General features: G+C 44.5%; 2 protein-coding genes across 12 annotated transcripts in view; one reads left to right on the top strand and one right to left on the bottom strand.

The window, feature by feature from the left end:
- Positions 1 to 52,659: 52,659 nt before the first annotated feature.
- LOC115150308 (neurofascin) lies at positions 52,660 to 223,781 on the bottom strand. 9 transcript variants are annotated; one of them, XM_029693459.1, is made up of 22 exons: positions 223,546 to 223,781; positions 217,958 to 218,129; positions 118,833 to 118,992; positions 115,387 to 115,404; positions 106,022 to 106,127; positions 101,508 to 101,704; positions 100,807 to 100,929; positions 99,205 to 99,375; positions 84,930 to 85,044; positions 84,543 to 84,724; positions 84,299 to 84,436; positions 83,947 to 84,090; positions 83,619 to 83,730; positions 74,932 to 75,098; positions 74,348 to 74,495; positions 73,964 to 74,088; positions 72,523 to 72,738; positions 71,670 to 71,795; positions 68,536 to 68,682; positions 67,229 to 67,360; positions 65,407 to 65,476; positions 52,660 to 56,946 (listed from the first exon to the last, which is right to left on the bottom strand). In XM_029693459.1, the coding sequence occupies exons 3-22, from the start codon at positions 118,924 to 118,926 to the stop codon at positions 56,718 to 56,720; spliced, it is 2,760 nt and encodes a 919-aa protein (XP_029549319.1). In that variant the 5' UTR covers positions 118,927 to 118,992; positions 217,958 to 218,129; positions 223,546 to 223,781; the 3' UTR covers positions 52,660 to 56,717. The 9 variants fall into 9 exon arrangements, with proteins under 9 accessions (XP_029549319.1, XP_029549320.1, XP_029549318.1 ...); XM_029693460.1 differs by lacking the exon at positions 223,546 to 223,781 and adding an exon at positions 219,683 to 219,753; XM_029693458.1 differs by lacking the exon at positions 217,958 to 218,129.
- Positions 223,782 to 258,181: 34,400 nt separating this feature from the next.
- Positions 258,182 to 270,652, top strand: part of LOC115150304 (phosphatidylinositol 4-phosphate 3-kinase C2 domain-containing subunit beta-like) — a 122,157-nt gene continuing 109,686 nt past the window's right edge. For 2 of the 3 annotated variants that reach the window (XM_029693444.1, XM_029693443.1), the window contains exon 1: positions 258,183 to 258,471. The gene's annotated coding sequence lies outside the window, so the exon portion shown is untranslated. Of the gene's footprint in view, positions 258,472 to 270,652 lie in introns of all 3 variants that reach the window. The other variant, XM_029693445.1, reaches the window with a different exon arrangement.

Genomic DNA, 270,652 nt, shown 5'->3' with positions numbered 1-270,652 from the left:
GTTTAATCAGCTTCTTGATATGCCACACCTGTCAGGTGGATGGATTATCTTGGGAAAGGAGAAATGCTTATTACTAACAGGGATGTAAACAATTTTGTGCAAAAAAAGGTTGCTAAATATTATTTTAGTGCATTTGGACATTTTCTGGGATCTTTTATTTCAGCCCATGAAACATGTGACCAACACTTTAGATGTTGCGTTTATATTTTTGTTCAATGTATTTGACTAGAAAAATATTGATTCATAATTTGACCAGAAAAATACATGTTTGATTGTCAATGGTTGAATAATTGTCCACATGGTGTGCCCATGCATGTTGTCCTTGTTGTAGAGTGGGTCAACCCAATATAACTGCATATAGAATCACTCATTTATTGGATCACTATGGCCTTTACTTTGTCTATAGATGGCCTTTTAGTTGCTTTTTCTGAACATAGATTATTATTCATTTGGAGCTCTCCTGAATCCTCATATCTCCTAATACGGTAGGGCCTGATTTGAGTGTGCTGTGTCCCTCTTCAGAATCCCTCTCCCCCTCCTCGGAGTATTGATCCTCTCAGTGAGTGTCATCATCATTCATGGCCTCCAGTATAGAAAGTCTATGAGTCAGCCTGTTGATAGACAGACAGACACACCCTCACTCTGGGCCCCAGTCACTCAGCTCTCCCCCAGGGCTGCTTGGGGCTATCTGTTGCTGTAGGGGATCAATAGTTGTGATTTCTAATGATGTCTAAAAGCCCAGCAGAAACCTGAGAGGTCTCTGATCCCAGGGCCCAGGGCTACACTGTCCTGTCATACACAAGGCTATCATTCAGTTTGATGACCACTGAGCTGACCACTACTGAGAGGGTCAGGCCCAGCCGGGTCAACCTTCAAACTGCTGTGGACCTTCTGGATCAACCTATGGCCCAACATGAATGTTTGCAGTGCGCAGAAGATCACCTACTGGTGATGCAACATGTAGAATTGTCTGGAAATCACAGCCAATGTTCTGTGGTCAGAGGCAGTAGGAGTGTCACCCAATGTGCATGGATGACGTTGGAGTTGGTCCGACTTACCCTTTAGGCTTTATTTGATCTGCTCCTCTGAGCTGATCACTGTCCTCACTCAAGCCTGTCAATGTCCCAACCTGCCCTAAACTCCCCCAAACCAAACTTTGCTCTGCTCTGTTCATTACACTCATACCATTTATCACACACTATTGTACAGTACAAGTGAACATGTTTTCTTGCTGTTGTAGACCAGTGGTGGAAAAAGTACTCAATCATCATACTTGAGTAAAAGTAAAGATACTGACGTGAAAGTATCCCAGTAAAAATGTACTTGAGTATAAGTCTTAATGTCACATGGGTCGTCGAAAGGGGACCAAGGCGCAGTGTGTAAAGTGCTCATATTTCCTTTATTTATGATGACACTTAAACAAAATAACAAACACGACAGCCAACAGTTCCGTCAGGTACATCGACAAAACGGAAAACAACTACCCACAAAACCCAAAGGAAAAACAGGCTGCTTAAGTATGGCTTCCAATCAGAGACAACGAAAGACACCTGCCTCTGATTGGAAACCATACCCGGCCAAAACATAGAAAACAAAACAGAAATAGAAATCTAGAAAAACCCCACATATAAACAGAAAACCCAAAACTACCACCTGTCACGCCCTGACCACTCTACTATGGCAAATGACCTCTTACAAGGGTCAGGACGTGACAGTAACCCCCCCCCCCCCAAAGGTGCAGACCCCGACTGCACCTAAATAAAAAACAACAAAACCCTGGCCTGTGGATCATTATCGGAGGAATCGGACTGTAGATCCTTACCGGAAGCTCTGTGCTGCCGACCACGGCTGGAGGATCTGGGCTGCAGGCCGCCGCTGGAGGATCTGGGCTGCAGGCCGCCGCTAGAGGATCTGGGCTGCAGGCCGCCACTGGAGGATCTGGGCTGCAGGCCGCCGTTGGAGGATCTGGGCTGCAGGCCGCCGTTGGAGGATCTGGGCTGCAGGCCTCCGCTGGAGGATCTGGGCTGCAAGCTGCCGCTGGGGGATCTGGGATGCAGGCCACCGCTGAAGGCTCCGGGCTGCAGGCTGCTGCTGAAGGCTCCGGGCTGCAGGCTGCTGCTGAAGGCTCCAGGCTGCAAGCCGCCGCTGAAGGCTCCGGGCTGCGGAGCGTCGCTGGAGGCTCCGGGCTAAGGAGCGTCGCTGGAGGCTCCGGGCTGAGGAGCGTCGCTGGAGGCTACGGGCTGAGGAGCGTCGCTGGAGGCTCCGGGCTGAGGAGTTTTGCTGGAGGCTCCGGGCTGAGGAGCGTCGCTGGAGGCTCCGGGCTGAGGAGCGTCGCTGGAGGCTCCGGGCTGAGGAGCATCGCTGGAGGCTCCGGGCTGAGGAGCATCGCTGGAGGCTCCGGGCTGAGGAGCATCGCTGGAGGCTCTGGACTGGAGAGCGTCTCTTTAGGTTCCGGACTGGGGACCTTCGCTACAGGCTCCATGCCATGGATCATCACTACTGGTTCCACGCCATGGATTATCACTGGAGGCTTCGTGCCATGGATCATCCCTACAAGCTCCGGGCCATGGATCATCACTGGAGGCTTCGTGCCATGGATCATCCCTACAGGCTCCGGGCCATGGATCATCACTGGATGCTTCGTGCCATGGATTAACACTACAGGCTCCGGGCCATGGATCATCACTGGAGGCTTCGTGCCATGGATTATCGCTGGAGGCTTCGGACCATTGATCATCACTGGAGGCTTCCTACGGGGAGCTGGAACCGGTCTCACCAGACTGGGGAGACGCACTGAGGACCACGTGCTCAAAGCAGGCACCGGCCGTACTGGGCTATGGAGGCGCACTGGAGGGAGAGTGCGCGGAGCAGGCACAGGGTACACTGGGCCTTGGAGGTGCACTGGAGGTCTGGCGCTTAGGGCTTGCACAACCCGTCCTGGCTCGATGTTGATTATAGCCCGGCAAGGGCGGACCGCTGGTACAGGACGAACTGGGCCGTGCTGGTGAATGAGGGGTACCGTGCGTAGAGCAGGTGCAGGATAACCTGGGCCGAAGAGACGCACTGGAGACCAGATACGTTTAACCGGTGCACTTCTGCCTGGCTGCCAGCCAACTCTAGCACGGCAACAGTGAGGAGCTTGCACCGAGCGCACCGGGCTGTGAGTGCGCATGGGCGACACCGTGCGCACCACCGTATAACACGGTGCTTCTAGAGTCACTCGCTCCCCATGGTAAGCACGGGGAGTTGGCTCAGGTCTTAACCTCGCCTTCGCCAATCTACCCGTGTGCTCCCCCCAAAAAATATTTTGCCGCTGCCTCTCAGCCTCCTGTTGCTTGCCTAGCCGTTGATCTCGACGCTGTACCTCCCTCGCTGCTTCCACCTGTTCCCATGGGAGGCGATCCCTTCCGGCCTGGATCTCCTCCCACGTCCAGGATCCTTTGCCATCCAGGATCTCCTCCCAGGTCTACTCCTCTGAACCATACTGCTTGGTCCTGCTCTTCCACCTGGAGAATGGGCGTTGCGTGGTCCGTTGGTGGTGCGTAGTTCTGTCACATGGGTCGTCTTAAAGGGACCAAGGCGCAGCGTGTAAAGTGCTCATATTTCCTTTATTTATGATGACACTTAAACAAAATAACAAACACGACAGCCAACAGTTCCGTCAGGTACATCAACAAAACGGAAAACAACTACCCACTAAATCCAAAGGAAAAACAGGCTGCCTAAGTATGGCTTCCAATCAGAGACAACGAAAGACACCTGCCTCTGATTGGAAACCATACCCGGCCAAAACATAGAAAACAAAACATATAAATAGAACAACCACCTGTCACGCCCTGACCACTCTACTATGGCAAATGACCTCTTACAAGGGTCAGGACGTGACACTTAAAGTATCTGGTTTTAAATGTGCTTAAAGGAAAATTCCAACCAAAAACTATCCTTTGGAATTTATTTCATTAGTCCATTGTTGATATAGTCCCAAAATGTTTTGCATGTCAGCAATCAAGTTTAAGATATATAACTTTCAAAATACAGAAATACAGCCGGTATGATGCATTTTGCGTCATGTTGCAATACGCAGAATCATATGATGCTAAGTGCATCATACTGGATGTATTTCTGGATTTTGAAATGAAAGTAAAGTAAAAAGTACATGCTATCCATTATTATTACATTTTTAATTACAGACAGTCAAGGGCACACTCCATCACTCAGACAATTTACAAACACAGTATTTGTGTTTAGTGAGTCCGCCAGATCTGAGGCAGTAGGAATTACAACGTGTTATATTGATAGGTGTGTGAATTGGATCATATTTCTGTCCTGCTATACATTTTCCCTGACACCCAAAAGTACTCGTTACATTTTGAATGCTCAATATTATTTTCATTAGGCATGTAGTGGAGTAAAAGTCAAATTTGTCTAAAACATAAATAATAAAGTACAGATAACCCCAAAAACGACTTAAGTAGTACTTCCAAGTATTTTACTTAATTACTTTACACCACTGGGTAGACCTACCTTGCTTTGACCTGGCTTCTCTTCTGATGATATCATATATGTACTACCTGGGAGTCCATACCATGCTGATGTTATCATACATGTACTGCCTGGGAGTCCATACCATGCTGATGTTATCATACATGTACTACCTGGGAGTCCATACCATGCTGATGTTATCATACATGTACTACCTGGGAGTCCATACCATGCTGATGTTATCATACATGTATTACCTGGGAGTCCATACCATGCTGCTCACAGCAGCACTCAGAATTCTAATCCAACCGCTGGTACAAACCTCTGGTCTATCAAGGCACAAGGCGAGACCCAGATGCAGACACAGGAGGCAGATGGTTTTAGTCTAACAATGTTTATTCATCCAAAGGAAGAGGCAAGAGAATAGTCGTGGACAAGGTCAAAACCAGATCAGAGTCCAATAGGTACCGAAGGGCATGCAGAATCAAAGTCAGGGCAGGCAGGATGATCAGGCAGGCAGGAAAGTAGTCCAAAGTCAGGCAGGCGTCAGAACCGGGAGGACTAGAAAAAGACAATAGAAAAGGAGTACGGGAAAAACACGCTGGTTGACTTAACTAAACATACAAGACGAACTGGCACAGAGAGACAGGAAACACAGGGATAAATACACTGGGGAAAACAAGCGACACCTGGAGGGGCTGGAGACAATCACAAGGACAGGTGAAACAGATCAGGGCGTGACACTAGTCTACAGCACTAGCATTGATCCAGTCTAGGCTACACTCTTAGATAAAGGGTTACAAAAGGGTTCTTGGCTGTCCTCATAGGAGAAACCTTTTTGGTTCCAGGTAGAACCATTTTGTATTCCATGCAGAACCCTTTCAACAGAGGGTTCTATATGGAACCCAAAACAATTCTACTTGGAACCAAAAGGGTTCAACCTGGAGCCAATAATGGTTCTTCAAAGGGTTCTCCTATTAGGTTCTAGATAGTACCTTTTTTTCTAAGCGTGTACCCATCCCTCTGAACTAACCATCTCATTACTGAACTGATGAACACACAAACACACTCAGACAGACTGGCACCAGACTCATCAGAGACCCACTCACACATTCACAATACTCATCTGTTTTTACATGACTTAAAACTGCTTGTTATTTTCAAAGTCTTCCAATTCATGGACTGAATTACCACTCACTTCCCCGCCCATGTGAAGATTGAATTGACCCAAACCTCTGTCTCTCTACTCGCCTCCCTACTCCACAACAACAACAACCTAATCCCCCAAAAAAGCCTATTCGACCCTCCAATCTCCACCCTCACTCCACCACCACTACAGACTGACCAGCCCACCCAGGCCTTTCCAGGCCAGGAGATATGGACTCCCTCTGGGCTTAGAGAGAGACCAATCTGGCCCGGTTTGTTCTACAAACTGTTGTTGTAGCGCTACAGTAGATTGCTCCTACGGCCTCCACCTGAGAGAGAGAGCAGTTATTCCATCACTGAGCCCCAGTAAAGCTGCTTCGCCTGGCTTCCAGATTGGAAAAAGAAAACATGTCATCTTCGCTGCAGGACAAAGACAGAGGCTGGGGGATTTTGTTGAGACTCAGAAAAGAGAGTAAGATCTGCGGGAAATTACCATAGTGTCGAGTAAAAATGTAATATGATTGTGGTGGAGGTGTGGGAGAAATATATTTTGTTTCGTCACTTTCAAAGGATGTAATACTTGTAGCCAGCACATGCTCACATGCACACAGGCACGCACACACACGAACATGATAGAAAATGCCTGAGGAAGAGAGTGCTGCTGGTCACTGAAACTTGAGCCATCCCTGGCCCTGCTACCCGGGGTGGTGTATGTGTGTGTGTGTGTGTGTGTGTGTGTGTGTGTGTGTGTGTGTGTGTGTGTGTGTGTGTGTGTGTGGTTTAGAGGTCTCCAGAGCTCCAGATGTTACCTCTCTAGTGAGGTCTCATCATCTCTCTCCTCCCCTCAGGGTTCTGTCTGAAACTGGAAATGAGACACAACACTGATTATAACCTGCTTGCCAGCGTCTGTTACATTCGTCGGAAGGATGAGACCAAGGTGCAGCGTGGTAGGTGAACAGTTTTCCTTTATTAAAAATGAACAACATCAAAACAACAAAATACAAAAAAAAACGAACGTAAAGTTCTGCAGGCTACACAGATACCTAACAAAAACAAGATCCCACAAAAACCCAGTGGGAAAAGGCTGCCTAAATATGATCCCCAATCAGAGACAACGAAAGACAGCTGCCTCTGATTGGGATCCATATCAGGCCAACATAGAAATACAACAATCTAGAATGCCCACCCAAATCACACCCTGACCTAACCAAATAGAGAAATAAAAAGGCTCTCTACGGTCAGGGCGTGACAGCGTCTCAAGTCTCACACCCGTTCCCCGGGCGTCACACCCTCATACCGTTTCGCTGAGTAACTACTCTTTGTTTTCTCCTCTCAAAAGGAAAGCACTGTTCTTCATTTAACAATGGTGATAAAGTTTCACAACTAGTGAAAGCACACTGGGGTGTTTAAGAACGGCTCAGCATAGGTGTCAGAAACAGCACATGATATATGTCATAATAACACTTAAAGCAGTCTTCGTAACAAGGCCTATGGCAGAGAATCTTTTTCATTGTGTGTTCAGTTGAAACCTTCCTTTACCTCTTGTTAACCAGACAGGAGGACCAGTGGGGGTGGAACCACAGTCCCAGTCCCATTCTCAGCATCCTTACCTTTACAAACTGTCCAAGCAGTCAATCTGATAATAGAATCCCCCACAGTGGGATTCATCAACAGCCACGTTGGTACTGCGTGCCATCTGCCTATAAGGCATATGGTGGCCGCGCACCTGGGAGTGTGTGTGTGTGTGTGTGTGTGTGTGTGTGTGTGAGAGAGAGAGAGAGAGAGTGTGCGCGTGTGTGTCTGAGCGCATCAGGGGCGCATGATTGGTGTTATCGAGTCAGCACACACCTGTGCCAAGCCAGGCAGAACAACAACAATACCAACACCTCAGCTTCCCACTGCGAGGACTGTCTAACTCACTTACAGATTCACATGCACCTCACCCCCACCCACACGTGGAGGCACACACACACACACACACGTAAAGGACGTCACTCTGCATGCGTAGCGAATACCACTTCCTCCTGATTCGACACACTGAAGCTCAAACCCAGGACCTCTGCCTTGCTAGCACACGTGACCGCTCTCCCGAAGTGTCTTACCAGTCGGCGCCATGTGAAAAGCTAGCAATTCGGTGGTGCAAGTGGCGACACTTCAGACTGAGGAGAAAGTTTCACACATGCCCATGTGCTACATTCACCCCTCAAATGGATTTTTTCTAAACTTTTATTTCGACAGGGAGTCATGCTGAGACCAAAGTCTCTTTCACAGATGAGCCATGGATACACAACAATACACATCAATATACACTACACACATCCCAATACACACCAATATGCACATCAATATTCACATCAATACATGAAAAGCTAAACACAATCATAGAAAACAAACACATTCTTTATTAAAAAGGTCCTCAATCAGCCTGTTGAATTCCCCTAGAGGCACCAATTCATCCAGCTTTAGAGAGCCTTGGAGACCATTCATCAAGGAAGGTGCAAAAAATCTACAGGCAGATGTCCAGAGTTAGCCATCCCTGAGACCGTGTTTTGTACGTCTGTAACTTAACAATAAGGAAGTTTATGCAGGAGGGCTTTATAAACAAAAAGGGTATAAACTTATAAAGGCTTTATATAGCATACATCAAGGCTTCATAAGCCCTAAATAAATGCTTCAGAAATCATCTTTCAGGATATGTCATACTTGATAAATGCTGTGTGAAGGGTAAGATAACAATTCCAACTGTAGGGTGAATTGCCAAATGTGACATAACACACTGTGTATGTTTATACACCATTTATAGAGTATAACATACGCTTATGGATGATTTGTGAAGCATTCATGTAGTGTGTATGAAGCCTTTATGTATACTATATAAAGCCGCTATAAGTTGTACTCTGTTTGGGACTACAAAAAGAGTACAATGCATCAATCTAAAGAGAAGGCCAGCCTACTTTCTGATACAGAATGCAGTGATCTTGGTTAGGGTTGAATACTTTCCCGGTATTTTACAAATGTTCCATCCCAAGAATGAATCACTTTTCTCCTTGGTAACCCAGGATTTTTGCGCCAAAACCGGAAGTGTCATTCAAAAGCATTATTAACCATATACATAGGCCTATGTCTGGATTTGATGGAAAATTCAAGCATGATGCTACCTGAGCCTGATTTATATTTATATATATATTTCTATTAACCTTTATTTAACTAGGCAAGTCAGTTAAGAACAAATTCGTATTTACAATGACAGCCTACCAAAAGGCAAACGGCCTCCTGCGGGAACGGAGGCTGGGATCAAAAATAAACATTTATTAAATAAAAATATAGGACAAAACACACATCACAACAGGAGAGACAACACAACACTAGATAAAGAGAGACCGAAGACAACAACATAGCATGGCAGCAACACAGCATGATAGCAACACAACATGGCAGCAGCACAACATGGTAGCAGCACAAAACAGGTCACAAACATTATTGGCCAAAGACAACAACACAAAGGGCAAGAAGGTGGAAACAGCAATACATCACACAAAGCAGCCACAACTGTCAGTAAGAGTGTCTATGAATGATAAGCCATACATTAAATACATTTTATGAGCCCTACATTAAAGACATTTAATGAGCCCAAGCCCAAAAAAGCCCAAATGATTGTGTCATTATCCAATATACATATGATATAGACTACTGCACATTACACATGACAGAAAAACATAAAAGCCTGTAGATGTAGCTAGCTACAGTATATGCTCTGTTGGGTAAATAAATGAAGCTAGCTCTGGTAGTCTAATCTTTTTGAGTGTGGACTGCATTATTGCACTGTTTTGTATTATACTGTATTATATGGACTGGAATTATGCACCTCATTCAAACCATGATAAAGCAGGGAGAGAACATACGATTCTGGTGCATCACTTGCGGCCTCCAAAGTTGCAAATATAGGCTGGCGAATTTGATATCAATTTTCATTTGGAAATATAATAGGGCCTATTTGTATAATTAGTAGGCTGACACATTTATACCTTTCATAATATTTCCTCTAATGGTATTAGCCTACCTCCTCTTTCGCTCTCTATTGTTGCTTCATTCCTTCCACGCTTTCAACAGTTACATGATATACATTTTCTTGTCCTTATCTTCATCATTCTAATGACACTGCTATAGCCTACCGGCTTTGCACGTTCAATTATTTCAAACTACCCGTGAGTTCTATTGGATGCTGTATTTAACATTCAGCAAACAAGAGCCGGTGTCCCTCTTCGATTAGTCTATTGGTATAAGCAATGGTAAAAAAAAATAATGTCCAGCAAGCTATTCAAAGACGGAGAAGACGGCTGACGTTTTACGTGCTCCTAACCGATTGTGTTTTTACGTCAGTTTTTTTTGCATTGTTTGTAACTCATTTTTTTACTTATTTTGTACATAATGTTGCTGCTACCATCTCTTATGACCAAAAACAACTTCTGGACATCAGAACAGCGATTACTCACCACTAACTGGCAGAAGTTTTTTTTTCCTTTAACGAGTCTGACGAGCTCGACATGAACGACATACTGCTTTCCCTGGAACAGGCCCAAATCCCTGTCATTTGAGTGAAGAGAAGACGGAGAAAAAGAGGACGGAGGTTGGGCTGCCTTCTGAGAATTCGTAGGCATCGAATAAACCCCCCCTGCCTTCCATTCTTCTAGCTAACGTGCAATCATTGGAAAATAAAATCGACGACCTACAAGGAAGATTAAACTACCAACGGGACATTAAAAACTGTCATATCTTATGCTTCACAGAGTCGTGGCTGAACGACGACATTATCAATATACAGCTGGCCTGTTATACGCTGTATCGGCAGGATAGAACAGTGGTGTCTGGTAAGACAAGGGGGGGCAGACTATGCATATATGTAAACAACAGCTGGTGCACATTATCTAAGGAAGTCTCTAGGATTTGCTCGCCTGAGGTAGACTATTTCATGATAAACTGTCGACCACACTATCTACCTGGAGAGTTTTCATCTGTATTTTTTCGTAGCTGTCTACATACCACCACAGACCGATGCTGGCACAAAGACAGTACTCAATTAGCTGTATTCCGCAATAAGCAAACAGGAAAACGTTTATCCAGAGGCGGCGCTCCTAGTGGCCGTGGACTTTAATGCAGGGAAACTTAAATCTGTTTTACCAAATTTCTATCAGCATGTTAATTAGGGCTAGGCCCCTTTTTTCTCCATTTCCACCTGAATGACGTGTGTGCCCAAAGTAAACTGCCTGTTGCTCAGGCCCTGAAGCCAGGATATGCATATAATTGGTACCATTGGAAATGAAACACTTTGAAGTTTGTAGAAATGTTAAAATAATGTAGGAGAATATAACACAATAGATATGGTAGGAGAAAATCCAAAGAAAAATCAACCAAATTTTTTTTGGAGAGAGACCATCCTCTTAGAAAAGCAAGTAAAAGGTCATATTGAAAATTAGCAGGGGCGGAGCTAGCATGTTGGCGTGAACGGCTGTATATGAGAGAGGCTCCTGGAACTTTTTTTGCAAAACAATCTAACTTAACCTACTTTATGGCACTTTTTACAACAAACGTCTCTTTCTAATACAATATTGTAACTTTCTATGTGAAAATGGCGAGTAATAAGTGACCAAAGGACAATAAATCCACATCGGAGGCCTACTCCCCACCAAACAACGAGACAGACATGGCGGAAGGCACAGATAACAACCTGACAATTACAGAACTTACCCGGGCTCTGGGAGAACTACGTGTTGCTATAGCTGAGGATTTTAAGGCTACTATTGCTGAACTGGACACCAAAATTGAGAGCACCGTTCGAACGGTTGCTTCGCAGGGCCAGAGTATTGTGGAACTTGAGAAAGCTTCTGAATTCAACACTGGTAGGATCGACGAGTTAGAGAAGCTATGCACGTCCTTGCAGGATAGTGTGCAGGGGCTTTCTGTGAAAGTGGTCGACCTAGACGGCCTATCCAGACGTCATAACCTTCGTATTGTTGGTCTGGCAGAGGGGGTGGAGGCTGGCACTCGCCCCACCGACTTCTTCGCCAAGCTATTGAAGGATGCAATGGGATCGGACGTCTTGGCTTCGGATCCCCAGCTGGACCGTGCACATCGCGCTCTTGTCCCAGTGCCTGGTCCGGGCCAACGTCCTCGCCCAGTAATCATCTGTTGTCACAGTTTCAAGACCAAGGATCTTATCCTGAGCGAGGCTCGAATGAGGGGTAACCTGTTACATAAAGGACACCCCTTCCGTGTCTATGAGGATTATGCATCCGATGTGGCAAAGCATCGCGCCGGCTACAGAGATGTCATGCCCAAACTCTACAAACTCCATCTTCGCCCAGCCTTGCTCTTCCCTGCAAGACTCAGAATTACCCCTCCTTCCGGTGAGAAGATTTGTCTCTCCTCGGTTTTGGATGCAGAGAAGTTTATCCGGGAATATACACCAATCCCCCGTATGGGTTAGAGCGCCTTGTCATTGTGTGTTAGGGTCTGCTCATGGACTGCTCATGAAACCTTATTAAACTCTCTCAGCAAGGGCTACCGAACATGTAAGACGCTGAGCCGACCAATGGAGGGCGATCAGAGCTCTCATTTAACGTTAATTTTACTTTAATTCCGGCTGGACGACTGACCTGTCATTGGAGTTCAGAGCGATGCCTGTTTGGGTGGCCTTCCAGGTTTGATCATTGACACTTTCGGATGGATATACTTATATTCCCCCATTTTTGTTTTGTTTTGTTATTTATTTTTAAATTCATACATTATTATTATTACCATACCATTTATTTATTGCTTCCAGGGGACTGGGGGTGATGGTTGGGGCAGGACAGACGCAGACACCTAGATAGCAAGTTGGTGTTTTGTGCCATTCTGATTTTGTCATAGCCGTGGGCCGCTCTCCCAGTTAGATTCCCACCAGCCTTCTGTGGTGCTTGTGTCTATGTACTTTATTATTATTATTTCTTTTTTCTCTTAGCATTTTATTATTAATATGTATGTGCATATTTTAAATGAGTGTAGATTATTATTTTGGGGTATGAATGTTTGTGTATGTATGTGTATGTAGATATGTGTGTATGTGTGTATGTATGTATGTATATATATATATGTGTGTGTGTGTATATGCATATATATGTGTATATATATATGTGTGTGTGTGTGTATATATATGTATATATATATACAGTGAGGGAAAAAGTATTTGATCCCCTGCTGATTTTGTACGTTTGCCCACTGACAAAGAAATTATCAGTCTATCATTTTAATGGTAGGTTTATTTGAACAGTGAGAGACAGAATAACAACAAAAAATCTAGAAAAACGCATGTCAAAAATGTTATAAAATGATTTGCATTTTAATGAGGGAAATAAGTATTTGTTGGGGAAAGTAGGGGGACAGGGTGGAGAGTAAAGGTGCTTGCCGGGGGGAGGGGTCGGTTGGATACTGCTCGGGTGTAGGTGCTACATATGCTGATTGTAATGGTTTGGTGCGCTTTCTTACCTTTTTATTGAGTTACATGTTATGCAGGCCACCATAGGAACTACAAACGAGGAGGGCATGGCTTACATTCATTTCCTGGAATGTCAAGGGTTTAAACGAACCAAGTAAGAGAGGCAAGGTCCTAACCCACTTGAAAGCACTCTCGTCTGATATTATATTTTTGCAAGAAATCCATCTGAAAAACAATTCTCATAGCAGACTTAAATGTAGGTGGGTGGGGCAAGTGTATCACTCTAACTTCTCTGCCCAAACGAGAGGCACAGCGATTTTGGTATGGAAAGGTGTTCCCTTTCTACATAAAACCAATATTGCGGATAAAGAGGGTCGTTATGTGATCGTAATAGGAGAGATCCACCCTACTTCTGTAACTTTACTAAATATCAATGGGCCAAACATTGATAACCCCTCTTTTTTCAAAAGAGTCCTTGCCCTGATTCCAGATATCTCCCATACTAATTTGGTCATTGGAGGGGACCTTAACTGTGTACTAGACCAATATTTGGATAGATCCTCTACCCGGTGAACCCCTACCTCCTATTCAAGAGAATTCTTGAATACCTACATAAAAAATTCTAACTTATTTGATATATGGAGGATCTCTAACCCTACGGGTAGGGAATACTCCTTTTACTCTCATGTTCACAATGTTTATACTCGAATTGACGACTTTTTGGTTGATGCGAAATTACCTCCCTATACCTGTAATGTGAGGTATCATGATATTATAATCTCTGACCACAGTCAACTCACCTTCTCCCTGAGATTGGGTGACATCGTACCAAACGAGAGGGTCTGGAGGTTGAATCCTCAGCTCCTCACAGAACCAACATTCTGTGAACATCTTAAAGACCAAATTACATTTTTATTTTATACCAACGACAACACAGAGACTTCCCCAGCATTATTGTGGGAAACACTGAAGGCTTATTTGAGAGGCTGTATCATCTCCCTTTCAGGCTGCCAGGAGTAGGTAAAACAGAGGAAAATTGGTAGAATTGGAGGGACAAATTCACTTACTGGATAGGGAGAATGCTAGCCATCCATCTATCGAGAAACATAAAAAATGACCTCTTTAAAATTTGAATATAATCAGATTCTCTCAGCTAAAATTGCTAAATCTTTTCTCTATGCCAAGCAAAAATATTTTGAGTTTGGTGACAAACCGCACAAATTACTCGCCAGACAACTTCGAAAAAATGTGAGTGACCGAATGATTCACGTAGTTAAATCTGCATCTGGGGAATTACTCTCTTCCCCCAAAGACATCCATGACAGATTCCATCAGTTTTATGAGACTCTATATACATCTAAAGTGTCACATCCTGACCAGTATAAGGGTTATTTGTTATTGTAGTTTGGTCAGGACGTGGCAGAGGGTATTTGTTTTATGTGGTTCGGGGTGGTGTTTTTGTAGAAGGGTATTTGATTTATGTATTCCGGGGTTTTTGGGCACTGTTCATTGTTAACGTATTTCTGTGTTTAGTCTAGTTAGTTGTAGTTCTATGTTTAGGTTAATGGGGGGTTGGACTCTCAATTGGAGGCAGGTGCTTTCTCGTTGCCTCTGATTGAGAGTCCTATATATGGGTATGTGTTTGGTTTAGTGTTTGTGGGAGATTGTCTCTTGTTTTGCGTGTGTGAGCCTTACAAGACTGTTTGGTTGTTCGTGAGTTCTTCGTCGTTTGTTATTTTGGTGTTTTCTTGGTTTCAATAAATATCAAGGTGAGCATCCACATTCCTGCTGCGTTTTGGTCCTCCTTTCCCGACGACAACTGTGACACAATCTCCCACCACAAACGGACCAAGCAGCGGAGGAAGGAGCAACAGGTGGACTTTGAGGAGCAAGGGGAATTTAAGTTGGACCAACGGGAGAAATGGACATGGGAACAGATTATGGCCGGGGAGGGCCCATGGAGAAAATGGAGCGAAGACCGGGAACACTACCGAAGAACACGACTGGCGTTGAAGCACGAGAGGCACCCCCAATGATTTTTTTTTTGGGGGGGGGGGCACACGGGTAGTTTGGCTGGGCCAAGGTTGAGCCTTAAGCAAGCTCCCCGTGTTTATATGGAGGACCGTATGGAGTGGAGGGCGCCGTGTTTTGCTGAAGTGCGCACAATCTCGCCCATACGCATGCACAGTCCAGTGCGAGTTATTCTAGCCCCTCGCAGATGCCATGCTAGAGTGGGCATCCAGCCTGGTAGGAGGATGCCTGCGCAGCGCGTCTGGTCACTGGTGCGCCTCCTAGGACCAGGCTACCCTACGCCCGCTCTACGAACGGCAACCATCAGGCCCCTGCACAGCCCAGTTCGCCCTGTACTAGCACCCTGCTCGTACAGGGCTACTAGTTCCATCCAGCCAGGACGGGTTGTGCAGGAGGTGAGATCAAGACCGCCTGTGCGCCTCCATGGCCCGGTGTTTCCAATTCCTGTCTCTTGTCCGGACCCGGAAGTGCGAAACCCCAGTCTGGCACGTCCAGTACCAGCACCACGCACCAGGCTTCCAGTGCATCAGCCCAGTCCGACTCGTCCTGTTCCCGCTCCCCGCACTAGCCCTGAGGTGCGGGATCCCAGGCTGATACCTCCAGTACCAGCACCACGCATCAGGCTTCCAGTGCGTCAGCCCAGTCCGACTCGTCCTGTTCTCGCTCCCCGCACTAGCCCTGAGGTGCGTGTTCCCAGGCTGATACCTACAGTACCAGCACCACGCATTAGGCATCTAGTGCGTCAGCCACTCGCCAGTCAGGAGTCGCCAGAGCTGCCCGCCAGTCAGGAGTCGCCAGAGCTGCCCGCCAGTCAGGAGTCGCCAGAGCTGCCCGCCAGTCAGGAGTCGCCAGAGCTGCCCGCCAGTCAGGAGTCGCCAGAGCTGCCCGCCAGTCAGGAGTCGCCAGAGCTGCCCGCCAGTCAGGGGTCGCCAGAGCTGCCCGCCAGTCAATAGTCGCCAGAGCTGCCCGCCAGTCAGGAGTCGCCAGAGCTGCCCGCCAGTCAGGAGTCGCCAGAGCTGCCCGCCAGTCAGGAGTCGCCAGAGCAGCCCGCCAGTCAGGAGTCGCCAGAGCAGCCCGCCAGTCAGGAGTCGCCAGAGCCGCCCGCCAGTCAGGAGTCGCCAGAGCCGCCCGCCAGTCAGGAGTCGCCAGAGCCGCCCGCCAGTCAGGAGCCGCCAGAGAGGCCCGTCTGCCCGGATCAGCCAGAGTGGCTCGTCTGCCCGGATCAGCCAGAGTGGCCCGTCTGCCCGGATCAGCCAGAGTGGCCCGTCTGCCCGGATCAGCCAGAGTGGCCCGTCTGCCCGGATCAGCCAGAGTGGCCCGTCTGCCCGGATGAGCCAGAGTGGCCCGTCTGCCCGGATCAGCCAGAGTGGCCCGTCTGCCCGGATCTGCCACAGTGGCCCGTCTGCCCGGAGCTGCCAGAGTGGCCCGTCTGCCCGGAGCTGCCAGAGTGGCCCGTCTGCCCGGAGCTGCCAGAGTGGCCCGTCTGCCCGGAGCTGCCAGAGTGGCCCGTCTGCCCGGAGCTGCCAGAGTGGCCCGTCTGCCCGGAGCTGCCAGAGTGGCCCGTCGCGCCGGATCTGCCAGAGTGGCCCGTCTGCCCGGATCTGCCACAGTGGCCCGTCTGCCCGGATCTGCCACAGTGGCCCGTCTGCCCGGAGCTGCCAGAGTGGCCCGTCTGCCCGGAGCTGCCAGAGTGGCCCGTCTGCCCGGAGCTGCCAGAGTGGCCCGTCTGCCCGGAGCTGCCAGAGTGGCCCGTCTGCCCGGAGCTGCCAGAGTGGCCCGTCTGCCCGGAGCTGCCAGAGTGGCCCGTCTGCCCGGAGCTGCCAGAGTGGCCCGTCTGCCCGGAGCTGCCAGAGTGGCCCGTCTGCCCGGAGCTGCCAGAGTGGCCCGTCTGCCCGGAGCTGCCAGAGTGGCCCGTCGCGCCGGATCTGCCAGAGTGGCCCGCCGGCCCGGAACCGAGGGGGTCTGCCTGTGACCCGGAACCGAGGGGGTCTGCCTGTGACCCGGAACCGAGGGGGTCTGCCTGTGACCCGGAACCGAGGGGGTCTGCCTGTGACCCGGAACCGAGGGGGTCTGCCTGTGACCCGGAACCGAAGGGGTCTGCCTGTGACCCAGAACCGGGTGAGTCTGCCTATGACCCGGAACCAAAGGAGTCTAGCAGCAACCCGGAACTGAGTAAGTCTATTAATGATCCAGAACTAAATATAAGTAACTGTGTTTCAAATGAGTCTGCCGACAGTGTGGAATGGAAGAGGTCTGCCTACGATCCGGAATGAGGGGAGTCTGCCTACGGCCCGAAACGGATTAAGTCTGTCTGCATTCTGGAGGACAGTAGGCCGGAGCCTGAACCACCACCTGTATAGGTGGGTTGGTGAGGGGGGGTGTAGCACAAGTGCCGTCGGTGACGGCAGCCACTCTCCCTTCCCTCCCTTTAGTTTAGGGGGATTTTTTGTTGTTGTTGTTTTGGGTTTTGTTTATTTATGAGGTACATCCGGGGTCTGCACCTTTAGGGGGGGGTACTGTCACGTCCTGACCAGTATAAGGGTTATTTGTTATTGTAGTTTGGTCAGGACGTGGCAGAGGGTATTTGTTTTATGTGGTTCGGGGTGGTGTTTTTGTAGAAGGGTATTTGATTTATGTATTCCGGGGTTTTTGGGCACTGTTCATTGTTAACGTATTTCTGTGTTTAGTCTAGTTAGTTGTAGTTCTATGTTTAGGTTAATGGGGGGTTGGACTCTCAATTGGAGGCAGGTGCTTTCTCGTTGCCTCTGATTGAGAGTCCTATATATGGGTATGTGTTTGGTTTAGTGTTTGTGGGAGATTGTCTCTTGTTTTGCGTGTGTGAGCCTTACAAGACTGTTTGGTTGTTCGTGAGTTCTTCGTCGTTTGTTATTTTGGTGTTTTCTTGGTTTCAATAAATATCAAGATGAGCATCCACATTCCTGCTTCGTTTTGGTCCTCCTTTCCCGACAACAACCGTGACATAAAGTGGATCCAACCCCTTAATTATGCAAAACGTTTTGGAGGACTGCCCTGAACCAGGAAGATTCTATTTTCCTGAATAAGGAAATATGTCTTGGAGAACTTCGAGAAACAATTAAATCTCTAAAGAGTGGCAAGACCCCAGGCCCAGATGGATACCCTGGTGAATTCTATAAAACATTCAGCAACATGCTCTCTCCCTACCTGCACAAAATGTTGGTTCAGGCCATTGAGGATGGAGCTCTCCCACCTACTTTGGATGAGGCGTTCATTACAGTTATACATAAGAAGGGTAAAGATCCGGAAGAGGTAGGGTCATATAGACCAATATCTCTCTTTAATACAGACCAAAAGATTTAGCAAATACTCTGGCTAACAGGCTTAGCACTTTAATTGGCAAATTGGTCCATTCGGACCAGACGTGCTTTATCCCTAACAGAAATTCATTCTTCAATCTCAGGCGCCTCTTCAACATTATGTATTCTCAGAGGTTACCTAATGTGGACCTTGCCGTTATATCTCTTGACGCCGAAAAGGCCTTTGACCAAGTTGAGTGGTCCTATCTATTCAAGGTCCTACAGAAATGTAATATTGGAGATGGGTTCATAAATTGGATCCAGCTTTTATATAGGAACCCCTGTGCGAGAATATTCACTAACCAATCATTGTCGCCCCAATTGAACCTTTATAGAGAGACAAGGCAGGGTTGTGCGCTGTTGCCTATGCTCTTCGCTCTAATTATTGAACCTCTCACTCAGGCGATCAGATCTCATGCAGCAATACACGGCTATAATACTAAAGATACTCTAAATAAGATTTCCCTATTCGTAGATGACATTTGTCTCTATATAACAGAACCCCAAGCTAGTATGCCAGCTATTCTTGATGTGATTAATTTGTTTGGTACCTTCTTGGGATACAGAATAAATTGGAACAAGAGTGAATTAATGCCCATACGGTTGCAAAACACCTCCTGGCTAGAACATCTTCGAGTTAAGTTATCTTCAGAAAAATTTACCTACCTAGGAATTGTAGTTACCAAACAATACTCCTCACTATTTAAAGAGAATTTCCCCTCTCTGATGCAAAAACATACAATTTTGGAGAACTCTCCCAATTTCTCTGCTCGGAAGAATTAATGCCATTAAAATGGTCTTCCTCCCACAACTGCTCTACCTATACCAGAACATCCCAGTATTCATACCTAAGTCCTTTCATAAACAACTGGACTCAATTATCAATCCTTTCATCTGGGATAATAAAACACACAGGATAGGTAAAAACACCTCTGTAAATCCAAGATGGAAGGAGGATTGTCTCTCCCAAATTTAATATTTTACTATTGGGCCGCTAATATCCGCGCTGTTACGTTTTTGCTGGATGTCGCACTTCCGTCAACCAGCTGGCTTAGTATGGAGCATGAGGAGTGTCACCCCTTCTCTATTGGCGCTGTGATTTTGTCGCCTGTCAATCTGGAGATGTCACTTTATCGTAACAGTCCTATTATACATAGCACAGTCCGAATCTGGAAGCAAATCAAAGTCCACTTTGATCTTAGACCAATATCATTCATGCTCCCTGTTGCCAGGAATCCCTACTTTGCCCCCTCTAACCTTGATAACACCTTTGAGCGATGGGGAGAGCTAGGGATAAATACCATAGGGGATCTATGTATAGAAGGGACCTTTGCCTCCTTTGAGTTGCTGAGGGAAACTTAGAATCTTCCCAGAAGTAACTTTTCGGATACCTACAAATTAGAGACTATGTTAGAAAACACCTCCCAACATTTGGGAATGCTTCCATGTTTGATATCTCGTATATATGACGCTTTTCAATCTGCTAGCATACCTTCTACAGTTGCCATTAAGGCAAAATGGGAGGAAGACCTAGGGACTGACATTTCTGTGGCAGACTGGGAAGATAGCTTGGAGTGTATCCACACCTTCTCCATTAACTCCAGACATCGTCTCATACAATTCAGGTATTACACAGATTACACTATTCCAAAACTAAACTGCATAGGATATGTCCTGGTACATCCCCTATGTGTGATAAATGTCAGGCTGAGCAGGGTACACTACTCCACTGCTTTGCCCTATGCTTTAACTTGTATGGTTATTGGTGTGGAATTTTTAGCATCCACTCTGAAGTTCTGGAGACTTCAATAGACCCAGACCCGCTTCTGATAATCATGGGAGTGTCTGATTCCCTAAACAGATTAACCAACCCCCAAAAACAACTCATCTCTTACAGTCTCATTTTGGCAAAAAAATGTAGCTTGTTATTTTGGAAAAGGAGGGAAGCGCCCTCTACCAAATTATGGCTCAGCGATTTGGCAAACACTGTACACTTAGAAAGAATTAGATATATTCTGAACAATAAATTATCAACATTTCATCAAATCTGACAGCCTTTCCTATCTTACTTGGACCAGTCGGCGCTGTGAATTTGTACATTTTAACGCACTCTCAATTGTAATGTTTTAATCTACCTTTGGGCCACCTGAGCAGTTGGGAAGGGAATAGGGGGGAGGGGAATAAGGGGGGGTGACATCTACCCTCTTTCTTTCTACCTGTCCTTGTTCTGTATGTCTTGTTTTGTAATATTTGTTTTATACCTAGAACTCTGGGTCTTGTTGTTTCTGTCTGCTCTTTTATGTTTAGATAAGAATTGCATACTTGTCTTTTATACCTATACACCATTCTTGTGTGTGTTCAATAAAAAATATTTGAATGAATATTAGCTCCCTGGATGCAATTCCTATGGCTTCCACAGGGTGTCAGGAGTCTATGTTCAAGGTTTAAGGCGTGTAACTTCAAAGATTAATAATAAATATCAGTTTTAGTACAGGGACACAGTCTTGGAAATGTGTGTTTGTGTGCGCTATGAAGACAGGACGCACCTGCTAAAATTGGTTTCCTATTGAACATGCTTCTTTCCGTAAGAAATATTATAGTTTGATTACATTTTAAGGTATCTGAGGAGGAAATAGAAATGTATTTTGACTTGTTGAAACAAAGTTTAGGGGTAGATTTTCAGATTCCTTTCTCTGCATGTTGAACGAATGGATTACTCAAATCGATGGCGCCAACTAAACTGACTTTTTCGGATATAAAGAAGGGTTTTATCTAACAAAACGACACTACATGTTATAGCTGGTACCGTTGGGGTGACAAATCAGAGGAAGATTTTCAAAAAGTAAATGAATATTTAATCGTTATTTGTGAATGTATGAAACCTGTGTCGGTGGAAAAATGTTTTGATGTGGGGCGCCGTCCTCAAACAATCACATGGCATGTTATCACCGTAATAGCAACTGTAAATTGGACAGTGCTGTTAGATTAACAAGAATTTAAGCTTTCAGCCGATATAAGATACTTATATGTACCTAAATGTTTAATATCCATCATTTTGATGATTATTTATTTGATTTGTGCGCCCTCCAGTTTCACCGGAAGTTGTCCCACTAGCGGGACACCTAGCCCTAATTAAATGTGCAACCAGAGGGAAAAAACTCTAGACCACCTTTACTCCACACACAGAGATGTGTACAAAGCTCTCCCTCGCCCTCCATTTGGCAAATCTGACAATAATTCTATCCTCCTGATTCCTGCTTAAAAAGCAAAAATTAAACCAGGATGCACCAGTGACTCGGTCAATAAAAAAGTGGTCAGATGAAGCAGATGCTAAACTACAGGACTATTTTGCTAGCACAGATTGGAATATGTTTCAGGATTTTTCCTATGGCATTGAGGAGTACTCCACATCAATCATGGGCTTCATCAATATGTGCATTGATGACGTCGTCCCCACAGTGACTGTACATACATACCCCAACCAGAAGCCATGGATTACAGGCAACATCCGCACTGCCGCTTTCAAAGAACGGGACTCTAATCCCGCTATGCCCTCCGACGAACCATCAAACAGGCATTGTGTCAATACAGGACTATGATCGAATCGTACTACACCGGCTCCGATGCTTGTCGGATGAGGCAGGGCTTGCAAACCATTACAGACTACAAAGGGAAGCACAGCCGAGAGCTGCCCAGTGACATGAGCCTACCAGACGAGCTAAACTACTTCTATGCTCGCTTTGAGGCAAATAACGCGGAAACATGCATGAGAGCACCAGCTGTTCCGGACCATTGTGTGATCACGTTCTCCGCAGCCGATGTGAGTAAGACCTTTAAACAGGTCAAAATTCAAAAGGCTGCAGGGACAGACGGATTACCAGGATGTGCACTGCGAGCATGCGCTGACCAACTGGCAAGTGTCTTCACTGACATTTTCAACCTCTCGCTGTCACTGGTCAGATCTCTGCTGTGCTTCCCTTTGTAGTCTGTAATAGTTTGCAAGTCCCATTTGACGAGGATCGGCGCCGGGGTAGTACGATTCGATCTTAGTCCTGTATTGACGCATTGCCTGTTTGATGGTTTGAGGGCATAGCGGGATTTCTTATAAGCTTCAGAGTTAGAGTCCTCTGTGGAGATGGGAGAACCTTCCTGAAGGACTCCACCAATCAGGCCTTTATGGTAAAGTGGCAAGAAGGATGCCACTCCTCAGTAAAAGGCACATGACAACCCGCTTGGAGTTTGCAAAAAGGCACCTAAAAGACTCTCAGAACATGAGAAACAAGATTCTCTGGTCTGATGAAACCAAGATTGAACTATTTGGCCTGAATGCCAAGCGTCACATCTAGAGGAAAACTGGCACCATCACTACGGTGAAGCATGGTGGTGGCAGCATCATGCTGTGGGGATGCTTTTCAGAGGCAGGGACTGAGATTCTAGTCAGGATCGAGGGAAAGATGAACAGAGCAAAGTACAGAGAGACCCTTAATGAAAATCTGTTCCAGGGGGCTCAGGACCTCAGACTGGGACGAAGGTTCACTTTCCAACTGGACAACGACCCTAAGCACACAGCCAAGACAATGCAGGAGTGGCTGCAGAACAAGTCTCTGGATATCCTTGTGTGGCCCAGCCAGAGCCCGGACTTGAACCCAATCAAAAATCTCTGGAGAGACCTGAAAATAGCTGTGCAGGGACACTCCCCATCTAATCTGAGAGAGCTTGAGAGGATCTTCAGAGAAGAATGGGAGAAACTCCCCAAATACAGGTGTGCCAAGCTTGTAGCATCATACCCAAGAAGACTCAAGGCTGTAATCACTGTTCAATGTGCTTCAACAAAGTACTGAGTAAAAGGTCTGAATACTTATATAAATGTATTTATTTTTATACATTTGCAAAAAATTCTAAAACCCTTTTTTTCTTTGTCATTATGGGGTATTGTGTGTAGATTGATGAGGGGAAAAAACTATTTTGTACATTTTATTCAGGGGTCTGAATACTTTCCGAATGCACTGTATATAGGGCTATATATTAATCTAGAATAGGATTATCTATTTTGGATGCAATTTGAATGTAGTTGATGGGGAGAGAGAAAGACTGCGAGAGAGTGCTCACGCGTGCACTGATTACTTAAAAAAAAAAAATTATTTAGCAAGGCAAATTTAAAGCGACAGTATTGCAGCTGCAATTTCACAAAAAAGTATCTTTACAAAAAAAAAATGAAGTGTCCCCCAAAAGCCAGATGGAGATGTGTAAATTAAATGCGCATTCAGTCTTTATATTACTGGATCATAGGCTATGCTGCATCAAATGTAGGCCTACCTGTCAAAAGAACAAAAGTAACCATGATCAGATAATAGGTCTACATGCATTGTGAACTGCGCTCCATACTGAGATGGGCTGTCTGTCCCCATCCTGAGCGCTGATTCATCATGCAGAGGCCGTAGAGAAGCCAGATTTAGAGATCGCATATCATTTAACAGTTCCATTTCACGCCATGCTGTTCATTTAAATAATTTATTATCATTTACCGTTTTCTCGCAGTTATTTTTCCAGGGGTAAGGGAGTGGTTTTGGACGGTAAATCCCAGTAAATCTTGGTAACCGGGTTCCCGCCATTCAATCCTATTACTGAACCTATCGCCCGTAATAAAGCATAGTGCGCTATGATAAACTGCGTCCAACGGCTTCAATACAGTGGCAGCTGCGTTCATTTAGACAATATTTTCACAGTCTATAACCTGTATGAATGCCGACTGAATGATTTGTTTTGTGCTGTTTAATGAAAGGCGTGACCTATTCCTATAAAATAAGCAAATTTTTATTGCTAATTTCTTAAATCATCAATCCAGACACCCAGAATCAGCTGCACCCAGCTGTAGATCCAGGTCACAGCACCATTGTAAAGAACGTCACGCTGCTTGCTTAGCGAGTACCACTTCCTCATGAGGCTCGAACCCAGGACCTCTGCCTTGCTAGCACATATCACCGACCTCCCGTCTTATCAGTCGGCACCACGCGAAAAGCTAGCAATTCAGCTGCGCAAGTGGCGACACTTCAGGCTGAGGAGTAAGTTTCACACATCCCAATGCGCTATACACACACACACCCACACACACACCCACGAGCACTTAAGATAAACAGATATTTCACAAAACATAGGAAAGGATACAGTTATTTGATTAGCAACTCAGAAAACCCACTCTACTCTCCATCAACCACTCAACTCTTCAGGAATTGCCTTACAATAGAGTTATTAATAAGGCCCTGCATTTCCCAAGTGCTTCAATTTTAGAAGTGAACTCTTATAACGAGTGTTTTTCAGACATCTCATTGTTAGTCGATGTAAAGATGTGGTGAGTGAAGTCTTTTGAGACAGAGAGGAAAGGCAGACAGAAGTGTTACATCGAGTCAGACAGATCCCAATGGGCACACACACTGGTTGAATCAACATTGTTTCCACGTCATTTCAATGTGGAATAGACATTGAATTGACATCTGTGCCAAGTGTGAAACCTTAAGCGTGTGTCTGCATCCTTATTGCTTCTGTTCTTACCCTGGAACACCTTTGTTACGATATCAAACTATTATACATTCTTAAAGTACTTTTATATCCTTCTCAAAAGCAACTCTTAGATCCAGCAGTGAGATTATTGGAAGTGTTCATATAACATTGTCCTTATAGAATAGATGATCTTATAGAAGAGATGGTCTTATAGAAGAGAATGTCTTATAGAAGAGAAGGTCTTATAGAAGAGAAGGTCTTATAGAAGAGAAGGTCTTATAGAAGAGAATGTCTTATAGAAGAGAAGGTCTTATAGAAGAGAAGGTCTTATAGAAGAGAAGGTATTATAGAAGAGAAGGTCTTATAGAAGAGAAGGTCTTATAGAGGACATGGTCTTTCTCTTTCCATTGATCATGATTCATGACTATTGATCCACTGCACAGAGCGACTGAGAACTGGGTTGTTTTCTGTGATGTGCAGATGGTCACATCCGTAACCCTACACTGATTAATACTTCAATACGGCCATGTCAATCAAACATGGTGATTCAATTATGATAGAGGAACAGGGGAGAGCTGTCTTAAGGAACCCACAACAGATGAGGCCCCCTACAGTACCTCTCCATCTCAACTCCCCAAATCCCCCCAGTCTTATCTCCGAGTGGATGTGTCCCATGGGACTGGACCCATTAAACTCCATTATCTGGACAGAGAGAATATGAGGGAACAGTACCATTGATCCAGTAATGTCGTTCTGCCCCTGAACAAGGCAGTTAACCCACTGTTCCTCGGCCGTTATTGAAAATAAGAATTTGTTCTTAACTGACTTGTCTAGTTAAATTAAGGTAAAAAAAGGTAAAAAATAAAGTAGGGGGGTGTGGAGGGCAGCTAGGCATCCTCTTTTGTCAGATAAATACAATGCTCTCTGAAGGTCGGTCTAAGGGGTGGAGCGATTGAGGGAGTGAGTTGGTGAGAGGATGCTTTTGAGGATGCCATTGCTTTGTGTTCAGTTAGTTCAAGCCAACGGCTGTACAGTATATTGACTTCCAGTATGAAATAACCAACAAGTAAACAAGCAAATAAGTGCTTGTTTGTACTGCACACACCCACAGCTCAGAAGGTGCCCCTTCCTTCATCTCAATAGACTGTGAGCCACGTCTTGCTTCTGGAAATTAATAAACATCCCATTCTTTCCATGTGGTTCGACTCGAATGAGCTCTGAGGGATGAAAGAGACGTGCCGACGAGGCAGGCCCGGCTCCTATGAGAAGGGAGGAGGAAAGGAGGAGAGAAAAGAAGAAAAGGAGCCGGTGTCTCTGAAGTCCAGCGCGATGGGAGGTCTGATACGGAGTTGATGGGGCGAGCTGTAGGCTGATCGGTCTCTCTTTAAAGAGAAGGTTCCTCTTCATTTGACAGACTGGCATAACACTGTAGATCAGTGGTTCAAAACTGTGGAGAACAGTTTGGGAACCATTGGAACTCAGTCCGGCTTTCAACTTACTCTTGAAAGTTGTAATAGTAGAATGCACAAGGTGCAATTTCGAAATTGTGTAGTGAATTATCAGTTTTCCTCTTGTCATGTCAGTCATTGCATAACTTAGAGAGCTATTTATAACTTGTCAGAAATATGCAGATAAACTAACCCATGTTAGCTAACATTTTTTAGCTAGGTTTTTTACCCCATAGATTTTGTAAAAACATTCAAATCACTCAAATATTACACAAATACACATTAGACATGGCAAAATGTATAGAATTGCAAGAAATTTAGCTTCAAAACGGCAAATTTGTCTCTGCACCCCATGACAAAATGTATTGAATTGCAGGATTTACAGTACGCTTTAAAACTGGAGGGGGGTTCAGTCTATCTGCTGAGAGAGAGAGAGAGAGAGAGAGAGAGAGAGAGAGAGAGATTTTTGATTCTCATTTTTATTTATTTTTTATATTGTAAATATCCAAAGTAAGCTTTGGCAATATGTACATTGTTACGTCATGCCAATAAAGCGAATTGAAATTGAGAGAGAGAGAGAGAGAGAGAGAGAGAGAGAGAGAGAGAGAGAGAGAGAGAGAGAGAGAGAGAGAGAATTTACAGCTGTGTGATCTGACCATCACAACATTTAGCTTCAAGTAAATCAACATTCCATTGCTCTAAGAACAGAAACAATGACTCAGAGAGTAGTAGAAGAGTGATTGACATCTTACCAGTACAGAATTACCCCTTTCAAACCAGACAGGCCAGTCAATGAAGAGCTCCCTATTGGAATTAAAGAGGGGAACCAATACCAACCGCCACGATCAATCACCTGTTTAGCTTCCAATACGCCCAACATGTCAGAGTCCATCCACTTATTACCAGACTGACTGACCCTAACAACATGATAATCCTGTTAGTGTTTTGACCTTCCCTGGTCTGAGAAGCATGGCCTGCGCCTAGTGAGTCTAGCATCTCACAGCTCTCATGGTCCTCAATAACTAGACTCATAACTCAACAAGAGGGGGGATTATAGGTTTCATTTTTTAATTCTTTACTCTTGCTGTATTATTCTATCTATTCTATTATATTATATTCTATACTCCTCAAAACTATTTATATTCTAGCACTGGGTTATGATTGAAGAATGTTTTATTTGTGAGGCTCATATTATCTGTCTCAGCGGTTATTCTAAGTTGCTCTAAGTAAAAGATATCTCTCCCGCCACGTGCCAAACTTTACTTTGGAAGTGTTGAGTCTTAACTTCTGTTAAACAATGACCTTGCAGATCCAGCAGCCATACACATCCTTTTGTTGATTCAGTTTAATCAGTCTAAGTGAAGCTGGCATTTGTCTGAACTCCATTCTGCAACCACTGTGGTATGATACAGCCTGGTACGGCAACTGCACTGTCTGCAACCGCAGGGCTCTTCAGAGGGTGGGGGCACACTGCCTGCCCTCCAGAACATCTACAGCACCCGATGTCATATGAAGGCCAAGAAAATTATCAAGGACTTCAGCCACCTGAGCCACTGCTTGTTCACCCACTATGATTTCGACAAGGTTATCCTATATAACTAACTGTACAAACCTTTTCTATTCATATACTGTCCATACTGTCTGTACAGACCATTCACATACATACATACAGTACCAGTCAAAAGTTTGGAAACACCTACTCATTCAAGGGTTTTTCTTTACGTTTACTATTTTCTACATTGTAGAATAATCGCAAAGATATCATAACTATGAAATAACAAATATGGAATCATGTAGTAACCAAAAAAGTGTGAAACAAATCAAAATATATTTCATATTTGAGATTCTTCAAAGTAGCCATCCTTTGCCTTGATGACAGCTTTGCACACTCTTGGCATTATCTCAACCAGCTTAATGAGGTAGTCACCTGGAATGCATTTCAATTAACAGGTGTGCCTTGTTAAAAGTTAATTTCTGGAATTTCTCTCCGTAATGAGTTTGTGACAAGCTACTGGTGGTATAGAGAGGAGAGCTCTATTTGGTAAAAGACCTAGTCCAAATTATTGCAAGAACAGCTCAAATAAGCAAAGAGAAACAACAGTCTATCATTACTTTAAGACATGACGGTCAGTCAATCCGGAACATTTCAAGAACTTTGAAAGTGTCTTCAAGTGCAGTCGCAAAATCCATCAATTGCTATGATAAAACTTGCTCTCATGAGGACCGCCACAGGAATGGACTACCCAGAGTTACCTCTGCTGCAGAGGATAAGTTCATTACAGTTAACTGCACCTCAGATTGCAACCCAAATAAACACTTCACAGAGTTCAAGTAACAGAGAGTGCTTGAATCAGGACTTCATGGTCGAAATGCTGCAAAGAAACCACTACTAAAGGACACCTATAAGATGAAGAGACTTGCTTGTGCAAAGAAACAGGAGCAATGGACATAAGACCAGTGGAAATCTGTCCTTTGGTCTGATGAGTCCAAATTTTAGATTTTTGGTTCCAACTGCTATGTCTTTGTGAAACGCAGAGTAGGTGAATTGATGATCGCCGCATGTGTGGTTCCCACCATGAAGCATGGAGGAGGAGGTATGATGGTGTGGGGGTGCTTTGCTGGTGACACTGTCTGTGATTTATTTATCTTTTGTTTTTCAACAGGACAATGACCCAAAACAACTCCAGGCTGTGTAAGGGCTATTTGACCAAGAAGGAGAGTGATGGAGTGCTGCATCAGATGACCTGGCCTCCACAATCACCTGACCTCAACCCAATTGTATAATTTTTCAGGTAAGACCCAGATACAGACAACGTCGAAGTAACAACAGTTTATTAATCGAACAGGGGCAGGCAAAAAGCAGGTCCAGGGCAGGCAGAGGTCAGTAATCCAGATAGGTAGGGCAAAAGTACAGGACGGCAGGCAGGCTCAGGTCAGGGCAGGCAAAGGTCAGTAATCCAGAAAGGTGGTGCAAAGGTACAGGACAGCAGGCAGGCTCAGGGTCAGGGCAGGCAGAATGGTCAACACCGGGAAAACTAGGAAACAGGAACAATTGAGAGAGGGGAGCAGAGGGGAAAACGCTGGTAGTCTTGACGAAACAAAACGAACTGGCAACAGACCAACAGAGAACACAGGTATAAATACACAGGGATAATGGGGCAGATGGGCGACACTGGGAGGGGGGTGGAGACAATCACAAAGACAGGTGAAACAGATCAGGCTGTGACAAATTGAGATGTTTTGGGATGAGTTGGATCGCAGAGTGAAGGAAAAGCAGCCAACAGTGCTCAGCATATGTGGGAACTCCTTCAAGACTGTTGGAAAAGCATTCTTCGTGAAGCTGGTTGAGAGAATGCCAAGAGTGTGCAAAGCTGTCATCAAGGCTCAGCATATGTGGGAACATATGGTGGCTACTTTGAAGAATCTAAAATCTATTTTGATGTGTTTGACATGTTTTTGGTTACTAGATGTGCTATTTCATAGTTTTGATGCCTTCACAACTATCCTACAATGTAGAAAATAGTAAAAAAAAAAATATATATATATATACAGGCGTGGCCAAAAGTTTTGAGAATGACACAAATATTCATTTTCACAAAGTTTACTGCTTCAGTGTCTTTAGATATTTTTGTCAGATGTTACTATGGAATATTGAAGTATAATTACAAGCATTTCGTAAGTGTCAAAGGCTTTTATTGACTATTACATTAAGTTGATGCAAAGAGTCAATATTTGCAGTGTTGACCCTTCTTTTTCAAGACCTCTGCAATCCGCCCTGGCATGCTGTCAATTAACTTCTGGGCCACACCCTGAGTGATGGCAGCCCATTCTTGCATAATCAATGATGCTTGAAGTTTGTCAGAATTTGTGGGGTTTTGTTTGTCCACCCGCCTCTTGAGGATTGACCACAAGTTCTCAATGGGATTAAGGTCTGGGGAGTTTCCTGGCCATGGACCCAAAATATCGTTGTTTTGTTCCCCGAGCCACTTAGTTATCACCTTTGCCTTATGGCAAAGTCCTCCATCATGCTGGAAAAGGCATTGTTCGTCACCAAACTGTTCCTGGATGGTTGGTAGAAGTTGCTCTCTGAGAATGTGTTGGTACCATTCTTTATTCATGGCTGTGTTCTTAGGAAAAATTGTGAGTGAGCCCACTCCCTTGGCTGAGAAGCAACCCCACACATGAATGGTCTCAGGATGCTTTACTGTTGGCATGACACAGGACTGATGGGAGCGCTCACCTTGTCTTCTCCGGACAAGCTTTTTTCCGGATGCCCCAAACAATCGGAAAGGGTATTCATCAGAGAAAATGACTTTACCCCAGTCCTCAGCAGTCCAATCCCTGTACCCTTTGCAGAATATCAGTCTGTCCCTGATGTTTTTCCTGGAGAGAAGTGGCTTCTTTGCTGCCCTTCTTGACACCAGGCCATCCTCCAAAAGTCTTTGCCTCACTGTGCGTGCACTCACACCTGCCTGCTGCCATTCCTGAGCAAGCTCTGTACTGGTGGTGCCTCGATCCCGCAGCTGAATCAACTTTAGGTTCTGGTGCTTGCTGGACTTTCTTGGGCGCCCTGAAGCCTTCTTCACAACAATTGAACCGCTCTCCTTGAAGTTCTTGATGATCCGATAAATGGTTGATTTAGGTGCAATCTTACTGGCAGCAATATCCTTACCCGTGAAGCCCTTTTTGCACAAAGTAATGATGACGGCACGTGTTTCCAAGCAGGTAAGCATGATTGACAGAAGAAGAACAATGATTCCAAGCACCACCCTCCTTTTGAAGCTTCCAGTCTGTTATTTGAACTCAATCAGCATGACAGAGTGATCTCCAGCCTTGTCCTTCTCAACACTCACACCTGTGTTAACGGGAGAATCACTGACATGATGTCAGCTGGTCCTTTTGTGGCAGGGCTGAAATGCAGTGGAAATGTTTTTGGGGGATTCAGTTCATTTGCATGGCAAAGACGGACAGACGTTCCGCTAGCGGAACGCCTCACCAATATCCAATAGTATAGCGTGGCGCGAAATACAAACACCTAAAAAATGCTATAACTTCAATTTCTCAAACATATGACTATTTTACACCATTTTAAAGATAAGACTCTCGTTAATCTAACCACACTGTCCGATTTCAAAAAGGCTTCACAGCGAAAGCAAAACATTAGATTATGTCAGGAGAGTACCCTCTCAAAAATAATCACACAGCCATTTTCAAAGCAAGCATATATGTCACAAAAACTAAAACCACAGCTAAATGCAGCACTAACCTTTGATGATCTTCATCAGATGACACTCCTAGGACATTATGTTATACAATACATGCATGTTTTGTTCAATCAAGTTCATATTTGTATCAAAAAACAGCTTTTTACATTAGCATGTGATGCTCAGAACTAGCATACCCACCGCAAACTTCCGGTGAATTTACTAAATTACTCACGATAAACGTTGACAAAAAACATAACAGTTATTTTAAGAATTATAGATACAGAACACCTTTATGCAATCGCGGTGTCCAATTTTAAAATAGCTTTTCGGTGAAAGCACATTTTGCAATATTCTGAGTACATAGCCCGGCCATCACGGCTAGCTATTTTGACACTCACCAAGTTTGGCACTCACCAAACTCAGATTTGCTATGAGAAAAATTGGATTACCTTTGCTGTTCTTCGTCAGAATGCACTCCTAGGACTTCTACTTCAACAACAAATGTTGTTTTGGTTTGAAATAATCCATAGTTATATTGAAATAGCTCCGTTTTTTTCGTGCATTCAGGTAACTATCCGAAGAGTGACGCGAAGCGCGTTTCGTGACAAAAAAAATTCAAAATATTCCATTACCGTACTTCGAAGCATGTCAAAAGCTGTTTAACATACATTTTTATGCGATTTTTCTCGTAAAATAGCGCTAATATTCCAACTGGGAGACGTTGTATTCGTTCAAACAGTGAAAGAAAAAAATGGAGTTGTCTCGTGCACGCGCGCACCAGTGTCATTGTCCTCAGAAGGACCACTCACAAAAACCCCTTCTGTTTTTCGCCCAGAGACTGCAGAGCTATCATTCCACTTTCTGGCGCCTTCCTAGAGCCAATGGAAGCCTTAGAAAATGTCACGTTACAGCAGAGATGCTGTATTTTTGATAGAGAGGCTACAGAAGGACAAGAAATGGTCAGACAGGGCACTTCCTGTATGGAATCTTCTCAGGTTTTGGCCTGCCATATGAGTTCTGTTATACTCACAGACACCATTCAAACAGTTTTAGAAACTTTAGAGTGTTTTCTATCCAAATCTACTAATTATATGCATATTCTAGTTTCTGGGCAGGAGTAGTAACCAGATTAAATCAGGTACGTTTTTTATCTGGCCGTGAAAATACTGCCCCCTATCCCTAACAGGTTAATTGCAATTCATCTGATCACTCTTCACAACATTCTGGAGCATATGCAATTTGGCCGCATATAAACTGAGGCAGCAGACTTTGTGAAAATTAATATTTGTGTCATTCTCAAAACTTTTGGCCACGACTGTATATTTTTATTTATATTCCAGACTCTGACATTGCTCTTTCTAATATTTCTATATTTCTTAATTCCTTTCATACATTTTTGGGGATTTGCGTGTATTGTTTTGCTATGTCAGGTATCACTGGACTGTTGGAGCTGGGAACATAAGCATTTCACTACTCCTGCGATAACATCTGCTAAATATGTGTTGTGATCAATAAAATTGTATTTTATTTGGCATGCAGACACTGGCAGATTGACAGTCAAGATAAATATTTATTCAGCTGTGAATGAAATATAAAGGCTCTTCATATCTAAAAAAACACTCACAATGTTGTCATTGAGATTACATTTTTTTTGCTCAAAGTGCTAACATGTGTCAACAGTACTTGCAACAGTCAGATATTAATCAAATGCATCTATATTGAAAGATTCAAGATGTTAGAGCTAACTGTCATGTTTTCAGCAGCATTTGACTCTAGAGTTAACTACAGTATATAAGCAGACATGAACATGATATAAACCAAGGTAAACTGTTAACAGTCTGACTGCATTTAATCCACTGGTTCAGATGAAACAGAGTGACAGTACATGTAATGAAATTAATATTTGAATAATTAATAAAGATCACATTAAGGGTTCACCTAATTAATAAAATATGTGCTTTTTTTACCCCCCCCCCCACCCTCCACCTTCCACCTCACCCCTTCTCACCCGTCTCTTCCCATCCCATCAGGCTGACAGAGAGGGTCTGGTATTCCCAGTGGGAATGCTGTCTGCTGGCTATAGTGTCTGTCTCGGGCTAGCAACGCTAACCATGCGGCACCGTGTTGGGGCTGGGGGAAGGAGAGAGGGGAGAGAGGGAAAAGAGGAGGGGGTGTGGGCAGGATGGGGGGAAGACAGAGGCAAGGAAGGAGGGGGGTCCCAGTCTGTCAAGTGATCTAATGACTATCCACTGGCATCTGCCCAGTGGGTTCACAAGCAGCTCATTACAAAGCAACTCTGCTGTGACCCACAGGACCTGGAGAGTGAGGGAGGGATGGAGGGAGGCAAAAAGGGAAAGGTGGAGGGAAGAAAAGACAGACGTGAAAAAATTGAGATAAAAGAGGAGAGATGGATGATGTTAATATAATTTTTTCATTATATTTTTCTTGTTTTGCTTAATAATTCTTCATCTAATTATTTTTGCTATCATTGATAATGATGTTGTTATTGTTGTGATCATTTGCGCTTGCAATGTAAGTTCATTCACTTTTCAACCTAAAATGGAGAATATAGGATAATATATTTCCTGAAAAGCATGAAAATATGGAGGAAGGGAGAAAGTAGATAGAGAGAAGGGATGAGAGAAGAGAGTCATAAAAAGGCAGGTGTGGAGAGAGATGTATTGGAATTAAACAGTGAGGAAGAGGTGATGTAAGGACTGATGATGGATGGAGGAACAAAGCGTTCTCAAACGGCTGAAAATGACCCATTGTTTTTCATTGAGAGCCTTTCTCCACATGCGTTGCTGGAACGCATATGTCAACACAAGTGGTTACACTTGTGTAACCTCTACTGGTTACACAAGCTTCAAACTGTGTTGTCCATCACAAACGTTTGAGAAAATGTTACTTTTGACGCAATCAATCTCTTTCTCTGGTCCAGTCTCCACCTCTCTGTCTATCTCCCTCTGCTCCCTGTGTCCCCTCTCCTCTCTCTGGTCCTGTCTCCACACTCTCTGTCTCCCTCCCTTTGTTCACTGTCTCTCCTCCTCTCTCTGGTCGTGTCTCCACACTCTCTGTCTCCCTCCCTTTGTTCACTGTCTCTCCTCCTCTCTCTGGTCGTGTCTCCCCACTCTCTGTCGCCCTCCCTCTGCTCCCTGTCTCCTCTCTTCTCTCTGGTCCTGTCTCCCCCTTTCTGTCTCCCTCCCTCTGCTCCCTGTCTTCCCTCTTCTCTTTCTGGTCCTGTCTCCCCTCTCTCCCCTCCCCTCTCTCTCCGATCCCTTCTCTCTGATCCTGTCTCCCTCTCCTCTCTAGTCACATCTCTCTCCCTCTCTCTAAGATCCTGTATTTCTCCTCTCTGATCCTGTCTCCCCTCTCCTCTATAAGGCCCTGTATTTCTCCTCTCTGATCCTGTCTCCCCTCTCCTCTATAAGGCCCTGTATTTCTCCCTCTCTGGATCTTTCCCCACTCTAAGATCTTGTCTCTCTCACTCTATAAGATCTTGTCTTTCTCTAGTGGCTAATCATTTCTCTTTCCCTCTCTCTGGTCCTGTCTTTCTCCCTCTCTAAGGCCCTGTGTTTCTCCCTCTCTGGTCCTGTCTCTGATCCCCTCTTTAATATCCTCTCGCTCTCCCTCTCTAAGATCCTGTCTTTCTCCCTCTAGTCCTTTCTTACTCTGTCTCTAAGATCCTGTCTTTCTCACTCGCGAAGGTCCTGTCTTTCTCTCTGGCCCTGTTTCGACTATCTCCTATACCTTCTCCTTGGTCCTGTCTAGCTCTCCTAACCCTTCGTTCTGATCCTGTGTCCCCTCTCCTCTCTAAGATCCTGTGTTTCTCCTTCTCTAACAATCTGTTTCCTTCTCTGGTCAGATGCTTTAAGTGACATGAATTATTCAGGACCGACTGATAGAGGCTGTGGCTCAGTGGCTTTTAAGCTCTTGGAGGGAGTGGTGCAACGCTAAAACAGCTCCCCATGACAAATGAACAATAATGGCATTACACACCATATTGCACCCAGTCCGACGCTTTATTATTCCCCCTCCTCTCAGACTAATGAACAACGGCCAACAAATAACCCAGATTAATTGGTAAAAGGTGGAAGGATGCATTTATAACAATGAGGGATGTGTACAATGTTCGGGCCTGGATAATCCTATTTTAAAACACAGGATGGAGTGTCCTAATGAGAAGGTTCATTAGGGTGGACAGAGATGAACTAGGGGGAACTATGAGGGAGATTCAACTGTCTACTAACTGACAGGAAGAGAGATAGGGGACTTAGGCTGAGCTGGACTAGCCTGGTTACACATCCTCTTAAAGTACATGTCTCCTTAATTTGTTTGTACAGTGCTGATGAAGGCATGAGCCTGAAACGTATGCTCTTTCTTTTGTTTTATTTTTATAGCACCTTGCACTTTCACCATTTGTATTCTTTCGAGCTTGGATTAAATTAAGTATATTATTTTTGCATCTCGGCCTCCTTGAGTTATTCCATTTCATGGTTGTGAGTGTGAGTACCTTTTGACCTCTACTGGTTACACATCCACCATAGTTGAACATTGCCGGAAAGCATTATGTGGAAAGATAATATCAGAGGCAGCCCAGCACGGTTCAAGTTAGAACAATAATGTGAAATAGGTAATACAGACAAACGACAGAGAGATGAACAAGGCTCTGGTTCAGGGGAAGGGCCGAAATGTTTGAAGATTAAGGACATCTGCAGCTCTGGCAAGCTCCCGTTATATATTCCACTCCAGCTAGTACCACGAGCTCGTACTCTTCAATTATGGTGCCACCAACCTCCTGTGCAAAGCACGTTATTCCTGCCCATGATGCAGGCATGATGGATATACAGTACTAGTCAATGGAATCATGTAGTAACCAAAAAGGTGTTAAACAAATCAAAATATATTTAATATTTGAGATTCTTTAAAGTAGCCACCTTTAGCACACACTTGGCATTTTGTCAACCAGCTTCATTAGGTAGTCACCTGGAATGCATTTCAATTGACAGGTGTGCCTATTTAAAAGTTCATTTGTGGAATTTATTTCCTTCTTAATGCGTTTGAGCCAATCAGTTGTGTTGTGAGAAGGTAGGGGTGGTATACAGAATATAGCCCTATTTGGTAAAAGACCAAGTCCATACTATGGCAAGAACAGCACAAATGAGCAAAGAGAAATGACAGTCCATCATTACTCTAAGACATGGAAGTCAGTCAATTCGGAACATTTCAAGAACTATGAAAGTTTCTTCAAGTGCTGTCGCAAAAAAACATCAAGTGCTATGATGAAGCTGGCTCTCATGAGGACCGCCACAGGAAAGAAAGACCCAGAGTTACCTCTGCTGCAGAGGATAAGTTCATTAGCGTTAACTGCACCTCAGATTGCAGCCCAAATAAATGCTTCACAGAGTTCAAGTAACAGACACATCTCAACATCAACTATTCAGAGGAGACTGAGTGAATCAGGCCTTCATGGTTGAATTGCTGCAAGGAAACCACTACTAAAGGACACCAATAAGAAGAAGAGGCTTGCTTGGGCCAAGAAACATGAGCAATAGACATTACACCGGTGGAAATATGCCCTTTGGTCGGATGAGTCCACATTTGAGATTTTTGGTCCAATCGCCGTGTCCTTTAGTAGTGGCCGAGTAGATGAACGGATGATCTCCTCATGTGTGGTTCCCACCGTGAAGCATGGAGGTGTGATGGTGTGAGGGTGCTTTGCTGGTGACACTGTAAGTGATTTATTTAGAATTCATGGCACACTTAACCAGCATGGCTACTACAGCATTCTGCAGCGATACACCATCCCATCTGGTTTGGGCTTAGTGGGACTATCATTTGTTTTTCAACAGGACAATGACCCAACACACCTCCAGGCTGTATAAGGGTTATTTGACCAAGAAGGAGAGTGATGGAGTGCTGCATCAGATGACCTGACCTCCATAATCACCCGACCTCAACCTAATTGAGATGGTTTGGGATGAGTTGGACCGCAGAGTGAAGGAAAAGCAGCCAACAAGTGCTCAGCATATGTGGGAACTCCTTCAAGACTGTTGGAAAAGCATTCCTCATGAAGCTGGTTGAGAGAATGCCAAGAGTGTGCAAAGCTGTTATCAAGGCAAAGGGTGGCTACTTTGAAGAATATAAAATATAAAATATATTTTGATTTGAATGAACCCTTTTTTGGTTACTGCATGATTCCATATGTGCTATTTCATAGTTTTCATGTCTTCACTATTATTCTACAATGTAGAAAATAGTAAAAACAAAAAAAAACGCTTGAATGAGTAGGTGTGTCAAAACTTTTGACTGGTACTGTATCTCAAGGTCGTATTCGGCCCATAATCTTGAGAGTATACTCTTCTCTATATAATCTCCAATACAGCTCCTCATAAAAATCCATAGTGTATACTAGCCTACCAGTTTAGGAGGCTCTGCTATGTGAGAAGGACTGTGCCTGACTAAGACAGATCCTCACCTGGATCAGCTGGCCGCTAAAGCTCTGAAGCTAGAGAGAATTAGTGAGTCATAGTGGCCTGCTGTTCTGTTACCCATCACAGAGAAGAGTGAGCGAGAGCGTGAGAGAGAGCGAGAGCGTGAGAGAGAGCGAGAGCGTGAGAGAGAGCGAGAGAGAGAGAGAGAGAGAGAGAGCGAGAGAGAGAGAGAGAGAGAGAGAGAGAGAGAGAGAGAGAGAGAGAGAGAGAGAGAGAGAGAGAGAGATAACATATTATTAGTGTAACTCAACAGAACCCCAGAAACAGCCTGGGCTCTGACAAACTTCAATCACACTGCTAAAATAAGCTGGGTGCTAGATTGACTTATACTGCATGGTGCTTTTTTTCTAGGTCTCAAAGAGGTTTACATTGTCAGCAGGGCAACTCATTATTATGGCCTGCCTCCCCTCACCACACTCCTCTGAACTCAGCATGTACCGTATGCACTGAAGAGAGAGAGAGAGAGAGAGAGAGAGAGGAGCAGCCCCTTAGCTACACCATCACCAGCCCAGACACATAGCTTCTACAAGACCAGATCAACCAGTGCAGGACCCAGCTGGAGAACTCTGTCCAGGAGCTGCGAGAGAGCCTTACCACAGCGCTTGAGGAGGTAAAGGCCACCATGAGGAGAGAGCTGGTGCAGGTAAAGGAGATGGCAAAGGAGTTGTCTGTCATCAAGAGGGTGCTGCAGCACAGAGAACAGAATGTAGAGACTCCTGGAAAAGCTGCAGCCCCTCACCACCCTTAACAACCCCACTGACTCACCTTTACCCACAACCCCCTCATACCGACAACCCTTTACCCACACCCCCAGTCAACAAGGAGGCTCACATGGGGACACCTACAACAGAGAGAAGCTCTCTGGCCCCCCCTAATACACCCCCACATACCTCTCCTTGTACACAGGCCCTGTGTACCCCAGCCCCAGACCATAAACCCACTACTCTGGTAAAACCCACTGAGGTGGCCATCCTCATTGACTCAAATGGGAAATTTATCCAAGAGGATAAACTCTTCCCCCACCATAAGGTATCCAAAATATGGTGCCCAAAAATGCCGAATGCACTCCACATCCTGTCCCAGCCTGACTTTGGCACACCAGGCCACATCATTATTCACACCGGCACCAACAACCTGCAAGAGGATCAGGAGAGAGTAGGCAGCCTGGTCAACAGAGTAGCAGAGAGGGCCTCTGAGTGGTTCCCCAACTCCCACATCACCATCTCCACTCTGCTGCCCCGCAAAGACTTTCATCCCTGTACCATTCAGAAAGTCAACGCTGACATCACCAGAGGGTGTGGTCTACTCCCAAATGTGCACGTTGCTCACCACCCAACAATCACCCCTAAGCACCTGCACGACCACTCCCACCTGAGGAAGCAGACAGTAGGGATGTTTGACAAGTCTCTAAAGGACGTGGCACTTGGTAGACAAACACCCCATGCCGCACTGGACAGAGGACCACCCAGAGACCCCTACACCACCAAGGAGCCCCAGGTCCCTCAACGCCCCACCAGACCCAGCGCACCCCACAGGCCCCACCCACCACCAGAGCATCACCACCTCCATCAGCGCAGCCAGACTGGACCGGGCCCAGCCTACTACCCCGCACCAGACCTCCACCTCTACCAGACCAGAGAGGGAGCCCCCCGGCCCAGACCTGGCCCCCCTCCCCTCCACAGGGCCCAACAGCAGGACCAGCGCAGCTACACGGAGGCCCTCAGAGGACAGCAGAACCCTGTAGGCTTGAGTGAGATTAAACAGCTCCTCCAATACATCTGCACTAAACTGCACTAAATACGCACACACACACACACACACACACACACACACACACACACACACACACACACACACACACACACACACACACACACACACACACACACACGCACACACACAAACACACAAACACACACACACCTATTGTACTAAAGGTTTACTTGTTCATTGAATATGAATATATATATATATAACATAAAAATGTTTGCTGCTATCCTGTTTATTTCACTCTTAACTTAACAGTTAGTTGTTACTGTATTTCTAACTGTGCTATTCTTTCTTTTTGAAACATGAAATCAGTTAGCATGTGGAACATTCAGGGCCTAAACTCATCAACCTTTGGACTGAAGACTTTAGCACTGGAGTTAAATCTTAATGATGTTGACGTCATCATTCTGCAGGAGACATGGTGTACGGCAGACATTGTCACTCACTGTCCCACAGACTACAGAGAGGTAATTGTGCTATCACAGAAACACAGCTCTGTCAATAGAGGCAGAGACTCTGGAGGATTGATCATTTGGTACAAATCCGAACTACAAAATCTAATTGATCCCCTCAAAATTGGTAAATATCACATTTGGTTAAAACTGAAAAAATAACTTATACTGACAGAAAAATATGTGTTCCTTTGCGCAATATATATCCCCCCCTCAGAATCCCCATATTACTCAGAGGAGATCTTCCCCACCCTTGAGGAAGAGATGTGCCATTTCCAGGCCCAGGGAAATGTGCTCATCCGTGGTGACAGAAATGCGCGCACAGGAACACTACAGTACCAGATCTAACGACCACAAGAGGGGACAGCTTTATTACAGGCCATACTGTTTCTAACTGTCTTAATCTCCCCCATAGAAACAAGTGACAGCACCATCAACAAAAACGGAAGGGATCTGTTGCAGCTCTGTCGAAGCCTGGGTCTGTACTTTGTCAATGGTAGGTTACGGGGGGACTCTTTGGGGAGATTCACCTATTGCTCACCTCTTGGCCACAGCACAGTAGACTATATGATTACAGACATTGACCCTTTGTCTCTCAGCTCATTCACCGTCAAGCCACTACCACCTCTGTCTGATCACAGCCAAATTACGATGTTCCTCAAAAGAACATACAACATCAGAAATTCATACAGACGGGCCCAAAACAGCACAGAAGAATACCAGAAAGCAACCGCTAACCAAAATATCCAAACACTCTTAGACTTTCTGGATATCACATTCACTCACAGTAAAGAAGGCATCAATCTAGCAGTACAAAACATCAAATATATATTCAGGCAAACGGCAAAAGAAGCATAACTGAAATTGCTAAAAAACAAAACAAAAATGACCACAGATGACAACTGGTTTGATGCAGATTGTAAAATTGTAAGGAAAAAAACTTAGAACACTATCCAACCAAAAGCACAGAGACCCAGATAATTGTGAATTACGCCTTCATTACTGTGAGACTTTAAAACTCTGTAAACGTACACTCAGAACCAAAAAAGCACAGTACAACAGCAAGCAGCTGACACTAATTGAGGAATCCATAAACACAAACAACTTATGGAAAAATTGGAGAAAGATTTAAAAAATAAAAACAAGAGGAATTATCAATACAAAATGGTGACATATGGACAACCCATTTCAAAACCCTCTACAACACCGTTCAAACTGACACAAACGCAGAACAACGCCAAATTCATGAGAAGTTGAATGGATTAGAAAAAGCTATAAAGGACAATCAAAATCCATTGGACTCCCCAATTACTGACCAGGAGCTCTATAAGAAACTTCAGACCCTCACATTTAAAAAGCATGCAGACCTGATGGCATCCTAAATGAGATGCTAAAAATCACCAGTGCAAACTTTCAATTGGCTGTTTAATTTAATGCTGAGTGAGGCTATTTCCCTGACATCTGGAATCAAGGACTCATAACCCCAATCTTTAAGAACGGAGACAAATTTGACCCTAACAATTACAGAGGCATTTGTGTGAACAGTAACCTGGGGAAGGTTTTCTGTAGTATTATAAGAGTTCTAAACTTCCTTAATAAGCACAATGTCTTGAGTAAAAGCCAAATTGAATTCATACCAAAACATCGTACAACCGATCAAAATGTACATTTGCTTTATCAACTTCCGAAAAATATTTGATTCTATTTGGCATACAGGACTGTTCTACAAAGTTATTGAGTGGTGTAGGGGGTAAAACATATGACATAATTAAATCAATGTACAGTGAGGGAAAAAAAGTATTTGATCCCCTGCTGATTTTGTACGTTTGCCCACTGACAAAGAAATGATCAGTCTATCATTTTAATGGTAGGTTTATTTGAACAGTGAGAGACAGAATAACAACAAAATAATCCAGAAAAACGCATGTCAAAAATGTTATAAAATGATTTGCATTTTAATGAGGGAAATAAGTATTTGACCCCCTCTCAATCAGAAAGATTTCTGGCTCCCAGGTATCTTTTATACAGGTAACGAGCTGAGATTAGGAGCACACTCTTAAAGGGAGTGCTCCTAATCTCAGCTTGTTACCTGTATAAAAGACACCTATCCACAGAAGCAATCAATCAATCAGATTCCAAACTCTCCACCATGGCCAAGACCAAAGAGCTCTCCAAGGATATCAGGGACAAGATTGTAGACCTACACAAGGCTGGAATGGGCTACAAGACCATCGCCAAGTTGCTTGGTGAGAAGGTGACAACAGTTGGTGCGATTATTCGCAAATGGAAGAAACACAAAAGAACTGTCAATCTCCCTTAGCCTGGGGCTCCATGCAAGATCTCACCTCGTGGAGTTGCAATGATCATGAGAACGGTGAGGAGTCAGCCCAGAACTACACGGGAGGATCTTGTCAATGATCTCAAGGCAGCTGGGAACATAGTCACTAAGAAAACGATTGGTAACACTACGCTGTGAAGGACTGAAATCCTGCAGCGTCCGCAAGGTCCCCCTGCTCAAGAAAGCACATATACATGCCCGTCTGAAGTTTGCCAATGAACATCTGAATGATTCAGAGGACAACTGGGTGAAAGTGTTGTGGTCAGATGAGACCAAAATGGAGCTCTTTGGCATCAACTCAACTCGCCGTGTTTGGAGGAGGAAGAATGCTGCCTATGACCCCAAGGACACCATCCCCACCGTCAAACATGGAGGTGTAAACATTATGCTTTGGGGGTGTTTTTCTGCTAAGGGGACAGGACAACTTCACCGCATCAAAGGGACGATGGACGGGGCCATGTACCGTCAAATCTTGGGTGAGAACCTCCTTCCCTCAGCCAGAGCATTGAAAATGGGTGGTGAATGGTTATTCCAGCATGACAATGACCCCAAACACACGGCCAAGGCAACAAAGGAGTGGCTCAAGAAGAAGCACATTAAGGTCCTGGAGTGGCCCAGCCAGTCTCCAGACCTTAATCCCATAGAAAATCTGTGGAGGGAGCTGAAGGTTCGAGTTGCCAAACGTCAGCCTCGAAACCTTAATGACTTGGAGAAGATCTGCAAAGAGGAGTGGGTCAAAATCCCTCCTGAGATGTGTGCAAACCTGGTGGCCAACTACAAGAAACGTCTGACCTCTGTGATTGCCAACAAGGGTTTTGCCACTAAGTACTAAATCATGTTTTGCAGAGGGGTCAAATACTTATTTCCCTCATTAAAATGTAAATCATTTTATAACATTTGTGACATGCGTTTTTCTGGATTTTTTTGTTGTTATTCTTTCTCTCACTGTTCAAATAAACCTACCATTAAAATTATAGACTGATCATTTCTTTGTCAGTGGGCAAACATACAAAATCAGCAGGGGATCAAATACTTTTTTTCCCCTCACTGTATGCTGGCAATACGTGCAGCATCAAAATTGGCAAGAAAATAACCAAATTCTTTAACCAGGGTCGGGGCCTTCGCCAGGTTTGCAATCTAAGCCCTGCACTCTTCAATATTTACATCAATGAATTGGCCACAATTCTAGAAAAATCCTCAGCCCCTGGTGTTAGTCTCCACAATTCAAAGGTTAAATGCCTAGTCTTTCGCAGATGACCTATGCCTGCTCTCACCCACAGCACATGGCCTACAGCAGAGCCTGGAGCTGCTAGAGCAGTACTGCCAGACCTGGGCCATGGCAGTAATCCCCAGAAAGACTAAAATAACGAATTTCGAGAGAAGATCCAGATCTCAGGAAATTAGACAAAAGTTCTCAATTGGTACAATATATATAGAGTACTGCACACACAACAATTACTTAGGTTTAAAAATAAGCTCAACTGGACACCTTAATGATGCAGTGAATGAACTGAGAAAGCAAGCAAGGCATTCTACGCCATAAAAAAAAATCTAATTCAAATACTTATAATTTGGCTAAAACTAATTGAATGTGTCATTGAACCAATTGCACTTTATGGCAGCGATGTGTGGGGTCCACTTGCAAAACAAGATTTCACCAAATGGGACGAACACCCCATTGAACCCTGCATGCAGAGTTCTATAAGACTCTCACTCATGTCCAGAGGAAAACTACAAACAATGCATGCAGGGCAGAATTAGGCCAATATCCACTAATAATAAAAACTCAAAAAGAGTAATTAAGTTTTGGAAACATCTAAAATACAGTGACCCCCTCTCATATCATTACCAAGCCCTGCAATGCCAAGAGCTGAGCAAAGAAAAGAGTCCCCTCATCCAGCTGGTCCTGGGGCTGAGTTCACAAACCTGTTCTACCAACACACTGAAGCCTCAGGACCAGAACATCCAATCAATCAGAATAAAACAAATTACATCACAGTCAAAACAAAACGTCATTGCTTATTGGGAAACACAAGCATAAGCACAAAGCAAAATGCTGTGCTATCTGGCCCCAAATCGACAGTACACCATGGCTAACTATTTGACCATGGTTACTGATCAAAACCTTAGAAAAACCTTGACAAAGTACAGACTCAGTGAGCACAGCCTTGCCATTGAGAAGGGTAGACACAGGAAAACCTGGCTCCCTGTACAGGAAAGGCTGTGCAACCACTGCACAACAGCAGAACCTGAGACAGAGCTGCATTTCCTGACAAAATGTAAAAAAATATAAAACAATCAGAGAGTGTCATTTCCCCAAATTTGAAACCTTTATTCAAGGTTTCAAAGACCTCTCTGATGAGAATAGGCTACCCGTCCTGTTGGGGGAGGACGCAGAGAGGACGGTGTGGGTTGGCAGCGAACTACATTGCTGCCTGCCATAAGATGAGGGACGGTGTCTGACAGACCAACCAACCTGCACATCAATCAATCGAATGTATTTTTTAAAGCCCTTCTTACATCAGCTGATGTCACAAAGTGCTGTACAGAAACCCAGCCTAAAACCCCAAAAAGCAAGCAATGCAGGTGTAGAAGCACAGTGGCTAGGAGAAACTCCCTAGAAAGGACAGAACCTAGGAAGAAACCTAGAGAGGAACCAGGCTATGAGGGGTGGCCAGTCCTCTTCTGGCTGTGCCAGGTTGAGATTATAACATAACATGGCCAAGATGTTAAAATGTTCATAGATGACCAGCAGGGTCAAATAATGATAATCACAGTGGTTGTAGAGTGTGCAACAGTTCAGCACCTCAGGAGTAAATGTCAGTTGGCTTTTCATAGCCGATCATTCAGAGTATCTCTACTGCTCCTGCTGTCCCTAGAGAGTTGAAAACAGCAGGTCTGGGACAGGTAGTACGTCCGGTGAACAGGTCAGGGTTCCATAGCCGCAGGCAAAACAGTTGAAACTGGAGCAGCAGCACGGCCAGGTGGACTGGGGACAGCAAGGAGCCATGAGGCCAGGTAGTCCTGAGGCATGGTCCTAGGGCTCAGGTCCTCCGAGAGAGAGAGAGAGAAGAAGAAAGAAATAAAGAGAGAAAGAAAGAGAGAAAAAGAGAGAAAGAGAGAATTAGAGAGAGCATACTTAAATTCACACAGGACATCGAATAAGACAGCAGAAATACTCCAGATATATAGACTGACCCTAGCCCCCCGACACATAAACTACTGCAGCATAAATACTGGAGGCTGAGACAGGAGGGGTCTGGTGACACTGTGGCCCCATCCGACATGTCCTCTATGCTTATTGTTATTGTTCAATGTATGGCTATTTTGACCTTTGGTTATTGTTGTTACTGTTGTCCCGTTGACAATTTTGATTCTTATTATTTTTATATTGTAAATATCCATTGTAAGCTTTGGCAATATGTACATTGTTACGTCATGCCAATAAAGCAAATTGAATTTAATTGAATTGAGCAAGAGAAGGATAGAGAGAGAGAGAGAGAAATGAGAGAGAGAAAGAGAGAGAGAGAGAGAGAGAGAGAGAAGGAGAGAGAGAGAGAGAGAGAGAGAGAGACCACAATATGTATATTGTTACGTCATGCCAATAAAGCAAATTGAATTGAATTGAGAGAGAGAGAAAGAGATAGAGAGAGCAAGATATAGATAGAGAGATGGAGATAGAGATACCACAAAAGCATTCAACTCTTAACCTGTCTGGGCTAGGGGGCAGTATTTTCACAGCCGGATGAAAAACGTACCCAATTTAAACAGGTTACTACTCTGGCCCAGAAACTAGAATATGCATATTATTAGTAGATTTGGATAGAACCACTCTGAAGTTTCTAAAACTGTTTGAATGGTGTCTGTGAGTATAACAGAACTCATATGGCAGGCAAAAACCTGAGAAACATCCAAGCAGGAAGTTGAAAGTTTGAGAATTGTAGTTCTTCTTTTGATTCTCTATCGAAGCTACAGTGTCTGTGGGGTGACGTTGCACTTCCTAAGGCTTCCATTGGCTGTCTAAAGCCTTCAGAAAGTGGTTTGAGCATTTTCCTGTCACTGGGCAGATAATAGGAGCTCAGTTACCGAGTGGTCTGCCTGGCAACAAAGGGATTGGATATGCGCGGTCACGCGAGCACGCCGTTCCTTCTTTTTCTTCTTGAATGAATATGCTATTGTCCGGTTGGAATATTATCGCAATTTTACATTAAAAATACCATAAAGATTGATTTAAAATCAAAATCAAATCAAATCAAATTTATTTATATAGCCCTTCGTACATCAGCTGAAATCTCAAAGTGCTGTACAGAAACCCAGCCTAAAACCCCAAACAGCAAGCAATGCATGTGAAAGAAGCACGGTGGCTGGGAAAAACTCCCTAGGAAAAACTCCTGAGAAAGGCCAAAAACCTAGGAAGAAACCTAGAGAGGAACCAGGCTATGAGGGGTGGCCAGTCCTCTTCTGGCTGTGCCGGGTGGATATTATAACAGAACATGGTCAAGATGTTAAAATGTTCGTAAATGACCAGCATGGTCAAATAATAATAATCATAGTAATTGTCGAGGGTGCAACAAGCACGTCCGGTGAACAGGTCAGGGTTCCGTAGCCGCAGGCAGAACAGTTGAAACTGGAGCAGCAGCATGGCCAGGTGGACTGGGGACAGCAAGGAGTCATCATGCCAGGTAGTCCTGAGGCATGGTCCTAGGGCTCAGGTCCTCCGAGAGAAAGAAAGAAAGAGAGAAAGAGAGAATTAGAGAGAGCATATTTACATTCACACAGGACACCGGATAAGACAAGAGAATACTCCAGATGTAACAGACTGACCCTAGCCCCCCGACACATAAACTACTGCAGCATAAATACTGGAGGCTGAGACAGGAGGGATCAGAAGACACTGTGGCCCCATCTGATGATACCCCCGGACAGGGCCAAACAGGCAGGATATAACCCCACCCACTTTGCCAAAACAGCGTTAAAACAGCGTTTGACATGCTTCTAAGTACGGTAATGTAACATTTTGACTTTTCGTCTCTCGTTCTGCACTCGTGCGTTATGCCTTTGGATAAGTGATCTGTACGCACAAACAAAACAGAGGTATTTGTACATAAATATGGATTATTTCGAACAAAATCAACATTTCTTGTGGAAGTAGCAGTCCTGGGAGTGCATTCTGAGGAAGATCAGCAAAGGTAATAGAATATTTCTAATACTAATTCTGAGTTGAGGTTGCCTCGAACTTGGCGGGTGTCTGAATAGCTCACTGTGATGGCTGAGCTATGTACTCAGAATATTGAAAAATGTGCTTTCTCCGTAAAGCTATTTTAAAATCTGACACAGCGGTTGCATCCAGGGGTAGTCTGTCTATAATTCTAGCGTCCTACCTAGCCCATAGAAGTTAACTGATATAATATGTTGTTCTCAAGGCTATGCAATACCTGCATCTAGCATGCGCAATAGTTGATACACTGTTTCAAGGTTATTCCAACCACGCTACCACTCCTGACCTCCAGCCTATCATACAGTAGATTACACATAATGATCTACATGCACATCTAGCCGTTGTTCTATCCAGTATCCTTTGTCTACTATGTCTGTCTACAGCTCAGCTTCTAACCCCCACCAGGACCTACTGTTGTCTACTCTTCATCTACACAGCTCCACATCTTTAACACCGCAGTTTTCTTTTCTCTAAGCTCCTCTGCTTCTTTATGTATTCATGTTATGGCCCACATGAACCAGGGAACCTTGCTTGGCTGTTTGGGGTTGCTGAGTATGTACGATGCACCAGATGTGTGTTTTGATAAGTGTTGTGATAATCAATGGAATCGACCACGTACTCTAACCTCCTCCTGCCATTCAATCAACTCCAGAATGCACTAAAGAAGAGGATGTATGCATCCCAAATGGAACTCTATTCGTTATATAGCGCACTAACTTTGTGTGCAAAAGTAGTACATTATAAAGGGAATGGGGTACCATTTGGACGCTGAAGATGAATTCACTGCAGACGGTGGACTTTGACTGCAGTCAAAGTCCACTTTGTATGGACAGCCCCTGGGTAGATGCATCATACAAGCCTTGCGTAAGGAGCACAGATAAATCAGGTTGTCAAAAATGCTTTGTGTTTTCTTCATATCATCTATCTTTTAATGGACTACTTGTCTGGCTCCAGTACAATGGCTGCAGGAAAGAAACACTGTGATTTTAACCCCCTTGGAAATGAATTCATTCAACGCAACAGCAGCCATGTGTTCCAATTTACTCCTTGGTGTGTGTGATACAAATGCCTGCCAGTGGAGAAGAGTGCATTTGCAAAATGAACAGGTCAAGCTGATTTAACATAAGTAATAATTCCAGTGGAGCAGTGGGTGGGGGGTTTTGGCAGTAATCTCATACCCTATTGTCAGGGCTCTCATTATTGATTGCTAAAGAATAATTTGGATTTGTGCCAACCAAAACCTAAGACACAGCATAGTAGTCTACATGATGACAATATCAATCAATGAAAATCTGTCACAACATGACCATAATAAATACTCTGCCTAAATAACTTAATTTAGTTTAAAGGAGATTCATGTCTCTATAGCTCGATCCACAGAGAGGGGCAAAACATTAGCACTATAGCATTTCATCCTGGTCTCATAGACTAGCCGTAACATAGTAAGTGTAAATCTGGGACACTCAAATTAATATGATAGGTTACGTTTGGTATGGTTACATAAGACAGATGGTTACTTAAGGCAAAAATGAAAGTATGGTGGTTGGTCGGGCTGGTTGGTTGGATGGATGGGTGGGCATATAACACAAACATCTAGCAACCAAAAGGAAGTCTCATCAAGGACAATTTTAACATTTTAGCTAATTAGTACCTTTTCAACGACTTACTACTTTTTAGCTACTTTGCAACCACTTAGCTTGTTAGCTAACCCTTCCCCTAACCCTAACCCTTTCCCTAACCCTTTTAGCTAACCTTTTGTCACGACTTCCGCCGAAGTCGGTTCCTCTCCTTGTTCGGGCGGCGCTCCACTTTTCATTTTCCATTGATTTTGTCTATGTTTCCCACACACCTGGTTTTCATTTCCCAATTACTGGTCATGTATTTAACCCTCTGTTTCCCCCATGTCTTTGTGTGTGATTGTTTATTGTTAGGGTCGGTACGTTTCCGGCTGGTTTGTTCCGGGCGCTGTGTTCACCCGGGTTGGATGGCAACCATTATTGTTCGCACATTGGTTTGTTATTTTGTGCTATTTTCTCAAGTAAAGTGCGTTGTTCACTCATCTCTGCTCTCCTGCGCCTGACTTCATGCACCAGCTACACCCACCGCCTGACACCCTTCCTCTAACCCTAACCCTTTAATCTAACTCCTAAACTTAACCTTAACTCCATAACCCTAACCCCCTAGCCTAGCTAACATTAGCCAGCTAGGTAGAATTCGTAACACATCATACATTTAGCAAATTCGTATCATATTGTACATTTTGCTAAATCGTAACATATTGTACATTTAACAAATGTGTAACATATAATAGGAATTGTAATTCGTAAAACATATCATATTAAATTGAATGTCCGGGATTTACCTACAGAATAAGAAAACGAAAATGCTCTGAGCCCAGGTTGAGCACTCTGGTAGATGAAATCAGACATGGTGTGTGTTGAGTTGTCCCTAGACAGGTACAGTAGTAACGTGATATGCTACCTGGTGTTGTGAACATCTGCCTCTGTTTTCCCCTGTGGAGCTCACAGAGCATCTCACAGAGCATCTGTTCTGAGGTGGTGGGAAATGTTGGCTGCTTAGGGTTGTCTTTCGGGTTGTCACATTGTGTAATTACTTCTATGTTAGACCGTATCCTTGTGTGGAGACTTCTATGTTAGACTGTGTCCCTGTGTGGAGACTTCTATGTTAGACTGTGTCCCTGTGTGGAGACTTCTGTGTTAGACTGTGTCCCTGTGTGGAGACTTCTATGTTAGACTGTGTCCCTGTGTGGAGACTTCTATGTTAGACTGTGTCCCTTTGTGGAGACTTCTGTGTTAGACTGTGTCCCTGTGTGGGGATTTCTATGTTAGACTGTTTCCCTTTGTGGAGACTTTAATGTTAGACTGTGTCCCTGTGTGGGGATTTCTATGTCAGACTGTGTCCCTGTGTGGAAACGTACGTATGTTAGACTGTGTGGATGTATAGAGATTTCTATGTTAGACTGTGGGAATTTGATTTGATTTAGTGTTGGTTCTGTCAGCACCAGCCATGGATACGTTCACTAATGGCTTTTATGGGTGACGTTTATGTGACAGTCGGGGATGGAGAGAGGAAGAGGTATGTCGCTCTCTTTAGAAAGCCAGCATGGCGGCGTGGTTAGGACATTAATATTTAGTAGCCTTGCGGGGGTCAAGGCAGGCAGAATGTATTCAGCCCTATTTAATAACGTATGCCATCGGCCGGCTCCAGCTCTCCCTCTCGCTTTCAGCCTGCCAGCTGATTTATTGTAGTGCTGCTTGTATTAATCTCGCCAGTGTTTTGTGTTTGTCGTCGGTGTGGAGGGATAACAGTAGCCTTGCTAGTTTAATAGGAATGGTGAATAAAAGGGTGAACTCTATGAATGACGAGGCACCCAAGAAGTGATATAATGCAGGGACCTTTCTACAAATGGTGTAATCCACTGTAGGCCTACGTACCTCAAAAGATAAATCAGTAAATTAGATTTATGGTAGGGCTGTTGGGTGGGCTAAAACTAAACTGGGCCAGGGTCCAATAGTGGTAAACCTTTGATCCTAAACCTGGACTGATCCTAAAAATATACCAAGCTTCAAGTATTTACACATACCTGTATAGTATTAAAAACAATTTATACTGAACAAAAAATATAAACGCAACATGCAACAATTTCAATGATTGTACTGAGTTACAGTTCATATAAGGAAATCAGTCAATTTAAATAAATAAATTAGGCCCGTATCTATGGATTCCACATGACTGGGCAGAGGAGCAGCCAAGGGTGGGCCTAGGAGGGCATAGGCCCACCCATTTGGGAGCCAGGCCCAGCCAATCAGAATTCGTTTTTAACAACAAAGGGGGTTTATTACAGACAGAAATACTCCTCAGTTTCACCAGCTGTCTGGGTGGCTGGTCTCAGATGATCACGCAGGTGAAGAAGCCGAATGTGGAGGTCCTTGGCTAGCGTGGTTATACATGGTCTGCGGTTGTGAGATCGGTGCCAAATTCTCTAAAACAATGTTGGAGGCAGTTTATGGTAGAGAAATTAACATTAAATTCTCTGGCAACAGTTCTGGTGGACATTCCTGCAGTCAGCATGCCAATTGCATGCTCCCTAAAAACTTGAGACATTGTGTTGTGTGACAAAACTGCACATTTTAGAGTGGCCTTTTATTGTCCCCAGCACAAGGTGCACCTGTGTAATGATCATGCTGTTTAATCAGCTTCTTGATATGCCACACCTGTTAGGTGGATGGATTATTTTAGCAAAGGAGAAATGCTCACTAACAGAGATGTAAACAAATGTGAGCCCAAAATTGGAGAGAAAAGCTTTTTGTGAATATGGAAAATTCCTGGGATTTCTGAGCTTTTATTTGAGCTCATGAAACGTGGGACCAACACTTTACATGTTGCGTTTATATTTTTGTTCAGTATACAGTATTTTCACTTATTCCTTTTGGAGGTTGCATTGAGTATTTGTAATAAAACGTAGGCTATTGACCGAAGCACACATATAGTCAGTAAACATTGAGTGAATTTCAGTCAATACGTTTTATTACAAACACTCAATGCAACCTCCAAAAAGGAATTTGTACAAAAATATTATTTTTTATATGTTTAAAATGTATACTCAGGAAATATATTGCTATTCGTTTTCTGGATTTCTAAGTGTTCCATACACTGGGAAGTGACTTAATAGTACCAGTAGTAGTATTGACACAGACAGAACAGTAGCCTAATATAATAAAAACAATAGAAAGAGAGAAGTCAGGAGTTAGTGAAAAAGAGATAGCTTTACTATAAAGAAGGCGTCTCTAGCAGAAGTTGCAACATCTCATCATACACGCATACATGGTGAATATATTAAAATGCCATTTTACTGTTGATTAGATGTACCTTACAAAATATGTTATTTCGCGAGTAGAAGCAAGACTGGGAAGCTGCTTTGATACACTTGTAAAAGTAAACAGAGAAATACACATTTACTAAAATAATTCCACATAACAAAAATATGAACAATTATAATAATCCAAGCTCCAATTTTATAATTGTTATGTGCGTCTCATTGTATGGATAAAATCCCAGTTTTGCAGAATCACAAATAAACTGAACTCAAAGCTGTGAAAATACACAGATACTCTTACATTTCTGTAACCCCTTGTTAGTTGATTTGCTATTGTAGGGGAGGAGCGGTGTCTAGACGATGCAAACATTACAAACGGAATGAGAAGACACACTACTCCATACAGATGTAGGAACTTAATTTGAGCCAGATTGCTATAACAGAAAAATAATCCTGCAGCAACAGGAAATGTGAATTATTATGTGGATTATAATTAATGGACATTTTTGTAGGGGTTGACACATTTTTCATAATGGGACAATCAAGTCTGAAATGTCTACATTTCTTCAGAAGCCTTTTTAAACCTCAAATACACTCCAAGTTTAAAACATCCTGCATTGCAGTAAAGTTCTCCTGCAGCAGGGTGATCAAATGAAGACCCTACATCTGTATGCACCTCCAATCATCATGCACAAACAAACAATACGACATAAGAAAGCACTGTGTATCAGCAAATATGCATAATTCTCTTTTTATTGTTTTCTAGCCAGTTCACTAATTCCCCCTTTAGGATCCACACAGGGAAAGGACAAATGCTGTCTAGGGAAAGAGCTTGTACAGTATCCTGACCCGAACACAAACAACGGTGAGATCAAGGCTAAAGTTCTGAACCAGAAGTTCTAAATCCGTCATCGAACATTCCGTGATTCAGCAGTCTTTAAGATTTGTTGAAGGTTTGAGAGTGGACTGTCTCTCTGTGCGCTTAGTCTTGCTTTGTTTAGAAGAGCATTTAGCAACAGGAAGGGCACTGTATTGTGTCTGTGTTCAGGTGTCTGTAGATGGTAGGCAACTGTACCCAGAGGTCATGGTGAACTTTATCACAAAGCAACAACATAAAAAACAAATGGGTCAAAATTCTATGTGGATATTGCTTTGAGAAACTGGAGAAAGGAGGAGGTTTAAAGAGGACCAGTTCACAGAGGCGGTTGGTGGACATACAGTATATTCTTTTTTTTAAGACTTAGGTGAGGATGAAGGCAGGACAAAAGACATCTCTTTGAAGGAGTGAAGCACAGGACCAAATGTATCCCTTTCAAAATGGCCACCAGTTACTGGGCTGTCACCAGGAGGGGTGGAGCAGCAGGCATGTTAGGTGAAAGGCATGATGAGTCTGTGCAGCCTTGAGAAAGTTGCCTTAATACAAAAACAAACAAAATAGGGGGAAATTGGCTATTCGGTAACTCAGCAAATGCCTTTTTTTTTATATGCGTTGAACATGTGTGCAGAGAATGCTACAATGATACATTTCATGAGCACTTTAATTTACACCATAAAGGGGCTGACTAGGCCTACTGTATACCTCTTCCACAATATACTGTTCATTCTCAACTGTTTCCTTTGAATTAGTGATGATCAGAAAAGTTACCGACAGAGAGACACAAGCCATCTATTAACATTTCAAAGCAAGTTCTTCGGGACAACATTGATGAAGTCATTTTGAGTCCCTATCATGAGATGCACCAGGTACATTTGCTTGGTGGATACAGATGTGTGATTCTTTCTTTTACTCATCAAGCTGTTTTTCTCATGGATATTTACAGACATATTTTTTTCAGGACCTACAGTACATGTACCTACAGCTACAGTATGACAAATGCAATGTTACATTCCTGTATTATGTGAAATGTATATTAAATAAATGATAATACCAACATGGAGTACTAACAGTAATATAACATGAATACTCAACATGAAGAGCAGCACAATAAATAGATCAACACAACCTCTTTAATGGTGACATACAGTGAATGTTGCGAGTTTACAGCAGAAACACCCTTCGCCACAAAAGATGTCATACGGCAATTTTTTTACAATATCAAATTCAGTAAAGTTCTTTATCGTGGGTTCTGAGTTGGTTCTGATGTGAGACCATCAAGTCAGTTGGTCAACAATTAATAAGTGAATTACTAATATATTAATGAATACTATAAACATAATGTAATCAATTAAAACATGAAATACACACCTGAAATACAATGTGACGTCCGTTAGCTAATTGCCATTGATTAGCTAAGATCTATTTGATTTAACATGAAAGACTTTAGTAGTGCCGTTGTAATAAGTTGTAAATATGGGTGCTGAGCTTTCTGCCACTTTAAGAGGTGAAACATCAAGGAAGACTCATTAGTGAGTTCTACTATTGAAAAGATCAAATGGTAAAATGGCGGTTCACCACTGTATCAGTATCTTTGGTAAAATGATGGTCCACTACTGTATTGGTGCACCCCAACTTCTTCACACTTCCTTGACATAATGGCTGCATGTCAATGATGACTAGGGCCAGGCAGAATCTGCAGGGACGTTCAATGTTCAATACCTTCACAGAGTTGTCTGTAACCTATATTCAAAGACAAAATATGTTTTAGTTTTATTTTGAGTTGTTCAACAGTCAATTAGGATGCTAAATAAGTTCTGAAGGGTTGAGAAGTCCTGCCTTTGCAGATTCAGCCTGCCTCTAACAATTGTTATAAAAGAAGCATACAAAAGGGGTGCCGATCAGCCACGCTAACCATGAAGTAAACAGGAAGTGAGTCACATCCTCGGAGTGCCAGTCGCCATAGAGATGTAAAAACAGCAAAGCAGGTAAAACCTCCTCTCCAAGCTATTTGTCCTAGGTCTCTTGCACTAAAGTACTACCATGCTTGAAAATAAAATATATTTTTTAATGTCATTTATAACTGATATATTAGTAGTGGCTTGTACTATAAAAAAAGCTTGAGGCAGGAATAGCATTGCTATTGCTATGGCCGTTTTTAATATCTCCACGCGACTTGAGTTTGTAGGTAAATCATAGGTTAATTTACCACAGCGGGATGGCAAGGGAATGATAGAATTTCATTAAGCAGGTTATTCTTCTTTAAACCTGTGAGTCAACACTGAAAAATAAACAATTGAATTAATAACCAGACTTTACCCAAAAACATGAGGTGGTGGTAATGCATAGTTTTGCAGCGAACTAGGTGAGCTAGCACTGTTTACAGCATTCATATATTCAAATGACTCATCTCCTGTATCAACTGAGAACAAAAAAAACATCTTTCTCTGTGGAAATATCAATGTGATAAACATATCTGCCAACATCCTGCTATGTTGGTGGTCCGTAGCTGATATGCTCACAGGACGAGTGTCTGTGTCTCCTTCCCTAGGGACGCTCGGTAAAGACACAGGGGGGCGTGAGGATGTGTGTGGGGAGAAAGAGAGGGGTTTGGAGGGAAAGCTGAGTACGTTGAAAACAAGAAAGCTCTAGAGCCACACAAAATGGTTGAAAACCTCGGCGTTTCCTCCTAGTCCTCTACAACTGAGGCTTGCCCGCTAGGCACACTCAGTCTGTGTGAGGGGCAGAACGAAGAGCATAGAGAGACTGGTACTGTTGAAGATTCCCAAACTTCACCTTGGCAAGCCATTTCTATAGAACGTCAAGGCCGAACGTCAAGGCTTGGCTCACAGTAATTTCAACTCCATTCCATTCACACCCCCTTAATTCTTAGTGGAATGGTTTCTCCCTCCGCTTTAAGAGGTCAAACAGTCTCCAGGCAGGTGCTGCGTGTGTTTACATGTGTATATGTGTTTTATATATTAATACACTTATATTCATATGTGTGTGTTTGCGTATGTGTCTGTGTGTGTGGTAGTAGTAGTAGTGGTAGTAATATCACCCTCCGACCGCCAGGGGGAGTTCCTCAGATCCCCAGGCCAGGCCGGGCAGGGGGACTATGCCAGCGAGTAGATGGCGTTGACGGGTGAGGTGGCCTCGGAACTCTCGTTGCCTTCCGTCTCGTCCTTGTCCTTTTTGACGGTGTACTGGCCGATGAAGGAGCCGTCCTCATTGAACTGGCCATCCCCTCCCTCGCCGTAGTCCACCAGGCTGTCGTCACTTTCCTTCACACCGCCATCCAGAGAGTTCTGGCTGCCCTGCAGAGGCTTGTTGTCCTCGTCGCTGCTGCAAAGGGTCAAGAGGTCAAAGGTTAGATTCCGCCTGTGATGTCATCGACACGGTCATCAACGCAGACGAATCCTTACCATCCCAAAGGTTAGGGGAGAGAGAGAAGAGGGGTAAGAAGAAAACTGGGGAAGGGAACAACTGTAAACATGAGAAGTGTTGATTCTGTAGTTTTCCACTGTCGTCTCTCTTACAGTACAGACTGGAACACAAGCACTTTCACAAACTCATTTTGGAACAACATCGATACTTGCCTTTAGCTATGATATAAAAACACTGGCAATGGTCAACCTGAGTGCAATAATATAAGCTTGCTAAAATATAAAAAGCCCTGCAGTAAATATTGTAGTCTAGAAGAACTGCTACAGAGCCCCTTTGTCTTTGGGGAAGCTGTATGCTGGCCTTAAATGCTCAAACCAATGCATTACCATACACATGCTGCTCAGTCCGGGCTATGTTCTGATCTGAGATCTGTGCATAAAGCTCAAACTCACACAAAAGTCAGAGCGTTGCAGGTGTTAGTGTATTTGTGTGAAAGCCCAAGTTATAGTCGGTGTGCGTATCTCAGTTCAGAACATGTCCCTATGTCTTCTACCTCTGCAGTAGGAAGAATTGTCATGCAGAAGGGATCAGGGGCTATCAACCAGCATTAGCTCTCTAGACTCTTACAACAGCCAGATAACAAACAGCAGAAAGGCATTACCAGAGCAGAGGGAACAGAAAATAATGAAGTTTAGCTCTTCAACAGTTTTTCCATTGTATTTGGAGGTGTTGTCTATTTCTCTTCATTGTAGAGAGGATGCATCTACAAACCAGACCGTGTTGACATATTTTCTTCGGTGAAGTACTGGTGTGGTACTGTATGGCTGGCCAGTTAGTAGACAAACTACATGGCAATATAATCTGACAGAGATTACCTGAAAGCATGGCTCACCAAGCCAACGGGGCACACAAGGTCATCAACCGAGAATTACCAAGGCAACCATAACAAAGTATCAACAAGTCAACCCACAATCAAACCTCTGAACTCAAACAGACCGAGAGAGAGAGAGAGAGAGAGAGGCCGAGAGGATGAGGAGAGACCGGAGCGAGGAGAGGTGAGAGAGAGAGAGTGCAGAGTGAGGCACGCGAGGGCCAGGACGTAGAGAGGGCGGAGAGAGACGAGAGAGATTGGAGAGAGAGCTGAGAGAGAGCTAAGAGAGAGAGAGAGAGAGAGAGAGCGAGACAGAGAGAGAGAGAGAGAAGAGAGAGAGAGAGAGAGAGAGAGAGAGAGAGACAGAGACACAGAGAGAGAGAGAGAGAGAGAGAGAGAGAGAGAGAGAGAGACTAAAATCAAGAAAGGAATAGAGGAATCAGGTGCCTGACAAAAGTATGAGAGAGAGAGAGAGACTCTAGAGAAGATAAGTAGACCAAAGAAAAGAGAGTGAAATACATGAGAAGAAACTGGATAACTGCGCAGGAGATGTTTTTTTAATGTTTTAATCGATTAATATACTGAGAGAAGGATTGATCAGGAGTGTGAGAACATTGAGTTCACTGTCATACAATACCGTATGTTGACTTTGGCCTTATACAGGCATGGAAAATGACAACCTTGATTTTTAGCACAGTAGACGTGAGCGTAATGTAGAAATGGCCTTATTAGATAGCCCTCAAATTCACTAAAATGTATCCAATTATAAGGAGATTAGCATAGCAGCTGGTAAATACGTAACTAATGTTCAAGGCTCTAAATCCACTCAGGAGGAAAGTATTACATCTTAATTATGAGCCTATTATTTCTCTATGTGTAATTGAATAAATCTACCAGTGGCAAAGTTTGTGGCGGGTTTGCCAGCTTTTGTTTGTTGACCTTATCGCTCGAGAAATGTTAGTGAGCAGAGGGTTTAGAAAGAGTATAAAAGTTCAAGCATTCTTCGACTTTAAAATGTCTTTAGAATGAGAGTGTAGAATGATTCAATTATCTGATTAGATTAACTTTTGAGAGAGGAGCAAAGGTGGAAAAAGTAACTGGGAAGACTTTATTCTCCTAAAATAAGCTGCAGTGTCTGAAATGACTTTCAAAACAAACTGCACTTGATCTTTGATATTTGAGCATTGTTCTATAAAGACAAATCTTATGCAGCCCAATTAACATAACAATTGGACTAGATAAATCAACTGCGTAAATGTCAAAATCAGTTGTTTGTTACTTTCCACCTCTGCATCAATATCATGGAAATGAAAGGAGGATTTTAGTTGGTTAAGCCTTAGTGAGCATATGTTGGAGGAAAGATGTTGATTCAATTGAAAACAGTATGGTCAATGTTTAGCCACTTCAGCAGGTTGACAAAGGTGATTATGTGTGTTATTAGATATTAACCGATTAAAACCCAATGCAAGAATTCTGAGCGGTCTTAAAAAGTAAATAATGCATATTATTTCAAGGTTATTCTGGTTGTGGTATGCAGTCTGCGGGATAGACTCCTGTCATACCTTTTGAGGGAACAACTTGATTTGGACCAATGGGAACAGAAACCAGAACAGAAAGACAAAGGAAAAAGACATAAGGTGAGGAAGAACAAAAAACAGAGATGGCTAAAAACACACTGAACAGACACATACTTTTTAAACACAGACTGAACATTTGATATAGAATATGTGTGCACATGTGTGGGGACTGCTAATATACCTGAGTGACATCGGCCTAAAATTATATTTACTAGTGGGTCAAAAACAGTTGGGTTCCCACACGTAGTTGCACCATACTACTACTGTGATATCAAACAAACAAAACCCCATAAAAAACAACAATAATCATAGGGCACCAATAGGCCCTAGAATCAGGCTTTACGTGAAAGTTGCCTTGCACGAGCCTTGGCGCATGCGACCCAGAACAGCTCATAGGAGCAAGAGCATATCTCCTGTTTCTGTAGCGTGAGGCAGTTTGATGTACAAGTACACCCGCTGGACAGGACAATAGTCTATCTCCTGTTTCTGTAGCGTGAGGCAGCTTGATGTGCAAGTACACCCCCTGGACAGGACACTAGTCTATCTCCTGTTTCTGTAGCGTGAGGCAGCTTGATGTGCAAGTACACCCCCTGGACAGGACACTAGTCTATCTCCTGTTTCTGTAGCGTGAGGCAGCTTGATGTACCAGTAAACCCCCTGGACAGGACACTAGTCTATTGCAGGGATAGGTCTGGTCCATGGTATTACGTGCAGCTTGAACCTTCTTCAACTGAAAACAAAATCATCTTTGGAGGGATAAATGAAAAGATGCAGGGCGCTGAAGGAGGCTCAAGCCACATGTAACGGCCGAGACCAGAGCTAAATCAAGGCATCTGTGGGTTTGGCAATTGGCATAGAAAGGACCTCTAACAGGTGAGTTTATAGCACCACAGAGAGTCAAACTGGAATAGACCAGGGTGGCCATATCTAGTCCTGAAAAGCTGCAGTATGTGCAGGCTTTTGTTCCAGGCCAGCTTGAAACAATCAACTAATCATGGTCTTTAACCTAGAACCATAGAATGTCAAATCAATTGTGTTACAGCTGGGCTGAAACAAAATCTTGCGCTTACTGCAGTGTTCCTGGATCAGGGTTGGCCACCCCTGTCATAGAGTCCCATACATGCAGAGACAGAACTGCCAAATCATTCAGCTTATGCTATACACAGGGACCAGACATCATCAATGATGAAAATTACTCCAGCACATACGTTTACCCCTGCATGTTTATTTTATCAATATCTTTTGAAAGCTGGGGTCTACTTGACCGAAACATGGACAGAAAAAACATGCAGAGATGGATGTGAGCAGCAGTGATTATCATCATTGATGACTAAGTCATGTAGGAAGGTACAAGGAAAGGACATAGTGGTGTTGATATTTCATCTCCATACAAAAGGCTCGCTGTTGCTTATTCCCCAAATCGGTTCCTCAAGGGCGTCAAACTCGAACGGAAGACTTTACAACCTTCCTCCCTAAACCCTCACTACATCTACTCTACACCCTCTCTCAAACCTCCCTACCTCCCTCATTTCAGCCAAATTGATTTCCGTCCTCAGCCTTCACCTCTGCACCTGGTGGTTGCTGCCTGTTAAATGTCAGCTGTCGGAAGAAAAACAAAGCAATTAACCTTAAGGGGGGAAAAACACGATCAAGCCCTCGACAGAGACAAACGGGTTCAGGACTTCTCAGAGTGTTCACGATCAGTTTCACGATCATTACATCACCTACCTGATCCATGAAACACTTGACGTCTCTCTGGGGAGAGATAAGACCTTCCTGCCTCCTCACTCTCTCTCTCTCCATCTCTCTCCCCTAATCTGCAAATCACCTTGATTTATTTACCTGACAGTTTATTACCTGATTAAATTGACACTTTCAGAAAAGCTGCTTTTCTAACTCTGTGATATCCTGCAGACTGGTAATGAGAAGAGGATTTCACAGTGTGGAGCCTTGGCTCACTGTCTGAACACCAGCTGAGCCTTGAACACTAATACACTTTTCTCACTTGAATATCATGAGCCTGAGGCGGTGCTTAAACCACAGCTGTGATTAGCGTCTCTTTCCCCACATTGAACACCCGCTGCTCTTAACCCTGAACCACCCATGGATAGGAAAGGTCCCTGCCAAGACAACTCTCCACCAGAGGCCTGTATTGAACAGGTCCAGAACAGCCCTGGGCTTATGATATTCTGCCTATTGAAATGGCTGTTGTTCTGCTTGTGAGGGAGCAGGTGTGGAACACAGGTAGCAGGTGTGGAACACAGGTAGCAGGTGTGGAACACAGGTAGCAGGTGTAGAACACGGCCATGGCCAGGCCAAAGATAGCCAGGTCAATTGATGACCTTAGCCTCAAGGCTAAACCAAGGTTAATGCATAGCTTTGGGCTAGGTTTAGCTCTAGTGTTTATGATTGTAGCCTGGTGAAGCATACTGATGTTGGATCTCAATTTGAGCCAGTTTGCTACAGCAGGAAAATAATCCTGCAGCAACAGTAATGTGAATTGTTATGTTGATTATAGTTAATGAACATTTTTGTAGGGGTTGATACATTTTTCGTAAGGGAAAATCAAGTTTGACATTTCAAAGTGGAAATTAACTTTAAAAGCATTTTTAAACTTCAAATACACTACAAGTTTAAAATGTCCTGCATTGCAACAGGGTGATCAAATAAATATCCTACATCTGTAACATGGCTTAGTCCTAAAGTAGGATTGTCCTATTTACTAATCTGCATTGAAGGGATAGTTGACCCAGATGTACTACATTTCATGGAAGTAGACTATAGACCAAAAGAGTAAGCAACATATGATATACGTTTTTGCGATTAGCTACAGATTGGTGAAGTGCCTTGACGGGAGTTCTAGCTGTGTGTAGAAACAACACTCTTCTCACTTCTCTCTGTGGGTTCACACTATCCAGAGAGTCTCAGCTGTGCCCTGATCACATGTTTGACACCCCCGGGAACCGATATCTCTGATTGGCTGGTGTACCATGCCCACCTTGACCCTCCCCACCCCCCATCTTCCACTTCTACCCCAGAAACAGTAGTGCAAAGGGAGGGAGAAGTAGATCATAGACCATCCCCCCTATCTCACCCCCAAGCCCTCGTTTCCTCATCCCCCCTATCTCACCCCATGCCCTCGCTTCCTCATCCCCCCTATCTCACCCCATGCCCTCGCTTCCTCATCCCCCCTATCTCCCCCAAGCCCTCGCTTCCTCATCCCCCAATCTCCCCCCAAACCCTCGCTTCTTCATCCCCCTCTCACCCCAAGCCCTCGCTTCCTCATCCCCCAATCTCACCCCCAAGCCCTTGCTTCCTCATCCCCCAATCTCCCCCCAAACCCTCGCTTCTTCATCCCCCTATCTCACCCCAAGCCCTCGCTTCCTCATCCCCCCTATCTCACCCCCAAACCCTCGCTTCCTAATCCCCCAATCTCACCCCCAAGCCCTCGCTTACTCATCCCCCCTATCTCACCCCCAAGCCCTCGCTTCTTCATCCCCCCATCTCACCCTCAAGCCCTTGCTTCCTCATCACCCAATCTCACCCCATGCCCTCGCTTCCTCATCCCCCAATCTCACCCCCAAGCCCTCGCTTCCTCATCCCCCCATCTCACCCCCAAGCCCTCGCTTCCTCATCCCCCAATCTCACCCCCAAGCCCTCGCTTCCTCATCCCCCAATCTCACACCCAAGCCCTCGCTTCCTCATCACCCAATCTCACCCCATGCCCTCGCTTCCTCATCCCCCAATCTCACCCCATGCCATCGCTTCCTCATCCCCCAATCTCACCCCATGTCCTCGCTTCCTCATCACCCAATCTCACCCCATGCCCTCGCTTCCTCATCCCCCAATCTCACCCCCATGCCCTCGCTTCCTCATCCCCCAATCTCACCCCCAAGCCCTCAGTCTGAAGGGGAGTTCAGTATCTGTCTCTGACATGCGCAGGCCGGGAGGTGAATGCCGTGCCGAAACCAAAGTACCTGTTCTCCTGTTCGTTCTCATTTTCATTCCTGTCAGGGACAGACGACCATTTCAGCATGGAGAAGAGAGGGAGGAGATAGGATAGGAGAGAGGGTAAAGAGAGAGAGGGAAGGAAGGAGATACATCCTCCAGGTGACACACAAGCGTATGAGAGCCAGAGACTACACACACACACATGCACGGACGCACAAACTCACACACACTCACACACACTCACACACTCACGCACACAGTTACACTTACACAAAAACACATACACACAGAAACACACACACAAAGAAATGCCCAGACACACACGCACATACACAACGTGTGAGTTGGGTAGAGAGAGTGATTAGTCCCAGTGCTATTGAGTGTGTCAGTTTGTGAGTTTAGCAATGACCTTCACTGTAGGAAAGAGGGTAATATTAATAAACATTGATTAAGAAAGAGAGCAGGGTTGCTTAGCTTTTCCATTGTGGACATGCCTCACACATATGTGATAATTGTTGATAACACTGCACGCAAGTGTTTAAAATCACTTAACACTTTAAAACCACAGCACTGTGCAGTCAAGCAGAATAAACACCTAAACATCACTGTTCAAATTATTTCCTTCATGGTCAGAATGCTTTTGACAGCCAAACGCAAAATGAATAAAATCTCTTCAAATTACTCGAAATATACATTCCTAATCCCATAGGGCGGCGCACAATTGGCCCAGCGTCGTCCGGGTTAGGGTTTGGCCGGGGTAGGCCGTCATTGTAAATAATAATTTGTTCTTAACTGACTTGCCTAGTTAAATAAAGGTTAAATATTTGTATTTATTTTTTTAAATCCATTGTAACTGGTCTGGGTAAATTAAGGTACCATGTTTCATTTGTGGCTTATAAGAACAATTAGGGGTTTGGGTTACTGGTTGTGTGGGGTTATAGGGGGCAGAGTACAGGGGCACTTCATCTTGCTGTATCGCATTAGTGGAAACCAAGACTATTCTCATGGCAAGTCTGCCAGTTTTAACTAGCATTACTGACTTTTTGTAGCAGGTTAGGAGAACTTGCCCAGCAGGTTAGGAGAATTAACGTGTCAGGTTAGGAGAATTGACGTGGCAGATTAGGAGAATTAGGTTAAGGTTAGGAAAAGGGTTAGGATTAGGGTTAGGGCATCCCCGACGTGACTCGAACATATCTAGCTACACCAGGTTTGCCCTGAGAACAGTCTTGGTTTCCACTAATGTGATGCTGCCTTCCTCTTCTGAAGTTCTAAAGACTCCCTGCTGAGGCTAGTATGATAATCATCATGGAAACAGTTGCTAAACTTTTAAGCGTGTACATAAAGTACAATGTGTCTACCTATGTAACTACTGTACCATGCAAGGACACTGGTTTTTAGCACCATTTCAATATAAAGTAGGACCACGATGATTAGAGTGAGTAATCGTTTGGAGTGTGTTAGAGCTGATTTGATAGTTAAGTTAGAAGGTTAATTAAACAGTAAAGGTGGCCAGATGGAAAGATTCTCATTCCCCACATAGAAGAATGACTGGAGATCAGTGAGACCTGGAATGAACAAAAGACAATCACTAACTAACAAATACATACTGAAAACATGCATAACCAGACCTAAGACATAATAACTCCTGTTTACTGTAGCTCCTGTCTCGATCGTCTTAATAGCATTCCCAAATATTACAAGGCCAAAGTAATAGTCCCTGTCCCTCATTCCTGATGCCTAAATAGTTGCAGATAAACACTACTAAACATGATCCAAAGCCTGAATACCATACATGATAATCACAATGACACTTCCATAAGAAAGCAAACAAGACATAGGCCTACTACATCCTCCTCTGTATAATCCTGGATGATACACAGTCATATCTAGCCATGATTACTAATGTTTTGCAATAGAAACTCTGCATATAGATCATTCACTGACTGGCAATGGCGACACACAAAATTGTTCCAGAGATGTGTAGGCCAGAGATATGTAATATTGAAGAGAAATACTTACTGGTAGTCAAATGATCCATCCTCTCCCTTCTGATCCACTCCCTCCAGAGGGAGATCTTTTTTATCTCGTACTGAAGAGTGATAAAACAAATAGAGGTGCATGATTATACTGAACATGCCACCGTCTTGTGACTTAACTGGACACTTGCCCTCGTTCTAACCCCTACCTGTAAACACATTTGAGCACCAAATTTGAGAGAAATAAGCTTTTTGTGCATATGGAAAATTTCTGGTATCTTTTAAACTCAGCAAAAAAATAAATGTCCTCTCACTGTCAACTGCGTTTATTTTCAGCAAACTTAACATGTGTAAATATTTGTAAGAAGATAACAAGATTCAACAACTGAGACAAACTGAACAAGTTCCACAGACATGTGACTAACAGAAATTGAATAATGTGTCTCTGAACAAAGGGGGGGGGTCAAAATTAAAAGTAACAGTCAGTATCTGGTGTGGCCACCAGCTGCATTAGGTACTGCAGTGCATCTCCTCCTCATGGACTGCACCAGATTTGCCAGTTCTTGCTGTGAGATGTTACCCCACTCTTCCACCAAGGCACCTGCAAGTTCCCGAACATTTCTGGGGGGAATGGCCCTAGCCATCACCCTCCGATCCATCAGGTCCCAGACGGGCTCAATGGGATTGAGATCCGGGCTCTTCGCTGGCCATGGCAGAACACTGACATTCCTGTCTTGCAGGAAATCACGCACAGAACGAACAGTATGGCTGGTGGCATTGTCATGCTGGAGGGTCATGTCAGGATGAGCCTGCAGGAAGGGTACCACATGAGGGAAGAGGTCTTCCTTGTAACGCACAGTGTTGAGATTGCCTGCAATGACAACAAGCTCAGTCCGATGATGATGTGACACACCGCCCCAGACCATGACGGACCCTCCACCTCCAAATCGATCCCGTTCCAGAGTACAGGCCTCGGTGTTACGCTCATTCCTTCGACGATAAACGCGAATCCGACCATCACCCCTAGTGAGACAAAACCGCAACTCGACAGGGAAGAGCACTTTTTGCCAATCCTGTCTGGTCCAGCGACGGTAGGTTTGTGCCCATAGGCGACGTTGTTACTGGTGATGTCTGATGAGGACCTGCCTTACAACAGGCCTACAAGCCCTCAGTCCAGCCTCTCTCAGCCAACTGTGGACAGTCTGAACACTGATGGAGGGATTGTGCGTTCCTGGTTTAACTCAGGCAGTTGTTGTTGCCATCCTGTACCTGTCCCGCAGCTGTGATGTTCGCATGTACCGATCCTGTGCAGGTGTTGTTACATGTGGTCTGCCACTGCGAGGACAATCAGCTGTCCGTCCTGTCTCCCTGTAGCGCTGTCTAAGGCGTCTCACAATACAGGCATTGCAATTTATCTGCAGTCCTCATGCCTCCTTGCAGCGTGCCTAAGGCATGTTCACGAAGATCAGCAGGGACCCTGGGCATCTTTCTTTTGGTGTTTTTCAGAGTCAGTAGAAAGGCATCTTTAGTGTCCTAAGTTTTCATAACTGTGACCTTAATTGCCTACCGTCTGTAAGCTGTTAGAGTCTTAACGACCGTTCCACAGGTGCATGTTCATTAATTGTTTATGGTTCATTGAACAAGCATGGGAAACAGTGTTTAAACCCTTTACAATGATTATTTGGATTTGTACGAATTATCTTTGAAAGACAGGGTCCTAAAAAAGGGACATTTCTTTTTTTGCTGAGTTTATTTCAGCTCATTAAACATGGTACCAACACTTTACATGTTGAATTTATATTTTTGTTCAGTGTATAAAACACAGGAAATCCCATTTTTGACTGCACCGGGCCTTTAACCCTTACCTGGATATTTGCCTCCGCGACTCCTCTTGATGAAGCAGACGATGAGGAGGATGAGGATGATGAGAGCGATGGCACACATCAGCCCGATAAACCAGCCCTGGGTAGCAATGTCCACCTGGTCTTTAATGTAGGCTGTCAGCAGGCAAAACCATTGACACACACACACACACACACACACACACACAGATGGGAGAGATGAGACACACAGAGAGAGGGAGAAAAATAATAAGAGTCTGTTTTGCCCCAAATGAGTCACTGGAAATACATCCGACAATCTGTCCTCATCCAAGGATGTTCAAATCAAGATACACCAAGTACACAATGTATGACAACCCAAACCATCATCATAGCATTCTAGTATTCCCTCAACATAGAGCTAGAACTCCAGATGGTATCCCAGTAAATCTATCCGTATAACAAATTATTAATCTTCATTTCTCCACACCTTCACAATCAAATTAGAAGAGAAAAAGTGTATTTTGCATTACAAACCAAAGCAGAATATGCAGCTCTACCATATGCGTTGGGTCAATTTGAACACAAAACCTAGGTACTTTAGCAGAAGGAACAAAATATCATGCACAACAAATTGTCAAAGCAACCAACCACAAAAAAAGTATTGTTATTTGACACAAGTCTTCTAACTGTAAAATAAGCCAACCAAATGAAGCTACTTTATTACAGGTTGGGAAACACTTCTGTAACACAATGCAGGCATAAATAGGGAAAAGAATGGCATTAATAGCTTATAATTACTAACCAAGTAACAGCTCTGCCAGTGCCAGAGAAGTGTGACATTGGCAAAGTGAATTTGCTCAGAACAAAGCAAAGATAGAAAAGTAAAGTATAGATCAAAGTATCAGATCCATTGTATATGACTTGTTTACTCATGAGCCTATCACACATTACATTTCATTGGATTATTCTTACCACATGGAATACACTATGGAAAATCAAGACATCACAAACAGCTAAATCGATATTCCACGAAGTTCAGAACTACCCATTCTAAAGAACAGAAACAAAACAGTCCCTCTACACTACAGTTGAATAACTTCACTTCAATACCAACTCCATGGAGCTATATCAACTCCTAGCCTTGTGATCTGATCTGACCCAACAGACCTCATTGTTAGGGAACTGGGGTATCCATGGGGTCTCTGTAGCCTGGGTGCTGTCATGTCTCTGCATTAGCCTGCTATAGTCTCCTAGACTGGGCTGATGCAGACAGACTGGCCCCCAGGCTATCTGACATGACCTGATCTGGCCATGAACCATCCCTCCTCACCTGGCAGGTGGAGTCTCACCTGCGCTGGTCTCAAAGGTGACAACATTGCTGGAGATGCTGTGGTATTCGTTGGAGTACACCCTCAGGCGGTACTTGGCCCCTTCGATCAGCCCCGCCAGCTTAATGGGCGGCTGGTTCACTGGTACGCTTGACACACTGCCATTGCCTTGGAACACAAGAGAGGCGCCAATCATACTACGTCGTTGGGCGTGGCCAGGCTACCATGGTAACAAAGTAAATAGGAAGGGTACCACGTAGTGATGCGACATGGGTGGGACTGTTTCTCCCCCTATGAGATGGTGGGCCACTGGAGTAAATTGAGACTGACCCAGTGCAGCACACACACACCCTCCCTCCAACATCCACCACTCATTAACAACCTCAATGAAATGAATAGCTACATCTGTAAACCAATGTCACGTATACGGCTATGTTAATAGAATTACTAGAGAGTGAAAGTGAATAGAAGAGCTGCAGCTCTTTAAGAAAGCTTTTAAAATATGGCTTTTAGAGGATTCTTTTTGGTTCATTTTCTTCTCAGTGGAAGTGAAACCACATTTTTCTCCTGGGGATAATTCTCCTGAGAAATCTAATCTAAAAAGGGGACTTTTTGTGGAGCGGGAGAAAAGAGGTAGAGCTAGAGAGCAGGTGTTCCTTCAGGCTACTATAATACAGCGGACATCAAAGTTTTACGAAACTAAACTCCCGCTGAATTGGCAGCAGTAAGTTGGTTGTATTACCCTGACTGGTGGAATTTAAATTGACCATTATGGAACACTCTGTATTCTGGAATAGCAAAGGGCGGGAGGGTAGAAAAGCACTGTGTCTCAATTACCCATAGTCCTCCACTCATCTCAATAAAAAAAACACACCAATATTGAAAACGAAACGCGGCATCTTTCCAATGGAAAGACGTGCCCCTTATCACATCACCAAGCTATGGGCATGGGCTGGTGATGACTGGTGGAGCACGCAAACTGGTGACATCGTGCACCATGCTATGACATGACCTTTGACCCCCTGAAAGGGTGACATCATCATATAGCAATCATCATACAGCAATCGACCAAAATCATTCCAAAGCTTAGTACATCCACTGCAGCCTCTGAAGCAACTAAACCAAATCATATGAAACAAAATGCAATCTTGACTAGGCAACAAACAGACCTGAAGCACTGCGAAAATCAATCAGTGGGAAGAATGCCTGACTAATATAAAAACACATTCCTTACAACCATTAAAACATGAAGCTGAAGCGGAATGTCTAAATAATATCTATGCTATTTGACTCAGTGTACAGCCTTGAATCCAAAACATGTGAGTGTGTGTGTGTGTGTGTGTGTGTGTGCGTGTGTGTGAAAAGTATGAACATTTATGCACTAACTACTGTAAGTCGCTCTGGATAAGAGCGTCTACTAAATTACTAAAATATCCATGTAAAATGTGTGTGTGAATAAAGACAACATCCTCCCTCTTACTCTAAACAGTCAATACAAAAACAAGTCGCACAACCAATCATACAGCCAGACAGACAGACAGACAGACACACAGCCAGCCAGACACACAGCCAGACAGACAGACAGCCAGACAGGCACCCAGCCAGCCAGACAGCCAGCCAGACAGCCAGACAGACAGCCAGACAGCCAGACAGACAGCCAGCCAGACAGGTGAAGCAGCATCATACTGGGTAGTAGCCATGAGGTATGCACACTGCACAGTATGGGGAGTTAGGACATCATAATACACTTTGCATATGAACAATACAAAGACACATTTCCAAAGAGAGATATGGACAAAGAGCAGGAGAGTGGGAGAGAGTTAGGTATCTTGTGTGTTAGAACTGTCATTGATACAGTGGAAAACAGATCAATGTGTGCACATGCTCAGCTCCTGTGAACATCATCCTAACATCTTCTCTTTTCACTCAGGATGATTGAACACACACATATACTGACATCACTGTACCATCAGTATACTGTAGTACGTAGCATATCTTTAAGGAATGTTTTTCATTAAACAGTGTATTTCCCCCTAGTAAAATAAAACATCATTCTAGATGGGTTTCTCTCTCTCTCCGCCCCTCTCTTTATCTCACCTCTCCTAAAAGTTGAGATAGGGAGAGAGTTTGGTATTTTGTGCATTATAGCTATGTCATTTATATAATTTGAAAATGCTGATAAATAATATACAGTTATAAGAACTTATAAATAATGTACAGTTATAAGGACAAGTTCTTCATAGTTGTGTGAGAACATCACCCCATCCATGGGTTTCTCTCTCTCTAGCTCTCTCCTTTCACTATTTCCTCTTTCAAAGTACTGAATAAAATCTCTATTAATTTCTCCCTCAGCCTCACAAAATACTTTCTGAAAGGAACTTCTGTTTGAACCGGAGAAAGAAAATGAACACGGGCACAATGAAAGGCAAATTCAACAAAGGGATTTTTTAAGAAAACAAAAACTCAAAACCTCAAATCAAAGTACAATAAAAACTGGGGGTGCTATAAAATAACACAGTCATTATTTAAATGGTAATGCCACAGAATATATTATATATTTCACTTTATCTACAGCTATACAGATCATAATCTGACTTATATAGGCAATTGAACCCAGCTCTGCTGAAGCAAAATGAAATGAGAGTTGAGTTTCCCCTCAGAAATTCCCTGGGAGTTTTATGAATAGAAATGAGAATGTTGCATGACTCACCTCCAAATAAAAGCCTAATTTCTCTACTAGAGCGAAGGGCTGTCATGAATTGGACTGGATTTCTTTAATAAAGTCAGTTTGGTGTATGTCTCTGCCTCAGGAATGCCTCACAGTTCCTTTCAGAAAGCCCAGTATCTCTGCAGAGATAGACTGTCTGAAAACTGACTTCACTATTGACATTTCTGCCTAGGATGGGTTTTGAACTGTAGTTTTGATATGATTGACTTGGGTTAAATACATATGTAAAATCCTTTCAAGTACTTGAGCTGGGCTTGATTTAGTTTGACTGTTGCAATGGCACAAACTCTGGTTATTTTCTTACCATCCAGAAGCTCTGACACAAACTCTGGGTCTTTTCTTATTGTCCAGTCTAAGAGTTGACAAACTCTGGGTCTTTTCTTATTGTCCAGCCTAAGCTCTGACACAAACTGGGTGTGGATCTTACTGTCCAGTGTGAACTCTAGCTGGAACTCGCTGCTGCCGGCCGGGAAGTTGTGGTTCCAGCTGACGTTAGCGTAGTTACTGTTAGGCTTCACCGTCAGGTTCCTGATCACCCTCCCAGGAGCCATGCCTACCAGAGGGCAGGGCGGGGTCAGGGCGGGGTCAAGGGCAAGGTGGAGCAGAGAAGAGCGTGTTACAACAGCCACACACGCAGGGTTGCAATCACACAATGGTTCTAGGGTTAGGGTTAGATTTCGGGTTGCCCTATAAACAGTAGATTGGACCAGTGTTATATTTGAACACGTTTAAGGAGTGTCAATGTTGATGTCTTAACACTTCTGGTGGTATCCACTCCACAGTTAATGCCTTAACACTTCTAGGGGTGTCCTGATTTGTAATGGAGGTGCCCAGTAGTCCAGGTATCCCCTTAATAGGATCACAGCATTGAACAGAGTTAACGGCCCACAAACACCCTCTAACTGTTCATATTTATACGTTGGATTCTCACAGCCTGACCGAACAGCGTTGAGTTAATGGTTACTTTCCAATACTTTAAAGTGACTTAATTTCCTGTAACCTATCTCCAAGGAGATATGACAAGGTAATGAAGTGGTATTGGAATGCAGCCAGTTCCTCCAAATGCTTCCTTCCTGGTCAGGAGAGAGTATCCAATCAAAATGCTTCAAATTAAAGCATATTAATTTATTACTTGAATCTTGGGGAAGATATACAAATAACACAACACACCTTTAAAATGTATCTTTAAAGGTGGCATCCATTGTAAATCTATTTTATCTATACTGCCATGGAAAATGACTGAACTAAAAGTAAACAACAGGTAAGCCTACTGTATGTACCCAACACATTTGTATCTGCTTGCTTGGTGCTGGTGACCAACACAGGAGTGGTAGCAGTAGTAGAAGTAGTTGTGGTAGCAGGTGGAGTAGTAGTAGTAGTAGTAGTAGTAGTAGTAGTAGTAGTAGTAGTAGTACTAATGGTTGTAGTAGCAGCGGTAGTAGTGGGAGGAGGAGGAGGAGGGACAGTTGTAGACACGAAGACGTCTGTAAGCTCGACTACAGGGCAGGGGGAAGAGAGCACAGGGTTAAAGACAAAAGCAGGAAATCACAGGTAATCACACACACCAATAGAGACACAGAGAGAAAGTCAATGAAACAATGAGCAGAAAGGTGATTTGGAATTCCCCAAAACCAGCACTGTTGACTGGTGCAGAAATAAGGAAAAGGCAACAGTCCAATTAACCAATAGGTCAACAGAAATATACCTTTTTATAGATAATTGTCCTTTTTGGCATTAGAAGTTAATAATAAAATACATGTTTTATTATGTGAGTAAATACAACAGTAAGGATTTATCTGGGACTAGGTATTCATAAATAATTTACTCATCACACAACCCATGATGAGGGTCTTAAAGTGGAATATCAGTGCCCCCAAGTGGCCAACTGATGCTATGACACTCCTCACCTCCATCCTGGCCCATACCAACAAACAGAGCAGCTCTATGGTGTGTGGATTTTCTTCTAGAATTAACAGGAAGTTATGGGAAATCCATATTTAGATACCCTACTGTTATTACAAAGGAGCCTTGTTTTCTTTGGAAGCCATTTTGAACATCATCATCACCACAGTATCTACAGTGAACATAGAGGGGGGACCTATGTAGGACCTTTTTGTTACTCTTCTTTTTACCTTGTAGTGGATGAACATCTCCATTTGGAGGATCCCACTAGAGAGCAGATGAACTCATATGCTTGTTGAACTGCATCCCTCCCTCTTCCCTCCCCCATGCATAGTTCCAAACTCCCCCAGGTCAGCCATGACAAGCAGCATGCTAGAGAGAGCCAGCCATGAGAGAAGAAGAGGAAGAAGAGTAAAATAAGGCATCAGTACAGGCAGGTGCTCAAGAACCCTTGTTGCCCAGGTAACACTCAACAGCCAGCCAGAGATCACATTGGCCGCAAGCCATGTCAAATCTAAAATCTGTGCCAATCCCAGGCTGTGTCAGTCAAAAGGCAGACCAGAGACATTGCCTTTCAGAGGTGTTGAACCCTAATATCTTACCTGTGACCCCCCCGTCACAGAGACCAGGAAGAGTAGGGGCTGGCAACGCTCACCAGCACAGAAATAAATACACACGGATAAGATGGAAGCATGACACTTTGGAAACTGAAGCGTTGTGTGTGTGTGTGTGTGTGTGTGTGTGTGTGTGTGTGTGTGTGTGTGTGTGTGTGTGTGTGCGTGCGCGTGTGTGTGTGCGTGTGTGTGTGCGTGTGTATACCTAACACAGTAAGGCGTGCTGAGGCAGTGTCTTGGTCGATCTCTGATTTAACAGTACAAGTGTATGTTCCCTCATCCTGCTCGTGGACATCAGGGATGGACAGGGAATCCTCGTCCTTCTTCAACCTACAGACCAGTCATGGGAGGAAATATGTTATTACATCACTAAATCATGACATTACAGAACATCATTATTACATGTTATTACACGTCAACTATAGCTATGCTCTTTCAACACCACTGTTTTTGTGTGTTTTTGTACATGCATTGTTTGTGCATTTCATCCCATGGACACAGGACTCAATCAAGTTACAGTTTGAGCCTTTAAAGGCTGATGGAAGAGAAAACTGTTGTTGAGTTGTTTGTGTTTTGGGGAGTCTTTCACCTCCATCCCAGAGAGAGGGGCTTGTCATCCTTCAGCCAGGTAACAGTGATGGGCAGGGTGAGGTCTGATTTGACCCGGCAGTCAAAACGAGCCATGGTGCCTCTAATTGCTGACTGGTGCTCTGGAGCCCTGACGATACGGGTCGGTTCTGAAACGAACCGTGAACACCACACACACAGGATACAACAGGACACATACACACACAGGACAGGCACGTAGGACAGACACGCAGGACAGACATGAGGGGGATAGATAGGGAAGCCAAATGCCTTATATGGAATTCCTGAACAGCTGGAGCTCAACCAATTAGATTAAGAGTGGTTTTTCTCATGATATGAGATGACATTAAGGCCACATGGGATGAATGAGTATAATAAACAGACTACAGAATATGATTGTCTAATATGAATCTCTAAGTAACGTCATCTGCTCTGAGAAAGGAGAGGTGGTCCAATCCAAAACAACATAAGTTGATAATCCACGAGGAAATGTTTGGCAACAACACAGGGGCTATTTGGTCTGAGAAGGAAACAGAAAAACAGAAGCATGAAGTCGTGCTGTGATGAGATTGGTTGCCCTCTAACCTTTGACCTCCAGTCGGACCTGGTTCTCCTCCTTGCCCAGGATGTTTCTGGCCACACAGGTGTATGTCCCCTGGTCCTCAACCCGCGCACGCTTGATCTCTAGGCTCCCGTTGATGTAGACTCGGTATTGGCCACCGTCCAGACCACTGCCCTGACCATTCTTAAACCTACACACACACACACACACACACACACACACACACACACACACACACACACACACACACACACACACACACACACACACACACACACACACACACACACACACACACACACACACACACACACAGAGGCTCAGTGTAAGACACACACACTCACACACACACACGCACATCCACAAATTTTACATTCTATCATTTCAATTCAATTTCAATTCAAGGGACTTTATTGGCATGGGAAACATACAGTATGTTAACATTGCCAAAGCAAGTGAAATAGATAATAAACAAAAGTGAAATAAACACTAAAAATTAACAATAACCATTACACTTACAGAAGTTCCAAAAGAATAAAGACATTTCAAATGTCATAATTTGTCTATATACAGTCGTGGCCAAAAGTTTTGAGAATGACACAAATATTAATTTTCACAAAGTCTGCTGCTTCAGTGTCTTTAGATATCTTTGTCAGATGTTAATATGGAATACTGAAGTATAATTACAAGCATTTCATAAGTGTCAAATTACATGAATTACATGAAGTTGATGCAGAGTCAATTGTCACGACTTCCACCGAAGGTGGCTCCTCTCCCTGTTCGGGCGGTGCTCGGCAGTCGTCGTCGCCGGCCTACTAGCTGCCACCGATCAATTTTTCCTTTTAATTTGTGTCTGTCTCTTTTATCACACCTGTGTTCATTTAGTTAATTTCTGTGGGTTTATTTACACCCCGCTGCCTGCTAGTCTTTGTGCGGGATTGTTTGTATCTGTACTACGTTAGGGGTGTGTGTCTGCACCACAGGGTTTTCATTTCATTCGGTAGTGTTACCGTTTCGAGATTTTGTTTAGGAGTCGAGGTTTGTCCTCCGTGTGTGTAATGAGTTTCCCTGTATGTGGCGACTTTGTTTTGTGCATGTTTTCCCCTATGTTGTTGTTGAGTCGGGATTACATTAATAAACGTTTGTGCCACTGGAACTTCCTTGCTCCCCTGCTCCTGATTCCTGCACCTCTCTCCTACTAGGAGGCATCGTAACAGAATCCCACACCACAACTATGGAGTCAGCAGGAGCTGACGCGCTCTCCACTTCCATGGAGGAGCGCGTGCAACACCACACCAGCGTTCTCCACCGTCTCGGGACCGCCATGGATCAAGTGATGGCGACGATGGAGAGATGGGAGAGGGGTGGCCTGCCTACCCCTGCACTAGCCACACTCCAACCGGCACCACCACCTTCTCGTGCACCATCCGGCCCCAGCGGTATTCGGCTCGCGCTCCCGAGGGAATACGATGGGACGGCTGCCGGGTGCAAGGGTTTCCTGCTCCAGCTGGAGCTTTACCTGGCAACCGTTCACCTGGCTCCTTCGGGAGGTGAGAGCGTGAACGCCCTCGTCTCCTGTCTGTCAGGCAAAGCTCTGGAGTGGGCCAACGCGGTCTGGGATGGACCAGACTCGGCGAGGGACCACTACCCAGAGTTCACCCGCCACTTCCGGGCCGTGTTCGACCATCCCCCTGAGGGGCGAGCGGCGGGTGAGCGTCTGTTCCATCTACAGCAGGAGAGGAGGAGCGCCCAAGACTTCGCTCTGGAGTTCAGGACCTGGAACGACAGGGCCCTGATTGACCACTATAGGTGCAGCTTACGTGAGGACGTCCGCAGGGAGCTGGCATTCAGAGACGCTACCCTCACCCTGGACCAGCTAGTGGACATGTCCATAAGGTTGGATAACTTGCTGGCTACGCGCGGGCGTCCGGATCGGGTCCTGTTGGTTCCACCCCCCAGAGCTTCTGCTCCAACCCCCATGGAGTTAGGAGGTGCTGCAGCGAGGGCGATCGGAGGAGGAGTCTCCTCCTGCACTGGATGTGGTCGGAGAGGGCACACTGCCGACCGGTGCTGGAGGAGCTCGTCTGGGAGTTGAGACGGCAGGCCGAGCACTGTTTGGACACCCCAGGTGAGTCAGCACCAGGCTCACCCAGAGTCCCCTGTTGGTCACATGAATGTGTTCATTTCTTTCCCTGAGTTTTTCCCCCATTCCCAGCATAAGGCGCTAGTAGATTCAGGCGCAGCAGGGAATTTCATGGACCGAGGTTTCTCGCATAGGTTAGGGATTCCCCAGGTTCAGATGGACAAACCCTTTCAGGTGCACTCCCTAGATAGTCAACCATTAGGGTCAGGGGTGGTCAGGGAGTCCACGGCTCCACTGGACATGGTTACGCAGGGGGGTCATGAGGAGAGAATTCGTTTCTTCCTCATTGATTCTCCTGCGTTTCCGGTGGTGCTGGGGATTCCCTGGTTGGCCTTTCACAACCCCACTATTTCGTGGCAACAGAGGGCTCTAAAGGGGTGGTCAGAGGAGTGCTCAGGTAGGTGTGTGGGAGTTTCCATCGGTGCAACGACGGTGGAGAATCCAGACCAAATCTGCACCGTGCGCATTCCCCCCGAATATGCCGATTTGGCTATCGCGACCCAATTACCACCTCTAGGGCAACCCAATTACCACCTCATCGACGAGGGGATTGTGCGATAAAACCTCCAGGTAAACGCCGCACTTCCCAGGAGTCACGTGTATCCCCTGTCACAGGAAGAGTCGTTGGCTATGGAAACATATGTCTCTGAATTTCTGAGGCAGGGGTACATTCGGCCCTCCACGTCACCCGCATCCTCGAGTTTCTTTTTTGTGCAGAAGAAGGAGGGAGGTCTGCGTCCGTGCATTGACTATAGAGGTCTAAATTAGATTATGGTGGGGTACAGTTACCCGCTACCTATCATCGCTACGGCGACTGAGTCACTTCACGGAGCACGCTTCTTCACAAAACTAGATCTCAGGAGCGCGTATAACTTGGTGCGTATCCGGGAGGGAGATGAATGGAAGACAGCATTTAGTACCATGTCCGGCCATTATGAGTACCTCATCATGCCGTATGGGTCGAAGAATGCTCCAGCCGTCTTCCAATCCTTTGTAGGCGAGATTCTCAGGGACCTGCACGGGCAGGGTGTGGTGGCTAATATCGATGACATTCTGATATATTCCGCTACACGCGCCACGCATGTGTCCCTGGTGCGCAGAGTACTTGGGCGACTGTTGGAGCATGACTTATATGTAAAGGCTGAGAAATGCGTGTTCTCAAACAGTCTCCTTCCTGGGGTATCGCATTTCCACATCAGGGGTGGTAATAGAGTGTGACCGCATTGCAGCTGTGCGTAATTGGCCGACTCCCACCACGGTAAAGGAGGTGCAGCGGTTTTAAGGGTTTTCCAATTACTATCGGAGGTTTATCCAGGGTTTTGGGCAGGTGGCTGCTCCCATTACCTCACTGCTGAAGAGGGGGGCCGGTGCGTCTGCGGGGGTCGGCCGAGGCGGACAGAGCCGTGCTCTCACAGCGCTCGGGCACACCACTGAAGCTCCGCCCCTGCGCTTTCTTTTCGAGGAAGCTCAGCCCGGTGGAGCAAAACTATGACGTGGGGGACCGGGAGTTGCTGGCTGTCGTAAAGGCTCTGAAAGTATGGAGACATTAGCTTGAGGGGGCTCAACACCCTTTCCTCATCTGGAATGACCACCGTAATCTGGAGTACATCCGGGGGGCGAGGAAACTGAACTCTCGCCAGGCAAGGTGGGCCATGTTTTTCACCAGATTCAGATTTACGATATCGTATAGACCAGGATCCCAGAATGCTAAGGCAGACGCACTGTCCCGTCTGTATGATACAGAGGAGCGGACCATCGATCCCACCCCCATACTTCCGGCCTCTTGTCTGGTGGCGCCAGTGGTGTGGGAGGTGGACGCGGACATCGAGCGGGCATCTCGATCGGAGCCTACTCTGCCTCAGTGTCCTGCTGGACGGAAGTACGTCCCGCTTGGTGTCCGCGATAAATTGATTCGGTGGGCGCACATGTTACCCTCCTCTGGTCATCCGGGTATCGATAGGACGGTGCGAAGCCTTAGGGGGAAGTACTGGTGGCCCACTTTAGCCAAGGACGTGAGGGAGTGGGTGAGGTACGTTCCATGGGCAGAGATGGCCCAGAACTCGCTCCGCCACTCCTCAACAAACATTTCGCCCTTTCAGTGCATGTTGGGGTATCAGCCGGTCCTGGTACCATGGCATCCGGGCCAGAACGAGGCTCATGTGGTGGAGGATTGGGTGAAGCACTCGAGGGAGACCTGGGAGGCCGTCCAGGGGCACCTAAAACGGACCGAAGGCCGGCAGAAAACGAGCGCTGACCGCCACCGCAGTGAGGCCCCAGTGTTCGCGCCAGGGGATCGGGTCTGGCTCTCGACCCGAAACCTGCCCTTCCACCTGCCCTGCCGGAAGCTGAGTCCGCGGTTTGTGGGGCCATTTAAAGTCCTGAGGAGAATAAACGAGGTGTGTTATAGGTTACAGTTCCCCCTTTATTACCGTATTAACCCCTCGTTTCATGTGTCTCTCCTCAGGCCGGTGGAAGCTGGTCCGCTTCAAGAAGCTGAGGTGCAGGAGTTCCCTCCGCCCCCCCTGACATCGAGGGGGCCCCGGCGTAGACAGTGCGATCCATACTGCATTCCAGGCGTCGGGTGAGGGGCCTGCAGTACCTTGTGGATTGGGAGGGGTACGGTCCGGAGGAGAGATGCTGGGTGCCGGACGTCTTGGACCCATCTCTGCTGAGTGAGTTTCACCGCCTCCATCCGGATCGCCCTGCGCCTCGTCCGCCGGGTCGTCCACGAGGCCGGTGTCGGCCTCAGGGGGGGTACTGTCACAACTTTCACTGAAGGTGGCATCTCTCCCTGTTCTGGCGATGCTTGGCGGTCGTCGTCGCCGGCCTACTAGCTGCCACCGATCCATTTTTCCTTTTCATTTGTGTCTGTCTGTTTTATCACACCTGTGTTCATTTAGTTGATTTCGGTGGGTTTATTTACACCCTGCTGCCTGCTAGCCTTTGTGCGGGATTGTTTGTATGTGTACTACGTTAGGGGTGCGTGTCTGTTACCGTTTCGAGATTTTGTTTAGGAGTCGAGGTTTGTCCTCCTATTGTGTACTGAGTTTCCCTGTGTGTGGCGACTTCGTTTTGTGCGCGTTTTCCCCCATGTTGTTGTTGAGTCGGGACTACATTAATAAACGTTTGTGCCACTGGAACTTCCTTGCTCTCCTGCTCCTGATTCCTGCACCTCCCTCCTACTAGGAGGCATCGTAACATCAATATTTGCATTGTTGACCCTTCTTTTTCAAGACCTCTGCAATCCGCCCTGGCATGCTGTCAATTAACTTCTGGGCCACATCCTGACTAATAGCAGCCCATTCTTGCATAATCGTCACTTGGAGTTTGCCAGAAATTTGGGGGTTTTGTTTGTCCACCCGCCTCTTGAGGATTGACCACAAGTTCTCAATGGGATTAAGGTCTGGGGAGTTTCCTGGCCATGGACCCAAAATATCGATGTTTTGTTCCCCGAGCCACTTAGTTATCACTTTTGCCTTATGGCAAGGTGCTCCATCATGCTGGAAAAGGCATTGTTCATCACCAAACTGTTCCTAGATTGTTGGGAGAAGTTGCTCTCGGAGGATGTGTTGGTACCATTCTTTATTCATGGCAGTGTTCTTAGGCAAAATTGTGAGTGAGCCCAATCCCTTGGCTGAGAAGCAACCACACACATGAATGGTCTCAGGATGCTTTACTGTTGGCATGACACAGGACTGATGGTAACGCTCACCTTGTCTTCTCCAGACAAGCTTTTTTCCAGATGCCCCAAACAATCGGAAAGGGGATTCATCAGAGAAAATTACTACCCCAGTCCTCAGCAGTCCAATCCCTGTACCTTTTGCAGAACATCAGTCTGTCTCTGATGTTTTTCCTGGAGAGAAGTGGCTTCTTTGCTGCCCTTCTTGACAGGTGTGAGTGCAGATGCACTCACACCTGCCTGCTGCCATTCCTGAGCAAGCTCTGTACTGGTGGTGCCCCGATCCCGCAGCTGAATCAACTTTAGGAGACAGTCCTGGCGCTTGCTAGACTTTCTTGGGCGCCCTGAAGCCTTCTTCACAACAATTGAACCGCTCTCCTTGAAGTTCTTGATGATCCGATAAATGGTTGATTTAGGTGCAATCTTACTGGCAGCAATATCCTTGCCTGTGAAGCCCTTTTTGTGCAAAGCAATGATGATGGCACGTGTTTCCTTGCAGGTAACCATTGTTGACAGAGGAAGAACAATGATTCCAAGCACCACCCTCCGTTTGAAGCTTCCAGTCTGTTATTCGAACTCAATCAGCATGACAGAGTGATCTCCAGCCTTGTCCTCGTCAACACTCACACCTGTGTTAACGAGAGAATCACTGACATGATGTCAGCTGGTCCTTTTGTGGCAGGGCTGAAATGCATGGACTTTGCAATTAATTACAATTCATCTGATCACTCTTCATAACATTCTGGAGTATATGCAAATTGTCATCATACAAACTGAGGCAGCAGACTTTGTTAAAATGAATATCTGTGTCATTCTCAAAACTTTTGGCAACGACTGTACAGTGCTGTAACGATGTGCAAATAGTTAAAGTACAAATGGGAAAATAAATAAACATAAATATGGGTTGAATTTACAATGGTGTTTGTTTTTCACTGGTCACAAATATTTCTGCTGTGATTGCACACTGTGGTATTTCACCCAATAGATATGAGAGTTTATCAAAATGGATTTGTTTTCACATTTTTGGTGGATATGTGTAATCTGAGGGAAATATGTGTCTCTAATATGGTCATAAATTTGGCAGTTGGTTAGAAAGTGCAGCTCAGTTTCCACCTCATTTTGTGGGCAGTGTGCACATAGTCTGTCTTCTCTTGAGGGCCTGGTCTGCCGACGGCGGCCTTTCTCAATAGCAAGGCTAAGCTCACTGAGTCAAAGCTTTCCTTAAGTTTGGGTCAGTCACAGTGTACTCTCTGTTTAGGGCCAAATAGCATTCTAGTTTGCTCTGTTTTTTTTGTGAATTCTTTCCAATGTGTCAACTAATATCTTTTTGTTTTCTCATGATTTGGATGGGTCTAATTGTGTTGCTGTCATGGGGCTCTGTTTGTGAACAGAGCCCCAGGACCAGCTTGCTTAGGGGACTCTTCTCCAGGTTCATCTCTCTGTAGGTGATGGCTTTGTTATGCAAGGTTTGGGAATCATTTCCTTTTAGGTGGTTGTAGAATTGAATGGCTCTTTTCTAGATTTTGATGATTTGCGGGTATTTTGTGAATTCTTGGTTGGTGAGCGGACCCCAGACCTCACAACCATAAAGGGCAATGGGTTCTATAACTGATTCAAGTATTTTTAGCCAGATCCTAATTGGTACGTCGAATTGTATGTTCCTTTTGATGGCATAGAATGTGGAAGTTACCTGTGGCGCTGATGTTTAGGGCGAGGTATGTATAGTTTTTGTGTTCTCTAGGGCAACGTTGTCTAGATGTAATTCGTATTCGTGGTCCTGGCGACTGGACCTTTTTTGTCTTACTGAGATTTACTGTCATGGCCCAAGTATGACAGAATCTTTGTAGAATATCTAGGTGCTGCTGTAGGCCCTCCTTGGTTGGGGACAGAAGCACCAGATCATCAGCAAACAGTAGACATTTGACTTCAGATTCTAGTAGGGTGAGGCCAGGTACTGCAGACTGTTCTAGTGCCCTCGCCAATTCGTTGATATATATGTTGAAGAGGGTGGGGCTTAAGCTGCCTCCCTGTCTCACCTCACGGCCCCGTGGAAAGAAATTCGTTTTTTTGCCAATTTTAACCGCACATTTGTTGTGAATGTCTTATGTTTTTCCCCAAAACCACTTTCCATCAATTTGTATAGCAGACCCTCATGACAAATTGAGTTAAAGGCTTTTTGAAATCAGCAAAGCATGAGAATACTTTGCCTTTGTTTTGGTTTGTTTGTTTGTCAATTAGGGTGTGCAGGGTGAATACGTGGTCTGTCATATGGTAATTTGGTAAAAAGCCAATTTGGCATTTGCTCAGTATATTATTTCCACTGAGGAAATGTACGAGTATGTTGTTAATGATAATGCAGAGGATTTTCCCAAGGTTACTGTTGACACATACGCCAAGGTAGTTATTGGGGTCAAATGTGTCTCCACTTTTGTCGATTGGGGTGGTCAGTCCTTGGTTCCAAATATTGGGGAAGATGCCAGAGCTAAGGATGATGTTAAAGAGTTTAAGTGTAGCCAATTGGAATTTGTTGTCATTATATTTTATCATTTCACTGAAGATACCATCAACACCGCAGGCCTTTCTGGGTTGGAGGGTTTGTATTTTGTCCTGTAGTTCCTTCAATGTAATTGGAGAATCCAGTGGGTTCTGGTAGTCTTTAATAGTTGATTCTATGACTTGTATTTGATCATGTATATGTTTTTGCTGTTTGATCTTTGTTATAGGGCCAAAAAGATTGGATAAGGGGTTTACCCATACATCTCCATATATTCTCTATCTGGGTCTATCTTTCCATACGCATCAGTATATGTATTTTAGGTTTTGTGTGGACCACAGGAAGAGTAGCTGTTGCACGACAGCTAATGGGGATCCTAATAAAGTAAACTCACCAACGTAGCCCAGGGAGGGGCGAGCCAAAGAAGGGACAGTCCAGGAAGGTTCTGTTGTTCTCTATCACCTTTATTAGCTGGTTCTTAGCACCAAGCATCCTGGGAGCCATGTCTAGAGAGAGAGAAAGAGAGAGAGAGAGAGAGAGAGAGAGAGAGAGCGAGAAAGGCGAGAGATGAGAGAGAAAGACGAGAGAAAGATGAGAGAGAGGAGAGATAGAGAGAAAGCAAGAGAGACAGAATTAATTGACATATTTAGTCCTATTTCATTATAGCTTCATCACTCATCATTATAATCATCATCACCACCAACACCACTCCCTCTCTTTACCCAGTATGCTGACGAAAGCGTTGGCCAGCAAGTAACCATGGTGATTGGAGGCGTTACATTGGTACACAGCGCTGCTGCCGATCTGAACAGAGTGGAAGATGATGGTGTCACCTACCACCGATCTGCTGGGGTTTGGCAGGGAGCCTAGGAGAGGGGGAGAGAGGTAGAGGGCAGAGGGAGAGAAAGGGAGAGAGAAGATAGAAGAGAAAGAATAGAGGGATATAAATGTAAATAGTGAAAACTGGTTGGCAATAGAAATGCTGATTTGAGTTTGTTTATCCTGATGGTACTCTATGTCCATTACAACACAGCAGGTTGATGATTGATGTTGAATGGGTTGTGAAGGACTCACTATCACTCTCCATAGGCTCTCCGTTGACCAGCCACTGGATGAGTGGTTTGGGGTTCCCATTGGCCTGACACACCAGACGACTGTTCTCATCCGGCGCTAACACCAGGTTGAACGGCTTGTCCAGCCAATAGGGAGCCGCTGTTGGGTTCAAGAGATGCCATTGGTCAGATGGTCAACCACAAAGATCAACATACAGACACACACTCGCGCACACAAACACACAAAACACCTCCTCCGTGTATACCTTTAACCTGGACAAAGATGGAGTGTCGGATGCTTGCTATCTGATTGTTGGCCATACACATGTACTCCCCTGCGTCCTCCTTTGACACGCTGTCGATACGCAGAGTCTTATTGAAGTTGTCTAGCTTCACCTTCTGGTTCAGGTCTCCTCCCTTCTTAAACCACTTTATACTGGGGGTGGGACTGACAGAGGGATAGGGAGAGAGCGGGTGAGGGGGGAAAAGGGGAAAGATGGAGTGAGATTGGGTGTTATTTTTCTTGAGAAAAGTGTGTGTGTGTGTGTGTGTGTGTGTGTGTGTGTGTGTGTGTGTGTGTGTGTGTGTGTGTGTGTGTGTGTGTGTGTGTGTGTGTGACTGCGTACGTTCACATGAGTATTTCAGCCACTCACACTCCGGCAGCGATACACTCCAGCTGTAGTTTTTGTCCTCTCAGCACCATCATCCTTGAGCTGTCAGTCCCCGTGGGGGAGAGGAAGTTAGGGGGGGTCTCTGCTACCTTACGACCTGGGGACAGGAGAGGAAGTTAGGGGGGTCTCTGCTACCTTACGACCTGGGGACAGGAGAGGGAGTTAGGGGAGGGTCTCTGCTACCTTACGACCTGGGGACAGGAGAGGAAGTTAGGGGGGTCTCTGCTACCTTACGACCTGGGGACAGGAGAGGAAGTTAGGGGGGAGGGTCTCTGCTACCTTACGACCTGGGGACAGGAGAGGGAGTTAGGGGGGTCTCTGCTACCTTACGACCTGGGGACAGGAGAGGAAGTTAGGGGGGTCTCTGCTACCTTACGACCTGGGGATAGGAGAGGAAGTTAGGGGGGAGGGTCTCTGCTACCTTACGACCTGGGGACAGGAGAGGAAGTTAGGGGGGTCTCTGCTACCTTACGACCTGGGGACAGGAGAGGAAGTTAGGGGGGTCTTTGCTACCTTACGACCTGGGGACAGGAGAGGAAGTTAGGGGGGTCTCTGCTACCTTACGACCTGGGGACAGGAGAGGAAGTTAGTAGGGTCTCTGCTACCTTACGACCTGGGGACAGGAGAGGAAGTTAGGGGGGGTCTCTGCTACCTTACGACCTGGGGACAGGAGAGGAAGTTAGGGGGGTCTCTGCTACCTTACGACCTGGGGACAGGAGAGGAAGTTAGGGGGGTCTCTGCTACCTTACGGCCTGGGGACAGGAGAGGAAGTTAGGGGGGTCTCTGCTACCTTACGACCTGGGGACAGGAGAGGAAGTTAGGGGGGTCTCTGCTACCTTACGACCTGGGGACAGGAGAGGGAGTTAGGGGGGGGTCTCTGCTACCTTACGACCTGGGGACAGGAGAGGGAGTTAGGGGGGGTCTCTGCTACCTTACGACCTGGGGACAGGAGAGGAAGTTAGGGGGGGGGGTCTCTGCTACCTTACGACCTGGGGACAGGAGAGGGAGTTAGGGGGGTCTCTGCTACCTTACGACCTGGGGACAGGAGAGGGAGTTAGGGGGGGTCTCTGCTACCTTACGACCTGGGGACAGGAGAGGAAGTTAGGGGGGTCTCTGCTACCTTACGACCTGGGGACAGGAGAGGAAGTTAGGGGGGTCTTTGCTACCTTACGACCTGGGGACAGGAGAGGAAGTTAGGGGGGTCTCTGCTACCTTACGACCTGGGGACAGGAGAGGAAGTTAGGGGGGGTCTCTGCTACCTTACGACCTGGGGACAGGAGAGGGAGTTAGGGGGGAGGGTCTCTGCTACCTTACGACCTGGGGACAGGAGAGGAAGTTAGGGGGGTCTCTGCTACCTTACGACCTGGGGACAGGAGAGGGAGTTAGGGGGGTCTCTGCTACCTTACGACCTGGGGACAGGAGAGGAAGTTAGGGGGGGTCTCTGCTACCTTACGACCTGGGGACAGGAGAGGAGGTTAGGGGGGTCTCTGCTACCTTACGACCTGGGGACAGGAGAGGAAGTTAGGGGGGTCTCTGCTACCTTACGACCTGGGGACAGGAGAGGGAGTTAGGGGGGTCTTTGCTACCTTATGACCTGGGGACAGGAGAGGAAGTTAGGGGGGTCTCTGCTACCTTACGACCTGGGGACAGGAGAGGAAGTTAGGGGCGTCTCTGCTACCTTACGACCTGGGGACAGGAGAGGAAGTTAGGGGGGTCTCTGCTACCTTACGACCTGGGGACAGGAGAGGAAGTTAGGGGGGTCTTTGCTACCTTACGACCTGGGGACAGGAGAGGGAGTTAGGGGGGGGTCTCTGCTACCTTACGACCTGGGGACAGGAGAGGAAGTTAGGGGGGTCTCTGCTACCTTACGACCTGGGGACAGGAGAGGAAGTTAGGGGGGTCTCTGCTACCTTACGACCTGGGGACAGGAGAGGGAGTTAGGGGGGGGTCTCTGCTACCTTACGACCTGGGGACAGGAGAGGGAGTTAGGGGGGGTCTCTGCTACCTTACGACCTGGGGACAGGAGAGGAAGTTAGGGGGGGGGGTCTCTGCTACCTTACGACCTGGGGACAGGAGAGGGAGTTAGGGGGGTCTCTGCTACCTTACGACCTGGGGACAGGAGAGGGAGTTAGGGGGGTCTCTGCTACCTTACGACCTGGGGACAGGAGAGGAAGTTAGGGGGGTCTCTGCTACCTTACGACCTGGGGACAGGAGAGGAAGTTAGGGGGGTCTTTGCTACCTTACGACCTGGGGACAGGAGAGGAAGTTAGGGGGGTCTCTGCTACCTTACGACCTGGGGACAGGAGAGGGAGTTAGGGGGGAGGGTCTCTGCTACCTTACGACCTGGGGACAGGAGAGGAAGTTAGGGGGGTCTCTGCTACCTTACGACCTGGGGACAGGAGAGGGAGTTAGGGGGGTCTCTGCTACCTTACGACCTGGGGACAGGAGAGGAAGTTAGGGGGGGTCTCTGCTACCTTACGACCTGGGGACAGGAGAGGAAGTTAGGGGGGTCTCTGCTACCTTACGACCTGGGGACAGGAGAGGAAGTTAGGGGGGTCTCTGCTACCTTACGACCTGGGGACAGGAGAGGGAGTTAGGGGGGTCTCTGCTACCTTACGACCTGGGGACAGGAGAGGAAGTTAGGGGGGGTCTCTGCTACCTTACGACCTGGGGACAGGAGAGGAAGTTAGGGGGGTCTCTGCTACCTTACGACCTGGGGACAGGAGAGGAAGTTAGGGGGGTCTCTGCTACCTTACGACCTGGGGACAGGAGAGGGAGTTAGGGGGGTCTTTGCTACCTTATGACCTGGGGACAGGAGAGGAAGTTAGGGGGGGTCTCTGCTACCTTACGACCTGGGGACAGGAGAGGAAGTTAGGGGGGTCTCTGCTACCTTACGACCTGGGGACAGGAGAGGAAGTTAGGGGGGTCTCTGCTACCTTACGACCTGGGGACAGGAGAGGAAGTTAGGGGGGTCTTTGCTACCTTACGACCTGGGGACAGGAGAGGGAGTTAGGGGGGTCTCTGCTACCTTACGACCTGGGGACAGGAGAGGAAGTTAGGGGGGGTCTCTGCTACCTTACGACCTGGGGACAGGAGAGGAAGTTAGGGGGGGTCTCTGCTACCTTACGACCTGGGGACAGGAGAGGAAGTTAGGGGGGGGTCTCTGCTACCTTATGACCTGGGGACAGGAGAGGAAGTTAGGGGGGTCTTTGCTACCTTACGACCTGGGGACAGGAGAGGGAGTTAGGGGGGGGGGTCTCTGCTACCTTACGACCTGGGGACAGGAGAGGAAGTTAGGGGGGTCTTTGCTACCTTACGACCTGGGGACAGGAGAGGGAGTTAGGGGGGGGGGGGGGTCTCTGCTACCTTACGACCTGGGGACAGGAGAGGGAGTTAAGGGGGTCTCTGCTACCTTACGACCTGGGGACAGGAGAGGGAGTTAGGGGGGTCTCTGCTACCTTACGACCTGGGGACAGGAGATGAAGGAGTTAACACACAAACCACCATGATCACACCCACACTAAATATTCAACACATTCACCTTCATCCAAATTCTAATCAAACACAATCATTGGAGTTTAGGTTTAATCCAAAACTCACTTCCGACACCATAAGTGTACAAGCTCCTTATAAGGATGAGAGACAAATGAAAACGAATTGGTTTATTATTTTCATGCTTCTATGTCAGCATCTCCGCCAAGCAAACGGATTAAACGGTTAATCTACATCCGTAGAATGTCCTCATCCAGCTCTTTATGCCTCCCCACGTAGCATTGGCTCGTTTTCCTGTTTGTTCCGCCACCAGATCAACCTGTTAGCTGTTCCTTTGTCTGTCAACTCCCACGGAGTGCCATTTAAAACAGAGGAAAAACAACAACGTTGATCTCTGACTTTCAGTCCGCCAGAGAAAAGAGACCAGATGAAATACAGGAAACATACTGTTTCTTCTTTCCTTTCCTTTCTTCTAAGGAAATCGTTTGATCTAAATGAAAGAGCATATTTTCGGGTTGCTGAGTTCAGATATTTCAGTGACATGCTTCATATAACAACACCACCGCAGGGCTTAGGCATTAGGCTGGTGATGTTAAATCACTAACGTTTTCCCCTGCCAACGTTTGGATCCTTTCCAGAACCTTATGCGCTCTAAGTCGGGTTCAGGGTTCGGTCATTAAAGGATTTATCCTCTTAAAGATAATGTATCAGAAATGTTGTACTGCGTCATGAAGGGAGGTTACACATAGATCATTGGCAACACTCGTGGCTGTGAGCTGCTTATTTGTTTGTTGCGTTTTAAGGACAGAAAAGTGTGTGCTATTGGTGGGATAACTCATAAAACATTTCATAACACAGTACTTACCCTTTACCTCAAAATTCTAAATAATACACATAAATAAATACAACACTTCAACAGACAGTAAAACATATACGACCGTGAGTGAGTGTTGCCAAACTTTAAAGACCTTAGGTCGAATTAGAAGGTTAACCCACATTAAAAGGAACTAGCCTCAAGAGTAATGGGGCTATAATGAACCAGGCACAATTAGCATTAGCTTCTTCTGTGATGCAGATCTGATCTGTAGGCCTATAGGATTAAATAATTTGTTAACGGTTAGCATCTCCAGTGCCCTGCAGACAGAGAGTGTGGCAGTGTTGTTAGTGACACTTGGAGAGTATCTCAGGGATTGTACAAACAACTGGCACAGACAATACGGGTAACTGCCAAAATATTGGAAACACATGAGTAAATGAGGGATACAAAGTATATTGAAAGCAGGTGCTTCCACACAGGTGTAGTTCCTGAGTTAATAAAGCAATTAACATCCCATCATGCTTAGGGTCATGTATAAAAATGCTGGGCAGGCCATTCTTTCGGCTACCATGGTTATGCCCCCATAGGATGACAATGCCCCCATCCACAGGGCACGAGTTGTCACTGAATGGTTTGATGAGCATGAAAATTATGTAAACCATATGCCATGGCTGTCTCAGTCACTAGATCTCAACCCAATTGAACACTTATGGGAGATTCTGGAGAGGCGCCTGAGACAGCCTTTTCCACCACCATCAACAAAACACCAAATTATCGAGTTTCTCATGGAAGAACGGTGTCACATACTTCCAAAAGAGTTCCAGACACCTTTATGCCAAGGTGCATTGAAGCTGTTCTGGTTGGTGGTGCACTGTTAAAATGAAGTGCTTTGTAACACCAAAACGAGTGGCAACTGAGCTGCCACCAACTTGAAGGAGACGAAACCTTAACTTTTCTGGAGTATTGAAACACGTCATCCTGAGATGCTTTGAAACATTATACGGTGTGCTGTAACACCACTTAATTAAGTGTTGTACAACACCTTGCCAGGAACTGGGAGCACTAACAAAAAAGGTTGAAAACACTATTATAGTTTTTCAAGTAGTTCTGCCCAGTGCAGAATTAGATCCCTTTTATTTGGAGTCGTTTCCTCTTTCTAAAGCTTCTAAACATAATGATGATGTTTCCTCTTTCTAAAGCTTCTAAACACTATGATGCTGTTTCCTCTTTCTAAAGCTTCTAAACACTATGATGCTGTTTCCTCTTTCTATAGCTTCTAATCACTATGATGCTGTTTCCTCTTTCTATAGCTTCTAAGCACTATGATGCTGTTTCCTCTTCTAAAACTTCTAAACACTATAATGCTGTTTCCTCTTTCTAAAGCTTCTAATCACTATGATGCTGTTTCCTCTTTCTAAAGCTTCTAAACAGTATGATGCTGTTTCCTCTTTCTAAAGCATCTAAACACGATTATGCTGTTTCCTCTTTATAAAGCTTCTAAACACGATGATGCTGTTTCCTCTTTCTAAAGCTTCTAAACACTATGATGCTGTTTCCTCTTTCTGAAGCTTCTAAACATAATGATGATGTTTCCTCTTTCTAAAGCTTCTAAACACGATGATGCTGTTTCCTCTTTCTAAAGCTTCTAAACACGATGATGCTGTTTCCTCTTTCTAAAGCTTCTAAACACGATGATGCTGTTTCCTCTTTCTATAGCTTCTAAACAGTATGATGCTGTTTTGAATCCTTTCTAGCGCAGATTTAGATCCCTTTTTCTGGTGTCTTAATGTTTATCATTTTATACTGTTTTGACAGGCATTGTCAAGCACAGTGTTCAAACCACCATCAGTAATTGGATATTGAACTGCAAGAACTGAGGATTCTGAATTTGCCTCTTCCATTGACGATCATGTGTGGGAATGGATACTGTCCTCATTGAACGTCAATTCATCAGGATTCATTACACCTCATGGGACATCTAGCTTAACTTACTAATATAGAAATATTCCTGTCTTTCTTCAAACATGCATATACGATTGTATGAAAGAATCATAGAGTCTAAACAATTTGAATTACCCACAATCCTCCATAAACAAAGTCATGTGGCAAGATAAGAAATGAAAGAAAGGGCTCTTGAGTGGTGCAGCGGTCTAAGGCACTCCATCTCAGTGCTGGAGGTGTCACTATAGACACCCTGGTTCAAATCCAGGCTGGATCACAGCTGGCCGTGATTGGGAGTACCATAGGGTGGCGCACAATTGGCCCAGCGTTGTCTGGGTTTGGCTGGTGTAGGCCGCCATTGTAAATAAGAATTTGTTCATAACTGACCTACCTAGTTAAATAGAATAAATGCAAGGTGAGATAAAACCAATGAGTTCAATCACTCAATTTATTCTCTTTTTGGTTATCCTCATGAAATGTTGAGCAACATATTCATTTATAATTATTCTTATATAAAATTTACATTAAAGGTATTTTAAGGGTGTTTAAAAGTTTGAAAGATATTTTTGTGGTATTTTGACACTTTATGGAGACAGTTATGAAATGACAGAGGAGACACAGATTGTAGGGCTGGAGCGGGTAATTGAACCCCGGGCTTTGGTGGGGAGAGGGGTGACCTGTCTAAGCTGGAACTAGTTAGCGTTATCGCTAGACCACGGGTTCTGCACGACTTCTATTCATACATTTTTATTAAATATATGTTAGTTGTTTTTTTTGTCAATTTTAATTCACCCCAGAATCATTTTATACAGTGCGGCTGTATGGTTGAGTGGGTAAAATTCCATTTTACTGCCCCTCCGGTTTCTAATCTGTCTAAAGCATTGAAAAAATAAAGGTGGAATACAACAACAACAAAAATGCATAGGGACTTATCATCGATCAATATTTAGGCTATTATCCATTTGCATTTCTAAACCATTGACTGTATGAAAAACACAGTTTGTGTGTCGTGTGATGCTGCTTTTACATGCACTGAAACCTCAAAAAGTGTTTTCACAACACTATCTTAAAAACACCAATTTTCAGGTTGAAGAACCACTTTGGGTGTTTCAGAGAACTTCATTTCTGTTTTAAAACACATTCTGAGTATTAAAACACTTACATTGGGTTTACAGTCAAACACACACCAAACACAAGAGCTCAGCTTAGGTGAACTACTTTTCATGGTTTCATTACACAATCATGTGTTTTGAGACTTTCTATTTTAACAGTGTGGCCCAACGCCCTATTGAAACACTTTATGTTGGTGTTACCTTCCTTTTGGCTGTTACTTGTATGCACGCCATCACCGTGACAAGTAGCTATGGTGACATTATAGCCATGGCAACGTGCAGCCATGGCAAAGTGTAGACAATAGCCATGCTTGATCGATAGCCTCCCATGGTGCACTGAGACCCGAGAAGAAAACTAGGCCTGGCCCCCAGGGACAAGCTTACTACCACGTGTGCACACGCATGTACATGTGTGTAAGAGATACTCATTATGACAGGTGGTGCAGCTCTATCCATCTCCTATGCTCGCTCTCCGTGTGTGAACATTTGCATCTGCATGCTTATAATAATGAATGAACGAACAATGAATCATCAACACAAATGCTCTTATTTGCATGCATGATTTAGGATAATCCCTGTTAACTCAGCCTTCTCTTACACAACCTTCCCATAGTTGGGGGCTGTCCCCATTCTGTCCCTATGAGAGTCCCCTCACATGCCATCACTCCCAGGCCTACTCCCCAGGGCAAGGGCAGTAGGAACATATGCCACTGGTTCCCCCTCTGGCTATGGGCTGACTGTGGAATGGGCTTGGGTTAAGGGCTTTATGATACACAGGAGGAGAGGAGAAGCTTTACTCTGTCCAATCCTCCAAGTGATGGGCAATTAATTAGATACAGGGTGTGTGTGTGTGTGTGTGTGTGTGTGTGTGTGTGTGTGTGTGTGTGTGTGTGTGTGTGTGTGTGTGTGTGTGAGTGTGTGTGTGTGTGTGTGTGTGTGTGTGTGTGTGTGTGTGTGTGTGTGTGTGTGTAACTGTGGGGCAGGGCGAGGGGGGAGAGACCAAAGGGGATGTATTTTAGGAAGAGAAGCCCTTTCTAACCCCCTCTTGGACTGCTACAGTGCCCCAGGGAGATTCCCCAAAGCTCTACTGTCAGATCTGACTTAGTTTGGAGAGGCTCTAAGTCTAAGGGCATGTTTGACATTGGTTGACAACCTCAATTGGCCTATTGTTATTAATGAACTATTAATGAACCCACCAGGTACAACCCCAAAGCCGCAAACACTGGCACCCTCATAGATATCATCCTAACCAATGTGCCCTCTAATTACACCTCTGCTGTTTTCAACCAAGATCTCAGCGATCACTGCCTCATTGCCTGCACCCGTAATGGGTCAGCGGTCAAACGACCTCCACTCATCACTGTCAAACGCTCCCTGAAACATTTCAACGAGCAAGCCTTTCTAATCGACCTGGCCCTGGTATCCTGGAAGGATATTGACCTCATCCCGTCAGTAGAGGATGCCTGGTTATTTTTTAAAAATGCCTTCCTCTCCATCTTAAATAAGCATGCCCCTTTCAAGAAATTTAGAACCAGGAACAGATATAGCCCTTGGTTCTCCCCAGACCTGACTGCCCTTAACCAACACAAAAATATCCTGTGGCGTTCTGCATTAGCATCGAACTGCCCCCGCGATATGCAACTTTTTAGGGAAGTTAGAAACCAATACACACAGGCAGTTAGAAACGCCAAGGCTAGCTTTTTCAAACAGAAATTTGCTTCGTGCAACTCCAACTCTAAAAAGTTCTGGGACATTGTAAAGTCCATGGAGAATAAGAACACCTCCTCCCAACTGCCCACTGCACTGAGGATAGGAAACTCTGTCACCACCGATAAGCCCACTATAATTGAGAATTTCAATAAGCATTTTTCTACGGCTGGCCATGCTTTCCACCTAACTACCCCTACTGCATTCAACAGCACTGCACCCCCCACAGCTACTCGCCCAAGCCTCCCCCATTTCTCCTTCTCCCAAATCCATTCAGCTGATGTTCTGAAAGAGCTGCAAAATCTGGACCCCTACAAATCAGCTGGGCTTGACAATCTGGACCCTTTCTTTCTAAAATTATCTGCTGAAATTATTGCAACCCCTATTACTAGCCTGTTCAACCTCTCTTTCGTGTCGTCTGAGATTCCCATAGATTGGAAAGCAGCTGCTGTCATCCCCCTCTTCAAAGGAGGTGACACTCTTGACCCAAATTGCTACAGACCTATATCCATCCTACCCTGCCTTTCTAAGGTCTTCGAAAGCCAAGTCAACAAACAGATTACCGACTATTTTGAATCCCACCGCACCCTCTCCGCTATGCAATCTGGTTTCAGAGCTGGTCATGGGTGCACCTCAGCCACGCTCAAGGTCCTAAACGACATCGTAACCGCCATCGATAAGAAACATTACTGTGCTGCCGTATTCATTGACCTGGCCAAAGCTTTTGACTCTGTTAATCACCACATCCTCATCGGCAGACTTAGTAGCCTTGGTTTCTCAAACGATTGCGTCGCCTGGTTCACCAACTACTTCTCTGACAGAGTTCAGTGTGTCAAATCGGAGGGCCTACTGTCTGGACCTCTGGCAGTCTCTATGGGGGTACCACAGGGTTCAATTCTTGGGCCAACTCTTTTCTCTGTATACATAAATGATGTCGCTCTTGCTGCTGGTGAATCTCTGATCCACCTCTACGCAGACGACACCATTCTGTATACTTCTGGCCCTTCTTTGGACACTGTGTTAACAACCCTCCAGACGAGCTTCAATGCCATTCAACTCTCCTTCCGTGGTCTCCAACTGCTCCTAAACACAAGTAAAACTAAATGCATGCTCTTCAACCGATCGCTGCCTGCACCTGCCCGCCCATCCAGCATAACTTCTCTGGACGGTTCTAGCTTAGAATTTGTGGACAACTACAAATACCTAGGTGTCTGGTTAGACTGTAAACTCTCCTTCCAGACTCACATCAATCATCTCCAATCCAAAGTGAAATCTAGAATTGGCTTCCTATTTCGCAACAAAGCATCCTTCACTCATGCTGCCAAACATACCCTCGTAAAACTGACCATCCTACCAATCCTCGACTTCGGCGATGTCATTTACAAAATAGCCTCCAATACCCTACTCAACAAGCTGGATGCAGTCTATCACAGTGCCATCCGTTTTGTCACCAAAGCCCCATATACAACCCACCACTGCGACCTGTATGCTCTCGTTGGCTGGCCTTCACTTCATAATCGTCGCCAAACACATTGGCTCCAGGTCATCTACAAGACCCTGCTAGGTAAAGTCCCCCCTTATCTCCGCTCACTGGTCACCATAGCAGCACCCACCTGTAGCACGCGCTCCAGCAGGCATATCTCTCTGGTCACCCCTAAAGCCAACTCCTCCTTTGGTCGTCTCTCCTTCCAGTTCTCAGCTGCCAATGACTGGAACGAACTACAAAAATCTCTAAAACTGGAAACACTTATCTCCCTCACTAGCTTTAAGCACCAGCTGTCAGAGCAGCTCACAGATCTCTGCACCTGTACATAGCCCATCTTTAATTGAGCCCAAACTACTACCTTTTCCCCTACTGTATTTATTTATTTTATTTATTTTGCTCCTTTGCACCATATTATTTATATTTTAACTTTTAACTTTCTTCAAACTACAAATCTACCTTTCCAGTGTTTTTTCTTGCCATACTTTATTTACTCTGCCACCATGGCATTTTTTTGCCTTTACCTCCATTATCTCACATCATTTGCTCACATTGTATATAGTCTTGTTTTTTTTCTACTGCATCATTGATTGTATGTTGTTTTACTCCATGTGTAACTCTGTGTTTTTGTATGTTGTCGAACTGCTTTGCTTTATCTTGGCCAGGTCGCAATTGTAAATGAGAACTTGTTCTCAACTTGCCTACCTGGTTAAATAAAGGTGAAATAAAATAAATAAAATAAATAAATAAAAATTGTCAGAGTTACTGCATATGCAATGAGTCAGCTTCTGAGAGAGAAGGATATGCAAGGATAAAGGACCTTATGGGCAATCAACCCCGTGTTATATTTTGCCTGTGAGAGGTATTGGTTAGGGTGAGTGTCATCAGGGTGTGTAAATAATAAAACACGCAACACTTGAATTCAATTCAGTTTAGCTGGCCGGTTAGCAGGCCAAGGTTAAGGTTTAGGTGCTTGCTATTGAAGGACTATATCAGTCTGGGAATAATGTTAACAGTATTGAAAGAAAAGCCATTGAGCGGACAGATTAACAGGTTAGGCTATGACGCTAGCTGTGTTAGCTAGCTGTGTTGTTAACAGATCCATTGCACTGAGAAGTTAGCATTTGCAGGCTAGGCTACATGGCTAGCTGTTTAGGATGATGACCGGGTACTGCTGGGGGTGAAGGGTGGGGGGTAACAGGAAGTGTGTGTCTGGACTGGACTGACCACCATATGGGTCAGTGGAGTTGACAGAGGCTTCTCTGAAAAACACACACAGGCCTGTCAGCATGCAGAACACACACACACACACACACACACACACACACACACACACACACACACACACACACACACACACACACACACACACACGGTAAGGATGAAAACACACGCACAGAGACACTCCTGTACATACACATTCACAAAATGTAAATACATTTTTACAGAGGGTTGATTTCCAGTTCCAAGAGAGCTGTAAGAATGGATGGGCACTGAGCACCGAGCAGCTTCTCCCCTGTGTCAGAAATGAGCACTGGGCACTGAGCAACTTCTCACCTGCATCAGAAATGAGCACTGAGCACTGAGCAGCTTCTCCCCTGCATCAGAAATGAGCACTGAGCAGCTTCTCCCCTGCATCAGAAATGAGCACTGAGCAGCTTCTCCCCTGTGTCTGAAATGAGCACTGGGCACTGAGCAGCTTCTCCCCTGTGTCAGAAATGAGCACTGAGCAGCTTCTCCCCTGTGTCTGAAATGAGCACTGGGCACTGAGCAGCTTCTCCCCTGTGTCAGAAATGAGCACTGAGCAGCTTCTCCCCTGCGTCAGAAATGAGCACTGAGCAGCTTCTCCCCTGTGTCAGAAATGAGCACTGAGCAGCTTCTCCCCTGCGTCAGAAATGAGCACCAAGCAGCTTATCCCCTGTGTCAGAAATGAGCACTGAGCACTAAGCAGCTTCTCCCCTGTGTCAGAAATTAGCACCGAGCAGCTTCTCCCCTGCGTCAGAAATGAGCACTGAGCAGCTTCTCCCCTGCATCAGAAATGAGCACTGAGCAGCTTCTCCCCTGTATCAGAAATGAGCACTGAGCATCTTCTCCCCTGTATCAGAAATGAGCACTGAGCAGCTTCTCCCCTGCATCAGAAAAGAGCACTGAGCAGCTTCTCCCCTGCATCAGAAATGAGCACTGAGCAGCTTCTCCCCTGTATCAGAAATGAGCACTGGGCACTGAGCAGCTTTTCCCCTGCATCAGAAATGAGCACTGAGCAGCTTCTCCCCTGTGTCAGAAATGAGCACTGGGCACTGAGCAGCTTCTCCCCTGTGTCAGAAATGAGCACCGAGCAGCTTCTCCCCTGTGTCAGAAATGAGCACTGAGCAGCTTCTCCCCTGCATCAGAAATGAGCACTGGGCAGCTTCTCCCCTGTATCAGAAATGAGCACTGGGCACTGAGCAGCTTCTCCCCTGCATCAGAAATGAGCACTGAGCAGCTTCTCCCTGTGTCAGAAATGAGCACTGGGCACTGAGCAGCTTCTCCCCTGTGTCAGAAATTAGCACTGAGCAGCTTCTCCCCTGCGTCAGAAATGAGCACTGAGCAGCTTCTCCCCTGTGTCAGAAATTATCACTGAGCAGCTTCTCCCCTGCGTCAGAAATGGGCACTGAGCAGCTTCTCCCCTGTGTCAGAAATGAGCACTGAGCAGCTTCTCCCCTGTGTCAGAAATGAGCACTGAGCAGCTTCTCCCCTGCGTCAGAAATGAGCACTGAGCAGCTTCTCCCCTGCGTCAGAAATGAGCACTGAGCAGCTTCTCCCCTGCGTCAGAAATGAGCACTGAGCAGCTTCTCCCATGTCAGAAATGAGCACTGAGCACCGAGCAGCTTCTCCTCTGCGTCAGAAATGAGCACTGAGCACCGAGCAGCTGCTCCCCTGTATCAGAAATGAGCACTGAGCAGCTTCTCCCCTGCGTCAGAAATGAGCACTGAGCAGCTTCTCCCCTGCGTCAGAAATGAGCACTGAGCAGCTTCTCCCCTGCGTCAGAAATGAGCACTGAGCAGCTTCTCCCCTGCGTCAGAAATAAGCACTGAGCAGCTTCTCCCCTGCGTCAGAAATGAGCACTGAGCAGATTCTCCCCTGCGTCAGAAATGAGCACTGAGCAGCTTCTCCCCTGCGTCAGAAATGAGCACTGAGCAGCTTCTCCCGTGTCAGAAATGAGCACCGAGCAGCTTCTCCCCTGTATCAGAAATGAGCACTGAGCAGTTTCTCCCCTGCGTCAGAAAAAGAGAAATGTCAACTTCTTACAGACAGATGGGCACTGTGGAGAAATCCTCTGTCAGGAACAATTGTGGCAGAGCTGGAGGAGCGAACACAGCCACAGCACACACTGAGGAACAAAGGAGAAAGTCCTGGTAAAATAACATCCTGTACATGTCATGGCCTAGGCCACCACTAGAGGGAGACATCTCATATTTCATGTGAGGCACACAGGTTGACCATACAATAGATGATCCTATTCATACACAGCAATAGAACATGACTACATTCAAAGACTTTTGGTGGGTGTAGGGATATGTGTGTGTGTGTGTGTGTGTGTGTGTGTGTGTGTGTGTGTGTGTGTGTGTGTGTGTGTGTGTGTGTGTGTGTGTGTGTGTGTGTGTGTGTGTGTGTGTGTGTGTGTGTGTGTGTGTATGTGTATGTGTGTGCGTGTAGCCTACTTACTGGTCTGCACTTTGAGTGTGTAGGGGTTCTTCTGCTGGATGGTGTGTGTGAAGAGGAACCGGGCGTTGCAGCTGTAGTCTGTGTGGGAGTCTTTAGCCAGAACATTAGAGAAATACAGATCTCCATTCAGACCCATGGACACACGCCTATCTTGGGTTATAGACATCATGGCTGTGGAGGGAGAGAAGGATGGAGGGAGGGAGGGAGAGAGGGAGGATTGGAGTGAGGGAAAGGAGAGAGGGAGAGAGAGAGAGAAAGAGAAGGGAGTCGGTAGAGAGAGAGGAAGGAGGGAGAGATGAGAGAGGGAGAGGTAAGGATGGGGGAGGAAAGAGAGGGAGAGAGAGATAAATATGGGGAGAATGAAGAGAGGGAGTGAGTGAGTGAGAAAGATCCTAAATCATTTAGACTGTATGCTTCATAATGGACCATAACATGATCTAATTTCAGATGTTCCACTAGACCGGCCAAGCGGAGTAGCCTACATCTCATGTGACTTGAAAAACAGAGTCAGTCCCAACCAGGTAGATAAAGATCAAATAGACATTACCCTTTAAACTCTAACTGTAATCTGGTCTCATTGGCTTAAACTCCTAACTCGACTGGAGCTGAGCTGAGTGTATGTAGCGTGTAATAGAGTACCAGCAGTGTTAGGACACACAGTGGTAGCCAGTGGGGCCAGCCATAGACAATATATCCTATCTAGGATTCTATATCTATGGTGCCAGCTAGGTCAGCTCTAGTGTTGTCATCCTCTGTGATGATGTAGCACTGGGACTGGGACTTGTCACTCTGGGGCTCTGTGTTAATGTTAACTCCTAACACACACAGATGCTCCCGACAGATGATCACACACTCGGTAACCAAGACGAGTGACAGGGCCAATCTGGTTGTCTTGACAGTGCCGTGGTCCAATCATCCCCCAGCCGGTGGTCAAATGTAGTGGTGGTGTGTAACTGTGACTGGGCAATGTGCCATAATGCTATGATTGCTATAATCTACTGTATGTATTATGTTCATAATGGCCCCATGGTTATAATTAGCTTGGCTTATTAAGATTTAGTGAAGTGAGAGTAGTGGAGTACAGTCCAGAGAGTATAGCAACACCATTAGCCGTGAAGGACTACTTCAGTCTGGGCTCTTAAAATGGCTTCTGCCTGCTCTTGGGTTCTGGCCTCTCAGCTCTTTACCCAGCAGTCAGATAATTACACACACACACACAGAATTACAGTGGGTCAGCAGTAACACACACCACTAGAGAAGAGGATAGAGAGATAGAAAGGAGGGAGAGAGAGAGAGTGAACGAGTGATCAAGCGAGAGAGAGAGACAGAGAAAGAAAGTGAGGATATCTTGAGAGTGAGAGGTTTGAAACATTTCTAGACAGAAGAGATGGGAGAGGGGAGAGAGAGCGGGAGGGAGAGCAGGAGAGAGAGAGTGAGAGAGAGAGAGGAAAGAAAGCGATAGCATTAAATAGCAAGTGACAGAAGAGCTGAGAGGTCACCTAAGAGGACAAACGACTGGGATAAAGAGGGACAGAAGGACACATAGGGAGAGGGGGACAGACAGACATAGAGAGAGAGAGACAGAGAGAGAGATAGATTCACCGCTGTTCATCCAGAAGGTGTGTGGAGGGGGCAGGCCTGGAGGAGGGTTACAGGCCAAGACCAGGGAAGAACCCTCAGCCACTACCACTGGCTCCAACACCTCCTTAGGCCACAGAGGGGACTCTGACAGAGGGAGGGAGAGAGATATTTAGATGACATGAGATCACAGGGGGCTGCTGAGGGGAGATGGCTCATAATAATGGCCTGAACGGAGAAAATGTAATGGCATCGAACACCTGGGAACCAAGTGTTTGATGTATTTGATACCATTCCACTGATTCCACTCCAGTCATTACACGAGCCCATCCTCCCCAATTAAGGTGCCACCAACCACCTGTGTATGAGATACTTATTACAAGTCATATTCACTTTATAACATTTCAGAATATAGCCTACTGATTTTTTTTGTCTATGTCTGTGTGTGTGTGTGTGTGTTTGTGTGCGTGTGTGTTTGTGTGTGTGTGTGTGTGTGTGCTTGTGTGTCAGAGGGAAAGGGAGATACCTAGTCAGTTGTACAACTGAATGCCTTCAACTGAAATGTGTCTTCTGCATTTAATCCAACCCCTCTGAATCAGAGAGGTGCGGGGGGAGGGTGTGTGTGTGTGTGTGTGTGTGTGTGTGTGTGTGTGTGTGTGTGTGTGTGTGTATGTGTGTGTGTGTGTGTGTGTGTGTGTGTGGATGTTTATTAACAGACTCCTCACTGGACACTCGTAGTAGGATCTTGTTGGTCAGCGCCGTTCCAAAGTCGTTAGAAGCGAAACACTGGTATTCCCCCTCATAGTCCTCTGGCCTCCCTCCGCTCCGGAAGCTAATCTCCAGCGTTCCCGAGCGCTTCCGCATCGTCACCCGTGGATCCTTCCCCACGTTGAAGAACTTCCCGTTCCTTCGCCATGAGAACCTGAGTCACCATGGAAACAAACAGAACACAACAGAACAGGGTCAGAACCATAGAGATACCATAGATATATCTACAGTGGGGTTAAACAGGATTAGTCAGTGATGTCAGAAATCTCAACATCCTTCTTCAACAATTCTTCCTAGTCTGGTTGACGACATCACTGAATAATGCTTCTTCTTCTCAACCACCAAGGGGTTTTGAGCGACTTCAATAGGACCCAGATTAAGCCAAAGCACTCGTGAAATAACAATCACTGTTTGAGAAGATTCTCCAATTAGAAATGCTTTTACGGCCAGGAGAAAAGTCCGTGCAACAACACAAAATGTTTTTTTTTTTTTTTCAGAAGCTCTTTTGATTGGTTAACCAATGATTACAGCATGTGGTTGCATCACTGCTAGGGCTGCTATTTTGGAAGGGGATTATAGAGCATGCTTACTGTCATATTTACATAACAAACTGTATAGTAGAGAAAAAGACTGAAGAGGAGATTAGGGGAGAGAAGAGGTGAAGAGTGGACAGGAGGGGAGGAGGACAGGATAGAAGAGGAGGAGAGGAGAGGGGAGGGGAGGACAGGATAGAAGAGGAGAGATTAGGGGAGAGTAGAGGTGAAGAGTGGAGAGGAGGGGAGGAGGACAGGATAGAAGAGGAGGAGAGGAGAGGGGAGGGGAGGACAGGATAGAAGAGGAGAGATTAGGGGAGAGTAGAGGTGAAGGGTGGAGAGGAGGGGAGGAGGAGGAGGACAGGATAGAAGAGGAGATTAGTGGAGAGGAGGGGAGGGGGAGGGCAGAAGAGGAGGGGAGGAGAGAAGACAGCAGAGGAGAGCCCAGTCCCATAGCTCTGTCTGTGGCAGACTATAGAACCAGGGCCGTAGGACCAGAGCTACAGCAAGACGATCACTCTATATGAGGCTGTATGGAAGCCAACAGGACTGTTTGGGACTGAATGAGTGATTGATCCCTCTTGGAATGATCCAACAGCATGAATAGTCAACTGGGCGCATTATTCTAACACAATTACTTTGCTGGGAAGGATGAGGGGTGTGTGTGTGCGCATTGTGTGTGTGAGCAGGCATGTGTTTGTGCATTGTGTGTGTATTTGTGTGTGCATGTTTGTGTGCATGTGTAGCAGTGTGTGTGTTGTGAGTGTGTGTAAACCTTCACTGTGCCTCAAAACAAACAAAAAGCGGGAAGAGGGAAGAGGAGGGGGAGTGAGGGAAGAGGAGGCAGTAGATGGGAAAGGAGGGGGAGTGAGGGGAGAGGAGGCAGTAGATGTGAGGGGAGAGGAGGGGGAGTGAGGGGAGAGGAGGGGGAGTGAGGGGAGAGGAGGGGGAGTGAGAGAGAGAGGAGGGAGTTGTGGGGACAGGACTGGAGTGAGGGGAGAGGAGGCACTAGAGGAATGGGATAGAGGGAACAGGCTAGCATATCAGGTTTTTAGGAGCGGCAGGTAGCCTAGCGGTTATGGGCGTTGGGCCAGTAACCGAAAGGTCGCTAATTCGAATCCCCGAGCTGGCAAGGTGGTTAACCCCCAACAACAACTGCTCCCCAGGTGTTGATGACGTGGACACCGATTAAGACAACCCCCCCCCGCACCTCTCAGATTCAGAGGGGTTGAGTTAAATGCAGAAGAGACGTTTCAGTTGAAAGCATTCAGTGCAACTGACTAGGTATCCCCTTTCCCCAGGTGGAAGAAGGAGGGGGCGGGGTATCATGTGGGTTCAGTGGGATCATATTGTAATGTCAGGAGAGCTGGCTGGCTGTCATGGGCTGGCTGTCATGGGCTGGCTGTCATGGGCTGGCTGTCATGGGGTGGCTGTCATGAGGTGGCTGTCATGGGCTGGCTGTCATGAGGTGGCTGTCATGGGGTGGCTGTCATGGGGTGGCTGTCATGGGGTGGCTGTCATGGGGTGGCTGTCATGGGCTGGCTGTCATGGGGTGGCTGTCATGGGGTGGCTGTCATGGGGTGGCTGTCATGGGCTGGCTGTCATGGGCTGGCTGTCATGGGGTGGCTGTCATGAGGTGGCTGTCATGGGGTGGCTGTCATGGGCTGGCTGTCATGGGGTGGCTGTCATGGGCTGGCTGTCATGGGCTGGCTGTCATGGGCTGGCTGTCATGGGGTGGCTGTCATGGGCTGGCTGTCATGGGCTGGCTGTCATGGGCTGGCTGTCATGGGGTGGCTGTCATGGGCTGGCTGTCATGGGCTGGCTGTCATGAGGTGGCTGTCATGAGGTGGCTGTCATGGGGTGGCTGTCATGGGGTGGCTGTCATGAGGTGGCTGTCATGGGGTGGCTGTCATGGGGTGGCTGTCATGAGGTGGCTGTCATGGGGTGGCTGTCATGGGGTGGCTGTCATGGGGTGGCTGTCATGAGGTGGCTGTCATGGGGTGGCTGTCATGGGGTGGCTGTCATGGGGTGGCTGTCATGGGGTGGCTGTCATGAGGTGGCTGTCATGAGGTGGCTGTCATGGGGTGGCTGTCATGAGGTGGCTGTCATGAGGTGGCTGTCATGAGGTGGCTGTCATGGGGTGGCTGTCATGGGGTGGCTGTCATGGGGTGGCTGTCATGGGGTGGCTGTCATGGGGTGGCTGTCATGGGGTGGCTGTCATGAGGTGGCTGTCATGGAGTGGCTGTCATGAGGTGGCTATCTTGGGGCGGCTGGATGGCTGTCATGTGGTGGCTAGATGGCTGTCATGGGGTGGCTGGATGGCTGTCATGGGGTGACTGGATGGCTGTCATGTGGTGGCTGGATGGCTGCCATGGGGTGGCTGGATGGCTGTCATGGGGTGGCTGGATGGCTGTTATTGGGTGGATGGTGGCTGGGTGGATGTCATGGGGTGGCTGGTGGCTGTCATGGGGTGGCTGGTGGCTGTCATCGGGTGGCTGTCATGGGGTGGCTGGATGGCTGTCATGGGGTGGCTGGGTGGCTGTCATGGGGTGGCTGGTGGCTGTCATGGGGTAGCTGGATGGCTGTCATGGGGTGGCTGGATGGCTGTCATGGGGTGGCTGGTGGCTGTCATGGGGTGGCTGGGTGGCTGTCATGGGGTGGCTGGATGGCTGTCATCGGGTGGCTGGTGGCTGTCATGGGGTGGATGGTGGCTGGGTGGATGTCATGGGGTGGCTGGATGGCTGTCATGGGGTGGCTGGATGGCTGTCATGGGGTGGCTGTTATTGGGTGGATGGTGGCTGGGTGGATGTCATGGGGTGGCTGGATGGCTGTCATGGGGTGGCTGGATGGCTGTCATCGGGTGGCTGGTGGCTGTCATGGGGTGGATGGTGGCTGGGTGGATGTCATGGGGTGGCTGGATGGCTGTCATGAGGTGGCTGGTGGCTGTCATCGGGTGGCTGGTGGCTGTCATGGGGTGGCTGGATGGCTGTCATGGGGTGGCTGGTGGCTGTCATGGGGTGGCTGGATGGCTGTTATTGGGTGGATGGTGGCTGGGTGGATGTCATGGGGTGGCTGGATGGCTGTCATGGGGTGGCTGGGTGGCTGTCATGGGGTGGCTGGTGGCTGTCATGGGGTGGCTGGATGGCTGTCATGGGGTGGCTGGATGGCTGTCATCGGGTGGCTGGTGGCTGTCATGGGGTGGATGGTGGCTGGGTGGATGTCATGGGGTGGCTGGATGGCTGTCATGGGGTGGCTGGTGGCTGTCATGGGGTGGCTGGAGGCTGTCATGGGGTGGCTGGATGGTTTGGAAGCGAGGAAAATAAGTGGGGGTGGATTTAGGGGGTTAAGGCAAAGTGTGCCAATGAGTATGGGGTAGCGGTTTGGTGGGGTGCTGACAAGGTTCAGGTAGGGATTGGAATGGGGTCCAGGTGGAGAGTAGGGGGGTGAAATGGGGTGCAGGATGGCAGAGCAGTGCTGAGCTGGCCTATTCATGCTCACAATAAGGACTGCCACCCTGTATAACTGTCACAGTCAGACAGCGGAAGAGAGAGAGAGCAAAGTGACAAGGCAGGGTGACAGTAGGAAAGGGGAGTTAAAGAGGGAGACAACAGGGAGATAGGACTGAAGAGAAACAAGAAAAAAAGGAGGGAGCTGGAGAGTAAATATGAGAGAAAAAGAACGAGAGAGGGATAACAAGTGGAGACCCAGCTTCAGTGGGGAGAATAGGAGGGATAGAACAACGGCGTCAGAAAGTATGCAGGATGAAGAGAGAACGAAACAATCACAAACAAAAAGACAATAGAATAATCAGAGAGAGAGAGAGAGAGAGAAAGTGGGTGAGAGGGTGTGAGAAATTAGAGATGACAAGCTGAGTGGAAAAGGGAGGCGATAGATGAGGGAAGGACAGAGAGAGGGATGGGTATTTGTGCATAACTCACGTTGGCACGGGGTTCCCCTTGGCCTCACATTCAATGATGATGTTGTCTCTGGGATCAACAATGTAGTCCTTCAATGACTGTTTCATTATGGTGGGAGGCTGCTTCACTGGAGAGAGAGAGAAAGAGAAAGAGAGAGACAAAGGAGAAAAAGAATGCAAACAGAGAGAGAGAGAAAAGGAGATTCAGCAATAATGTCCGAGGAGGTGTGGTATATGGCCAACATACCACAGCTAAGGACTGCTCTTATGCACAATGCATTAGCCGTGGTACATTGGCCATATACCACAAACCCCCGAGATGGGTTATTGCTATTATAAACTGGTTACCAACGCAATTAGAACAGTAAAAATATTTTTTTTGTCATACCCGTGGTACATGTATACGTCTGATATATCACGGCTTTCAGCCAATCACCAGACAACCCCCCAGCGCAGACACACACACACACACACACACACACACACACACACACACACACACACACACACACACACACACACACACACACACACACACACACACACACACACACACACACACACACACACACACACACCAGCCATATCCAGGAGAAGTGAAGTGAGGAGGAGAGGATTGGGTTATGGTGTTGATACTGTGTATTCTCCCCTCCCTCTGGCCTTAACACAGCTGTGCTCACTCTTATTTAATTGCCCACTTAAGCCAGATGATTCCCCACTGTTTCTCTGCCCTGGTCCACTTCTAGATCACTGAGCACTCATTCCGCTCTGTACTGTCACCACACATCTACCAGACCCAGTCTCGACTGTCAGGCCCAGCCTCGACTGTCAGACCCAGACTCATCTGTCAGACACAGACTCGTCTGTCATGCCCACCCTCGACTGTCAGACCCAGCCTCGTCTGTCAGACCCAGCCTCGACTGTCAGACTGAGCCTCGTCTGTCCGACCCAGCCTCGACTGTCAGACCCAGCTTCGACTGTCAGACCCAGCTTCGACTGTCAGACCCAGACTCGTCTGTCAGACCCAGACTCGTCTGTCAGACCCAGTCTCGTCTGTCAGACCCAGGCTCATCTATCAGATCCAGGCTCTTCTATCAGACCAAGCCTTGTCTATCAGATCCAGGCTCTTCTATCAGACCAAGCCTTGTCTATCAGATCAAGGCTCTTCTATCAGACCAAGTCTTGTCAATCAGATCCAGGCTCTTCTATTAGACCCAGCCTTGTCTATCAGATCCAGGCTCTTCTATCAGACCAAGCCTTGTCAATCAGATCCAGGCTCTTCTATCAGACCAAGCCTTGTCAATCAGATCCAGGCTCTTCTATCAGACCAAGCCTTGTCTATCAGATCCAGGCTCTTCTATCAGACCAAGCCTTGTCTGTCAGATCCAGGCTCTTCTATAAGACCAAGCCTTGTCTATCAGATTCAGGCTCTTCTATCAGACCAAGCCTTGTCTATCAGATCCAGGCTCTTCTATCAGACCAAGCCTTGTCTGTCAGATCCAGGCTCTTCTATAAGACCAAGCCTTGTCTATCAGATTCAGGCTCTTCTATCAGACCAAGCCTTGTCTATCAGACCCAGGCTTATCTATCAGACCAAGCCTTGTCTATCAGATCCAGGCTCTTCTATCAGACCCAGGCTCATCTATCAGACCCAGGCTCATCTATCAGACCCAGGCTCATCTATCAGACCCAGGCTCATCTATCAGACCCAGGCTCATCTATCAGATCCAGGCTCATCTATCAGACCCAGCCTCAACTATCAGACCCAGCCTCAACTATCAGACCCAGCCTCAACTATCAGACCCAGCCTCAACTATCAGACCCATCCTCAACTATCAGGCTCATCTATCAGAACCAGGCTCAACTGTAAGGCCCAGCCTTTAAGATAACTTAGAACTTTCCCGATGACAAGCTGGACAGTCTGTTTCTTCCTTCCTGTTGTTATGATAACCGTGTCTTTCTACTGTACGTCCTACATTGCCTATATAACGATACACTGATACAGGTGTAAGATCTTAATTTGATCACCTTGATGCAGGAGAACTTTCCTGAAATGCAGGGATTTTACATATTTGAAGTGTATTTTAGGTTTAAAAAAGCTTCTGAAGTTAGTAATGTTCACTTTGAAATGTCATACTTGATTTTCCCTTTTGGAAAATGTATCAACCCCTACAAAAATGTCCATTAATTTTAAATGACATAATAATTAACATTACGGTTGCTGCATGATTATTTTCCCGCTGTAGCAAACTGGCTCAAATTGAGATCATAAATCTGTACACTGACACTACACACTATCAAGCCCAGCCTCAAAGAAAATTGCTTGCCTCCACTCCCATTGTAAAAAATAGCCACAGTTGAAAGAGATACTTCCTTGCCATGATGTAACAACATGGGAGAGAGGAACAGCCGGTGAGTGTGTGTGTGTGTGTGTCACAAATCTTCTCCAGAGTAACCACAGTTTTAAAGGGAATAGCCCAAGTCTGACGGAAGTCCCCTTGCCAAGATAGAAAGCTTTCCGTTGGAGAGAAAGAGGGAATTCCATCGCCCATTACTATTCTCTATTTGTCCTCAGTTTGGGGATGCCGCCGGTTACCCAACTGTTCTTATGCACTACTGTAAACAACACGTAACAGCAGGAGTTATCCATCCATTTGTGTTTCTATGGCAACCATACAAACACAGAGCTAGTTAACGTAAGTTGCTTCGGAATGGAAAATAAAACCTGCTCCTAGTAGGGCTGTGGCTGTAATGACATTTAGTCAGCCAGTGATTGTCATGCAAATAACTGCCGGTCTCATGGTAATTGACCGTTAATTAACATAAATACATTTAGCATCTCCTGGCTTCTACAAGCCACTGATGCTGACCTTTGGAACATCTACATTTCAAAAAGTCCATGTAATATAGCCTAGAGCTTCACAATAAATGCATAATTAATTTTAGGCTGGTCTAAAGAAACATGATATGAAGAAAAATGTAGTATATTTTGGAAGAACAGAATGGCATACTCTGAGTTGTCCTTATGTTAGGCCCTAATCTGGCTATTCCATATGGTAGTGGGCTACACTAGTTCATTTAGCAGACAGCAATTGCTTAGAATTCCGTTTAATTATTTTATATTATTTTATAGTATGAAGAATACAATTGAACATATCTGAATAAAATACAAAGGATATTTTCTCCAAAAGATTGGAGGGCGTGCGCACATGCGGCTATTCTGTGTTGAGCTGTTAACCTGTTTGGGATAGGGATCAGTATTTTCACGGCCGGATAAAAAACGTACCCGATTTAATCTGGTTACTACTCCTGCCCAGAAACTAGAATATGCATATGATTAGTAGATTTGGATAGAAAACACTCTAAAGTTTCTAAAACTGTTTGAATGGTGTCTGTGAGTATAACAGAACTCATATGGCAGGCCAAAACCTGAGAAGATTCCATACAGGAAGTGCCCTGTCTGACAATTTGTTGTCCTTCTGTAGCATCTCTATCGAAAATACAGCATCTGCGCTGTAACATGACATTTTCTAAGGCTTCCATTGGCTCTCAGAAGGAGCCAGAAAGTGTAATGGGGTGTCTGCTGTCTCTGGGCGAAGAACAGCAGGAGAATTTGTTAGTGGTCAGCCTGGGAACAGTGAGACTGAGAGGCGCTTTCATAAAATGTCTCAATTTTTTTCTTTCAGCCTTTGAATGAATACAACGGTTGGAATATTATCGCTATTTTACGAGAAAAATAGCATAAAAATTGATTTTAAACAGCGTTTAACATGCTTCGAAGTACGGTAATGGAATATTTAGAATTTTTTGTCACGAAATGCGCTCGCGCGTCACCCTTCGCATAGTGACCTGAACGCATGAACAAAACGGAGCTATTTGAATATAACTATGGATTATTTGGAACCAAAACAAAATTTGTTGTTGAAGTAGAAGTCCTGGGAGTGCATTCGGACGAAGAACAGCAAAGGTAATCCAATTTTTTAATAGTAATTCTGAGTTTGGTGAGCCCCAAACTTGGTGGGTGTCAAAATAGCTGGCCATGATGGCCGGGCTATGTACTCAGAATATTGCAAAATGTGCTTTCGTCGAAAAGCTATTTTAAAATCTGAAACTGTGATTGCATAAAGGAGTTCTGTATCTATAATTCTTAAAATAATTGTTGTGTTTTTTTGTGAACGTTTATCATGAGTAATTTAGTAAATTCACCGGAAGTTTGCGGTGGGTATGCTAGTTCTGAACATCACATGCTAATGTAAAAAGCTGGTTTTTGATATAAATATGAACTTGATTGAACAAAACATGCATGTATTGTATAACAATGTCCTAGGAGTGTCATCTGATGAAGATCATCAAAGGTTAGTGCTGCATTTAGCTGTGGTTTTGGTTTTTGTGACATATATGCTTGCTTTGAAAATGGCTGTGTGATTATTTTTGGCAGGGTACTCTCCTGACATAATCTAATGTTTTGCTTTCACTGTAAAGCCTTTTAGAAATCGGACAATGTGGTTAGATTAATGAGAGTCTTGTCTTTAAAATTGTGTAAAATAGTAATATGTTTGAGAAATTGAAGTTATAGCATTTTTGAGGTATTTGTATTTCGCGCCACGCTCTACCATTGGATATTGGTGAGGCTTTCCGCTAGCGGAACGTCTGTCCATAAGTTAAGAAAGAAACAGGTCCTCCTATATGCTTAATTAAGAGTTATTAATGTAACTTTAGTTGTTCTACAAACGTTGGGCTATATGTTTTGATTTTTAATACATTGTAAGTCTGCATGATGAGACTAATGATGATTTGAAATAAGCTGCATGAAAAGCATTTTTTTGCGCTGGCTGTAAACACTTCATCAGTCTCTCATTCACTATTTGACAAGCACTTGATAATGCCTCAATTGTCCAGGTGGCATCAACTTTGTGTGGCCGTAATGCCCCCTAAAAGAATCCATGCCTTTTGCGGACAGTGGCCGTTGTGCCCTTGGGCTGATAAGGATGCGCAACTGTGCGCGTCCTTATCCAATTCTGAGGAGCATATTGAAGATATTGGAAGAACTCTCCACATTTACTTTTTGTCAGCCAACAAGATGAGTAGGCCTAACGAACAGCAAAAACACTAGTCTATGTCAATCTACTATCCCCAATAATACAAAAGTCGACCTATTCTATTCTGTACGATAAATAAATATTCCAAACATAGTCTGGGACAGTTGTGGGATGCGATAGATCCCAAATTAATACAACCACTAGCATCAGAAAAACGGTTTAAAGCAAAGAGGCTGACGCAACAGATCAGAACTTTTAGCTTAAAATGTTGATAAACTATTAGGCAATTTCTTCACATTATAAGCGCAGCAATGTGCACACGGCAGTAGGCTATAGGTGTGAATGTTCCATTAGCAGGAAAACACCAATCTTTAAAAGTGACCACAAATGTGATTATGCATGTAATGCTTTTATTATTAAGGTGCATTTTTATGGTGAAAATTTTCTTCCCAAAACTTGAAACTCACGTGCTGCGTATGTATGCCAGTTAGGCTCTACACCCGTTGTGATGCAGATTGATGTGCTTCATTTAACGAAGTTATTTGGCCACTTTAGTTGTGATACAAACCTTACCAAAACATATCGGCCAGGCTACATGAGGTGTGCGACTATGATTTGAAAAAGTCGCAAAAAAAAGAAGCGTGCACTGTTTGCTGGGCATCATTCACAAGTGATAGACTAATATTGTCACCCATCACACTATTATCATGCACCTGTCTCGAAACAGGGGCAGCTGAAAATAATACATGTCATCTATGTACTTAAATAGCGAATGGAGGATGCTTTTTCCTGTGATTTATTTTCATGCCAGCCAGGTAGGCTATACTCCTGTTGTAAAGAGAAGCAATGTGTTTAATATTAGGAAAGTTGAGAAATAAATATAGTAGGCTTAGCCTATAGAAAGCTGATGGGATCCCCTCTATAGGCTATGCAATTGCATGAGAAAACAGAGATGTTGCACGACATCAGCTCATAGGCTCTCATGAAGTGTTTCATTAGATTTGAATACATTTACATTTAAAGTGACTAGTAAATAGATCACTAGTCACTTTAAACAATACCTCTCTAAATAATGCCACTTTAATAATGTCTACATATCTTACATTATGTCACGTCCTGACCAACAGATGGCGCTGTGGTAGTAGTTTGGGGGTCAGGACGTGGCAGTCTTGTGTGTGTCTTGTGACTCCTAATCAGGAACAGCTGGGAATCGTTGTTCCTGATTGGGAGTCATATATGTAGGAGTTGTTTGTCACTGGGGTTTGTGGGTGGTTGTTTTTACACTGTGTTTTGTATGCATGTAAAACTGTCACTGTGGTGTTTATTGTTTTTTCAGTGGATGCTCTACTCCTTTTTTTGAAAATTTAAATATGAGTAACCACACTTCCGCTGCGCCTTGGTCCTTCTCTCTCCCGTACGACTTATTCTGTGACAGAACCACCCACCTACACAGGACCAAGCAGCGGAAGAAGGCTGGCGAGGACTGGGAGACACGACGGGTAAGGAAGACCGAGAGGCACCCCCAATAAATTTTTAGGGGGGGCACAAGGGCTGTGTGACGGGGCAGGAGCTGCCCGCAAGTCAACAGTCGTCAGAGCTGCCCGCCAGTCAACGGTCGTCAGAGCTGCCCGCTAGTCAACGGTCGTCAGAGCTGCCCGCCAGTCAACCATCACCGGAGCTGCCCGACAGTCAACAGTCGTCAGAGCGGACCAGCAGGTCAACAGTCGTCGGAGCTGCCCGCCAGTCAACAGTCGTCAGAGCTGCCCGCCAGTCAACAGTCGTCGGAGCTGCCCGCCAGTCAACCATCACCAGAGCTGCCAGACAGTCAACAGTCGTCGGAGCGGACCAGCAGGTCAACAGTCGTCGGAGCTGCCCGCCAGTCAACAGTCGTCGGAGCTGCCCGCCAGTCAACAGTCGTCGGAGCTGCCCGCCAGTCAACAGTCGTCGGAGCTAACCGCCAGTCAACAGTCGCCGGAGTGGCCAGACTGCGCTGAACTGCCGGAGTGGCCAGACTGCGCTGAACTGCCGGAGTGGCCAGACTGCCCTGAACTGCCGGAGTGGCCAGGCTGCCCTGAACTGCCGGAGTGGCCAGACTGCCCTGAACTGCCGGAGCGGCCAGACTGCCCTGAACTGCCGGAGCGGCCAGACTGCCCTGAACTGCCGGAGCGGCCAGACTGCCCTGAACTGCCGGAGCGGCCAGACTGCCCTGAACTGCCGGAGCGGCCAGACTGCCCTGAACTGCCGGAGCGGCCAGACTGCCCTGAACTGCCGGAGCGGCCAGACTGCCCAGACTGTCCCGAGACTGGCCCAGACTGTCCCGAGCGGCCAGACTGCCCAGACTGTCCCGAGCGGCCAGACTGCCCAGACTGTCCCGAGCGGCCAGACTGCCCAGACTGTCCCGAGCGGCCAGACTGCCCAGACTGTCCCGAGCGGCCAGACTGCCCAGACTGTCCCGAGCTGCCAGACTGCCCAGACTGTCCCGAGCTGCCAGACTGCCCAGACTGTCCCGAGCTGCCAGACTGCCCAGACTGCCCCGAGCTGCCAGACCGCCCCGACAGCCAGGAACGGCCTGCACCTGAGCCACCTCCAGGATAGGTGGGTTGGGGAGCGAGGGTGTAGCACAGTGCCGTCGATGACGGCAGCCACCCTCCCTTCCCTCCCTTACTGTTTAGGGTTAGTGTTTATGGGTTTTGTTGGGGATTTTTGTTTGTTGGTGGTTTTTTTGTGTGGTTAGGTGCATTCCGGGGTCTGCACCTTGAGGGGGGGGGGGGTACTGTCACGTCCTGACCAGCAGATGGAGCTGTGGTAGTAGTTTGGGGGTCAGGACGTGGCAGTCTTGTGTGTGTCTTGTGACTCCTAATCAGGAACAGCTGGGAATCGTTGTTCCTGATTGGGAGTCATGTATGTAGGAGTTGTTTGTCACTGGGGTTTGTGGGTGGTTGTTTTTACACTGCGTTTTGTATGCATGTAAAACTGTCACTGTGTTGTTTATTGTTTTTTCAGTGGATGCTCTACTCCTTTTTTGAAAATTAAAATATGAGTAACCACACTTCCGCTGCGCCTTGGTCCTCCTTCCAACAGCACAAAGTATTTTGTGACACATTACTCATATCACATGTATATACTGTATTGAGACCCAATCACTGGCCACTTTAATAAATGGATCACTAGTCACTTTAAACAATGCCAATCTAAATAATGCCACTTTAATAATGTCTACATATCTTACATTACTCATATCACATGTATATACTGTATTTTATACCATCTACTGCACCTTGCCTATGCCGCTCGGCCATCGCTCATCCATATATTTATATGTACATATTCTCATTCACCCCTTTAGATTTGTGTGTGTTAGGCAGTTGTTGGGAATTGTTAGATTGATAGTTAGATTTGTGTGTGTTAGGTAATTGTTGGAAATTGTTAGATTACTTGTTAGAAATTACTGCACTGTTGGAACTAGAAGCACAAGCATTTCACTACACTTGCATTAACATCTGTGTAACGCCCTGGCCATAGAGAGGGGTTTTGTGTTCTTTATTTTGGTTAGGCCAGGGTGTTACATTGGGTGGGCGTTCTATGTTCCTTTCTCTATGTTTTTGTATTTCTTTGTTTTGGGCCGTGTGTGGCTCCCAATCAGGCACAGCTGAAGCTCGTTGTTGCTGATTGGGAGTCACACATAAGGAGCATGTTTTTCCTTTGGGTTTTGTGGGTAATTGTTTCTGTTTAGTGTTTGCACCTGACAGGACTGTTTGGCTGTCGGTTTCTTGTTTTTGTCTAACGTGTTCTTTCTTTAATAAATTCCTGAAGATGAACACATCCTCCGCTGCACCTTGGTCTCATTTGAACGACGGCCGTTACAATCTGCTAACCATGTGTATGTGACAAATAACATTTGATTTGATGTCAGAGTGCTGAGTACCAGCCTGTTAGCAAGTTTGGTAGGATACTAATGACCATCAGCAGCATCAGAGCTTGGAGAAGCCTAATTACTGTGACTAAACGGTTAACGTGGAATTTGACTGCCATCATGCCTCATGGCCGCCGGTGTGGCGGTAATACAGTCACCGTAACAGCCCTAGCTCCTAGTACTACAGCTCGTAAACCATTAGATCATTTATGCTGTAAATGTGGGTTCAAATTGGTATTTTCATCCCCCATAGAGACACAATACACTCTAAGAAGAAAAAGTGCTATCTAGAACCAATAAGGGTTCTTCGGCTGTCCCCATAGGAGAACCCGTTGAATAACCATTTTTTTCTAAGAGTAAAGACAACAGACACAACAGAAAATAGACACAGTAGACACAATACAAATGATGACTGTGTTAATAGAAAATACTTACAGTCCTGCTGGATCTTTTCTGTTAGTCCCAAAGACAGTGAGTGAGAGAGAAGGGCAGAGATAGAGATAGAGAGAGAGATGTTGCAGGTGTTGTTAGTGATATTAGAGTGTTCATTGCAACACAGGCCTATAGCTAGAGCATGTCTACAGCGTTAAACAATGTTAGTCACATACTGCAGTTACAGTTCTATTGTTATGGATTAGGCATGTCATAAAATGTTATTCTACAAAACAAAGTTATTATACTGTTATATCCATGTTTTGTATGTAAAGTACATTTTGTTATTAGAGTAGCATAATACGTTTATTGACTACAATGACTGTGAATATGTCCTGAAACAATGAAGCTGAAACAATGAGATGTAAACTTACCTGTTGATGATTCCACATCGGAAAAAGGTTGATTTTAAAGGAGGGAGCAGCAGAGAGAGGGAAAGAGAGATGAAATGATTTTCATCTGCTAGAGTCAGCAAGTTAGTAATTTCCAAGAACAGTACAGATGAACATAAAATCCACATATTTAATTATATTCCACTGCATAAATAATCTACATTTACATGTATAATATATTTCATATTGTCTTCATGTCACTCTTTAGCTACCCTGTAAATGGCCATGACTGACATACTGTAATTGACATACAGTAGTGGTCCAATGCTGTGTGTCTGATTGACAAGAGCCATTCCTCTCAGGACTTTCTGTCTTTATATGTACTACAGTCTCTCTCTCTCTGTGTGTGTGTGTGTGTGTGTGTCCAAGGCTACGGGGGAACAGCTGCCTATAGACAGGTGGAACACCCAACCCCCACAGTTGTTTTATTTACTCAGAATGATATTCATTATGCCATATAGCCATGCCCATGCTGGAGGGAAAGGGGACGGTGGAGAGAAAGAACATAAGAGGCTAACAAGGACATGAGAACAGAGATGAATCCGTCTGTCATCACCTCACATTAGATACATTCAGTCCTATAGACAGCCCATGTTACCATTCAGTCCTCTCAGGTATAGCATTAAATGCACTTAAATGCACCTCCCTGTGGTCTCTCAATGACCAGGGCTGATTCTCCCTCCCTCCCTCCCTCCCTCCCTCAATATGTTTGGGAGACGTCGGAGGGTTATGAGGGTATTATGCATTTTACTCTGTGGAGGGTCTTCTCTCTCTCTGTCCCCCTCTCTCTCCCTGTTGTGTGTGTGTGTGTGTGTGTGTGTGTGTGTGTGTGTGTGTGTGTGTGTGTGTGTGTGTGTGTGTGTGTGTGTGTGTGTGTGTGTGTGTGTGTGTGTGTGTGTGTGCGTGTGTGTGTGTGTATACATGTGTGTGTGTGTGTGAGTCCTCTGTCTGACACTAATTAATAGAGCTTTCTGAGGCCAGCGGTGAAAGGTTGTGGAGTATAAAGAGACATTGAGGGTGCTGTAGAGGGTCGATGAGGTGGAGACTACAGAGGGTGCTACATTGAGGGTGCTGTAGAGGGTCGATGAGGTGGAGACTACAGAGGTGATGACAGCTGATCGCCGTGTGTGTGAGGTCGAGAATAAGTAGTGCGCAGGTGTGGTTGACCTCCAAATAGCAGGTGCCCATGGCACTTTATTCCTATCAAATCATTTTTCATAACACCACTGTGAGACATTCACAGCTATTATTCTCCTTTATGAAGAAAAAAACAAGAGAGAAAGGAGAGAGAAAAGGTCTCCTTTCCTTTGTCTCTTAGTTTCATATTCACACTGGAGTCAGTCCAATGGGAGGCACAAGCTTTTATACATGTTAGAATGGCCTGGTATAGGGGTAGCGTATCAGGGTGTGTGTGTGTGTATTGATGTTTTGGCTGAAATCTGACAAACTTTTACAGATGCACAATCGAGAGCATCCTGTCGGCAACTGTACCGCCCTCAACCGCAAGGCTCTCCAGAGGGTGGGCGGTCAGCCCAACGCATCACCGGGGGCAAACTACCTGCCCTCCATGACACCTACAGCACCCGATGTCACAGGAAGGCCAAAAAGATCATCAAGGACTACAACCACCCGAGCCACTGCCTGTTCACCCCGCTATCATCCAGAAGGCGAGGTCAGTACAGGAGCATCAAAGAGATTGAGAAACAGCTTCTATCTCAAGGCCATCAGACTGCTAAACAGCCATCACTAGCACAGAGGCTGCTGCCCACATTGAGACCCAATCACTGGACACTTGAATAAATGGATCACTAGTCACTTTAAACAATGCCACTCTAAATAATGCCACTTTATTACTCATATCACATGTATATACTGTATTTTATACCATCTACCGCACCTTGCCTATGCCGCTCGGCCATCGCTCATCCATATATTTATATGTACATATTCCCATTCACCCCTTTAGATTTGTGTGTGTTAGGTAATTGTTGGGAATTGTTAGATTACTAGTTAGATTTGTGTGTGTTAGGTAATTGTTGGGAATTGTTAGATTACTAGTTAGATTTGTGTGTGTTAGGTAATTGTTGGAATTGTTATATTATTTGTTGGATATTACTGCACTGTTGGAAGTAGAAGCACAAGCATTTCGCTACACTCGCATTAACATCTGCTAACCATGTGTATGTGACCAATAAAATTTGATTTGATTAGAAATGTTGATTTGATTTGAAATCAGTGATGGGTAGTCAGAGGTGAATGGTTATGAGAAGAGACAGCCACCGTAGTCAGCCATACGTGACAAACTGTCACATTTGATTGCACAGTACTATGGAACAACCTACTCTATATGCTCATCAAATGTTAATGTGCAGAGTTCTATGGTTCAACTGTAGATTTGAATATCGGTTACTGCTAAATTGGTTTCAGCTCTGTGTTGGATGAAAACATATACATTCAATTCATATTGAATTAGCATGCCATAATTCAGTTGGTAGAATATACACTCAACTATAGTTAAACCATGCAGAAATATCTTTAGATCATATGGATGGACTGAACAGATTCACTGGATAACACATCAATATGTGCGAGTGTAAGTGTGTGTGTGTGTGTATGTGTGCGTGTGTGTGTGTGTAAAAGTGTGCGTGCGTGCGTGCGGGATGGGGGATGGTCAGAGAGATGAGTGTATGTGAGCTCAGTTCTATTGTTAAGAGATATCACTTTACATGAAGTTGGATCTGCAGATGCAAAGACAGGATAACTGTGTTGTGTTTTACATAGAGTATACACTGTACATGTATATATAAATCACTTCATTTCGCATGCTTTTTTTCCTGAAAGTCCATCTGTCACAGTAAACACCAATAGGTTTGTAAGGGATGTGGCATAAAACTTTGTTTTCTTAATTTTTTGTTCACTGTCCTTCAATTCCAAAACCATTGGGTGGGTCACCGGTATCTAAATTGTATGAGAACCAAAGGTTTTTCTATAAAATATATATTATAAAACAATGTTTTGACTGATTTCATGTGCTTGCGATTTGATTGATGGACTTACGATCAAGAGGAACCTCGATAGCAGACACTTCTTGCCACAGCAGCAGGAGCAAAGACATGACAGACAGGACCCAAGGCCCGCCCTGCACCAACATCTCTCTCCTCTGATTGGCTCTCCTCTCCTGTCACAACTCCTGGTTGGCTCCTGATACGGCTCTGACCTATCAGAGAGACAGAGAGAGAGAGATGTGTTTTCAGTGTGTGTGGCTGGCCTACATCAGCAGCTGAGGCCCTTACTCCCCAGGGAGAGCTATCCAGAGACAATGAAGACATCACACAGAACAGTTCCACCTCTCCTCCAGTCATCCACTTCCCCATTACCCCAAACCAGTATCAGAACCCCATCCCCCAGGCCCATGACTACTCCTCTCCCTCCATTCTACTAATTACCCCAGGCCTTCAGATCCCCATTCCTCCATTCCTCCATTCCCCCAGACCACAAGACCTCCAAACACAGAGTACCAGAGCACAGACCAGGGTACCATCCCAGCCTACTGACCCCATACACCCTGCCTACTAACCCCATACACCCTGCCTCCTAACCTCATACACACTGCCTACTAACTCCATACACCCAGTCTTCTAACCCCATACACCCAGTCTACTAACCCCATACACCCTGCCTACTAACTCCATACACCCAGTCTACTAACCCCATACACCTTGCCTACTAACTCCATACACCCAGTCTACTAACCCCATACACCTTGCCTACTAACTCCATACACCCAGTCTACTAACCCCATACACCCTGCCTACTAACTCCATACACCCAGTCTACTAACCCCATACACCCAGTCTACTAACTCCATACACCCAGTCTACTAACTCCATACACCCAGTCTACTAACCCCATACATCCAGTCTACTATCCCCATACACCCTGCCTACTAACTCCATACACCCAGTCTACTAACCCCATACACCCTGCCTACTAACTCCATACACCCAGTCTACCAACCCCATACACTCTGCCTACTGACCCCATACACCCAGCCTACTGACCCCATACACCCTGCCTCCTAGCCCCATACACCCTGCCTACTAACTCCATACACCCAGTCTACTAACCCCATACACCCTGCCTCCTAACCCCATACACCCTGCCTCCTAACCCCATACACCCAGTCTACTAACCCCATACACCCAGTCTACTAACCCCATACACCCAGTCTACTAACCCCATACACCCTGCCTCCTAAACCCATACAGCCTGCCTCCTAACCCCATACACCCAGTCTACTAACCCCATACACCTAGTCTACTAACCTCATACACTCAGTCTACTAACTCCATACACCTATTCTACTAACCCCATACACCCTGCCTACTAACTCCATACACCCTGCCTACTAACCCCATACACCCAGTCTACTAACCCCATACACCCAGTCTACTAACCCCATACACCCTGCCTCCTAACCCCATACACCCTGCCTCCTAACCCCATACACCCAGTCTACTAACCCCATACACCTAGTCTACTAACCTCATACACTCAGTCTACTAACTCCATACACCCAGTCTACTAACCCCATACACCCTGCCTACTAACTCCATACACACAGCCTACTAACCCCATACACCCAGCCTACTACCTCCATACACCCAGTCTACTAACCACATACACCCTGCCTACTGACCCCATACACCCTGCCTACTAACTCCATACACCCTACCTACTAACCCCATACACCCAGTCTACTAACCCCATACATTCTGCCTAACATAGCCCAGTTGGTCCCGTGTAGTTCAGTTGGAAGTGCATTGCGCTTACAATGCCAGGGTTGTGGATTCAATTCCTGTGGGGGCCAGTATGAAAAAAGGATGAAAATGTATGCACTGGAGGAACATATAATGCTCCACCCAGCAGACGGTCGACCAATCGTGTTTTTGAGCTAGCACCCAATTGACTCCCATTCCCTCCGTGAAGGAGAGCTCTCTTTGTCCCAGAATTGTGGCTCATTGACGATGCATAGGCAACATACACAATGGGTGGTAATATGACTCCAAACGAGTTTTCAATCTCCTCAAAAGTATCTCTTTTTCCACTTTCCCTGAAAACTTGAACATCCGGTTGTTGGTGACTCAGCAGAGGCTATCCAAACCCAGACCTTTAACCAGTGCTGCAGACTGAGATAAAGAGCAAGACGTGTGTAAAGAACCAAACTCAATCACACAGCAGCTGAAGACACTGACCATTCAACATTCACCTCCACTTCAACAAACTAAATCCATGGCAAAATACCAATGTATTGTTTTGTTGTATCTCCTACATCAAAGGTACAGTGCATTCGGAAAGTATTCAGACCCCTTCACCTTTTCCACATTTTGCTACGTTACGGCCTTATTCTACGTTACGGCCTTACTCGTTTTTCACTCATCAATCGACACACAATATCCCATAATGACAAAACAAAAACATTATATATACTTTTTTGCAATATAATTTATGTAAATATTACATTTACATAAGTTTTCAGACCCTTTACTCAGTACTTTGTTGAAGCACCTTTGGCAGCGATTACAGCCTCGAGTCTTCTTGGGTATGATGCTACAAACTTGGCACACCTGTATTTGGTGAGTTTCTCCCATTCTTCTCTGCGGAACCGCTCAAGCTCTGTCAGGTTGGATGGGGAGTGTCGCTGCACAGCTATTTTCAGGTCTCTCCAGAGATGTTAGATCGGGTTCAAGTCCAGGCTCTGGCTGGGCCACTCAAGGACATTCAGAGACTTGTTCCGAAGCCACTCCTGCGTTGGCTTGGCTGTGTGCTTACTGTCGTTGTTCTGTTGGAAGGTGAACCATTGCCCCAGAGCAAGGTCCTGAGCGCTCTGGAGCAGGATTTCATCAAGGATCTCTCTGAACTTTGCTATCGGTCATCTTTTCCTCGATCCTGACTAGTCTCCCAGTCCCTGCCACTGAAAAACATCCCCACAGTATAATGCTGCCACCACCATGCTTCACCGTAGGAATAGTGCCAGGTTTCCTCCAGGCGTGACGCTTGGCATTCAGGCCAAAAAGTTCAATCTTGGTTTCATCAGACCAGAGAATCTTGTTTCTCATGGTCTGAGAGTGTTTAGGTGCCTTTTGGCAAACTCCAAGCGGGCTCTCATGTGCATTTTACTGAGGAGTGGCTTCCGTCTGGCCACTCTACCAAAAAGGCCTGATTGTTGGAGTGCTGCAGAGATGGTTGTCCTTCTGGAAGGTTCTCCCATCGCCACAGAAGAACTCTGGAGCTCTCTCAGAGTGACCATCGGGTTCTTTGTCACCTCCCCAGACCAAGGCCCTTGTAAGGACAGATACTGGGAGACGAGAAGCAAATACAGGGAGTGAACATTTAATAAACAACGGACAGGAAACAGAAGGGCAATCAACAAAGTGAAGGAGTCCAGTTGAGTCCTATGAGCGTTGATGTGCGAAATGATGATGACAGGTGTGCATAATGTTGGGCAGCCTGGCACAGAGAGGGGGAGTAGGAGCAGGTATGACAGTACCCCCCCAGAGCCGCCACCCGGCATCCCACCTAGGCAAGCCTGAAGGACCGGCCAAGACGTGAGAGTCGGACGTGGCGGGTGAGGCGTGGGAACCCGACGAGGCGGCTGAGGCATGGGGGCCCGACGAGGAGGCTGAGGCGTGGGAGCCCGACGAGCCGGCTGAGACGTGGGAGCCAGATGAGCCGGCTGAGGCGTGGGAGCCCGACGAGCCGGCTGAGGCGTGGGAGCCCGACGAGCCGGCTGAGGCGTGGGAGCCCGACGAGCCGGCTGAGGCGTGGGAGCCAGATGAGCCGGCTGAGGCGTGGGAGCCAGATGAGCCGGCTGAGACGTGGGAGCCAGACGAGCCGGCTGAGGCGTGGGAGCCAGATGAGCCGGCTGAGACGTGGGAGCCAGACGAGCCGGCTGAGGCGTGGGAGCCCGACGAGCCGGCTGAGGCATGATGTGGGGTGGGAGCCTGCCGAGCCAACCGAGGCAAGGAAACCTCTCGAGCCAGCTAAGGCGGGGAAGCCCGACGAGCCAACTGAGGCACCCCCGGTTCCTTCGGCAGGGGCAGCTGGACCCGACATCACCAACAAAAACAAAAAACAAAAACTCCTTGATGCTTCAAATTGTGGTGTCAGCATTCTGTAAGTACAGACGAGAAGCAAGTACAGGCAGTGAACATTTAATAAACAACACACAGGAAACATTACACGGAGAGCGTCTGGACAGGAGAAACAAAACAACATTAATGCTGACACGGGAAACAAACTGAGGAACAGACAGATATAGAGGGGCAATCAACAAAGTGAAGGAGTCCAGGTGAGTCCAATGAGCGCTGATGCGCATAATGATGGCGACAGGTGTGCATAATGATGGGCAGCCTGGTGCCCTCGAGCACCAGAGAGGGGGAGCGGGAGCAGGCGTGACAGCCCTTCTCCCCCGATTGTTCAGTTTGGCCGGGCAGCCACCTCTAGGAAGAGTCTAGGTGGTTCCAAACTTCTTTCATTTAAGAATGATGGAGGCCGCTGTGTTCTTGGGGACCTTCAATGCTGCAGACATATTTTGGTACACTTACCCAGATCTGTGCCTCGACACAATCCTGTCTCTGAGCTCTAAGGACAATTCCTTCAACCTCATGACTTGGTTTTTGCTCTGACACGCACTATCAACTGTGGGACCTTATATAGACAGGTGTGTGCCTTTTCAAATCATGTCCAATCAATTGAATTTACCACAGGTGGACACCAAGTTGTAGAAACATTTCAAGGATGATCAATGGGAATCACCTGAGCTTAATTTTGAGTCTCATAGCAAAGGGTCTGAGTACTTATTAGAGGTCGACCGATTATGATTTTTCAACGCCGATACCGATTATTGGAGGACCAAAAAAAGCCGATACTGATTAATCGGACGATTTTCATATATATATATATATATATATATATATATATTTGTAATAATGACAATTATAACAATACTGAATGAACACTTATTTTAACTAATTATAATACATCAATAAAATCTATTTAGTCTCAAATAAATAATGAAACATGTTCAATTTGGTTTAAATAATGCAAAAACAAAGTGTTGGAGAAGAAAGTAAAAGTGCAATATGTGCCATGTAAAAAAGCTAACGTTTAAGTTCCTTGCTCAGAACATGAGAACATATGAAAGCTGGTGGTTCCTTTTAACATGAGTCTTCAATATTCCCAGGTAAGAAGTTTTAGGTTATTGTTATTATAAGGACTATTTATCTATATACCATTTGTATTTCATATACCTTTGACTATTGGATGTTCTAATAGGTACTTTAGTATTGCCAGCCTAATCTCCGGAGTTGATAGGCTTGAAGTCATAAACAGCGCAATGCTTGAAGCACAGCGAAGAGCTACTGGCAAATGCAGGAAAGTGCTGTTTGAATGAGCTTGCTGCTGCCTACCACCGCTCAGTCAGATTGCTCTATAAAATCATAGACTTAATTATAATATAACACACAGAAATGCGAGCTTTAGTTCATTAATATGGTCAAATGCGGAAACTATAATTTTGAAAACAAAATGTTTATTCTTTCAGTGAAATACGGAACCGTTCTGTATTTTATCTAACGGGTGGCATCCATAAGCCTAAATATTGCTGTTACATTGCACAACCTTCAATGTTATGTCATAATTATGTAAAATTCTGGCAAATTAATTCGCAACGAGCCAGGCGGCCCAAACTGTTGCATATACCCTGACTCTGTGTGCAATGAACGCAAGAGAAGTGACACAATTTCCCTAGTTAATATTGCCTGCTAACTTGAATTTATTTTAACTAAATACGCAGGTTTAAAAAATATATACTTCTGTGTATTGATTTTAAGAAAGGTACTGATGTTTATGGTTAGGTACATTCGTGCGACGATTGTGCTTTTTTCGCAAATGCGCTTTTATTAAATCATCCCACGTTTGGCGAAGTTTGCTGTCTTTGTTAGGAAGAAATGGTCTTCACACAGTTTGCAACGAGCCAGGCGGCCCAAACTGCTGCATATACCCTGACTCTGCTTGCACAGAACGCAAGAGAAGTGACACAATTTCCCTAGTTAAAATAAATTCATGTTAGCAGGCATTATTAACTAAATATGCAGGTTTAAAAATATATAATTGTGTATTGATTTTTATAAAGGCAATGATATTCATGGTTAGGTACACATTGGTGCAACGACAGTGCTTTTTTTGCGAATGCGCTTGTTAAATCACCCATTGGCGAAGTAGGCTGTGATTCAATGATAAATTAACAGGCACCGCATCGATTATATGCAACGCAGGACAAGCTAGATAAACTAGTAATATCATCAACCATGTGTAGTTAACTAGTGATTATGTTAAGATTGATTGTTTTTTATAATATAAGTTTAATGCTAGCTAGCACCTTACCTTGGCTCCTTGCTGCACTCACATAACAGGTAGTCAGCCTGCCACGCAGTCTCCTCGTGGAGTGCAATGTAATCGGCCATAATCGGTGTCCAAAAATGCCGATTACTGATTGTTATGAAACCTTGAAATCGGCCCTAATTAATCGGCCTTTCTGATTAATCGGTTGACCTCTAGTACTTATGCAAATAATTATTTAAATCATGAATAAATAATAAAACATTTGCAAAACGTTTGCAGAAATTACTAAAACCTGGTTTTCACTTCATCATTATGGGGTATTGTGTGTAGATTGATGAGGAAAAATATTATTGTATCCATTTTAGAATAAGGCTGTAACATAACAAAATGTGGAAAAAGTCAAGGGGTCTGAATACTTTCCGGATGCACTGTACCTGTAGAATCATTACTCAAATAAGTCACTCCAAATCCTCCTGCCAAGAGAAATTATTAGGAAACTAACCTGAATATCAGCTATATATGCTTGGCAGAAGCTTACTTTATACAGTACTTATGATAAAGTACAGTATTTCAATGGTGATAGATAACATGGGTTTTCTTTAACAAATTGCCTTGGTTTAAAAAACGGAAGAAAATATGCATAATGTAGAGAGTTATTCTGTATAATGGTCTCATTTACCTTAGCATGTTAGATTTTCGCTTAATTTATGCCAACGTCGTTATCTGTATTTATTATAATGTTCATGGTGACAAAAATTAGATCGGCTTCCTCAAATCCACTTCCAACGCTTTTTGAAAAGTTACTACTGAGAACACACACACACGCAAGCACACAGGCACGCATACATACACACATACTCACATGCACACACATACACAATGGAACTCACACATTAAAGACCACAGATACACACACAACGGAGTGCACACATGAACAGAATCCACAGCATCTACTTTCCTGTCAGCAGATCAGATAGCACACAATAGCAGTTACTGTGCTAGCTTTCTGAACCACAACCCAGCCACAACTCTGCTATCTTCACACTTCCTTATGGAATTGAGATAAAGAAAAACATGTTTGGCTCAACAATGTAGATGGCAAGAGAGCAGAACCAGATCTGAAACCACTGGTTAACCAGGTTAGGCAGAACCAGCCGTGGCCTACTTACCATTTTGGAACACTCGTCTGGACAACAGGAAGACTTGTCTAAACTAACCCTTCTGCTCTCTAGAAGTTAAACCGATTCAAGACCTTCTCCTGTGATCCAACATTAGTGAAGTCGACTCTTGTCAAGATGGGTCTTTGGAAAGACATAAACATAGCTACACTAGTTGGGCTGATTCTGCACTCTGCTAAGAAGTGTTTGGACAGAGAAGAGCCTGAGTGTTGCCCAAGTGTGTGACTGCCCTGTTTCACATACGGCATGTTGTTTATTCTTATTCACTCTCTCACACACACACTCTCACACACTCTCACACACTCTCACACACTCTCACACACTCTCACACACTCTCACACACTCTCACACACACACACACACACACACACACACACACACACACACACACACACACACACACACACACACACACACACCAGTAGGGCAGGCAGCAAGGTAGCAGTACCCCAGGTTTCAACCCGGGGCCACAGTGATAGAACTAGACTGAGCTGATTGTTGTGAAGCCTCTTTAAACTCCTGGATATCTACAGGGTTACATGTGTTTGTGTTTGTGCTAGGTGACCTATATACCAATAACCTGTATCTGCAATGCAGCCCAAGCTGAGCCAAGCAAAATCTCCTGCCAAAACAGTCCTAGGGTCTCATGCTGACTCTGTGTGTGTGTGTGTGTTATCTTTCACTTTCTTTCGTGTGTGCTGCTATAAGTGTGCTAGGCATATAGAGTCTCTCTCTATATGAGGATCATTACTAATGTAGAGTCTCTCTCTATACGAGGATCATTACTAATCTAGACTCTCTCTATACGAGGATCATTACTAATGTAGACTCTCTCTATACGAGGATCATTACTAATGTAGAGTCTATCTCTATACGAGGATCATTACTAATGTTGTCACGTCCAGACCAGTATAAGGGGTTATTGGTTATTGTAGTTTGGTCAGGACGTGGCAGGGGGTATTTGTTTTATGTGGTTCAGGGTTTAATGGGATATGTATTTATGTAAGAGGGGTGTTTGATTTATGTGTTCCGGGGTTTTTGGGTATTGTTCTTGTTTTGTATTTCTATGGTTTTCTATGTTGTGTATTTCTTTGTGTTGGACTGGTATGGCTTTCAATCAGGAACAGCTGTACATCGTTGTTGCTGATTGAGAGTCATACTTAGTTAGCCCTGTTTCACCTGTCCCTTTGTGGGAAGTTGTATTCGTCCACTGCTATGTTTAGCCTGCAGAACTGTTAGCTGTCGTTTGTGGTTTCGTTTTGTTGTTTTTGTGTGGAGTTCGTAATAAAATAAATATGAGCATTCACGTACCCGCTGCATTTTGGTCCACTTCCTACGACGGACGTTACAAATGTAGAGAGTCTCTCTCTATACGAGGATCATTACTAATGTAGACTCTCTCTATACGAGGATCATTACTAATGTAGAGAGTCTCTCTCTATACGAGGATCATTACTAATGTAGAGTCTCTCTCTATATGAGGATCATTACTAGTGTAGAGTCTCTCTCTATACGAGGATCATTACTAATGTAGAGAGTCTCTCTCTATACGAGGATCATTACAAATGAAGAGAGTCTCTATATGAGGGTCATTACTAATGTAGAGTCTCTCTCTATATGAGGATCATTACAAATGAAGAGAGTCTCTATACAAGGATCAATACTAATGTAGATAGTCTCTCTCTGTACGAGGACCATTACTAACATAGAGAGTCTCTCTCTATACGAGGATCATTACTAATGTAGAGTCTCTATACGAGGATCATTACTAATGAAGAGAGTCTCTCTCTATACGAGGATCATTTCTAATGTAGAGAGTGTCTCTATATGAGGATCATTACTAATGTAGAGAGTCTCTCTCTATACAAGGATCATTACTAGTGTAGTCTCTCTCTACATGAGGATCATTACTAACGTAGAGACTCTCTCTCTATACGAGGATCATTACTAATGTAGAGTCTCTCTCTATACGAGGATCATTGCTAATGAAGAGTCTCTCTCTATTCGAGGATCATTACTAATGTAGAGTCTCTCTCTATACGAGGATCATTGCTAATGAAGAGTCTCTCTCTATTCGAGGATCATTACTAATGTAGAGTCTCTCTCTATACGAGGATCATTGCTAATGAAGAGTCTCTCTCTATTCGAGGATCATTACTAATGTAGAGTCTCTCTTTATTCGAGGATCATTACTAATGTAGAGTCTCTCTTTATTCGAGGATCATTACTAATGTAGAGAGTCTCTCTCTATATGAGGATCATTCCGAATGTAGAGTCTCTCTCTATATGAGGATCATTACTAATGTAGAGAGTGTCTCTATATGAGGGTCATTACTAATGTAGAGAGTCTCTCTATACGAGGATCATTACTAATGTAGAGAGTCTCTCTCTATACGAGGATCATTACTAATGTAGAGTCTCTCTCTATACGAGGATCATTACTAATGTAGAGAGTCTCTCTATATGAGGGTCATTACTAATGTAGAGTCTCTCTCTATACGAGGATCATTACTAATGTAGAGTCTCTCTCTATTCGAGGATCATTACTAATGTAGAGAGTCTCTCTATATGAGGGTCATTACTAATGTAGAGTCTCTCTCTATACGAGGATCATTACTAATGTAGAGAGTCTCTCTATATGAGGGTCATTACTAATGTAGAGTCTCTCTCTATACGAGGGTCATTACTAATGTAGAGAGTCTCTCTATATGAGGGTCATTACTAATGTAGAGTCTCTCTCTATACGAGGATCATTACTAATGTAGAGAGTCTCTCTATATGAGGGTCATTACTAATGTAGAGTCTCTCTCTATACGAGGGTCATTACTAATGTAGAGAGTCTCTCTATATGAGGGTCATTACTAATGTAGAGTCTCTCTCTATACGAGGATCATTACTAATGTAGAGAGTCTCTCTATATGAGGGTCATTACTAATGTAGAGAGTCTCTCTCTATATGAGGGTCATTACTAATGTAGAGAGTCTCTCTCTATATGAGGGTCATTACTAATGTAGAGAGTCTCTCTCTATATGAGGATCATTACTAATGTAGAGAGTCTCTCTCTATATGAGGGTCATTACTAATGTAGAGAGTCTCTCTCTATATGAGGGTCATTACTAATGTAGAGAGTCTCTCTCTATATGAGGGTCATTACTAATGTAGAGAGTCTCTCTCTATACGAGGATCATTACTAATGTAGAGAGTCTCTCTCTATATGAGGGTCATTACTAATGTAGAGAGTCTCTCTCTATACGAGGATCATTACTAATGTAGAGAGTCTCTCTCTATATGAGGGTCATTACTAATGTAGAGAGTCTCTCTATACGAGGATCATTACTAATGTAGAGAGTCTCTCTCTATATGAGGGTCATTACTAATGTAGAGAGTCTCTCTCTATACGAGGATCATTACTAATGTAGAGAGTCTCTCTATACGAGGGTCATTACTAATGTAGAGAGTCTCTCTCTATACGAGGATCATTACTAATGTAGAGAGTCTCTCTCTATACGAGGATCATTACTAATGTAGAGAGTCTCTCTCTATACGAGGATCATTACTAATGTAGAGAGTCTCTCTCTATATGAGGGTCATTACTAATGTAGAGAGTCTCTCTCTATACGAGGATCATTACTAATGTAGAGTCTCTCTCTATACGAGGATCATTACTAATGTAGAGAGTCTCTCTCTATATGAGGGTCATTACTAATGTAGAGTCTCTCTCTATACGAGGATCATTACTAATGTAGAGAGTCTCTCTATATGAGGGTCATTACTAATGTAGAGAGTCTCTCTATATGAGGATCATTACTAATGTAGAGTCTCTCTCTATACGAGGATCATTACTAATGTAGAGAGTCTCTCTATATGAGGGTCATTACTAATGTAGAGAGTCTCTCTATATGAGGGTCATTACTAATGTAGAGAGTCTCTCTATATGAGGGTCATTACTAATGTAGAGTCTCTCTCTATACGAGGGTCATTACTAATGTAGAGAGTCTCTCTCTATACGAGGGTCATTACTAATGTAGAGTCTCTCTATACGAGGGTCATTACTAATGTAGAGAGTCTCTCTCTATATGAGGATCATTACAAATGTAGAGAGTCTCTATCCGAGGATCAATACTAATGTAGAGAGTCTCTCTCTGTACGAGGACCATTACTAATTCAAGAAATGTAGAACCAGGAACAGATATAGCCCTTGGTTCTCTCCAGACCTGACTGCCCTTAACCAACACAAAAACATCCTGTGGCGTTCTGCATTAGCATCGAACAGCAAACGTGATATGCAACTTTTCAGGGAAGTTAGAAACACAGGCAGTTAGAAAAGCCAAGGCTAGCTTTTTCAAGCAGAAATGTGCTTCCTGCAACACAAATTCAAAAAAGTTCTGGGACATTGTAAAGTCCATGGAGAATAAGAACACCTCCTCCCAACTGCCCACTGCACTGAGGATAGGAAACTCTGTCACCACGGATAAACCCACCATAATTGAGAATTTCAATAAGCATTTTTCCACGGCTGGCCATGCTTTCCACCTGGCTACCCCTACTGCAGTCAACAGCACTGCACCCCCCACAGCTACTCGCCCAAGCCTTCCCCATTTCTCCTTCTCCCAAATTCATTCAGCTGATGTTCTGAAAGAGCTGCAAAATCTGGACCCCTACAAATCAGCCGGGCTAGACAATCTGGACCCTTTCTTTCTAAAATTATCTGCCGAAATTAATGCAACCCCTATTACTAGCCTGTTCAACCTCTCTTTCGTGTCGTCTGAGATTCCCATAGATTGGAAAGCAGCTGCTGTCATCCCCCTCTTCAAAGGAGGGGACACTCTTGACCCAAATTGCTACAGACCTATATCCATCCTACCCTGCCTTTCTAAGGTCTTCGAAAGCCAAGTTAACAAACAGATTACCGACCATTTCGAATCCCACCACACCTTCTCCGCTATGCAATCTGGTTTCAGAGCTGGTCATGGGTGCACCTCAGCCACGCTCAAGGTCCTAAACGATATCGTAACCGCCATCGATAAGAAACAATACTGTGCTGCCGTATTCATTGACCTGGCCAAAGCTTTCGACTCTGTCAATCACCACATCCTCATCGGCAGACTCAATAGCCTTGGTATCTCAAATGATTGCATCGTTCACCAACTACTTCTCTGATAGAGTTCAATGTGTCAAATCGGAGGGCCTGTTGTCCGGACCTCTGGCAGTCTCTATGGGGATGCCACAGGGTTCAATTCTTGGGCCAACTCTTTTCTCTGTATACATCAATGATGTCGCTCTTGCTGCTGGTGAGTCTCTGATCCACCTCTACGCAGACGACACCATTCTGTATACTTCTGGCCCTTCTTTGGACACTGTGTTAACAACCCTCCAGACGAGCTTCAATGCCATACAACTCTCCTTCCGTGGCCTCCAACTGCTCCTAAATACAAGTAAAACTAAATGCATGCTCTTCAACCGATCGCTGCCTGCACCTGCCCGCCTGTCCAGCATCACTACTCTGGACGGTTCTGACTTAGAATATGTGGACAACTACAAATACCTAGGTGTCTGGTTAGACTGTAAACTCTCCTTCCAGACTCACATCAAACATCTCCAATCCAAAGTTAAATCTAGAATTGGATTCCTATTTCGCAACAAAGCATCCTTCACTCATGCTGAAAAACATACCCTCATAAAAGTGACCATCCTACCGATCCTCAACTTCGGCGATGTCATTTACAAAATAGCCTCCAATACCCTACTCAACAAACTGGATGCAGTCTATCACAGTGCCATCCGTTTTGTCACCAAAGCCCCATATACTACCCACCACTGCGACCTGTACGCTCTCGTTGGCTGGCCTTTGCTTCATAATCGTCGCCAAACCCATTGGCTCCAGGTCATCTACAAGACCCTGCTAGGTAAAGTCCCCCCTTATCTCCGCTCACTGGTCACCATAGCAGCACCCACCTGTAGCATGCGCTCCAGCAGGAATATCTCTCTGGTCACCCCCAAAGCCAATTCCTCCTTTGGCCGTCTCTCCTTCCAGTTCTCTGCTGCCAATGACTGGAACGAACTACAAATATCTCTGAAACTGGAAACACTTATCTCCCTCACTAGCTTTAAGCACCAGCTGTCAGAGCAGCTCACAGATCACTGCACCTGTACATAGCCCATCTATAATTTAGCCCAAACAACTACCTCTTCCCCTAATGTATTTATTTATTTGATTTATTTTGCTCCTTTGCACCCCATTATTTATTTCTACTTTGCACTTTCTTCTACTACAAATCTACCATTCCATTGTTTTACTTGCTATATTGTATTTACTTCGCCACCATGGCCTTTTTTGCCTTTACCTCCCTTATCTCACCTCATTTGCTCACATTGTATAAAGACTTATTTTTCTACTGTATTATTGACTGTATGTTTGTTTTACTCCATGAGTAACTCTGTGTTGTTGTATGATGTCGAACTGCTTTGCTTTATCTTGGCCAGGTCGCAATTGTAAATGAGAACTTGTTCTCAACTTGCCTACCTGGTTAAATAAAGGTGAAATAAAAAAATAAAAAACTAATGCAGAGAGTCTCTCTATACGAGGATCATTAATAATGTAGAGAGTCTCTCTCTATACGAGGATCATTAATAATGTAGAGTCTCTCTCTATATGAGGATCATTACTAATGTAGAGAGTCTCTCTCTATACGAGGATCATTACTAATGTAGAGAGTCTCTCTCTATACGAGGATCATTACTAATGTAGAGAGTCTCTCTCTATACGAGGATCATTACTAATGTAGAGAGTCTCTCTCTATACGAGGATCATTACTAATGTAGAGAGTCTCTCTCTATATGAGGATCATTACTAACGTAGAGAGTCACTCTCTATACGAGGATCATTAATAATGTAGAGAGTCTCTCTCTATATGAGGATCATTACTAATGTAGAGAGTGTCTCTATATGAGGGTCATTACTAGTGTAGAGTCTCTCTCTATACGAGGATCATTACTAATGTAGAGAGTCTCTCTCTATACGAGGATCATTACAAATGAAGAGAGTCTCTATATGAGGGTCATTACTAATGTAGAGTCTCTCTCTATATGAGGATCATTACAAATGAAGAGAGTCTCTATACAAGGATCAATACTAATGTAGATAGTCTCTCTCTGTACGAGGACCATTACTAACATAGAGAGTCTCTCTCTATACGAGGATCATTACTAATGTAGAGTCTCTATACGAGGATCATTACTAATGAAGAGAGTCTCTCTCTATACGAGGATCATTTCTAATGTAGAGAGTGTCTCTATATGAGGATCATTACTAATGTAGAGAGTCTCTCTCTATACAAGGATCATTACTAGTGTAGTCTCTCTCTACATGAGGATCATTACTAACGTAGAGACTCTCTCTCTATACGAGGATCATTACTAATGTAGAGTCTCTCTCTATACGAGGATCATTGCTAATGAAGAGTCTCTCTCTATTCGAGGATCATTACTAATGTAGAGTCTCTCTCTATACGAGGATCATTGCTAATGAAGAGTCTCTCTCTATTCGAGGATCATTACTAATGTAGAGTCTCTCTCTATACGAGGATCATTGCTAATGAAGAGTCTCTCTCTATTCGAGGATCATTACTAATGTAGAGTCTCTCTTTATTCGAGGATCATTACTAATGTAGAGTCTCTCTTTATTCGAGGATCATTACTAATGTAGAGAGTCTCTCTCTATATGAGGATCATTCCGAATGTAGAGTCTCTCTCTATATGAGGATCATTACTAATGTAGAGAGTGTCTCTATATGAGGGTCATTACTAATGTAGAGAGTCTCTCTATACGAGGATCATTACTAATGTAGAGAGTCTCTCTCTATACGAGGATCATTACTAATGTAGAGTCTCTCTCTATACGAGGATCATTACTAATGTAGAGAGTCTCTCTATATGAGGGTCATTACTAATGTAGAGTCTCTCTCTATACGAGGATCATTACTAATGTAGAGTCTCTCTCTATTCGAGGATCATTACTAATGTAGAGAGTCTCTCTATATGAGGGTCATTACTAATGTAGAGTCTCTCTCTATACGAGGATCATTACTAATGTAGAGAGTCTCTCTATATGAGGGTCATTACTAATGTAGAGTCTCTCTCTATACGAGGGTCATTACTAATGTAGAGAGTCTCTCTATATGAGGGTCATTACTAATGTAGAGTCTCTCTCTATACGAGGATCATTACTAATGTAGAGAGTCTCTCTATATGAGGGTCATTACTAATGTAGAGTCTCTCTCTATACGAGGGTCATTACTAATGTAGAGAGTCTCTCTATATGAGGGTCATTACTAATGTAGAGTCTCTCTCTATACGAGGATCATTACTAATGTAGAGAGTCTCTCTATATGAGGGTCATTACTAATGTAGAGAGTCTCTCTCTATATGAGGGTCATTACTAATGTAGAGAGTCTCTCTCTATATGAGGGTCATTACTAATGTAGAGAGTCTCTCTCTATATGAGGATCATTACTAATGTAGAGAGTCTCTCTCTATATGAGGGTCATTACTAATGTAGAGAGTCTCTCTCTATATGAGGGTCATTACTAATGTAGAGAGTCTCTCTCTATATGAGGGTCATTACTAATGTAGAGAGTCTCTCTCTATACGAGGATCATTACTAATGTAGAGAGTCTCTCTCTATATGAGGGTCATTACTAATGTAGAGAGTCTCTCTCTATACGAGGATCATTACTAATGTAGAGAGTCTCTCTCTATATGAGGGTCATTACTAATGTAGAGAGTCTCTCTATACGAGGATCATTACTAATGTAGAGAGTCTCTCTCTATATGAGGGTCATTACTAATGTAGAGAGTCTCTCTCTATATGAGGGTCATTACTAATGTAGAGAGTCTCTCTCTATACGAGGATCATTACTAATGTAGAGTCTCTCTCTATACGAGGATCATTACTAATGTAGAGAGTCTCTCTCTATATGAGGGTCATTACTAATGTAGAGTCTCTCTCTATACGAGGATCATTACTAATGTAGAGAGTCTCTCTATATGAGGGTCATTACTAATGTAGAGAGTCTCTCTATATGAGGATCATTACTAATGTAGAGTCTCTCTCTATACGAGGATCATTACTAATGTAGAGAGTCTCTCTATATGAGGGTCATTACTAATGTAGAGAGTCTCTCTATATGAGGGTCATTACTAATGTAGAGAGTCTCTCTATATGAGGGTCATTACTAATGTAGAGTCTCTCTCTATACGAGGGTCATTACTAATGTAGAGAGTCTCTCTCTATACGAGGGTCATTACTAATGTAGAGTCTCTCTATACGAGGGTCATTACTAATGTAGAGAGTCTCTCTCTATATGAGGATCATTACAAATGTAGAGAGTCTCTATCCGAGGATCAATACTAATGTAGAGAGTCTCTCTCTGTACGAGGACCATTACTAATTCAAGAAATGTAGAACCAGGAACAGATATAGCCCTTGGTTCTCTCCAGACCTGACTGCCCTTAACCAACACAAAAACATCCTGTGGCGTTCTGCATTAGCATCGAACAGCAAACGTGATATGCAACTTTTCAGGGAAGTTAGAAACACAGGCAGTTAGAAAAGCCAAGGCTAGCTTTTTCAAGCAGAAATGTGCTTCCTGCAACACAAATTCAAAAAAGTTCTGGGACATTGTAAAGTCCATGGAGAATAAGAACACCTCCTCCCAACTGCCCACTGCACTGAGGATAGGAAACTCTGTCACCACGGATAAACCCACCATAATTGAGAATTTCAATAAGCATTTTTCCACGGCTGGCCATGCTTTCCACCTGGCTACCCCTACTGCAGTCAACAGCACTGCACCCCCCACAGCTACTCGCCCAAGCCTTCCCCATTTCTCCTTCTCCCAAATTCATTCAGCTGATGTTCTGAAAGAGCTGCAAAATCTGGACCCCTACAAATCAGCCGGGCTAGACAATCTGGACCCTTTCTTTCTAAAATTATCTGCCGAAATTAATGCAACCCCTATTACTAGCCTGTTCAACCTCTCTTTCGTGTCGTCTGAGATTCCCATAGATTGGAAAGCAGCTGCTGTCATCCCCCTCTTCAAAGGAGGGGACACTCTTGACCCAAATTGCTACAGACCTATATCCATCCTACCCTGCCTTTCTAAGGTCTTCGAAAGCCAAGTTAACAAACAGATTACCGACCATTTCGAATCCCACCACACCTTCTCCGCTATGCAATCTGGTTTCAGAGCTGGTCATGGGTGCACCTCAGCCACGCTCAAGGTCCTAAACGATATCGTAACCGCCATCGATAAGAAACAATACTGTGCTGCCGTATTCATTGACCTGGCCAAAGCTTTCGACTCTGTCAATCACCACATCCTCATCGGCAGACTCAATAGCCTTGGTATCTCAAATGATTGCATCGTTCACCAACTACTTCTCTGATAGAGTTCAATGTGTCAAATCGGAGGGCCTGTTGTCCGGACCTCTGGCAGTCTCTATGGGGATGCCACAGGGTTCAATTCTTGGGCCAACTCTTTTCTCTGTATACATCAATGATGTCGCTCTTGCTGCTGGTGAGTCTCTGATCCACCTCTACGCAGACGACACCATTCTGTATACTTCTGGCCCTTCTTTGGACACTGTGTTAACAACCCTCCAGACGAGCTTCAATGCCATACAACTCTCCTTCCGTGGCCTCCAACTGCTCCTAAATACAAGTAAAACTAAATGCATGCTCTTCAACCGATCGCTGCCTGCACCTGCCCGCCTGTCCAGCATCACTACTCTGGACGGTTCTGACTTAGAATATGTGGACAACTACAAATACCTAGGTGTCTGGTTAGACTGTAAACTCTCCTTCCAGACTCACATCAAACATCTCCAATCCAAAGTTAAATCTAGAATTGGATTCCTATTTCGCAACAAAGCATCCTTCACTCATGCTGAAAAACATACCCTCATAAAAGTGACCATCCTACCGATCCTCAACTTCGGCGATGTCATTTACAAAATAGCCTCCAATACCCTACTCAACAAACTGGATGCAGTCTATCACAGTGCCATCCGTTTTGTCACCAAAGCCCCATATACTACCCACCACTGCGACCTGTACGCTCTCGTTGGCTGGCCTTTGCTTCATAATCGTCGCCAAACCCATTGGCTCCAGGTCATCTACAAGACCCTGCTAGGTAAAGTCCCCCCTTATCTCCGCTCACTGGTCACCATAGCAGCACCCACCTGTAGCATGCGCTCCAGCAGGAATATCTCTCTGGTCACCCCCAAAGCCAATTCCTCCTTTGGCCGTCTCTCCTTCCAGTTCTCTGCTGCCAATGACTGGAACGAACTACAAATATCTCTGAAACTGGAAACACTTATCTCCCTCACTAGCTTTAAGCACCAGCTGTCAGAGCAGCTCACAGATCACTGCACCTGTACATAGCCCATCTATAATTTAGCCCAAACAACTACCTCTTCCCCTAATGTATTTATTTATTTGATTTATTTTGCTCCTTTGCACCCCATTATTTATTTCTACTTTGCACTTTCTTCTACTACAAATCTACCATTCCATTGTTTTACTTGCTATATTGTATTTACTTCGCCACCATGGCCTTTTTTGCCTTTACCTCCCTTATCTCACCTCATTTGCTCACATTGTATAAAGACTTATTTTTCTACTGTATTATTGACTGTATGTTTGTTTTACTCCATGAGTAACTCTGTGTTGTTGTATGATGTCGAACTGCTTTGCTTTATCTTGGCCAGGTCGCAATTGTAAATGAGAACTTGTTCTCAACTTGCCTACCTGGTTAAATAAAGGTGAAATAAAAAAATAAAAAACTAATGCAGAGAGTCTCTCTATACGAGGATCATTAATAATGTAGAGAGTCTCTCTCTATACGAGGATCATTAATAATGTAGAGTCTCTCTCTATATGAGGATCATTACTAATGTAGAGAGTCTCTCTCTATACGAGGATCATTACTAATGTAGAGAGTCTCTCTCTATACGAGGATCATTACTAATGTAGAGAGTCTCTCTCTATACGAGGATCATTACTAATGTAGAGAGTCTCTCTCTATACGAGGATCATTACTAATGTAGAGAGTCTCTCTCTATATGAGGATCATTACTAACGTAGAGAGTCACTCTCTATACGAGGATCATTAATAATGTAGAGAGTCTCTCTCTATATGAGGATCATTACTAATGTAGAGAGTCTCTCTATATGAGAATCATTAGTTATGTAGAGTCCCTATACAAGGATCATTACTAATGAAGAGAGTCTCTCTATACGAGGATCATTACTAATGTACAGAGTCTCTCTCTGTACGAGGATCATTACTAATGTAGAGAGTCTCTCTCTATACGAGGATCATTACTAATGTAGAGAGTCTCTCTCTGTACGAGGATCATTACTAATGTAGAGAGTCTCTCTCTATACGAGGATCATTAATAATGTAGAGAGTCTCTGTACGAGGATCATTACTAATGTAGAGAGTCTCTCTCTATACGAGGATCATTACTAATGTAGAGAGTCTCTCTCTGTACGAGGGTCATTACTAATGTGGAGTCTCTCTCTATACGAGGGTCATTACTAATGTAGAAAGTCTCTCTATATGAGGGTCATTACTAATGTAGAGTCTCTCTCTATACGAGGATCATTACTAATGTAGAGAGTCTCTCTATACGAGGATCATTACTAATGTAGAGAGTCTCTCTCTGTACGAGGATCATTACTAATGTAGAGTCTCTCTCTATACGAGGATCATTACTAATGTAGAGAGTCTCTGTACGAGGATCATTACTAATGTAGAGAGTCTCTCTCTATACGAGGACCAAGTCAATGCTATCTAATCCTGTTGCGTGACAGAAATGGGTTGTTCCATTAAGCCATTCTGGGGGTACGTGATGAAGGCTAATGGAGCCCTTGCGGGACAACAGACTGCAGAGGAGGTGAAATGAATAAGCTTTGGTGTAAAAAGATGTAATTCTGCCCCTGAGCACTGTTCCCCAGGTGCCATAGACATGGATGTCTATTATGGCAGCCCCCCGTACCTCTCTGATTCAGATGGGTTGGGTTAAATGTGGAACAAACATTTCAGTTGAATGAATTCAGTTGTAGAACTGACTAGGTATCATGCCTTTCAAATCAAAGTTTGTCACGTGCGCCGAATACAACAGGTGAAATACAACCTTACAGTGAAATGCTTACTTTCAGGCTCTAACCAAAAGTGCAATTTTTAAGTTAAAAAAAGGTATTAGGTGAACAATAGATAAGTAAAGAAATAAAAACAACGGTAAAAAAGACTGTGAAAAATGACAGTAGCGAGGCTATATACAGTAGCAAGGCTATAACAGCAGCAAGGCTATATACAGGCACCGGTTAGTCAGGCTGATTGAGGTAGTATGTACATGTAGGTATAGTCCCGTGTGGCTCAGTTGGTAGAGCATGGTGTTTGCAACGCCAGGGTTGTGGATTCGATTCCCACGAGGGACCAGTACGGGGGGAAAAATGTATGAAAAGTCGATCTGGATAAGAGCGTCTGCTAAATGACTAAAATGTAAATGTTAAAGTGACTATGCATACAGTTGAAGTCGGAAGTTTACATACACCTTAGCCAAATACATTTAAACTCAGTTTTTCACAATTCTTGACATTTAATCCTAGTAAAAATTCCCTGTCTTAGGTCAGTTAGGATCACCACTTTATTTTAAGAGTGTGAAATGTCAGAATAATAGTAGAGAATGATTTATTTCAGCTTTTATTTCATTCATCACATTCCCAGTGTCAGAAGTTTACATACACTCAATTAGTATTTGGTAGCATTACCTTTAAATTTGTCACATCCTGACCAGCAGAGGGAGCAATTGGATTAGTTTTGGTCAGGATGTGGCAGGGTTTGTGTGTGTGTGTGTGTGTGTGTGTGTGTGTGTGAATGGTTGTTGGTGATTAGGACTCCCAATTGAAGGCAGGTGTGTTGAGTTGCCTTTGATTGGGAGTCCTATATAGGAGTGTGTGTTTTTCTTTGGGGTTGTGGGTAATTGTTTCTTGTTTAGTGTGGTTGCACCTGACAGGACTGTTGGCTGTCAGTTTCCTTGTTTTTGTTCTTCTATAGTGTTCGTTCTAATGCAACTCTGCTGCATTTTGGTCCATTTCTGAAGACAGCTGTAACAAAATTGTTTAACTTGGGTCAAACATTTTAAGTAGCCTTCCACAAGCTTCCCACAATAAGTTGGGTGAATTTTGGCCCATTCCTCCTGACAGAGCTGGTGTAACTGAGTCAGGTTTGTAGGCCTCCTTGTTCGCACACGCCTTTTCAGTTCTGCCCACAAATTTCCTATGGGACTGAGGTCAGGGCTTTGTGATGGCCACTCCAATACCTTGACTTTGTTGTCCTTAAGCCATTTTTCCACAACTTTGGAAGTATGCTTGGGGTCATTGTCCATTTGGAAGACCCATTTGCGACCAAGCTTTAACTTCCTGACTGATGTCTTTAGATGTTGCTTCAATATATCCACATAATTTTCCCAACTCATGATGCCATCTATTTTGTGAAGTGCACCAGTACCTCCTCCAGCAAAGCACCCACATAACATGATGCTGCCACCCCCGCGCTTCACGGTTGGGATGGTGTTCTTCGGCTTGCAAGCCTCCCCCTTTTTCCTCCAAACATAATGATGGTCATTACGGCCAAACAGTTCTATTACTGTTTCATCCGACCAGAGGACATTTCTCCAAAAAAGTACAATCTTTGTCCCCATGTGCAGTTGCAAACCGTGGTTTGGCTTTTTTATGGCGGTTTTGGACCAGTGGCTTCTTCCTTGGTGAGCGGCCTTTCAGGTTTGTCGATATAGGACTCATTTTACTGTGGATATAGATACTTTTGTACCTGTTTCCTCCAGCATCTTCACAAGGTCCTTTGCTGTTGTTCTGGGATTGATTTGCACTTTTCTCACCAAAGTACGTTCATCTCAGAACGCGTCTCCTTCCTGAGTGGTATGACGGCTGGTCCAATGGTGTTTATACTTGCGTACTATTGTTTGTACAGATGAACGTGGTACCTTCAGGCATTTGGAAATTGCTCACAATGATGAACCAGACTTGTGGAGTTCTCCAATTTTTTTCTGAGGTCTCTGCTGGTTTCTTTTGATTTTCCCATGATGCCTTCGAATACATCCACAGGTACACCTCCAATTGACTCAAATGATGTCAATTAGCCTATTAGAAGCATCTAAAGCCATGACATCATTTTCTGGAATTTTCCAAGCTGTTTAAAGGCACAGTCAACTTAGTGTATGTAAACTTCTGACCCACTGGAATTGTGATACAGTGAATTATAAGTGAAATAATCTGTCTGTAAATAATTGTTGGAAAAATGAGTTGTGTCATCCACAAAGTAGATGTCCTAACCGACTTGCCAAAACTATACTTTGTTAACAAGACATTTGTGGAGTGGTTGAAAAACAAGTTTTAATGACTCCAACCTAAGTGTATGTAAACTTCCGACTTCAACTGTATCTTGCATTAGTCATCTCATATGTATATACTGTATCTTGGTCTATGCTGCTCTGACATTGCTCGTTCATATATTTATATATTCTTAATTCCATTCCTTTACTTATATTTGTGTGTATTAGGTATTTGTTGTGAAATTGTTAGATATTACTTGTTAGATATTGCTGCACTGTCAGAACTAGAAGCACAAGCCATTCGCTACACCCGCAATAACATCTGCTAATCACGTGTATGTGTTTTATTTCCTTTGATTTGATATCCTCTTTGATGTTCCTGTTTTAATCAGTGAGGACACAGAGGACAACTCAGACCTGTGAAGAGAGAGAGAGACACATAGATAATGTATTTAAATCAATATAAAACCAGGAGTCTCAGAAGCTCTCTATCTATCCAGGTCTGCTGACGGTTCCTTTATCTCTTTGTTTTCCTCAAGGCAGGAAGACAGTAAGGGAGGAGAGGAATACCTCACTAACACAGCCCTCAGGAGTCTACCACAGAGATACAGTGTGTGTGTGTCTGACACTGAGCCAAACACACTCATCTCATGCCTCTGTTGATTCATGGAGTGTGTTTAAAGAAGTGTGATGTCTGTGAACAAAGCAGTCATGGCCTCAGGGTTTACAACATGCTCACCAGGGGAGAAACAACTAAAAAATAAAGAGCAGAGAGAGCAGAGAGAACAGAGATAGGAGAGAGAACAGAGAACAGAGAATTTCAAGCAGACAATCTAAGATATGAACAACAATGACAAACAGTTTGTTGAAGAATGCAAAAACCCAAGAAAGAAATTGAGAATCCTATCCAACCAAAAACATAGAGACCTAGAAAATCTGAGTCTAAGCCTTCACTATGGTGAAGCACTAAAACAACACAGAAATACAATACGGTAAAAGAAGGAACAGCACGTCAGAAATAAGCTAAATGTAATTGAAGAATCCATAGAATCTAACCACTTCTGGGAAAACTGGAGCACACTAAACAAACAACAGCACAAAGAGTTATCTATCCAAAACGGAGATGTGTGGATAAACCACTTCTCCAATATTTTTGGCTCTATAACAAAGAACAAACTGGAAAAACATATACATGAGCAATTACAAATCTTAGAATCAGCTATTAAAGACTACCAGAACCCACTGGATTCTCAAATGACCCTGAATGAACGACAGAACAAAATACAAACCGTCCAACCCAAAAAGGCCTGAGGTGTTGATGGTATCACCAATGAAATGATAAAATATACAGACAACAAATTCCAATTAGCTATACTTAAACTCTTTAACATTATCCTTAGCTCTGGCATCTTCCCCAAAATTTGGAACCAAAGACGGATCACCTCAATCCACAAAAGTGGAGACAAATTTGACCCCAATAGCTACCGTGGGATATGGGTCAACATCAAACTTGGGAAAATCCTCTGCATTATCAATGACAGCAGACTTGTACATTTCCTCAGTGAAAACAATGTACAAATGTCAAATTGGGTTTTTACCAAATTACCGTACGACAGATCACATATCACCCTGCACACCCCAATTGACAAACAAACAAACCAAAACAAAATCTAAGTCTTCTCATGCTTTGTTGACTTAAAAAAAGCTTTTGACTCAATTTGGCATGAGGGTCTGCTATACAAATTGATGGAAAGTGGTGTTGGGGGGGAAAACATACCACATTATAAAATCTATGTACACAAACAACAAGTATGCGGTTAAAATTGGCAAAAAGCAAACACGTCTTTCCACGGGGCCATGGGGTGAGACAGGGCAGCTTAAGCCCCACCCTCTTCAACATATATATCAACAAATTGGCGAGGGCACTAGAACAGTCTGCAGCACCTGGCCTCAATCTACTAGAATTTGAAGTCAAATGTCTAAAGGTTTGCTGATGATCTGGTGCTTCTGTCCCCAACCAAGGAGGGCCTACAGCAGCACTTAGATCTTCTGCACAGATTCTGTCAGACCTGGGCCCTGACAGTAAATCTCCTTAAGAAAAAAATAATGGTGTTCCAAAAAAGGTCCAGTTGCCAGGACCACAAATACAAATTCCATCTAGACACCGTTGCACTAGAGCACACAAAAAACTATACGTACAGTACCTAGGCCTAAACATCAGCGCCACAAGTAACTTCCACAAAGTTGTGAACGATCTGAGAGACAAGGCAAGAAAGGCCTTCTATGCCATCAAAAGGAGCATAACATTTTACATACCAATTAGGATCTAGCAAAAAATATCTCAGTTATAGAACCCATTGCCCTTTATGGTTGTGAGGACTTGGGTCCGCTCACCAACCAAGAATTCACAAAATGGGACAAACACCAAATTGAGATTCTGCATGCAGAATTCTGCAAAAATATCCTGTGTAACATGTAAAACACCAAATATTGCACGCAGAGAAGAATTAGGCCGATACCTGCAAATTATCAAAATCCAGAAAAGAACCGTTAAATTCTACAACCACCTAAAAGGAAGCGATTCACAAACCTTCCATAACAAAGCCATCACCTACAGAGAAATGAACCTGGAGAAGAGTCCCCTAAGCAAGCTGGTCCTGGGGCTCTGTTCACAAACACACCCCACAGAGCCCCAGGACAGCAACACAATTAGACCCAACCAAGTCATGAGAAAATAAAAAGATAATTACTTGACACATTAGAAAGAATTCACAAAAAAACTGAGCAAACTAGAATGATATTTGGCCCTAAACAGAGAGTACACAGTGGCAGAACATCTGACCACTGTAACAGACCCAAAATTAAGGAAAGCTTTTACTATGTACAGACTCAGTGAGCATAGCGTTGCTATTGAGTAAGGTCGCCGTAGGCAGACCTGGCTCTCAAGAGAAGACAGGCTATGTGCAAACTGCCCACAAAATGAGGTGAAAACCCATATTTATTTATTTTCCCTTTCTTACTTTAACTATTTTCACATCGTTACAAGTACTCTTCTGGTTAACAACTAAATGAATGAATGAACGTATGAATGAATGAACGTATGAATGGTGAATGAACGTATGAATGAATGAATGTATGCATGAATGATGAATGAATGTATGAATGAATGAACGTATGAATGGTGAATAAATGTATGAATGTATGAAAATGAATGAATGTATGAATGAATGAACGTCTGAATGGTGAATGAATGTATGAATGCATGTATGAATGATGAATGAATGTATGAATGAATGTATGAATGGTGAATGAATGTATGAATGAATGTATGAATGATGAATGAACGTATGAATGAACGAACGCATGAAGGAATGCATGAACGTATGAATGAACGTATGAATGAATGAATGAGCATATGAATGGTGAACGAACACATGAATGAACGTATGAATGAATGAACGAGCGTATGAATGGTGAATGAACGTATGAAGGAATGCATGAACGTATGAATGAACGTATGAATGAATGAATGAACGTATGAATGAACAGATGAAGGAATGAATGAACGAACGTATGAATGGTGAATGAACGTATGAATGAACGTATGAATGAATGAACGAGCGTATGAATGAACGTATGAATGAATGTATGAAGGAATGAATGAATGGTGAATGAACGTATGCATGAACGTATGAAAGAATGAATGAGCATATGAATGGTGAATGAACGTATGAATGAATGAACGAGGGTATGAATGGTGAATGAACGTATGAAGGAATGCATGAACGTATGAATGAATGAATGAACGTATGAATGAACAGATGAAGGAATGAATGAACGAACGTATGAATGGTGAATGAACGTATGAATGAACGTATGAATGAATGAACGAGCGTATGAATGAACGTATGAATGAATGTATGAAGGAATGAATGAATGGTGAATGAACGTATGCATGAACGTATGAAAGAATGAATGAGCATATGAATGGTGAATGAACGTATGAATGAATGAACGAGGGTATGAATGGTGAATGAACGTATGAAGGAATGCATGAACGTATGAATGAATGAATGAACGTATGAATGAACAGATGAAGGAATGAATGAACGAACGTATGAATGGTGAATGAACGTATGAATGAACGTATGAATGAATGAACGAGCGTATGAATGAACGTATGCATGAACGTATGAATGAATGAATGTACGAATGGTGAATGAGCGTAGGAAGGAATGAATGAACGTATGAATGAACATATGAATGGTGAATGAACGTATGCATGACTGTATGAATGAATGAACATATGAATGGTGAATGAACGTATGCATGAACATATGAATGAATGAATGTACGAATGGTGAATGAGTGTATGAAGGAATGAATGAACGTATGAATGAATGAACGAGCGTATGAATGAGCGTATGAATGAGCGTATGAAGGAATGAATGAACGCATGAATGAACATATGAATGAATGAACATATGAACGAAGGACCGTATGAATGAACGTATGAATTAATGAATGAACATATAAATGATGAATGAACGTATGAATTAATGAAAATATGAATGAATGAATGAATTCTGAATGAATGAACATATGAATGGTAAATGATTGAATGAATGATTGAACATATGAATGAATGAACATGAATATGCTGTGGCCTTTCTTTCTGCATCGTTATTTGATGAGCTTTCCTCATTGTCAGCGACTCCTGTGAATAGCTCATGCAAAATGACAGGCCTATTACTTACTTACTCACAGCTTCTTACAGTAATCAGAACTGAGTTATGAAAACTAGGGAAATACACACTCTCAATTGGCTTATGGGATCTCCAAAAATACAATAAAAAACATAAATTGTAACTTTGAGACATGTGAGCCTACATCTAAATTATATTAATAATGATAGTGACATCAACTAAGTTTGAGTGGTGGTTGAGCACAAAACCAGCTCGCGAACACACACACCCGAATAGATGTAGAAACAGAAGAGCTAGTACACGCACACACACACACACACACACACACACACACACACACACACACACACACACACACACACACACACACATATATATAGGTGCACACACACACAGAACGAGAGAGAGAGAGAGAGAGAGAGAGAGAGAGAGAGAGCGAGCAACAAAGGACAAAGACAAAGTCATGCAAGAACATACACACTGGAGGGGACAACCCTGCATGCAAATAACGACAGCCACTCAGGACCTATCATCGCAAGACAGACTGGTTTAGTCAACTCTACAACAGAAGAGGCCTACAACTATCTCTGTCTCGGTCTCTGTCTCGGTCTCTCTCTTTCTCTCGGTCTCTGTCTCTCTCTAGGTCTCTGTCTCTCTTTCTCGGTCTCTCTCTTTCTCTAAGTCTCTCTTTCTCTCGGTCTCTGTCTCTCTCTTTCTCTAGGTCTCTGTCTCTCTCTTTCTCTAGGTCTCTGTCTCTCTCGGTCTCTGTCTCTCTCTTTCTCTCAGTCTCTGTCTCTCTCTTTCTCTCAGTCTCTGTCTCTCTCTTTCTCTCGGTCTCTGTCTCTCTCTATCTCTAGGTCTCTGTCTCTCTCTTTCTCTAGGTCTCTGTCTCTCTCTTTCTCTAGGTCTCTGTCTCTCTCAGTCTGTCTCTCTCGGTCTCTGTCTCTCTCTTTCTCTCAGTCTCTGTCTCTCTCTTTCTCTCAGTCTCTCTCTTTCTCTTGGTCTCTGTCTCTCTCTTTCTCTAGGTCTCTGTCTCTCTCTTTCTCTAGGTCTCTGTCTCTCTCAGTCTGTCTCTCTCGGTCTCTGTCTCTCTCTTTCGCTCAGTCTCTGTCTCTCTCTTTCTCAGTCTCTGTCTCTCTCTTCCTCAGTCTCTGTCTCTCTCGGTCTCTCTCTCGGTCTCTCTCTCGGTCTCCCTCTCTCTCTCTCTCGGTCTCTCTGTCTCTCGGTCTCACTCTCTCTCTCAGTCTCTCGGTCTCACTCTCTCTCTTTCAGTCTCTCGGTCTCTCTCTCTCTCTCAGTCTCTTGGTCTCTCTCTCTCGGTCTCTAGGTCTCTCTCTCTCTCTCGGTCTCTCTCTCTCTCGGTCTCTCTGTCGGTCTCGGTCTTTCTCTCTCTGTCTCTCTCTCTCGGTCTCTGTCTCTCTGTCTCTCTCTCTGTTTCTCTCTCGGTCTCTGTCTTTCTCTCGGTCTCTCTCTTTCTCTCGGTCTCTCTCTTTCTCTCGGTCTCTCTCTTTCTCTCAGTCTCTGTCTCTCTCTTTCTCAGTCTCTCTCTTTCTCAGTCTCTGTCTCTCTCGGTCTCTCTCTCGGTCTCCCTCTCTCTCTCTCTCGGTCTCTCTGTCTCTCGGTCTCACTCTCTCTCTCAGTCTCTCGGTCTCTCTCTCTCTCTCAGTCTCTAGGTCTCTCTCTCTCGGTCTCTAGGTCTCTCTCTCTCTCTCGGTCTCTAGGTCTCTCTCGGTCTCTAGGTCTCTCTGTCGGTCTCGGTCTTTCTCTCTCTGTCTCTGTCTCTCTCTCTGTCTCTCTCTCTCGGTCTCTGTCTTTCTCTCGGTCTCTGTCTCTCTCTCTCTCTCTCGGTCTCTGTTTCTCTCTCGGTCTCTGTTTCTCTCTCGGTCTCTGTTTCTCTCTCGGTCTCTGACTCTCTCTCGGTCTCTGACTCTCTCTCGGTCTCTGACTCTCTCTCGGTCTCTCTCTCGGTCTCTGACTCTCTCTCGGTCTCTGTCTCTCTCTCGGTCTCTCTCTTTCTCTCGGTCTCTCTCTTTCTCTCGGACTCTGTCTCTCTCGGTCTCTCCCTGTCTGAAATGTAAAAACAGCAAGTTCAAAAGTTTGGGTCACTTAGAAATGGCCTTGTTTTTGAAAGAAAAGTTTGCACTGTTCTGTGAAGGGAGTAGTACACAGCGTTGTACGAGATCTTCAGTTTCTTGCCAATTTCTCGCATGGAATAGCCTTCATTTCTCAGAACAAGAATAGACTGATGAGTTTCAGAAGAAAGTTATTCGTTTCTGGACATTTTGAGCCTGTAATCAAACCCACAAATGCTGATGCTCCAGATACTCAGCTAGTCTAAAGAAGGCCAGTTTTATTGCTTCTTTAATCAGAACAACAGTTTTCAGCTGTGCTAACATAATTGCAAAAGGGTTTTCTAATGATTAGCCTTTTAAAATTATAGACTTGGATTAGCTAACACAACGTGCCATTGGAACATAGGAGTGATGGTTGCTGAAAATGGGCCGCTGTAGATATGTAGATATTCAATTCAAAATCAGCCGTTTCCAGCTACAATAGTCATTTACAACATTAACAATATCTACACTATATTTCTGATCAATTTGATGTTATTTTAATGGACAAAAATGGGCTTTTCTTTCAAAAACAACGACATTTTTAAGTGACCCCAAACTTTTGAACGGTAGTGTATGTGTGTTTATAATGTGTCCTTAACCAGCACAGCTTCACAGAAAGCCTCACAGAAGCTTTTTCCAGGGGGCATGGTTTATATGTATGGCCTGGGCAAACCTGAGAGGCGTGTGTGTGTGTGTGTGTGTGTGTGTGTGTGTGTGTGTGTGTGTGTGTGTTTGCTTGGTACTGAGAAAACATCACCTGCTCCTCACAGAGAGAAGGTACACTAAACAAAGATGGCCTCCAGTCATGTTTGGTTGCCAGGGTTACAACTAAGGAAAGATCCAACAAGTAGCAAATCCTTTCCTTTGTTTCCCAGACAGACTAAATGCACTGCCTGAAACATTCAATATCTTTTACTGTTGCTAAACAGACTAAAAACCAGGTAGAGATAACATCGATGATTGTGTTCATTAGAAAAAAGAAGACAGTGATATACAGTACAGTAGAGATCTACAGTAGTGCTCCTTAGTGTGTTGATTCATTATATTGAATGAATGAACACAAACAGAAGCATTGCCTTGCAAAGTGCAAATTTCCTTTTTTGATTAACACAATTATAATTTAGTTGAATATCCATCACCTGCTCAAAGCCAACTGAATGAGGTGTATGTTCTATATCCTTTACTTAGAGTGATTATTAAGGAGGATAATGATCATTTAGGCTATGCCCACACAGTGTTTATGTGAGTGTTCTCTGTGATGAATGATGAGGTCAACAATAGGCCAGACATGAATATGTAACGAACCTCCCTCTGATGCTGCTGTTCCATTTGGAAGGACCATACAGTACGTAACACATACACTTGGAGGGACGATACAGTACATAACACAGACACTTGGAGGGACCATACAGTATGTAACACAGATACTTGGAGGGACCATACCATACGTAACACAGACACTTGGAGGGACCATACAATACATCACACAAACACTTGGAGGGACCATAGAGTACGTAACACAGACACTTGGAGGGACCATACAGTACGTAACACAGACACTTGGAGGGACCATAGAGTACGTAACACAGAGACTTGGAGGGACCATACAGTACGTAACACAGACACTTGGAGGGACCATAGAGTACGTAACACAGACACTTGGAGGGACCATAGAGTACGTAACACAGAGACTTGGAGGGACCATACAGTACGTAACACAGATACTTGGAGGGACCATACTGTACGTAACACAGACACTTGGAGGGACCATAGAGTACGTAACACAGAGACTTGGAGGGACCATACAGTACGTAACACAGACACTTGGAGGGACCATAGAGTACGTAACATAAACACTTGGAGGGACCATAGAGTACGTAACACAAACACTTGGAGGGACCATACAGTACGTAACACAGACACTTGGAGGGACCATAGAGTACGTAACACAAACACTTGGAGGGACAATACAGTACGTAACACAAAAACTTGGAGGGACCATACAGTACGTAACACAAACACTTGGAGGGAACATACAGTACGTAACACAAACACTTGGAGGGAACATAGAGTACGTAACACAAACACTTGGAGGGACCATACAGTACGTAACACAGACACTTGGAGGGACCATAGAGTACGTAACACAAACACTTGGAGGGACCATAGAGTACGTAACACAGACACTTGGAGGAACCATAGAGTACGTAACACAAACACTTGGAGGGACTATACAGTACGTAACACACACACTTGGAGGGACCATACAGTACGTAACACAGACACTTGGAGGGACCATAGAGTACGTAACACACACACTTGGAGGGACCATAGAGTACATAACACAGACACTTGGAGGGACCATAGAGTACGTAACACAGACACTTGGAGGAACCATAGAGTACGTAACACAAACACTTGGAGGGACCATAGAGTACGTAACACAGACACTTGGAGGAACCATAGAGTACGTAACACACACACTTGGAGGGACCATAGAGTACGTAACACAGACACTTGGAGGGACCATAGAGTACGTAACACAAACACTTGGAGGGACCATAGAGTACGTAACACAAACACTTGGAGGGACCATACAGTACGTAACACAAACACTTGGAGGGACCATACAGTACGTAACACAGACACTTGGAGGGACCATAGAGTACGTAACACAAACACTTGGAGGGACCATAGAGTACGTAACACAGACACTTGGAGGGACAATACTGTACGTAACACAGACACTTGGAGGGACCATACAGTACGTAACACAAACACTTGGAGGGACCATAGAGTACGTAACACAAACACTTGGAGGGACCATAAAGTACGTAACACAAACACTTGGAGGGACCAAAAGAGTACGTAACACCAATGCTTGGAGGGACCATAGAGTACGTAACACAGACACTTGGAGGGACCATAGAGTACGTAACACAGACACTTGGAGGGACCATAGAGTACGTAACACAGACACTTGGAGGGACCATACAGTACGTAACACACACACTTGGAGGGACCATAGAGTACGTAACACAGTCAATTGGAGGGACCATAAAGTATGTAACACAAACACTTGGAGGGACCATAGAGTACGTAACACAGACACTTGGAGGGACCATACAGCACGTAACACAGACACTTGGAGGGACCATACAGCACGTAACACACACACTTGGGGGGACCATAGAGTACATAACACAGAGACCTGGAGGGACCATACAGTACGTAACACAGACACTTGGAGGGACCATAGATTAAGATCACTTTATTGGACAATTGTACACAAAGTGCAGCTGAAACTTGACTTCCGCTTTTAACCCAACCCCTCTGAAATCACACATACAGATAGAGGTTTTCAGAGAGGTGCAGGGGGCTGCCAAACTGGGCGCCCGGGGAGCTGTTGTTGTGGGGCGTTAAGTGCCGTGCTCAAGAGCACAAACGGCAGCCAATGGCATCTAGGATTTGATAGCAGCAACCCTACGGTTGCCAGCTCACGCAAAAGGACATGGATACAGTTCATGGATGGCAATTAGTGTTTTGTAGTAAAAATGTGTAATATAAAATGTGTAATATGTATGTGTAATATGTATGTGTGTGTAGTCTCCTACCACAACCGATGTGAGTTTGCCAAAGCAAGACCAGTGTATGAGTGTTCGCGTCCATTTGTGTGTGCGAGCGTGTGCATGCATGTGTTTATGTGAGTGGCACATGGCTGCGAGGCCTAATTTACCAGGGTGGGTCCATCTGCCTGGAGTTACCGTGGTGATTAAAGCCATTCTGGAGTGGCTGGTGAGTCCTGCATTTTCACCTCCTCCTGGGCCGTCATCACTCGGCTGTTGAGTCCTCCTATGTTACATCCTCTTGGTTCTGTTGAGTCCTCCTATGTTACATCCTCTTGGTTCTGTTGAGTCCTCCTATGTTACATCCTCTTGGTTCTGTTGAGTCCTCCTATGTTACATCCTCTTGGTTCTGTTGAGTCCTCCTATGTTACATCCTCTTGGTTCTGTTGAGTCCTCCTATGTTACATCCTCTTGGTTCTGTTGAGTCCTCCTATGTTACATCCTCTTGGTTCTGTTGAGTCCTCCTATGTTACATCCTCTTGGTTCTGTTGAGTCCTCCTATGTTACATCCTCTTGGTTCTGTTGAGTCCTCCTATGTTACATCCTCTTGGTTCTGTTGAGTCCTCCTATGTTACATTCTCTTGGTTCTGTTGAGTCCTCCTATGTTACATCCTCTTGGGACAGGTACATCCCCCTCACTCTCTCTTCATCTCCTTCCCAAATGTTTGTGTGTGTGTGTGTGTGTGTGTGTGTGTGTGTGTGTGTGTGTGTGTGTGTGTTGAACAGGTCTCCCTAGAAACCAAATAAATTAGAGGGTTTGTATGGCCCCTGTCTGACTCTGTCTACACCGTCCCTCCCTCGGTCTCTCTCTCTCTCTCCACTTCCTTTCTCTCCACTTCCTCTCTGTGATAACGGACAAGGATTAGAGAAAAAAGAGTGAGGTGAGAGAGAGTGAGGTGTGATTAGAACCCCCAGGGACTCTGGCACTAAAATGACTGACATGAGAGTGTGTGTGTGCATGTGATTATGTCCATCTGTGGTGGTCGTGAAGTAGTTAAAAGGTGTGATAGAGAGTGTGTGTGAACATCAGTGAGCATGTGTGTGCTTGTGTTAGAAGGTGTGATTAAGAGGGTGTGTGTGGGCATGTGTGTGTGTCTATGTGTGTGTCCATGCCTGTATGTGTGTGATTAGAAATAGGGTAAGGAGTTGTGGAGATGCTGACAAATCCATTAATTATTAAAGTCTCAGAAATCTATCAAGGGCATAATAACAAGCACCAGAACCTCCTACTATCCCCTAACCCTCCTCGTCAAACCTCCCTCTATCCCCTAACCCCCCTCATCAAACCTCCCTCTATCCCCTAACCCTCCTTATCAAACCTCCCCCTATCCCCCTCATCAAACCTCCCCCTATCCCCCTCATCAAACCTCCCTCTATCCCCTAACCCCCCTCATCCATCCTCCCACTATCCCCTAACCCTCCTCATCAAACCTCCCCCTATCCCCTAACCCCCCTCATCAAACCTCCCTCTATCCCCTAATCCCCCTCATCAAACCTCCCACTATCCCCTAACCCTCCTCATCAAACCTCCCACTATCCCCTAACCCTCCTCATCAAATCCTCCCACTATCCCCTAACCCCCCTCATCAAATTCTCCCTTATCCTCTAACACTCCTCATCAAACCTCCTAACCCCACACATCAGAACTCCTCCTATCCCCTAACCCCCTCATCAAATCTCCCCCTATCCCATAACACCCCTCATCAAACCTCCTCCTATCCCCTAACCCCTCCTCAAACTTCCTCCTATCCCCTAACCCCCATCCCCAAACCTCCTCTTATCCCCTTACCCCCCTCATGAAACCTCCCCTAACCCCCCTTATCAAACCTCACCCTAACCCCTCTCATCAAACCGACTCCTATCCCAACCCCTCTCATCAAACCTCCACATAACCCCTAACCTCCCTCATCAAACCTCCTGCTAACACCTAACCCCCCTCATCAAACCTCCCCCTAACCCCCCTCATCAAACCTCCCCCTAACCCCCTCATCAAACCTCCTCCTAACCCCCCTCATCAAACCTCCTATCTCCAAACCCCCCATCAAACCTCCTCCTATCCCCTAAACCCCCCTCATCAAACCTCCGCCTAACCCCTAATCCCCCTCATCAAACCTCCCCCTAACCCCCCCATCAAACCTCCTCCGAACCCCCCTCATCAAACCTCCTCCTAATCCCCCTCATCAAGCCTCCTCCTATCTCCTAACCCCCCTCATCAACCCCTCCTAACCCCCCTCATCAAACCTACCCCATAATCTAACCCCCTCAACAGACCTCCCCCTATCCCCTAACCCCCCTCATCAAACCTCCCCTAACAGCCCTCATCAAACCTCCTCCTATCCCCTAACCCCCCTCATCAAACCTCCCATCCTATCCCCTAACCCCCCTCCTCAAACTTCCTCCTATCCCCTAACCCCCATCCTCAAACCTCCTCTAATCCCCTTACCCCCTCATCAAACCTCCCCTAACCCCCCTTATCAAACCTGACCCTAACCCCTCATCAAACCTCCTCCTATCCCCTAACCCCCCTCAAACACCTCCTATCCCAACCCCTCATCAAACCTCCTCCTAACCCCCCTCATCAAACCTCCTAACCCCCCTCATCAAACCTCCCAACCCCCCTCATCAAACCTCCCCCTAACCCCCCTCATCAAACCTCCCCCTAACCCCCCTCATCAAACCTCCGCCTAACCCCTAACCCCCCTCATCAAACCTCCGCCTAACCCCTAATCCCCCTCATCAAACCTCCCCCTAATCAAACATCCTCCGAACCCCCCTCATCAAACCTCCTCCAAACCCCCCTCATCAAGCCTCCTTCTATCCCCTAACCCCCCTCATCAACCACTCCTAACCCCCCTCATCAAACCTCCCCATACTCTAACCCCCCTCATCAGACCTCCCCCATCCCCTAACCCCCCTCATCAAACATCCTCCTATCCCCCTCATCAAACCTCCCCCTAAACCCCCTCATCAAACCACCTCCTAACCCCACTCATCAAACCTCCTCCTATCCCCTAACCCCCTCATCAAACCTCCCCCTATCCTCCCCATCGAACCTCCTCCTATTCCCTAACCCACCTCATCAAACCTCCCGCTAACACCCTTCATCAAACCTCCTCCTATCTCCTAACCCCCCTCCTCAAAACTCCTCCTATCCCCTAACCCCCCTCATCACACTCCCCCTAAACCCCTTCATCTAACTTCACCCTAATCTCCCTCATCAAACCTCCTCCTAACCCCCCTCAACAAACCTCCTATCCCCTAACCCCCTCATCAAACCTCCTCATATCCCCTAACCCTCCTCATCAAACATCCTCCTAACCCCTAATCCCCCTCATAACCCGCCATCAATCCTCCTCCTAGCCCCCTCATCAAACCTCCTCCTAACCCCCCTCATCAAACCTCCTCCTATCCCCTAACCCCCCTCATCACATCTCCCCCTAACCCCCCTCATCAAACCTCGCCCTAATCTCCCTCATCAAACCTCCTATCCCCTATCCCCCTCATCAAACCTCCTCCTAACCCCTAAATCAAACCTCCTAACCCCCCCATCAAACCTCCTCCTAGCGCCCTTCATCAAACCTCCTCCTAACCCCCCTCCTCAAAACTCCTATCCCCTAACCCCCCTCCTCACACCTCCCCCTAATTCCCTGCATCAAACCTCGCCCTAATCTCCCTCATCAAACCTCCTCCTATCCCCTAACCCCCCTCATCAACCTCCTCCTATCCCCTAACCCCCCTCATCAAACCTCCTAACCCCCCTCATCAAACCCCCTAACCCCCCTCATGAAGCCTCCTCCTATCCCCTAACCCCCTCATCACATCTCCCCCTAACCCTCCTCATCAAACCTCGCCCTAATCTCCCTCATCAAACCTCCTACTATCCCCTAACCCCCCTCATCAACCTCCTCCTATCCCCTAACCCCCCTCATCAAACCTCCTCCTATCCCCTAACCCCCCTCATCAAACCTCCTCCTAACCCCTAATCCCCCTCATCAAACCTCCTCCTAACCCCCCTCATCAAACCTCCCCCTAACCCCCCTCATCAAACCGACTGTGCCATTGAGCGGAAGGGGAAAAAAAGCACACTGGGTGATATAAGATGAGATCAAATTAACTTTATTGTCCCCGAATGGTAACTTAATCTTGGACAAATGACATTAGAATGTATGGGTCTGAAGAGTTGTTGATATATAACATGGTCTATGATGCAGTAACATCTCAAACTGATGTAAACTCGTTACTAGACATTCTGACTGTAGCTTTTTCATGGAAATTCACACGATGTAAGGCCTGCTGTCGTTGAGTAAATTATCAAATGTTTAATGATGCTAAAATAAAATACAGTATCTGTGTACATAAATAAAAACCTTGTACTTATATTAAATCCATAACTTGTATTCCAAAATACATTTTTCTCCCAGACTATGGAAGGCTATGTTTGCTTTAGTCCAACTGCAAAAGACATCAGTATAAGCATTATTCCCAGCATTATTTCCAAAGTTATTCCCAAAGTTATTCCTTATATGCAGGCTTATCCGACCCTGCCACGTCCACAGCTCCAGAGACAAAATCATCAACAAGATCTCATAGTTTCCCTTTGAAATTCGATGTATTATGGATGAACGTCTATTTGCGATGTATTAATTCTGCGTGGTTACAGGATTCATTCTGCGTGGTTACAGGGTTCACTCTGCGTGGTTACAGGGTTCACTCTGCGTGGTTACAGGATTCATTCTGCGTGGTTACAGGGTTCATTCTGCGTGGTTACAGGGTTCATTCTGCGTGGTTACAGGGTTCATTCTGCGTGGTTACAGGATTCATTCTGCGTGGTTACAGGGTTCATTCTGCGTGGTTACAGGGTTCATTCTACGTGGTTACTTCGCGCTGGAGTTCAGGACCTTGGCTGCTGGGGCGGGGTGGAACGACAGGGCCCTCATAGACCACTACCGCTGCATTCTCCGGGCGGACGTCCGCAGGGAGCTAGCCTGTCAGGACACAGCTCTGTCCCTGGATGAGCTGATTGATATGTCCATATGTCTGGACAATTTGCTGGCTGCCCGCGGGCGTTCGGAGAGGGTCCTGCCCGTTCCACCCCCGTGCACCCCCGCCCCTACCCCTATGGAGGTGGGGGGGGGCCGTGCCAAGGGGCACCGGAGGAGGTGGTTCCTCCTGCACCAGCTGTGGTCGGAGAGGACACACGGCCGACCGGTGCTGGAGGAGCCAGTCTGGGAGTCGAGATGGCAGGCAAAACACTTCTCGGTCACCTCAGGTGAGTCAGCACCAGATTCACCCAGAACCCCCTGTTGGTCACGTGTTTTTACCTGTTTTGTTTACAATTTTTTTTCCCTCTTCCCAGCATAGGGTGCTAGTCGATTCAGGCGCAGCTGGGAATTTTATGGACCGTGGACTTGCCATTTAGCTGGGCATTCCGCGGGTGCCGATAGATTCCCCTTTCCCCGTGCACTCCCTAGATAGCCGACCATTAGGGTCAGGGCTGGTCAGGGAGTCTACGGTGCCACTGGACATGGTAACGCAGGGGAATCATATGGAACGCATTAGTTTTTTCCTTATTGATTCGCCTGCGTTTCCGGTGGTGCTGGGGGTCCCCTGGCTAGCTGGTCACAAGTGTTCAGGTGGTCAGAGGAGTGTTCAGGGAGGTGTCTAGGAGTTTCCATAGGTGCCACGTCGGTGGAAAGTCCAGACCAGGTGTCCACCGTGCGCATTCCCCCTGAATACGCCGATTTGGCGATCGCTTTTTGTAAAAAGAGGGCGACTAAATTACCACCCCATCGACAGGGGGATTGTGCGATAGATCTCCAAGTTAACGCTGCGCTTCCCAGGAGTCACGTGTACCCCTTGTCACAGGAGGAGACGGCGGCTATGGAGACATATGTCACGGAATCCCTGGGACAGGGGTACATTCGGCCCTCCATCTCACCCGTTTCCTCGAGTTTCTTTTTTGTGAAGAAAAAGGAGGGAGGTCTGCGTCCGTGCATTGATTACCGAGGTCTAAACGCTATCATGGTGGGGTTTAGTTACCCACTACCTCTCATCGCTACGGCGGTGGAATCATTTCACGGAGCACAGTTCTTCACAAAACTGGATCTCAGGAGCGCGTATAATCTGGTGCGTATCAAGAAGGGAGACGAGTGGAAAACCGCCTTTAGTACCACATCAGGCCATTATGAGTACCTCGTCATGCTGTATGGGTTGAAAAATGCTCCAGCCGTCTTTCAATCCTTTGTTGACGAAATTCTCAGGGACCTGCACGGGCAGGGCGTGATTGTCTATATCGATGACATTCTGATATATTCCGCCACCCGCTCCGCGCATGTGTCCCTGGTGCGCAAGGTGCTTGGTAGACTGCTGGAGCATGACCTATACGTTAAGGCTGAGAAGTGTGAGTTTTCCAAACGAGCCGTCTCCTTTCTGGGTTATCGCATTTCCACCACGGGGGTGGTGATGGAGTGTGACCGCGTTAAGGCCGTGCGTAATTGGCCGACTCCAACCACGGTGAAGGAGGTGCAGCGGTTCTTAGGCTTTGCCAATTACTACTGGAGGTTTATCCGGGGTTTTGGCCAGGTAGCGGCTCCCATTACCTCACTGCTGAAGGGGGGACCGGTGCGTTTGCGATGGTCGACGGAGGCGGACGGAGCCTTCAAGAAGTTGAAGACGCTGTTCACCGACGCACCCGTGTTGGCTCACCCGGACCCGTCTTTAGCGTTCGTAGTGGAGGTGGACGCATCCGAGGCTGGGGTGGGTGCCGTGCTATCACAGCGCTCGGGTACGCCATCGAAACTCCGCCCCTGCGCTTTCTTTTCGAAGAAGCTCAGTTCGGCGGAGCGTAACTACGATGTGGGGGACCGGGAGTTGCTAGCGGTGGTCAAAGCTCTGAGGGTGTGGCGGCACTGGCTTGAGGGGGCTAAACACCCCTTTCTCATCTGGACAAACCACCGAAACCTGGAGTACATCCAGGCAGCGAGGAGACTGAATCCACGTCAGGCGAGGTGGGCCATGTTCTTCGCCCGGTTTAGGTTTACCATCTCCTATAGACCGGGTTCCCTGAATACTAAGGCCGACGCGCTGTCCCGTCTCTATGACATGGAGGACCGGCCCATCGATCCAACTCCCATCATTCCAGCGTCTAGGCTGGTGGCACAAGTGGTATGGGAGGTGGACGCGGACATCGAGCGGGCATTGGTGTTGGAACCTGCGCCTGCGCAGGTGCCCGTGGGGCGCATGTATGTGCCGCTTGGTGTTCGTGATCGTTTGATTCGGTGGGCGCACACGCTACCTACTGCGGGTCATCCTGGTGAGGCGAGGACAGTGCGGAGTCTAAGGGGGAAGTACTGGTGGCCCACCTTGGCTAAGGACGTGATGTCCTATGTCTCTTCCTGTTCGGTGTGTGCCCAGAGTAAGGATCCTAGGCATCTACCGAGAGGGAAGTTACAGCCCCTCCCCGTTCCACAACGACCATGGTCGTACCTGTCCATCGAATTCTTAACAGATCTTCCCCCCTCTCAGGGGAACACGCCGATTCTGGTGGTTGTGGATCGGTTCTCTAAGTCCTACCGTCTCCTCCCATTGCCCGGTCTCCCTACGGCCCTGCAGACTGAGGAGGCCCTATTTACCCACGTCTTCCGGCACTACGGGGTGCCGGAGGACATTGTCTCTGATCGAGGTTCCCAGTTCACATCCAGGGTCTGGAGAGCGTTTATGGAGCGGCTGGGGGTCTCGGTCAGTTTGACCTCCGGTTATCACCCCGAGAGCAATGGGCAGGCGGAGAGGGTGAACCAGGAGGTGGGCAGGTTCCTGAGGTCGTATTGCCAGGACCGGCCAGGGGAGTGGGCGAGGTATATTACCTGGGCTGAATTGGCCCAGAACTCACTTCGCCACTCCTCTACTAGCATATCACCCTTTCAGTGTGTGTTAGGTTACCAGCCGGTCCTGGCACCAGGGCACCGGAGCCAGACCGAGGCTCCTGCGGTGGAGGACAGGGTCCAGCACTCCAAGGAGACCTGGAGAGCCGTCCAGGACTCACTAAAGGAGGCCAGTGCGCGGCAGAAGAGGAGTGCTGACCGCCACCGCAGTGAGGCGCCCGTGTTCGCACCGGGAGACAGGGTCTGGCTCTCGATACGGATCCTGCCCCTCCGCGTGCCCTGCCGGAAGCTGGGGCCGCAGTGTGTGGGGCCCTTCAAAGTCCTGAAGAGGATAAACGAGGTGTGTTATCGGTTGCAACTCCCTTCCTATTACCGTATTAACCCCTCGTTTCATGTGTCTCTCCTCAGGCCGGTGGTAGCTGGTCCCCTTCATGAAGATGAGGTGCCGGAGGTCCCTCCGCCCCCTCTGGACATCGGGGGGTCCCCAGCGAACAGCATACGGGCCATTCTGGACTCGAGACGCCGGGCGAGGGGCCTGCAGTACCTCGTGGACTGGGAGGGGCACGGCCCGGAGGAGAGGTGCTGGGTGCCGGCGGAGGACGTCCTGGACCCATCCATGTTGAGGGATTTCCACCACCTCCGTCCGGATCGCCCTACGCCTCGCCCTCCGGGTCGACCTCGAGGCCGGTGTCGGCGCGCTGCGGGAGCCGCGCGTCAGGAGGGGGGTACTGTCACGATTCCCACCGACGGTGGCGCCCCCTCCTGCTCGGGTGGCGCTCGGCGGTCGTCGTCACCGGCCTATTAGCTGCCACCGATTCCCTTTTGCTTTTCCCTTTTTTTTATTTTAGACACCTGTGGTCAATTAGCCATTAGATGGGCTATTTAGTTTAGCTGGCCCGCTCCTTGTCGTGCGGGATTAATTGTTGTATTCGACTGTCTAGTTCGTGTCGGCTTGGCATTGTCGTACCTTATATTTATTCCCCTGTGTTTGGGAACTTTGTTTTCTTCTCTCAAAGTGTTATTAAAAAACAACACTCCCTGTGGTCGTTGCTTCCTGCGCCTCATTCCTAACAACACGACTACCAACGCCGTTACAGCCAATCCTAACAGACAGGCGTGGTTCCTCTCAGACACGTGGTTCCTCTCGGAATATGCCGGAGCTAAGGATGATGTTAAAGAGTTTAAGTATAACCAATTGGAATTTGTTGTCTGTATATTTTATCATTTCATTGAGGATACCATCAACACCACAGGCCTTTTTGGGTTGGTGAGTTTTTATTTTGTCCTGTAGTTCATTCAAGTTAATTGGAGAATCCAGTGAATTCTGGTAGTCTTTAATTGTTGATTCTAAGATTTGTATTTGATCATGTATCTGTTTTTCCAGTTTGTTCATTCTTATAAAGCCAAAAATATTGGAGAAGTGGTTTACCCATACATCTCAATTTTTGATAGATAACTCTTTGTGTTGTTGTTTGTTTAGTGTGCTCCAGTTTTCCCAGAAGTGGTTAGATTCTATGGATTCTTCAATTACATTTAGCTTGGGCCTTCCCTGTGGCTCAGTTGGTAGAGCATGGTGTGTGCAACGCCAGGGTTGTGGGTTTGATTCCCACGGGGGGCCAGTACAAAAAAATGTATGCATTCACTACTGTAAGTCACTCTGGATAAGAGCGTCTGCTAAATGACTAAAATGTAAATGTAGCTGATTTCTGACGTGCTGTTCATTCTTTTTTTCACCATAGTGAAGGCGTAGACTCAGGTTTTCTGGGTCTCTACTCTCTCTCTCTCTGACTTAGAGTGTCCTGCAGGCCTTACAGTAGAGATCCACACACACACATCTGGACAGGCAGTGAACTTATGTAGGTTATCACCATGCTGCCTGGGCCTTTTAGCACGTGCGTTACAGTAGGCTATGCTACAGAGTGGAAATGTTTGATAGTGTGTCTTACAGTAGCAGCCATTTCTTAGGGGGCTTTGAGTACGTATAACACACACACAGTGACAACACACACACACACACACACACGAATCACACACACTGAGATGGAGTAATGTAGGTTAAGCGCCTGGCTCACGGGCACAACATCTGCATCCCCACCTGGGACCAAAAGACTTTGACTTCCTGCTCTCCTCCCTCCACCCCTCTCCTTTCCTCTACTCATCAATTCCCTTCTCCTCTCATCTTTTCTGTTATTGTGGGTTATGTGGCTTTCTCAGAGGGTTGCCAGGCAATGAGGGTTACCTTCCTGTGTTCCCCTGTGACACACAGAACAGTTCTCTAGAAGAGTCTAGAACATTCCCTGCTGAACACTAAAGTCAGAAGGTGATGTCCAGTTAAAGCTCTAACATGTGGGCTACAACATCGGCTTGTCTCTGACTGGCCTTTTTGCTGTATATGGTGTTTTTTATTCTGCTGATTGGTTTATCTGACAACACACACATACACACAGCGACCAGCGTGCTGAGACCAAAACGCTTAGCAGGCATTGTGACACCACACCCATGGTGAAAATATTAACTTTACATGACAGAGGAGGAAAGTCATCAGAGACAATTCTCTGTTACATAAAACACTGGGCTTAGAATGGCAGGGATGGAGGGATGGAGACTGAGAGAAGGAGGGAAACAAGGGGAGGGAGATACGACGAGAGAAAGGGATGGAGAGAGAAGGATAGAGAGGGGGAAGGATACATGGAGATCGGAAGATGAGAGAATAAAGTGTTAGAGGAAGCAAAATATGCCTACAATATTCTGCTGCCTTACAATACATCATAACACTGTGTCTTCTGCTGCCTTACAATGCATCACATCACTGTGTCTTCTGCTGCCTTACAATACATCATATCATTGTGTCTTCTGCTGCCTTACAATACATCATAACACTGTGTCTTCTTCTGCCTTACAATACATCATAACACTGTGTCTTCTGCTGCCTTACAATACATCATAACACTGTGTCTTCTGCTGCCTTACAATACATCACTGTGTATTCTGCTGCCTTACAATACATCATAACACTGTGTCTTCTGCTGCCTTACAACACATCATAACACTGTGTCTTCTGCTGCCTTACAATACATCATAACACTGTGTCTTCTGCTGCCTTACAATGCATCACATCACTGTGTCTTCTGCTACATTACAATACATCATAACACTGTGTATTCTGCTGCATTACAATACATCATAACACTGTTCCTTCTGCTGCCTTACAATACATCATAACACTGTGTATTCTGCTGCATTATAATACATCACATCACTGTGTCTTCTGCTGCCTTACAATGCATCATAACACTGTGTCTTCTGCTGCCTTACAATGCATCATAACACTGTGTCTTCGGCTGCCTTACAATGCATCATAACACTGTGTCTTCTGCTGCCTTACAATGCATCATAACACTGTGTCTTCTGCTGCCTTACAATGCATCACATCACTGTGTCTTCTGCTGCCTTACAATACACCATAACACTGTGTCTTCTGCTGCCTTCCAATACATCACATCATTGTGTCTTCCGCTGCATTATAATACATCATAACACTGTGTATTCTGCTGCCTTACAATGCATCATAACACTGTGTATTCTGCTGCATTACAATACATCATAACACTGTGTATTCTGCTGCATTACAATACATCATAACACTGTTCCTTCTGCTGCCTTACAATACATCATAACACTGTTCCTTCTGCTGCCTTACAATACATCATAACACTGTGTATTCTGCTGCATTATAATACATCATAACACTGTGTCTTCTGCTGCCTTACAATACATCACACTGTGTCTTCTGCTGCCTTACAATGCATCATAACACTGTGTCTTCTGCTGCCTTACAATGCATCATAACACTGTGTCTTCTGCTGCCTTACAATACATCATATCACTGTGTCTTCTGCTGCCTTCCAATACATCATAACACTGTGTCTTCTGCTGCCTTACAATGCATCATAACACTGTGTCTTCTGCTGCCTTACAATGCATCATAACACTGTGACAGATTGACTATGAGTCCCAATCTACTACCTCAGTACTCACTATGCATCCTGGCCTGACATATACAGTCTCTTTCCCCTGTCTATCTCAGAGAACATGTCCAGTCCTATAGTGAGAATATTTTCTGATCTGCCCACAAGGGTAGTCGAGAAGGGGGACGGAGAGGGAGGTGAGGAGATCAGAGGAACGGGGGAAGTTAAGGTTGATTTGAAGGCTCCAATATTAACAGTGAAAGGCCATCTGTATGCATTTGGCCTCTCCTCTGTCCACTCCTCTGTCATATCACACACACTTTCTAAGAAGCCCTGTGTAACAGTCCTTTATTGTTGTTGTAATGAATTTTTACAGTTGTTTTTTTCTATCATATTTTAAATAACTTGCATAAAATACACTTTATGATACTGTCATGAAGCATTATGACCATCCTGTGTCATTTTACTTGAACTAAGAAAATACACTTTATGACACTGTCAAAAAGCATTATGACTATCATAATCATATAACGGTGACTAACCCCATTCCGTACAAATTTGCGCAACTGCGACATTCAAACGAGGCTGCAATGAAAACTAATGGGACTGAAGCGACTGTGTTGACATCAACATCTGGAGTGTGAACTTTCTATTCAAGCGTTGATTGACATGGCAATGGTCCAATAGTATTGGAGAAAAGTTGAAAAAACGGACCCCTCCGACGCTGTACGTTAAATTGTGACGTGTCATGATGTAACATACATCATGCATAAAGCAACTCATTCTGTGTCTTACAGCCTCTCTCCACCAGGTGTAAAGCTTCTGTCGCTGTTTAACAATAAGAAAGGGACAGGATAAGGGACAGGGATGGGACAGGGGCAGGGTAAGGGACAGGGTAAGGGACAGGGACAGGGTAAGGGACAGGGACAGGGTAAGGGACAGGGACAGGGACAGGGTAAGGGACAGGGTAAGGGACAGGGACAGGGTAAGGGACAGGGTAAGGGACAGGGTAAGGGACAGGGACAGGGTAAGGGACAGGGTAAGGGACAGGGTAAGGGACAGGGACAGGGTAAGGGACAGGGACAGGGTAGGGACAGGGTAAGGGACAGGGACAGGGTAAGGGACAGGGACAGGGTAAGGGACAGGGACAGGGTAAGGGACAGGGTAAGGGACAGGGTAAGGGACAGGGACAGGGACAGGGTAAGGGACAGGGACAGGGTAAGGGGGGGATACTTAGTCATTTTTTGCATCATCAGTGCAAGCCATCATGACTCTCAAAAGCCACAACAGCTGCTGTTAACTTCAGCGTCGCCCTAAAAACCCGATTTAAACTCAACACAAACCTTCAAATAGGTATGTAATGACACATTATATGAACTCTTTATAGTGTTTTATTTACATTTTAGAGGTGATAAGGTGATAAGTTGGACAGATCGGGTGAAAAAAGCCGTTTGGGCCTCTGTACGCCTTTGAAGATATTGCATAAAAAATCTGCCGTTTCCAGCTACAATAGTCATTTACAACATTAACAATGTCTACACTGATCAATTTGAGGTTATTTTAATGGACAAAAAATGTGCTTTTCTTTCAAAAACAAGGACATTTCTAAGTGACCCCAAACTTTTGAACTGTAGAGTCTCTCTCCCTTTCACTATGACGCAATAGGTTTTGCTTCCGCACCCATCATTTTTAAAAAGACGGAGCTCATTGCCTTCTTGAATCATGCAGAGATGGGCATCATGAAGGGCTCGTCATTGGTTTTGTTGGAAAGGGGAGAAATTGTGCTTTATAATGGTTTTGATATTACAATTGATCTGGAAGTATTACGTTTTTTGGGATCTAAAATAAGGTGAAATGTACGGAATTGTATGGTAGATGTACATTTTTGTGGGTAGCTACCAATTCTTTGTGGCTTGCTAGCTAGCTTGTTAGCCCTATTGACTTACTATGGACTTACGGTACCCATTCACTGAACCGTCTCCAGCCAGGACAATAATGGCAATAGAGACGAAACAAGATATACACAAAGCAACTATTTTACTTCATAACTATCAGCTAGCTATATGTGAATCATAATAATGGAGTTAGCCAACTAGTATAGCAGGCAAAAATGACCTAATATTAACTAATATTATGCAAGATAGAAGGCAAATCATTATGGCTAGCAAGCAAAATATTATTCATGGCTATCTGGCTAGCTAACAGTACTAGTAGCTAGCCAGTTACCCCTATTGACTTATTATGGGTAAACATGCCAAAATTAACACAATGTATTTATTAACATATCAAGATAAAATGTTGTAATCAGGCAACGTATAAGAAGTGAATAGACAACATTCCATTCCGAAGTCAGAGTGCTCATGTTGTGTAATTTTGCAAGTAATTGCTTCATATTTTGTGCCATATTTTCCATTGAAGCTTGCATCGATGCATGCTTCAAAAAATGTACAAATGGAGTACGCATTCAAAAAGCGCCCTCCATGCTCCGTTTCGCATACTTATATTTGGACTCATACTCCGACCCTCCCGTGCTCCAATTTGCGAGCTCAGCGCACGGTAGTATGCATTTTGAGAAACACCCTAGGATTTTGAATGGGAATCAATTGTTTGGTCCCCACAAAGATAGTAAAACAAACGTGTGTGTGTGTGTCTGACTGACTAATGGTCAGATAAGGTGTTCTAACACAAAGAACTCCCATTTTTCTGACAGCATCTCAAAGCTGGAACACCGCTGACAACACAGAACACACACACACAAACACACTTGCATCAATACTGACAGCAGACAGCAGCATGAACAGGTTACCAAACTCACTGGGAGAGACAAGAAGCCATCAGCAGGTAAATGCGCTTACACGCACATGCGCACACACACGCACACACTCAGATTCACACGCACACACTCACATTCACAGGCACACACACATGGGAGAGTCATGACAATGGCATCACCAGGCATCAACAGAGAGGCAGAAGGAGTAGCCATTGTAGCCATACACAGTACACACCAATACAGCAGACACTCAGTACAGACAGACAGAGTATGAATGATAAAGGGGAAATCTGCAGCTGCTACATCCATTTTTTACTTAGAAATTAATGATATATACCAAATGATTATTAAAGAATATAACTTATTCCTAGCCTATTGAGCTTAGTTCAACAGTCAAACCCCATCAGAACCCAAAATATAAGCGTGTTCTATTCTAATGTTTGTAAACATTGTACATTTAAACAAACACTGTATAGCATCAAAACGCTTAAAACTATCATTTTGATATCTTGGATGGTTAGTCCTTGCATCCATAGCTCTGTCTATCAATTTGAGAGTGGTTACATTTCTCTAGGCTCACCCCTCAGCTTTTTACCAAAACAGAGGCAGGGAAATGTATTTATTATGGTTTCAACTGCGGATTGCCCCTTTAAAGAGATGTATGTATGTATGTATGCATGATGGGCAATGGGCAGCAGTGACATGTACACTTGACTACACTGGTTTGTCAATACCAGCAATCAACTGTGTCAGACACATTAAGAGTGTGTGTGTATGTATCTGGTAGTATTGACACTGCTACACACACTGTTAATAAATGATAGAAATGTCCTTTCGGTCTTACAAAACTTACAATATAGCAAACCACCATACAATTATGTGACGGACAAATGACAGAATACACTAGATAGACAAACTAACCACCTCATTGCTCAGGTGACTGAGTACAAGCTGATTAAAAAGAAGAAATAAAACAGCTTTTGTGTTGGACAATGACAAATAGACCAGTTTGATGAAAACCATTTCAATGTTCCTCAAAAGAGGATTGGAAGGATTTTGCATGTTCAAGAATGACAACATTATTGTATGATAAAATCAACAAGAGGACAATCAGAAACAGTTTTTACGAATAAAAATAATTTTAAAATCCTACAAAGCACGGTAGAGTGAACATGTGTAGCCATGAGTAAATATGAATTACCATCCTCATGTCTGTCTTTGAGTCAGACAGAGCAGAGCTCTCTAACAAAAGCCTCTTTCCGCCTGGCACAGGCAGCTCAACACACACACACACACACACACACACACACACACACACACACACACACACACACACACACACACACACACACACACACACACACACACACACACACACCTGTAAAGAGAGACAAGTTACCTCTTGGAGACGGTTTCCTGACCAGGTGAAATACTGCTTCACTCTCTCTCTCTGTCCTCCTAGCTCTGACTCGTTCCACATCTAAAGACAGACACACACACACACACACACACACACACACACACACACACACACACACACACAGATCCTCCATCTGCCACCGCCCCCTTGCCTTCTCCATGCCCACCTCATGAATTATTAATTAGCCCCAGGGCATACACCCTCCACTGCTTGAACGGACACACACACACGCACCCACGCAGGCTCGCTCACAGACAAACACACACTTACAGCTTACACACACACACACACACACACACACACACACACACACACACACACACAAACACACACACACACACACACACGCAGGCTCGCTTACAGACAAACACACACTTAAAGCTTACACACACACACACACACACACACACACACACACACACACACACACACACACACACACAGCCAAACCCAGCCAAAGACACACAAATGCATCTACACACAAGCACGCTCAAGCACACACATGTACATACATGAACACATAAAATCCCAAACACACGTCATCCATGCGTGAAAACACATGCAGAGCCTACTCACACTCCTATATAAAGACACAGTCAATCATGCATGAACACACACCACGAACAAACACACACACACACATTAACACATGCCCACACACACACACACACACACACACACACACACACACACACACACACACACACACACACACACACTCGTCCATGCGTGCTGTTCCATCCTCCCAGACGTAGCTGGAGATGTAGCCCATCGAGGATGAACCTCAACTGGAAGGGATTACAGCACTGTCATGGCCAACCCTGCCACGGCTGGAGGGGTCAGACAGGCCAGAGAGATCGTGTGGGTGGGTGTATGTTTATTAGACCACGCCTCCATGCTGCTCCTCCCTTCCCATAGGCAGAAACTCAAACGTGAAGTACCCGTGGTAAGGACTGTTAACTTCATTAGGGTAGGGGGCACTATTTTCACCTCCGGATGAAAAGCGTGCCCAAAGTAAACTGCCTGTTACTCAGGCCCAGAAGCTAGGATATGCATATAATTGGTAGATTTGGATAGAAAACACTAAAGTTTCCAAAACTGTTAAAATAATGTCTGAGTATAACAGAACTGATATGGCAGGCGAAAACCTGAGAAAAATCAATCCAGGAAGTGAGATCTTTTTATGTTTGTAGTTTTCCATAGACTGCCTATACAGATTCCATTGATTTAGGACTCAATTTGCACTTCCTATGGATTCCACTAGATGTCAACAGTCTTTAGAAATTGTTACAGGCTTGTATTCTGAAAAATGAGGGAGTAAGACCAGTCTGAATGAGTGGACACTGCAGTGTCCCAGAGGTTTTTCATACGAGCGACTGAGAGCACGCCTTTCTTGTTTTCCTTTTATATTGACGAAGCTATTGTCCGGTTGAAATGTTATTGATTATTATGATTAAAAATAACCTGAGGATTGATTATAAACATCGTTTGACATGTTTCTACGATCTTTACTGATACTTTTCAGATTTTTCGTCTGTCTGTTGTGACTGCCTTTGAGCCTGTGAATTACTGAACAAAACACATGAACAAACACTGAGGTTTTTGGATATAAAGAGGGACTTTATCGAACAAAACAAACATTTATTGAGTAAATGGGAGTCTTGTGAGTGCAACCATATGAAGATCATCAAAGGTAAGTGATTCATTTTATCACTATTTCTGACTTGTGTAACTCCTCTACTTGGCTGGTAACTGTTTGTAATGAGTTGTCTGCTGGGTGCTGTTCTCAGATAATCGCATGGTATGCTTTCGCCGTAAAGCCTTTTTGAAATCTGACACCGTGGTTGGATTAACAAGAAGTTCATCTTTAAACCGATGCATAACACTTGTATGTTTTATTAATTTTTATAATGAGTATTTCTGGTTTTGAATTTGACACTCTGCAATTTCACTGGATGTTGGCCAGGTTGGACGGTAGCCTCCCACATCCCTTAGAGAGGTTAAACACTGGTCTGACCAATCGGAATCCATGCTTCAATATTGTTTGATCACGCGGACTGGGATATGTTCCGGGTTGCCTCTGAGAATAACATTGATGTATACACAGACATGGTGACGGAGTTCATCAGGAAGTGTATTGGGGATGTTGTTCCCACTGTGACTATTAAAACCTACCCAAACCAAAAACCGTGGATAGATAGCATCACTTGAGCAAAACTGAAAGCGCAAACCACCGCATTTAACAACAGCAAGGTGGCTGGGAATATGGTTACAAACAGTCCAGATATGCCCTTCATAAGGCAATCAAAATGTCAGTACAGAGACAAAGTGGAGTCGCAATTCAATGGCTCAGGCACGAGACGTATATGGCAGGGACTCCGGACAATCACCAATTATAAAAGGGAAAACACAGAAGTCTTGCTCCCGGACAAGCTAAACACCTTTGCCCACTTTGAGCTCTCGTTCTCCTTGGCCGACGTGAGTAAGACATTTAAGCGTGTTAACACTCGCAAGGCTGCCGGCCCAGACGTCATCCCTAGCTGTGTCCTCAGAGCATGCACAGACCAGATGGCTGGAGTGTTTACAGACATTTTCAATCTCTCCCTATCCCAGTCTGCTGTCCCCGCTATAAAATGTCCACCATTGTTCCTGTACCCAAGAAAGCGAAGATAACTGAACTAAATGACTATCGCCCCGTAGCACTCACTTCTGTCATCATGAAGTGCTTTAAGAGGCTAGTTAAGGATCATATCACCTCCACCTTACCTGTCACCCTAGACCCACTTCAATTTGCTTACCGCCCCAATAGATCCACAGATGACGCAATCGCCATCGCACTGCACACTGCCCTATCCCATCTGGACAAGAGAAATACCTATGTAAGAACGCTGTTCATTGACTACACCTCAGCCTTCAACACCATAGTACCCTCCAAGCTCATCATTAATCTTGGGTCCCTGGGTCTGAACCCCGTCTTGTGCAACTGGGTCCTGGACTTCCTGATGGGCCGCCCCCAGGTGGTCAAGGTCGGAAACACCACCACTTCTCTGATCCTCAACACAGGGGCCCCCACAAGGGTGCGGGCTCAGCCCCCTACTGTACTCTCCAACTCAACCATCAAGTTTGCAGATGACACAAAAAGCGGTAGGCCTGATTACCAACGACAACGAGACAGCCCACAGCGAAGAGGTGAGGGCCCTGGTGGAGTGGTGCCAGGAAAATAACCTCTCCCTCAACAAAACAAAGGAGCTAATCGTAGATTTCAGGAGACAGCAGAGGGAGCACTTGAAAAACATCAAGTTCCTCGGTGTACACATCACTGACAATCTGATATGGCCCATCCACACAGACAATATGGTGAAGAAGGTGCAACAGCCCCTCTTCAACCTCATGAGGCTGAAGAAATTCTGCTTGGCCACTAAGGCCCTCACAAACTTTTACCACTGAGTGTCACGTCCTGACCATAGAAAGCTGTTATTTTCTATGGTAGAGTAGGTCAGGGCGTGACAGGGGGGTTTTCTAGTTTAGTTTTTCTATGTTGTTATGTTCTAGTTTTGTATTTCTATGTTAGGTTTTGTTTGGGATGATCTCCAATTAGAGGCAGCTGGTCATCGTTGTCCCTAATTGGAGATCATACTTAAGTAGGTGTTTTTCCCACCTGGGTTTGTGGGAGAATGTTTTTGAGTACGTGTATGTTAACTCTTCGTCACGGTTTGTTGTTTTTATTTATTCCGTTTATTTTTGTATGTATTGCATAGTTTCACAGTTCAATAAATATGTGGAACGATAATCACGCTGCACTTTGGTCCGCTTCATCCTACAACAACCGTGACACTGAGAGCATCCTGTCAGGCTGTATCACTGACTGGTACGGCAACTGCACCGTCTGGGAGGTCTGCCCAACGCGTCACCGGGGGAACATAATGAACATATAATAATGTTTACAAACTGATTTTACCCAGTTCATAAGTACAACGGCTTGCGAAAGTATTCACCCCCCTTGGCATTTTTCCTACTTTGTTGCCTTATAACCTGGTTGTATCATTTGATTTAGACAACATGCCTACCACGTTGAAGATTTTTTTATTGTGAAACAAAAATGAAATAAGACAAAAAAAACGGAAATATGTATAACTATTCACCGCCCCCAAAGTCAATACTTTGTAGAGCCACCTTTTGCAGCAATTACAGGTGCAAGTCTCTTGAGGTATGTCTCTATAAGCTTGGCACATCTAGCAACTGGGATTTTTTCCAGATTCTTCAAGGCAAAATTGCTCCAGCTCCTTCAAATTGGATGGGTCCCTTTGATGTACTGCAATTTTAAGTCATACCACAGATTCTCAATTTGATTGAGGTCTGGACTTTGACTAGGCCATTCCAAGACATGTAAATGTTTCCCCTTAAACCACTCAAGTGTCACTTTAGTAGTATGCTTAGCTGCCACCACCATGCTTCACTGTGGGGATGGTGTTCTCAGGATGATGAGAGGTGTTGGGTTTACGCCAGACATAGTGTTTTCCTTGACGGCCAAAAAGCTCAAATTTTAGTCTCATCTGACCAGAGTACCTTCTTCCATATGTTTGGGGAGTCTTCTACATGCCTTTGGGTGAATACCAAACATGTTTGCTTATTTTTTTCTTTAAGCAATGGATTTTTTCTGTCCACTCTTCCGTTATGCCCAGCTCTGTGGAGTGTACGGCTTAAAGTGGTCCTATGGACAGATACTCCAATCTCCGCTGTGGAGCTTTGCAGCTCCTTCGGGGTTATCTTTGGTCTCTTTGTTGCCTCTCTGATTAATGCCCTCCTTGCCTGGTCCATGAGTTTTGGCGGGCGGCCCTCCCTTGGCAGGTTTGTTGTGGTGCCATATTCTTTCAATTTTTTAATAATAGATTTAATGGTGCTCCGTGGGATGTTCAAAGTTTCGGATATTTTTTTATAACCCAACCCTGATCTGAACTTCTCCGCAACTTTGTCCCTGACCTGTTTAGAGAGCTCCTTGGTCTTCATGGTGCCGCTTGCTTGGTGGTGTTGCAGACTCTGCGGCCTTTGAGAAGAGGTGTATATATACTGAGATTATGTGACAGATCATGTGACACTTTTTTGAAACAAGTAATTTTTTTCATTTCACTTCACCGATTTGCACTATTTTGTGTATGTCCATTACATGATATCCAAATAAAAATCCATTTAAATTACAGGTTGTAATGAAACGAAATAGGGAAAACGCCAAGGGGGATGAATACTTTTGCAAGGTATTGTAGGGGGTGCGTACTGGCGGCAGAGAATAAAAATAAATAAAACCACCGTAAACAGAACAATAAAATGAATGGGTAAACAAAACCCGTTATACACCAGCATATCGTGCAGAAGCACTACAATAAACAATTCCGGACAAGGACATGGGGGGGAACAGAGGGTTAAATAAACAACATGTAATGATGGAATTGAAACCAGGTATGTGGGAAGACAAGACAAAACAAAACAAATAGAAAATGAAAGGTGGATCGGCAATGGCTATAAGACCGGTGACGTCGACCGCCGCCCGAACAAGGAGAGGGACTGACTTCGGTGGAAGCCGTGACAGGTATATGCCGTATTCTAGTCAAGGCCTATCCTATTCAACTATTATATCCATATACAGTCCATAATGTCTAAACATTCCATCACATATATACTGTATATATTTATACTCTGGACTCTGACATTGCTAGTCCTAATATTTATACATTTCTTAATAACATTATTTTACTTTTTATATTTGTGTGTATTGTTGTGTATTGTTAGATATTACTGCACCGTTGGAGCTAGGAACACTAGCATTTCGCAACACCTGCAATAACACCTTCTAAATATGTGTATGCAACCAATAAAATGTTATTTGATTTTCATTTGCATCCGTGCGTGATCAGGAGCCTGTGTGCATGCGGGAGGAGGGGGCAATTAGGGTGGATGTGTGTGTGTGTGTGTGTGTATCTTAGACAGCAGAGAGGTCTCCGGGGCATGTTAAATATCCCTAACAGCGTTTTGAGTAGGCTGGGGGTCACAGAGAGCAGCAAGAGGAGAGGGGGACAGGAAGCGGGACAGGGGTGGGGGGTAGAGAAAGCAGTACTTTCTTGTTTAAGGAGATTGGAGGGTGAATGAGATGGGCGGTGATGGGGGTGGGTAGATATCCCCTCGTAGCATCTTGGATTATTGACCTCACCTCGTCCGGCATTTCACCTCCCATCTGTCTACTCCCGCTCTCATCTCCGCTTATCCTTAACCAATCACCCTTACCCAACCAATCAATAACACCCTCCCCTTTCCACCAGTAACATGCTAATAACCCTCCTCACATATGATTAAACCATATGCTAACCTAACAACAGCCTACCGCAACCCCGCTCACATACACTAAGAAGAGATACGCACGACAGACACACCCACGTGCACCCAGACAGATAAACACTCGCTCTTGACTGACTGATCCTTCTGCTCTAGCCAGAGACACACACAACAAGAGGCAAAAACACAATGTGTACAGACAGACACACAAAAACTGTCCAAAGACGCTAAAGATATACATAGAGCTAGGGATCCGTAACGTTAAGAAAAATCCCTAACAGAAAAACAATGTTTTGTTTTTACCCCCCACAGTGCACCTAAAAAATCACAGTGCACCTGGCTCGCCTGCTCTTCTCTTCGCTAATGATGCGACTGCATGTTCAGTCTTCGGCCTGTTGCGTGTAGAATATCCTAGCCTATTCATTGATGATAGGCCCTGATTTACTAGAAGTTGTGAGACATTGCAAGACAAGAAATTGTGAAATACAGCATTCTATTGCGAGATACAGCTTTTGATTGCCGATAGATAGCCCTAGTGCAAGGTTCTGACTCCTTTTGCGTGGTGGCCGACCTGCCTATACATTGACCCTCCCCTCTCTCTCCGTCCCTCACTAACCCGCTATGAAAGATGCAAGTGTTTGTGTTCTCAGAAGTACCGCAACTAATCAGTCTCGTCCGTTCCAAAAATACAGAATCTTAGGAGTCGATTCCTAGCGGAAAATGTCATGGTAAGTCACAGTATTTAACTAACTTTAAAGTACCTTTTTAAGAGAGAGCGGCTGATTGACAGTTCTGGTCACCTAGTGATGGAAGTTAGTCCCGCCTTCCTTACAGACAAGTAAAATGCCTGTTCAGTGGCCCTTCGAAACTACAGTATCTCCAGAGAAGGTTTTGTTTCGGCATTTAAAAATCTGTAGTGTACCCTTACAGACAAACAAACACATCCCGGAGCTATGGGAGACTGCTGAGAGAGAGAGAGAGGTGGAGAGACAGAGAGAGAGACAGAGAAGGAGACAGACAGAGAGACAGAAAGAGACAGAGAGAGAGGGAGAGGGAGAGGGAGAGGGAGAGGGAGAGGGAGAGGGAGAGGGAGAGGGAGAAAGAGAATACACACGATAGAGGACATATTTACATTTAAGTCATTTAGCAGACGCTCTTATCCAGAGCGACTTACATATCTAACTGGGCTCACTTTATGGCAGGGGCCAAGTGTCTCACACACACGTACACACACACACATTACCCCATCTCATGTACTCTAGCATATCTTTGGTTATTAAACCCTGTTTGAGGCCATTTACCTTGGGCTGTTTATACTGTTTTATACAGCACACACACACACACGCACATGCACACACACACACTGACCTTTGAATGTATAAATAAATAAATGTTCAGATGAACAGATCAGATGGTGTAATAATTATAATCTGAGACAGAAGACTTCTTGCTTTCCCATGCTGACCCTCTCAGATGACTCAGCTTTAGATTTGGTTCAGGGGCCAAATAAAGAGAGATACTGTATAAAAAACAACCTCATTATTTATCTGGCTAATAGAACAGAAAGGCTATTAAAGGTTCACTCTGCAAGTCCCATTTCCCTATGCTCTTTCAATTCAATTCAATTCAAGGGCTTTATTGGCATGGGAAACACATGTTAACATTGTCAAAACAAGTGAAATAGATAATAAATGAAAGTGAAATAAACAATAAAAAATGTACAGTAAACATTACACTCAAAGAACTTCCAAAAGAATAAAGACATTCAAATGTCATATTATGTATATATACAGTGTTGTAACAATGTGCAAAAAGTGAAAGTACAAAAGGGAAAATAAATAAGCATAAATATGGGTTGTATTTACAATGGTGTTTGTTCTTCACTGGTTGCCCTTGCTGCTGTGATGGCACACTGTGGTATTTCCCCCAGTAGATATGGGATTTTATCAAATTTGGGTTTGTTTACAAATTCTTTGTAGATCTGTGTAATCTGAGGGAAATATGTGTCTCTAATATGTCTCTCTCTCTCTCTCTCTCTGGGTCAACAACAGTGGGTCTATCTAAAGGCCACAATGATGGAGGGAGAATGCCTCACATTTCTTCCTCTGCTGACATCTATAGTGTGGGCTCCTATGTTAACCAGTCCAGAGGTTATAGGGGTGGTCAATGGAGGCTCCTATGTTAACCAGTCCAGAGGTTATTGGGGTGGTCAATGGAGGCTCCTATGTTAACCAGTCCAGAGGTTATTGGGGTGGTAAATGGAGGCCCTGTGTTAACCAGTCCAGAGGTTATTGGGGTGGTCAATGGAGGCCCTGTGTTACCAGTCCAGAGGTTATAGGGGTGGTCAATGGAGGCCCTGTGTTAACCAGTCCAGAGGTTATTGGGGTGGTCAATGGAGGCCCTGTGTTAACCAGTCCAGAGGTTATTGGGGTGGTCAATGGAGGCTCTATGTCAACCAGTCCAGAGGTTATTGGGGTGGTAAATGGAGGCCCTGTGTTAACCAGTCCAGAGGTTATTGGGGTGGTCAATGGAGGCTCTATGTCAACCAGTCCAGAGGTTATTGGGGTGGTAAATGGAGGCCCTGTGTTAACCAGTCAAGAGGTTATTGGGGTGGTCAATGGAGGCTCTATGTCAACCAGTCCAGAGGTTATTGGGGGTGGTAAATGGAGGCCCTGTGTTAACCAGTCCAGAGGTTATTGGGGTGGTCAATGGAGGCCCTGTGTTAACCAGTCCAGAGGTTATTGGGGTGGTCAATGGAGGCCCTGTGTTAACCAGTCCAGAGGTTATTGGGGTGGTCAATGGAGGCCCTGTGTTAACCAGTCCAGAGGTTATTGGGGTGGTAAATGGAGGCCCTGTGTTAACCAGTCCAGAGGTTATAGGGGTGGTCAATGGAGGCCCTGTGTTAACCAGTCCAGAGGTTATAGGGGTGGTCAATGGAGGCCCTGTGTTAACCAGTCCAGAGGTTATTGGGGTGGTAAATGGAGGCCCTGTGTTAACCAGTCCAGAGGTTATTGGGGTGGTAAATGGAGGCCCTGTGTTAACCAGTCCAGAGGTTATTGGGGTGGTCAATGGAGGCTCAATGTTAACCAGTGAAGAGGTTATTGGGGTGGTCAATGGAGGCTCTATGTTAACCAGTGAAGAGGTTATTGGGGTGGTCAATGGAGGCTCTATGTTAACCAGTCAAGAGTTTATTGGGGTGGTCAATGGAGGCTCGATGTTAACCAGTCAAGAGGTTATTGGGGTGGTCAATGGAGGCTCTATGTTAACCAGTCCAGAGGTTATTGGGGTGGTCAATGGAGGCTCTATGTTAACCAGTCAAGAGGTTATTGGGGTGGTAAATGGAGGCCCTGTGTTAACCAGTCCAGAGGTTATTGGGGTGGTCAATGGAGGCTCTATGTTAACCAGTCAAGAGGTTATTGGGGTGGTCAATGGAGGCTCTGCGTGAAGGTTTGCATACAGAGAATAGATAAGAAAAAACTTGAGCGGAAAAGAGTCTGACCACTAGATTGTCCAAGCTTGTTATGTTGTACAGTATGTAAGGGGCTAGCAGAGAGGCTACTGTACACACACACACACACACCACACACACACACACACACAGAGAGAGTCGAACATACACTGAACAAAAATATAAGCTGAACATGCAACAATTTCAAAGATTTCACTGAGTTACAGTTCATATAAGGCAATTGAAATAAATTCATTAGGCCCTAATCTATGGATTTCACATGTCTGGGAACATAGATATGCATATGTTGGTTACATATATCTTTAAAAAAGGTAGGGGCGTAGATTAGAAAACCAGTCAGTATCTGGTGTGACCACCATTTGCCTCATGCACTGTGACACATCTCCTTCACATAGAGTTAATCAGGCTGTTGATTGTGGCCTGTGAATGTTGTCCTACACTTCTTCAATGTCTATGCAAAGTTGCTGGATATTGGTGGAACACGCTGTCGTACACGCTGTCGTACACGTCGATCCAGAGCATCCCAAACATGCTCAAATGGGTGACATTTCTGGTGAGTATACAGGCCATGGAAGAACTGGGACATTTTCAGATTCCTGGAATTGTGTACAGATCCTTGCGACATGGGGCCGTGCATTACCATGCTGAAACATGAGGTGATGGCGGTGGATGAATGGCACAACAATGGGCCTCAGGATCTCGTAACAGTATCTCTGTGCATTCAAATTGACATCGATAAAAAGCAATTGTGTTCATTGTCCGTAGCTTATGCCTGCCCATACCATAACCCCACAATCACCATGGGGCACTCTGTTTACAATGTTGAAATCATCAAAACGCTCGCCCACACGACGCCATACACGCTGTCAGCCATCTTCCCGGTACAGTTGAAAACGGGATTCATCCATGAAGAGCACACTTCTCCAGCTTGCCAGTGGCTATCGAAGGTGAGCATTTGCCCACTGAAGTTGGTTACGACGCCCAATTGCAGTCAGGTCAAGTCCCTGGTTAAGACCACGAGAACGCAGATGAGCTTCCCTGAGATGGTTTCTGACAGTTTGTGCAGAAATTCTTTGGTTGTGCAAACCTACAGTTTCATCAGCTGTCTGGGTGGCTGGTCTCAGACGATCCCGCAGGTGAAGAAGCCGGATGTGGAGGTCCTGGGCTGGTGTGGTTACACGTGGTCTGCGGTTGTGAGGCCGGTTGGACATACTGCCAAACTCTCTAAAACGATGTTGGAGGCGGCTTATGGTAGAGAAATTAACATTCAGCTTTCTGGCCACAGCCCTGGTGGACAATCCTGCAGTCCGCACGCCAATTCCACACCCTCAAAATTTGAGTCATCTGTGGCATTGTGTTGTAAGACAAAACTGCACACTAGAGTGGCCTTTTATTGTCCCCAGCACAAGCCACACCTCTTTAATGATCATGCTGTTTAATCAGCTTCTTGATATGCCACACCTGTCAGGTGGATGGATTATCTTGGCAAAGGAGCAATGCTCACTAACACGGATGTAAACAAATTTGTTCAACATTTTTGAGAAATACGCGTTTTGTGCATATGGAACATTTCTGGAATCTTTTTCTTTAGCTCATGAAACATGGGACAAACACTTTACATGTTGCATTTATATTTTTGTTCAGTATAAAATGGCCCTTCTCATCAGCATCAGGTACCACACTAATTGAGTTGTTTAAATATTTAGAGCTACAGAGATAGGGAGGAAATGAAAGAACAGAGGGAGGTAGTAAAGATGAGGGTGAGAGCTGGAGGGCGATAGAGGGACACGGAACACAGAGAGAGCTGGAGGGGGATAGAGGGACACGGAACACAGAGAGAGCTGGAGGGGGATAGAGGGACACGGAACACAGAGAGAGCTGGAGGGGGATAGAGGGACATGGCACACAGAGAGAGCTGGAGGGAGATAGAGGAACACGGGACACAGAGAAAGCTGGAGGGGGATAGAGGGACACGGAACACAGAGAGAGCTGGAGGGGGATAGAGGGACACGGAACACAGAGAGAGCTGGAGGGGGATAGAGGGACACGGAACACAGAGAGAGCTGGAGGGGGATAGAGGGACATGGCACACAGAGAGAGCTGGAGGGAGATAGAGGAACACGGGACACAGAGAAAGCTGGAGGGGGATAGAGGGACACGGAACACAGAGAGAGCTGGAGGGGGATAGAGGGACACGGAACACAGAGAGAGCTGGAGGGGGATAGAGGGACATGGCACACAGAGAGAGCTGGAGGGGGATAGAGGGACACGGAACACAGAGAGAGCTGGAGGGGGATAGAGGGACATGGCACACAGAGAGAGCTGGAGGGAGATAGAGGAACATGGGACACAGAGAAAGCTGGAGGGGGATAGAGGGACACGGAACACAGAGAGAGCTGGAGGGGGATAGAGTGACACGGAACACAGAGAGCTGGAGGGGGATAGAGGGACACGGAACACAGAGAGCTGGAGGGGGATAGAGGGACATGGAACACAGAGAGCTGGAGGGTTATAGAGGGACATGGAACAGAGAGCTGGAGGGTTATAGAGAGACACGTAACACAGAGAGAGCTGGAGGGGGATAGAAGGACATGGAACACAGAAAGCTGGAGGGAGATAGAGGGACATGGAACACAGAGAGAGCTGGAGGGGGATAGAGGGACACGGAACACAGAGAGAGCTGGAGGGGGATAGAAGGACATGGAACACAGAGAAAGCTGGAGGGAGATAGAGGGACATGGAACACAGAGAGAGCTGGAGGGAGATAGAGGGACACGGAACACAGAGAGAGCTGGAGAGTTATAGAGGGACAAGAAACACAGAGAAAGCTGGAGGGAGATAGAGGGACATGGAACACAGAGAGAGCTGGAGGGGGATAGAGGGACACGGAACACAGAGAGAGCTGGAGGGGGATAGAAGGACATGGAACACAGAGAAAGCTGGAGGGAGATAGAGGGACATGGAACACAGAGAGAGCTGGAGGGGGATAGAGGGACACGGAACACAGAGAGAGCTGGAGGGGTATAGAGATAAATAGACCCTCTGCCCCCAGCTGTGCTCTGGACACCATATGTGAACTGATTGCCCCCCATCTATCTTCAGAACTCGTGCTGCTAGGTGACCTAAACTGGGACATGCTTAACACCCCAGCCATCCAACAATCTAAGCTTGATGCCCCCAATGTCACACAAATGATCAATGAACCTACCAAGGTACCACCCCAAAGCCATAAACACGGGCACCCTCATAGATATCATCCTAACCAACTTGCCCTCTAAATACTCCTCTGCTGTTTTCAAGCAAGATCTCAGCGATCACTGCCTCATTGCCTGCATCTGTAATGGGTCAGCGGTCAAACGACCTCCACTCATCACTGTCAAACGCTCCCTGAAACTCTTCAGCGAGCAGGCCTTTCTAATCGACCTGGCCCGGGTATTCTGGAAGGATATTGACCTCATCCCTTCAGTAGAGGATGCCTGGTTATTTTTTTTAAATGCCTTCCTCACCATTTTAAATAAGCATGCCCCATTCAAGAAATGTAGAACCAGGAACAGATATAGCCCTTGGTTCTCTCCAGACCTGATTGCCCTTAACCAACACAAAAACATCCTGTGGCGTTCTGCATTAGCATCAAACAGCCCCCGTGATATGCAACTTTTTAGGGAAGTTAGAAACCAATATACACAGGCAGTTAGAAAAGCCAAGGCTAGCTTTTTCAAGCAGAAATTTGCTTCCTGCAACACAAACTCAAAAAGGTTCTGGGACACTGTAAAGTCCATGGAGAATAAGAGCACCTCCTCCCAGCTGCCCACTGCACTGAGGATAGGAAACTCTGTCACCACCGATAAATCCACTATAATTGAGAATTTCAATAAGCATTTTTCTATGGCTGGCCATGCTTTCCACCTGGCTACCTACTCCGGTCAACAGCACTGCACCCCCCACAGCAACTCGCCCAAGCCTTCCCCATTTCTTCTTCTCCCAAATCCAGTCAGCTGATGTTCTGAAAGAGCTGCAAAATCTGGACCCCTACAAATCAGCAGGGCTAGACAATCTGGACCCTTTCTTTCTAAAATGATCTGCCGAAATTGTTGCAACCCCTATTACTAGCCTGTTCAACCTCTCTTTCGTGTCGTCTGAGATACCCAAAGATTGGATAGCAGCTGCTGTCATCCCCCTCTTCAAAGGAGGGGACACTCTCGACCCAAACTGCTACAGACCTATATATCTATCCTACCCTGCCTTTCTAAGGTCTTCGAAAGCCAAGTCAACAAACAGATTACCGACCATTTCGAATCCCACCGCACCTTCTCCGCTATGCAATCTGGTTTCAGAGCTGGTCATGGGTGCACCTCAGCAACGCTCAAGGTCCTAAACGATATCTTAACTGCCATCGATAAGAAACAATACTGTGCTGCCGTATTCATTGACCTGGCCAAGGATTTCGACTCTGTCAATCACCACATCCTCATCGGCAGACTCAATAGCCTTGGTTTCTCAAATGATTGCCTCGCCTGGTTCACCAACTACTTCTCCGATAGAGTTCAGTCTGTCAAATCGGAGGGCCTGTTGTCCGGGCCTCTGGCAGTATCTATGGGGGTGCCACAGGGTTCAATTCTTGGGCCGACTCTTTTCTCTGTATACATCAATGATGTCGCTCTTGCTGCTGGTGAGTCTCTGACCCACCCCTACGCAGATGACACCATTCTGTATACTTCTGGCCCTTCTTTAGACACTGTGTTAACTGCCCTCCAGATGAGCTTCAATGCCATACAACTCTCCTTCCGTGGCCTCCAACTGCTCTTAAATACAAGTAAAACTAAATGCATGCTCTTCAACCAATCGCTGCCTGCACCTGCTCGCCCGTCCAGCATCACTACTCTGGATGGTTCTGACTTAGAATATGTGGACAACTAAAAATACCTACGTGTCTGGCTAGACTGCAAACTCTCCTTCCAGACTCACATCAAACATCTCCAATCCAAAGTTAAATCTAGAATTGGCTTCCTATTTCGCAACAAAGCATCTTTCACTCATGCTGCCAAACATACCCTCGTAAAACTGACCATCCTACCGATCCTCGACTTCGGCGATGTCATTTAGAGGTCTGCCCTCTCTCCATTAATCTCCAGGGCTTTCTATGAAGCACCACACTGGACAGGAGGACAGCCAAGGGACACATGAATCATACACACGCACACACACACTCTTCCACGTGATGAATGAGGCCATAACACCTGTGGACATGGTGACTGTCCAATCCATTATTAGGAGTAAAAACAGGACGTGATTAGAGAAAGAGCAGTCGGTCCAGGCTTCTTAGATAAATGATACAGTCACATGTCTCTGGGAAACGACCACCACCTCTTCAGAACCAGGAAGTTCTGATCTGACTGACTGGATTGTCTGACTCGGTTTGTGACCGAGACGTGACCACTCATTCTGACTGACCAGGTTGTCTCACTCTGTGACTGGTCACCAAACGACAGTGTGCTCAGCTGGTTCTGAGGTGTTATCGCACTACACTACAACCCTCCAAACTCCTGTTACATGAACGTCAGAAAAACAGAGACCAAAAAATGATCTAGTCCAGACAGAGAAAGAGAGAGGAGCAAGCCTAGCCGGTAATTGGGTAAGCGTTGTCATGACTACAGTGATGTGCCACACTCCTCTCCACCCCAAGCCTCACAAGCTGCTTGATCTTGCGAGCTTACATGAATGTTCGCTGCAGCAGTAATCAGTAGTCTGGTAATTACAAGGCTACTCCACCCCCCTCTCACAAACAGCTTCCTGTCAATCTGTCAGCAGCATCGGAAGGTCCACGCACAGCCCTGAAACACACACACACACACACCCCACAGGTCTGACACACACACACCACACAGGCCTGACACACACACACAGGCCTGACACACACACATACACACACACACACACACACACACACACACACACACACCACACAGGTCTGACACACACACACCACACAGGCCTGACACACACACACACACACACACACACACACACACACACACACACACACACACCACACAGGTCTGACACACACACACACCACACAGGCCTGACACACACACACACAGGCCTGACACACATACACACCACACAGGCCTGACATACACCACACAGGCCTGACACACACACACACACACACACCACACAGGCCTGACATACACCACACAGGCCTGACACACACACACACACACACACACACACACCACACAGGCCACACACACAGGCCACACACACACACACACACACACACACACACACACACACACACACACACACACACACACACACACACACACACACACACCACACAGGCCTGACATACACCACACAGGCCTGACACACACACACACACACACACACACCACAGGCCACACACACACACACACACACACACACACACACAGGCCACACACACACACCACACAGGCCTGACACAAACACACACAGACACACACAGACCTGACAGACACAGGACAGATTCATGGAGGAGATGACCCTCTCTGAACTCTTTGTTGAACCATGAAAGAAAGGATTGTTATTATTTGCTGACTCTCAGGGTTAATGAATGTGGTATATGTCTAATTAATTGTCAACAGCCATTTTAAATGTGATAAATGTCAATAACGTAATTTAGAAAAAACACGAAACATTCACCTTACCCATTACTATAGACTGAAAAAAAAGGTGAATTGAGCAGTGAAACACAATAACACTCCTGTAACACAATGAGACCACAATGACCATGACATCATCAGGCAGACTATGAGGACAAAGAGAGAGAGGGAGAGAGAGAGATTTTGTATTTGCCTGCCATCCTCTCCACCCCAAGCCTCACAAGCTGCTTGATCTTGCGAGCTTACATGAATGTTCGCTGCAGCAGTAATCAGTAGTCTGGTAATTACAAGGCTACTCCACCCCCCTCTCACAAACAGCTTCCTGTCAATCTGTCAGCAGCATCGGAAGGTCCACGCACAGCCCTGAAACACACACACACACACACCCCACAGGTCTGACACACACACACCACACAGGCCTGACACACACACACAGGCCTGACACACACACATACACACACACACACACACACACACACACACACACACACACACACACCACACAGGTCTGACACACACACACACCACACAGGCCTGACACACACACACACAGGCCTGACACACATACACACCACACAGGCCTGACATACACCACACAGGCCTGACACACACACACACACACACCACACAGGCCTGACATACACCACACAGGCCTGACACACACACACACACACACACACACACCACACAGGCCACACACACAGGCCACACACACACACACACACACACACACACACACACACACACACACACACACACACACACACACACACACACACACACACCACACAGGCCTGACATACACCACACAGGCCTGACACACACACACACACACACACACCACAGGCCACACACACACACACACACACACACACACACACACACACACACACACACACACAGGCCACACACACACACCACACAGGCCTGACACAAACACACACAGACACACACAGACCTGACAGACACAGGACATATTCATGGAGGAGATGACCCTCTCTGAACTCTTTGTTGAACCATGAAAGAAAGGATTGTTATTATTTGCTGACTCTCAGGGTTAATGAATGTGGTATATGTCTAATTAATTGTCAACAGCCATTTTAAATGTGATAAATGTCAATAACGTAATTTAGAAAAAACACGAAACATTCACCTTACCCATTACTATAGACTGAAAAAAAAGGTGAATTGAGCAGTGAAACACAATAACACTCCTGTAACACAATGAGACCACAATGACCATGACATCATCAGGCAGACTATGAGGACAAAGAGAGAGAGGGAGAGAGAGAGATTTTGTATTTGCCTGCCATAGCCTGAGGGACACTGAATAATAACATCTGCATAGTAAGCAGTAACTTACTTATTATTACTATTATTGTTATTACTATTATTATTGTTGTTTATCATTCCAAATAGTAGTGGTATGGGTGGTAATGGTAATGATAGCAGTTTAGTGATGGTGGTGGTAGTAGTAGTGGCAATGATGATAGTAGTTGTAGTACTGATGGTGAAGATGACCGTTATTTAGTTATAAGTTAGTTATAGTTTCATTTTCCATATTTAGATTTTTATATTTAATTTTGTATTATTATTTACTGCCATTTTATATTACTTTTTGTTATTGTTTATAATTTTATTACAATGTATATTGTATACATTGTTGCTTTGGCAATATTGACACAATGTTTTTCATGCCAATAAAGCAGCTTGAATTTGAATTTGAGAGAGAGGGGGAGAGAGGGAGAGGGAGAGAGAGAGAGAGAGAGGGAGAGAGAGAGAGGGAGAGAGAGGGAGAGAGAGGGAGAGAGAGAGAGAGAGGGAGAGAGAAAGAAAGACTGCAATGAGAAGAGAGAGGGAAAAAAGGAGAGGGTAGAAGAGAAAGGAAATGAGGTAAAGAGCGGATGATAGAGACAGCAGAGATCGCTCCCTGAAGCGTGGCACAGCAGACATGTTTTACACACTCACTCAGTGACAGCAGGCCATATCAGCTGGCATGTCTGTGTTTGTCTTGAGACTAACAATAGCACTGCCCTGACTGTCTGTCAAACACAAGCCATCCTATTGTCTGACCCTTGACCCCGATCTTAAGAAGCAGCCCTCACCACACAGGCACACACACACACGCCATGTCTGAAGATGCCCCACAGCAACAGGAGGTTCTGTCGTTTCGCCAGTTAATGAGTGTTGGGGCCAGAAGGCCAGGAGAAGGACAGGGTCAGAACAGAGGACCAGGACGCCTGCCAGAGTTGTTAGAACAGCCCCCCTCACGCCTCCTCCTTGCCGCTGTCTGACATATGGATCATACACACTGAGCAAAACAACAGAAGTAACCAAAATACCAAATATGTCTAAAGATTCATTAATCATTCAGTTTTTTTATATGCATATAGATCAACACTAATGTCGTATTTCTTGTTAAATTCAGACCCAGTGACTCAGACTTGAGCACTGGGACTCATGACTCGACTCGGACTTGGGCACAGGGGACTTCGGGCTAGAATCAGACTTGAGGTTTAATGACTTGACTACAACACTGTTTTTCTATATCATTTTTTATAGCGGTTCACATTTTGTGGCCCACTTTCACCCTATATTGGTATCTGAAGTCTGATGGCACCACGGTGTGATAAGAGTGTCTGCTGAATGAACTAAATACATTTATATGAAAAAATGAAAAATTGCCAAGCATGCTCAATATTATTCTAATGAGCTCCGCCCCGAAACAAGGCGAATAATAATACCCAGTGTGCATTGCAGTTCATTTTGGTATGTCAGTTTTCACATATACATTTTGGTCATGTAGCAGACATGATCCAGAGTGACTTCCAGTCAGTGCATTCAACTAAAGTAATAAACAACATATCACAGTCACAGTTTCTGTAAACATTACTGAGAATGTTGTTGCTGTTTGGGCCGGCTACTTGCAAATGTATTTCTGTATTTTAAAAAACAAAATACATGTATTTTAATTAAATACATTTCAAAATACAAGTATTTTATTTTGATACATTGATCTTTATGGTATTTTGTAATTGTATTTAGTCATTTTTGCCCATCTCTGAACATAAGTTCATTAACATACGACCCACATTTCTTGTTGACTTAACACACTTTCTTCTCTCCCTATGTCTTATGTTCATATAAACACTGGCTTAGTTACACAACCACAAAGACGCATACCTGCTAGATCTTTCGCAAACATACACATAGTGCACACACACACACACACACACACACACACACACACACACACACACACACACACACACACACACACACAAGCATGAAGGAACAATGGCGGCAGTAGCAGCTGGAAAGTAGGAGCCTGAAGAAAGGAGAGGAGGACAGAGATGCCTGCATGTCTAATGACCAGCCAGCCAAGACAACACTGGTCAGCAGGACTGACTGACTGGCTATCTGCAACATCTGCCCCAATCAATTTCACATTTACACACACACACATGGATGCGTACACACCACGCGTGCGCACACAGGGACAGACCCATGTACATTTTGCACACACAAACGAAGTGTGAAAGTTAAGTAGATAAGGGTCATATCTGAACAATATCTGTCCCAAACATGTTCTATTGGAAAGACATGGAGATAACACTAGTCTATGCCTGTGTCTGTGATCATTACTCTAGTTGTGTTAGGCCAGATGGGCCAACAGAGAAGTAAATAGAACACTGTAACTGAAGACTGCTATTCCTGGGCTGGAGAATATGGTCTGGGCTACAAACTATCATATTTACAATAACAGCTAGATTATTGTAAAATGTATTACATTTTCACATACATAGTGCAGTGAAAAATATCATATTACAATGTTTTATTATTATTATTATTATTATTATTGTTGTTGTTGTTCAAATTATATTTAAGAAATAGGAATTACTACACATCAATTGTCAGTGACAACAGTTTCACAAAAGTGAACAAACAGAGAAAGGTCAGGGATTAACCTATGATAGAGTTGTAAGAATACATTGTTTTTGTGTGATTTACTAATTCTACAGATTTGATTAAATATTAGATTTCAAGTAAAAATATATATTTTTTAAATCTGGGAGTGGGGACAGATTTCAAATATTTATTTTTTGTGTATATAACATTTACCAGAGAGAATGAAGAAATTAATTATTAACTCAGCAGCTTTGTCTTGATGTTTCTTTGTAATTACATGTTCACATACTACACATGTAAAAACATGAATACATGAATGTGATGTCCCGTCCAACATTTCCCCGCCATTTCTCCCAATACAAACAGACATAATAGTTTGACAAACATTTCTTGCTAACTATGCTAATCGCTAGTTCCATCAAACATTGTGTTTTGCCAAATTAAAACCAACACCAGAGTCTGGTAATCATATCAGTTATTTAGCAATGTTTAGCTTCATATTTGTTTTGGTTCTCTCACCAACTTGTCTCTACTCAGCGCTGCTCTGAACTTGCTCCTTCAAGGTTGGTGCGCGCAGTTGAATTAATGGATTTAGCCACAGGTTGAGATCTACTCTTACCTGGTTTGTCCCATTTAAGGGGTGTTTATTATCGCTGTTCATTGAAGATATGCTGTGAATGCTTTATGCCAGGTTAGCCCAGGTCCTTTTAGGATGCCCGTTCTCCTCATTCAGGGAGAACTGTTGGTGAGGTAACATGCTGTTACAGAGCTCTGCCAGTTATACTGTGAGTTTATGGCGCTTTTGCCTTCAAGACAAAGTAGACAAGAATAGGGTTGAGAAAGACATCACAACTTACTGTCAGGTTGGTTCTAAGACATCAGATTACCTCCCCACACAGCACATACTCTCCCTCGCTCCATCATTCCTCGTTCCAAGAAACACCTGCAGGCTTACTATTCCGTGGAACAGAACACTTGTGCCAGAACAAGGTTCACACATCCAACAGCCAATTAGACAGGATGGAACACACACATACCATCCCCACCAATGGTGCTTATCTGCCTCGACAAAACAACACCCTTCTTCACTATAAACTCCTCACTCATTATGAGTTAATCAACGCATCCTGGGAGAGAGATTGGTTGTGATGGGTACTGTTGTATGGTGAGAGAGATGAAGAGAAAGAGGAGAGAGAAAAAAGGGAGTTATGTCCCTGTCCGTGGATCTACTGTATATCACAGGAGGATGCTGGTACGTTCATTGGGGAGGATGAGCTCGTTGTAATGACTGGAGCGGAATAGGTGGAAAGGTAACAAATACATCAAACACATGGTTTCCAAGGTTTCCATGTGTTTGATGCCGTTCCATGTGCTCTGTTCCAGCCATTATTATGAGCCGTCCTCCCCTCAGCAGCCTCCTCTGCTGTTTGTATAAATGCTGTGAACCTTCCCTCCACCCTGGCAGTGTTACAAATAGATTATTGTTGTTCTGAGAAGCCGTCTGTCTGGGCCAAGGCACTGTCCAGTTACCATCACTAATTACACACTCCTCACTACAAGCACACACACACACACACCAGAGGAGGCTGGTGGGAGGAACGACAGACGGAAAGGCAAAAAAGTGTGGTTTCCATATGTTTAATACCATTCCATGTATTCTAATGGTTCCCAAACAAGGGGTCGTGAGAATTTCCCAAATCCTGAGATTTAAAAAAAAATCTATATATATATATATATATATATATATATATATATATATATATATATATGATATAATTGTATTTATATATATATATATTAGAGGTCGACCGATTAATCGGAATGGCCGATTAATTAGGGCCGATTTCAAGTTTTCATAACAATCGGTATTTTTGGCCACCGATTTGCAGATAATTTTTTTCCTTTTTTAAAATGTTGTTTTACACCTTTATTTAACTAGGCAAGTCAGATTAAGAACACATTCTTATTTTCAATGACGGCCTAGGAACGGGGGTTAACTGCCTTGTTCAGGGGGGATTCGGGGATTCGTTTTTGCAACCTTCTGGTTACTAGTCCAACGCTCTAACCACCTGCCTTACATTGCACTCCACGAGGAGCCTGCATGGCAGGCTGACTACCTGTTACGCGAGGGCAGCAAGAAGCCAAGGTAAGTTGCTAGCTAGCATTAAACTTATCTTATAAAAAACTATCAATCTTAACATAATCACTAGTTAACTACACATGGTTGATGATATTACTAGTTTATCTAACTGTCACGACTCCCACCGAAGGTCGTCGTCACCGGCCTACTAGCTGCCACTGATTCCCTTTTGTTTTCCCCCTTTCCGTTGTTGTTTGCACCTGTTCTGTGTTGGGGTGATTAGCGGGGCTATATTAGCCAGTAGGCCCACCTGCTCTTTGTGCGGGATTGTTTCTCTATTGTATTGCTTGTGTACACGCTGTTGCTATTTTGCGCTAATGTGTGTTTTTGCGCCGACTGTGGTTGTCCCCTGTGTTTGGGGCACTTTGTTTTGTGTGCACTAATATTGCTATTTGGGTTGGCTTGTGTTTTTGCCGTTGGGCTCATTAAAACAGCATTACCCGATACCACTGCTTCCTGCGTCTGATTCCTCTCCCACAACGCTCAAGCCTTACACTAACGTGTCCTGCGTTGCATATAATCGATGCGGTGCCTGTTAATTTCTCATCGAATCACAGCCTACTTCGACAAACGGGTGATGATTTAACAAGCGCATTTGCGAAATAAGCACTGTCGTTACACCAATGTACCTAACCATAAACATCAATGCCTTTCTTTAAAATCAATACACAAGTATATATTTTTAAACCTGCATATTTAGTTAATATTGCCTGCTAACATGAAATTGTGTCACTGCTCTTGCGTTCAATGCCTGGCTCGTTGCGAACTAATTTGCCAGAATTTTACGTAATTATGACATACCATTGAAGGTTGTGCAATGTAACAGGAATATTTAGACTTAGGGATGCCACCCATTAGATAAAATACGGACCAGTTCCGTATTTCACTGAAAGAAAAAAACGTTTTGTTTTCGAGATGATAGTTTCCGGATTCCACCATATTAATGACCTAAGGCTCGTATTTCTGTGTGTTTATTATATTATAATTAAGTCTATGATTTGATAGAGCAGTCTGACTGAGCGGTGGTAGGCACCAGTAGGCTCGTAAGCATTCATTCATACAGCACTTTCGTGCGTTTTGCCAGCAGCTCTTCGCAATGCATTGCGCTGTTTATGACTTCAAGCCTGTCAACTCCCAAGATTAGGCTGGTGTAAACGATGTGAAATGGCTAGCTAGTTAGCGGGTGCACGTTAATAGCGTTTCAAATGTCACTCACTCTGAGACTTGGGAGTGCTCTGCATGGGTAACGCTGCTTCGAGGGTTGCTGTTGTTGATGTGTTCCTGGTTTGAGCCCAGGTAGGAGCGAGGAGAGGGACGGAAGCTATACTGATACACTGGCAATACTAAAGTGCCTATAAGAACATCCAATAGTCAAAGGTATATGAAATACAAATCGTATAGAGAGAAATAGTCCTATAATTCCTATAATATGTAACGGCTGTCTGAGGAAGAAGACCAAGGCGCAGCAGGTATGTGAATACTCATATTTAATTTCCAAAAAAAGAGTAAAGCATCCACTTAACAAAACAATAAATGTGACAACAGCAACAGTTCTGCAGGCTATTCAACGCAGTGCAAAAAACAACCACCCACAAACCCCAGTGACAAACATACTCCCACATATATGACTCCCAATCAGGAACAACGATCCCCAGCTGTTCCTGATCAGGAGTCACAAGACACACAGAACATTCAAACACACCCACAAGACTGCCACGTCCTGACCCCCAAACTACTACAACAGCTCCATCTGCTGGTCAGGACGTGACATAATAACAACAACCTAAAACTTCTTACCTGGGAATATTGAAGACACATGTTAAAAGGAACCACCAGCTTTCATATGTTCCCATGTTCTGAGCAAGGCACTTAAACGTTAGCTTTCTTAGATGGCACATATTGCACTTTTACTTTCTTCTCCAAAACTTTGTTTTTGCATTATTTAAACCAAATTGAACATGTTTCATTATTTATTTGAGGCTAAATTGATTTTATTGATGTATTATATTAAGTTAAAATCAGTGTTCATTCAGTATTGTTGTAATTGTAATTAATACAAATGTTAAAAAAAAATGTAAATGGCCGATTAATCGGCATCAACTTTTTTTGGTCCTCCAATAATCGATATCGGCGTTGAAAAATCATAATCGGTCGATACATACATATACATACATACACATATATATATATATATACACACACACACACACACACACACACACACACACACACACACACACACACACACACACACACACACACACACGGTGTATACAATATATATATATATATATATATATATATATATATATATATTATAAAATCGCCTTTGTATCTCAAAATCATTGTCATGTGGTTAACCTTCAAAATCAAAATCAAACTATTCAAATCTAAAAGACAAAATTCAACAAGAGCGCCCTTAGATCATGGGAAAGGGCCACACTTGACTGTTGCACTTAAATCATTCCCACGTTGAATGGCTCTCTACGCTATGAAACCACACTATTGCAGAGACTTTGATATAACCGGCCGCAATTAATATGGTGAAAACAATGTGTGGTGAGGCAGAGACACAGAAACTCACATCAATACCTTTGTCAGATAACACTGTTCAACAACGAATTTATACTCTGACTGAACGACTCAAAAACTCCCCAGCTTATGCTCTCCAAATGGACGTTAGGCCCGAGATGCCCATGCTTTGACTTTTGTTCACTATACATGTTGGGTTATGCTATTCACAAGGATATATTGTCCTGTCTAGTGATTCCCGAGCATGAAACGGAATACGGGATGTTCAGTGGGCTGCGTGGCTATATTGATGAAACAGATTCCATCTATGGCAGGACGGCGGGCAGTCCTCTGCACTCAAGTTATGGGTCTCCCTCTGCCATATGGACGCATCATATGATACATCGAGAGTAACTGGCAGCAAAAGAGCTGAGCACAGAACTCTGAGATGTACTGCAGCAGGTAACTTTAATTGTAAACTACATCAAACCACATCTACTGCGCACACGCCTGTTCACAAAACTATGTGGAGAATGACGATGTTCTATTTCACACCGAGGCTTGGTGGCCAGAACGGGAATGTTGGAAAGACTTTTCGCAATGAGAGGGGAACTGTTGAAAATAAATAAAACAGACCTGGTTGACTTTCTGTGTAATGAAAAGAAAATAACAGAAAACTGCATCAGTAAGTGTCCCACATGAGTGATGACTGCTCACCTTAATGCTTGGAAGAGCACTTTGGGACCTACTTCCCAATCCGTTTGACTGTGATCCCGGCTCAGATGACATGCCGGTAAGTGAAATCGAACAGCTGAACGAGCTGTCATGTGACCCCTTCTAATGCAACTATCCCCGATGCTCCTCCCTCTTTTTCCCCTGCCCCGCTACAAAGTTTCTCCATGCAGGCCGTTACCGAGTCCGAGGTGCTAAAAGAGCTCCTTAAACATGACCCCAAAAAACCATCTGGGTCAGATGGTTTAGACCCTTTCTTCTTTAAGGTTGCTGCCCCTATCATCACCAAGCCTATCTCCAACCTTTCTAACCTGTCTCTCCCTTCTGGGGAGGTTCCCATTGCTTGGAATTCAGCCACGGTTCATCCTTTATTTAAAGGGGGAGCTCAAGCTGATCCTAACTGTTATAGGCCTATTTCTATTTTGCCCTGTTTATCAAAAGTGCTGGAAAAACGTGTCAACAGTATGAAAAAAAAAGAAAAAAAATGTATGAAATGTATGCATTCACTACTGTAAGTCGCTCTGGATAAGAGCGTCTGCTAAATGACTAAAATGTAAATGTAATAATAAACTGACTGGCTGTCTTGATGTCTATAGTATTCTCTCGGGTATGCAAGCTGGTTTCCGCTCAGGTTATGGATGTGTCACTGCAACCTTAAAGGTCCTCAATGATGTCATCATTGCCCTTGATTCTAAGCAATATTGTGCTGCTATTTTTATTGACTTGGCCAAAGCTTTTGATACGGTAGACCATTCCATTCTTGTGGGCCGGATAAGGAGTATTGGTGTCTCAGAGGGGTCTTTGGCCTGGTTTGCTAACTACCACTCTCAAAGAGTGCAGTGTACAAAAGTCAGAAAATCTGTCTCAGCCCCTACCTGTCACCAAGGGAGTCCCCCAAGACTCAATCCTAAGCCTCTTCTCAATTTACATCAACAACATAGCTCAGGTAGTAGGAAGCTATCTCATCCATTTATACGCAGATGATACAGTCTTATACTCAGCTGGCCCCTCCCCAGATTTTGTGTTAAATGCTCTGCAACAAAGCTTTCTTAGAGTTCAACAAGCTTTCTCTACCCTTAACCTTGTTCTGAACACCTCCAAAACAAAGGTCATGTGGTTTTGTAAGAAGAATGCCCCTCTTCTCAAAGATGTTATTACTACCTCTGAGGGTTTAGAGCTTGAGGTAGTCACCTCATACAAGTATGGCTAGACGGTGCACTGTTCTTCTTTCAGCACATATCAAAGCTGCAGGGTAAAGTTAAATCTAGACTTGGTTTCCTCTATTGTAATTGCTCCTCTTTCACCCCAGCTGCTAAACTAACCCTGATTCAGATGACCATTCTACCCATGCTAGATTACAGAGACATAATTTATAGATCGGCAGGTAAGGGTGCTCTCGAGCAGCTAGATGCTCTTTACCATTCAGCTATCAGATTTGCCACCAATGCTCCTTATAGGACACATCACTGCACTCTATACTCCTCTGTAAACTGGTCATCTCTGTATACCCATCGCAAGACCCGCTGGTTGATGCTTATTTATAAAACCCACTTAGGCCTCACTCCCCCCTATCTGAGATATCTACTGCAACTCTCATCCTCTACATACAACACCCGTTCTGCCAGTCACATTCTGTTAAAGGTCCCCAAAGCACACACATCCCTGGGTCGCGACTCTTTTCAGTTCGCTGCAGCTAGCGACTGGAAGAGCTGCAAAAAACACTCAAACTGGACAATTTTATCTCCATCTCTTTATTCAAAGACTCAATGGTCCCGTGTGGCTCAGTTGGTAGAGCATGGTGTTTGCAACACCAGGGTTGTGGGTTCAATTCCCACAGGGGACCAGTACGAAAGAAAAAAAATGTATGTAAGTCACTCTGGATAAGAGTGTCTGCTAAATGACTAAAATGTAATCATGGACACTCTTACTGACAGTTGTGGCTGCTTCGCGTGATGTATTGTTGTCTCTACCTTCTTGCCCTTTGAGCTGTTGTCTATGCCCATTAATGTTTGTACCATGTTTTGTGCTGCTACCATGTTGTGTTGCTACTGTCGTGTCTTTGGCTATGCCGGATTAAGTGATATGACATGCTATTCTATAAAATAATTTCTCTGTAATTAATATTACCTGATTGACTAATCATGTAAATGTAATTAACTAGAAAGTCGGGACACCACGGAAGAGTGTTTATAGAGCCGTTATCTTCCAAATAAACTCTTAAAGACCTAGTAATATTTTACATCAATAGCAGTCATTATTAATCGTCACCTTAAGTTGTAAATTCTTGGTTATCTTCTCGAACCCTGGCTAACAAGTTGAATCAGCAATACAAAATTGGGTTTAATTATTTATTTACCAAATACCTAACTATTCACACAGAATTACATATACACAGAATACAAATTATGTCATACAGAAAACGTCCCTGGTGGACGTTACCTGTATGAGGCTTGTTACACAAAGAAAGGCGGTTGGGCTTGAATGAAAGAGCGGGAAGACTGAGGAACAAAGGAAACAGCTATGCTATCGTAAATACAGTATCTTATGCATTCTAAATTACCGCCCATTTGGAAAAGGAAAATGCAATAAATATTTACTCTGAGCTGCGCTTCGGTAGGTTGTTCGTAGATGCTGGCCGTGTTGGCCAACAGAGATCTTCCTGTCCTCGGAAGAATGTCACTGGTGGTAAATTGAAAACGTTGTAGTATCTTCGTTGTGTGTTAGACTGGATACGTCGTCCGTCCTTTTCTAGCCCACGTTTACAGCGGCCGCTGCTAACTCAATGGCTAGGAAGTATCACTTCTGTAGTGAATAAGAGTTCAAAGTTCATACCATTCACAATCAAAGCTCACGCTGAGGTTGGCTTAGTTCTGTACTTGACATGTTAGTCCTTTTAACGCAGAGGCTGCAGATCTCACGTACCCGGAACCGGCTGGTTACATTTTCGTCACTGGCTTATATAGTGGAGAAGGGTGTGTTTCATTGTTTATAACCCCTGTCTCTTCACAGGGGCGGGCCACTGATTGAGCAGGGCTCTTTCCTTATGAAAACCCAAGTCTCTCAATTGGAAGCTAAAATTACATTTAATCTCCTAACAAACAGTTTCAATATCAAACATTTAAATTGCACAACAATTCCATGTGAATCTGATAACTACAATGTGTAGACTTTCCCAGGTACAGCTTATGTCGTCCTGTCATCAGTCATAATGTCTCAGATGACAACCGAACTGACATCCATACTCATTAAGTACCTGGTATATTTCCAACTGGTTCTATTACCGAAATATTGTTCCTTTCCCCCCACTTGTTTGATGTTCCCAGACTCTCTATGTTTAACCTGGCTATTCGAGAGTCCTTCAGTAGGGTCAGAGAGAGAGGGGAAGGGAGAAAGATATTTATGGGGGGTCATAAACCATACCCACAGGCCAATGTCATGACACTACCATATTGTTGTTATGTTGTGTTTCTACCATGCTGTGTTATCATGTGTTGCTGCCTTGCTATGTTGTTGTCTTAGGTCTCTCTTTATGTAGTGTTGTGTTGTCTCTCTTCTTGTGATCTCTGTTTTGTCCTATATTTATATTGTTTTTATTTTTAATCTCAGGCCCCTGTCCCCGTAGGAGGCCTTTTGTTAGGCTGTAATTGTAAATAGGAATTTGTTATTAACTGACTTACCTAGTTAAATAAAGGTTAAATAAAAATAAAACATCTAGTGTTCAGCGAAATAACAACAATGTCAAATACAGGTAGCCTAGTCAAATAATTAACATCCAATCACATTAACCGTTACTCTCTCACAGGATTTCCACTAACTTTCCGTATGTAGCCAAACGTAGCTGCTCTTCATGTTGGTATCTGTCCTGATGTTTCAAAAGCCATGACAGGGAGACATAGTGGAGAGGTAACGTGCGTGCAAGCAGTTGCTCCCGACGCCCCTTGGGTACACTACAGCATCCACCAAGAGGCTCTTGCTGCCAAGGGATTGCCTGACAGCTTGAAAGACGTTTTGGACACTACTGTGAAAATGGTTAACTTTGTTAAAGCAAGGCCCCTCTCGTGTATTTTCTGCGCTATGCAATGATATGGGCAGCGACCATGTAACGCTTTTACAACATACAGAAGTGTGCTGGTTATCAAGGGGCAAAGTATTGCCATGTTTTTTAATTAAGAGACGAGCTTAATGTTTTCTTTACTGACCATTATTTTCACTTGTCTGACCGCTTGCATGATGACGAGTTTCTCACACGACTGCCCTATCTGGGTGATGTTTTTTCTCACCTGAATGATCTGAATCTAGGATCACAGGACTCTCCGCAACTATATTCAATGTGCGGGACAAAATTGAGGCTATTATTAAGAAGGAGCTCTCTGTCTGCATTAACAAGGACAATACACAGGTCTTTCCATCATTGTATGATTTTTTTGTGTGCAAATGAACTCAAGCTTCTGGACAATGTTAAATTTGATAGAGCGAAGCACATAAGTGAGATGGAAAACGGATGATACAAACAACTGGATTTGTTATCCCTTTCATGCCCTGCCTCCAGTCCACTTACCGATATTTGAAATTGCAACAAGCGGTTCTGTGAAAATTGAATTTCATCAGAAGCCACTGCCAGATTACGGATTGGGCTGCACTCAGAGTATCCTCCAAAACACGCTGGACACTGATGCCCTTTGCAACCATGTACCTATGTGAGAGTGGATTCTCGGCCCTCACTAGCATGAAAACGAAATACAGGCATAGACTGTGTGTGGAAAATGATTTAAGACTGAGACTCTCTCCAAAACAACCCAACATTGCAGAGTTATGTGCATCCTTTCAAGCAAACCCTTCTCATTAACCTGTGGTGAGTTATTCACAATTTTCAATGAACAAATAAAGTTTTATATGTAAGAAAAACATGGCGCGGGAGAAGAAGGCAGACGTTTTACGTGCCCCCAACCAGTTGTATTTTTTTGTTTGTAACTTATTTTTGTACTTATTTTGTACATAATGTTGCCGCTTCCGTCTCTTATGACCGAAAATAACTTCTGGACATCAGGAGAAAAAGGGGCCGGAGGGTGGGCTGCCTTCTGAAAATTCATAGGCGATCGAATAAACCCCCACTTCCTTCCATTCTGCTAGCAAACGTGCAATCTTTGGACAATAAAATAGATGACCTACGCGGAAGATTAAACTACCAACGGGACATTCAAAACTGTAATATCTTATGCTTCACAGAGACTTGGCTGAACGAGCAGACAAGGGGCGGCGGACTATGTATTTTTGGAAATAACAGCTGGTGCACGATATCTAAGGAAGTCTCGAGCTATTGCTCGCCTGAAGTAGAGTATCTCATGATAAACTGTAGACCACACTACCTCCTAGAGAGTTTTGACCAAACTGACCATAATTCTATCCTCCTGAAACCTGCTCACAAGCAAAAATTAAAGCAGGAACACCAGTAACTAGATCAATAAAAAAGTGGTCAGATGAAGCCAATGCTAAGCTACAGGACTGTTTTGCTAGCACAGAGTGAAATATGTTCTGGGATTCCTCCGATGGCATTGAGGAGTACACCACATCAGTCATTGGCTTCATCAATAAGTGCATTGATGACGTCGTCCCCACAGTGACTGTACATACATACCCCAACCAGAAGCCATGGATTACAGGCAACATCCGCACTGAGCTAAAGGCTAGAGCTGCCACTTTCAAGGAGCGGGACTCTTAACACGGAAGCTGATAAGAAATCCCGCTATGCTCCGTGACATACACCATCAAACAGGAAAAGCATCAATACAGGGTTAAGATCGAATCGTACTACACCAGCTCTGATGCTCGTCGGATGTGGCAGGGCTTGCAAACCATTACAGATTACAAAGGGAAGCACAGCCAAGAGCTGCCCAGTGACACAAGCCTACTAGACAAGTTAAACTACTTCTATGCTCACTTCGAGGCAAATAACACTGAAACATGCATGAGAGCATCAGCTGTTCCGGATGACTGTGTGATCACGCTCTCTGCAGCGATGTAAGTAAGACCTTTAAAGAGGTCAACATTCCCAAGGCCGCAGGGATTATCAGGACATGTACTGTGAGCATGCGCTGACCAACTGGCAAGTGTCTTCACTGACATTTTCAACCTCTCCCTGTCCAAGTCTGTGATACCAGCATGTTTCAAGCAGACCAACATAGTTCCTGTGCCCAAAAACACTAAGGTAACCAGCCTAAACGACTACCGACCCACAGCACTCACGTCTGTAGCCATGAAATGCTTCGAAAGGCTGGTCATGGCTCACATCAACACCATTATCCCAGAAACACTAGATCCACTCCAACTTGCATACCACCTAAACAGATCCACAGATGATGCAATCTCTATTGCACTCTACACTGCCCTTTCACACCTGGACAAAAGGAACACCTATGTGAGAATGCTATTCATTGACTACAGCTCAGCATTCAACACCATAGTGCCCTCAAAGCTCATCAATAAGCTAAGGACCCTGGGACTAAACACCTCCCTCTGCAACTGGATCCTGGACTTCCTCACGGGCCGCCCCCAGGTGGTAAGGGTAGGTAACAAGACATCCACCACGCTGATCCTCAACACAGGGGCCCCTCAGAGGTGCGTGCTCAGTCCCCTCCTGTACTCCCTGTTCACTCATGACTGCACAGCCAGGCACAACTCCAACACCATCAGTAAGTTTGCCGATGACACAACAGTGGTAGGCCTGATCACCGACAACGACGAGACAGCCTATAGGGAGGAGGTCAGAGACCTGGCCGTGTGGTGCCAGGACAACAACCTCGCCCTCAACTAGATCAATAAAAAAGAGATGATTGTGGACTACAGGAAAAAGAGAACCGAGCACGCCCCCATTCTCATCGACGAGGCTGCAGTGGAGCAGGTTGAGAGCTTCAAGTTCCTTGGCGTCCACATCACCAACAAACTAACATGGTCCAAGCACACCAAGACAGTCGTGAAGAGGGCACGACAAATCCTATTCCCCCTTAGGAGACTGAAAAAAATTGTTATGGGTCCTCAGATTCTCAAAAGGTTCTACAGCTGCACCATCGAGAGCATCCTGACTGGTTCCATCACTGCCTGGTATGGCAACTGCTCGGCCTCCGACTGCAAGGCACTACAGAGGGTAGTGCGAACGGCCCAGTACATCACTGGGGCCAATCTTCCTGCCACCCAGGACCTCTATACCAGGCGGTGTCAGAGGAAGGCCCTAAAAATTGTCAAAGACTCCAGCCATCCTAGTCATAGACTGTTCTCTCTGCTACCGCACGGCAAGCGGTACCGGCGCGCCAAGTCTAGGTCTAAGAGGCTTCTAAACAGCTTCTAACCCCAAACCATAAGACTAAGAACACCTAATCAAATGGCTACCCAGACTATTTGCATTGCCCCCCACTCCTCTTTTACACCACTGCTACTTTCTGTTGTTATCATCTATGCATAGTCACATTAATAACTCACCCTACATGTACATATTACCTAACCGGTGCCACCGCACATTGACTCTGTACCGTTACCCCCTTGTATATAGTCTTGCTATTGTTATTTTACTGCTGCCCTTTAATTACTTGTTATTATTATTTGTGCCCTGGTCCTATAAGAGCTCTTTGTCACTTCCCACGAGCCGGGTCTTGACAAAAACTCACACTCATTCTTATGTTTAATAAATGTATAGTGTGTGTGACAGGCTTACAATGATGGTAAAAAACAACATTTGAGAGTGCGCTGACCCTAGTGCTAGAGGGGGTACGCAGCTGGAGGTTGAATGTTTGAAGGGGTACGGGGCTGTAAAAGGTTTGGGAACCACTGGTCTAGAGGAATGTGCCCATTCCAGAACACGGGAATGGGCAGAGTCCGGGACAAGCATCCAGTTAGCCGGGCCCCTGCACCTGGACCAGGCTCTCTATACCCCAGATGACTGCAGCTGCTAGACAGGAGGTAGGAAGGATGGTCTCGGGGTCAGACAGCATAGTAACAGGGCCATACAGGTATGAGAGAACATAAGACTTCACATTCTTGGACCCAGGGTCGAATGAGATAGTAAAATTGAACCGAATGAAAAACAGGGCCCATCGAGCCTGCCTTGAGTTGAGGAGCTTAGCGGTGCGGAGATATTCCAGGTTCTTATAGTCAGTCCACACTAAGAATGGATGTTTCACCCCCTCCAACGAGTGCCATCACTCCTCCAACTCCATCTTGACCACGAGTAGTTATCGATTTCCCACGTCATAGTTCCTTTCAGCGGTGTTAAGACGATGGTAAAGGAAAGCGCAGGGTTGCAGCTTTTGGTCCTAGGCAGAACACTGGGACAGGATGGCCCCTACACTGACGTCTGAGGCATCAACCTCCACCAAGAACTGACGGGACGGGTCCGGATGGATTAAGATGGGCGCTGTAGTGAGTCGATGCTTGAGGTTCGAGAACGCCCGGTCAGCTGCTGGAGACCACATGAACAGAACCTTGGGAGAGGTGAGTGCTGAGAGGGGGGAAGCCAGGATGCTGTAACCCCGGATGAAACGGTGGTAGAAATTAGCAAACCCCAGGAAACATTGCAGCTGCACTCTGGATGTAGGTTGAGGCCAATCCATCACCGCTCTCACCTTGTCAGAATCCATCTGAATATTTCCTGCAGCGATGACATATCCTAGGAAGGAGATGGTGGAGTTATGGAACTCACATTTTTCTGCTTTAACAAAAAGCTGAAGGACCTGTAGGACGTGGAGGACATGGTCTTGAGCTGAACGGAAAAAACAAGGATGTCGTCGAGGTAGACAAACATGAACTGGTTCAACATGTCACGGAGCACATCGTTGACCAGGGCCTGGAACACTGCGGAAGCATTGGTTATTCCGAATGGCATAACAAGTTACTCATAGTGCCCGCTAGCATTGTTAAAGGCTGTCTTCCATTTGTCTCCTTCCAGTATCTAAACCAGATCGTAAGCGTTCCAAAGGCCCAACTTCGAAAAGATCGTCGCCCCCTGGAGAGGCTTGAAAGCTGAGAAGATGAGTGGGAGAGGGTAACGCTTTTAACCGTGATGTCTTTAAGGCCCTGATAGTCAATACACAGGCACAGGGTTTTGTCCTTCTCCACAAAGAAGAACCCTGCACCGGCGAGGGAGGCAGATGGGCGAATACTCCCTGCAGCAAGAGAGTCTTCATCGTTCATTTCCATGGTCTTGGTCTCCGGACCCAACAGGTAATAAAGCCGCCCCCGAGGCGTTGTAGTTCCTAGGAGAAGGTCAATAGCGCAGTCGTAGGGTCGATGCGGAGGGAGAGATGTAGCGTGGGCCTTGTTGAAAACCTCCTGGAGGTCCTGGTACTCCACGGGAATGGCAGAGAGATCCGACGCTTCTCCCAAGCCGACAGGAAGATCATAGCACTGAGACTACACTTGTGAAAGTGGTAAATTACTTTTTAATGGTGTCAGTCCAAGGCTCTGCATCTGTCCTCGTGCTCCTAGACCTTAGTACTGCTTTTGATACCATCAATCACCACATTCTTTTAGAGAGATTGGAAACCCAAATTGGTCTACGTGGACAAGTTTTGGCCTGGTTTCGATCTTATCTGTCGGAAAGATATCAGTTTGTCTTTGTGGATGGTTTGTCCTGTGACAAATCAACTGTAAATGTTGGTGTTCCTTAAGGTTCCGTTTTAGGACCACTATTGTTTTCACTATATATTTTACCTCTTGGTGATGTCATTCAGAAACATTATGTTAACTTTCACTGCTATGCGGACGATACACAGCTGTACATTTTGATGAAACATGGTGAAGCCCCAAAATTGCCCTCACTGGAAGCCTGTGTTTCAGACATAAGGAAGTGGATGGCAGCAAATGTTTTACTTTTAAACTCAGACAAAACAGAGCTGCTAGTTCTAGGTCCCAAGAAAGAAAGAAATCTTCTGTTGGATCTGACAATTAATCTTGATGATTGTACAATTGTCTCAAATAAAAAAATGTGAAGGACCTCGGCGTTACTCTGGACCCTGATCTCTCTTTTGACGAACATATCAAGACTGTTTCAAGGACAGCTTTTTTCCATCTATGTAACAATGCAAAATTCAGAAACTTTCTGTCCAATAATGATGCAGAAAAATGAATCTATGCTTTTGTCACTTCTAGATTAGATTATGGCAATGCTCTACTTTCCAGCTACCCGGATAAAGCACTAAATAAACTTCAGTTAGTGCTAAACACAGCTGCTAGAATCTTGACTAGAACCAAAAAATGTGATCATATTACTCCAGTGCTAGCCTCTGGCTTCCTGTTAAGGCAAGGGCTGATTTCAAGGTTACATGGGCTTGCTCCTACCCATCTTTCCGATTTGGTCATACCGTACATACCTACACAAACGCTACGGTCACAAGACGCAGGCCTCCTTATTATCTCTAGAATTTCTAAGAAAACAGCTGGAGGCAGGGCTTTCTCCTATAGATCTCAATTTTTATGGAATGGTCTGCCTATCCATGTGAGAGATGCAGACTTGGTCTCGACCTTTAAGTCTTTATTGAAGACTCATCTCTTCAGTAGGTCCTATGATTGAGAGTAGTCTGGCCCAGAGGTGTGAAGGTGATGGAGCGACGAACCGCCCTTGCTATCTCTGCTTGGCCGGTTCCCCTCTCTCCACTGGGATTCTCTGCCTCTAACCCTATTACAGGGGCTGAGTCACTGGCTTACTGGTGCTCTTCCATGCCGTCCCTAGGAGGGGTGCGTCACTTGAGTGGGTTGAGTCACTGATGTGATCTTCTTTTGCGGGTTGGTGCCCCCCTCGGGTTCATGCCGTGGGGAGATCTTTGTGGGCTATACTCGGCCTTGTCTCAGGGTAGTAAGTTGGGGGTTTAAAGATATCACTCTAGTGGTGTGGGGTCTGTGCTTTGGCAAAGTGGGTGGGGTTATATCCTGCCTGGTTGGCCCTGTCCAGGGGTATCGTCGAACGGGGCCACAGTGTCTCCCAACCCCTCCTGTCTCAGCCTCCAGTATTTATGCTGCAATAGTTTATGTGTCAGGGGGCTAGGGTCAGTCTGTTATATCTGGAGTATTTCTCCTGTCTTATCCGTTGTCCTGTGTGAATTGAAGTATGCTCCCTCTAATTCTCTCTCTCTCTTTCACTCTGAGGACCTGAGCCCTAGGACCATGCCTCAGGACTACCTAGCCTGCTGACTCCTTGCTGTCCCCAGTCCACCTGGTCATGCTGCTGCTCCAGTTTCAACTGTTCTGCCTGCGGCTATGGAACCCTGTCCTGTTCATCGGACGTGCTACCTTGTCCCGGACCTGCTGTTTTTGTCTCTCTCTCTACCGCACATGCTGTCTCGAACTCTGAATGATCAGCTATGAAAAGCCAACTGACATTTACTCCTGAGGTGCTGACCTGTTGCACCCTCTACAACCACTGTGATCATTATTATTTGACCCTGCTGGTCATCTATGAACGTTTGAACATCTTGGACATGTACTGTTATAATATCCACCCGTCACAGCCAGAAGAGGACTGGCCACCACTCAGAGCCTGGTTCCTCTCTAGGTTTCTTCCTAGGTTCCTGCCTTTCTAGGGAGTTTTTCCTAGCCACCGTGCTTCTACATCTGCAGTGCTTGCTGTTTGGGGTTTTAGGCAGGGTTTCTGTATAGCACTATGTGACATCAGCTGATGTAAAAAGGGCTTTATAAATAAATGTGATTGATTGATCGATCTCTCTTCATATCTCTCTCTTCATCTCTGTCTCTTCATTTCTCTTCATATAGGCTTGGGCAATATACCGTATACATCGTATACCAGGGTATTTGGAAACCACTGGATGGTTTTTCAATACTGTCAATAACGTTGAAACTATTTCTTTGAAGTTTTTTCATACTTTTGAATATTTCTTGCTACTTTTTAAGTAAATACCAGCAGTCAACTTGTGCAATACGTTTGGAGATAAAGAACATTGTGTTCTTCATTTCAGCTGTCACATTATTTTGAAGCTTAGTTCCCAGTCACATGTCACGTGGTGTTTGTTTACAAGCACACAATGACGAGAGACTGGAGCCTTGCGAGTCACTCACTGTTGTGCAGCGCTAGGTGATCTAATTACAGTATGGATTTCACAACTAAATGTTTGCCAGCTAGATATCTTATAACTATTAATTTAGCTGTCAAAAATGTGCTAAATGCTCTGCAGTTGTGCATTTGGTTTGCTAATTTAGTAGCTCGTTATCTATCTAGCTAAGTGTTTAGCTTCTTCCCCTCCTGGATCAAGAGCCTTGCTGGCTAGTATTTGTTTTGTGTGTGCAGCAAACTGTGAGTAGCATTTTTGATTTACTTGTATACTTGTATAATTGAGGTCAGAAACTGTACAAAAAGTTTGCAATGCGCTCGTTAGCATTTACTATGGGATTCTACATGTACTTGTTAGTATTGCTAACCTTCAGATTACAGAGTATCAGTGGGGTTTGAAAACAGCGCTCCTTGTGGTCAGTGCTGGTATTACCCAATATCCCAGTATGGCACAAGGTCAGTATGAAGGTATGACAATCTGGATACCGCCCAAGCCTATCTTCATCCCTCTTTTAATCTCTCTCGTCATCTCGCTCTCTTCATCTCTCTCTTCACCGCTCTCTTCATCTCTCTCTGAAGGTCACCTCCACAGAATTAGAATACTAGAATGGACTTGAACCTTCTTATGATGGGATAAAGGTCAGCCGTTTTGGTCAGTGAGATGGTTAACCATGGTTTCCAGTGCTGTAATAAGATAGTGTAAAATAATGAATTTAAAGAATTTATCTGCATTGTATGTTTGTTAGCTAGCTAGCCAAACAGTTTTGGAAGAATGAGTACATATATTTTACAAATTAACTGCTAATATGCCAACCTTACATTCAATGCAGTCAATCCACAGCCATATACTGGCTGAAATCAGTTGATGATAGGACTTAGACAAATTGTAAATGCAACAAGTACTGATATTGTATCATATACAGTAATAGCACTCTCAGCATTCCATGAAAATGTCGACATGTATGGTCTGTTTACATATATTTTAGAGGCTATTTAAAGAGAAAATGGGTATAAAATCCGTACAACCTTCATGATTATATGACAATATTTTAGGTTGACAACACTTATATTACACAATTTCTGAGATATCACATGCCTTTGTTTTATTTTCCTGCAGGATTATGCCTCTACTGCCATTCATTCCAATTACACTGGTTTGGATTTCTCCTTGACCAATAAGGCTGCCATTTTCACCCCATTCTGGAACTTCAAGAGTTTATGACATAGCCCCTCTAGTAATTTAATAGGATCTCTATGCCCCGCCCCTCCATTAGTCTCCTGGGGAGGGTGTGTGTGTGCGCGTGCATATGCATATGCATGCGTATGGGTACATGACTACATGGGTGTGTATATTTGTCCATACATGATGTCTTGTCCCCTTGGGATGGTGTATACCATTTAGCTGCATCCCTGGTGTATTACCTCGTATAACATGACATGTTACAAATCCAGTCTCAGACGAACCTATTCCAGATGAGCTCTACAGTGACCACTCTATAATGCGCCAGGTTCATGTGTAATTAAGCATAGGGTCTTGGGGTTGGAGATTGGATTAAAGGATTCATTTATGATTGATTTATGGCGGCGTATAGCTGAGACTATGCTATAAAAATGGTGAGGATTAACTAGGAAACAGATTAACTACATTGATTTGGGTCATATGATACGAGTTTGATCAATCAGTTGATGTCCTGTTTCCACCCCCAGTGATGATACTATATTGTACATATCAGTTTGTGGTTTAATGTAATATGGAATGTTAATTCCTCCGAATCCTTCCAGACAGGCCTTGTCGCATTGCATAGTTTATTAGTCTTCTGTAGTCTGACACACACACTCTCTCTCTTCTCTCCCTGGTCTCATTGTGCTTTTCTCCAGAGGCCTAATTTATCTGGTTGATTTGTCTGGCTGATTTCCCTTTGTGTGGACTTCTAGCTCCATACCAAAGAGATGGGAGTGTGTGTGCTTGTGTGTCAAATTCAAAATTAAATAAAAATGTATTGGTTGCATACACCGATTTGCAGATGTTATCGCAGGTGCAATAATAACACAATAAACATAATCCAGAAGTTTAAAAAATTAAGAATAACGAGAATATAAATATTTATACACACAGTATAATGGTGTGTATAGACAGTATATAAATAGAGGGTAGAGTACTGGGTGGTAGCCAGCTAGGGCAGGGTCCTCTCTCTCTCTCTCTCTCTCTCTCTCTCTCTCTCTCTCTCTCTCTCTCTCTCTCTCTCTCTCTCTCTCTCTCTCTCTCTCTCTCTCTCTCTCTCTCTCTCTCTCTCTCTCTCTCTCTCTCTCTCATACTATGTTATTACAAAAAAGGTTTTAAATTCTCTGGTAATGCCATTATGGAATACTATCAAATGCTTCTCAAAGATGCCCTCTGGTGGTCAAACTAGCACTAACTTGCAGTAACAGAAGAAATGTTTGAGAATTAAATGACGTGCCACAGAATGCTGCGGCAGTATGACACAACTTTTAAAGGAGGAACCACTGTACATCTGTCGCTGTGCCCTCCAGTAAGCCACTTAACCCTAATTGCTCCAGGAGTGCTGTTTAATGGTGACCCTGGGAGGGAGTTGGGATATGCAACAAAAAAAAACATTTACATTACTCACTTGTATGTAACAGGAAAAATATAAGCACACCGACCCGTCCATTGAGTCCGATTCACAATATGGTCACTACAATGTACCATACCAAAAAACACTTAATCCAGTCCAATAAATAGAACATCACCTCCCCATCTGTCTCCCATTGGTGCATCCCCATGTTCATTTTTCTCTTTCTTTCTTACCAATCAATCTTTCCATCTTTTTCTCATCCTAACCCCCCTCCTGTGTTCCTTTTTCTCTTTCTTGACCCATTTTCAGCAGAACAATGGAGACAATAGTAGGTCCCCTGAGGACAGCAGAGGGCCAGTTTGAATATCAAAAGACCCCAATGTCCCCCACCTCACTCCCCTCAAACCCCACAGAGACAACCTCACCCCTCTTCACCCTGCCACCACTGTCCATCTGCCAGGAGAAGAGATGTGAGCGGGAGAAGTGGGGAGGGGGATGGAGAGAGAGGGAGGGAAGGAAAGGTATGGGGAATGTAGATGGTGACAGACTGCAAAGGTGCAGAGTGTGAGAGAAAGAGAGAATGTGTGTGGATTCTGCCATTACGCTCCTGAAGTTGCCGATAATTGGCTACACCGAGGATTGATTGATTGATTTCTCTCTCTCTCTCTCTCTCTCTCTCTCTCTCTCTCTCTCTCTCTCTCTCTCTCTCTCTCTCTCTCTCTCTCTCTCTCTCTCTCTCTCTCTCTCTCTCTCTCTCTCTCTCTCTCTCTCTCTCTCTCGTCAGCTGGAGAGTGATGTTACACACACACAAACATAGAAATATACAGTATATATACAGATATACAGTAGCCTAAGTGTATAAAAGTGTGTATTCTTATTTTACATTTATGTAGTTCTGTCCTTGAGTTGTTATTGTCTATTGAGATTTTGTATCATGTCATGTTTTGTGTGGACCCCAGGAAGACTAGCTGCTCTGTTACTAGCAGTTAATGGGGATCCTAATAAAACACTAAACACACACAATCTCCCGGGAATCAAAAGCACAACCCTGGCAGTGCAAGTGACATGCTCTCCCAACTCCATGGGGATCCATAATAAACACAAAACTCCATCTCCAACTATGCTCATGGTTTCCGAAATAATCAAATTCATTCTCTATCATTGTTTTTGCATCATTTCACATCAGTACTGTGAGATAAATGTATTGTGTTCTTTGTCTGAGTATTGTGTGTATATTGTGGGGAGAGTCGCAACTCGCAACACTCACATACTGGGTAAAATGACACAGTCCTGCTGAGAGCCAGACCAAGGGTGACACGACAGTTGATGGTATGTGTGTGCGTGCACTCCAGTATAATCTAAATGCATCTTTAAAGACATTACACAGCCACTCTGTCTACACAATGAGCCCCAATGGATTGGTCAAAAATTTCAAACGTGTATTTTTTCATATATAGACACACCATACATTTTTATAAAATCAACTATGTGTAGGCTACTGAGCTTGTCTGATGCTTTAAGCATTGTGATTAAAAATGAAGACAAATTACTAAAAAGAGGGAGCCAGAGATCAATATAGCCTAACCAGAAGAAAGAAACCTGTTCCCGACCCTGTCCTCCGCTGCTGCTGGCCTTCGTGGATTCTGTCATTACGCTCCTGAAGTTGCCGATAATTGGCTACACCAGCGGTCAGCAAACTTTTCCATTTGGAGTGCCAAGTTATCGTACCATTTCTACTAGGGATGCACGGTATATCGGTGAGCATATCGGAATCGGCCAATAGCTAAAAATGCCAACATTGGCCCGATGTCTAGTTTAATGCCGATGTGCAAAACTGATGTCAAAGCTGACGAGCATACCTATATAACGTAGGTAGATGACGTAATGACGCCATGAAAAATACAGCGCTACACAGAACAAAAGCAGAAAAATACTAAGCGCACACTTCCAACAACTAAACAAGTTTAAGTCCAGCAGTCATTTGAAAGAGTAAGAACATTTCAGCGAGACAACTCAAAGGTGAAATCCATTAAAGCCAAGATAATGAAATTCATTTCCCTTGACAATCAACCGTCCTCTGTCGTGGATGATGTTGGCTTTCGCCGACTGGTCGAGCCCCGGTACACACTATTTTTCAGATGTTGTCCTACCGGAGTTACACAGTATTGTTGAAACGTACAGTACATCTATGAGCTACTTGCTATGGGCGTCACTGCTATTAGCTTCACGGCTGACATTTGGCGATGTCAGCCCATGAGCATGCTGAGTCTGACAGCACAGTGGGTCAACGAGGATTTCGTACTGAGGAAAGCTGTATTGCATGCTCAAGAATGTGCTCATTGTCATACCGCTGCTGCCATTTCAATGGCATTTGAGAACATGTTTGAAACTTGGAAACATGAACACACTCCTAGCGCCATTCAAACAACTGACTGGAGAAATACGCTAATCAACTGTGCCTGCAGCAGACGTGATACCCTCTGTCATGGCATTGAGATGCCTGCTCAACAAAACTGCAGACACTGTGGGGTTAAAACTTACAAAAGTACTTGAGGCTGTGAACAAGTGGTTCGGTGGTATTCTCTCTGAGCCTCTCTACTGTGTCGCCACCATGCTCCATGCTAGGTACAAGGACCGCTACTTCGATGCAGACAAGAAACAGGGTTTACCTGAAATTTTACATACACAGCTGGACAAGATGAACCGACTGAACAAATGAACAACGAAACACAGCAAGTAAGTGAAAGATATGAAAGTTTTGATTATGTTTTGCTGGTAATGGGGACATTCGTAAATCCCAACAAAATAACTTTTTGGTCAGTGTGGTGTGGTGTGATGTGTGTGGTACCGTTATTTAACTAGGCAAGTCAGTTAAGAACAAATTCCTATTTACAATGACTGCCTACCCCGGCCAAACCAGGATGACGCTGGGCCAACTGTGCGCCGCCTTATGGGACTCGCAATCACGGCCGGATGTGATGCAGCCTGGATTCGAACCAGGGACTGTAGTGACACCTCTTGCACTGAGATGCAGTGCCTTACACCGCTGTGTCCATGTGTGTGTGTGCGTCAACTATTTAACTGTACTAGAATGCTTAATAAAAGGCCGCTAAAATGTTAAAAATCGCTATGGCTTTTTGGCAAGGAAAATAACGGATATCAGTATCAGCCAAAAATGTCATATCGGTGCATCCCTAATTTCTACTGATATGTGTGCTAATTATGATTTTCATGTGCACATTTTTGTGGAACAGTTTCATATCTCAAAATCAATGTCATGTGGTTAAACAACATTCTATATAAATGAAAATGATACAAATCTAAAAATAACTTCTATTGCCATTGGCAATATATAAAAATAGACCACATAAAGCCAACAAATAAAAACAATGCAGCCCGCAGGTAGAAAATATCCTGATAAAAATAAATATCCTATAAATCACATTGGCTAGGCATGGCCTGTCTGGAAGGAACTTGAAACATTGAATCAACTATTTACTTGGTCCGGCCCAAAGCTCATGCTAGCAAACTTGCAACATTGTATAAAATATTCTGGGCCCTCAGAGTTTCCGGAGCCAGTGACCCTGAATTGTGAATTGTCATGGTCAAAACATAGTAGTAGCTAAGACGGGGAGAAGTATTTCTATAATAAAGTGTTGCTCTACCTTCTTAACAGCACTATCAACAAGGCAGGTCCTACAGACCCTAGTTTTGTCGCATCTGGACTACTGTTCAGTCGTGTGGTCAGGTGAAAATTGCATATTCATATCAATCTCTCCTGACTCAAAGTGGAGGAGAGATTGACTTCATCAATACTTGTACTTTTGAGAGGTATTGACATGTTGAATGCACCGAGTTGTCTGTTTGAACTACTGGCGCACAGCTCAGACACCTATGCATACCCCACAAGACATGCCACCAGAGGTCTCTTCACAGTTCCCAAGTCCAGAACAGACTATGGGAGGCGCACAGTAATACATAGAGCAATGACTACATGGAACTATGACTACATGGAACTATGACAACATCAAGTAACTGATGCAAGCAGTACATTTAGATTAAAAAACAGATACAAATACACCTTATGGAACAGCGAGGACTGTGAAGCAACACAAACATAGGCACAGACACACGCATACACACACACAATAACATACGCACTATACACACGTACACATCGATTGTGTTGTAGATATGTGGTAGTAATAATGAAGAGGCAGGTAGCCTAGTGGTTAGAGCGTTGGGCCGAAAGGTAGCTAGATCGAATCTCCGAGCTGACAAGGTAAAAATCTGTCATTCTGCCTCTGAACAAGGCAGTTAACCCACTGTTCCTAGGCCGTCATTGTAAATAAGAATTTGTTCTTAACTGACTTGCCTAGTTTAAAAAATGTTACGTAGTAGAGTAGGGGCCTGAGGACACACACTTAATGTGTTATAAAATCTGTTGTGAATATATTGTAATGTTTTTAAACTTGTATAACTGCCTTAATTTTGCTGGACCCCTGGAAGAGTAGAACCCTGACTTGCCTAGTTAAATAAAGGTAAAAAGGTAAAATCAAATAAACATTTTTAAAAAAGTAGCTGCTGCCTTGGCAGGAGCCAATGGGGACTCGTAAACGAAATGAAATAAACTAAAACGTGTTTCTCACAGCTGTTGCCTAGGTTGTGCACTCTGCAAACAATGTGTCCACTGTGAGAGCAAAATTGCAAGATTATGTTATAATGCTGTAATTGCATCAAACGGTTGTTTTATGCAACAGAATAGCGGGTTCTTAGAATACTCTCATCTGTGTGTGTTCTACTGAGGATGGGCCTCTGGGAGATTTAACACTGACAGAAGAATTACGATGTCTTTGGGTGATAAACTTAACAAGACCGCATTCCATAGCATGAGTTGGTGTTTCTGCTCTATGGGGTACCAGGGTGGAGATGGCTCCAGTATGGATAATTATGAAAGGAACTTCGTTTTGGGGGCCAGACCATGCATTCTACACAATGACAACAGTCTTCACAGCAGATACTGTTTGCTGTGAATTATTAGTATCTTTCATACGAATCCTAACCTTGTGACCCATTCCATACATCTAATGTTTGTCATGAACATTCAGGAGAATGGATTTTGCTATAAAATGCTGTGGCTCAAATCCACTCGTTGGGCTCTCCACGAATCACCTACAGGTGGGTCGTTGACAAGCTTCATTATTGCAATAATTAATCAACGTTATTAACACATTTTGAATGAAGTAATATGCTGATTGGTGATTCACCTTGTCTCTCCTCATTATTGATTAGAATTTCCACGACACCACTCCTAAAATGACAACGGTAAGAATGTAATAATAATACATTAATGCATTCAACAGAAATTACCGTAACCAAACAAACATTGTAGATAAGAAATGAAATTATGGAAATTAACGGTAAATGTAATATATATATATATATATATATATATAGTTGAAGTCAGAAGTTTACATACACTTAGGTTGGAGTCAATAAAACTCGTTTTTCAACCACTACACACATTTCTTGTTAACAAACTATAGTTTTGGCAAGTTGGTTAGGACATCTACTTTGTGCATGACACAAGTCATTTTTCCAACAATTGTTTACAGACAGATTAATTCACTGTATCACAATTCCAGTGGGTCAGAAGTTTACATACACTAAGTTGACTGTGCCTTTAAACAGCTTGGAAAATTCCAGAAAATAATGTAATGGCTTTAGAAGCTTCTGATAGGCTAATTGACATCATTTGAGTCAATTGGAGGTTTACCTGTGGATGTATTTCAAGGCCTACCTTCAAACTCAGTGCCTATTTGCTTGACATCATGGGAAAATCAATAGAAATCAGCCAAGACCTCTGAAAAAAATTGGAGACCTCCACAAGTCTGGTTCATCCTTGGGAGCAATTTCCAAACGCCTGAAGGTACCACGTTCATCTGTACAAACAATAGTACGCAAGTATAAACACCATGGGACCACGCAGCCGGCATACCGCTCAGGAAGGAGACGCATTCTGTCTCCTAGAGATGAATATACTTTGGTGCGAAAAGTGCAAATCAATCCAAGAACAACAACAAAAAACAACAACAAAGGACCTTGTGAAGATGCTGAAGGAAACAGGTACTGCACATAATCGTACTTTTTGGAGACATGTCCTCTGGTCTGATGAAAAAAAAATAGAACTGTTTGGCCATAATGACCATCGTTATGTTTGGAGGAAACGGGGAGGCTTGCAAGCCGAAGAACACCATCCCAACTGTGAAGCACGGGGGTGGCAGCATTATGTTGTGGGGGTGCTTTGCTGCAGGAGTGACTGGTGCACTTCACAAAATAGATGGAATCATGAGTATGGAAAATTATGTGGATATATTGAAGCAACATCTAAAGACATCAGTCAGGAAGTTAAAGCTTGGTCGCAAATGGGTCTTCCAAGTGGACAATGACCCCAAGCATACTTCCAAAGTTGTGGCAAAATGGCTTAAGGACAACAAAGTCAAGGTATTGGAGTGGCCATCACAAAGCCCTGACCTCATCTCATAGAACATTTGTGGGCAGAACTGAAAAAGTGTGTGCGAGCAAGGAGGCCTACAAACCTGACTCAGTTACACCAGCTCTGTTAGGAGGAATGCGCGAAGATTCACCCAACTTATTGTGGGAAGCTTGTGGAAGGCTACCCAAAATGTTTGACTCAAGTTAAACAATTTAAAGGCAATGCTACCAAATACTAATTGAGTGTATGTAAACTTCTGACCCCCTGGGAATGCGATGAAAGAAATAAAAGCTGAAATAAATCATTCTCTCTACTATTATTCTGACATTTCACATTCTTAAAATAAAGTGGTGATCCTAACTGACCTAAGAAAGGGAATTGTTACTAGGATTAAATGTCAGGAATTGTGAAAAACTGAGTTTAAATGTATTTGGCTAAGGTGTATGTAAACTTCCGACTTCAACAGGAAGGATGGTCGGTTTAGGGCTTTGTGTGTCTGATGAACCCAGAAGTCCCTAGAAAACAGTGGCAATTGTTGCTGATGACTACCCTGGCTAAATAAATACAATGAAATGAATGATCACTCTCATTCAAAAGCCCTACCCAGACTAAATAAAAAATGCTTTGGCACAAAATAGCACAATATTTTAGAAAATATGATGAACATCACCAAAGTGTGAGGAAAGTGGTCAATGTCTTTATACAAAAAGTACCTTAGACAAAAAGCAGGTATTTATTTAATTGATTGATTAATTGATTGATTTGACATGAAATTCAAAACTATTAAACAGTGCTTTTAGAGTAACAGCATCATAAAAACATTACTTTTCATCATTTTCCAAATATTTTCTAACCTCAATAGAAATGGAGTGTAAATTGTTGTACCAGTAGCTAGTGTAGCAGATGTCCTGCACTAACCAAGAGGCTACAGACAGACTAGTAATGATGAACTATAAAGGATTCACTATAGGCTAATTTCCTCTGAAGAACACCAGATGCTACCTACACATGAGCCTAATGAAACAAACCAGCACACAGACCCACACAGAGCCATACACACATACAGACACACACACACACACACAGAGCCATACACACACACATACAGACACGCACACACAGAGCCATACACACATACAGACACACACACACACACAGAGCCATACACACACACATACAGACACACACACACAGAGCCATACACACATACAAACACACACACACAGAGCCATACACACATACATACAGACACACACAGAGCCATACACACACACATACAGACACAAACAGAGCCATACACACATACAGGCACACACAGAGCCATACACACATTCAGACACACACAGAGCCATACACACATAGAGCCATACACACATACATGCACACACAGAGACATACACACATACAGACACACACAGAGCCATACACACATACAGACACACACAGAGCCATACACACATACAGACACAAACAGAGCCATACACACATACAGGCACACACAGAGCCATACACACATACAGACACACACAGAGCCATACACAAACAGAGCCATACACACATACAGACACACACAGAGCCATACACACATACAGACACACACAGAGCCATACACACACACATACAGGCACACAAAGACCATACACACATACAGACACACACAGAGCCATACACACACACATACAGGCACACAAAGAGCCATACACACATACAGACACACACAGAGCAATACACACATACAGGCACACACAGCGTCATACACACACACAGAGCAATACACACATACAGGCACACACAGAGTCATACACACATACAGGCACACACAGAATATGCATCTCCTAACATGTTGAAGTAGGATAAAAGAAAACAGAATAGAACACTAAGTTAGTGGTGTGCGCTTAGTAATACTTGGTTTAAGAATATAATAGAATAGGTAAAACCATAAGTTAAACACAGTATCTAAAAGCAGGATCTATTTGGCATTCATGTAATGCTCTGCTTTTGTCCTTATCAAAACTGAAAAGTCCTCTGTCGGATTTGTCCTTGATAAATATGCATGTCCTAATGTTGCAGTGCTACGTGCAGAGATGTGAAGCAGCAGAGAGCACACAATGCTTCTCTTTCTCTGAGGAGGAGGGAAGAGAAAGACACGTTTCCCATGATAGGATGACTGATTCATGCATGTGTGCATGCTTTCTGGTATAAACAACTCATTGTGTGTCTGAATGAGATTGTATCCTCCTGACCTAGAGAATGACACTTGAGTGCCAAGGTCTGAATTAAAACCTGCAGTTCTTCTAGCGCTCTGGCTCAGTTCAATGCCAGCTAAGCTATGGAGAGGAAAGCCACACACACACACACACACACACACACACACACACACACACACACACACACACACACACACACACACACACACACACTGCCAGATAAGCCACTGAGAGGACAGCAGGGTTCTCTAATGCAGATTTCATTAACCTATCGCTGCGCACCTCCGCGGGTCTCCCCACAACCACCTGGCCAGGCCAAGACTGACCACAATGCAGTGCTCCAATCAGCTAACAGCATGCTAGCATACGAGGGGATCACTGAAAAAGAGGCCATATGGCCCAAAAACATTGTGAGGGACTGGGATAAGATGGTCGGGTAGACAGGCGTATGTTCAACACACACATAATGTACACTCACAGAAACAAAGAAGCACATATACAGCCAGTATGCTACTGGGGTTTGGGCACCTGCTTGTGTAAGTGGTAAACACAGTTTCTGGATTTGACTCTCGGATTGGAATCAAACACAAAGGATATGTGAGGTAATGGTGATGAAACATCTAGGATGTACTTACTCACTACCCTGGGGAGCAGGGTCAATTGGAGCAAAGCTGTAATGTTGGACTTGCTCGAGGTCAGATGTCAGCCATCAACATCCAAAAGCCATTCAGCACAGAGACTAGATAAGTTCTGACACCAGTCACGTCAGCAGAGAACAACACTGTTTAGAAAATGAAACAGCAGCACCTGGTGGTACAAAAAAAATATTATGAAATGTATGAAATGTATGCATTCACTACTGTAAGTCGCTCTGGATAAGAGCGTCTGCTAAATGACTAAAATGTGAAATGTAAAATGTAAAAAATGTAAATGGTGGTGAAACATGTGTACTGCAACACAGAGAGAAATCCCCATCCACAATAAGATCACAAGACCAAAAACCACTCGACCCTGGTAGTTGCCAAATTCCAAATGAACTCCTAGTCCCTACTCACTATGCGTATAGATCTGAATTGATTTGGTAGGTGTTAGCTCCACCTTGCTCTCTGACAAACCAAGTGGAGCTACTGTTGCTACAGACTTTATAGACTGACATGACCTATAGGAACTTGTGATTGATTTGGACTCTTACATGTCTTTAAAGCCTGACAGCACATCTGCCACTGTCTCCAAATTATCACACGCATCTCTCCTTCTGTTGTTAATCAGAGGAAACCCACAGCCCGCCGCCAAACAGACGGCATCCGAATCCAAGGGTTCGATTTCCCTTCATGACGAGGCATTGTGTGTGTGTGTGTGTGTGTGTGTGTGTATTCATATGTGCAAGTGTCCTTTTAGCCTGTAGGCTAAGAGAAGGACTGACAGAATGTATCCATAAAGGGGTTGATGACAGATCCATGTCCCCAAACTAAAGACGGTCTCTCCACAGCTAGAAGAGAGCCCAGCTCCAGTTCACAGTCCTGGCTGGCTACCATTCAAACCTGGCATCTTTCATTCATAACAGAAATAATATGGCAGCAGATCAGTTGAGTTGAAAAGCAGGGAATGTAGTCTTATTCTGATGGATCTGTATGTATGTTTGCACAAAACTAGAAGCTTTGTATGTGGTCAGACGAAATTAGTGGGGACAGAATCTTCTCTAGCCTACAGACATAATGTTGAACTCAAATCTCTTCCTGACTTTTTTACTGGACTGATGTCTAAGTAATTCAGTTAGTTCAGACCAGGATCCTTAGTCCCTTACTTTCGGAGTCCCAATTCAGACCAGGATCCTTCCTTAATAGACAAAAAGCAAAATGTTGGCATCTTATTAGATAAAGATATTATCATGTTTATTCCGTCTGTCTGTCTGTTGTAAGGGCTATAGAGGGAAACATCTGTCTACTAATGTTGCTATCTCCATTATGGTCCAAATCCATGCTCCTCTAGTAATTCTATTCAATAAGAATTTGTCAATACGCCAGTCAGTCAGTGAATGTGAAGGGGGTCTTAGTTATAGTTCCAGATGACATCTGCCCAGTTCTGCTGCTGTATTTAAGCTGTCCCAGAGACTGCCTGCTGGGAGTTTAGTTTATTAGGATCCCCATTAGCTACTGCATAGGCAGCAGCTACTCTTACTGGGGTCCACATAAGATGAACAGATACATGACAGATTACAGAACAGTAATAGACAAGAACAATATAAGATACTCCATCAAAGGATACGTTTTCATATTTACCACCAAATCTTATGATGTAAATGGCATGTTATAGAATGTTCCAGACACCTTTTTGTGATTTCACATTTTTGAAAAACCTACTCCAAACAGCAAATCACTTCCTCGTCCTCGTTGTGTAGGGGCCCCAAAAAAACTTGAACAAAGGCTCCAAAAACACCCAAATACATCCTTTTAGAAAGGCAAAGCTCTCAGTATAGTGATGCAGGTCTTTAGATGTTGTACACATGAAATTGTGACATTCCGAACTTTATCCCCAATGGAATATTCCGTTTTGCGCGACTCTAGCCATTTCCCTTATCCAGCTGTTCCATTGTGTAGCCTGCTGCTACAGGTAACTGTCAAAATAAAGGACATTTTTAAGGTTAGGGTTAAGTTTAGGCATTAACTCCAAATCTTATGCTTTGGCATTATTAACTCTGAATGGTTAAGGTAAGGGTTAAGGTTTGGAACAGGCTTTAAAAATAAAATCACAAAAACAATTTTCTATTGCAACCTTTGGCACTTGAGGCAGATTTATACACCCATATGCCATCCCCAAATCCTTAGCAAAACCCAAACCTACATGAACATAACAAGGCTCACTGTTTCCCCTAGTGGCCGTTTTCCACATTATCTTCCGACGGCCACAGACATGGATGGAAGTCGAATACTTACATTTACATTTACGTCATTTAGCAGACGCTCTTATCCAGAGCGACTTACAAATTGGTGCATTCACCTTATGATATCCAGTGGAACAACCACTTTACAATAGTACATCTATATCTTTGGGGGGGGGAGGGTTAGAAGGATTACTTAATCCTATCCCACGTATTCCTTAAAGAGGTGGGGTTTCAGGTGTCTCCGGAAGGTGGTGATTGACTCCGCATACTGACTTGTATCATGGGTGACCTGGCTGGCTGGCACACAAGGAGGATGAGGAAGTAATTTGCTGTTTGGGGTAAGTTTGTCAAAAACATGTGAAATCACAAAAAAGGTGTCTGGACCCTTCTATAACATCCAATTTACATAAAAAAATAGATTTGGTTGTAAAAAATGAAACATATCCTTAAATTCACAATAAATAAATAAAAAAAGTTATATATAGATGTCTCAAGTTGTAACGCCCTGTCCATAGAGAGGGTTTTTTGTTCTCTATTTTTGGTTAGGCCAGGGTGTGACATGGGTGGGAGTTCTAGGTTTCTTTTTCTATGCTGGTGGTTTTCTTTGTTTCGGCCGTGTATGGCTCTCAATCAGGAACAGGTGTAGCTCATTGTTGCTGATTGAGAGTCATACATAGGCAGCCTGTTTTGCCTTTGGGGTTTGTGGGTGAATGTTTTCTGTTTAGTTTGTATCCTGACAGAACTGTGGCTGGTCGTTTTTTGGTTTTGTTTTGTGTAGTGTTCATTCGGTCATTAAACCTTACAAGATGAACACATCCTCCGCTGCACCTTGGTCTCATTTCAACGACGGCCATTACACAAGTGTTGAGGGAGCGTGCAATTGGCATGCTGACTGCAGGAATGTCCAAAAGAGCTGTTACCAGAGTATTTAATGTTAATTTCTCTACCATAAGTAGCCTCCAACGTCGTTTTATTTGGCAGTATGTCCAACTGGCCTCACAACCGCAGACCACATGTAACCATGCCAGCCCAGGACCTCCACATCCTGTACTATTCACCTGCGAGATTGTCAGAGACCAGTCACCCATACAGCTGATGAAACTGAGGAGTATTTCTGTCTGTAATAAAGCTCTTTTGTGGGGAAAAACTCATTCTGATTGTCTGGACCTGGCTCCCCAGTCGGTGGGCCTCCCAGGCCCACCCATGGCTGTGCTCCTGCCCAGTCATGTGAAATCCATAGATTAGGGCCTCATGAATTTATTTCAATTGACTGATTTCCTTATATGAACTGTAACTCAGTCAAATTGTTGAAATTGTTGCATTTATATTTTTGCTCAGTATAGTTCTGTGTGTGCAGATAAAGCAGCAATCAGCAATAGAAACAACAACAAAGCGGCCTCCCTGCCCCTGGTAAAAAGATGAGGTATGGAGCTGGAGAAATGGATGCAAGGATTGACCATCCATGATATCAAAATTATAGTTTTAACCATGTTTTGAAGCTATATAGTGTTTGCTTATATTTTCTTTGTTTTCAAACATTGGTGTAAACAAGCGTATATTTGGGGTTCTGATGGGGTACAACAGTTGCCGCATTTCTAAGTAATATTCTTCAAGAATCAATGGGGATGGCCTCCCAAGTGGAGCAGCGGTCTATGGCACTGCATCGCAGTGCTAAAGGCGTCACTACAGACCCGGGTCTGATCCCGGGCGGTTTCACAACCGGCCGTGATCAGAAGTCCCATAGGGCGGCGTGCAACTGGCCCAGCGGCGTCCGGGTTAGGGGAGGGTTTGGCCGGGGGGACTTTACTTTGTTCATCGCGCTCTAGCGACTCCTTGTGGCGGGCCAGGTGCCTGCAGGCTGACCCCCGGTTGTCAGGTGAACGGTGTTAAGAAGCGGTTTGGCGGGCCATGTTGAGGAGGACGCATGACCGGACCTTCGCCTCCCGAGCCAGTTGGGGAGTTACAGCGATGACACAAGATCAAAATTGGATATGACAAAATTGGGGAGACAAAGTGGGGCAAAACTATAATAATCCATGTGTACATATCATTAATTTAGAAGTCCAAAAAGGGATGTAGTAACGGCTGATTGCCCCTTTAAGGGCAAGGCCAGCTGCTTTGTTTTGAGCCAGCTGCAGCTTTGCCAGGTCTTTCTTTACTATACCTTAACATATTACCAGACATTAATCAAGATGTATTTAAGACCCGTTTGTTGTTAATTACCCATTCTGACCCTGACTGTAACTCCTTGCTAAGAGTCTCAGTGCTGATGTGTAGAGTGTGCAATCATAATAGTCATTTTAGCTTCTTGTAAGACAAGTGGCAAATAATTTGTGAAGATAGAGAAGTGTGTGTGTGAGTGTATCACTACCTGGGCTGTGGCCTGTTGATAGCCTTACGTAAGGACTATAGATCGGAACGTCTGCCCCTTTGCCACTGAGAGGACAGATATTCCCCTCTATAGCCCTTGCATAAGGCCACAGCCCAGGTAGTGATACACACACGCACAGACCCAAGACAGAACAAGAGATCAAGCCTATCTGTTTTCTTCACTTCTAACTGACACCAGGTGAATGAAACTCGGCTAAAGTTATGTTGATTTCTACCACAATGTATGCCTATAACCATTAAATGTGTAGGCCTAGCTAATTTGTCTTTACAGAGAGGCCTGGCGGATGTATGAATCAGAATCAGAATGCTGAATAGAAGAGCTATGGGCCGCGCGTAGCTCGTTTGGTGACATGATTCAGATAACCAAACGGATCCCCTGAATTATCTCTGCATGACCAACCTCCAAAAAGACTCTCTGTTGCGACAACACTCACATTCACTTCGAGGAGTGCTATCATCCTCCCTATCTGTAGCATAATTTACAGTACCAGCCATCCCGCCCGCATCTGCCGGCCTAACAAAACAACCATGCTGACAACCATTAAATTGCTAGTTTGTCTCCTTCAATATTGTATCAAACATCACAACTACCTATAAAGACATAAATGTGACTGGTGTGTGGAAATAAACGACTGTATACTGACCCTGTTTATAATTTGCGCAGAGCAGCAAAAAAAGAACCCACCGCAGCATCATCCATCCATGCGCAGCGCATTAGGCTCGGCTCCGCAACGTGAGAAGGCTACACCCGGTCAAGAACGACTGCAGATGGCTTTACCGAAAACATCTACCATCTTTACCGAAGCGGCGGCATCCCTTCACAGCATAATTTAATCTTGACATTTTCAAATATTCATAAACCCGTTAGCCACTAGACAATATGACACTACCCGATGCGAAGGTATGACCTATTATTAGAAGCCTGTTAGAGGAATGCTGTTGTTTACTTACCTGCGTGCCTGTGGCGTGACCGCAGATATTTCGCTGTTCCCTCTCTTTTCTCCGCTGTGTGTGTCAGCTCTGCAGTAGCATGTGTGTAAGTGTGTGCCTGTGCTCGTTATTTCGTGTAATGCGGTACAGGACTCTCTCTCTCCCTGTTCCTCCTCTCTCGCTATCCGTGAAGCCGCAATCACATCTTCGGCTGGTGCGCGCTCCCGGTCAGTGGGTCGATGTGAGTGGGTAGCGCGGGACAGGTGTTGAGGTGCGGGGAAGGGGGAAAGAGACGTTGACTGGTGACAGTAAAGACTGCTGGTGCGGTGCTATTTATTTAAGGAGAGGTGGAAGTTACAGTGGAGTTATTGTTTTCTGGAATAACTAATATGTATTGAGTTACAGACAGAGAGCTGTGGATTACTTCATGCAGCCATATCTGTTCCCTCATTGGCTCAAACCCATTCTATCTCTCACAAAGCTCCTCCGTCAAAAACACAGTGTGGCACATCTCAGTGTGAGTGAGTGTGTGTGTGCGTTCGAAGGAGAGAGAAAACCACAGATATGACTAGTATCAAACTTGGGTCTTCTCCTCAGCTCAGGACCACATTAGCCCACTGACCTGAAGCCAAGCTGTTAGCTCTGAGAGTGGGAACTAACACAATTCTTCATGCCTTAGTACTCATCACACGGACGCACTTCACTTAACCAACTCCAGTACACAGAATATATTTACATACAGTATGTATTTATATATTTCGATTTTTACATTAAGGACATTCCTTTTTTTAAGTGAGGCGAAAAAATAAAATATTTAGACTTTTTTATTTTTATTTGAACCCCTTGCAAAAGTACTAAACAATCTTAGTACAACACCTTACCTAGAGATTTGGAACTTTAAGTATAATGGTAAATTCAGTTTGAATCCTGGTCAGGGTATATTATTCAGAGGCATAGTTCTGCCATTTTTAATCGTTTATGTGCGAGCTGAAATATATAGCAGTGTACTAAAGTAATGAGACCTGTTCTTACTGTAATGAACTGCTTTAGCTTATATTCAGCTTGAATTCTACAGTTAACACATATCGCAGTAAAATACAAATCACTTTAGACAGCTGAAGCAAGTGCACAAATTCTCTTCAGGAAATGTACTTTTTCTAGTTTAGTCATATTTATCTTACCTTAGAAGTGTTTACTTTGCAGGCTAACAAGCATCTATTGAGTTGCAATGTTCCATATATTGACTGCCCAAATCAACTTGAAGTATCTATAAAACAAGTTTTGCTGCCACATAAATCAAAGGGAAGGCTACTTGCTAATATTATTTCCTAAAATTACTGTTTGCATTTTACAAATGATTATTTTGATTCACATGATCCGATTCACCATGATTAAACCAAATCCCTATTACTACAATGGCAAAGTGAATCGTTCCTTTCATTGAAAATAATATTTTTTACCTCTTTTTTTTGGTGGATGTGAAGCGGGTCATCCGTTAAACAGTAAATCAACTTTGTATGGCCTAACCGACATTGACACACAGTGTTAGCGGTGGCTGGGGGCAGACAGAGAATTACCCTTCCCCTCCATCCTCCCCATCTTTCAAGAACTCCAAATCTGCCTTTCTTGATTATGGTGGCAGCCATGGGGGGCTCCTGGTGGAGCTTTAAGCCCTAAAAGCTTTCGCTACTGGAGGCCTTTGGTATGTCATTAATTTGATACCCCTTACAAAGGATGGGTCTCTTTCGCTCTCTCTCTCTCTCTCTCTCTCTCTCTCTCTCTCTCTCTCTCTCTCTCTCTCTCTCTCTCAATTTAAAGGGCTTTATTGGCATGGGAAACATATATTTACATTGTCAAAGCAAGTGAAATATATAATAAACAAAAGTGAAATGAACAGTAAACATTACATTCACAAAAGTTCAAAAAGATTAAAAACGTTTCTCTCTCTCTCATCTATCTCCTGCTTTTGCTTTCTCCCTCTCTTGCTATCTTTCTCCTATCTCAGTCTCTTTCTCTCTCTATCATTCTGACACCTCAAATAGGAAAATGTGAAGAAATCCAGCTGAACGCAAATTAAAAAAGTGAGGCACAGAAGAAAGAGTCTGTTCTGATGTTTAATTATTCTCAAAGTTCATCTGAGCTATATGTTGATGTTGAACTGGTAATGTTAGAAAGGTAGACGGGGAGAAATAGAGAGGAGGAGGTGAGGAAAAGGAGATGGAGAGGTAGCGAGAAGGAGCGATAGAGAGGGGGAGGAGAGGGAGAGATAGAGAGGGTGTCATGGGTGGGATACATTGAGAGTGAAAGGAAAAGCTGACAGAGAGGAGTTGTTGGATCAGACTTTAAGACCTACTTTTACTCACTGGTTTCCTCAACATCTGTACAGTAGCTATAGAACAGTATGTGGTCTCCTTATCTCCCCATATGTGATGGGGTTTACACCCCCTCATGCTTCTTGACTTAAACTGCTAAATCCTAAACCCAAAATAGAAATATTTGCAAACATGAGTCTTTCTCTCTCTCTCTCTCTCTCTCTCTCTGTGTGTGTGTGTGTGTGTGTGTGTGTGTGTGTGTGTGTGTGTGTTTGGGGGTCTTATTGTAATTTCAAACGTGAACTCTATATGTTGAAGAAGGGAGCTCATCTAAATGAAGATGTTACCATAGGCTTTGCTATACACACCCAGGTCTGTCTTTCAAATGCATGCGTAGAGGACTAAGTGGACACATACGTAATAATATTGTGTATCTAGTGTACAGTGGGGGAAAAAAGTATTTGATCCCCTGCTGATTTTGTACGTTTGCCCATTTACAAAGAAATGATCAGTCTATAATTTTAATGGTATGTTTATTTGAACAGTGAGAGACAGAATAACAACAAAAATATCCAGAAAAACGCATGTCAAAAGTGTTATAAAATGATTTGCATTTTAATGAGGGAAATAAGTATTTGACCCCTCTGCAAAACATGACTTAGTACTTGGTGGCAAAACCCTTGTTGGCAATCACAGAGGTCAGACGTTTCTTGTAGTTGGCCACCAGGTTTGCACACATCTCAGGAGGGATTTTGTCCCACTCCTCTTTGCAGATCTTCTCCAAGTCATTAAGGTTTCGAGGCTGACGTTTGACAACTCGAACCTTCAGCTCCCTCCACAGATTTTCTATGGGATTAAGGTCTGGAGACTGGCTAGGCCACTCCAGGACCTTAATGTGCTTCTTCTTGAGCCAGTCCTTTGTTGCCTTGGCTGTGTGTTTTGGGTCATTGTCATGCTGGAATACCCATCCACAACCCATTTTCAATGCCCTGGCTGAGGGAAGGAGGTTCTCACCCAAGATTCGACAGTACATGGCCCCGTCAAATGATGCGGTGAAGTTGTCCTGTCCCCTTATCAGAAAAACACCCCCAAAGCACAATGTTTCCACCTCCATGTTTGACGGTGGAGATGGTGTTCTTGGGGTCATAGGCAGCATTCCTCCTCCAAACACGGCGAGATGAGTTGATGCCAAAGAGCTCCATTTTGGTCTCATCTGACCACAACACTTTCATCAGTTGTCCTCTGAATCATTCAGATGTTCATTGGCAAACTTCAGACGGGCATGTATATGTATCCTTGAGCAGGGGGACCTTGCGGACGCTGCAGGATGTCAGTCCTTCAAGGCATAGTGTGTTACCAATTGTTTTCTTGGTGACTATGGTCCCAGCTGCCTTGAGATCATTGACAAGATCCTCCCATGTAGTTCTGGGCTGATTCCTCACCATTCTCATGATCATTGCAACCCCACGAGGTGAGATCTTGCATGGAGCCCCAGGCCGAGGGATATTGACAGTTCTTTTGTGTTTCTTCCATTTGCGAATAATCGCACCAAATGTTGTCACCTTCTCACCAAGCTGCTTGGCGACGGTCTTGTAGCCCATTCCAGCCTTGTGTAGGTCTACAATCTTGTCCCTGACATCCTTGGAGAGCTCTTTGGTCTTGGCCATGGTGGAGAGTTTGGAATCTGATTGATTGATTGCTTCTGTGGACAGGTGTCTTTTTTTCAGGTAACAAGCTGCGGTTAGGAGCACCCCCTTTAAGAGTGTGCTCCTAATCTCAGCTCATTACCTGTATAAAAGACACCTGGGAGCCAGAAATCTTCCTGATTGAGAGGGGGTTCAAATACTTATTTCCCTCATTAAAATGCAAATCAATTTATAACATTTTTCACATGCGTTTTTCTGGACATTTTTGTTGTTATTCTGTCTCTCACTGTTCAAATAAACCTACCATTAAAATTATAGACTGATCCTTTCTTTATCAGTGGGCAAACGTACAAAATCAGCAGGGGATCAAATACTTTTATTCCCCCACTGTACATGTTTCCTGTTGAAGATTTGACTCCTTTCGGTTACCATTTTACTGCTCACTGGAAGTTCTTACAGTACCTCTGCATTCTATCAGGAATCAATGTAAGACCCAGATGCAGACATGTCGAATTGACAATGGTTTAATATTCCAACAGGGGCATGCAATAGACAGGTCAAGGCAGGAAGGGGTCAGTAAACCAGAGGTGGGGCAACGGTACCAGACGGCAGGCAGGCTCATGGTCAGGGTAAGCAGAGGTCAACAATCCAGAGGTGGGGCAAAAGTACAGGTTGGCAGGCAGGCTCAGGGTCAGGGGCAGGCAGAGTGGTCAGGCAGGCGGGCTCAGAGTCAGGACAGGCTAAGGTTAAAACCAGGAGGGCGAGAAAAAGAGAGACTGGGAAAAGCAGGAGCTGATAACAAAAACGCTGGTTGACTTGACAAGCAAGACGAACTGGCAACGGACAAACAGAGAACACAGGTATAAATACACAGGGGATAATGGGGAAGATGGGTGACATCTGGAGGGGGGTGGAGACAATCACAAGGACAGGTGAAACAGATCAGGGTGTGACACTTTCAAATGGTTAGTACTGTAGCTAAAGGACATTCAACATGCTGAACAGCCATTGACATAGTTGTGATGCTCTATGTGATAAATATAGAAATATTATATAAATGCGCTAAATAAACTCAGCAAAAAAGAAACGTCCCTTTTTCAGGACACTGCCTTTCAAAGTTAATTCGTAAAAATCCAAATAACTTCACAGATTTTAATTTTAAAGGGTTTAAACACTGTTTCCCAAGCTTGTTCAATGAACCATAAACAATTCATGAACATGCACCTGTGGAACGGTGATTAAGACACTAACAGTTTACAGATGGTAGGTAATTAAGGTCACTAAAGAGGCCTTTCTACTGACTCTGAAAAACACCAAAAGAAAGATGAGCAGGTCCCTGGTCATCTGCGTGAACGTGCCTTACGCATGCTGCAAGGAGGCATCAGGACTGCAGATGTGGCCAGGGCAATAAATTGCAATGTCCGTACTGTGAGACGCCTAAGACCGCGCTACAGGGAGACAAGACGGACAGATGATCGTCCTCGCAGTGGCAGACCACGTGTATCAACACCTGCACAGGATCCGTACATCCGAACATCACACCTGCGGGACAGGTACAGGATGGCAACAACAACTGCCTGAGTTACACCAGGAACGCATAATCCCTCCATCAATGCTCAGACTGTCCGCAATAGGCTGAGAGAGGCTGGACTGAGGGCTTCTAGGCCTGTTGTAAGGCAGGTCCTCACCAAACATCACCAGCAACAATGTCGCCTATGGGCACAAACCCACCGTCGCTGGACCAGACAGGACTGGCAAAAAGTGCTCTTCACTGACGAGTCGCGGTTTTGTCTCACCAGGGGTGATGGTCGGATTCGTGTTTATCGTCAAAGGAATGAGCGTAACAACGAGGCCTGTACTCTGGAGCTGGATCGATTTGGAGGTGGAGGGTCCGTCATGGTCTGGGGCGGTGTGTCACAGCATCATCGGACTGAGCTTGTTGTCATTGCAGGCAATCTCAACGCTGTGCGTTACAGGGAAGACATCCTCCTCCCTCATGTGGTACCCTTCCTGCAGACTCATCCTCCAGCATGACAATGCCACCAGCCATACTGTTCATTCTGTGCGTGATTTCCTGCAAGGCAGGAATGTCAGTGTTCTGCCATGGCCAGCGAAGAGCCCAGATCTCAATCCCATTAAGCACGTCTGGGACCTGTTGGATCAGAGAGTGAGGGCTAGGGCCATTCTCCCCAGAAATGTCTGGGAACTTGCAGGTAACTTGGTGGAAGAGTGGGGTAACATCTCACAGCAAGAACTGACAAATCTGGCGCAGTCCATGAGGAGGAGATGCACTGCAGTACTTAATGCAGCTGGTGGCCACACCAGATACTGACTGTTACTTTTGATTTTGATCCCCGCATCCCCTTTGTTCAGGGACACATTATTCCATTTCTCTTAGTCACATGGCTGTGGAACTTGTTCAGTTTATGTCTCAGTTATTGGATTTTCTTATGTTCATACAAATATTTACACATGTTAAGTTTGCTGAAAATAAACGCAGGTGACAGTGAGTGGACGTTTCTTTTTTTGCTGAGTTTATGTGATGACGTTCAAAAGTAACAGAGATTAACATGCACACATCCTAATCTAGAACCAGAATGGTAGATGGCAGAGTGGAGAAAAAAAACAGGTAGAATCCATCTGCTGATCAATTAAACCCACTCATCTATTTACTATTCAGCCCCTTTGATATTGTAAACATATTAAGTCCTTTAGAAATGTTTCATAAACAATCAGTATACTTTAGCTGTCAAATCTCAGGGTGTGAGATTATGTTATATCCACAGATCTGTTGAGAAATACAGATTTATTTGAGGAAAAAAATAGCTGTATCTATTAATAAAATTAAAAAATTGGATCACGTGTTGATTGTTTTGTATTGCTAGGTATTACTGCACTGTTGCTGCTAGAAACAGAAGCATTTCGCTGCACCTGCGATAACATCTTAAAATCTGTGCATGTGACCAATAAACTTTGCTTTGATTTTAAATACTGATTGATACACAATCTTATCCAGACCAATTTGTTACAGTATTATCCAAATTACAGTCAATATGTAACATCCTCAGAAATGTAAAAGAAAATAAGAAATAAAATAATTATGGGGTATTGTGTGTAGATTGAGGAGGGAAAAAACGATTTAATCCATTTTAGAATAAGGCTGTAACGTAACAAAATGTTGAAAAAGTCAAGGGGTCTGAACACTTTCCGAATGCACTGTAGACCGTGTCGGTTCATATCCGGCCCATGCTCTTCTGGCACAAACTTCTCTCCCATCTTTCCTGTATATCTCTACCCCCAAGAGATGACAGATTATTGCATGCCAGACTCTATCTTCACGCTGTGCCCAACAGCTTGAGGGTGAGGTTTGGACCAAAATAGTGGGCTGCACAGCTCTAGGTCTCGTGGCAACCACGCTCCTGCTGATTTTAATTGGATAACTATTTTGATCCTGAGGCCCAGATCAGTCCTGTTCTTCTCTTATTGGGTGTTAATAAGAGAGGAAGAAATATTGTGTCACGCAATATTGATATAAAGACTATTAATTTCCTCAATTGCTTCATATTACGTCAGAACACATCTAATTAACAACCCAAATAGCACTGTAACAGCAATCCAAATGCAACCTATATGTATATACGACGGATGAATTTACACAAGCTCTACCAAGAATACAGCAGTAGATACAGTGCCTGGTATTCAGACCCCTTAGATTTCTTCACATTTTATTGTCTTACAAACTGGGATTTAAATGGATTTCATTGTCATATTTGTTGTCAATAGTCCAAATAAAATACTCTGTAATGTCAAAGTGGAAGAACTTATTTTTTTTCAAGATAAAAAAAAATTCATAACTAAAATATAAGTATTCAGCCCCTTTGTTTAGGCAAGCTTAAATTAGTTCAGGAGTACAATTTGGCTTAACAAATCACATAATAAGTTACATGGACTCACTCTATCTGAAATAATAGGAGTTGACTAACCCTTCCTCAATGGCTGTGATGGGAGAAAACTGAGAATGGATCAACAACATTGTAGTGACTCCACAATAATGACCTAAATTACAGAATGAAAAGAAGAATACAAGTATACAGAGTAAAAATATTTCAAAACATGCATCTTGTATGCAAAAAGGCACTAAAGTAATAATGTCAGAGGAAAGCCCTACAAATAGACTCCTGCCACCTAAGTCATAGACTGTTCCTCCTGCTACCGTACTGCAAGCCCTACCGATGCACCAAGTGTGGAACTGTAACGCCCTGGCCATAGAGAGGGGTTTTTGTTCTTTATTTTGGTTAGACCAGGGTGTTACATTGGGTGGGCGTTCTATGTTTCTTTTTCTAGGTTGGTTTGTTTCATTGATTTTGGCGGTGTGGCTTCCAATCAGGCACAGCTGTAGTTTGTTGTTGCTGATTGGGAGTCACACATAAGTAGCCTGTTTTTCCTTTGGGTTTTTGTGGGTGATTGTGTCTGTGTAGTGTTTTCTGTTTTGTTCATTTTAGACCAGACAGGACTGTTTGCTGTCGTTGCTCTTTAGTGTTTTGTTTATAGTGGTTCATTTTATTAAATATTCAAAATGAATACACATCCTCCGCTGCACCTTGGTTTTATTACGACGACAGCCCTTACAGAATCACCCACCAAAAAACGGACCAAGCAGCGGAGGAAGGAGCAGCGCAAGGAGAAGAACCAGGAGAGGAGCTATCGGGAGTCGTGGAATTAGGAGGAATTGCTGGAAGGTAAAGGACCATGGGCTCAAGCTGCGGAGTATCGCCGCCCACAGTGGGAGATTGAGGCGGCGATAGCTGAGAGGCGCTGGTATGAAGCGAGGGAGCGCAACAGGCACAAGAGGCAGCCCCCCAAAATGTTTTGGGGGGGCACACAGGGAGTGTGGCAGTGCCATGCGAGTGCAGTCATCGAGCCAGGACGGATTGTGCCAGCTCAGCACGTCTGGTCTCCAGTGCGCCTTTTCGGTCCAGGTTATCCTGCACCGGCTCTGCGCACTGTGTCTCCAGGGCGCTGGGAGGGCCCAGTTCACCCAATGCCTGCGCTCCGCCCGTGCCGGGCCAAAGTGGGCATTCAGCCTGGAGTGTGGGTAAAGAGCCTACGTACAAGAACTCCAGTGCTCCCCCACAGCCCGGTTTATCCTGTGCCTCCTCCTCGGACCAGGCCTCCAGTGGGTCTCCCCATCCTGGTCAAGCCTGCACCTCCTCCACGGACCAAGTCTCCAGTGGGTCTCCCCAGCCTGGTGAGTTCAGTGCCTGCGCCCAGAGCCAGGCCTCCTTCATGTCTCCCCAGCCTGGTGAGTCCTGGGCCAGAGTCGCCAGAGTCGCCCGCCAGTCCAGAGCCGCCAGAGCCGCCCGCCAGTCCGGAGCCGCCAGAGCCGCCCGCCAGTCCGGAGCCGCCAGAGCCGCCCGCCAGTCCGGAGCCGCCAGAGCCGCCCGCCAGTCCGGAGCCGCAAGAGCCGCCCGCCAGTCCGGAGCCGCCAGAGCCGCCCACCAGTCCGGAGCCGCCAGAGCCGCCCGCCTGTCCGGAACCGCCCGCCTGTCCGGAGCCACCCGCCTGTCCGGAGAAGCCAGAGCCGCCCGCCTGTCCGGAGCAGCCAGAGCCGCCCGCCAGCCTGGTGAGTCCTGTGCCCAGGGCCAGGCCTCCTTCATGTCTCACCAGCCTGGTGAATCCTGGGCCAGAGCCGCCAGAGCCACCCGCCAGCCCGGAGCCGCCGGAGCCGCCAGAGCCGCCCGCCAGCCTGGTGAGTCCTGTGCCTGCGCCCAGGGCCAGGCCTCCTTCATGTCTCCCCAGCCTGGTGAATCCTGGGCCAGAGCCGCCCGCCCGCCCGGAGCCACCAGGGCCGCCCGCCAGCCCGGAGCCACCGGAGCCGCCAGGGTCGCCCGCCAACCGGGCGCAGCCAGGGTCGCCCACCAGCCGTGCGCAGTCAGGGTCGCGACGCCGAGGGTGAAGCGGAGGCCACATCCCGCACCTGAGCCGCCGCCGTAAGAAGGCCCACCCGGACCCTCCCCTTCAGAGTCAGGTTTTGCGGCTGGAGTCCGCACGTTTGGGGGGGTACTGTAACGCCCTGGCCATAGAGAGGGGTTTTTGTTCTTTATTTTGGTTAGGCCAGGGTGTTACATTGGGTGGGCGTTCTATGTTCCTTTTTCTAGGTTGGTTTGTTTCGTTGATTTTGGCCGTGTGGCTTCCAATCAGGCACAGCTGTAGTTTGTTGTTGCTGATTGGGAGTCACACATAAGTAGCCTGTTTTTGCTTTGGGTTTTTGTGGGTGATTGTTTCTGGCTAGTGTTTTCTGTTTTGTTCATTTTTGACCAGACAGGATTGTTTGCTGTCGTTGCTCTTTAGTGTTTTGTTTATAGTGGGTCATTTTATTAAATATTCAAAATGAATACACATCCTCCGCTGCACCTTGGTTTTATTACAACGACAGCCCTTACAGGAACCAACAGGACCCTGAATAGTTTCTCTCCTCAAGCCATAAGACTGATAAATTGTTAGTTACATAGTTAACCAAATAGCTACTCGGACTTTCTGCATTGACCCTTTTTGCACAAACTTTTTTGACTCATCACATACGCTGCTGCTACTGTTTACTATCTGTCCCTTTATATCTACCTCCATTACCTCATACCCCTGCACCCCTGCACAGACTCAGTACTGGTACCCCTGGTATATAACCAAGTTATTGTTACTCATCATGTATCTACTATTACTTGTATTATTATGTGTTTTACTTTTCTATTATTTCTCTATTTTCTTTCTCTCTGCATTGTTGAAAAGGGCTTGTAGGTAAGCATCTCACTGTGTTGGAATCTGACTAATTGACTTGAGCACGTTTTTATATGTTTGTAACTATATAAGTGGCCTAGCAGTAGTGCTCAATGTGTTATGGGTTAGAGGGAATGACCTATGTGCAATGGTATTTGGCAAGAGTGAAAGTAAACAGGGAGCCTGTCCATAAAGGGTGGGATAGGAGCCATGTGCTAGAGCTAAATTACTGTCCTATAACACTCATATCTTCATATGTTTTATATCTTTATATTTGTCAATATGTTTTATATCATTATATTCTCTTAATATGTTGTATATCATCATATTATCTTAGTATGAATAGATGGCTCATTTCTTAGAATAGAACAAAGTGTTCTCTCTGTGTATGTAAAGGATGTAGTGGACTGACTCTCTAACCTCAAGGCCTCTCCTGACTGTTAAGAAGGCCGGTGAGATGCGTGGAGGAGTACCAAGGTTCTGGCCTCAAGATAGAACAATAACGCCACCTACCCAGCCCTGATTGGGAAGAGGAGCCTAGTCGGAGGTTTAAATATGTGCTTGTGACTTCATGTCTTGTCTTTGCAGCTGTCTGACCCAGTGTGTTGTAATAAATCTAGTATGAGCTTTACTTGAGTCCGTCTGGATTATTGTATCAGAACATAGAACCTAACAACTGTTAGTTCACACATGTTGATTACAAAGCATCTGATGAATAACATTTCATTTGATATTTTGACCTAAATGCAAAGTCTTATGTTTGGGGGAAATCCAAAACAACACATCACTGAGTAACTGCCTCCTTATTTTCAAGCATTGTGATAGCTGCATCGTGGTATGGGTATGTTTGACATCAGAAAATACTGGGGAGTTTTTACAGGATAAAAAGAAACGGGATGGAGCTAAGCACCAGCAAAATCCTAAAGGAAAACCTGCTTCAGTCTGCTTTACACCAGAGACTGGGAGAGGAATTCACCTTTAGCATGACAATAACCTACAACACGAGGCCAAATCTACACTGGAATTGCTTACCAAGACGACCGTGAATGTTCCTGAGTGGCCAAGTTATAGTTTTGACTTAAATCTGCTTGGAAATCTATGGCAAAACTTGAAAATTGCTGTCTAGCCATGATCCCCAACATCTTGACAGAGCTTGAAGAATTTTGAAAAGAATAATGGGCAAATATTGCGCAATCCAGGTGTGCAAAGCTCTTATAGATGTAATGAATACTCAGGGAGAAAAATTTGTAGATTGACACGCAGAGTTGGGCAGGTGTTATTTCGCCTTCGCAGAAGGCAGAAATCGCGGTCACAGGCAGGCAATGGTCATACACAGGTAGGCAAACAGGCAGGTGAATCAAACTAGGACTGAAGGCTATAACTGGTTCTCACAAACGAGCTAAGAAAAGGCTTGGTAGAGTCAAAACGAACAATACCTCACAAAGGCTCATACAGAAGGAAGTAAATAAGGAGCTGTTGAGACCAGTTGAGTAACTAACACAGGTGAAATCAATGAACAAAAATTAAAGACAGGGCTACGTTCAAGAACACAATGAAACAGGGCTATGTTCAAGAACACAATGAAACAGAACACAAGGTTGACTAAGAAAATAAATACAGAACCTTACAATAGACATGCCAAAGATGTTTCTAATATGTATTGACTCAGGTGAGCAGAATACTTATGCAGCAAATATATTTTAGTTATGAAGAAACTATTATCTTTAAAAATACATATAATCTTTCTTCCACTTTGACAATACTGAATATTTTGTGTGGATTGTTGACCAAAAATGTCAATAAAATCAGTTTTAGGGCCTCCCGCAACAGAGCCTGGACTCGGACCAGAATCTCTAGTGGCACAGTTAGCAATGTGATGCAGTGCCTTAGACCACTGCACTACTAGAGATCCTGGTTTGAGTCCAGGCTCTGTCGCAGCCGGCCGCAACCGTTAGAGCCATGGGGCAGCGCACAATTGGCCCAGCATCGTCTGGGTTAGGGGAGGGTTTGGCCGGCAGGGATGTTCTTGTCCCATCGCACACTAGCGACTCCTGTTTAGTGCAGTAAGTCGTGGTTCAATATACTGGTTTGGGTTGTGTATTTATTGTTGTGTCTTAGATGACTTTTGTTTTCACTTTGTCTTGCCTTTTTCCAGTAGAATGTAAGAAAACTATGTCTCCTCGACTGATTCATCTAAACCCCCCAAACACGTTAACATGTCAGTTTGCTTTGCTTTTATTTGAGGCATTTTTGTGATATTCTCTATAGCATTTCACATGTTTCGCTGAGCCTTGTATGCAGTCAGTGGAGGACATTCTCTCCAACAACATGAAGGACTTAATTGGCCAGTCAGTCTTTTGATTAGCACGGACAATATTAATGTGTTCCTCTCCTCTCCACTAGAGAGTACAAGCACTGGTCAGAGAGGCTTGCTGATCCCTCCTGCCAACTCTAAATAGCATGTTTCAGGAAAGAGCTCCACATGGGAAATTATACAATTACATCACTGCAGATTTAGACAGATGTCTCATAATATGTCTGAGATGTAATCATTCTCCACCTAATGCATTTAGAGAAGAAAAATGATCTCAAATGCGTACATTGTAGATGTTTTTGTGGTAATGTGGAATGACTCTCAAGCACACAATGGTTACAACTACTACTACCACTAATATTATTAATACATTCACAGTAAGAATTAAACAATAATAATTGTACGCATTTGTAAAATTCTGTGGTCGCTACAGTATATCCCTGTCTGTCTTTTCATTTTTTACATTTTAGTCATTTAGCAGACGCTCTTATCCAGAGTGACTTACAGTGGTGAATGCATACATTTCATAAAAATTTACTCCCGTACTGGTCCCCCATGGGAAGCAAACCCACAACCCTGGCATTGAAAACACCGTGCTCTACCAACTGAGCCGCACGGGACTGTGTGGCTCATGCATTTTCAGATAAAAGCATGTACTTGAAGGGATTACAACAGTATTTAGCTTTTTTTCTGCCCCTTGCCTGTCTGACTGCAGACAGGATTAGTTGTAAAATACAAATGCTAAGACATATTTTTCACTGCTATTAGCATAGACTATTCGTCACCGATTAACTCTTTGTTAATCCGTCCTCAAGCAACAATGTCTTGTCCAATAACTGGGAGCATTATTGCAGAGAGGAGATGTCTTCAGAGAACATACCTGACCATTTAACCTGGAGTTAAACTAAAGTAAACTGTGTCCTCTGAAGTGCCACCCCTTTCCTACAAATACCAGGCTCAGAACGGAGATGGAGACTAGAAAGGGATCTACACTCTATTGTTCTAAGATGGCCGGCTGTTTAAAAAAACATCTTTCCCTTTAATTGCTTCGAACATAAAACACAGAAAATCCCCCCGCTGCTCAGGGCTCCCAGCCTCCCAGAAGTAGGATTTTGGTCATGATAGATAGTTTACCTCTTTAAATGTGTTGTTGGATGCTAAGGCCAAACTATTTTAGTGAAGCTGGGAGGATAGAGAAGAGGACAGGGTTGGGGCTGTGCCCTGGCGCCAGTGGTATAGCCCGTTGACATTGTCATCGACTTAGACCCGGGCCGCCTGGCCACACAAACACCCCCTTGAGACGTCATTGTTATGGGAGACAGTGGGCAGCCACACTGTATGCGTCTCTATTGTGATTTTAAAATATGGTGCGTAATGTGATACAATTGTATGATGGTTTTAATAATGATAATTATGTCTTCCCAGCATATAGACTTTCTATGGTACATACCCCTTCCCTGTAGCTTCCTGTACTTGTGTAGGTCATCAGGAAGTTGAAATGGCCAAGGCTATCTGATTATTGGGTTGTATATTTATTACTGCACCATATTGATTAGGATATTTACACATACCGTATGTTTTAAGTTACTCAATTATAATATTTGGTCATTATAATTCAGCTGTTTGAAAGTCCAACATTGATGATTCCACATACTGTCTCAAGCCACAACAAATATTACAATAGTATATATTTTATGTTGATAACCATGAACTTGAAAGATGAGCAATTTCCATTTGTCCATTCTTTAGAAAATCCACAGACATACCATGAATGGATAATTTCATCATCGTAGACTCATTTTCCCAAGCAACCAGTGACCAGCCTAATATTTTGTCTGAATCCATCTGAACAGTATGAATAGAGATACATACTCATAAATGTTTTTGAATCACTTTCAGACTTATCAACTCCATATTGACAGCTGAAAGGTCACGATTCATAATAATATATGCCATTTAGCGTATGATTCCATTCAAAGCAACCTACAGCAGCAATGCACGCTGACGTGGTCGCCAGGTGTACGGTGCGGCTGGTCACGACTTCCGCCCAAGTCGGCTCCTCTCCTTGTTCGGGCGGCGTTCTGCGGTCGACGTCACCGGCTTTCTAGCCATCGCCGCTACATTTTTCATGTATCCATTGGTTTTGTCTTGTTCCCTGCACACCTGGTTTTCATTCCCCAATCAATTCATATGTATTTATTCCTCTGTTACCCATCATGTCTTTGTGTAGGATTTTTTTGTGTTACGTGTATTTTGATATTGTGGATATTGTTACGTGCATTACTTTTTGTCTATGTTCCGTGTTTTGGGCACATTTTATGTTATTTTTGTGCTGTCATTTTGACCGGAATAAAAAGTGTGCCTGTTCACTACACTCTGCTCTCCTGCACCTGACTTCGCCTCCGATACACACTCCTAACACGGCTGGCTTCTGGGTTAAGCGGGCATTGTGTCAAGAAGCAAAAAAAACTTCCGGTGCCGACAGAGACGGCTGCCTCGCATCGCGTTCCTAGGAAACTATGCAGTATTTTGTTTTTTTATGTATTGTTTCTTACATTGTTACCCCAGGAAATCTTAAGTTTTATTACATACAGTAGGGAGGAACTATTGGATATAAGAGCAACGTCAACTCACCAACATTACGACCAGGAATTCGACTTTCCTGAAGCGGATCCTCTGTTTGGGCCACCACCCAGGACAATGGATCGGATCCCAGCCGGCGACCCAAAACAACGGTGCCGCAGAAGAGGCAGCAGGAGCGGTCTTCTGGTCAGGCTCCGTAGACGGACACATGACGCACCGCTCCCGAGTATACTACTCGCCAATGTCCAGTCTCTTGACAACAAGGTAGACGAAATCCGAGCAAGGGTTGCCTTCCAGAGAGACATCAGAGATTGTAACGTTCTTGGTTTCACGGAAACATGGCTCACTCGGGAAACGTTATCAGAGTCGGTACAGCCACCTGGTTTCTTCAAGCATCACGCTGATAGAAACAAACATCTCTCTGGTAAGAAGAAGGGCGGGGGTGTATGCCTTATGATTAACGAGACGAGGGGTGATCATAACAACATACAGGAACTCTAGTCCTTTTGTTCACCTGACCTAGAATTCCTTACAATCAAATGCCAACCGTATTATCTACCAAGAGAATTCTCTTCGATTATAATCACAGTCATTTATATCCCCCCCAAGCAGACACATCGACGGCCCTGAAAGAACTTCATTGGAGTCTATGTGAACTGGAAACCACATATCCTGAGGCTGCATTTATTGTAGCTAGACAATTTAACAAGGCTAATCTGAAAACAAGGCTCCCTAAAATTTATCAGCATATCGAATGCGCGACCCGGGCTGGCAAAACCCTGGATCATTGTTATTCTAACTTCCACGACGCATACAAAACCCTCCCCCGCCCTCCGTTCGGAAAATCTGTGTCCACGACTCCATTTTGTTGCTCCCAGCCTATAGACAGAAACTAAAACAGGAAATGCCCGTGCTCAGGTCTGTTCAACGCTGGTCCGACCAATCGGATTCCACGCTTCAAGATTGCTTCGATCACGTGGACTGGGATAAGTTCCGCATAGCGTCGGACAATAACATTGATGAATACGCTGATTCAGTAAGCGAGTTTATTAGCAAGTGCATCGGTGATGTTGTACCCACAGCGACTATTAAAACCTTCCCCAACCAGAAACCGTGGATTGATGGTAGCATTCGCACAAAACTGAAAGCTCGATCCATTGCTTTTAATCAGGGCAAAGCGACCGGAAACATGACCGAATACAAACAGTGTAGCTATTCCCTCCGCAAGGCAATCAAACAAGCTAAGCGTCAGTATAGAGACAAAGTAGAGTCACAATTCAACTGCTCAGATATGAGAGGTATGTGGCAGGGTCTACAGTCAATCACGGACTTCAAAAAGAAAACCAGCCCAGTCGTGGACCACGATGTCTTGTCTCCAAACAAACTAAACAACTTCTTTGCTCGCTTTTAGGACGATACAGTGCCACCGTCACGGCCCGCTACCAAAACCTGCGGGCTCTCCTTCACTGCAGCCAATGTGTTTAAACGTGTTAACCTTCGCAAGGCTGCCAACCCAGACGGCATCCCTAGCCACGTCCTCAGAGCATGCTAAGACCAGCTGGCTGGTGTGTTTACGGACATATTCAATCAATCCTTATCCCAGTCTGCTGTTCCCACATGCTTCAAGAGGGCCACCATTGTTCCTGTTCCCAAGAAAGCTAAGGTAACTGAGCTAAATGACTATCGCCGCGTAGCACTCACTTCCGTCATCATGAAGTGCTTTGAGAGACTAGTCAAGGACCATATCACTTACCGCCCCAATAGGTCCACAGACGACGCAATCGTCATCACACTGCACACTGCCCTAACCCATCTTGACAAGAGGAATACCTATGTAAGAATTCTGTTCATTGACTACAGCTCAGCATTTAACACCATAGTACCCTCCAAACTCGACCCCACCCTGTGCAACTGGGTCCTGGACTTCCTGACGGGCCACCCCCAGGTGGTGAGGGTAGGAAACAACATCTCCACCTCGCTGTTCCTCAACACTGGGGCCCCACAAGGGTGCGTTCTCAGCCCTCTCCAGTACTCCCTGTTCACCAATGACTGCGTGGCCATGCACGTCTCCAACTCAATCATCAAGTATGCAGACGACACTACAGTGGTAGGCTAGATTACCAACAACGACGAGACGGCCTACAGGGAGGAGGTGAGGGCCCTCGGAGTGTGATGTCAGGAAAATAACCTCACACTCAATGTCAACAAAACAAAGGAGATGATTGTGGACTCCAGGAAACAACAGAGGGAGCAGCCACCTATCCACATCGACGGGACAGTAGTGGAAAAGGTGGAAAGTTTAAGTTCCTCAGTGTATACATCACAGACAAACTGAAATGGTCCACCCACACAGACAGCATGGTGAAGAAGGCACAGCAGCGCCTCTTCAACCTCAGGAGGCTGAAGAAATTTGGCTTGTCACCAAAAACACTCACAAACTTTTACAGATGCACAATCGAGAGCATCCTGTCGGGCTGTATCACCGCCTGGTACGGCAACTGCTCTGCCCACAACCGTAAGGCTCTCCAGAGGGTAGTGAGGTCTGCACAACGCACCGGGGGCAAACTACCTGCCCTCCAGGACACCTACACCACCCGATGTCACAGGAAGGCCAAAAAGATCATCAAGGACAACAACCACCTGAGCCACTGCCTGTTCACCCCGCTATCATCCAGAAGGCGAGGTCAGTACAGGTGCATCAAAGCTGGGACCGAGAGACTGAAAAACAGCTTCTATCTCAAGGTCATTAGACTGTTAAACAGCCATCACTAACATTGAGTGGCTGCTGCCAACATACTGACTCATCTCTAGCCACTTTAATAATTAAATATTGGATGTAATAAATGTATCACTAGCCACTATAAACAATGCCACTTTATATAATGTTTACATACCCTACATTACTCATCTCATAAGTATATACTGTACTCTATACCATCTACTGCATCTTGCCAATGCCGTTTGGCCATCGCTCATCCATATATTTTTATGTACATATTCTTATTCATTCCTTTACACTTGTGTGTATAAGGTAGTTGTTGTGAAATTGTTAGATTACTTGTTAGATATTACTGCATGCTCGGAACTAGAAGCACAAGCATTCCGCTACGCTCGCATTAACATCTGCTAACCATGTGTATGTGACAAATACAATTTGATTTGATTTGATTTGATTTATTTGAAGCAGTGCGGCTTGGCTGGGTTGTGTTTTGGAGGACGCGCGGCTCTCGACCTTCACCTCTCCCGAGTTCGTACGGGAGTTGCAGTGATGGGACAAGACTGTAACTACCAATTGGATACCACAAAATTGGGGAGAATTACACTGCTCAAAAAAATAAAGAGAACACTTAAACAACACAATGTAACTCCAAGTCAATCACACTTCTGTGAAATCAAACTGTCCACTTAGGAAGCAACACTGATTGACAATAAATGTCACATGCTGTTGTGCAAATGGAATAGACAACAGGTGGAAATTATAGGCAATTAGCAAGACACCCCCAATAAAGGAGTGGTTCTGCAGGTGGGGACCACAGACCACTTCTCAGTTCCTATGCTTCCTGGCTGATGTTTTGGTCACTTTTGAATGCTGATGGTGCTTCCACTCTAGTGGTAGCATGAGACGGAGTCTACAACCCACACAAGTGACTCAGGTAGTGCAGCTCATCCAGGATGGCACATCAATGCGAGCTGTGGCAAGAAGGTTTGCTGTGTCTGTCAGCGTAGTGTCCAGAGCATGGATCGCTACCAGAGACAGGCCAGTACATCAGGAGACGTGGAGGAGGCCGTAGGAGGGCAACAACCCAGCAGCAGGACCGCTACCTCCGCCTTTGTGCAAGGAGGAGCAGGCAAAATGACCTCCAGCAGGCCACAAATGTGCATGTGTCTGCTCAAACAGTCAGAAACAGACTCCATGAGGGTGGTATGAGGGCCCGACGTCCACAGGGGGGGTTGTGCTTATTGCCCAACACCATGCAGGACGTTTGGCATTTGCCAGAGAACACCAAGATTGGCAAATTCGCCACTGGCGCCCTGTGCTCTTCCCAGATGAAAGCAGGTTCACACTGAGCACATGTGACAGACGTGACAGAGTCTGGAGATGCCGTGGAGAACGTTCTGCTGCCTGCAACATCCTCCAGCATGACCGGTTTGGCGGTGGGTCAGTCATGGTGTGGGGTGGCATTTCTTTGGGGGGCCGCACAGCCCTCCATGTGCTCGCCAGAGGTAGCCTGACTGCCATTAGGTACCGAGATGAGATCCTCAGACCCCTTATGAGACCATATGCTGGTGCAGTTGGCCCTGGGTTCCTCCTAATGCAAGACAATGCTAGACCTCATGTGGCTGGAGTGTGTCAGCAGTTCCTGCAAGAGGAAGGCATTGATGCTATGGACTGGCCCGCCCGTTCCCCAGACCTGAATCCAATTGAGCACATCTGGGACATCATGTCTCGCTCCATCCACCAACGCCACGTTGCACCACTGACTGTCCAGGAGTTGGCGGATGCTTTAGTCCAGGTCTGGGAGGAGATTCCTCAGGAGACCATCCGTCACCTCATCAGGAGCATGCCCAGGCATTGTAGGGAGGTCATACAGGCACGTGGAGGCCCCACACACTACTGAGCCTCATTTTGACTTGTTTTAAGGACATTACATCAAAGTTGGATCATCCTGTAGTGTGGTTTTCCACTTTAATTTTGAGTGTGACTCCAAATCCAGACCTCCATGGGTTGATAAATTGGATTTCCATTGATTATTTTTGTGTGATTTTGTTTTCAGCACATTCAACTATGTAAAGAAAAAAGTATTTAATAAGATTATTTATTTCATTCAGATCTAGGATGTGTTGTTTAAGTGTTCCCTTTATTTTTTTGAGCAGTATATATATATATATATATATATATATACATTTTAATCCTTTGTGACACAATAAAATATGAAGAAATCCACGGGTCTGAATACTTCTTCAAGTCACTGTATATTAGAGGAAGTTACAGTATGTAAAGAATCAAGTATAGAAATAAATATGCGGTGTCTATTGTTAGGTTCTGAACAAACAGAGTAAAAACTCACCGACAACTCCAAAAAGTTCAAACCAAGTTTATTCACCCACTGGGTCATACAGCTGCAAAGACAAAGACATTTATACAAGCACATAAATGTATATTTATACCCTCCTACTAGGCGGAGTCAACTCCTTGCACATCTAGACAGCCAATACATCTCTGTTGTAAGGTCAGGAACTTAATTGGTTCCTCTCACTGGTGTATTCATGGCTCTGCCTGATGCTAGAACCTTCGTGGGCATGGAAGTATATGTGTGTGTAATAGGACTGTTCCTTCTCACTTCATCTGACCTGACCTCGGGCTGAATTCCTCACTCCTCCCTAATCCATGACTGTCCTACCTTATCAGTGACTGAAACCAGACTGTTGCCCTTTGCCTCCCAGCTTAAGAGCCATAAGATTTAACAATTCCATGTTTTGACAATGTAAACTTTTTGCACTCCCCATTCCTCAATCAGTAACTTTCCATACACCTAGTTCTTATCCGCCCTCCATTGACCCCAACATATACATTATTTTACATGTAAAGTAATCAATAAGTTCTAGTCTGGTAGCATGAATAAGTATATTTCAATCTAGAATCCAACAGTCCCTCCTTTTTGAATAGTAACTCCAAATTGTTCAACATTATATAAACTTTGAAATTACTGATGAATGAACAGAAAAGCAAACAATATTTTCAGTAGATTTTTTTTTAATTAAAAGAAAATGAAAACACAAAATATGACAAGTATTAGTAATGCGTTAAGCTATACATATGATGATACCCAGTCTCCCTTAGCCTGACTCTATACCTTAGGGATTCTGTTTTGCTGGGGTCCACAACAATGAAGGCTCTAAGACACTTCCTCATCACCCAGACTTCTCCCGTCGGTCTGCGGGTTACTGTCACGATTCCCACCGACGGTGGCGCCCCCTCCTGCTCGGGTGGCGCTCGGCGGTCGTCGTCACCGGCCTATTAGCTACCACTGATTCCCTTTTTTGGTTTTCCCTTTTTTTGGTTTTGTGCACCTGTGTTAGTTTGAGTAATTAGCGGGGCTATTTATGTTAGCTGGTCCGCTTCCGTGTTGTGCGGGATTATTTCTATGTTGACGGTTCATGTTCGTGTCGGCGCTATTTTACGCCGTGTGTACTTTCTCCCCTGTGTTTGGGAATATTTTGTTTCAGTAGTGAGTGTACATTAAATACGCCACTACCCTGTGCTCGCTGCTTCCTGTGCCTCATTCCTTCACCACGACTGCCAAGCCGTTACAGTTACAAAAGGTGTTCCCACACCATATCAACCTCTCTTTGTCCCCGTCAGAGCTAAAACTAAAGACAAAAAACAATCAATGCAGCAGCAGGGAACAGAGCAAGAGAACAGACAAATATAGGGGAGGAAATGAACATGTGATAAGTGAGTCCAGGTGAGTCCAATAACGCTGATGTGAGTGACGGTGTGGGTGATGGATGGCAGGAGCGTGTGATGAAGGGTAATCTGGCGCCCTCAAGCGCCAGTGGAAGGGAAGAGCGGGAGCAGACGTGACAGACTCCGACAATAATTACATATAGAGGATTCTAAATTAAAACCAAAAGCAGCCTCATGGGTCTCCCGGTGGCAGCCGGCATGGTTATCGAACCTACATCTGTAGTAACGCATTTTGCACTGCGCCACTGGGGAGGCCCCATCCACAAAGTATCAAAATACAGAGAGGTGTTGGTAAAGGTATATTGTCCTGCTAAAATAGTTGTAGGCTATTGCTTCAAATCCTATAGCTTCTAACTTCAATATGTTATTTAAATAAATAAGACCTACACCACTTTTAACAGCACATTACTCAACACTAGTGAGACTCATGTTGCCTACGGTAGGCCTACAGTATATCAAAAAATATGATGTGACTCTCCGCCAATAATTACATATAGAGGATTCTAAATTAAAACCAAAAGCCGCCTCATGGGTCTCCCGGTGGCGGCCGGCACAGGTATCGAACCTGCATCTGTAGCAACACATTTTGCACTGCGCCACTGGGGAGGCCCCATCCACAAAGTATCAAAATACAGAGAGGTGTTGGGAAAGGTATATTGTCCTGCTAATAGCCCATAATGGCTATGTCCAGGTCAGGATAACCAAAACATTTCTTTATTAAAGACTATCAGAAAGAATGTTGGTACTTATTTATTTTGATCCAAAGCCATGAATGAGTGAATCACTCAGCTTTATGTAGGTGCCGGGCTACATGACTGTGCCATCAACTTGATAATATATAACAATATTTTGGAGGTTATTTCGTTGTTTTTTTTAAATGAAAGTGAGCAATTGTAATCTGAATAAAGGCCAAAATAATATTTGTAAAGTCCAAAACATTTATTTCTGTTTCTAGAGGGAGAGAAACACTGGGCCAATTGTGCGCCGCCCTATGGGACTCCCAATCACGGTCAGATGTGATACATAGTAATAATAATAATAATACTTTTTGTTGTATTATTTGTTTTGTATTTTCTGGTGGATTAAACTGAAATTGCAACCAATCACGGCCGGTTGTGATACAGCCAACCTAACTAAGAAATACATTTGAAGAAAGAATTCTCCCCCTACCCTCCTTCTAGGCAACTCTATTGTCCAGCTACCTGCTAATAGCCATAACGGCGCTGTACAACGTGACCGTGTGTGTTTGAAAGAGTATTTTTCAGTAAGCAACTCTTTTTTACCTTCATTAGACAACTTTGTTCCAATATTTCTGTAATTCAGTGATATTTATTCTCAAAGTAATTTGTTATGGATCCATAACTAAATAAACATCGGAATTTTGAAAGAGTATTTTTATCATTATTGTATTAACGGAAGCATAAAGATGCTGATGAAGAAATACAGTACTGTACAGTATATGTACAGGCTACTGTGCAGTCTGAGAAGTAAACATAGCCTACAGTACATACTGTAGATAACATGGTAAAGTGCCTAATTCCTTACATAAGGGAGAGCAGGCCATGTCCAGACTTTCTCAGTGACCTCAAGTACTCATTAACTTTGTCTTTAATGCTTTTTTGGGTTGCATCAGTCATGGACAGAAACTTCTGAGACACAGTATTAATGATGAACAACTGGAGGTTCACTGGTAAGCCACATTTGCCTCGGGATCCATCCCAGGTATGTTGATTCTGCCTGTCGGAGGTGGAGTTCCAGAGCTCACAGGTGTGCCTGGCATGGATTGTGACTCCATCTCGTTCCTCGCCCTCTTCAACACGTCATTCTCCGCCTGACTCTCCGGCAGTGATATCTGGCTCTGGACCAATGCATCAGCTGTCGCTCGTATCTCTGCCTTCAGATAATGTACCTGGTAGGTTCCTTGATAATTTGTGTGAGATTGAGGGCATCTAGCTTAGATTGTAGGATGGCCGGGGTGTTAATAAAGCATATCCCAGTTTAGGTCATCTAACAGTACAAACTCTGAAGATAGATGGGGGGCAATCAATTCACATATGGTGTCCAGGGCACAGCTGGGGCTGAAGGGGGTCTATAACAAGCGGCAACGGTGAGAGACTTATTTCTGGAAAGGTGGATTTTTAAAAGTAGAAGCTCGAATTGATTGGGCACAGAGCTGGATAGTATGACAGAACTCTGCAGGCTATCTCTGCAGTAGATTGCAACTCTGCCCCCTTTGGCAGTTCTGTCTTGTTGGAAAATGTTGTAGTTGGGGATGGAAATTTCGGAATTTTTGGTGGCTTTCCTAAGCCAGGATTCAGACATGGCTAGGACATCAGGGTTGGCAGAGTGTGCTAAACAGTGAATAAAACAAACTTAGGGAGGAGGCTTCTGATAACATGAGTGAAACCAAAGCTTTTACGGTTACAGAAGTCAACAAATGAGAGCACCTTGGGAATAGGTATGGTGCTGGGGGCTGCAGGGCCTGGGTTAACCTCTACATCACCAAAGGAACAGAGGAGGAGTAGGATAAGAGTACAGCTAAAGGCTATAAAAACTGGTCATCTAGTGCGTTGGGGACAGAGAATAAAAGGAGCGGATTTCTGGGCGTGGTAGAATAGATTCAGGGCATAATGTACAGACAAGGGTATGGTAGGATGTGAGTACAGTAGAGGTAAACCTAGGCATTGAGTGATCATGAGAGAGGTTGCGTCTCTGGAGGCAGCAGTTAAGCCAGGTGAGGTCTCCACATGTGTGGAGGGTGCAACAAAAGAGCTATCTAAGGCATTTAGGGTGGGGCTGGGGGCTCTATAGTGAAATAAAACAAATATAAATGACCTAAACAGCAGTGGAAAAGGCATATTGACATTAGGGAGAGACATGAGTAGCCGAGTGATCACAGGGTCCAATGAGCAGCAATAGGTGAGTCAGGGGGCCGTTCGGGAGTCGCTACTACGCTAGGCGAGCTGGAGACACGGCAATTCAGAAGCTAGCGGGCTATGGCCAGCAGATGGCTCTTCGGCGACGTCGCAATGGAAAAGCCTGTTGAAACCCCCTCTGACGATTACGTGGGCCTAGCTCGAGGCTAGCTCAAGGCTAACTGGTGCTTGCTTCGGGACAGAGACGTTAGCCAGGAGTAGCCACTCGGATTGCAGCTAGCTAGCTGTGATGATCCGGTGTAAAGGTCCAGAGCTTGCGGTAGGAATCCGGAGATGTGGTAGAGAAAAAGCAGTCCGATATGCTCTGGGTTGATATCGTACTGTGCAGACTGGCAGGTATTGACCGAGCTGAGGCTGGCTGGTGTCTGAGTTAACGATGAAGACCGCTAGCAGTGGCTAACTGACTACTAGCTAGTAGCTAGTTAGCTGGCTAGCTTCTGATGGAGGTTCCGGTTCTAAAGTATAAAAATAGAAGATCCGTACCACATTGTGAGAGGCAGGTTTCAGGAGAGTATATTCAGTCCGTAGCTGGAAAGTGAGATTAAAATATATACGAAATATATACGGGAAAAAATGAGGATAATGATTATTTACACGGGACAAGATGGGACAAAACACACGTCTGACTGCTACGCCATCTTGGATTAGAGTGGCCTATGATAGAAACAGTAGATCAATTAAGAATTAAAAGTGACTCCAACACGCAAATGCTGCGTACACATTTTAAGAATCTAGCAAAACTAACCGCTTTCTTGGCAACCGTGCATTTTGTCTGTGCGGTCCATTGTCCAGCCCTTTGTACACTGATCTCCACAGATGGTTGTCGGCATGGTTGTACTGTATGCTCTGCAGAAACACATTCATGTTTTTAGTGCACAATTATTTCATTTTTAATTCATCTTTATTTAATTATCGATTTTATTACACAGTATGCCTACACATTGATAGGCTATATACATTTTTATTTTAGAAAATGCACTGAAACCAAAATACCTTTAGTTTTGGTGATCCTCTCAGCTCCGGCTCATTTTCAAGTCCTCTCGTGGTTACGGTCCTAACCCTGGAACAGGTAGTACCATAGAAAGAAGTTGGCTTGATGAAAACAATGTCCATTTCGTCTGTTCTCTTTGTTTGCAGTGTCATTTTTTTAGATAAACAGCTCGTTTTTGTCTAACTGCGTTAAGGTTGGAATTTGGGGCAGGTGAGGAGTACTGAAAGGTGTGACTTTCACACCTATGGTAGCCGGGCTATAAAGAGTCTATTTTCCTGTTAATCGGGCTACAAGTGTTTGAAAACCTGTTTTCAAAATGCCCCCAGCTGTCCATCACTACTGTAAATAAAAACACAGCATCTTGTTTACATCTTGTTTACATTCTTTATTGTAACCACAATGTCACAAATAATTAGTATCTATTTTTCCAATTACTTTTAGAGTTTGGGATTTTCATGTAATTTTTCACGTAACTTTGAAGTGACCCCTGTAGTGAGAGGTCTAATGCTTTAATATTTAATCATATCTGCCCTCCGAATTCATATCTAAAGGGCATTTTTTTGCACCGTTATTAGTTACATTGTTTTAGGTTGAACGTGCAGACAGGCACTAAGAACTGCGAGAACGTTTCCTTAGTAAGCGCCATTATTAGTGCAACACCCCTTAAAGTGTTGCTCTGTGCTACCCAGTGGGGATCCCCCTTCCTGGCTCCCCCTTCCTCCTCCTCCCTTTCCCATGGGCTAGGTCCATCTTCTGTGCGCGTCTCTGTGGCCCATCCCGTGCCCCCTGCCCTCCTGCCTTGAACCTCACGCGCCCACCGCTATTTCAGTGGATACAGCTGGCGAACTGCAGGGCAATCCCATTGTGTGCCACTCGGGAGCCTTGACAGATATGACCATTATATATTGTCCTGCTAATAACAGGGTTAATAATATATCTGTGTGAATATCCAAGGGTCTTTAATATTATACTAAATTAATTCTAATAATAATCGCTTTGTTTAAAAAGTAACAATATTTTGGAGATGATTTTGTTTTCAAATGAAGTAAAATGAGTGAGAAAAAGACCATTCTTGAACATGGGGTGAGATATTGTTACTAATTTGTAAATAAAGCCAGTTTGTTATTTAGAATTATTAATTTATGTTTTTAGAGGGAGAGAATCCAAAAACCTCCAGTCATCTCATGGGTTTCCCAGTTGAGGCCTGGCATGGATATTCAACCAGCATCTGTAGCAACACAGCTTGCTGCTGTGATGCAGTGTCTCAGACCGCATCAATGTGACCGGTCAAGAGTAGGTTACAGTACTACAGAAACACAGTAGCGCCTTGGGACACAAAAGGATAATCAGTGCTCTAACATCCCTTGCGCTGGTCTGGAGCAATGAAGTAGTGACTCAGGGTACCGTACAAAACCACAAATGAAGTCTCGCAGCATAATTGCAGTAGCGCAACCACTGTAGGGACACCCCATCCTCTTCTGGAAGAGAAAATGTACATTTTGTTAGTTTTCACTACGCTAAATCTTAATCAGTAACACAAAAGTTTTAATTACAGATAAAACAAAACATTATACATTTTGTTCACCGGGAGTCCACTGTCCTCCCTCCACTCATTAATCATTTGTGTTTTAATCCGTCCCAATGTTTACTGCATATTCTATTACCAATCTCCATTGGACATTCCCTATTTGCTTCACATTTCCTTAATGTCTACTATTTTAAGATTAATATGCACTGAATCAGAATAGATCAACTTTTTTGGCCCATTGTAGTGGAAGCAGTGTTATGCAAACCCATTTATTTAGCCTGTACCACCCTCAGACACGGCGTCATTTCTCTCGCCACAGAGTCGAATGATTTTGCATAACCACTGCACTACAATGCCCTTCTTACTCATGAACAACATTTATAAAGGTAATTTTAGGTTTGGTAACCCCAATGCTGGTGCTTGACAGAATTGCTTTTTTAAACTCTACAATTACAATTGTTTCTTTAACTCTACAAACAATTCCTCACAATATTATCTCCACTCTAATTTCTCATGAGGACCCCTCCTCCCTTTTGTCAATTCTATAAAGCAATTTCAGAATAAGACGGAATAAAGTGTCTCATGAGATTAAAAACCAGGTGGGATAGGGTAGTGTGTAATGCAATGGCAATTGTGTCATCTGTGGATCTGTGGCATGCAAATTGTAGTCTATGGTACATAGAGTCACTGTTTGTGGCTGTGGGATTGTTATCCAATAGTCAGCCTTGGGCTCGGTCATCAGCCAAGGTCACCATGGATACAGCAGGTCAGAAGACCTAACTGCAGAGAGGAGACAAAGTGCACTGCCTTTGTGTGTGAGTGAGGGAGAAACTATCCTCTTCTGCCACCTAGCGGTCCTAAAGTGTAAATGCAGGGATGAATTTGCCAACCAATAATGATGTCACATTTTAGGCCAGGGTTCCCAAACTGGCGGCTCACAGGCCAGGTGATTTTATGAGAAAGAAAAAAAATGACTGAGTAAAAAAATACATTTGTGTAGAATTTTCATTGTTCCAATCAAATTAAATCACATTTTGTTGGTCACATACACATATTTAGCAGATGTTATTGCGGGTGCAGCAAAATGCTTGTGTTCCTAGCTCCAACAGTACAGTAATATCTAAGAATTCACAACAATACGAACAAATCTCAAAGTAAAAGAATGTTGGGCATAAAAGACTGTAAAAAACACTAGGAAATCAGCACCAAGTGATTTTTATTTAAGACATCTGTTCCCAAGTATGACCATGCATAATAGAGAGACACAACGTGATCATATACAAATGTAAGCAAGGTTTGAAATGATTATGTTTTAGTCAAATATTATATCTGTTTGGGCTTCTTGCAGTCAATTTGCAGTCTACAAATGATTTGTAATTATGTTCTGGACCCCCGAACTTCCACTCGACTGAATCTAGTTGATGATCCCTGCTTTGGCAGTACTCATCTGTCTGTGTCTTGCACAGTAAGTAGCTGCATAATGTATTGATAAGGAGGCAACAAATAAGCCTTTTTTAGGGTAACATATTTCTTGTCAAATCCATAATAACCAAGCTTTTATTAGCTGATTTGATGTAATGTCAGAATGAGACAACATCAGCTCTGCTAAACCACAGCTGCACACATGGCCATAAGCCAGAATCAGGACCAGTGATGTGTATAAACCCTGGAAGGCTGACAGTGGGCGCTGTATTGAAGCCATCTCAGAGCTGTATTAAAACCATCTCGGAGCTGTATTGAAGCCATCTCGGAGCTGTATTGAAGCCATCTCGGAGCTGTATTGAAGCCATCTCGGAGCTGTATTGAAGCTATCTCGGAGCTGTATTAAAGCCATCTCGGAGCTGTATTGAAGCCATTTCGGAGCTGTATTGAAGCGATCTCGGAGCAGTATTGAAGCCATCTCGGAGCTGTATTGAAGCCATCTCGGAGCTGTATTGAAGCCATCTCGGAGCTGTATTGAAGCCATCTCGGAGCTGTATTGAAGCCATCTCGGAGCTGTATTGAAGCCATTTCGGAGCTGTATTGAATCCATCTCGGAGCTGTATTGAAGCCATCTCGGAGCTGTATTGAAGCCATCTCGGAGCTGTATTGAAGCCATCTCGGAGCTGTATTGAAGCCATCTCGGAGCTGTATTGAAGCCATCTCGGAGCTGTATTGAAGCCATCTCGGAGCTGTATTGAAGCCATTTCGGAGCTGTATTGAAGCCATCTCGGAGCTGTATTGAATCCATCTCGGAGCTATCTTGGAACACCTCCATTGTAAATGCATTTATTACGTTCTACATTCGTACAGACACCTTAATGTATACCTTTAAATTATATTATGTGAGCTAAACATTAAAAAAAAAGTATATATATATATATATATATATATAAACATTTTCCTTAAAGTCTTTTTTTGAGACTCCTAATGTTACTGTCCCCAGTACAACAATAAAATACTGAAATACATGTTATTTTGTCCTTGAAACATTTAATTGAAATACTGTAGAATGCCATTCATTCCTATGGAGGACTGCTCCAACTGGGGAGTGCCGATATGGTCGACCGGTGGCTTCAAAGCCTCTCAATGACCAATACCAGAGAGGAAGAGGAAGAGAGAGGCCCAACTGGGCCAAAAATCTGTCTCCCTCCAGCAGCTGGTTTTTTAGTTTTTTTTGCACACCAAGCAAGGAGTATTGTATGGAGGTCAATGAGATTGTCGATTTTGGGCAACAAAAAATGTATGGTTTTGTAATGCTTAAGTTGTTACCAGTGTACTGATATAAGTAGATATAACTCATAGCCATCCGAGTTGTCTCGAGATGGCATGAGGCTATTTGCTAGCATAGATTCTCTCTCCAATGAATACAGGCGGTTGACGTCAACAACCCTCATCAAATATTCAAGTGTCCACCAATACAAAGAAAGGACAGGCTGACAACACTACTGCACAGCCAGCTGTGAGTGAGTGAGTGAGTGAGTGAGTGAGTGAGTGAGTGAGTGAGTGAGTGAGTGAGTGAGTTTGACACACAGAGAGATCGCGCTCCAGAGAAAACAACTGACTGGGTTTTTAAACCAAGGGAAAGGGGATGTGATTGGGTAAGGGAAAAGGAGCAGGTGTCTTCTGATTGCCGACTGATTGGCGACACCTGTGAATAGGTGAGAAGGAAAGAAAACACACACACAGAATACCTGTATCCGTAACATCCACATACAGGAACGCCCTGAATTGCAGGCTGCAGTTGCACAGTATTGGCCTGACTTGCCTTTTATTCTCACCCATAAATGATTCACACTGACTTTTGCTTAGCAAACTTAGAAAGAGAAAGTTAGCAGGTCTTTTTAAGAACCCATTAGCCCATTTACTCGCCTTAGCTGTGCTCATCAGTTCCAAGTAACATTCCTAAATTGGTAGCTTAGGTCATTGAATGCAATGTGGCAAAATGCTGGTATTATAGTCAGGATTAAAGTGGAGTTTGCATGACATGACCTAGTCACCATCTGTTATGAGTAGGCACTCAAATGGAGAATAGAGAACACTATGCAGTAGGAGCTGAATATATTTATGCATGTATTGTATGTGTTCTGTGGTGAGCACATTAACAGTATCTTAAAGTCATTATGTAAATAAAACTATTCCATTAAAAAATCTAATACAGACAGGCACAGCTGTGATGAGATACGTCCACAGGGAATCTCTACCTCTCTCTCTCTATCTCTCTATCTATCTAATACAGACAGGCACAGCTGTGATGAGATGAGTCCACAGGGAATCTCTACCTCTCTCTCTCTATCTCTCTATCTATCTAATACAGACAGGCACAGCTGTGATGAGATGAGTCCACAGGGAATCTCTACCTCTCTCTCTCTATCTCTCTATCTATCTAATACAGACAGGCACAGCTGTGATGAGATGAGTCCACAGGGAATCTCTACCTCTCTCTCTCTATCTCTCTATCTATCTAATACAGACAGGCACAGCTGTGATGAGATGAGTCCACAGGGAATCTCTACCTCTCTCTCTCTATCTCTCTATCTATCTAATACAGACAGGCACAGCTGTGATGAGATGAGTCCACAGGGAATCTCTACCTCTCTCGCTCTCTCTCTCTCTCTTTTGAGCTCTCTTTTGTTTTTTGTTGCTACATGTCACATTTGTCCAGAATTATGTGAGTATGTATTGTTGTGCTTCATGACTGATTGTTTGTTGGTGGGAAAAGACAAGACAAGGCATGGGCATACACTACCCGTAGGTAAACTTTGTCTAGTTAGAACTGGGTGGACCACCGACTGTATTTTTGGTTAGTTAGCTAGCTGTTCGTAAAGCAGGCTAGTCTAGCTTAGGGGTGTTTTTGGGCATTTATTATTTATTTCCTTGGGTCCAGCCCGCCCCCCTTTACCGTGTGTTTTAAAATAAACCTATAGTGTTTGACGGTAGATTTAAGTTGTCTGTGGTTTTTGTTCCCACTGTTCCTTTTCACTGTTATAATTTGCATGAGTTATGTTACGGGTCTCGTTTCCATCCCCCCTAGACTGCAGGGCTGAGTTATGTTACGGGTCTCGTTTCCATCCCCCCTAGACTGCAGGGCTGAGTTATGTTACGGGTCTCGTTTCCATCCCCCCTAGACTGCAGGGCTGAGTTATGTTACGGGTCTCGTTTCCATCCCCCCTAGACTGCAGGGCTGAGTTATGTTACGGGTCTCGTTTCCATCCCCCCTAGACTGCAGGGCTGAGTTATGTTACGGGTCTCGTTTCCATCCCCCCTAGACTGCAGGGCTGAGTTATGTTACGGGTCTCGTTTCCATCCCCCCTAGACTGCAGGGCTGAGTTATGTTACGGGTCTCGTTTCCATCCCCCCTAGACTGCAGGGCTGAGTTATGTTACGGGTCTCGTTTCCATCCCCCCTAGACTGCAGGGCTGAGTTATGTTACGGGTCTCGTTTCCATCCCCCTAGACTGCAGGGCTGAGTTATGTTACGGGTCTCGTTTCCATCCCCCCTAGACTGCAGGGCTGAGTTATGTTACGGGTCTCGTTTCCATCCCCCCTAGACTGCAGGGCTGAGTTATGTTACGGGTCTCGTTTCCATCCCCCCTAGACTGCAGGGCCAAAGGGATTCGTAACAGTGGACATTCCTACATCTGCACAAATGGCCCCCCTCGAGCAAACCATTGGTTCCTGCTTGAACGCCCACCTCTCGAGCACAACATCTCCATGCTTGGTGACACTTTTGATTGTGGGTCAAAAGGGAAATAAAAGTATTATCTGAGTTACTGTCGTACCTACCTCCCGTAATCCTCCTTGTTAGCTAGTATCCTTCACTCCCGCCTGCCGAACACCTGCCCACACCGTCGTTAACAGGCAGAGTGGGGACACTGTCTACCAGTCGCCCCTGCCTCCCGCTAGCACAGCAGGCGAGAGGCTGGGGCGACACCGTGTGCTAGCTTGCTGGTTAGCTAGTTAGCGCAAGGTGTCCCTCCCACCTGCAGTGTACCGGACTAGCTGGCGTCCCATCATTAACAGAACTGTGGGAAAACAGTGCCCTACAGGCAGCCCCATTGCTTTTTAGTATACGGAATGCCCACACGGGAGATAGGGGAAATGCCATGGCAGATTAGGAGACAGCAGCTGGCGATTAATTATTGGGTCAACCTACAGGAACATGGGGTATCTCATCCTGCGAAAGGGATTTTACAGGCATGCTGGGAACATGAGCGAAGACAGAACACAACCTTTGGGTGGGTGGGTAATACCCGGGCGAAGGAGATGGGACTGTATGGAAGGGAGTTTACAGGCATGCTGGGAACATGAGCGAAGACAGAACACAACCTTTGGGTGGGTGGGTAATACCCGGGCGAAGGAGATGGGACTGTATTGAAGGGAGTTTAGTCCAACGGTAGCTATCCCTGTGAATCCACCATGGCTCCTCCCACCTCCAGTAGGTGATCTAGAAGTGTTGGAGAGACTAGGGAGGGTGTTGATCCATCTGATTGGTTTAACAGACGTCTGGATACTGTGTATCAGGATGTTGTGGCCATTTACACAGATGGTTCAAAAGATCCAAGGACAGGACGTACTGGGTCAGCATTTGTAGTGCAGGAATGTGGGGTTAGAGCGGAGATGATGGCCATACTGTTAGCCTTGTAGTGGGTGGAGGAAATTAAGCCAGAAATAGTAGTTATTTGCTTTGATTCATGTGCAGTGTTGATGAGTCTCCAGTCCTTTATATCACGTAGCAGACAATACCTGGTTTATGAGGTGCTACAAACCCATGGTAGGAGTAAACAAATGGGTATACAGATAATATTTACATGGGTCCCAGCTCATGTGGGTGTAGAGGGGAATGAGGCAGTTGATGTACTGGCTAAACAGCCACTAAGTAGTGGGGATGTTGATGTGGTAGTTTCAATGAGCAAGGCAGAAGAAAAAAAGCATGATATGGACAGTGATGGTGGAGAAATGGCAGAAGGAGTGGAATAGAGACACTAAGGACAGGCATTTATTTTAAGTACTGAGGAAAGTTGGGGAGGGGAGAACGGCAGGAAGGTACAGAAGAGAGGAGGCTATATTTACAAGCATAAGGGTGGGACACAGCCAGTTGAATAAGACCTTACATGTGATAGTAAAGCTTCCAACAGGAGTATTGCCAGGAAACAGAGAGAGTGGAGCATGTGTTGATACAGTGTGGACATTATTGGAAGGAAAGAGAGAGGACGAGATCTAGTATGAGGGAGAAGGGGATACAGGAAATGAGTTTAAAGAGTATATTGAGTAGAACGTCATTAGATATAGTCTCAAATATTTTGTTATCTTTTTTAAGAGCAAAGGGGCTGGCAGGTAGTATTTAGTTTCTTCCTGTCTGGCCCACACTCCAGTACAGTAGATTGCGGTAATGCATCATAACGTTGGAAGTCAACCACCGATAAAACCCCACCAAAGAAGAAGAAGAAGAAGAAGAAGAAGAAGAACAACGCCCACATGCAGGAACGCCCCGAATTGCCTCCCGCAATTGCACCCTTCTCAGTCAGGCAAAATAGAAACAAGCAAATAGGGTGTTGTTACATAAACTGTCCGCCAGAGGTCACGTTTCTCCAAGTTATTCTCACTTGCCGCTCCGGCCCCACACACGCGGATGAGAAGGCGATGAGCAACCGATCAGCAAAACAAAAAAAAGGCGAAATAACCGGTTTATAGTGACGAGAGGGGCTGGCTGGATTGTTCAACAATTAGGGACGCGGGTACGGATTTTCGACTTTAATCACGTTAATGCGTGATATATCAACAATATCAGACACCGGAAATTGTTGGATACAGTTTGGAATCAACAACATTTTGAATCAATATTTGAGCAGCCTGAAAGCAGAATAATTCGGATATTATGGCACCAGCTCGTTGGCGGCCATAAAGCTAAAGCAGGTAAGGGGGGTTTCACCAGGAATTAATAATCAATGTCCAAACAAATGTTTTATATCAGATGGAATATTGTGTTTTGTTGCATTTCAAATGAAGTTAGTAGCTCGCTCGTGTCTACTTGCAGTAAAATACCGATTGCGCTATTGCTGGTCGTCTGAACAGAATGACGCTGTTCGGTGGCAGACCGAGGCACAGGCGGATAGCCCACGTCTATTTTATACTTTTCTAATTATCTGATAATACGAAATAAGAAATAGGCCCAGAATGTGGGCAACAAATCACTATTCAGAATAGGCTATCGCTTTATATGTTGTTAGAATGTATCCTAATCAAACCTCGGTCATGCCATGGTTACCTTTCTGACAGTGTGACCGTTTAGATAGGCGGTACAGTGTAACCAACCATGTCGTGGTTGCACCAGTAAGGTATTTGCTGTGGCATTGTTTTGAAGTCAAAAGCTGTCAGGTTGGTAGGTTGTGTTCAGTCGGCCATGTCATGAAATAGCCAACAAACCGTGACATCAAACAGCTAGGTTGCTGGGCTAATGGTGGAAATGTATAGTAGTAGGGTTTTAAGCAGGTGACATTCTTGCCTAGAAACCCGACGTTGAATTGCATTTAATTCTATGTCGGGCAGAAATCAGCGTTTGAATCATGACCTGTACTAGCCAATGTTGAATAAAATTATATGTTAACGTACTTTACCGGTTCAGTGGCCTTTTGGCGGTAGAAATGTGAGACAATAACGTTATATCCACAGGAATGTAATAATTACATACATTTTTCAAAGCTCTGGTAGTGCTTCAGATTTATATAACCTGAAGCATGATCACAAGAGAACTTGCTGAGCTCTTGCATATATGTACATGGTCCTGTGCATGCTTCAGGTGATCTAAATCTGAACGCACTACCAGCCCTTTGAAAAGTTTATCTAATTAGACTGGATATATTGTCTCACATTACTACCGCCAACAGGACCAACTTCATGGAAACTGGTTAAGTACATTCAATTATACATTTATTCAACATTCTGGCTTGTAGACCTCGTGAGAGGAAACCTTTATGATTAAAATGCTAATTTCTGCCTGATGTAGAGCTCAATGCAATTCAATGTCGGGTTTCCAGGCAAGTGACATTCTTGAGAAAAGGGCATGGCACATGTGACAACGATGTGCACATGGTGGGCTTATAGCAAGCAATTAACCAAGTATAAACAATTTAGACAATCTGCCAAGTTGTCATCAAGTTGTAAATTAGAGAGACAAAGAGGGAAAAAGATTGACAACCTTTCTTTTGCTATCTCACACACCTTTATAATATTCTCCTGTCTTTAGTATACTCATGAACACATGTCCTTGACAGTCTGGCTGCCTATACTTGTCTCAGAGCTATATGACCATGTGCTGCAGCTACTTTTGCAATAAACTTTATGGAGGCTGGTGTTTTCCTTCTATCCATACTGTAATCCATTTGACTTTTGGAATATGGGAACCAGATCCCAGAACACACACACTCTTTTTCCGTCTCTCTCTCTCTCTGTCTCTCAATTTAAGGGGCTTTATTGGCGTGGGAAACATGTTAACATTGCCAAAGCAAGTGAAATAGATAAAACATGTACAGTAAACATTACACTCACAAATGTTCCAAAAGAATAAAGACATTTCAAATGTCGCTATGTCTATATACTAGAGGTCGACCGATTATGATTTTTCAATACCGATTTATTGGAGGACCAAAAAAATCATTAATTGGCTAATTATTATTATTATTTTTTATTTGTAATAATGACAATTACAACAATACTGAATGAACACTTATTTTAACTGAATATAATACATCAATAAAATCAATTTAGCCTCAAATAAATAATGAAACATGTTCAATTTGGTTTAAATAATGCAAAAACAAAGTGTTGGAGAAGAAAGTAAAAGTGCAATATGTGCCATGTAAAAAAGTTAACGGTTAAGTGCCTTGCTCAGAACATGGGAACATATGAAAGCTGGTGGTTCCTTTTAACATGAGTCTTCAATATTCCCAGGTAAGAAGTTTAAGGTTGTAGTTATTATAGGAATTATAGGACTATTTCTCTCTATACGATTTGTATTTCATATACCTTTGACTATTGGATGTTCTTATAGGCACTTTAGTATTGCCAGTGTATCAGTATAGCTTCCGTCCCTCTCCTCGCTCCTACCTGGGCTCAAACCAGGAACACATCGACAACAGCCACCCTCGAAGCAGCGTTACCCATGCAGAGCAAGGGGAACAACTACTCCAAGTCTCAGAGCGAGTGACGTTTGAAATGCTATTAGCGCGCACCCGCTAACTAGCTAGCCATTTCACATCGGTTACACCAGCCTAATCTTGGGAGTTGACAGGCTTGAAGTCATAAACAGCGCAATGCATTGCGGAGGGCTGCTGGCAAAACGCACGAAAGTGCTGTTTGAATGAATGCTTACGAGCCTGCTGCTGCCTACCACCGCTCAGTCAGACTGCTCTATCAAATCATAGACTTAATTATAACATAATAACACACAGAAAGATGAGCCTTAGGTCATTAATATGGTCAAATCCGGAAATTATCACGTTTATTCTTTCAGTGAAATACGGAACCGTTCCGTATTTTATCTAACGGTGACATCCATAAGTCTAAATATTCCTGTTACATTGCACATCCTTCAATGTTATGTCATAATTACGTAAAATTCTGGCAAATTAGTTCGCAACGAGCCAGGCGGCCCAAACTGTTGCATATACCCTGACTCTGCATGCAATGAACGGAAGAGAAGTGACAATTTCACCTGGTTAATAGTGCCTGCTAACCTGGATTTCTTTTAGCTAAATATGCAGGTTTAAAAATATATACTTCTGTGTATTGATTTTAAGAAGGGCATTGATGTTTATGGTTAGGTACAGTCGTGTAACGATTGTGCTTTTTCGCAAATGCGCTTTTGTTAAATCATCCACCGTTTGGCGAAGTTGGCTGTCTTTGTTAGGAAGAAATAGTATTCACACAGTTCGCAACGAGCCAGGCGGCCCAAACTGCTGCATATACCCTGACTCTGTTGCAGAGGTGACACATTTTCCCTCGTGAAAAGAAATTCATGTTTGCAGGCAATATTAACTAAATATGCAGGTTTAAAAATATATACTTGTGTATTGATTTTAAGAAAGACATTGATGTTTATGGTTAGGTACAATTTGGAGCAATGACAGTCCTTTTTCGCGAATGCGCACCGCATCGATTATATGCAACGCAGGACAGGCTAGATAACTACACATGGTTGATATTACTAGTTTAACTAGTGATTATGATTGATTGATTGTTTTTTATAAGATAAGTTTAATGCTAGCTAGCAACTTACCTTGGCTTCTTACTGCATTCGCGTAACAGGCAGGCTCCTCGTGGAGTGCAATGTAAAGCAGGTGGTTAGAGCGTTGGACTAGTTAACCGTAAGGTTGCAAGATTGAATCCCCAACCTGACAAGGTACAAATCTGTCATTCTGCCCCTGAACAAGGCAGTTAACCCACCGTTCCTAGGCCGTCATTAACTGACTTGCCTAGTTAAAAAATATTTATAAAAAAAATTAAATATTGGCAAATCGGTAGCCAAAAATACCGATTACCGATTGTTATGAAAACTTGAAATCGGCCCTAATTAATCGGCCATTCCGATTAATCGGTCGACCTCTACTATATACAGTGTTGTAATGATGTACAAAAGGGAAAATAAATGAACATAAATATAGGTTGAATTTGCAATGGTGTTTGTTATTCACTGGTTGCCCTTTTCTTGTGGCGACAGGTCACAAATCTTGGGAGTTTATCAAAATTGGATTTGTTTTCGAATTCTTTGTGGATCTGTGTAATCTGAGGGAAATATGTGTCTCTAATATGGTCAAACATTTGGCAGCAGGTTAGGAAGTGCAGCTCAGTTTCCACCACATTTTGTGGGCAGTGTGCACATAGCCCATCTTCTCAAGAGAGCCAAGTCTGCCTACAGTGGCCTTTCTCAATAGCAAGGCTTTGCTCACTGAGTCTGTACGTAGTCAAAGCTTTCCTTTCAGTCACAGTGGTCAGGTATTCTGCCACTGTATACTCTCTGTTGAGGGCCAAGTAGTGTTCTATTTTCCTCTGTTTTTTGGATAATTCTTTCCAATGTGTCAAGTAAATATCTTTTTGTTTTTTCATGATTTGGTTGGGTCTAATTGTGTTGCTGTCCTGGGGATCTGTGGGGCCAGGACCAGCTTGCTTAGGGGACTCTTCTCCAGGTTAATCTCTCTGTAGGTGATGTCTTTGTTATAGAAGGTTGGGTATTTCTTCCTTTTAGGTTGTTGTAGAATTTAGTGTCTTTTTTCTGGATTTTGATAATTAGCGGGTATCGGCTTAATTCTGCGCTGCATGCATTATTTGGTGTTTTACATTGTACACAGAGGATATTTTTGCAGAATTCTGCATGCAGAGTCTCAATTTGGTGTTTGTCGCATTTTGTAAATTCTTGGTTAGTGAGCGGACCCCAGACCTCACAACCATAAAGGGCAATGGGTTCTATAACTGATTCAAGTATTTTTAGCCAGATCCTAATTGGTACGTCAAGTGTTATGTTCCTTTTGATGGCATAGAAGACCTTTCTTGCCTTGTCTCTCAGAACGTTCACAGCTTTGTGGAAGTTACCTTTGGCGCTGATGCTTAGGCCAAGGTGTATATATAATTGTTTTGTCTGCTCTAGGGCAATGGTGTCTAGAAAGAATTTGTATTTGTGGTCCTGGACACTGACTTTTTTTGGAACAACATTATTTTTGTCTTACTGAGATTTACTGTCAGGGCCCAGGTCTGACAAAATCTGTGGATAAGATCTAGGTTCTGCTGTGGGACTTCCTTGGTTGGGGACAGAAGCACCAGATCATCAGCAAACAGTAGACATTTGACTTCAGATTCTAGTAGGGTGAGGCCGGGTGCTGCAGACTGTTCTAGTGCCCTCGCCAATTCGTTGATATATATTTTGAATAGGGTGGGGCTCAAGCTGCCTCCCTGTCTCACCTCACGGCCCTGTGGAAATAAATGTAATTTTTGCTCATTTTAACTGCACCCTTGTTGTTTGTGTACATGGATTTTATATTGTCATATGTTTTTCTCCCAACATCACTTTCCATCAATTTGTATAGCAGACCTTATTCCAAATTGAGTCAAAGCTTTTTTGAAATCCTTAAAGCATGAGACTTTGCCTTTGTTTTGTTTGTATGTCAATTAGGTTGTGCATGGTGAATACGTGGTCTGTCGTATGGTAATTTGGTAAAAAGACAATTTGACATTTGCTCTGTACATTGTTGTCACTGAGGAAATGTACGAGTATGCTGTTAGTGATAACGCAGATAATTTTTCCAAGGTTGCTGATGACGCATATCCCACAGTAGTTATTGGGGTCAAATTTGTCTCCACTTTTGTGGATTGGGGTGATCAGTCCTTGGTTTGGGTCCTTGGTTTGGGTAAGATGCCAGAGCTAACAATGATGAGAGTTTAAGTTTAGCCAATTGGAATTTGTGGTCTGTATAATTTCATGAAAATGTCCTATGGAAAAAATGTATGATGGTAAGACGATCGGAATCATTTCCCTGTTTGACCGCTAGGTTTTACGGGTATTATGACACCTCCGCTGTTGAGCTGTACTGCAGAGTTTTTGAGGCCCCCATCGTGGTGGTGTAGAAATATTTTAGCAGTTTAAAGTAGAGGTCGACCGATTTTATGATTTTTCAACGCCAATACCGATTTATTGGAGGACCAAAAAAATCCGATATCGATTAATTGGCTTATTATTATTTTTTTAATTTATTTGTAATAATGACAATTACAACAATACTGAATGAACACTTATTTTAACTGAATATAATACATCAATAAAATCAATTTAACCTCAAATAAATAATGAAACATGTTCAATTTGGTTTAAATAATGCAAAAACAGTGTTGGAGAATAAAGTAAAAGTGCAATATGTGCCATGTAAAAAAAGCTAACATTTAAGTTCCTTGCTCAGAACATATGAAAGCTGGTGGTTCAATATTCCCAGTTAAGAAGTTTTAGGTTGTAGTTATTATAGGAATTATTACGCGTCGACTATTTCTCACTATACCATTTGTATTTCATATACCTTTGACTATTGGATGTTCTAATAGGCACTTTAGTATTGCCAGCCTAATCTCAGGAGTTGATAGGCTTGAGTCATAAACAGCGCTGTGCTTCAAGCATTGCTAAGACCTGCTGGCAAATGCAGTACATTTTGAATGAATGCTTACGAGCCTGCTGCTGCCTACCACCGCTCAGTCAGATTGCTCTATCAAATCATAGACTTAATTATAAAATAATAAACACAGAAATACGAGCCTTTGATCATTAATATGGTCAAATCCGGAAACTATCATTTCGAAAACAAAATCTTTATTCTTTCAGTGAAATACAGAACCATTCTGTATTTTATCGAACTGGTGGCAACCCTAAGTCTAAATATTGCTGTTACATTGTACAACCTTCAATGTTATGTCATAATTATGTACAATTCTGGCAAATTAGTTTGCAACGAGCCAGGCGGCCCAAACTGTTGCATATACTCTGACTCTGTGTGCAATCAACGCAAGAGAATGACACAATTTCCCTAGTTAATATTGCCTGCTATCATGAATTTCTTTTAACTAAATACACAGGGTTTAAATGTACTTCTGTGTATTGATTTTAAGAAAGGAATTGCTGTTTATGGTTAGGTACATTCATGCAACGATTGTGCTTTTGTTAACCTGTTTGGGATAGGGGGCAGTATTGAGAATTTTGGAAAAAATATGTGCCCATTTTTAACTGCCTCCTACACCAACTCAGAAGCTAGAATATGCATATTATTGTTCAGGTTTGGATAGAAAACACTCTGAATTTTCTAAAACTGTTTGAATGGTGTCTGTGTATAACAGAACTCCTATGGCAGGCAAAATGGGTGTCTGATTATTTCTGGCTGGGCACTCTGCTGACATAATCTAATGTTTTGCTTTCGTTGTAAAGCCTTTTTGAAATCGGACAGTGAGGTTAGATTAACGAGATTCTTGTCTTTAAATAGCTGTAAAATAGTCATATGTTTGAGAAATTGAAGTAATAGTATTTCTAACGATTCAAAAATCGCGCCACTGGATTTCAGTGGCTGTTACGTAGGTGGGACGAGTTCGTCCCACATGCGCCAGAGAGGTTAACAGAACTGTGATGGTAGGCGAAAACCAGAGGAGAATCCATCCAGGAAGTGCCATTATTTTGAAATGGCTGTTTTTCCAATGAAAGCCTATCCACCATTTAAAGGGATAGGACCCAGATTCCATTCCCTATGGCTTCCACTAGTTGTGAACAGTCTTTAGACATTGTTTCAGGCTTTTATTCAGAAAAATTATTGAGAATGACAACTTTGAGTCAGTGGATAGTGGGATGTCCCCAGAGCTGTTTTCTGAGCTCACCCGAGAGCGCACCTTTCTTGTTTTTCTCTTATATTGACGACACTATTGTCCGGTTTGAAATATTATCGATTATTTAGGCTAAAAACAACCTGAGGATTGATTATAAACATCCTTTGACATGTTTCTACGAACTTTACGGATACTATTTGGAATTTTCGTCTGCCTCTTGTGACCGCATTTGAGCCATTGGATTACTGAACAAAACACGACAACATAATGGAGGTTTTTGGATATAAAGAGGGACTTTTTCGAACAAAATGAACATTTATTGTGTAACTGGGAGTGTTGTGAGTGCAACCATATGAAGATCATCAAAGGTAAGTGATTACTTTTATTGCTATTTCTGACTTTCGTGACTAATCTACTTGTCTGATAGATTAGATTGTATGTAATGTTTTGTGTGCTGAGCGCTGTCCTCAGATAATCGCATGATTTGCTTTCGCTGTAAAGCCTTTTTGAAATCTGACACGGCGGCTGGATTAACAACAAGTTAAGCTTTATTTTGATGTATTACACTTGTGTTTTCATGAAATGTAAATATTTATAGTAATTAAATTTGTCGCTCTGCAATTTCACTGGATGTTGGCCAGGTGGGACGCTACCGTCCCACACCCCCTAGAGGTTAAAGCAAATTTCTTGCAATTCTACACATTTTTACATGCAGCCGAGATAAAATATTGCAGTTTTATAGCTAATTTCCTGCAATTCTGCATATTCTGACATGGCTAATGCTGTGTTATTTTGCTCAAACATAATAACAAAATCATTACTGCTAAATTCTAGGTCTGTGATAATACCAGTATTGCGATATTTTAAAACATGAACCAGACCAAACTCTTGGTCTTTTATAAACCTGCTGTATGTAAAATAGAGTATTGCGACACTGGTATCACCTTGGCCCTAGTATACTGATTTAAAAATATAAACGCAACATGTAAAGTGTTGGTTTCATGAGTTGAAATAAAAGTTCTCAGAAATGTTCCATATGCACAAATAGCTTATTTCTCTCAAATTGTGTGCACAAATTTGTTTACATACCTGTTAGTGAGCATTTATTCTTTGCCAAGATAATCTATCCACCTGACAGGTGTGGCATATCAAGAAGCTGATTAAACAGCATGATCATTACACAGGTGCACCTTGAACTGGCGACAATAAAAGGCCACTCTGAAATGTGCAGTTTTGTCACACAACGCCACGGATGTCTTAAGTTTTGAGGGAGTGTGAAATTAGCATGCTGACTGCCATCAGAGCTGTTGTCAGAGAATTGAATGTTAATTTCTCTACCATGCATTGATGTTAGAGGGACAATAGAGCCCTAAGTACCAGGCCATTAGCGACCTGATGATCATTAGCGAGTTGGCTACTACTACTAATGCATGTGCATAACAGGAGATTACCATGACTCAACGGTCACATAGAATTTTACTGCAGTGATAACTCGTAACACGGTCACCGCAATAGTCCTAGTCAAGGGTAACTATGCTACTACTTAGCTTTGGTTTTCAAAACATCAAACAAAATGAGAGCCTAAGTGTAGCGATGCACGATATATCAAATCAAATGTATTTGTCACATACACATGGTTAGCAGGTGTTAATGCAAGTGTAGCGAAATGCTTGTAAGAGAATTCTCTTGGTAGATAATGCGGTCTGCATTTGATAGTGAGGAATTCTAAGTCAGGTGAACAAAAGGACTAGAGTTCCTGTATATTGATATGATCACACCACGTCTCGTTATTCATAAGGCATACACCCCCGCCCTTCTTCTTACCAGAGAGATGCTTGTTTCTGTCGGCGCGATGCGTGAAGAAACCAGGTGCCTGTACCGACTCAGATGGCGTGTCTCGAGTGAGCCATGTTTCCGTGAAACAAAGAACGTTACAGTCTCGGATGTCTCTCTGGAATGTTACCCTTGCTCGGATTTCGTCTACCTTGTTGTCAAGAGACTGGACATTGGCGAGTAGTATGCTCGGGAGCGGTGCGCGATGTGCCCGTCTACGGAGCCTGACCAGAAGACCGCTCCGTCTTTCCCTTCTTCTATGGCGTCGTAGTTCTGGGTCACCGGCTGGGATCCGATCCATTGTCCTGGGTGGTAGGCCAAACAGAGGATCCGCTTCGGGAAAGTCATATTTCTGGTCGTAATGTTGGTGAGTTGACGTTGCGCTTATATCCAATAGTTCCTCCCGACTGTATGTAATAAAACATAAGATTTCCTGGGGTAACAATGTAAGAAATAACACATAAAAAAACAAAATACTGCATAGTTTCCTAGGAACGCGAAGCGAGGCGGCCATCTCTGTCGGCGCCAGAAGATTCTATCGGTGAACATATCGGAAATATCGGTATCAGCCGATGTCTTGTTTAACGCCTGATGTGCAAAACCGATGTCAAAGCTGACGTGCATACCTATATAACGAAGGTACATGACGTAATGACGCCACGTAAAATTTTGCGCTATACGTGCAACACAGCATTCCTAAACTAGCCTACAATGTCTGCTGTGTGGATCGAGCAGTCAACAAGTCAAGCAGTCATTTGAAAGAATAACAAAATTTCAGCGAGACAACTCAAAGGCGAAATCCATTTAAGCCAAAACAATAGAATTCATTGCCCTTGACAATCAACCGTTCTCTGTCCTGGGTGATGTTGGCTTTCGCCGACTGGTCGAGCACCAATTAACACTACCAAGTGCACTATTTTTCCGATGTTTCCTACCGGAGTTACACAGTAATAGCGTCACTGCTATTAGCTTCACGACATACATACTATGGAACGTCGTTTGGGTCTTTGCATGTCAAAAAAGAGACAGTAGCACTGTCAAAGCTGTACAAAAAAAGTCCGCAAACACCGGCCACGAACGATGTGTTTACAATACCGCGTTGGTAATAAAGAATAATTTGTTCGACCGCAACTTCTGGGGTAGCTAGCTTTAGCTTGGTACCTAGCTAGCACCAATACAACCAGCCTGAAAACGATGACCAAGAGAAACTAGTAATTTTTGTTATTTTTAGCAATGATTTAGGAATCCTTGTAAGTATTAGCTAGGTTGCCACTTGTTGTTCGCCTATTGAAATTGAACTTCAGTTCATGAAAATAAATAGCTAGCCAGCTACTTAACCCTGTTGCCCAAAGCTAAAGTTATAAGCAGCCAGCTAGCTTCATCTGGCTAGTGAGGCTCGACCGGACCGGGTTATGTGTTGTGAAGCTAGCCACAATAAGGATTAGGCAAATAGTGGAATTTGCGGTTTGCCTTTAAAATAAAAGTATGTCATTGACAGTGATGCAAATGAATACAAATAGTAGAATTATGCCATACTTTTATTTTGAAAGCTAACCGCAAAGTCCACTGTTTTGGCTAGCTTCACATAGATGAGTCCGTCCACCATTAATGAAATATGAACTGTCTTATAAATTAGGGTTATTTTAGATGATGACACCTAGCTATATAGATAGCTAGCTAACTATAGCTACTGAAACAGATTGTTGTTTTGCTACGTTTTTGGGGAAGAACATTGTTTGCATCCATGAGCTAGCTAGCTTTTTTTATGACCAGCACTGTAGGTGCACAAGACAACTTTACCAGCATCATAGCATTCGTATTGATGATTCGTTGTGACATATGAAATACGAGTGATAGTGTAATCAATGTGTAATAACTACATAATAATTTAACGCGTTCAATAATTTTTTAAGTGACGTGCAGTCATATTCAGGTCCTGATTGGTCAACAAACTTATTTGACACGTCAAATAGTTAAATAGTATATTTTTTGACATGCAAAGACCCAAACGGCGTTCCATAGAAATCTTGGTTGAGAATGAAATGACTGAACAACGAAACAACACAGCAAGTAAGTGAAAAAAATAGGTTTTGATTACGTTTTACTGGTAATGGGGACATATGTAAATGCCAACAAAGTAATGTGTGTGTGTGTGTGTGTGTGTGTGTGTGTGTGTGTGTGTGTAACCTTTATTTAACTAGGCAAGTCGGTTAAGGACAAATTCTTATTTACAATGACGGCCAAACCCGGACAACGCTGGGCCAATTGTGCACCGCCCTATGGGACTCCCAACCGGATGTGATACAGCCTGGATTCGAACTAGGGACTGTAGTGACATGCAGTGCCTTAGACCGCTGTGTCCACGTGTGTGTGTTAACTGTTTAACTGTACTAGAATGCTTAAAAGGCCGCAAGAAATGTAATATCGGTTATCAGTATCTTTTTGGGGGGGGGGGGGGGGGGGTCAAGGAAAATATCGGATATCGGACAAAATGTCATATCGATACATCACTACCTAAGTGTCAAGTACACCATAATGCAAGTACTTCCTAGTTTGTTACAATGTGTAGCGCAGGTTACTTCATTGCTAGATCCTCTATTATAAAGCTTATGTGGTATACCATGTGATTGACAGACATCACTGTCACTGATGTTAGATCACTGAGGGCTACCCTTCCAATTAACCAAACAATTAACCAGAGAGGTTAGGACCTAACTTTAGCAAACATTGCTGTAATGTTGTTGACACATCCAGTAGGATTTAGGATCAGCTGTCAGACCAGTTAGACTGGTTGTGGTTAGGTTGTTGATTTATCGACTGTGGATATAGGACCATTACTACTAATATAGGTATACACTGCAGAGAACCAACAGAGAATAGGAAAGGGATTATTTATGAATTGGAAGGTGTGGATCATTTC

Source organism: Salmo trutta, chromosome 16 (assembly GCF_901001165.1).
Source record: "Salmo trutta chromosome 16, fSalTru1.1, whole genome shotgun sequence".
Lineage (NCBI taxonomy): Eukaryota > Metazoa > Chordata > Actinopteri > Salmoniformes > Salmonidae > Salmo > Salmo trutta.
Note: the sequence above shows the minus strand (reverse complement) of the source record. Positions and strands in the feature narration are given on the sequence as shown.

What these genes read in the sequence shown, in the direction of transcription:
- LOC115150308 (XM_029693459.1), bottom strand. Translation starts at nt 118,926, where the DNA reads ATGTTGGTGCAGGGCGGGCCTTGGGTCCTGTCTGTCATGTCTTTGCTC. An exon ending in CCCCTCCCTGGGCTACGTTG is followed by an intron (nt 75,099 to 83,618) that starts GTGAGTTTACTT and finishes GTGTGTGTGTAG; the next exon opens with GTTTAAGAATGGTCAGGGCA. An exon ending in AGCACGCCTTACTGTGTTAG is followed by an intron (nt 72,739 to 73,963) that starts GTATACACACGC and finishes CCTGCCCTGTAG; the next exon opens with TCGAGCTTACAGACGTCTTC.